This window comes from Mastigoproctus giganteus, chromosome 1, assembly GCF_048544385.1.
Source record: "Mastigoproctus giganteus isolate SK-2022 chromosome 1, ASM4854438v1, whole genome shotgun sequence".
In the NCBI taxonomy this organism is placed as follows: domain Eukaryota; kingdom Metazoa; phylum Arthropoda; class Arachnida; order Uropygi; family Thelyphonidae; genus Mastigoproctus; species Mastigoproctus giganteus.
Genome location: NC_143575.1, coordinates 146,629,426 through 146,841,299, shown reverse-complemented (window position 1 = coordinate 146,841,299; position 211,874 = coordinate 146,629,426). Strand labels below are relative to the sequence as shown.

Here is a 211,874-nt window from a genome sequence, read left to right as displayed (position 1 = left end):
CATGATGGTTAATTAATTAATTTTTTTTTTTTTTACAATCTGGAAAAGTGAAACTGCTATATTATTTACATATTTTAAAGAAATTATTTAATCTTCAGAACATATGTTTTGAAGAATAAATAAATAATACTGTATATGTACAAAATTTTTATAAAAAATACGATATTAATAAAAAGCTAGGTCTCACAGTCCTTACAAAGTAAAAAAGCTAGGTCTTGCAGTCCCTTACTACTCTAAAATTTGATGTCAATAAATTAAAAAATATAGTTATAGTCATTTTAAAATAAAATGGCATTTATTTAGGACTGCCTATTAAATTTCATTATTTTCAAATATGATTCAGAATTCACAAAAATATGAACCTACTACATATCTCAGAATTTTCTTTAATGTGATTAAGTCCTTAAAATAATGAGCTAAACATTATACATACTGGTATATTAGGAGTCTATCTCACTTTCAGAAATAACATCATATTCACTAATGTCAATATCACTTTCATGTGAAGACTGTCTGAAAAGAGATGAATGCCTGTTATCATTATTTTTTTGAAACAGTAACTCGGAACTGGGATCACATAGAGGAACTGCTATTTCAGGTAAATGTTCATTAGATTTATTTTGAGATGCTGAACAAATTTCGATGCCGCTCTCATCACAAGTAGTTAGACTAGAATCAGGATACTTGGCATGCTGCCCTGTACAAGGAGTGACTTCTTTGAAGTGGGTAAGAACAAAATGCATGCCTTTTTCTTTTTCAGATTCTTTTGAGAAAGTTCTGCTATTTGTCAATCCTGTAAAATATAAAAAGGACAATCATATAGTATGGACCCTTCTAAAAATTAATAGATGTAAAAACATTTGACAATTTGCTCCAAACAGAACAAAACTTTCATGTAAAATTCAGATATAATCGAACAACATATCACAATATTGCAAACTACCCTTTATAATATGTATACAGGGTGTCTCAAAAATATAAGGCATAACTTCAGGAATGAGTTCCTCATATGTAGACAAAAATATTTTATATCAACATAGTTCAGGAAATGCTTGGTTTCTGAGTTTTGAAGGTCTGTCTATGACACAACTGTTCACATCACCTTATAGTAATTGTTCAAAATGTCCACCTTCTGCCTGAATACAGGCCTCACATCGACATCTCATGGATTCAAAGACTGTGCCAAATTCCTGGCATTTCATATTGTCTCACAACCTGCCAACAATTAGGTTGGGGAGAGTTTCCACATCAGCTACCAGAGTTGAATACACCAATGATTTTAAATGGCCCCACAAGAAGTGGGGCCATTTAAAATCAAAATCTAGTGGGTTTAAATCAGTGGGCGTGGAGGCCAGGCAGTTGGTTCACCTCTACCTATCCACCGACCAGGAAAACTTCGATTCAGGTAATTGCGGGCTAGGTGGCTGAAATGTGCAGGAGCACCATTGTGCATGAAGTGTGCTTGTTGATGAATGATCAGTGGCGTGGCGTCCAAGAAATCAGGCATTTTGCTTTCCAGAAAGTTTTTGTATGCCTGTGAGTTTGTTTGGAAGTACATGAGGCCCAAATAACTTATCACCAAAAACACCCACCCAGATGTTGAGGCTGAACTGCTGTTGGTGATGTGATGGAAGAATTGCATGTGGGTTTTCCTCAGCCCATACATGCTGATTGTGAAAGTTTTGGATTCTGTATCGTGTGAACTGTGCTTCATCTGTGAATATCACTAAGGCAGAAAAGTGAGGAATTGTACCACACTGCTGCAAGAACCACTAGCAGAACATTACTCGCGCAGGGTAATCTGCTGGTGACAAGGCCTGTACCCATTGCAGATGGTAAGGCTACAGTTGGTGTTCTCGCAACACTCTCCGAATAGTCAAACTTTGAACAGCCAGTTGCATTGATATTCTGCGTGTGCTGATTCCAGGAGTGGCATGCACAACATCCAAAATCTGCTCCTCTACTTCAGGAGTCATAGATCTTGGTCTTCCTCTGTCAGCAGCACGAGGTGTAAAGGTCCCACGTTCACAAAGGCAGCGATGGATAACTTCAAACATTTTCCTGTCTGGACATCTTCGTTCTGGGAACCTTTCGTGGTACAAACGATGAGCCTCCAGAGCAATGCCATCTGCCAAACCGTACATAAAGTGCATATCTGCTTGCCTGATTTCAGTTCATGGTCGGAATGGAAAACCACCAGATTCTGTCAGTACCTTGTGATGAAGGAAATCACCTGTGGGAGATAAGACATTCCGGTTAATAACTCGGGAACCAAGCATTTCCAGAACAATGTTGATATAAAATAATTTTATTGTCTACATATGAGGAACTCATTCCTGAAGTTATGCTGTGTATTTTTGAGACACTCTATATATTTAACAATACTAAAATAAGTGCCACATTAGGACAGCATTTCCAAAGTGTGGTATATGGCCAGGTAAAAGTCCTTAGAAAATTTTGTGTTAATAATATATTCTTTTGCTCCTGACAAAGTTGCTATGTGATGTTAGGAAACATCTTCCTTCATATTAGTTCTCTTACACCCAGGTTAAGAGAACTAATATGAAGGTAACATTGCATCCCCCAACAGTGGCAGTGGGAAAATATTTGATTCTGGTAAAATTCACTGGTTGGGGATTAGTAGTTGATTCATTCTGTACCTTCCAAACAGTGTATTCAGTCTAGCAATCAACCACCAGTGGGTGGTTGATTGCTAGAACAAACTTCCATCTGGCATGGAAGTTGACAGGTGAAATAAATTCAAGACAGAACAAGACAAACATTTGGAGAGATTGGATTGGTGAAATGAGATTTTTTTTTTTTTTTTTTTTGGCTAATGCTGTATAAGCTTGCTTTCTTGCATCATATGCAACTACTAATGCTAATCCTAATATCCCTGATATACCAATATTACAAAAACCACATAATATCTCAGAAGAATGAAGAAAAATAGTTATATACCATAAGAATTAAAAACTTTATCTGGGGACAGCAGCGAAGTAGCACCGCTTTCATTTATTCTCTTAGGTAGCACCACGATAACTGTCAAAATGAAATTTTCTGTAAAATGTTTCGCAAGGTTTAGTTACAAGAGATGCTGTCACAGCTTATGACAAGTGAATTACACAATGATAGTTTGATGTGAAGTCACTGAAAATGGTTCGACAACGTGAAAATGCAAACAAAACTGAACTGATTCTACAATCCAGAAAGAAAGGAAGGAAAGGATGTAAAGTGTGGAGACGAAGGGCTAGAGTGTAATTCTTCGAAGAAATAGCTGAATGGACACAGTCCACGTGGCTTGAACACTGTGGTGCTTTCTTTGAAATGCTTCGATGTAACTCACCTGTCTCAAACACACGTTGTTGAATATTTCTTTAGAATTTTTAAAGCAGAAAATGAAATGTTAACTCTAGTTATTTACCTAGATTCTAGTTACGACGCAGGTTATTATTCTATAGTTTGTATGGGGACAAAAATAAAAATTATATTTATTGTTCCTTCATTCAACTTCACTCTTAAAAATTATACAGAGAGTATCTTTATGATTTTGCCAAAAGAATTTACATAAGTTCGAAGTTATGTAACTCAGGCTTACATAAGTCGGGGGACTATGTATTTGTATTCTAGGAAGGTGCTGACAAAAGTATTTTATGTTACCAAAAAAGGTCAGAACATTATTATTCTGATAGGTAGTGTGCATCATGGCAGCAAAACTGTGCTTCAAAAGGAGGGATTGGGGTAAGAGAAAAAAAATCCACTGATCATCACATTTTACAGTTCTATGAAGGGGGAGGGCAAGTTGGATGAGGGTACTATGTACGGTATCAGTCAGAATGACACTGGTGCATGGTGTTTTTTTCTTCCCTAATGAATTTAGAAGGCATTTTGCAAGTGACTTGTGTGTAGTAATAAGTGAAGTAGGCTGTTCATAAGAAAAATAATCACAATGAAACACAGGTGCGAACATAGACACACAAAGTGACATACTGCAATTGTTTTTGTATTTTAACCATGCAGAATTTTAATAATATCATTTACTATTTCATGTTTATAATATTCATCACATACACAGCCAAAATTAATAGAAATTTTTTTTTTCTTTGGAATGTTAATTTCAATTTTTTTTTTTTTTTTTTTTTTTTGTAAATACCAGTTTAAATTGTTGTGTTGAAGTAATGCCAAAGTTCTGTGCAATTAATGTCTAGAAAAAATTTGACAGAGATTAAAATGTTTCATGTTTCTATTTTATGTTAGTAACAATTTTTGAAAATCTAAGTATAGTAAACTTTTTAGTTAATTAAAAGTTAACAAGTACTTTTAGAGGGAAAACACATTTGCAAAATTTTCACAATCAAATTTTTGAAATAAAAAAATGAACTGAAATTAATAACATTTAGCTTACAGCAAAGGCTGTGACAAGAAAGGTACATCGCATGCACAGCACATAAGTGCCAAATTTTGAAAGGTGCCATATTGTCGTGGTACAGATAGTGATGATTTATCTGGTCTTGGTATGCTTATGTTAAATAGTGGCTGCATGGTAGTTTATATATATTGTGGAAATGCAAGGTTGCAGTAAAGATGCTATGACAATTAACGTAGTGCTTTTCAATTGTAAAAAATTCAGAACTGAAAACAATTTTTTTTTTTTTTTTTTTTTTTGTAATTTTTGAATGGCCAATGTTGCTTGGGAGTGGGTTCTTGATGTATCAGGGATTGATTTATTGATGTAATACCAATAACTGCACCAATAAATCAATCTTAACTATTAGCAGTTTTGCTAAAAACTACAGTTGAATATGACATTATGTGGTCAGAATAAATGAATTTAGGATAAATGTGCTTTTGTAAATTTAAAAATAAGTGAAATGTTTTAGATGCGAGTAGAGAGACAAGTCATTAATATTAACAGAGCAGCTGTTTGTCTTATTTATATTTTAATATACTTATTGAAATTAAATGGTTATTGTTTTCTTTTTTTTGAAATTGCCTCCTAAAGCTTTATTACAAGCTAAGCATTCTGTAATTTTTAAATTAGAAAAGCTATTTCATTAATCATTTAATTATTATTATTACTACTACTTAAGTTTATTAATAAGAGATTTCTTAATAAATGTTAACTGGACCAATTAAAATAAAGCTATCAGGGTCACAAAACTGATAATTAAAGAAAAGGAAAAAAAAGAAAAGTAGTTATTTCAACATCATTTAATGAGACACTCAATGAACTTGTCAAAGTCTGAATCAAAAACAGAACGAGGTGCAAGGATAAAACTGATCAGTCTGGAAGAATCTTCTGAACAGAAGCATAAAATTGAAAACACAGTAAAAGAGGGATGCATCAATGAAAGTAAATCTTTATTGGTTTCCAATGATCGAGATACTTGTCCAGAACAAATTAGTCCTAGTCATGAACAAAAAATTAACTTCCCTAGATGAATCCAACAGAAAAAAAAAAAAAAAAAAAGTTTTAAGAGACTGCCAACCTTTATCACAACATTTAAGTAGACACCGAAGAAATGGATAGATTTAAGAACTCCATGAAAAATGGAAAGCAACTGACAATTTAAATCACAAAAATCAAATGTACGTGAGAAAAAGAGATGGTATATTGTATGAAAAAGAATCATTCGTATAACTTGGTATTTATTAAATAAAATTTACATTTTACAGGAACTAACAATAAATTACATAAAAATAGTAATGGACATTTTTTTTAAATTAATAGAAATGACTGCAAAATTCGATTCAGTTACTGCAGAACATATACAATGTATTTAAACTTGTGGAAAAAAATCTAAAATTAAATAAACATTATTACTGCCAAAGAAATAAAAGAACAAATGTTAAAATAGGCTCCATATTTATACAATAATTTTGAATTGTGCTTCAGATTCTTGTAGTTCGCTAAACACCAAACCATAAATGTAGAATCAACCTTTGTTAACATGAATTATTCCAAAACGTTGGTAGTGATGATTTATCTTCACCATTACATATTCACTATAAGCAAAACACACTACTAGCAGCCATACAAGTTAGTGTTGTAATTCATTTTGTCTATTTAAATAATAAAAACTCCACGAACACTTTCGATTTTTGTCCAATTACATCTGCTGAAGGAAAGAATTTAATTGTAATTTTTTTTTTGGGAGAGGGACAATATTAAAGTACACAGCAATCACATCAAGGAATATAAATAAATAAATAAATAAATAAATAAATAAATCTTTATTGTGAAGTAGATTTACAGCACAATATCCCATCACGGCGACGAGCACCAGGGGTTCACATATAGAATGTGTAAACAATTGTTTGCCCTTCATTGAAAATGAAGCATTTCCCATGCTCATAACCCTAATTTAGAATAAATACAGTAAAATGTTTCATATGCAACCATGAATTTTTTTGCAGATTTTTTTTTTGGGTTCAAGAGCTATAACTTTTTTTTATTCTTCACAACATTGAAAATCTTACGAAAACAGGTACCTAGATTTATCTTAAAACTGTTGTCAATAGGAGAGTTGTGTTGATACTATTAAATCTTTCAACCTATCCTTAGAAGTTCGCATGAGTTCCCATGACCATAATCATTATCCTCCAACACAGACTAGTAAAGGCCAGAGTTCAAACCTTGTCAGCATTGCAAGCAATTTTTATCAGCTTTTTTCCATGTGGCTAGGCCAATCAGTCTCAATAAAAGGTTGCATGGATTTTTTTCTGCCAGAAACTTCAGTTTTTCATCCCGCAAATAGGCAACTCAACCACAGAATAAACATAATATATTGTTGCATCATAGCCGCAGATGTTTTAGTGCTTAACAGACCCCTATAAGGAAATATTTAGGATTCTTTATATGATATAGTGTCAGAAACAAAATTAATTACATTCAGATTTATTTGATCAATTATAATATTTTAGCAAAAATGTTAATGCTGTAAGCAGAATTTTATCAAAATCTGACTTGAATATTCAAAACAACTTAGATGAATTAAAAAACAGTTACATGCATATTTAACAAATTTTTGTTCAGATGAGAGATTCAATTCTATCTTAATGGATAGAAAAGAGATTGTGGAAACTGCAGAAGTAGAAGACAGCATTAGCATATGATGCAAGAAAGCAAGCTTATACAGCATCAGAAAAAAAAACAAAAAAAAAAAAAAAACTTCTTCCCATTTCACCCATCCATTCGCTCCAAATGTTTATCTAGTTCTGCCTTGAATTTATTTAAGCTGTCAACTTCTACAACGACAGATGGAAGTCTATTCCAGAAATCAACCACCTGCTGGCTAAAAGCAAATTTCCACACATCTATTCTACAAATGTCTTTCCTCAATTTGAATTTGTCCCCTCAGGTGATTAATCTGGGCAAGAAGAATCCCATCAGCACTGAGCTTGCTCAAACCATTCAAGGCCTTGTACACCTCAATCACATCACCTCGCAGGTGCCTAGTCTCCATACACTGTAATTTGCAAAACTTAAGCCTTTCTTTGTAAGACAACCCTTTGTTCCATTCACTAATCTTGTTGCCCTTCTCTGTACTCGTTCCAGCAGTTCTACATCCTTCCTAAAATGAAGTCTCCAGACCGGTATACAGTTCTCAAGGTGTGGCCTGACCATTTCCTTAACAAGGGGATAACCACACCTCCTTATCCCTGCTAGAAATATTCTTGTATATCATTGACAAGACACCATGAGCTACTCTTGCAGACTGTGCACAGTTCAAAAAACATATCTGACTGCACAATTACCCCCAGGTCCTTTTCATTCTCAACCACCCTGAGTGTAGTAGCACACAATTGATATGTTACTCTGGAGTTACTGCTACCCATATGCAGTACTTTACATTTGTCAACGTTGTTCAGTTGTCACCTCTCAGCCCATCTGCTCAACTTTTCTAGATCCTGTTGCAGCAGCGTACTGTCATTAACAACCCTGCCAACCCATGTATCATTTGCAAACTTAGACATTAAGCCTTATATATATCTTCATCAATATCATTAATAAATACCGAAAACAAAAATGGAATCAATATTGAACCCTGGGGGACTCCACTAATAACATTAGTCCGTGAAGAGCAGTGACCATTGATTACCGCTCTGTCCTCTCCCACTCAACCATCCCTCTATCCATAGCAGCAATTTGCCCTTTATGCCATACAGCTCCAATTTGTACAGTAGTCTTCCATGTATCAAAAGCTTTCCTAACATCGAAATATATGACATCAAAATTATTTTTTGCATCCAGTTCCTTTGTGACCACATTATAGTATCGAATCAAATTGGTCAGACAAAACATCCTCTTAACAAACCCATGCTGTATCCAAACTATAACTGAAGTTTGGTCTAGATCAGGGGTGGGCAACTTTTTTCGTCAGCGGGCTGAATGAAACTTTCGTATCCTGATGCGGGCCGAATGAAATTTTCGCATCATGATGCGGGCTGGAATAGATTGAACGATTTAATAAAAAAAATCAGAACCTAAAAAAAAAAAAAAAAAAAGTTATATTACTTGAATTACCAAATTATTAATGTATTTTTAAAAAAAATATCTGAATGTCCAATTATCATTGAAAATGCGGCATTCGGCATCAATTTTTCTTTTTTTTTTAATTGGCTCATTTTATGGGCTATAAATTGTATTAAAAATTGTAATAATTAGAAAAGGCATAAAACATCTCGCACCAATATTATTTTTTTCAATAAGAAGTCAAACCCAAAGGAACTTCGTTCGATCAATGCTACAATAATAATTAGGAAATAACTCTTTGACGCTGCGTAGAATCACTTGGTTACTGTTGTACTGGCCGCGATTCCCGATTGAACCGAATTAAGCCGAATGTTTACGGCGAGTGTAGTCAGGTATGGATTTTCTATATTTATGCATTTACCGAGGGGGCCGGATTCAACATCGTCGCGGGCTGGCTGTTGCCCACCCCTGGTCTAGATGATCCTGCAATGCTTCTTTAACCAGTGCCTCCATTAATTTCCCTGGAACAGAAGTTAAACTAATAGGTCTGTAATTACTTGTGACAGCCTTTGATCCTCCTTTGCGAACTGGGGTCACATTTGCACATCTCCAGTCCATGGATACCTCCCCTGAGTCCAAGGAAGCTCTCATAATTATGGCTAAGGGTTTGCTTACTTCCTTTGCTGTTTAGCTTCAATAATTTCTCTTCCACTTTCCTCTCAGTTATCACAAAATCAATTAGTTCCTTGTTAGCATTTGATAAACATCTGGCATCTCCCTTCACTAAAGAATTCGTGTAAACATAGATACAAAATACTTGTTCAGTTTGTCAGCAACCCAAGTAGGATCATCAACAGTCAAACTGATATCAAATGGACCAATATGATGCATTTCCTTCCTTCTAATGTTTACATACGTAAAGAAGACTTAGCTGCTTTTTTTTGCATTCTTTGCCAAAAATGTCTCAATCTGCTGCAGCTTGCCTACCATCCTTGTGACTTTATTGTAGACTAGTTTATATCTGTTATAGGTTTCTGTATCCCTGATAATTTATATGCATTCCATGTATTTTTCTTCTCTGCCATAAGTCTCATTAGTTCATCTGACATCCATTTAGGCTTAAACAGTGACCAGTATTTCTTAGTTAGATGAAAAGCCTGGTGAATTATTTCCCTGATTGCTCCCCATTCAGAATTTGCTGTTGGTAACAATATCAGTTCGTCCCACTGTATAGAATTTCAGAATTGTCTGAGAACACTGTAGTCACCTTTACAAAAGCAAATGTCCTTCCCTTTACCTTTTACTCTAGTTACATCTTAAATAAATCCCATATCAGTACACTGGAATCACTACAACCTAGTAAGTCTTATCTGCAGATTCTTAATGCAAGAAGAATCACTGTTGGTAACCAGATCAAGAGTACTACTTTCTCTTGTTGCCTCTCTAAAATACTGCTGTAGGAAACAGTCATTCAACAAATCCATAAAAGTGTTGCTTGCTTTTTTGTGTGCCATAAATTACACTCAATATTTGGAAAGTTTATCATTATAAGACTCTGATTTACTGGCCCACTCTTATTTCTCTGTATTATACTCATCACAGTTATTAGGTTCATTATACTCATCATGAGTTCATTATACTCTTCATAGTTATTAGGTGTATAACACTCCTCTCATTTTCTCTTTCCCAATGCTTATGTTTACACCAAACTGACTGAACATTGGACTGGCCACCCATGTTGACTGGATGCACTGCATTAGATTTAATGTACTTCTTTACTGAGAGCATAGCTCCTCTCCTCCTGTCCTTTCTATGTACATTGTACTCCCCATATTCAAATTTTGCATCCCTTATATCTGAGTGACACCATGTCTCTGATATCCCCACAATGTCTGCATTTGATTACTTAACCAACACTTCAAATTCATCAAATTTATTTACTATGCTCCTAGCATTGGTGCGATTGCAAGTATACATGCACCTGTTCTTATTCTTAGTTACCCCAATGCATCTCATGTATTTGCTTGTTCGACATGGACCCCCAGTAGTTTCCCCACATATGTCATTGCATAAAAGCTGGGAAATGTGATTCACTTTACATTCATTTTCCAATTAGCTCAACTAATTGGAAAATGAGTTACCAAATATGATATCAGGCATGTCCCCAATACACGAAATTCTGCTGAATGCAAAGTTAAAAGCTAGCTATCTTCTATACTGTTTGGGTGGTGTTCAGCAACCATCGTTATTAACTGCTGAGCAGGAATGTTCAAATGGCTGATTGAAAACAAAGGAAAGCCTCAACAGTAAACCAGACATGTTCAGTTCAGTGATATACAAAATTCATAGGTGGGCTGCATAAATTTAACACTGTATATCGTAATAATGAATAAGAGTATATGAAGAAGTAACTGAGTGACATATACAAGCAAGAGACAATAAACTGATTGGTTTATCATCTGTTACTTGCATGTTAATTAAATCAGTCACTTAAACCCATAATGTCGTAGGTTGAAGGGAGTGACTGAGGTAATTATTCAGATCGGTCAGCACTCAACGGAAAGCAGTTTGCTACTAGAGTCCCAGTAGTTCACAAACAGTCTTTCATGGTTTCTTTCTTTCTTTTTTTTTTTTACCTTCACAAAGATTTATCAAATTTTGAGTGAATTAAGACATGGGCTGTTAGTTTTTCGTTAAGAAGATTAAAGGCTTAATTTTGTGCTTTACGATATCCAGCAAGTTAGGAATGAACTGAGGAGAGAAATACCATTCCTAAAAAACTTCTTACTTGTTTGATGCTTTTTGAGAGGTGCTGAATCAAGGCCTGATGGCCTGAATATTTTTTTAAAGTGGTTTTATATTATTTTTAGTTATCGAATTTCTGAGTTAAAAAAATAAGAAAGGAATAAGTTGAAACATAAATAAATGATACCTTCATCTGCTACTTCAACAAGATATTCATCTGTAGCATCTTTTGTTTTATTCATCAGGTTATATGTTTCCTCACCGGCTACATGTGACCTCATGACTTCTGAGCATTTTAGCTTGAGTATTTCTAGAAGAAGAAAATTACAACTACTGAGAACACTTTGTGAATTAATTACAGAATATGAGAATTGAAGAAAAAGTAGTGGTAACACCAAGTAATAACAGGAAATTGTAATTTATACTTAGATTCCTTTATTTTCATGTAAAGAGTGGTTTTTAGTAATATCTGCAATAGCCTAGTTATATGCAAGATCTTTTTTTTTTTTCAAATTTAATGAATCTCATAGAGAGATTCTTTAATTTCGGGGAACGTGTTAAAGTTTCAAGAACACTCCATTATTGTCTGTGAGGTTGCTTCTTGTCATGCTGTGCCAAAAAGTATCACAATATCAATATAGAGTACTACTAGTAATACTGCTAATTCTTTAAGCACCATCTATAACATGAAATGTATCTCAAATTGAGACATTTTCAAAGACCAACAGAAGTAGACATTCCACTTGTTTTGCATGTCAATGCGTGATGACAGGGAAAAATGCCTGTAAAGCAACTTCTGAATCAATGGAATTGGGAAATAAAGCATCCATCATGACTACTCTTTCACAAGTCCCTGAGATTCTGACCTGATCCTCAAAATGAGAGAATCTTACATGGGCAGTGTTTTGGAAATGGATAGGATATTTGCACATACCATGTAGTGGTCTCTTGTGGATATCAATGAAATTGTTCTTCTTAATGAATTTCCCAGTTATGATGGCTATGGAAAAAAGGTTAACCAGATGGGTTGTAATATAATCAAGGAATATATAATTTCACGCGTATATTTTGGAGTACAAGTCTACTTCTATTTTTTGCCTTGTATAAGTTGACCCCCTTTTTAATAATGCTCTTTTGTGCTAAGAACTAGAGGGTACTTTTTAATTCATCATGTCTCTCTTTTTTAAAAGTTTGAACTGTTACACTTTATTACAATGAACAGTAAATTGTAAAGAAAACAGAGCCCATATCAGTACTTCATCACATAATATAAATAATATATAATAGGCCATAAAATCAAAACCTACAGGACATGAGTGACAATGTGACATTTTTCTTATTGATGCTATATGCATACAAGGACAGCTTTAACCACATAATTGAGCTATTCCTTGTTGCCTGTTCCGAACTGTACTGCAGATTGACTTCTCTGTAAGAATAGCCTCAAATATGTAAGCAAGTTTTCTATCAGAAATTGATAGTCTTGAAGGGTTTACTATTCAAGAACTTGAAAAGTAACCTAAAAACATAGAACAAACTGCATGAACTGTTTTTTTTTTTTTCAGATGAACGAATCCCTTTGGTTTGAAAAAGAGAGCAATAATGTATATTTATGTAAACATATGCAATAAACTGTAAACATATTGCTATTAATTCATGTCTTTCTAATACTAAGAATGTGAACTTAACTCAAGCTTAGGATTTTATACTTTATGCATAAGCTGAAATCAAAATTTTACATTTTTAGTGCTTCAAAGAGTCAACTTATATGATGAAATATAATCATGTGCCAAAACATTATAACCACCTACCAAATAGCATGTTGGGGTGCCTTTCACCATGATAATCGCTTATGTGGCATGCTCAGGTATCCTGGACCAGCTGGACAGAAAGATATCCCAGAGTTAACAATGGAGCGAGGAACTGGCACGGATTTGGCAAATGCTGCGTTCCACCACATCCCACAAATGTTCAATGGGATCGATATCGGGGGAATTTAATGGTCAGGGGAGCACATGAAATGCTTGGAAGTGATCCATAAACTATTCTTGCACAATGCTGCCTTTGTGCCATGGGGTACTGTCTTGTTAAAAAGAGTCTAGTACTCTGGATATATGGTCACAATGTAGGGCAAGGATGAGTTTAATGGGGATAAGGGGTTCTTAATTAAGCAGGGATTGTGACCCATCTATTGACCAGGATGGCACTTTGCCAATTGCTGTTCACCTCTACTGTCAACCAGTGGTGGTCTAATACTTCAACTTTATTTATCAATATTTGTAAATACTTCTCAGTACAGCTCATTCTGGAATGACAGGATAAGGTAAAATCTTCCACATAAAAGTATGAGTCAACAGTGTTTGGAATGCTGTTTGTGATACTATTTATTTGTATTGCAAATAAAGCAGCACACAGACAAAGCCTTACAAGTGGGACTCTTTCCAAGTTCAATGGCAGACATCGAACTTGGAAAAAGACCCGTGTCGAAGAAAGTTTTCCATAAAATACAGTAAATGGCATCTCATACCAATAGAATGGAGATCCCTTAGGATTCCATAGCACCATGTGGTATGGTATCAAAAGTTTTCTCTATATCGAGACATACCATAATAAGATATCGATTTCTGATAAATGCATTTCTTATGTTTGATTCAGCCTTTACCATAAGATCTAAGGATGACCTGTTCTTCCGAAAGCCAAAATGATTATTACTGATTAGGTATCAGGACTCTAATACCATGTTAATTGATGGTGCACCATATTTTTCGACGTTTTACTCAAGCAGCTGGTTAGCGAAACCGGTCTATAGTTGTGAGGAATCAAGCAATCTTTACCTAGTTTAGGGAAAGCCATTCCATAAGAATGTTGCCAGGAACTGGGGAATGTACATTCTGTAAAAATTTGATTGAAAAATATTAGCAGTGAGAATAAAAATTTTGGATCTAGATGTTTAAGCAGGATAGAGTAAATTCCATCAGGGCAAGCTGCACTGTTTCTAGAGGTATTTATGGATTCTATCAGTTCACATAGTTTGAGTGGTTGGTTAAGGACAGGTAGTTTAAACCTTAGTTTGGATTTCTCAGCTTTGGCTTTAATTGTTTGAAATGATGACTGAGATGTAACTGAAGCAGACAATTCAGAGAACACTGTTCCTAAGGCATTTGCAATCTCTGTAGAAGCAGAGATCTCCTCTTCATTCCAGTTAAGAATGTAAAGTGAAGGTAATGTAAGTTTGGTTAGATGTTAACCAGCTGTATTTGACTGTGTATGGTAGATATGCATTTCAGAACATTATAGCAGGTTAGTATTTAGATTAAGTTTTTTTTTTTTTTTTTTTTTTTTGATGTGAAATATCCTTGAGTACACCTACAAAAATTTCAACCGAGTAAATCTTATCGGTCACAAAAAAACACGTCACGGAAGTGACATCTGCCAGAGATACTTTGCACGCTCTCACCACCAGTCTGTTCCAAGCACTGACTAGTGTAGTTAGAGCCTGTGATACATTTTTCATGACTGGTATGATATCTTGAGTTCTAGTGAACCGATTTAAAAAAATTCAAATTGCATGCGTTTGAATTTTGTAAAACTGCATTAGAAAAACACAATTAAAAAAAAAAACCCAAGTGTGTACCTTGTACGCATGAATGATGTTTAATTTTATGTGATACATCCTTCACTTGAAAGAGGTTAGTAAAATTCAAGCCAATATCCTTATTACCCATTTGATTTTAGCCATTTGTTGAATAGTATGATTGCAATAATACAAGTATTTGTCACATGAATAGTATGTTTGTAACAATACAAATATTTGTCAACCATTTCTTTTTTCGTCTCGCATTTTCATCACATTCCATTGTTAGGTGCCACTGTAGAAGTTTTCATATCAATAATTTTGGAAAAGGTGTTCAATGATGCCAAAGTCAAGTGCAGAGCATTGTTGAGAGTATAGAGCAAGAATGAAAACAACAAGACCTAAGAAAATAAACACGAAGGTATCAATGAGTGTGCAAGAACAAAAAAGACTATCGAGATTGCTTAAAAGCCAAACAGAAAATCAAGCATTGCATTTAGCAGTGCTTTCAGCCAACAATGCTGCCGCTTCATCTAACAATGATGTACTCAAAGTGAGTATTAATTATGTACAACGGAAATTTCTCCAATTGAGGAGCAGATGAGTTAAACGATTAAGCTCCTTTTCCTTACGGCGATGACTACTATTTACATAAGAATGTGCATCGAGAGTTCGAAAGGAGATTTATGAAAAATGATTTCTGTTCTGTAGGCTACATTTTCGATTGTCTATGGTTTGAAAACGGCAAAGAAACCAGCTGTTAAAGATACACCATTGATATGCACTGCATTTCCTGATGTTGACATCGACAGGATCCTTGTGTGTGATAGCTGTAGAGAATTATTTAAGAACACTATTCCAGTGCTAAGTCCAACGGACTTGTCTACCCAGAAATTCTATTTACCAAAGTTGGATTTAGTGACAAGAGAGGCTCATTTCTCCTTGTTTACAGTTCAGGCAGGCAAAGCGCCTGAGACATGCATACAGACAATGCAGCATTCTGGGCCAAGTAAAGCAAGTGGTTAAAGCATGGCTTCAATATTTGGTTGACACACCATTATATCGATAGTACCAAATCACAATAGATAAGTCATTCTTTGATGACAGTCACATAGAAATTAATTTGACTAAAGATAACATAAGTGAAACAATTCTGATTGAGGAAAGGCTCATCACCCCAGGAGGAACTAATGTACAGCAGAGCTTACTGCTTAACGAGCACGCAGGCAGAGGAACTGTCCCATCCGAGCATTTATCTTGGAAAATTCAAAACGTTCAGAGAGAATTTACACGTGACTCCGTTCATGATGGCAACAAGCAAGCTCTGACCAACATGGTGTTACTCCATATCATCTCCTTTACGTAAAAATGAAGATAACAAGAGACTGACAGTGGCTTTCAAATATATAGGTAAAGATACTAAAGTGACCCATGAGCAAGTTAAATCCAAACATTATACATTAATAGCTGCATCAAAAACAATTTGGCCTTCTTAAGGACAATTCCAAACTTGAGCTACTAGGGAGTCTGGGTGCGAGGTTAGCCTGTGCGGCCGTAGCTCCTTGAAGCTCTTGAAACAGAGAAGTTTTTCCTGATTTATTTTCTGATTTATTAGTTTAAATTGTCATATTAACTTATTTTCTAGAGTAGCTTTATATTCCTAGTTACGATACTTAGTTTAAAGTTTAACTTAGACAGAGATTTTGTAGATATTATTTAGTATCGGTAACGGTATCAAATCCATGTGTCACAAATTGAACGAGAGGTGTTTTTTTTTAACCAAATTTAGTCGATTTATTAACCAATTGTTATATCAAATTATCTTCTATAAGTAGATTACAGACCTAGTCAGGATCCTTAGTTTATTCTAAATTGAGATAGTGAGATTTGGAAGCTAATCAATACTTACGAGTCCGTAGAAGTACCATTCGAGAATTCCCGCCATTTTTACACGATAGCATAAGCTTAGTGTAGTATAGTGCATAATATAATATTGTCAATTAATCAGTAAATCTATTAATCTTGATAAACTTTATTGTCAATTAAATTGTATTTTTAACTCTATATATATATATATAACGACTTAATCGTAACAAATAATTAATACATAACTATAGTGGTACACGTGATACGGAAGTTGTATAAAGGGAACTCATAGAAAACACTAGATACCGAAAAAAAAAAAAAATATATATATATATATATATATATATATATATATATATATATATATAACATAACTGTTTTGGGATATAACTTAAGGATTTAATTTTTGTTTTGAAATTTTATTGATTTAAATCGGAATCATGACTCTGACCAGACCAGCAAAGTAAAAGGCTCAAGCTAATGGGAGTGCTGTGGTTCAGGGGAGAACTGAGGGGGGGCAGTTTCTCTGAATCAGTCTTTTAAAATGCACTGTTTGCTTGATGTTTGCGGAGCAGTCGGGTACGGGAATTGATATTGCCAAGGGGGATGTCTTTGTGTGTGCACGATGTAAGGAGTGCAAGGAAATCAGGCGACAACTCAGCGTTGTTATGGGCCTTTATGAGAGCTTGAAGGACAGGGTGGATGCCCTCGAAGGAAATAAATTGAGGGGCCCATCAAGCTCTCAGCTGCCCACATCAATGCCAGAGCTTGCACTTGGTCATCAGGCAACACAGAGGCAGCCCCCTAGGCAGAATGCGCTGGTCCCACAGGAACTAGTAGTTGTTGGTGACTATTGTCAGGGAAACGGGGAACATGCTTTGTAAAAAGGATCGGTGGAATAGGACCAGGGTATGTCTGCCAGGGGCAAAGGTTGATGACGTTGTAGAGCGGATATCATCTTTTAAGGGCAAAAGGTGATATAGTTGTACACGTTGGCACTAATGATATTAAGAGTAGGAGACCGGCGGAATTAATTAGCAAGTACAGGTCAATGTTGAAAAAAAGCCGTGAATTAGGGTTGAATTTGAAAGTGTCTGCAATTCTGCCCAGACACGATAGGAGGGAGTATATGATGAGAGCCTTGTCGATCAATTCAGCCCTGGAGGGATTGTGCAAGGCTCAAGGGGTAGAATTTTTTTCAGCCTGGACTGTACTTGTTAACAGGAGAGTGCTTCTACAGGGATGGGATACACTTAAATAGAAAGGGTGCAAGAATTTTTGCTGATGCTGTCGAGCCAGTGTTAGGTGGGTCGGAAAACTGCTAGTTGGGGGGGGATACAAGGACTAATAGATTAACAGTAGCCACTGGCAGAGGTGGAAGTGATTCTTGCACTGCTTCTATTGAAATGAGCAGAAGCCTGAAAAACAAGATGCAGGATATTTCAGAGACTGCTGGGAGTAATTGCGGTACAAGTAAACACATGGGTTGTGTTAGGGTAGCTAAGAATAGAAACAGGTGCATGTATACCTGCATGTACACCAATGCTAGGAGTTTGGTAAATAAATTTGATGAATTTGAGGTATTGCTCAAAACATCAAAGGCAGATATTGTTGGGATATCAGAGACGTGGTGTCACACAGATATAAGTAATGCGGAACTGGAATTTGGGGAATACAATGTGTATAGAAAGGATAGACAGGACAGGAGGGGAGGAGGGGTTATGCTATTAATTAACAAACACATAAGGTCCAAGGAAGTGAAGCCAGTCGACATCGATGGGCAGGGCAGTGTCGAGTCAGTTTGGTGTGACATAAGCATAGGGAAATCAAAATTGAGAGTAGGAGTGTGCTATAGGCCTAATGACTCTGATGAGTATAATAAGATATTGTACATGGAAATAGAGTGGGCCAGTAAATCAGAGAGTCTTATAATGGGGGATTTTAATTTCCCAGATATTGACTGGAATTTGTGGGTTGGTCACTCGCACACTAGCAAGGCTTTTGTGGATTTATTGGATGATTGTTTTCTACATCAGCATGTTCGTGAGGCAACAAGAGGGAGCAATACTCTTGATCTGATTATCAGTAGTGATTCTTCATGCATTAAGAATCTGCAGATAAATGAACCACTAGGTGGCAGTGATCACAGTGTGTTGAAGTGGGATTTACTCAAGGAGGTAACTACCATCAGAGGTAAAGGGAAGGGTTTTTGTTTTTGTAAAGGCGACTATGATGGTCTGAGACAGTATTTAAATTCTATACAGTGGGACCAACTGATGATGTTACCAACAGCGAACTCAAAATGGGAAGCATTCAAGGAACTAATCTTGGAGGCTACCAGGCTTTACATACCAACTAAGAAATATTGTTCAAGGTTTGGGCCTAAATGGTTGTCAGATGAACTAATGAGGCATGTGGCAGAGAAGAAAAATGCATGGGATACATACAAATTAATGGGTGACATGGAAGCCTATGATAGATATAAGTTGGTCTGTAACCAAGTCACAAAGGAGATTAGGCAGGCAAAGGCAGACTACGAAAAATCCTTGGCAAAGGATGCAAAGAAAAACAGAAAAGAGTTCTTTACATATTTAAACTCGAGAAGGAAAGGGATGAATCAGATTGGTCCACTGGATATTGATGGTTCAACAGTTGAGGATCCTGCTCAGATGGCTAACAATCTAAACGAGTATTTTGCATCTACATTCATGCATGAGGAGTTATTCAGGAAGGAGAATGATGTAGGTAAAGTAAACATTGGCAGTGAGCTGGATGATTTTGTAATAACTGAGAGGAAAGTGGAGGAGAGATTTGAGGATAAACATAAAAAAGGCACCTGGGGTGGATGGGATCTATCCAGTTATATTAAAGGAGGCAGCAAAGGAAGTAAGCAAACCCCTAGCCATAATTATGAGAGCTTCTTTGGACTCAGGGGAGGTACCCATAGACTGGAGATGTGCAAATGTAACCCCAATTCACAAAGGAGGATCAAAGGCTGACACAAGTAATTATAGACCTGTTAGTTTAACTTCTGTTCCAGGTAAGTTAATGGAGGCACTGGTTAAAGAAGCACTGCAGGATCATCTAGACAAGAATTCAGTTATAGCTCAGATGCAGCATGGTTTTGTTAAGGGCAGGTCTTGCCTGACCAATTTGATTGGATACTATGATGTAGTCACAAAAGAACTGGATGCAGGGAATAATTTTGATATTATATATTTGGATCTTAGAAAGGCTTTTGATACTGTTGCACATGGAAGACTGCTACACAAATTGGAGCAGTGTGGCATTGGAGGCAAATTGCTGCTATGGATAAGGGGATGGTTGAGTGGCAGAAGACAGAGAGTGGTAATCAATGGACACTGCTCAACGTGGACTAATGTTATTAGTGGAGTTCCTCAGGGTTCAGTGTTGGGTCCGTTGTTGTTTTCGGTGTTTATGAATGATATTGATGATGGGATATCAAGTTTAATGTCCAAGTTTGCAGATGATACAAAGGTTGGCAGGGTTGTTAAGGACACTACTGACGCTATGCTGCTGCAACAGGATCTGGAAAGGTTGAACAGATGGGCTGAGAGGTGGCAAATGAAGTTTAACATTGACAAATGTAAATGTACTACATATGGGAAACAGTAACCCCAGAGCAACGTATCAACTCTGCGGTACTACACTGACAGTGGTGGAGAATGAAAAGGACCTGGGGGTAATTGTGCAGCAGATATGAAGTTCTCTGAGCAGTGCAGACGAGCTGCAAGAGTAGCTCATGGTGTCTTGTCAATGATATACAGGAATTTTTCTAGCAGGGATAAGGAGGTGATTATTGCTTTGTATAAGGCAATGGTTAGGCCACATCTTGAGTACTGTATACAGGTCTGGAGGCCTCATTTCAAGAAGGATGTAGAGCTGCTGGAACGGGTACAGAGAAGGGCAACAAGATTAGTGAATGGAACAAAGGGTTGCTCTTACGAAGAAAGGCTTAAGTTTTGCAAATTACAGAGTCTGGAGACTAGGCACCGGCGAGGTGATCTGATAGAGGTGTATAAGGCTGTGAATGGTTTGAGCATGCTCAATGCCAATGGGATTCTTCATCTTGCTCAGAATAATCACCTCAGAGGGCATAAATTCAAATTGAGGAAGGACGGATGTCGGATAGATGTGCGGAAATTTGCCTTTGGCCAGCGGGTGGTTGGTTGGTGGAACCGACTTCCATCACTTGTTGTTGAAGTTGATAGCCTAAACAAATTTAAGGCTCAACTGGACAGGTATTTCGAACGAACGGAGGGGTGAAATGCGAGTGGGTTTTTTTTTTTTTTTTTTTTTTTTGCCTGATGCTGAATAAGCTTGCTTTCTTGCATCATATGCCTCTACTAATGCTAATGCTAATGGGCTCAACATTAGCATGATCTATTCGATATAATGGGTACAATATTAGTGAGGGTGTGAGCGACATGCACTTCACGCAGAAGGCAATGCTAGTGAATGAAGGTGCTGAAACTTGTGTGATATACTTCAAGAAGATTGTGGATGTAATTAAGAACGTACTGCAGATGAAATGTTATAGCCTGTTTGGTCAGTTTTACATGGTCAACTTTTTCAAGTGTATAGAATTTCAATATCGCAGTAGTCCACATGTGTACATTTTGCTGTGGCTAAATAACACTCCCAAAGACCCTTTGGGCAAGAACAAAGACAACGGCATTGCAATAATCGACAAGTTAGTGTCTGTACCTGCTAGCAAGTTTTCGGGGAGCATCAAAACTACAAATTCACAAATATACACTTACGTGTTATTACAAGAAAATAATGCTGGATAAACAACAAATGTGTCAATTTGAAGTACCATTCATGCTTGTCGCTCGACCACTATATGCCTAAGACAGACAGATGCAAAGTAATATAAATTTTCTATTTATACTCTGGGACCAAACAGTCAGAGGAGTTCACAAGATAGACAGAATACAAGAAACAGCACCATATTTAGCAGTCATGGGCTTGAACCCCAGTCACTCGAGGCACATGTACTTATGCACCCGCACACCTGACCACTCAGCTACGTCGGCTGCTCACTTCAAGATGTGGCAAAATCTAGAGGATAACAAGTATGCTGACATTGATGCCTTCTTCAGGGTAAACTCTTATAACTATTATTGCATGTGTTAGAGCTTGCATAAATCGGCTGAAGGTATTTCTCAAACGTCAACCAAGTGAGAAGGTAGAATCCATTCATCTGTAACATTTTGAAATCAAACATTGACATCCAATTCATTACAGAGTAATACTCTTCTGCTGTGTATGTTGAGAACACATGAACAAGATTTTTTTTTTTTTTTTTTTTTTATGTGAACCCCAAACACGAGAGGTATTAGAACCTATAGTACTTAGTACCGTGCTTGGGTTAGGGTTGAAGGAGAAGTATGGGGGGAGGGGGATGCCAGAAACTTTGCTCTAGAGACTAAACATGGGTTTCACCACTTCAAGCCTCCAATAAGCAAAGTGGTGGTATTTCACCGGTTGATGAAAGCCATCTACCACCTATGAACTGAGAGATCAAGCAATTTACAACGAAGATCATTATAATCATGAATGAGCATCCACAGTTCGACATTGTCGAAATCACGAGTCAAAAAGTTGCCCAGTGCTTGCCACGTCAGCCCATATCAGAGAGCTCTGCAGTGGTAGGTTACATTCCCACTGTCTGGCCATCAAGCGACAGAAAGTGAGGAAGTCCAACACAAAGATGAATGAAGAGAACCTTGGAGGATTCGTGTGACATATGGATTGAGAATTGGTTTGACAAATATGAGAAGAGACCACACCAGTTGGATCATGTTACTCTGTCATGCTTTGTTGCAAATTACACATGCAGCGCTAATGGGATCTGCAAGAAACACTATCCATGCATAATACACTATTGAAACTATGACATGGCTCAGGATCTCAACGAGCAAAAGGATGAGATGATAATGCTGCACATTTCATTTCACAATGAGGAAACAGATAATCAGAGATGGCATATGTCATGATCTACGACAACAATGAAGAGCTCATACTAGAACAGCATCAACTGCATGAATTGGACGTGGACATTTGCAAAACAATGGAAATTTGTAAAGCGATGTGTCAAGACAATGATGGCTACCCTGACAAAGAATGCAGTAATGACCTGCACAGCCTTGTTACGCGACTGCAAGAAGACCCCTTTTAAGACTTATAATCACGCAGACAGCAAGATGAATGAGGATCTTGCCACACTCGACCAACTCAGCATAATTGCAAAGAAATGAGAAAACTTAATGACTAACAAGGATGGCCAACAACAAGCAAAAGATTCTACTCATGCATGTAATTTGGAGGCTGTTATCTCCCAATCATGAACTGATCAGATATTCTTAACCATCCTAGCTGGTTGTGGTAAAACGTTTGTGATTCACCTCTTGATGGAAATATACAACCACTTCAACTAGTAAGGCTGCCACTGCAATAGACAGAACCACTGTGCACGCTGGGCTCAAGATATCCACTTCGAGAAATCTGCCTGTCGGTGGAAGTCACACAATACAGATTGCTGTTTAAGTATGTCAGAGCATTAATAATCAAAGAAATCAGCATGATTGGTGCTGAGCTGTTATCGCAAATGGACGAGAAGCTAAAACAGATAACTGGAAATGTTGAAACGAGCTTAGGAAGGATATGTTCCTAATCAGGGACTTACATCAGCTGCCTCCGGTTCATGCGACCCGGTCAATAAACAATAAAGCAGCATATCACTGATCCCACTCTCACATACTCTGTGTGGCCTCACATGCTACGAGCTCAATCAAGTTATGTGCCAGTCGAACACTGCGTTCGCATCTGTGTTAACCAAAATCGGTAATGGAACTAAATTAGATTAGAATGAGCAAGATCTTATCTAGTCTTGTTTCTTCACTCAGAAGGAAGCTGTTTGCCTCTGCCCAAATGGTATACAACTGTACTTGCAAAATAATTCTGTAAATGAGTACAACTGCACGATCTTCAATGCTGCAGAAGAGAAAGTGGAATCAGTTGTGCAAGACATCTTCGTGGGTTGCCGAATGCAGAGAAGCACACATGCACCAGAAACTCTAAAATGTCAGTTATCGACACTGGTGTATTACCCTACAAGCTCCCAGTCATAGGCAAACTGTATATTGTCACTACCAAAATGGACATTATTGATGGACTTGCTAATGGCAGTGTGGGTAAATTATCAAAGATTGAATACAACAAAGAGAAATAGATACAATGATTGTGGCTTGAATTTACCACCTCACCTCAGACAGGAAAGTTAGCTCACAAGGCAGCGAGATATGTGCAAGCAAAGAACATCAATCCTGCAGCTGTGTCACTTGGATCAAGACGAACTGCAAGTATATTGTTACACAACTGTGCCAAATCACTTTCTGGCTTGTGCAATGATAATATACAAGTCGCAAGGTGGCATTGTTTGATACAGTGGTTTACGAATACGAAAAAGGGCACGAACAGCAGCTGGTTTATGTTGCTCTGTCATGTGTAACTGTCATCAATGCACTCTACATAGTCTTGCTGACCAGCAACAAGAGATTCTACCATGGCCTGAGAAACACTACATCGATCTACAAAATGAGTTTGCCAGGCTCGCGACTAATCAGTTACAAACAAGACAGGACAGTTTACTCGAATTCATCCATAATAGGAACTCTCAGTTCGTTCTCTCACTCAACTGCCAAAGCCTATGGGCACACCATGTCACCAACACAGCAATGACAAATCTTGCTGCTATCTGAGACCTGGTTAGAAAATAATGAGTGTCAACATCCCGGAACTTCGACTGCGTGGCTCATTCAAGCATGTTATCAAATAGACAGCTGGAGTCACAATATATCACAGCAAGATGGACAATCGACAAACGATTGATTTGACAGTCAGTGTTCGGCCCATTGGCGATCAGTTGTCTATATTTCTCCTAACAATAACATACAAGATATAACTGACTTTTTGTTTTGCTGCCATACTCAATTCAAGGTGCAGCACTGTTAAAGAAACATTTACATAAAATACCCATGATCATAAGCGGCAATTTCAACGTTGACTTCGGATTGAAAGAAACAATCATTAATTACTTTCCTGCAAGAAACATTCGATCTAACTCTAAACACTAATCTCAACTACAAGATCAGGTACCTCAATCAACGCTGTTTTCCAGAGACATTTAGATATGTTGCAATTGTAAGTATACGTCTCTTACTTTAGTTATCACAAATCTGTTGTATCTTGTCTTCCAGCTGAAATTATGAAATTTGTGAATGATCAATAAAATATTTACAATACAAAAGCTCTTTTATTTCGTAATCAATATATACAAATCAAAATACCTAAAAGAAATGTGAAGGATGTTTCACATAAAACCATCTATTGGCATGCTTGGCACACGTCACATTTTTTTAAAATTTAACATACTAAACTGTAGTTAACATATAGTTTGAATCCCTATAGTCACGTAGGTAGGTTAGTTTATTTTTGTTAAGTATTTATAAAGATACAGCTTAATATTCAGGTCTATGTTATTGATATTTTGGCAGAAACTTCGCAACTTCCATTCAGTAGCTTAAATTTAACGTCTCTAATGGTTAGAGTTTTGTAAATATTTCATTTCTGTACTCTTTTGGTATTTTAAATTCTGTAATATGTTGTAAATTTAAATTTTGTAATCGTTCTCAAGTTCAAAATTACCTAAATAATATTACCTGTTGCTACAAGATACACTTACAATACAAAGATCTAAGGTTTTTTTTTTTTTTTTTTTGATTTGGTAGTTGTTGGCGCATCGGCTTCTGTCGCCATATTGCACCTCCCAAGGTTTTTGCAGTACTTTGATCCAAGCCCGAGGCGGGAATCGAACCCGCGACCTTTGGGTTGCCGGGCAGGTACTTTACCCACTCGGCTAGCCCGGTCGGCTAAAGATCTAAGGATATTGTGACCCAGACTAGGAAGAATGAATGTGCCCATGTTGTCTTCTGCATAAAGTATTTAGTATGGATTCATCACAACAATTATCCTTTACAATATCTATAGCTGTGGTATCAGATGATTTCCTTCTAACACAATCTGGATTTTCTGTTTGGTTTGGCATTACTGGAGCTGACTAGGTAGAAGGTGGTATTGAAATTGGAGTACTGTTCATCCTATCTACAGTTTTTTTGTTTTGTTGATTGTGATGCAGACGACAGCAGTAATCGAGCCTATTCAGAAATTGACATTTTTGGGGGAACTGATATATCCTTTTGAGTTGAAAATGTATAGTATCTCTGGGATGCTTCCGCATATGTACGTTTTGCATATTTTGTAGTAGATGTTTTCTTGATCCTGGGTATGAGACTGTTCTCTATTTTGTATTTCTAGTTTTTTTTCCTCCAGCTTCCATTGATCTCAGGATATCACAGAGTACACAATGCAGAGATGGGGGGAACCCCTGGTGCCATCAGACAACTAACACACTTTGCTTTCAGGATTTAGAAAAGGCTGGATGGTTGCCTTTGCAGTTGACATTGTGATGATTCAGCATTGCAATCAGTATGAATATGTTCCTCTGATCTGCAGTGCGAGCACAGTAAATCTCCTTGGCAGATAATTTTGGAATGCCCAAATTTCTGACACTTGTAGCATGGTATGTTTAGGTATCTGGCTTTTACTGATGAAGGAAGGTTCAATGTAGAGAAAGTAAGAATGATGCTATGAGAAGGAACAAATTATCCATCTTTCTTAACATTATTAGCTTTGCTTGCGTAACTTTCTGGTTCTGTAGTTCTTGAACAATCTCCTTCTCTGAGAAGTTTAAAAGGTCCCATTGGGAATATGAGACCTTTGGAAGTGTTAAGGATGGCATAAGGAGATACCTTGGTAGGAACCCCACAAAACGGCATAAATTTCAGGAGAGATTCTACGTCTGCAGCTGATAGTTTTGACTAACTGATCTCAGATTTGTGTCTTTAGCATTTTAGGTGATCTGGCTACACTTTCTAAAACATTTTTGAATATAGAAATGTGGCAGTGTACCTAGTGACCAATTCGCTATTGAATGCAGTATAAGGAAAGTTGGAAATTCCATTTGAGGTACATCTGTTTTCATCCTCTTTCCGGTTGGATTGTCAGAATTGGGTTGTTGCAGATACATAGGTACAGGATTTGCAATCTTCAGTGGAGGAAAATTTTCATTTTCCACGATTGCTCCTTTTAAGCGCTGGAAGGATAACTTTTCTTACCAGGTTTCCCTACCATGGGGAGGCTAAAGCAGTGCCACAAGGTGACCAAGCAGCTGTTAGTTGTTTTAGTGATAAAAGAAAAAGAAACAGGATGTTGTCTTTCCTTTCTGAACCTTTGCCTATTCCCTATAGTGCGAAAGAGCTGCTCTAATAGAAAATGAGGAAAACGGCATTCAGAACAAAAAAAGAATCTGTACGTGACAAAAGTTCTTTAGAAAGTGGCTTGGCCACAAAACGCTTCGCACCTGGGGCCAAGTTCCTGACTGACTGGCTGTAGTGATGTCAAACTCTGCCCGACGTTGGAAGGCATTCTAATAAGCCCAATCAATCTCTTAAGCAGGATATCAGGAAAGGCAGGATATCACAGGAAAGTGATCACTTCCGTATGGTTTCTTCTCAACCTCTCAAGGTTGTTTGTTGTTTGGTTTTTTAAGGAGCATTAGCAACTAAGACCATATTGCTCTGGGTCATACGGTGGTCATTCCCTGACCTTTCCGCATCCTCCGTATTTGGTGGTGACGGGCTCGAACCCCGGTTTAATCAAGGAGCGTGTGCTACGCACTGCTGCTCCTTCCCACCTGGCTATGGAGCCGCCCAACCTCTCAAGTAAGTGAAGGGAAGAGAGAAGGAAAGGAGACAGAAAGATCAATGGCAGAAAACGTATGGCAGACATTTTGAAGGTGTTAGTTCCCACATTTAGAAGGAAGAGGTTATTATCAGTGAGCATACAAACTGTCTGAAAAGTTTTAGGACTACATTAAAAAAAAAAAAAAAATCGAAATCACTCATAACTCGATATACTTCTTTGCGTGGTTGTACAGCTTCTGGATGGCTCTGTGTAACTCTGTTTAACTCCCTTGTCAGACTGGTTTTGATCTTTGAAATGCTGTCAAAATGGTACCGTTTCAGGTGCAATCACTTTGGGGAACAGAAAATAATCAGCAGGTGCCAAATTTGGCTAATAGGAGGATGGTACAGCACTGTAACACCACCTTTCCATGCAAGAAACTGCTTGATCATGGTCACATTATGGGAAGGTGTATTGTTGTGAACAAGAACCATTAACCTCTTTTGGCCATGTATGGCCTCACATGCCAAACTGTTTTCAATCTGTCCATCACTCTTCTGTAAAATAAAATTCAAAGTTGACCATCTGTCCTTCTGGTACAAATTTTTTGTACAAAACGCCTTGCCAATCAGAAAACAATCACCAACATCATTTCGGTTCAAGACTTTTTGGCACCAGCAAATTTTCTCTGACCCATGCAGCTAATCGTCTCTGTTTCAGGTTCATATGCAAAGAACCAGGATTCATCACCAGTTATGATTTTCCCTCTTTTGAAAAAACTTGAGATCATTGTCTGCCATCTCAAATCTCGGCATGCAGCAACTTGTTCCTCCTTCTGTTGCACCATCAGTGCATGTGGTATGAAGTGAGAGAACACTTTCCTTTTTTTCAAATCTTCAACAACAATTGAACACATGGTATCCTTGCTGATGTGAAGCTGGTCTGCTATCTTTGGAGGGACAACAGATGATCTTCAATTAACAGCTGCTGACTTTTTCAATGATCAATCTGTATGAGACTAGAATGGGTGACCATTCTAGTCTCATGATGTACAATATTAACATTGTGCATCATGCTGAACAACTTCCCACCCTTCACAGAAATGCTCATACCAATGAAAACATTGGATCGTGATAGTGTTCATATCCATAATTTGCACTTACCATTGCAACTGTTTCAGTTGCACTTTTTCCAGCTATAAAACAAAGTTTACAGCTTTATAGCTACTCTTTGCTCAGTCCTTGAATCCATGATGAATTTTACTGCACCAACAACTAGCTCTGTGCCACTTGCATAGAACTAGTTCAAATCTGATAGTAAATAGTTTCAACAGTGGCCAATGTATGGCAGTAGTTCAGATAGCCAGTAGTAGATTTTGGAAAAATTTAGTTCTAAAATTTTTCAGACACACCTTGTATGCTCATACACTTTTATTAATTTCAGCACTACTCCACAGGGTCTTTCCATTGAAATCCTCAGCAATAAATTAATGAAACCTATCTGAAAGGTGAACTGCTATTGCCTTGATGCTGAACATTTGAGGAACATTTCTTGGCTGTAAGCAGTAAAGGCTGAAATGGAGACCAGCTGCCCAGAAGGTTACAAATGATAGTAAAGTTGTACGTGGTAGGGGCTATCATTTGGATTTAGAGTTTTCTGTACACGTTTTTCAGAATTCGTAATTAGCGGACAATGGGCATGAATGACTAAGTGATATAGTCATTTCAATTTGAGGCCCAAAGGAACATTTCTTGGTAACCTTTTAAGCATATGTTGCCTTATTGCTATTTGCTGGCTTCACTGCTTTTCTTGCCTCACGATATGAAATGTTCAGCTCTCCTTAAGTCCTTGTATTTATTTTTCTTCCTTTTAGAATTAGTAGAGGCATACAAAGAAAGAAAGCAAGTTTATATAGCCTCAGCAAAAAAAAAAAAAAAAAAAAAAACTTTCTATTCGCTCCAAAATTTTGTCCAGTTTCTTCCTTGAATTTATTAGCATTAGCAAAGACATATGATGCAAGAAAGTAAGCTTATGCAACATCAGCCAAAACAAAAAAACAAAGAACTTCCCATTTCACCTCACCTCTTCATTCACTCCAAAAGTTTGTCCAGTTCTTATGTGAATTTATTTAAGCTATCAACTTTCACAATGACAAATGAAAATTTGGTCCAGCAACCAAACCACCTGCTGGCTAAAGGCAAATTTCAGCACATCTATTCTCCAACTGTCTTTTCTCAATTTGAATTTATGCCCTCTCAAATGCGTAATCTGAGCAAGAGGAAGAATCCTATCAGCATTGAGCTTGCTTAAACCACTTAAAGCCTTATACACCTCCAACAGGTCACATCATAGGTGCCTAGTCTCCATACATGATAATTTGCACAACTTATTTTATTATTTTATTTTTTTGTAAAAGCGCCCGTTTGTCCCCCTCACCAATCTCATTCCAGCAGCTTTACATCTTTCCTAAAATGAGGCCTCCAGACCTGTATGCAGTACTCAAGGTATGGCCTGACCATTGGCTTATACTAAGGGATAATCGTTTCCTTATAGCTGCTAGCAAAATTCCTGTATATCATTGACAAGACCTCATGAGCTGCTCTGGCAGCCTGTCTACACTGCTCAAAGAACTTCATATCTGACTGCACAATTACCCCCAGGTCTTTTTCATTCTCTACTACCCTGAGTGTAGTACCGCATAGTTGGTACATTACTAAGAGGTTACTGCTACCCATATGCAGTACTTTGCATTTGTCAACGTTAAACTTCAGTTGCCACCTCTAAGCCCGTCTGCTCAACTTTTCTAGATGCTGTTGCAGTAGTGTACTGTCATTAGCGTCAGTAACAACCCTGCCAACCTTCGTATTGTCTCCAAATTTGGACATTAAGCCTAATATACCTTCATCAATATTATTAATAATATAAAAAAAAACAATGGGCTCAACAGCCTGGGGGACTCCACTGATAACATCAGTCCACGAAGAGCAGTGTCCATTGATTACCACTCTGTCTTCCATGTGCAACAGTATTAAAAGCTTTCCTGAAATCCAAGTGTATGATATCAAAATTATTTTTTGCATCTAGTTCCTCTGTGACCACATCGTAACGTCCAATTAAATTGCTCCTATAAGACTTCCCCTTAACAAACCCATGCCGAGTCTGAACTATAACTGCATTCTTGTCTAAGTGATCTTGCAATGCTTTTTAACCAGTGACAACATTATTTTCCCTGGAACAGAAGTTAAACTAACAGGTCTGTAATTACTCGTGTCAATCTTTTGTGAATTGGGGATATTTTTGCACATTTTCAATCCACGGGGATGTCAATCCAAGGATGCTCTCATAATTATGGTTAAGGGTTTGCTTACTTCCTTTCCTTTAATATAACTGGATAGATTCCATACATCTCCGGTGCCTTCCTTATGTTTAGCTCCAACAATTTCTCCTCCACTTTGCTCTCAGTTATTACAAAATCATTTAACTCCCTGTTAGAGTTTGATAAATTTCTGGCCTCTACTTTCCTATATAATTCCTAGTGAGTGAATATAGATTCAAAACACTCATTTAGTTTGTCAGCTATCTGAGAAGGATCATCAACAGTCGAACTATAGATATTAAGTGTGGAACAAACTGATTCATCTCCTTCCTTCCAGAGTTTATGTAAGTAAAGAAGTCTTTGCTGTTTAGTTGTTTTGTGAAGAAGTCTTGGCTGTTCCTTCAACCTCTGCATGATAATGAGTATACAAGGTGCTCTCCTTGGCCGTTAAGGTGGGTTTTGCAACTTCACATAAAGTAATTTTATAGTCCTTTGCATTGCTGTGTGCATGCAAGGGCACAATGGCAGCCATTTGCTAATGTCTATATTTCTGTCCCTTGAAACACCTTAATGGGTTTGTACATACTGTGCAGTTCAGATAGCCAGCTTTGATCAAATTAGGAGATGTTGGCGTACTGAAAGTAAAGATGAGGTTTATATACAAGACTCGATTCCCATCCCTACATACGAATATTTGCTTTGCAGCTGTCAGTCCTTGCAAACAGATCTTCTCTTCAGACACTTCAAGATCCCATTCAGAGATAATGCCTTGCGATGTCTTGTGGGATGTTATTGTAATTAGCATTCCTTTAATGGAGGTGGTTCAGATGAGATGTTCAGAGTTCTTTTCACATTTTGTCTACAAAATGTAATTCCCCACAACAGCTGCTTTACTTATATAGGGGCTTGCCAACCCTTCTGAATAAAGAATGGCAACATTTTCCCCATAGTCATCACACACCAGTTGGATGAACTCTCAGGTATCTAGGCATTGGACCTGACAGGGGGTTTCCAACTCCAGACTTCTTTGCTGAAGTGTTGTACCTACCCGAAAATCAATGTCAGTATTTTCGGGTAGGGATCATGTTTCAATCCCAAAAGAAAAGTTTAGATTATCAGGATTCATATTAGTTTTTATTTTGTTTCAGTGTTCAGGTTCCCAAACCACCAAAGAACTCAAATGGGATGACCACTACATGGCTAGCAACAAATGCACTCGGGAGAGGAACACTGGAGCTACCTAGACACCATACCTGTGCCACTGACAGTCTGAATAAGGATTAAGGATGCCTTGGAACAAGAGGGTAGGGGCATGGCTGATTGATCCTAGGCAAGCTATCCCAGGATTATGTCTTGTTGAAGAAGAGGCCAAAGTGGTCTGTTAAAGGAGATTTGAATACAAGCCAATGTGCAAGATCCTTATTTTGAACAGCCTTAGCACATTTATTGGAAAACCAAGGTTTTGATAAAGGATGAGATTTTAAGGTGGAGTGTGGAATAAAAAGATTTCATTTCTACAAGAATAATTTCATTGATGCGATCTGAGCAAACACTGACATCAGAAGATTGAAACTAAAGGAAAAGAAATCTCACAGATCATCATTGCATTCCTGTGAAGCCAAACAACAAGAGGATGAGAATGGCCATGAAAGAACATCTTCACTGGAGAAGAGACTATACAAGTTGTGATCTGAGGTGCCTAGAGGACCATTCACCTTGACAGTGTTCTTTGTGAGAAAAAGATCAAGTGTGTTGGCTGTGTGGTCAGGACTGTCAGGTATTCTAGGAGGTAAATGAACAATCTGTGCAAGGTCATTAGTAATTCTAAAAGCCTCAGCATCTCAACCAGCTGGGTCCATGTGACTAGAAAACAAAAACCACTTGGAGTTGTAAGCATTAAAATCACCAAGTAAAATTACTTCACTGGTAGGAAAGTCAGACTAGAGAAAATCTAGTTACAAAGAGAGGAAGTCAAAGAGTTAAGTGATTAGTAGAGTTGGGAGAATGATAGATGAATTTAACAGAATGAGGTAGAGAGTAAGCCACAGAAGATCAAAAAGAAGGGATTCCAAATTACAGTCTCTGACAGGGAATATCAGAGTGGACATATGCACACCCTTGAAGCAAAAGGAATCATACAGTGAATAACTTGGACAACTGATATGACCAGTGGTTGAATGAACCAATCAGTGGGATTCTATCAGAAAAGTACATGGGGCTTGCCAGACTAAGTGGAAATGGGCTTCATTAAGACTGGAACTGAGACCACGCATATTTGTGAAATGAACGAGGCAGTGTTTGGGAAGTTTAGATCCTTTCACAGAAAAGATTTTTTCTATTAGCTTGACAATTCATGATTGTTTTCAGTAGAAAACAAAAAAGTGGGGAGGGCATACTGCATGAAGTAATGAAATTTTTGAATATGGCATTCACAAGGCAAGAATATTAGTAAAATAATAAGAGTATTATTTTACTAATATTATTATCAACATAGAACATATTGAGTATTACAGCTCTGATTCATACTATACAAGGCAAGAATATACCTAGCTTCCAGACATAACGTGGCCTTGATAATGTCCCTACATACGCACTATTTGAATTTACTCCAGTCACTATCTGGCAAGTAGCGACAGCGAGATTATACACCAGCTGATCCGGAAGCCTCCTAGAGAGTTACTAATAGGTTCAGCCCAGTGGGCTATCTAGGGGCAAGCCTGCAAACACAGTTTTAGAGCTGTGCCCTCAAAATGTAAGGAAGATTGAATCTTTAGTCCCTGGAACTTTACTCTGGAGACTAAACATGGGTTCTGCCACTTCAAGCTTCCGATAAGCAAAGTAGAGGTACTGCACTGGTTGACCAGTCATCTACCACCTAGTACTGCCTGGTAACACAGAGGGTTGGCATTCTTCCATGTGCGGGTGCCACAACTCGACCCAGCTTATGTTGCTGTGCACCTGGTGGTCACATCCAGTATTTTAGGTGCTGTATTTCAGGACTTGCACATGGGTTACTAACAGTCCCACCATTGCAAAGGTGCAAGCAGAGGATTTGGCTGTCATAGACTGACCAGATTTCACTGAAATTAGGTCCACTTGACTTGAGTGTCACCTGAATATCAATTCCACCAGCATTTTAGACTGCCAGGTAGCAATCCCAGCTTGATATACCTGAGAGAATATCTATGACAGTCTAAAGGACCAAATCTTGATGCTAATCTGGAGGACAAGGGACATCGCTTAAAGGTCCCTTCACCAAGTATAATAGGTGCCCATATCGAGGGGACGGCTGCAGCAGTAACATCACTAGAAAAATTCTGTAATGACTGTTTCCTGCTATTTTACATAATAGATGTTTGTTTTCTTTAACTGTTTATTCTTTAATTAAACAGCTTTAGCTCAGTGTCTCAAACCAATTTAGGACATTATGAGCAAAACACACCTGGTTACCAGAGCCCCTCAGATGTTATTCAATTTCAGACATGTTTTTGGGGATTTTGTGTCATACCAAAATATATCTTCCTAACAGTGCAGCTTTGTCTAATTCATCTTTCACACTCCAAAGTTTTTAATTTAGTCATTTTTTTTTAAAATGTCAAAATATTGAATATTCAGTATAAAGAAAGCATTTTTTTAAAATTAAGTAAATATTTAAATGATCAAGGACTAACCATCACCAGTAATTTGTGTGGAAGACAATTCATATATATTGACTTCATCTATTATATCCTGTGATGATTCAACTTCACTTTCTCTCAGGTTCTTTGGGGATTCCAGTTCTTGTACTAAGTTAGGTAAAAGAAAATAATGCATTACTCTGTGCATTACAATAAAAATACTGTGTTAAAAATTTATTAGATAATAACTAATTAAAAAAACTTGCACATTTTAGATGAGTGTGAGTTCATTCATTTTTTAATTCTGTATTTTCATCGATGGTGTGAAGAATACTGCACACATAAACAGGAAGGGAATTTACCAATTTTCAATGGTACGTAATTTAAAAATTTATGAATAAAATAAAATGGAATTGGCAATTACTGACATTTGGTTCCATTCAAATATAATACAGATTTTAAAATTAACAGATCTAAAATATTATTAATTTACTTAGTCATCAGTGGCAGCACCTGCAATCATAAAAAACAGGGTAATGCTCTGAGTGATGCCAAAAAAAATTTTTTGGATTCTGAATTTTTTAATTTTTATTTATTTATTTTTAACTCTGAAGTATGACAATGCATGACCATTTGCTAATGGAATGCAATACTTATTAAATACAATTTTTTACTTTTTTTAATGAAAAATTAAAAAAAAAAAAATGCTTTTACACTTATTTTCAACAGAAAAAAAAAAAAATGAAACATAAAACAGAGTAAAACATTATAAACATAAATATATATAAAATGCATAATAAATGTATTTTAATGAAATTATTAGAATGTAGTATTTCAAGAATAATTGTAATAATAATTATGCATAATAATAATAATAATGCATTCTAATGAAATTATTAGTCGCTTCCAAGTTAAACAGTTAAAGTGCATAAAGATGTAGCATTATGTATGAGCAAGTATTTCTACTTGCTCACAAAAGGTTCCTCTAATCATTAACTAGAATTAATCTTAGACAAGTAAGGAAACTATTTTGCATAAATTCTGATGTAAATATGCATAACTTACTGAAATATAATTTGTAATCTTTCAGAATAATCTGAATATAGGAAAAGAACCACGAGCCTTACAAAAGAGAGAATTGACATTGTAAAGTGGCTTGCAAAAGTTTCACACGGATTCAAGAAGTTTTTGAACATAAACCAGTCACAATAAAGACCACAAAGAAATTGTAAAGAAATTTGATGAAGTGGGAACAATGCACAATCTACCAGTACTTGGAAAACCTTATATCTTAAAGACATTTGCCAATTTGGAATTTATAGGAGAAAATATTAAAGTCGTCTAAAAATTTTCAAAGTAAGCAATGTTGGGAACTTAAAATACCTAAAAAAAAATTATATAGAATCATAAAAGAAACGTAATTACAAGATTTTTCCCATGTTGCTACAAAGTCTGAATGAGGATGACCCAGATAGAACTTTGGAATCTGCCAAACAGTTTTTGGCCATGAATGTTACAAACCCAGATATCACTGATAATGTTTTGTGGCCTAAAGCCATACTTAAACTAAATGGAGCTGTTAATTATCATAACTGCATTTATTACCTTCTTAACAACCCATTCTTTCACAAGGATTTAAACACTCCTGGCTTGACAGTCTGGACTGGAATTTGGGAGGAGGCATCTACGCTTATTTATTATTTTTTTTCTCTCTTTGAGGCAACCATGACAGAAGGCTACCTAGTTGCTAAAAGACATCATTCCATTAATGCAGGATGGTGTCTGCAAAGGCCATGAAACGCACCCAGATAAGACATGCTCCAGTCAAATGGTGGACACCAGCACTGACATTCTCTGTAAGGAAACCATTAAAGTAAGAAAACTGTATCAGAGGTGTAAGTGTAGGGGAGGCAATGAAACGCAAGCCCTTGAAAATAAATACAAGTGGGCAAGATGGAAATACACATGAATGATTGTTAGAGAAAAGTATAAAGCATAGAAGAGCCTGGTACAAACATGTGAAAACAACATGTCCCTGGGAATTGATATATAAACTGTAGTAACAAATTACAAGATGTTTGGAAAGACACATTGGTGAAATTAATTTTGAAATCATCATTGATGCCCCAGAATTGGTGGATTCTTACTGTCAGATAGTACTGCTGAGTGGATTGGAGGAAGTCTATGAACTAGAGATATATCTGCGACAATAGAGTCCTGTCAAATGCACAATACAGTTTCACTCAAGGCAAGGGAATGGATGACATGCTTAGGCAGCTAGTGACTATATTACAGCAATCACAGGCTAAATACTGTCTAGGTATCTTTACTGATTTTGTGGGATTATCTGATGCAATTATCTGGTAAAGTGTCTTAATGGTGTTATCCAAGGCTAAACGTTCCCTTTTGATTTATTCAGTAATCAAGGATTACTTCAGCAACAGGAAAGTAACTGTTAAGTCTGCTTCTGGGTTAGTTACTAAAACAAAAAACATTATTACTCAAGGGCTATTTATCAGTGACAAGGAATCCAAGGGCATTGCTGGGGGGGGGCAGTCTTCAATCAGTTAAAACTTAAAATATCTTGGAGTAATGATTGACAGACAGCTGTGCTTCATAATATCATGATATACATCACATATACTGCAGACAAAATTCAAAGTTTGTGGGCATGATTGCTTGAATTACAATGAAAGAAGGGGGCATTGAGGGTAAAGCATTGGCCTTATTTTAGGATTGCATTTTCCTGCCAATTGTGGGATATGCATCACATATCTGGTTGAGCTCCACTTTTCAGAAATTCAATGTGCAAAAGATCTTTTCAGTTCAGCAATCTATCTGAAGATAGATATGGCCTGTCGAACTGTGTCTACTAATGCACTAGAAGTTTTGACAGGTCTACCACTGGATTTACACTGTGTTTTTATCAATGAGTTATCATCTAAGGAAAGAAATGCCATATAACTGTTTGTCACATGAAATAGATTGTGATCTGAGTTACGAAGAGTAGAGGAAGTGTCTATGGACAGAATTGGTAAAACGATGGCAAGAACGCTGAAGAAAATGTGCAAATGGAGCAGTGGGCAAAAAATTATTTTCTAAAGGTAAATGTTAATGGGAAACAATGGGCAACTTGGTTTAATCCTAATCTCCATACAACTTGCCTTTTAACTGGACATGATTCCTTTTTTGCAAAGTTAAGGGAATTTGGAATTACTGAGTGTACTCTATGATGTAGGTAAAGTAAACATTGGCAGTGAGCTGGATGATTTTGTAATAACTGAGAGGAAAGTGGAGGAGAGATTGTTGAGGATAAACATGGAAAAAAGGCACCTGGGGTGGATGGGATCTATCCAGTTATATTAAAGGAGGCAGCAAAGGAAGTAAGCAAACCCCTAGCCATAATTATGAGAGCTTCTTTGGACTCAGGGGAGGTACCCATAGACTGGAGATGTGCAAATGTAACCCCAATTCACAAAGGAGGATCAAAGGCTGACACAAGTAATTATAGACCTGTTAGTTTACCTTCTGTTCCAGGTAAGTTAATGGAGGCACTGGTTAAAGAAGCACTGCAGGATCATCTAGACAAGAATTCAGTTATAGCTCAGATGCAGCATGGTTTTGTTAAGGGCAGGTCTTGCCTGACCAATTTGATTGGATACTATGATGTAGTCACAAAAGAACTGGATGCAGGGAATAACTTTGATATTATATATTTGGATCTTAGAAAGGCTTTTATACTGTTGCACATGGAAGACTGCTACACAAATTGGAGCAGTGTGGCATTGGAGGCAAATTGCTGCTATGGATAAGGGGATGGTTGAGTGGCAGAAGACAGAGTGGTAATCAATGGACACTGCTCAACGTGGACTAATGTTATTAGTGGAGTTCCTCAGGGTTCAGTGTTGGGTCCATTGTTGTTTTCGGTGTTTATGAATGATACTGATGATGGGATATCAAGTTTAATGTCCAAGTTTGCAGATGATACAAAGGTTGGCAGGGTTGTTAAGGACACTAATGACGCTATGCTGCTGCAACAGGATCTGGAAAGGTTGAACAGATGGGCTGAGAGTGGCAAATGAAGTTTAACATTGACAAACGTAAAGTACTACATATGGGAACCAGTAACCCCAGAGCAACGTATCAACTCTGTGATACTACACTGACAGTGGTGGAGGATGAAAAGGACCTGGGGGTAATTGTGCAGGCAGATATGAAGTTCTCTGAGCAGTGCAGACGAGCTGCAAGAGTAGCTCATGGTGTCTTGTCAATGATATACAGGAATTTTTCTAGCAGGGATAAGGAGGTGATTATTCCCTTGTATAAGGCAATGGTTAGGCCACATCTTGAGTACTGTATACAGGTCTGGAGGCCTCATTTCAAGAAGGATGTAGAGCTGCTGGAACGGGTACAGAAAAGGGCAACAAGATTAGTGAATGGAACAAAGGGTTGCTCTTACGAAGAAAGGCTTAAGTTTTGCAAATTACAGAGTCTGGAGACTAGGCACCGGCGAGGTGATCTGATAGAGGTGTATAAGGCTTTGAATGGTTTGAGCATGCTCAATGCCAATGGGATTCTTCATCTTGCTCAGAATAATCACCTCAGAGTGCATAAATTCAAATTGAGGAAGGACGGATGTCGGATAGATGTGCGGAAATTTGCCTTTGGCCAGCGGGTGGTTGGTTGGTGGAACCGACTTCCATCACTTGTTGTTGTTGAAGTTGATAGCCTAAACAAATTTAAAGCTCAACTGAACAGGTATTTCGAACGAACGGAGGGGTGAAATGGGAGTGGGTTTTTTTTTTTTTTTTTTTGGCTGATGCTGAATAAGCTTGCTTTCTTGCATCATATGCCTCTACTAATGCTAATGCTAACTTATAGACTACCGGAAGATTGGAACCATCTTTTCTATGAAAATGTCGAGTATTGTGACTAGAGTGGAGAATTAATCAAAGTTCCTAATCTCCACTCCTTTACTCCTAGATGTAACAACTGTAGTTAGTACAGAAGATTTTTTAAGCACTTTAAAATTTTGTGGTCCCACTATTCAGAAGGAGAATCTTGTTGCAATTGGAGGAGCATGAGCCAGATATTGAATAACAGTTAAAGAGGGCATGACATGCTACATTTATATGAAATATTATTATGGTAGACAGGGTGAATGCAAAATGACTGGTACCATTCTGATTACAGGTGGGAGTCTACCCTGTGAACACTATGGCTTCTAAACATCCTTATGATACATCCTCCAGATGGCTCTCCCATTAAGATGCGATTCAGAGCAGTTGTTGATGAGACCACTGACATTTTTCAGGCAGACTTGTATCAGAGAAATTAGGGTTCCAGTGGAGGGTTAGACCACCATGACCAGTCTGTTGGATTGTACTGTGATGTTATACTGTGGATTGTACTGTGGTTGTGATTCCAGGGACTGTACATGGAGACTGATTGAGGTATTCTCCTTTATTGTTAACTGCTGTACTGATGGAACTGTTCAGGTTTGAAGAAAAGTTGATTTGTTTATTGTGACCACAATTCCTGATTTAGACTTCTACTCATTTTGAATCTTCACAGTGGACTTACAAGTGTCAACTGGATCTTTGGATATTATAATCATAACCTTATGTTGGGACTTTAGAGTGTCTGATACCTTCATGATATTGCCTTGCGATATGCATATTACATTGAGAACAAACTGACACTTTACAAGATGTGTTCAAAGCCGCTAAGTGGATTTTCTTATTTATTGATTTGAAATTGTTTTTCTAAAACTTTTGATTTAAATTTAGTAGTATAGCACTATTTTGTGATTTTCTGATTAATCTGGTGTATTTATTCTTTACTCTGCCTTGTAATTGCATAAATGTATCGGTAAGGGTATCAAATCCACGTGTTACTAGTTGCAGCTCCGCTGAACGAGAAGTTTTTAAGCCATATTTAGCCGCTTTATTAACCAATTGTTACATCAAATTATTTTCCATAAGTAGCTTATAGACCTAGTCAGGATCGTTAGTTTATTCTGAATTGAGACAGCGAGATTTGGAAGTTAATTAATACTTAAGTGTCCGTAGATTTACTGTTTGTAACTTGCCGCCATTGTTATACGATACAACGTATATCAATAAATAAATTTCCCGAACTAGATAGCATTAGTATAGTATAGTATATAATATAATATTGTCAATTAATCAGTAAAATCTATTAATTTTGTTAAACTTCATTGTCAATTAAATTGTACTTTTAACTAAATATAACGACTTAGATTACAAACGAAACATAATTAATTAATACATAACTTGATACAGAAGTTATAAAAGGAACTCGTTAGATAATACTTGATACTGAAAAATATATATAGCGTTATAACTGTGTTGGAATACAAGGTGAGGGTTATAATTTTGTACTGAAATTGAAATTTTATTCAAATTAAATCAAAATCATGACTCAGACCAGAGCAGCAAAGCAAAAGGCTAAAGCTGATGGGAGTGCTGTGGCTAAGAGGAGAACTGAGGGGGGGGGGCAGTTGCCCTCTGAATCACAGCCTTTTAAAATGCAATGCTTGCATGATGTCTGTGGAGCAATCAGGTACAGGACATGATATTGCCATGGGGATGTCTGAGTGTGCACGTTGCTGTTGTTGTTTGGTTTTTAGGAGCATTAGCAACTAAGGCCATATTGCTCCGGGAATATGCGGTGGTCATTCCCTTGACCTTTCCGCATCCTCCATATTTGGTGGTGACGGGCTCAAACCCAGTCTAATCAAGAAGCGTGTGCTACGCACTGCTGCTCCTTCCCACCTGGCTACGGAGGCACCTGTGTGCGTGAGCGATGCAAGGAGTGTAACAAAATCAGGCGCAACTCAGCGTTGTTATGGGCCTATATGAGAGCTTGAAGGACAGAGTGGATGCCCTTGAAGGATTAAAATTGAGGGGCCCATCAAGCTCTCAGCTGCCCACATCAACGGCAGAGTTTACACTTGGTCATCACGCAACACAGCGGCAACCCCCAAGGCAGAATGCACTGGTCCCACAGGAACTAGTAGTTGTTGGTGCCTCTATTGTCAGGGAAACGGGGAACATGCTTTGTAAAAAGGATAGGTGGAATAGGACCAGGGTATGTCTGCCAGGGGCAAAGGTTGATGACGTTGTAGAGCGGATATCATCTTTTAAGGGCACAAAAGGTGATATAGTTGTACACGTTAGCACTAATGATATTAAGAGTAGGAGACCAGCAGAATTACTTAACAAGTACAGGTCACTGTTGAAAAAAAGCCATGAATTAGGTTGAATTTGAAAGTGTCTGCAATTCTGACCAGACACGATAGGAGGGAGTATATGATGAGAGCCTTGTCGATCAATTCGGCCCTGGAAAGATTGTGCAAGGCTCAAGGGATAGAATTTTTTTCAGCCTGGTCTGTACTTGTTAACAGGAGAGACAGCTTCTACAGGGGTGGGATACACTTAAATAGAAAGGGTGCAAGAATATTTGCTGATGCTATCGAGGCAGTGTTAGGTGGGTTGGAAAACTGCTATCTTGGGGGGGATACAAGGACTAATAGATTAACAGTAGCCACTGGCAGCGGTGAAAGTGATTCTTGCACTGCTTCTATTGGAATGAGCGAAGCCTGAAAAACAAGATGCAGGATATTTCAGAGACTGCTGGGAGTCACTGCAGTACAAGTAAATACATGGGTTGTGTTAGGGTAGCAAAGAATAGAAACAGTTGCAGGTATACTGGCGTGTACACCAATGGTAGGAGTCTGGTAAATAAATTTGATGAATTTGAGGTATTGCTCAAAGCACAAAGGCAGATATTATTGGGATATCAGAGACATGGTGTCACACAGATATAAGGAATGCAGAACTGGAATTTGGGGAGTACGTCTACAGAAAGAATAGACAGGACAGGAAGGGAGGAGGGGTTATGCTATTAGTTAAGAAACACAAAATCCAAGGAAGTGAAGCCAGCTGACATCACTGGACAGTGCAGTGTCGAGTCAGTTTGGTGTGACATAGCATTGGGAGATCAAAATTGAGAGTAGGAGTGTGTTATAAGCCTATTGAATCTGATGAGTATAATAAGAAACTGTACAGGGAAATAGAGTGGGCCAGTAAATCAGACAGTCTTATAATGGGGGATTTTAATTTCCCAGATATTGACAGGAATTTGTGCGTTGGTCCCTCACACACTAGTAAGGCTTTTGGATTTATTGGATGATTGTTTTCTACATCAGCATGTTCAGGAGGCAACTAGAGGGAGTAATACTCTTGATTTGATTATCAGTAGTGATTCTTCATGCATTAAGAATCTGCAGATAAAGGAACCACTAGGTGGCAGTGATCACAGTGTGCTGAAGCGGGATTTACTCAAAGAGATAACTACCATCAGGAGTAAAGGGAAGTGTTATTGCTTTCGTAAAGGCGACTACGATGGTCTGAGACAGTATTTAAATTCTATACAGTGGGACCAACTGATGATGTAACCAACAGCAAATTCAAAATGGGAAGCATTCAAAGAACTTATTTTGGAAGCTACTAGGCTTTACATACCAACTAAGAAATATTGTTCAAGGTTTAGGCCTAAACGGATGTCAGATAAACAAATGAGACATATGGCAGACAAGAAAAATGCATGGGATACATATAAATTAACACGTGACACAGAAGCCTATGATAGATACAAGTTGATCTGTAACGAATTTACTAAGGAGGTTAGGCAGGCAAAGGCAGATTACGAGAAATCTTTGGCAAGGGATGCAAAGAAAAACAGCAAAGCGTTCTTTACTTATGTAAACTCTAGAAGGAAGGGGATGAATCAGATTTATCCATTTGATATCGATGGTTCTACTGTTAATGATCCTGCTCAGGTAGCTAACAAACAAAATGAATATTTTGCATCGACATTCACACATGAGGAGTTATTCAGAGAGTGGAATGCCAGAGGTGTATTCAACTCTGGCAGTAAGCTAGATAATCTTGTAATAACTGAGAGTAAAGGGAAGAAGAAATTGTTGAAGATAAACAAAAGAAAGGCACATGGGGTGGATGGGATCTATCCAGTCATATTGAAGGAGGCAGCAAAGGAAGTTAGCAAACCCTTAGCCATAATTATGAGAGCTTTCTTGGACTCAGGGGAGGTCCCATGGACTGGAGGTGTGCAAATGTATCACCAATTCACAAATGGGGGGATTCAAAAGGTGACACAAGTAACTACAGACCTGTTAGTTTAACTTGTGTTCCAGGAAAATTAATGGAGGCACTTGTTAAAGAAGCACTGCAGGATCATCTAGACAAGACTTCAGTTATAGCTTGGATACAGCATAGTTTTGTTAAGGGGAAGTCTTGCCTGACCAATTTGACTGGATACTATGATGCAGTCACAAAAGAAATGGATGCAGGGAATAACTTTGATATTATATACTTGGATCTTAGAAAGGCTTTTGATACTGTTGCACATGGAAGACTGCTACACAAATTGGAGCAGTGTGGCATTGGAGGAAAATTGATGCTATGGATAAAGGGGTGGTTGAGGGGGAGAAGACAGAGTGGTAATCAATGGACACTGCTCATCGTGGACTAATGTTATTAGTGGAGTCCCTCAGAATTCAGTGTTGGGTCCATTATTGTTTTCTGTATTTATAAATAATATTGATGATGGTATATCAAGCTTAATGTCCAAGTTTGCAGACGATACAAAGGTTGGCAGGGTTGTTAAGGACACTACTGACGTTATGCTGCTGCAACAGGATCTGGAAAGGTTGAGCAGTTGGGCTGAGTGGTGGCAAATGAAGTTTAATATTGACAAATGTAAAGTACTACATATGGGAAACAGCAACCCCAGACCAACGTATCAACTCTGTGGTACTACACTGACAGTAGTAGAGAATGAAAAGGACCTGGGAGTAATTGTGCAGGCAGGCTGCAAGGGTAGTTCATGGTGTCTTGTCAATGATATACAGGAATTTTTTTTAGCAGGGATAAGGAGGTGATTATTCCCTTGTATAAGGCAATGGTCAGGCCACACCTTGAGTACTGTATACAGGTCTGGAGGCCTCATTTCAAGAAGGATGTAGAGCTGCTGGAATGAGTACAGAGAAGGGCAACAAGATTAGTGAATGGAACAAAGGGTTGTTCTTAAGAAGAAAGGCTTAAGTTTTGCAAATTACAGTGTCTGGAGACTAGGCACTGACAAGGTGATTTGCTAGAAGTGTATGAAGCCTTGAATGGTTTGCATGCTCAATGCTGATGGGATTCTTCCTCTTGTTCAGAATAATCACCTGAGAGGGCATAAATTCAAACTGAGGAAAGACAGATGTAGGATAGATGTGCGGTAGTTTGCCTTTAGCCAGCGGGTGGTTGGTTGGTGGAACGGACTTCCATCCCTTGTTGTGGAAGTTGATAGCCTAAATAAATTTAAGGCTCAGCTGGACAGGTATTTCGAACGAACGGAGGAGTGAAGTGGAATTTTTTTTTTAAGTGATGCTGCATAAGCTTGCTTTCTTGCATCATATGCCTCTACTAATGCTAATGAATCTAAGATAATTATACAACATTCTTCGGTGCTGTATCTCAGTATTATAAACAGGTTGTGGAGTTTCTGGGAAAGTGGACTGGGACTGCACAGTAAAAAAAAAAAAAAAAACCTGTGAATCCTTGGACAAAAATTCTCAGATTTATGGATTAGAAGGTGGGTTCTTCTACTGAATGGCCAATGGTCTCCATGAATTTAACAACACCCAGTGTTCACTTTTTGTGGGGATTCATAAAGGATAAAGCAGTAATAAGCATAGATCTCTATGCTTATTACTAAATACTTAATAGCAGTTAATAGTTAGAGAATTTCAGCAGCCAACAGTTAGGGAATTTTAGAATATTTCAGATTATTTAGATTAAGATGTCCTGCACAATAAAGAGCATAATCATCATAATAGCAGGACTTTTCCATTACCTAGCAATGGTCTTTGTCATCAGAGTATCTCTCCTCACTGATCTGCAGAGTACTCTAAATTCTTGGTGTGTTTATGGGGAAATGTTTAGGAAAACAGTTCCTCACAAACACTTTAAGATTTGTTGATTTTCCAGTGCAGAGCCAAAAAAAAAAAAAAAAAAAAAGGGGGTGCGTATGCGTATTTTACATCTATATTCACACACATGAGAAATTCTTTAGGGAAGTGAAGGAAAGGAGCTTATTAAACTCTAACAGGCAGCTTAATTATTTTGTAATAACTGAGCAAAGTGGAGCAGAAATTGCTGAAGTTAAACATAAGAAAGATACCTGGGGTGGATGGATCTTCTATTCAGTTACATTAAAGGAGACAGCAAAGGAAGTAAGCAAACCCTTAACCATAATTATGAGGGCATCCTTGGACCCAGGGGAAATCCCCACAGACCATATATGCAAATGTATCCCCAAATCACAAGTAATTACAGACCTGTTGGTTTATAACGTCTGTTCTGGGGAAAATAATGGAGCCATTGGTTAAAGAAGCACTGCAGAATTATCTAGACAAGACTGCAGTAATATTTCAGATACAGCATGGGTTTGTTAAGGGAAAGTCTTGTCTGACAAATTTGATTGGATTCTATGATGTGGTTACAAAGGAACTGGATGCAAAAAATAATTTTGATATCGTATACTTGTATTTTTGGAAATCTTTTGATACTGTTGTACATGGAAAACTACTGTACAAATTGGAGCAGTGTGGTATTAAGGGCAAGTTGTTACAATGGATAAAACGGTGGTTGAGTGGGAGACAATAGTGGTAATCAATGGATGCTGCTGTTTGTGGACTAATGTTATTAGTAGAGTCCCCTGGGGTTTGGTGTTGGGCCCACTGTTGTTTTGTACATTTCTCAATGATACTGATGAAGGTATATCAGGCTTAATGTCGAATTTTGCAGATGATACAAAGGTTGGCATGATTGATAATGACAGTAATGGCAGTGTGGAACTGCAACAGGATCTAGAAAAGTTTGGCAAATGGGCTGAGAAGTGGCAACTGAAGTTTAACAGTGACAACTGCAAAGTACTGCATATGGGTAGAATTAACCACCAGAAAAATGTATCAACTGTGTGGTATTAAACTTAGGGAGATAGAAAACGAATAAGATCTGGTAGTAATTGTGCAGTCAGATATGAAGTTTTTTAAGCAATGCACACAGGCTATCAGAGAAGGTAATGGGGTATTGTCAATGAATACCCCATTACCCCATTACAGGAATTTTGCTAGTAGGGAAAAGGAGGTGATTATCCCTTTGTATAAAGCAATGGTCAGGCCATACCTTGAGTATAGCATACAGGTCTAGAGGCTTCATTTTAGGAAGGATGTAGAGTTGCTTGAGCAAGTACAGAGAAGGGCAACAAGATAAGAGAGGGAACGAAGGGGTCCTCTTACCAAGAAAGGTTTAAGTTCTGGAAATTGCAGTGGCTGGAAACTAAGCACTTCCGAGGTGATCTGATTAAGGTGTATAAGGCCTTCAATGAGTCGAGCACATTCAATTCTGATGGGATTCTTCTGCTTTCTCAGATTACGAACCTGAGGGGGCATAAATTCAAATTGAGGAAAGACCGCTGTAGAATAGATAAGCAGAAATTTGCCTTTACCCAGTGGGTAGTTGATTGCCGGAACAAACTTCCATTCTTCGTTGTGGAAGTTAATAGCTTAAATAAATTCAAAGAGGAACTTTTAGAGGGAATGGACATGTGAAATTGTTTTTTTTTTTTTTTTTTTGGCTGGTGCTCATATGCTTGTTTTCTTGCATCAAATGCCTTTAACTACTACTATCTTCTGTGATGTATGTGGCTGCACCATTGATAAGTTTCTGACTGACTAGTGATGTCAAACTTTGCCAGACATTGGAAGACATTCCAATCAGCCTGATCAATCTTCCAATAGTCTAAAAGGAAGACACTGTCTCCAACTATGTAAGCAGGTTTTTTTTTTTTTTTTTTTTTAAAAAAAACCCCCAAACACGAGAGGTATTAGAACTTATAGTATTTAGTACCGTGCTTGGGTTGGAGGTTGAGAAGACGAAAGAAGATATTTGTTAACATTGGACTTGAACTTCAGTAGACTAATTTTCAGGAAATACGTATGAAGGAAGGTTGTTCCAGAAAACGGCAGTTAAATGAATAAACGAGGAAGAAGAAAAGTTGGTTCTGTGAGTTTGAAGTTGGACAGTAAATGGATATTTGCTGGTGGCGGCACATGTTCGGACTGTTTTGAAAGAGACAGCGGGAATTATAGAAGCCAATTCAGAAGAACAGTGCCCATGGAAGTATCTGTAAAAGAGGCATGCAGAAGAAACAGTACGTCTATGAGACAGCGAGTGGAGAAACTTTGTTAGAGATGAATCATTAATTAACTTAACTGCCATCTTCTGAATGGAATCAAGAAGCCTGAGAGCGGTTTTGGGGGGCCCCACACCAGATGTGGGAACAATATTCCATGGCAGGGCAGATTTCCGATTTATACAGAGTGAGCAGCTGTATGGAAGAAAAGTAACGCCGAGAGCAAAAAGAAAACCAAGTTTTTTTAGATGCAGAGAAAGCAATATTTGTAATGTGCTTGTGCCAAGAGAGATTAGAAGTCAGGGTAATCCCCAAAAGAGATATATCATTTTGCCTAAAAACTGGAGTGTCACTAAAGATAAGCACATGAGCAGAAGAATCCTTTTTGCAAGATAAGACAAGACTGAGTTTTAGAAGGGTTGAAATCAACTAAGGTGTCTTTGCCCCACCGGAGAATTACCTGAAGATCAACATTTAAGGAATTGGTAGCAGATTTAAGTTGAAGCTGATTCAGCAGGGCAAGGTTTCTCAAAATGGAAAGTAGAATGCAATGTGCTATCATCAGCAAAACTATGGATAGGATTTCCAGTCAATGGAAGAAGGTCATTAATATACAAGAGGAAAAGAGTGGGGGGGGGAAAGAACTGAACCTTGGGGACACCGGCATTAATGGAGGAGTTAGAAGACAGAGCCATCTACCATCACCCTCTGTGAGTGATCAGAGAGAAAACTGGATAACCAATTACTAAATTGGTTAGTAATTGGTTATCCAGTTATAGTAATAACCAATTACTAAAAAACTGGATAACCAGTTGGCAAACCATAAGATGAAGGCTGGTTTAGAAGACTTATGCCAAACTTGATCGAAAGCCTTCGAGATATCAGGAGCAACTACTAGTGTCTCACCGAACCTTTCCATTGAATTAGTCCATAAATGGGTTACACAAGCCAGAATATCACCAGTGGATCGACACTGACGGAATCCATACTGGCAATCATTGATCAGACGGAAGGATTCCAGGTAGTTTAAGAGTCCTTGGTTAATTGACTTCTCCATTACTTTAGAAAGAGTAGAAGTAATTGCAATGGGACGATAATTGGATGGGAGGGATTTGTCACCCTTTTTAGGAACTGGCTGGATATGAGCAAATTTCCAACCAGAAGGAAAAACACCTTTGAAATAAGAAAGTGAAAAAAGGCAGCAAAGAAGAGGAGTAAGTTCAGGAGCACAGGTTTTGAGAAAAAGTGGAGAAATACCATCGGAACATGGAACATTCTTAGCATCAAGATTCATCAAAATCCTTCTGACATCCTTTTGACGGAAGACCACAGGAGGCATTGAATGGAGCGTGTTGGGAATGGTGGGAGGTGTTTTTCCAAGATCATTAATACACGAGTTGGAAGAAAAATGGGATGCTAGCAGGCCAGCTTTATTCTTGGCTGAAGTGACAATAGAACCATCTGGTTTGGACAGAGGTGGGAACAGAGATGGGCAAAAGTTGCAGCCAATAGCTTTGGCAAGAGACCAGAATGCTCGGCTACCATTAGGGCAAGAAGCAAGTTTTCTACTCTTAGCCTGTTCAAACTCTAGTTTGGACTGATTAATAACTGCTTTACAATTGTTGCTAGCTTTGGTGTAGGCAGAAAATGAAACTGAAGAATTAGCAAGAACATTCTTCTGTTGAACAGCTTTAGCACATTTATTGGAAAACCAAGGTTTAGATAAAGGACGATATTTTAAAGTGGAGTGTGGGATAAAGGATTCCATTCCTGCAAGAATAATTTCACTGACACGATCTGAGCAAACGTTGACATCAGAAGTTTTGAAACAGTAATCCGACCAAGGAAAAGAAATCTCTCGGGTCATCCCATTTTGCATTCTTGTAATGCCAAACAACACGAGGTTGGGATTAGCCACGAGATAAAGGCTCACTGGAGAAGAGACAATCACCAAGTTGTGATCTGAGGTGCCAACAGGACCAGTCACTTCGACCGTGTACTTAGAAGGGTTGTTTGTGAGAAAAAGATCAAGCGTGTTGGCTTTATGATTAGAACTATCTGGTATTCTTGTAGGTAAATGAACAATCTGTGCAAGGTCACTAGTAATTGCAAAAGCCTCAGCATCTCGACCAGCTGGGTCGGTGTGACTAGAAAACGGAAGCCAGTTGGAGTTGTGAACATTGAAATCACCAAGGAAAATTACCTCACTGTTAGGAAAGTTGGACTGGAGAAAATCAAGTTGCAAAGAGAGGAAGTCAAAGATCTCCAAGTGATTAGTGGAGTTGGGAGAACGGTAGAGACAGATGAATTTGACACAATGAGGTAGAGAGATTAAGCCAGAGAAGATCAAAGAGAGGAGATTCCAAATTGCCAAGTCTCTTACAGGGAATATCAGAATGGACATATGCACAAGTACCATCTTTGAGGCAAAAGGAATCATACAGCAAATAATTTGGGCATCTCAGATGAGGAATAGTTGAATCAACCGATAACTGAGATTCGGTCAAAAAAAAAAAAAAGAAAAAAGCACATGGGGTTTGGCAGACTGCAAGTGGAAATGAACATCGTTGACATTTCAAGGATACAGTTCTAAAACTGTGTTCGCAGGCCGGCCGCTAGTTACTACACAAACCTATTGGTAACTCTTTAGGAGGCTTCCAGATCAGCTAGTGCAGGGGTGGTCAAACTATGGCATATGCGCCAAAAGTGGCGCTTTGGAAGATTACAAGTGGCACATTTCATCATAAAATTTCTCAAGTACGCAAAGCCCATATTGCCGATTCTTTGGTTCTATTTCCTTTCATTTCAGGTCCTTCCGCATATGGCTTAAGACCCTCACCACCTTCTTTCCACTTACATGCACATAAACGTGTCAATTCCCTCAATTTAGCAAAAGAAATAAATTAAATAGTCTCCAAAAAAAAATGCATTACTGAATTTTGACGCTAAGTGATCTATGGCTATGAAAATATATCGAGCACCTAGTCGTCCATTCTTTTGTACAGCCGTTGCCTCCGGCACCCGACTCTATGCACAAGTGGGAAAATAAATGCAATACGTGCTTTTTCAGGGGACTGAGAATATACAAATAGATCCTTTGTCGGAAGTCTTTCAAGTTAAAAAGAAACAATGAAATGATAAATTTGAAGTATTTTAATCGAGAAATTTTCAATCGCATTTCCAAATCTTATTTTGCCAACTCAAGAAATAGTGGGGGGAAGCTCCCCCCCGGTCATGCCTGCTCATCAGTTCTTCGAAATTTTTTGACAGTTTACAATTGATATTCTCTGTGATACGACGTACATACTTGTGATCTGTTTGTTCTTTTTCAACATTTAGACTTCTAGAGTTTTCTACTTTTCCGTTTTTTTTTTTTTTTTTTATTCCTTCTGTCCACCACAGTGCAAAAGAAAATGAGCAAAAGAAAAGCAGAAAGTGATATTAAATGTGAATTTAATGAACAGTGGGAAAATGAGTTATTTATAGTAAGTTCATCAGGAAAACCATTTTGCAAAAGTACTCTTTCACATAATAAAAGACATGATCTTAATAGACACTATAAATCACAGCATCAGACTAAACATAGAAGGAAAAATGAAGCTCGTTCTTGGGTCTGAGCTACGAAAAGAATATGTGACTAAGAAAAAGGAAGAAATCAGAAGACAAAATATATTTGCTAAAGTAAGTTGTGAAGACTTGGCGATGATAGAAGAGTCCTATGAAATTGCATTAGTATTGGCGAAAAAAAAGAAACCTTTTTCTGACAGAGAAGATATTGTTAAGCCTTGTCTCCAAATATTTGCACACCATCTTGGTAATAAAGGTATTGAAAGGAAAGCAGACGAAATTGCTATATCAAGGCAGACAGTTACGAGACGTATCGAGGAACTCTCTCAGGATGTATCTCAGCAACTGGAAGATCTTGTCCATTACTGTACTTTCTTTTCTCTAGGTTTGGATGAATCAACGGACATATGTCGTGTAGCCCAGTTAAGCATTTTTATAAGAGGAATTGATGATAATTTTAATGTCTTTGAAGAACTTGCCAGTCTGGAGTCATTGCATGGTAAAACAAGAGGATCAGACATATTTGAAAAAGTAAAATCATGCCTAGAAAATCTAAAATTAGATTACAGTAAACTCATCAGTGTGTGTACTGACAGAGCGCCATCAATGATAGGTAAAGCCAATGGCGCTACAACTTGGCTTGAAAATTTTTTAAATCGTCCTGTACTAAAATATCACTGCATTATACACCAAGAGGCACTGTGTGGAAAAACTTTAAATATGCAGCATGTTATGTTACCGGTTGTGAAATTTGTGAATAAAATTAGAGAAAGAGCATTAAACATATGAGAATTCAGAGAATATTGTGAGTTGTTAGATTTGGAATATGGTGAACTTGTCCTTCATTGTGAGATGCGCTGGCTTTCTGGAGGACAGGTTCTGAGTAGATTTTGGAAACTGAAAAATGCTATTTATAATTTTTTAGAACAGGAAAATAAACTACCTGATGAAAGAACCTTATTATTAGATAACAACTGGATATTTGATTTGGCATTTTTAGTTGATGTTACTAGTATCTCAATGATCTAAATTCGAAACTACAAGGCATGAATAAATTATTTCCTAGCTTAGTAAATAGCATCAAATCGTTTAAAATGAAATTAAAACTATTCATCTCTCAGAAAATCAGGATTAAAGTCAATTTCCACACTTGAAAGAGCAGAATGAATGTGCTGTGGATGATAGCAATTGGACCAAATACCTTGAAAAAATCAAGTTATTGCAAGTGTCATTTGAAAGTCGTTTTCATGATTTGGCTAAAGAAGAAAACTACATGCTCACATTTATAAAACCATTTTTACTTGGTGAACAAAACATAATTGAGATGCCTAGAAATATACAAATGGAACTTATTGATTTAAAAAGAAATTCATTATTAAAAATGAAATTTGATGAGCTTTTTTCAGATCAAAATGCTTCTGATATGATTAATTTCTGGTGTTCCTTACCTGTGAACATTTCCCAGAATTAAGAAAATTTGCAAAAAATTATATATGTTGTTTCGAAACGACATACAGATGTGAACAAGCATTTTCATCCATGAAATTGATCAAAAGCAAAACGAGGTCGCGAATGACCGATTCAAATTTGAAGAATTCTCTGCTGCTCTCAGTAACAAATTTAACACCAAACATTGAAAGACTGGCGAAATCCAAACAGGCTCAAAAGTTTCATTAACAGTAAGTAATGTTTATGTGCTGTAATAGAAATTGCTTTACATACAATAATTAAATCATTTAAAAATGTTAATTATGTCCATAAACATACTTTTATTAAAAAGGTTATTAAGGATATGCCTGGACTCCTAGTGAGCAGAGAGAACAGAAGACTAGAAGTTCCAATCTGATCTCACTCTCGGTGCTCCATCTCACTCAGAGCTTTCGCTCTCTCATCACATCCAACAACTGTGGTACAGAGCTATCTTCACCAAACGAGACTCTCCGGCGGCTGTAGCACCAACGGGTTCCACAACAGCGGCCGCCCTCTCGTCCAAGAGATCATCTCTCACTATTGTAGATTGGTGCTCCAATAAACATTGTCTTTTGAACTGGCGTACATTATTTAATTTAGTTGCGTGTTTGAGTTATTCTTTTTCCTCACCTAAGCGAAGCAGATCCTATCCCTATCCCTATTTTCCAACCCCAACGATGAACGTAAGAAGGTAGAAAAGGAGTTTTTTTTTTTTTTTTTTTGTGTTAGTTGTTGGCGCATCAGCTTCTATGGCCATATTGCACCTCCCAAAGTTTTTGCATTTTTACTACGATCCAAGCCCGAGGCGGGAATCGAACCCGCGACCTTTGGGTTGGGAAAAGGAGCTTGAGTTGTATGGAGCATCTGAACTCTTATGCGAAAAAATTGGCGCATGGTATGCAAAAGGTTGGCCACCACTGAGCTAGTGTATAATCTTGCTACCTCTACTCTGCCAGATAGTGACTGGAGGGAGTCCGAGTAGTGTTTAGTGGAGGGCATTGTCGAGGCCACGTTATGTCAAGGATCTCGGTATATTCTTACCACGTGTATGCCATATCCAAAAATTTCATTACTTCATATAGCATGTCCCCCCCTCCACTTTTTCTAACTATTCAATACACCATGAATTGTCAAAATAATAGAATAAGCTTATCTTCAAAAAGATCTAAACCTCCCAAACACTTCCTAGTTCATTTCACAAATATACGTGGTCTCAATTCTAATCTCAACAACACCCATTTCCACTAGCAGTCTGCCAAACCCCATGTACTTTTTCTGACAGAATCTCAATTATCAGTTGATTCAACTACTGCTCATCGCAGTTGCCCAAATTATTCACTATGATTCCTTTTGCCCCAAAGGTGGTACTTGTGCATATGTCCATTCAGATATTTCCTGTCAGAGAATTGGAATTTGGAATCTCCTCTTTTTGATCTTCTCTGTCTTAAAATCTCTCTACCTCATCGTGTCAAATTCATCTGTTGTCTCTACCGTTCTCCCAACTCCACTAATCACTTGGAGCTCTTTGACTTCCTCTCTTTGCAACTCAACTTTCTGCAGTCCAACTTTCCTGACAGTGTGGTAATTTTCTTTGGTGATTTATGTTCACAACTCCAGCTGGCTTCAGTTTTCTAGTCACACCAACCCTACTGGTAGAGATGCTGAGGCTTTTGCAATTACTAATGACCTTGCACAGATTGTCCAAGTACCTACAAGAATACCAGACAATCCTAACCATACAGCCAACACGCTTGATCTTTTTCTCATAAACAACTCTTCTAAGTACACGGTCGAAGTGACTGGTCCTGTTGGCACCTCAGATCACAACTTGATGATTGTCTCCTCCAATGGAGCCTTTATCTGATGGCTATTCCAAACCTCTTATTGTTTGGTATTACAAGAATGCAAAATGGGATGACCCATGAGATTTCTTTTCTTCTTTTCCTTGGTCGGATTACTGTTTCAAAACTTATAATGTCAACGTTTGCTCAGATCGGATCAGTGAAATTATTCTTGTAGGAATGGAATCCTTTATTCCACACTCCACTTTAAAATCTCTTCCTTTATCTAAACCTTGGTTTTCCAATAAATATGGTAAGGCTGTTCAACAGAAGAATGTTGCATATCGTAATTGGCTTGTTTCCAATTCTTCAGTTTCACTTTCTGCTACACCAAAGCTCGCAACAATTGTAAAGCAGTTATTAATCAGTTCAAACTAGATTTTTAACAGACTAAGAGTAGAAAAGTTGCTTCTTGCCCTAATGGTAGCCGAGCATTCTGGTCTTTTGCCAAGGCTATTGGCCGCAACTGTTGCCCATCTCTGCTCCCACCTCTGTCCAAACCAGATGGTTCTATTGTCACTTGAGCCAAGAATAAAGCTGGCCTGCTAGCATCCCATTTTTCTTCCAACTCTTGTATTAATGATCTTGGTAAAACACCTCCCACCATTCCCAACACGCTCCATTCAATGCCTCCTGTGGTCTTCCGTCAAAAGGACGTCAGAAGGATTTTGACGAATCTTGATGCTAAGAACGCTCCATGTCCCGGTAGTATTTCTCCACTTGTTCTCAAAACCTGTGCTCCTGAACTTACTCCTGTTCTTTGCCGCCTTTTTTCACTTTCTTATTAGAAAAGGTGTTTTTCCTTCTGGATGTAAATTTGCTCATATCCAGCCAGTTCCTAAAAAGGGTGACAAATCCCTCCCATCCAATTACTTCTACTCTTTCTAAAGTAATGGAGAAATCAGTTAACTGCCAACTCTTAAACTACCTAGAAACCTTCCATCTGATCAACGATTGCCAGTATGGATTCCATCAGTGTCGATCCACTGGTGATGTTCTGGCTTATGTTACTCAATTTATGGACAAATTCAATGGAAAAGTTTGGTGAAATACAAGCAGTTGCTCTTGACATCTCAAAGGCTTTCCATCGTGTTTGGCATAAAGGTCTTCTAAACAAGCTTCCACTTTATGGTTTGCCAACTGTTTTTTTTTGTAATTGATTATCCAGTTTTCGCACTGATCGCTTGCTGAGGGTGATGGTAGATGGTCCTCTGTCCCCCAAGGTTCAGTTCTTTCCCTCTTGTATATTAATGACCTTTCATTGACTGGAAATCTTATCCATAGTTTTGCCGATGATAGCACATTGCATTCCACTTTCCAGTTTGAGAAACCTTGCCCTGCTCAATCAGCTTCAACTTCACAAATATCCGCTACCAATTCCTTAAATGTCGATCTCCAGTTAATTCTCCAGTGGGTCAAAGACAACTTAGTTGATTTCAATCATTCTAAAACTCAGTCTTGTCTTATATCTAGCAAAAAGGATTCTTCTGCTCCTATGCTTATTTTTGGTGACACTCCAATTTCTAGGCAAAATGATGTATCTTTTGGGGATTACCCTGACTTCTAATCTCTCTTGGCACGAGCACATTACAAATATTGCTTCCTATGCATCAAAAAACTTTGTTTTCTCTTTCGCTCACACTGTTACTTTTCTTCCAAACAGCTGTTCACTCTGTACAAATTGCAAATCTGCCCTACCATGGAATATTGTTCTCACATCTGGGGTAGTGCCCCCAAAACCTCTCTCAGGCTTCTAGATTCCATTCAGAAGATGGCAGTTAGGTTAATTAATGACTCCTCTCTAACAGAGTCTCTCCTCTTGCTGTCTCAGACAGACAGTTTCTGCTGCATGCCTTTTCTATAGATACTTCCATGGGCACTGTTCTTCTGAATTCGCCTCTATAATTCCCACTCTCCCTTTCAAAACAGTCACCACACCACCAGCCAACATCCATTTACTGTCCAACTTCAAACTCACAGAACCAACTTTTCATCTTCCTCATTTATTCATTCAACTGCCATTTTCTGGAACAACCTACCTTCATACGTATTTCCTGAAAATTCCAGTCTACAGAAGTTCAAGTCTAATGTCAACAAATATCTTCTTTCATCTTCTCAACCTCCAACCCAAGCACAAAGTACTATAGGTTCTAATACCTCTCGTGTTTGGTATTAGAACATAAAAACAAAATAATAATAATTGATATTGTTCCAACTGCAGCTTGGAGTAACTGTTCTGAGTGTTTATTAAACTTGGTTTTAACAAGGATATCCAAGGAACACCTCCAGTATACAGATTTAGGGGAGCTGCTAACCATTCTAAACCCTTCTGAATAAAGAAAGATGACAATTTCCTTATAGTATAAGTTTCTCTCTGGTGGGATTAATTATCAAGTACCTAGGAGTTGTAATGAAGAACTGGTGAATAACCTGTTCATTTTCTGTAGTCCAGTGAGTGAGTGAGTTCTGTATAATGGAGTATATTTACCATCGCTATCATTGATGATAAGGTGACAATCCGACTAATGTTAAGAGAATCAGATGGATCAGTGATTTAGCTAGAAGAGCAACGTTGGCTTCTTTAATGTAAAGCCCCAAGGATTGATGATTTTTATTCTTAATTGTTGTTTTGGAGATTGTGAAATGACACCCAAGTCTGACATTCGGCCAACTATATATCCAGTATTTCTGGAATGTTATTTGCAGTAAATCAGAGCAAATTACTGAACTACAGGACAAGGTAGGATAGACATAGCAGATGACATTCAGGATGATTTTCTTATTATACGCTGAGGTAGTTTCTAGCTTAATTATCAACATGGTTCTGAATTATTCTAGCTATGTAGAAATAGTGCTGTTTAAAAATAATGCCCACGTTCAAGTATGAGGTAATTTTCAGTATGACTTCATCATGAATGAATATCTATTTTCATAGGGTGCTTTTGTTGAGAAAAATGTGAGATGAACCAATTTCATGAAATTGACAGATTTAAGTTCTTGAGATATTTAACTAAATTTGCAACAAAGCCTGCTTGCATCTTGGGAAGCTGTCCAAATGTCATCCTCAGATTTGGTAGTTAGGACAATTTTAAAATCGTCTGCATAAGAAATATCTCTGCAGTCTGTAAAAATGGTTCAAGTGCTGCTTGAACCATTTTTCATTTGTATTGATATAAAATTGTTACATTAATATCTTTATGGTTTCAAGGCATGATAGGCTGATATTATGTCAAAGTATAGGATATCACACTGTGCCTTTACTTTGAAGGCTTTCTGATTCTAATTATTGTCTTCCAGATTATAGCAGGAAGGGAAAAAAAAAAAAAAAAAACAAGTTGCTCACTTATCTTTTTCATAGCATTAGGCAGCTCCGTTAACATGGAGTAGGAAGCGAAATGAGGGATCCTGAAGTGCCATTTTTTTTTTGGCTGCTACAGACATGATCTTCGTTTTGTGGTAGTTGGTAACAAGATCAGTGTGATTGATCTTGTTACCAACTACTGCATTTTGCAAATAGGACAGAAAGGCTTCTTCCATAATGGTTTGAATTGTACAGGCAATTGCTATTAGTCAATACTTGATATATTAGTATCGGCATATCATGCAAGAAAGCAAGTTTATACAGCAATGCAAAAAAAAAAAAAAAAAACACCTCTTCTCATTTTGCCCACCCATTTGCTCCAAAAGTTTGTCCAGTTCTTCACTGAATTTATTTAAACTATCAATTTTCACAACAACAGTTGATAGCTTGTTCCAGCAATCAACCACCAGCTGGCTAAAGACAAATTTACACACATCTATCCTACAATGCAGCACTCAAGGTGTGGCCTGACCACTGCCTTATACAAAAGGAATAATCACCTCCTTATCCTTTGCTAGTAAGATTCCTGTTTATCATTGACAAGATCCCACAAGCTGCTCTGGCAGTCTGTCTGCACTGCTCAGAAAACTTCAATATCTGAACTGCACAGTTAAACCCCAGGTCTTTTTCATTCTCCACTACCTTGAGTGTAGTATTGTACAGTTGGTATGTTAATCTGGGATTACTGCTGCCTACATGTAGTACTTTGTATTTCTCAATGTTAAATGTCTTCAGGTGCCACTTCTCAGCCCATCTGCCCAACTTTTCTAGATCCCGTTGCAGTAGTGTACTATCATTAACATCCCTGCCAACCTTCATACCATTTGCAAACTTGGACATTAAGCCTGATATATCTTCATCAATATCACTGATAAATATAGAAAACAATAATGGGCCCAACACCGAACCCCACTAATAACATTAGTCCCCAAAGAGTAGTGCCCATTGATTACCATTCCATCTTCTCCCACTCAACCATCACTTCATCCATATACAGCCACTCCCTGATTAACCTAAGGGTTGCGTTCTGGGGAACGCTAAGTAAGTCGAATTTTACTTAAGACGGAATTTCCCTAAATAAGCATTTAGGGAAATTCTGCACTCGCAACTATGCACACTGAATTTTCTAGAAGCAAAAAAGAAATGTTCAATGAACATGTAAATAGAATTATTAAATTTTTTTTATCTCACGTAGTAAAATTTAGTAAAATTTTGTGCACTTTGTAATTTTTACAAAGTGCACAAAATTACAAAAATTTCAAAATTATAAAATTACAAAAAGAGAGAGGAGACAGGCATAACACAGCAAGTTTTACCTTTCGAGCATTGTTGTCAGAATTAACTCTCCAGCTGATAAGAACGCCACTGCAGAAGTTGAGGCTGTGGAGATTTAGAAGCGGTTTTTTCCAACGCATCACAAAATTTCTCTGCAGCTGCAGAATCTGCACTGGCGACTTCTCCGCATACTTTAACATTGTGGAAACCAGCACGATGCTTGTACCTATTAAACCACCCGTTGCTTGCCATGAACTTGGCTTGGGGTTCGCCATACTTATCCTTAATATCTTCATAAATACTTCTTGCTTTTGGTTGAATGGCCATTGGACTCAGGGGTACTTGCTTCTGAATCTGATTTTTCATCCATATTATTAAATGGCTTTTCCATCTTTGATACAGCACCTGAATGCTGTTTTGTGATCACTGTTGATCTGAAATGTTTGTTTGTTATTTGGTTTTTAGGAGCATTAGCAACTAAGGACATATTGCTCCAGGGAATATGCGGTGGTCATTCTGACCTTTCTGCATCCTCCATATTTGGTAGTCACAGGCTCGAACCCCAGTCTAATCAAGAAGCTTGTACTACGTACTGATGCTCCTGCCCACCTGGCTACGGAGGCACCGTTGATCTTAAATGCATTGATCCTTTAACATGTTCTTTTATACGTGCACTGTCCCTTAAAATAGTATTCACTGTTGAAGCAGCTAGACCTAATTCCATGCAATAGATGACAAACTTTGTCCTGCTTCTTACTTCTTAATCATTTTCATCTTCATTTCTAAATCAATTTTCTTTGGTTTCTTAGCACTGCCACCACTTGCACTTTCTGTTTGTCCCTTTCCCTTCATCATTGTAATACGTAAATAGGAATGAAGAGAAGATTCTGAAAATTTATATGTTTTTTATGATTGAAGATTTCGGTGAAGGGGAAATCATTTCACCAAAATACCGTAATTGTTGAAGTTAAACATAAGAAAGGCACCTGGGGTGGATGGGATCTATCCAGTTATTTTAAAGGAGGCGGCAAAGCAACTAAGCAAACCCTTAGCCATAATTATGAGAGCATCCTTGGACTCAGGGGAGGTTCCCACGGACTGGAGATGTGCAAATGTGTCCTCAATTCACAAAGGTGGATCGAAGGGTGACACGAGTAATTACAGACCAGTTAGTTTAACTTCTGTTCCGGGTAAAATAATGGAGTCGCTGGTTAAAGATGCATTGCAGGATCATCTAGACAAGACTGCAGCAATAATTCAAACACAGCATGGGAAAGTTAAGGGAAAGTCTTGTCTGACAAATTTGATTGGTTATTATGATGTGGTCACAAAGGAACTGGATGCAAAAAATAATTTTGATATCATATACTTGGATTTCAGGAAAGCTTTTGACACTGTTGCACATGGAAGACTATTGTACAAATTGGAGCAGAATGGTATTAAGGGTAAGTTGCTACAATGGATAAAAGGATGGTTAAGTGCGAGAAGACAGAGGGTGGTAATCAATGGGTGCTGCTCTTCGTGGACTAATGTTATTAGTGGAGTCCCACAGGGTTCGGTGTTGGGTCCACTGTTGTTTTGTGTATTTATCAATGATATTGATGAAGGTATATCAGGCTTAATGTTGAAGTTTGCAGATGACATAAAGGTTGGCAGGGTTGTTAATGACAGTAATGGCAGTGTGCTACTGCAACAGGATCTAGATAATTTGGGCAGATGGGCTAAGAAGTGGCAACTGAAGTTCAACCTTGACAAATGCAAAGTAATGCATATGGGTAGAAGTAACCCCAGAGAAACGTACCAACTGTGTGGTACTACACTTAAGGTGGTAGAAAATGAAAAAGACCTGGGAGTAATTGTGCAGTCATATATGAAGTTTTCTGAGCAGTGCAGACAGGCTGCTAGGGCGGGTCATGGGGTTTTGTCAATGATATATAGGAATTTTGCTAGCAGGGAAAAGGAGGTGATTGTCCCTCTGTATAAGGCAATGGTCAGGCCACGCCTTGAGTACTGCGTACAGGTCTGGAGGCCTCATTTTAGGAAGGATGTAGATTTGCTTGAGCATGTACAGAGAAGAGCAACACGATTGGTGAGGGGAATGAAGGGATTCTCTTACCAAGAGAGGCTTAAGTTCTGCAAATTGCAGTGGCTGGAGACTAGGCACCTGCGCGGTGATCTGATTGAGGTCTATAAGGCCTTGAATGGGTTGAGCACGCTGAATTCTGATGGGATCCTTTCACTTGTTCAGATTACCAACCTACGGGGACATAAGTTCAAATTAAGAAAGGACAGATGTAGAATTGATGTGCGGAAATTTGCCTTTAGCCAGCGGGTGGTTAATTGCTGGAACAAACTTCCGTCTGTCGTTGTGAAAGTTGATAGGTTAAATAAATTTAAGGAGGAACTGGACAGGCATTTGGAGGGAATGGTGTGATTTTTTTTTTTTTTTTTTGGCTGATGCTGCATAAGCTTCTACACTTGCTTTCTTGCATCATGTGCCACTACTACTACTAATGTAAAAACCCACAGAATTCCAGTTATCGAGATTATTGCAAATGCAATAAGATAGAGTTTACTACCCATTTATAATTAGATGCACTAACAGAGAAACTCAATAAACCAGAAAGAGCAAATTGTTTTTGTTTTATTGTATCGACCTCCAGAAATGTGTTTTAGAAAAATATCACCAAGGCATTCAAAACTGATTCTTATAACATATAATAACGATGAAAATGTAGTGCAATTTCCATTATGAAAATGACCTTTTAGAGAGATAAATAGCTTAGTTATATAGCAAAAATTAATTTCCGAAGTCTTGGAACAAATTACCGAAAAAAAAAAAAAAAAAAAAAAGTGTTATTGGGTTCACATGATATTTTCACGATACCCCCAATTATTCTTACGGATACAAATGCACCGGCCTGCAAAAACTTACGTAAAGTCAAGTATTACTTAAGTTGGGGAGTTCCTGTACAACAGCCTTTCATGAAATCCGAGTATATGATATCAACATTATTTTTGTATCCAGTTCCTTTGTGACCACATAATATCCAATTAAGTTGGTCAGACAAGACTACCCCTTAACAAACCCACAATGTGTCTGAACTATAATGCAGTCTTGTCTAGATGTTCCTGCAATGCTTCTTTAACCCTAGGTGTCCTTCTTATGTTTAACTTCAACAATTTCTCCTCCACTTTGCTCTCAATTATTACAAAATCATTTAGCTCCCTCTTAGAGTTTGATAAGCTTCTGGCCTCCACTTCCCTACAGAATTCCTCATATGCTATACTGTTGGGATAAGTCTCATTCTGTAGGAGCTCCATTCCCACGGGGGAGTATATGGACACATTATGCAACTTTTGGGTATATACTAACAAGTATATAAACACTTGCTGCTTTTATCATGAAAGTTTGTCTTCCACCAGAATCCACAATATTATTTAATTTGAGAGTTTATTGGTCATCTGTATGGAGTCTGTTTGCCAGTTTCTCCATTAGCTAGTATCCTTCTGCTTTATTGTGATTAGGCAAGCTGGTCAGTCAGTGACGTTGACTTTGTTACTTGAATATATATATATTTTTAATCTATTTCAGAACTTCTTCAGTATTGACAGATTTTTGTACCTGTCTTTTTTTTTTTTAAGGCTGCAAAACAACAAAAGCCCCATAGGGTTTATTTATTTTTTAAGTTGGAACAATGCTCAAAATTAATAACACACTGGTTTTCCTTTTACCCATTTCTTATGGCATTTTTGTTTTGTTTTCAAAAACTTCTTTATACCAGCAATAAACGAAGTCTTATGTACTTGATATGGATCACTGTATCCAAATGGTTAGAGTGATTCATTTGAATGCAGCATGTAAGGAAATATCATTTAGTCATTTTATAAGTAGGTAAACTGTGTCCTTTATGACAATAAAGGAAATAAATAAATATATGAAATAAATTTATTTATTGGTTTATTGTTATTACTATTATTTATTTTTTTTATTCAGCTTACTACAGTTATACACTTCCGGTTACTCTGTTTAGGGGAGCTACAAGTATTTTGAGCAATCTGATTTTAAGATGTTTTTTGGTGATTGGCTGCTTTGGATTGGAAGGCCACTGAAGAGCTCAATTCCCTTTGGAATGAGGGGTACTAAACTCTGTAATTCCTATTTCTGCTAGAAATTTCTTGCAGTTTTCCCAAATGTGCATTGAACTTTGGCAGATGGAAAATGAAGTCACCTGTGATAATAACATTACATTTAGCTATATGCGTTGTGGTAATCTAGTCAAATAACTTCAGGAGAATTTCACCGTTTGAATTCAAAGGGTTACAAAAGGATGGTAATCTCAGAAATGGCAGAGTTTAAAATCTGTGGAGAAATGGGATAACTTATTGTGCTGGAGAAGGGCATTTAATTTATTGTTGATATATTCTTCAAGGAAGTGGCTAATGAAAATATAATCTGACCACTGATGATCATTTGTCATATCTTTAAAGATAAAACTCCTACCAGTTCATCCTGATATAGGGTTTAAACAGGCTGATTTGCCATTTTTAAATTAAATCAGTAATTAAATCTAAAAAGATCATTCCCAATCTTGCCACCATCTTTAATGGGGTCTCTAATCTTTAAATATCAAAGAAAACAATGAAATCAGAAGGGTAATCTGTGAGGCAAAGTGATGAAGTTGAGACCCTTTCTTAAAACGTCATCTGCTGCTGAGGCAAATCATTCTGCTGCCTGATTAAAAGTGAACACCACTAACTTATTCACAACTACATTTTAGACTGCTATCATACTGAAAGCAGTAATTCCTATGATAATGCTGATGCAGTGATTAAGAAAATGCAATTGACAACTTGGATGTAGGACCAATTTAAAATTACATTAATCAAAGTTTTCAGAAAATTTATACTGTTCCTTTTTCAGTATTTTTTTTTACATATATAGTCTCTTGTACAGTTTTAGTTTGGTGGTACATCCAAGTTAAGAGGTTCAAGCCAAAATTTCCAGACTGGCAGCATGGGGTGCTAACCACAAGTAGTATAGCAGTGTGCCATTAGATGCCACTGGATTAATTCAGTGTGAGTTAGTGTGGAGAATTTTATGTCAATAGGATGTTGGCTCTTGAACAATTGGTGTTTAAGTGTGTCTACAATTTTTGTAGCCAAGTAAGGTGGTGGATATTAAGCAACAGCAAATTTGTATCAAATTTTATCATAAACTTGGGAACTTTAGAGACTTACAAAATGCTTAAACAAGCATTTGGCAATGATACTATAAAGACAATCTTTTCAATGGTAATTACATTTCCAAGGCAGCTAAACTTTGGTTAAGGATTTTGGGCACTCAGGTCATCCACCACCAAGTCAGACTGATAAATTTTAAAAATACGCATCAAATCATCCAAGAGGACTTGACGTTTTGAACATACAATACAATTAATGATATCTGTGATGGTCTAGGCCTGTCATACGATACACAATGTATTTTAACTGAAAATTTAAATGTGGCAAATTGCTGCAAAATTTGTGCCCCATTTGCTGAGTTACAAACAGGAACATAACCAGCTTTCTGTGTGCAGGGACTTGCAAACATGGGCCAGAAAGAACAGAAACTTAGGAGTAATAGGGGATGAAAGCTAGTTTATGATTATGACCTAGAAACAAAGCAGCAGTCCTCCCAGCAGGAAAATCCATCACCACATACAAAAGGTGGAAGGAACTCCTGGTGGCTACCAGGCCAAACTGTAAATCACCAGATCTACATCAGGGTTCTAAGGCATTTGAGGGATGATGTCAAATGAAAACACCCAGATATACGGTGCATTCAAGATTGGCTTCTGCATTACAACAATAAACCACACCACACAGCTTTTTCAGTAGTTTTCAGCTAAGAACGAGATGTCAATGATCCCACACCCTCCCTATTCTCCCAACCTGGCCTGCTGTGACTTCTTCCTGTTCCCCGAAATGAAAATCTAGTTAAAAGGATGACGAATCAAAGACATCATGGAGATTCAAGCTGAACCACAAAGTGTTGGAACAGGAGAAACAGGAGTTCCAGAGTGCATCAAACATGGAAAAATTGCTGGGATTGATGTATAAACTCTGGAGAGGCCTACTTGAAGGACAATACAACACACAACTAATAAGTCTAAATTAATGTTACTGCTCCAGTCTAGAACTTTTGCTTCTCACCTTGTAACAAACATATTCACCATGATTCCCAACACTGGGCCTTTCTACTAAATACAGTGAGATTAAGCACAGACACATAAATACAGGAAAATATTTTACTTTGAAATGGTCAGCATATAAAATTTAACCATGACAATATTAATTATCTTTTAACTACAATGATTGAAAAACTTACTTAAATGAAATAAAAAGCTAGAGAACACATCATTTGGATGGTAACCATACTGATGTAGTTTTCTATTTATGAAATAAGCAAATGCAGGTCCACCAAGCACACCCAAAACTGCAAAAAAGGAAAAGAATATAAACAAAGTAGAGTTAAAACAGAGTCAATTCCTTATGTACAAAATTTTCATTTACTCCTGCAGTAGTGGCAGGTGACCCTCAAAATTAACATTTCTGCATTACCTGTTGATCAATGATTAAAAATATGAAAAATTTTCTACCTCCCTAAATATAATTATACTTTTACTGCAACAGTTTCTAAAGGGTTTTTTTTTTTTGTACAATTGTGTGCAAGAACCTGTCAGGTTACCCACTACTATTTTCACAACTATTTGGTTTTTTGCTTAAAGGGTAGTGTGACACCAGACACTGTTTGTTTAAAGTTTCAGGTTACTTTTTTTTTTGTTCTCCTGAAAATTTTAAAATCAATAAACATTACATTCTTTTTGAAAGATATTATTTACAGAGAGTAAAGCTAATTATAAATCTGGATCATTCTCTCCAGATACTGCTACATCGCAGGAAGCAAGACGTGTAATTTCAAATTTTCATGCTGTGAGGTGTGTAAAATTTAAAAAAAAAAAACAGAAAACTGAAGTAATTAATAGTATCAAATATATATAATATGATTTTTAATATTTATGTACATAAGCATAAACATGCATGTTTGAAATTTTGGGAACTTATGCACAAAAACTGGAAAATGGAAGAGAATAAAAGACCGGTGTTTCTATTTTATGTCTAATATATTTTAGCTATTTAAAAAAAAAAAAATAGGTTTTTTTTGTTTCTTTTTTAAAAATAAAAGGGGTAAAACACAGCAATTTAAAATAATTTTTTATGGAAACTTAAACGTACATACAATAAGTACTTCAATCCATTAAGATAAGATAAAATATTGGCACTGTTTAAACAGAATTCAGAAAGCATAAATAACTTTCTAGAAATTAAGAAGAAAGTTGCCCACCACTAATTTTACTCAATTTGGGCACTACCACTGCTGGTTAATGACCCAAATTTAAATTAGTTGCTTTGAATTGGTCACCCATGATTATGAGAGCTTATGTAAACAACACACAACAGAAAAGGGGGGGGGGGGTTGCAACGATGTAGAACATTTTGATCCAATCCTCCCCACCTCTTACAAGTGCCCAATCTTAAAAATTTAATACTACCTGTAATCAGTCTTCTTTTGCATTTAACCATTAGTAAATGAGCTAGATTGATATTTAGTAGAGCTAAGAAGGATACCAAATATACCTAACAAATTCAAAATTTGATTATGTTTAAGAGTCAGGATACAAACATTGTGCCTCAAATAACTAGTAAATGTAAATTTTATGGTTTCTTACTATTTGTCAGATATCTGTAAGAAGGATAAAACATGTGAATTTTGGTTACTTCACGCAGGGAAAAAATGACACATCCAAGATAAGGAGCTCTGACTTATTCACAAATTAAATATTACCTTTGACCTTCAACAATTAAATTAGACATATACTGTGTGAAAAATCAGGTTGCCTCCCAGATAACTTGGAGACCTACTAACCTATCAATTTTACCTTGATAATAGATATCCAGAACATCAAAAAGACTAATATTATTTATTGGGTTTAATTTTGATAGGAATTAAGGAATATTTTGTCCAATTCTTACTTTGGGGACTTGAGGAATTTAAAATTGTATAAATAACATGTAGTGGAGTGCAAGGCTTTTTTTTTCTTTTTCTTAGAGCACACCATTTGTGTGTCACGTGAAAACTAATATTTTTACTGAGATACAATATATTTTGGGAAGGACACTACATGGTTGTTTTCCAGTAAAGTTATTATTGTATTAAAACCACTCATACCGTATGAAAATTAATAATATAATTTATTAGGCTTCGCCTATATTACTATACATTAAGGTGACATTTCCGATATCTTGCAATACTCAGACAGACCTAGCTGTTGGGGGAACAGAAAAATAAAGGTTACAAATTTGAATATTTTTAAGTATTACAATTACCAATAATACAATTACAATTTACGGTTCTAAAAGTATTAAATTGCTGCTACAATAAAAAAACAGGAAATTCAAGATAATTACAAAGATTAAATTCTTACCTGCTAACAGACTCCTCTTGCTAATGCTCTCGGAAACCAGATATGCATACAGGCAAGAGGCACTGCCAGCAGTTAATTTAATTTGTAGTATCCTTTCCTAAATATACTGGATCTAGGTACAGACTAACCACAATCTGTCTTATTCACAACTTATTCCCACTACTTGTTCTTCATAAAAATGATCAGAACTTCAGCGAGCAATAGGAAACAGTGAATTCAAATAGAAGAGAATGAATGAAAAACCAGGAAAAGAAAATAGACCAGATATCTACCTCCAGTCCACCTGAACCAGAAGCATGGTCTGATGACAGGTACCAGCAAGATCCCGAACTAGCCTGCACACCAACCTTGATGTCAAGAGTATGGGGGCAAAGGTCACCCCGGGCTTCTAAGAAGCCCAGATCCAGGATAAAAACTTGGCACTATCCTATTGGATAATGGAGTTAATCCCTCTCCTATAAATTAGCTGCTGGCAGTGCCTCTTGCCTGTATGCACATCTGGTTTCTGGGAGCATCGGCAAGAGGAGTCTGTCAGCAGGTAGGAATTTAATCTCTTTGTAATTATCTTAGATTTCCTGTTTTCTATGCAATGGCAATTCAAAACTTAAAATTTAGTACTTTAAAACCATAATGTGCGAATTGTAATTGTATTGTTGATAATTGTAATACTCTAAAATATTCAAATTTGTAACTCTATTTTTCTGTTCCCAACAGCTTGGTCTGACGATGGGTATCGGCAGTGCTTTTTTTTGTAAAAAAATATGTGCCGGTACTCGTTCTTTGCTATCAAGAAAAATTCCATGCCGGCATGGGTGACACGGCTGGCACGCAGTGGGTGTTAGTCATGACAGCTGCTTCCGTCTGTTAAGGATCACGTGACACTGGGCAGAGTCAGCACCCGTCAATCACGGCCATATCGCTAGCAGTTGGTACGCTATATCCGATACTGAATCTCGACCATTAATTTTATTAACAGACATTTTATTAAGCATAAATTTATTATACAAGTATATTAAAAATAAGTCAAAGGTGAGTCTTATTTAATAAATAAAAAATAATAAGTAAAATGTAAAAATACAGTAAGTACCAAGTAAAAAAATAAGTAAAAATAATTTCATAATGAAGTTTTGGTCAAGATTCAGAAATGGGTACCCCTTCCAGGCTGCTAGCGATACGGCCATGATTGACAGGTGCTGACTTCACCCATTGTCACGTGATCTCCTTAATAGATGGAAGCAACTGGCATGGCTGACACCTACTGCGTGCCAGGCGTGTCACCCGTGCTGGCACGCTGTAAAAAAGGTGCCGGTACGTCATACCGTTGCATACCATCACAGAAAAAAGCCCTGGGTATCAGTAAGATACTCGAAACATCACCTTAATGTATGGTAATGTAAGAGAACAGCCTGATGAACTATAATATTAATTTTCATGTGGTATGAGTGGTTTCAATACATTAACAACTTTACTGAGATAGTTATTTCTTGTTTAAAAACATTACTGCTTGACTGTTATTATATTATTGCTAACTTTATTATTATTAAAGTATTAATAATGAAGTTAATGGAATAAATAAGATTAATGGCAGCCATGAGTAGAGGCAAAATCCAAGAATTTATGTACTTGCACAGGAAAGCTTTTCAACACAATTTAATGAGATCATTAGGAGAGCCTGTTACCACAGGGGCATCATCAATACCAAGTACAAGTCTGTTTTCTTTTTAAAGAAATCCATGGTATTAAGGGTATTAAGAGCAGAATGGTATTAAGGGTAAGTTGCTACAGTGGATAAAGTGCATAGTTGAGTGGGAGAAGACAGAGGGTGGTAATCAATGGGTGCTGCTCTTCGTGGACTAATGTTATTAGTGGAGTCCCACAGGGTTCGGTGTTGGGTCCACTGTTGTTTTGTATATTTATCCATGATATTGATGAAGGTATATCTGGCTTAGTATCGAAGTTTGCAGATGATACAAAGGTAGGCAGGGTTTTTAATGACAGTAATGGCAGTGTGTTACTGCAACAGGATCTAGAAAATTTGGGTAGATGGGCTGAGAAGTGGCAACTGAAGTTTAACATTGCAAAGTATTGCATATGGGTAGAAGTAACCCTGGAGAAACATACCAACTGTGTGGTACTACACTTAAGGAGGTAGAAAATGAAAGACCTGGGAATAATTGTTTTTTTTTTTTTTTTTTCTGATTTGGTAGTTGTTGGCGCATCGGCTTCTGTGGCCATATTGCACCTCCCAAGGTTTTTGCAGTACTTTGATCCAAGCCCGAGGCGGGAATCGAACCCGCGACCTTTGGGTTGCCGGGCAGGTACTTTACCCACTCGGCTAGCCCGGTCGGCTGGGAATAATTGTGTTGTAGATTTGAAGTTTTCTGAGCAATGGAGACAGGCTGCCAGGGCAGGTCATTGGGTTTTGTCAATGATATGCAGGAATTTTGCTGGCTAGCAGGGAAAAGGAGGTGATTGTCCCTCTGTATAAGGAAATGGTCAGGGCATGCCTTGAGTACTGCGTGCAGGTCTGGAGGCCTCATTTTAAGAAGGATGTAGATTTGCTTGAGTGTGTACAGAGAAGGGCAACAAGATTGGTGAAGGGAATGAAGGGATCCTCTTACCAGGATCCCTTCAGCAGCAGCCGGAGACTAGGCCTGCAAGTTGATCTGATTGAGGTGTTATAAGGCTTTGAATAGGTTGAGAACGCTGAATTCTGATGGGATTCTTCTACTTGTTCAGATTATGAACCAAAGGAGGCATAAATTGAAATTGAGGAAGAACAGATGTAGAATAAATGTGCAGAAATTTGCCTTTAGCCAGGGGGTGTTTAATTGCTGGAACAAACTTCCATCTGTTGTTTTAGAAGTTGATAGGTTAAATAAATTAAAGGAGGAAGTGGACAAATATTTAGAGGGGTTGTTTTATAATTTTTTTTTTTGGCTAATGCTGCATAAGCTCATACACTTGCTTTCTTGCATCATATGCCACTACTACTACTACAAATTTTATGACTATTATGGAACCTGATACCAAAGGCCTAGTCGCTGACTTCAACTTAATTGAAAACCGTGTTATTAGTAGAGGCATATGATGCAAGAAAGCAAGCTTATGTGCATCAGCCAAAAAAAAAAAAAAAGCTCCTATTTCACCCCTCCGTTCGATCCAAATACCTGTCCAGCTCGGCCTTAAATTTATTTTGGCTATCAATTTCCACAACAAAGGATGGAAGTCTCTTCCGCCAACTAACTACCTGCTGGCTAAAGGCAAACTTCCACACATCTATCCTACATCTGTCTTTATCCAATTTGAATTTAAGCCCTCTCAGGTGATTATTCTGAGCAAGAGGAAGAATCCCATCAGGATTGAGCATGCTCAAACCATTCAAGGCTTTATATGCCTCAATCAGATCACCTCACGGGTGTGTAGTCTCCAGACCCTATAATTTGCAAAACTTAAGCCTTTCTTCATAAGAGCAATCCTTTGTTCCATTCACTAATCTTGTTGCCCTTCTCTGTACTCATTCCAACAGCTCTACATCCTCCTTAAAATGAGGCTTCCAGAGCTGTATACATTACTCACGGTGTGGCCTCACAATTGCCTTTTGCTATACAAGGGGATAATCACGTCCTTATCACTGCTAGAAAAATTCCTGTATATCATTGACAAGACACCATGAGCTACTCTTGCAGACCATCTGCACTGCTCAGAAAACTTCATATCTGCCTGCACAATTACCCCAGGTCCTTTTCGTTCTCTACCACTGTCAGTGTAGTACCACAGTGTTGATACGTTACTCTGGGGTTACTGCTTACCATATGTAGTACTTTACATTTGTCAAAGTTAAACTTCATTTGCCACCTCTCAACCCATCTGCTAACCATCCCTTTAACCATACCAGCAATTTGCCTCCAATGCCAAACTGCTCCAATTTGTTCAGCAGTGTATTGCACAGTTCCATGTGCAACAGTATCAAAAGCTTTTCTAAGATTCAAACATATGATATCAAAGTTATTCCCTGCATCCAAGTTCCTTTGTGACCACATCATAGTATCCAATCAAATTGGTCAGGCAAGACCAATTTGACCCTTAACAAAACCATGCTGTGTCGGAGCTATAACTGAAGTATTGTCTAGATGATCTTCCAGTGCTTCTTTAACCAGTGCCTCCATTAATTTTCCTGGAACAGAAGTTAAACTCACAGGTCTATAATTACTCGTGTCAGCCTTTGACCCTCCATTGTGAATTGGGGTTACATTTGCACATCTGCAGTCCATGGTTACCTCCCCTGAGTCCAAAGAAGCTCTCATAATTATGGCTAAGGGTTTGCTTACTTCGTTTGCTGCTTCCTTTAATATAATTGAATAGATCCCATCCACCCCTGGGTGCCTTTTTTATGTTTATCTTTAACAATTTCTCTTCCACTTTCCTCTCAGTTATTACAAAGTCACCTAGCTCACTGCCGGAGTTTAATTCACCTCTGGCATTCCTCTCCCTGAATAATTCCTTATGTGTGAATGTAAATGCAAAATACCCACTTAGTTTGTAGCCACCTGAGTAGACTCATCAACAGTCGAACCATCAATACTCGTTGACAAATCCGATTCATCCCATTCATTCTAGAGTTTACATAGGTAAAGAACTCTTTGCTGTTTTTCTTTACATCCCTTGCCAAAAATTTCTCATAATCTGCCTTTGCCTGTCTAATCTCCTTTGTGACTTGGTTACAGACCAGCTTATATCTATCAGAGGCTTCCATGTCACCCATTAATTTATATGTATCCCATGCAGTTTTCTTCTCTGCCATATGTTTCATTAGTTCATCTGACATCCATTTAGGCCTAAACCTTGAACAATATTTCTTAGTTGATATGTAGATAGCTTCCAAGATAAATTCTTTAAATGCTTCCCATTTTGAATTTGCTGTTGGTAACATCAACAGTTGGTCCCACCGTACAGAATTTAAATAGTGTCTCAGACCACCGTAGTCGCCTTTACAAAAGCAAAAACCCTTCCCTTTACCCCTGATGGTAGTTACACCTTTGAGTAAATCCCACTTCAGCACACTGTGATCACTGCCACTTAGTGGTTTCTTTATCTGTAGATTCTTAATGCATGAAGAATCACTACTGATAATCAAATCAAGAGTATTACTCCCTCTAGTTGCCTTCCGATAGAGAAAATAACATGCTGATATAGAAAACAATCATCCAATAAATCCACAAAAGCCCTGCTATTGTGTGAGTGACCAACCCACAAATTCCAGTCAATATCTGGGAAATTAAAATCCCCTATTATAAGACTCTGATTTACTGGCCCACTCTATTTCCCTGTACAGTTTCTTATTATACTCATCAGAGTCATTAGGCCTCTAGCACACTCCTACTCTCAATTTTGATCTCCCAATGCTTATGTCACACCAAACTAACTCAACACTGCACGTCGAGTGATATCAACTGGCTTCACTTCCTTGGATTTTGTGTTTAACTAATAGCATAACTCCTTCTCCCTTCCTATCCTGTCTATCTTTCCTGTACACATTGTATTCCCCAAATTCCAGTTCTGCTTTCCTTATATCTATATCTGTGTGACACCACGTCTCTGATATCCCAACAATATCTGCCTTTGATGTTTTGAACAATACCTCAAATTCATCTACCAAACTCCTAGCACTGGTGTATACACAAGTATACATGCACCTGTTCGTATTCTTAGCTACCCTAACCCATGTGTTTACTTGTACTGCAATGACTCCCAGCAGTCTCTGAAATACCCTGCATCTTGTTTTCCAGGCCGCTGCTCATTGCAATAAAAGCAGTACAAGAATCTCTTTCACCTCTGCCAGTGGCTACTGCTAATCTGTTAGTCCTTGTACCTCCCCCCCCAAGCTAGCAGTTTTCCGACCCACCTAACACTGCCTCGATAGCATCAGCAAATATTCTTGCACCCTTTCTATTTAAGTGTATCCCATCCCAAAGAAGCAGGTCTCTCCTGTTAACAAGTACAGACCAGGCTGAAAAAAATTCTACCGCTTGAGCCTTGCACAATCTTTCCAGGGCAGAATTGATCGACAAGGCTCTCTCATCATATACTCCCTCCTATTGTGTCTGGGCAGAATTGCAGATAATTTCACTTTATAGTGAAACCCGTGCTGTTTGAAGCTGTGCTAAGCGAGGTATTGCTGTATTATCTTTTCAAAATACATAGAAAACTTGCATATATATATATATATATATATATATATATATATATACACATACATATATATATACACATACACACACAAATATGTTTAAAAATTTAGATCATATATTTCTATAACAACATACAAAAAAGTTATTGTTAATCAGCTTTACACAAAAAAAAAAAAACATGAAGTAATCACACATTACAGAAAACAATGATAAAATCTTACATTTTTATTTTGCAATGTAGACTAGCACATTATTTAACAAAAATATGCAGAAATTTGCATTTTTTTTTTAAATTCTAAATTTTATATAGTTTTAATATTTTCTGGGGAAAAAAAAGACAAAAAACTGAGTTTCTGAAAAAGACGGGAAAACTCTTAGTGACCAATAATATATCTCAATGGTGAGACACAAAAGGGATCAAGTTCAGTAAAAAAAAGATGGATTCCTTGTCATCAATCTAGAGAATTAACAGCTATACAAATAACATGCACAGAAAAATAAATTAATTGACCAGTGAAGAATAAAAAACAAAGTACTAAAATTCAGTAAGAGTAGAATGTAGTTTTTTTTTTTTTTTTTTTTTTTTTTTTTTTTTACACACACTGCACTATAATTAACATGTAGATATGCAGATACCTGCATATCTAAAAACCTTTATTTACAAGAAAACTAATAACCCGTGCTTCACTACTTAATATATCTAAGAGTAATGACATCAGTAAACGTGCATGTGAGGTACGTTGGATTGAAAAGCTGATAACATTTAAAAGAAATAAGCCAACTACTTTTTTCGAGCCAGAGGAGAGGAACATAAATACTTTCAGCACAAGTGAGGATAACATGTCTAAACTTCCTTTGCCTGTTTAGGATTTTGCTTTAAGAGGAATGTTTACGATTTTGCTTGAGTATAATAAGAAACTATACAGGGAAATAGTGGGCCTGTAAATCAGAGTCTTATAATGGGGGATTTTAATTTCCCAGATATTGACTGGAATTTGGGGGCTGGTCACTCTCACACTAGCAAGGCTTTTGTGGATTTATTGGACGATTGTTTTTTTACATCAGCATGTTCGGGAGGCAACTAGAGGGAGTAATGAGTAATACTCTTGATTTGATTATCAGTAGTGATTCTTCATGCATTAAGAATCTGCAGATAAATGAACCACTAGGTGGCAGTGATCACAATGTGCTGAAGTGGGATTTACTCAAAGAGGTAACTACCATTAGGGGTAAAGGGAGGGAAGGGTTATTGCTTTCGTAAAGGCGACTACAATGGACTGAGACAGTATTTAAATTCTATACAGTGGGACCAATGATGATGTTACCAACAGCAAATTCAAAATGAGAAGCATTCAAAGAAATTATCTTGGAAGCTACTAGGCTTTACATACCAACTAAGAAATATTGTTCAAGGTTTAGGCCTAAATGGATGTCAGATAAACTAATGAGACATTTGGCAAAGAAGAAAAATGCATGGGATACAAACAAATTAACATGTGACACAGAAGCCTATGATAGATACAAGTTGATCTGTAACCAAGTTACAAAGGAGGTCACGCAAGCAAAGGCAGATTACGAGACTTTTGGCAAGGGATGCAAAGAAAAACAGCAAAGAGTTCTTTACTTATGTAAACTCTAGAAGGAAGGGGATGAATCAGATTGGTCCACTTGATATCGATGGATCAACTGTTGATGATCCTGCTCAGGTAGCTAACAAACTAAATGAATATTTTGCATCGACATTCACACATGAGTTTTTCAGCGAGGGGAATACCAGGTGTATTTAACTCTGGCAGTAAGCTAGAGAATCTTGTAATAACTGAGAGTAAAGTGGAGGAGAAATTGTTGAAGATAAACAAAAGAAAGGCACCTGGGGTGGATGGGATCTATCCAGTTATATTAAAGGAGGCAGCAAAGGAAGTAAGCAAACCCTTAGCCATAATTATGAGAGCTTCCTTTGACTCAGGGGAGGTACCCACAGACTGGAGACGTGCAAATGTGACCCCAATTCACAAAGGAGGATCAAAGGCTGACACAAGTAATTATAGACCTGCGAGTTTAACTTCTGTTCCAGGAAAATTAATGGAGGCACTGGTTAAAGAAGCACTGCAGGATCATCTAGACAAGACTTCAGTTATAGCTCGAACACAGCATGGTTTTGTTAAGGGGAAGTCTTGCCTGACCAATTTTATTGGATACTATGATGCAGTCACAAAAGAACTGGATGCAGGGAATAACTTTGATATTATATACTTGGATCTTAGAAAGGCTTTTGATACTGTTGCACATGGAAGACTGCTGCACAAATTGGAGCAGTGTGGGATTGGAGGCAAATTGCTGCTATGGATAAAGGGGTGGTTCAGGGGGTTTAGACAGAGAGTGGTAATCAATGGACTGCTCATCATGGACTAATGTTATTAGTCCACTGTTGTGTCCATTATTTTCTGTATTTATAATATTGATTATGGTATATCAAGCTTAATGTCCAAGTTTGCAGATGATACAAAGGTTGGCAGGGTAGTTAAGGACACTACTGACGCTATGCTGCTGTAACAGAATCTGGAAAGGTTGAGCAGATGGGCTGAGAGGTGGCAAATTAAGTTTAACATTGACAAATGTTAAGTACTACATATGGGAAACAGCAACCCAAGAGCAACGTATCAACTCTGTGTTACTACACTGACAGTGGTAGAGAATGAAAAGGAACTGGGGGTAATTTTTCAGCCAGATATGAAGTTCTCTGAGCAGTGCAGATGGGCTGTAAGAGTAGCTCATGGTGTCTTGTCAATGATATACAGGAATTTTTCTAGCAGGGATAAGGAGGTGATTATTCCCTTGTATAAGGCAATGGTTAGGCCACACCTTGAGTACTGTATACAGGTCTGGAGGCCTCATTTCAAGAAGGATGTAGAGCTGCTGGAACGAGTACAGAGAAGGGCAACAAGATTAGTGAATGGAACAAAGGGTTGCTCTTACAAAGAAAGGCTTAAGTTTTGTAAATTACAGTGTCTAGAGACTAGGCACCAGCGAGGTGATCTGATAGAGGTGTATAAAGTCTTGAATGGTTTGAGCATGCTCAATGCTGATGGGATTCTTCCTCTTGCTCAGAATAATCACCTGAGAGGGCATAAATTCAAATTGAGGAAAGGCAGATGTAGGATAGATGTGCGGAAATTTGTCTTTAGCCAGCGGGTAATTGTTTGGTGGAACAGGCTTCCATCCCTTGTTGTGGAGGTTGGTAGACTAAATAAATTTAAGGCTCAGCTGGACAGGTATTTCGAACGAACGGAGGGGTGAAGTAGAATTTTTTTTTTTTCTTTCTTTCTTTTTGGCTGATGCTGCATAAGTAGTAGTGGCATGTGATGCAAGAAAGCAAATGTATGAGCTTATGCAGCATCAGCCAAAAAAAAAAAAAAAAAAAAAAACACAACACACCATTCCCTCCAAATGCCTGTCAAGTTCCTCCTTAAATTTATTCAACCTATCAACTTCCACAACGACAGATGGAAGTTTGTTCCAGCAATTAACCACCCGCTGGCTAAAGGAAAATTTCCGCACATCCAATCTACATCTGTCTTTTCTTAATTTGAATTTATGCTCCCTTAGGTTCGTAATCTGAACAAGTGGAAGGATCCCATCAGAATTCAACGTGCTGAACCCATTCAAGGCCTTATACACCTCAATCAGATCACTGCGCAGATGCCTAGTCTCCAGCCAATGCAATTTGCAGAACTTAAGCCTCTCTTGATAAGAAGATCCCTTCATTCCCCTCATTAATCTTGTTGCTCTTCTCTGTACACACTCAAGTAAATCTACATCCTTCCTAAAATGAGGCCTCCAGACCTGTACGCAGTACTCAAGGCATGGCCTGAAATTGCCTTATACAGAGGGATAATCACCTCCTTTTCCCTGCTAGCAAAATTGCTATATATAATTGACAAAACTGCATGACCTGCCCTGGCAGCCTGTCTGCATTGTTCAGAAAACTTCATATCTGACTGCACAATTACTCCCAGGTCTTTTTCATTTTCTACCACCTTAAGTGTAGTACCACACAGTTGGTACGTTTCTCTGGGGTTACTTCTACCCATATGTAGTACTTTGCATTTGTCAAGGTTAAACTTCAGTTGCCACTTCTTAGCCCATCTGCCCAAATTATCTAGATCCTGTTGCAGTAGCACACTGCCATTACTGTCATTAACAACCCTGCCAACCTTTGTATCATCTGCAAACTTCGACACTAAGCCTGATATACCTTCATCAATATCATTGATAAATATACAAAACAACAGTGGACCCAACACCGAACCCTGTGGGACTCCACTAATAACATTAGTCCAAGAAGAGCAGCACCCATTGATTACTACCCTCTGTCTTCTCCCACTCAACCATCCTTTTATCCATTGTAGCAACTTACCCTTAATACCATTCTGCTCCAATTTGTACAATAGTCTTCCATGCACAGTGTCAAAAGCTTTCCTGAAATCCAAATATATGATATCGAAATTATTTTTTGCATCCAGTTCCTTTGTAACCACATCATAATATCCTATCAAATTTGTCAGACAAGACTTTCCCTTAACAAACCCATGCTGTGTCTGAATTATTGCTGCAGTCTTGTCTAGATGATCCTGCAATGCATCTTTAACCAGCGACTCCATTATTTTACCCGGAACAGAATTTAAACTAACTGGTCTGTAATTACTAGTGTCACCCTTCGATCCCCCTTTGTGAATTGGAGATACATTTGCACATCTCCAGTCCGTGGGAACCTCCCCTGAGTCTAAGGATGCTCTCATAATTATGGCTAACGGTTTGCTTAGTTGCTTTGCCTCCTCCTTTAATATAACTGGATAGATCCCATCCACACCAGGTGCTTTTCTTACGTTTAACTTCGACAATTTCTCTTCCACTTTGCTCTCAGTTATTACAAAATCATTAAGTATCCTGCTACAATTTGATAACCTTCTGCCATTTTCAAACCTTAATAATTCCTCACGTGTGAATGTAGATGCAAAATACTCATTCAGTTTGTTTGCTATCTGAGCAGGATCATCAACAGTCGAACCATCGATGTCAAGTGGACCAATCAGATTCATCCCCTTCCTTTTAGAGTTTATATAAGTAAAGAAATCCTTGCTGTTTTTCTTAGCATCTTTTGCCAAGGATTTCTCGTAATCTGCCTTCGCCTGTCTAACCTCCTTTGTAACTTGGTTACAGATCAACTTGTAGCTATCATAGGCTTCTGTGTCACGTGTTAATTTGTATGCATCCCATTCATTTTTCTTCTCTGTTACGAGTCTCATTAGTTCATTTGACAACCATTTAGGCCTAAAACTTGAACAATATTTCTTAATAGGTATGAAACTTTTAGTAGCATCCACGATTAATTCCTTGAATGCTTCCCACTTAGAATTTACTGTTGGTAACATCATCAGTTGATTCCACTGTACAGAATTTAAAAACTGTCGGAGACCACTGTACTCTCCTTTACGGAAGCAAAAACCCTTTCCTTTACCCCTGATGGTAATTAAATCTTTAAGTAAATCCCACGTCAGTACACTGATCACTGCCACCTAGTGGTTCTTTTATCTGAAAATTCCTAATACATGAATGATCACTGCTGATAACCAGATCAAGAGTATTACTTTCTCTGGTTGCCTCTTGAACATGCTGCTGCAGAAAACAATCATCCAATAAATCCACAAATGTCTGACTAGTGTGCGAGTGCCCAACCCACAAGTTCCAGTCAATATCTGGGAAGTTGAAATCCCCCATTATAAGACATTCCGATTTACTAGCCCACTCTATTTCTCTGTACAATTGTTCACTGTACTCATTCGAGTCATTAGGCCTATAACACACTCCTACTCTTATTTTTGCTTTCGCAGTGCTTATGTCACACCAAACTGACTCAACAGTGCACTGTTCATCTATATCAACTGGATGCTCTTCTTTTGATTTTTTGTTTTTCTTAATTAACAGCATAACACCTCCTCCCTTCCTATCCTGTCTATCCTTTCTGTACAAATTGTACTCCCCAAATTCCAGTTCGGCATTCCTTATATCAGTGTGACATCATGTCTCTGATATCCCAACAATATCCGCCTTTGATGTCTTGACCAACACTTCAAATTCATCAAATTTATTTACTATACTTCTAGCATTGGTATACATGCAAGCATACATGCTCCTACTCCTATTCTTTGTTACCCTTACACATCCCATATACCCACCCGTTCCACGATGACCGCCACCCGTCCCTGAAACCCTCAACACCCCAAGCTCCAGGTCGCTACTTATTCTAATAGAAATTGTGCAAGAATAAGCTTGCTTTCTTGCATCATATGTCTCTACTAATGCTAATATTTTGATCTTACTTAAGTATAGAAAATAAAGTGTTAGGTGTTGAAAGGGCTAATGAAACAGCTATTTTTATATCTGAAATGTTGTTAGAAAAGCTTGAGGCTTTTCACCTTAACCCAAAATATATTTCTGCATCTAGTGCTGATAATGCAAATGTAAATTTTGGAAAATATCACTCTGTTTTTCAGTTGTTAAGGGCAAGTAATGGCGATATTGTTAAAGCTAATTGTGCTAACCATATATTGCATAATGCCATGAATTATGCTTGTGACAGTTTTGAAGTAGATATAGAAAACATTGTACTGAAACTTAATTTTTTTTCTGTATCATCTAAAAGAAGGAAAAACTTAAATCATTTTTTGACTTTGTGGAGCTGGACTGGTCTGAATTAGTATGCCATGTACCAACGAGATTATTGTCCTTAACACCAGCTGTCAAAAGATTACTTCAAAACTGGCCTGCTATTAAGAGCTATTTCCAACGTATTGATGATTGCCCCAAATTTTTCTCCTAATTATTTCAGAGTGAGGATAAAGATTCAGAAATAAAATTGCAAGTGGTTTAACTTTTTTGTCAATGTTGAAGAATTGCTAGATGTTACTACTAAAATTCTTGAGAAAAGTGCTCGAGTATTATGGATTCATACAAACGACAATGACCAGAAATAAAATAAATCAAAGAATCTAGGATCAATACTTCAGAAATTCCACAAAGCAATTTTTTAAAAGTTACCCCAATGCAAACAGAAAAAGATTGTTGATGAATGTTGTGATTTTTATTCAAATCTATTGCAATACCTAGAAAAAAACTGACTTCAGTGAGAAAAATAAGTGTTCTAAGTTAATAAACTTTTCTCTGGAAACAGAAGAAATTAAGTATCAAGATTTTGAACTGGCAATTAATATTTTTCAACTCCAAGAATGTATAAATCTGGACGAGTTGTATGAAGAGTTGTGAAAATAGGTTGAAGTTGCTGGAAAGTGTTAAGTGTATAGGAAGTGATGTACACAAGTGGCTTGATTTTTTTTCCCAAATTTTCTAAAGAAAATGTATCCAATATCAGTAGAATAGTAGGATATTTGTTAAGTATTCCTTGGCTCAAATGCCGTAGTAGAAAGGGTGTTTCATTAATGAAATTTAAGTGGACAAATTCTCGGTGACTTCTGTTTCAGAAGTCACCGGGAATTCATTGCAATCTGCAGAGTTGCAATGAATTTCTCTTTTACACGTAAAGGAGTTCTTTCAGTATGTAAAACAGGGTAAACAATTGTTAAAAAGGGCAAAATGTCAAAATAAGTACAATTAAAATATCAGACAATTTGAATTTTCTTGTATTTTTTAAAACACTGCCTCGAGTATAAATTGTTTGCAAGAGTATTCATCAAATAAGACCAAATCCTACAACATAAATGGATTTTTCATCATGATAATTAATCTTACCACACAGCATGTTAAATCAGGCAATTTTTCAACCCAGAAAAATATTACAGTAGAAATACCCATACACATTCCTAGAATTAAACAACTCCTTGAAAGGATTTCTTTCATTTTGAATCTCTGGAAGGAATTCATAACAATATAACAGCAGTGGGCTTTTAGAAAACATTTCTGCGCACTGCTTTTGATCATGGAAAACAAACTGTGTTACAAATCAAGTGAAATGACACTTTAAGAAGACAGACCACACACATTAGATAGATTAATTTACTGTCGGACTTTGTAAAATCCAAATATAATAACTGGGAAAAATTATTTCTACTACTAACAAAAAATCCAGCAAAAAAATAATAACAATATTAATTACTTAAGGCATCAATAGACTTACACATAAAATATAATACAATAATGTCAGATATCAGGCAGCCGATAACAGCAAGTGCACACAATGCTGTACACAGAAGCTTGCAGAACTAAAAAGAAAAAGCAACGTTTAGCAAAAACTAAGCAGTTAAGAAAAATATGTGAAAATTAAAATCACAATAAAAAATGTACATGCTCTTTTTCCCCCATTTCCTTGCTTTAACCCAGCCATGATGGTATGGGATAAGTACCCTCTCAAGCATAAATTTATTTATTTATATATGCACATTTCTCACACACAGACCATAAATAAAGGTGAGAATATGCTAAGAGTTACAGAAAACACAAAACAGTAATAATCAATACAAAACTAGAATTAAAATATATACAAAAAGGATAATATTAAAATTAAAATTGTAAATGCAAGCACTTATCAGGTTCTGCACCACCAGTAACTCTTCTATTTGTGCGAAGAGTAGTGTGGGAACTGAACCTTGAATTCTGTTCAAAGTTACTTACCTTTCCACTCCAAGTTGTTTTTGAAAGATTTCTTATTGCTTTCACATAAATAACACACCTGTATAATATATGAAGTTCTGGATCCATTTTAAGATTTGGAAAGTGTTAGTTAATGTGTCTTGTTTATCGTTACGCACTAAATAACAGTGTATTTGCCAATGAACGTAGGCTCCATTAAATTCCCAAATCTTATACTAAATAACAATTACCAAAGTGGATCTGAAACTTAATCCTATGTAATATACTATTTTCGCTCTTGTCTTGCTGTACTGCTGGCATTATTTTATTCTCAACTCTCATTCTAATTTATTTAGATGGTTATTACACACACACACACACACACACACACACACACACACTTAAAATTTTTTTTTAAGTATTTGTACTTATAAGCAGAAATGTGTGCACGCGCGCACGCGCACACACACACACACACATTTGAAATTTCATCTGATTAATGGTCTTTTCAACTAGAAAATGGACAACCAAATTATTTATTAGATTCATGTCTATATTTTGTCTAAAAATTTTTTTTTTTATGTAAGTGTAAAAAACAATTTTTAAATATTCAAAAATAAAGTCAGATACAAAGTATTTCAATCCATTTAGAAAAGATAATATATTTGAGGGTTTTTTTTTTTTTGTAAAACCAGTGAAAGAAAAGTGGCATCTGTCAGTTGCAGGGCTGGGGAGTAGGAGTAAGGGGTTTTTTCAGGAGTAGGATAACAAAATATTTGTTACTCCTTATTCCTGTTATTATATTGTACATTCAAACACCAAAAAACAATATTATATTGCACTGTCTAATTTAAATTTTAATCTTTTGTTTTAAGTAATATGAATTTGTAAGCCTGTTAAAGTTAATTTTGAGATAAACTACATAATTTAATTAGTCTAAAATGGAACAAAAAGAAAGCTGAAGTATTTGAATACTTTGAATTATCTCAAGAAAAAAATGTCTTCATATGTCAATTGATGAATGGAAATAAGCCATGCAATTCAGAAATCAGTGCAGGGAAAGGAAAAGGAGGCTATGCACCCACCAGGTCATCCAATTTAAAACACCATTTAGAGCACTTGCATCCAAAACAATTCAAGCTTATGGAAGAAAAGGAAAGCAACAAAAAGTCATCAAGTTCTAGCACAGGTTGTAAAGTAGAAGGAAAAAAATATTCTAACAAAGTACTTTGAGACCTAAAAAATTACTATAGCAATGACCGCTGCAAAATCAAAGGGTGTATTATTGAACTTGTTGTAAAGAATGGACTACCACTTAGTGTATTCTCTTCTCCAGGTTTTACTGGATTGAGTGGTGAAATGGCAGCCAAACAGAGTATCTTTGGAACGACATAATATTAGGAAAATAATATTAGAGGAAGCTAACAATCAAAAAAATTTGTTGAAGGAGATGCTAAAGGGAAAGTATATTCATCTGAAGATGGATACACGCACCCGTCAACGGGTAAATTATTTTGGAATAAGTGTCCAGTTTGTGAAAATAAAGAAACGATAATACATACTTTAGCACTTAAAGATACCAAAGCGCAACATACAAGCGAACAGGTTTGCAAATTGATTGAAAATGTGCTCAAAGATTTTGGAATTAAGAAGGAAAATATCTTGGCAATAGTTACAGACAATGCATCGAACATGATAAAAACTGTTGAGAAGCTTAATGAGGAAAAGACAGATTTTGAATCAGGAGAAAGCTGTGTGTACAGTGACTTAGATGAAGATGAGTACATAGACAAGACCTTGGATGCTATTGCAAACAATTTCATTGCTTTCACTTTCCCCAACGTCAACATACAACATATGAGGTGTGGTGTGCATACTTTACAGCTCGCAATCTGTGATGGTCTGAAAAGAGCTCATGCAGCTAATCTCATAAGTTGCGCCAGGTTTCTGTAGCTGCTCGATCTCCCAAGATTGATGCTATTCTGAAGAGGTGCTGGGGAAAAGGAGCTCTAATTGATCAAGCTACTAGATGGGGCAGTGATTATTTAATGATCAAACGTCTTTTGGAATTAAAGCCTCTATTTATTGATACGGCAAATCCTGAAATAACTTTATCTGATCATGAATGGGAAGAAGTTGAGCAGCTTGAAAGATTACTTCGCCACCCATATAATGCGACTTTAAAGTTCCAAGAGTCTTACTTAACACCTGGATCATTCTACACAGAATGGAAAAGTCTAATAGTCTAATCTTCAAGTTTTCCCAAATTGGTGGTCTCATTGCTGATGGAATCAAACAGTCTATGGAGCGCAGAGAAACTAATTTAATAGAAAATGATATCTTATTAGCAGCAATTTGTTGATCCAAATTACAGAATTTTGCTATCAGAGGATCAGGTAGCCAGAGGAAAAGCTGCACTACTTGATTTAAGTGAAAAAATAACAGGATTAAAGCAAGAAGATTATGTGGCCTCCCCTTGGCTTGACAAATCACCTTCTTCTAGTTCAAAATTTGATGAATGTGATTTTGAAAAACAGCTTGATCACCAAGAAAAAATAAAAGACGCATTCAAACTAGTAATACAAATACCAACAAATGAGAAGCTGCAGCACTGGAAGCAACCAGTTCTGCTTTCATTTCTATCAAGCTTTAACTTTAGTGGAGAAAGTAGGTCATACATCAAAGTTACAGGTGATAGATGCAATAAAAACATACCCACTAATAGTTCAAGATGCAGCCTTTTGCATTACTGCTCTACCACATACCCAAGTCAGTGTTGAAAGGCTGTTTTCAGCACTCAAAATAATAAAATACAATTTACGTGCTTCGATGAAAGAAGATTTGATTGAGTCCATACTGTTTTTGAGAACTAACTCAATCTAAAAGACAATGTATAGTTTAGTTTTTACTAGTTTTTTGCTCTTTTTGTATTAAATAAAATTAAAAATTAGCGTATTAGTATTGAAAAAATAATGTTTGTATCAAATATATATTTTGTAATTTCAAATTTGTATTAAATAAAAAAAAATATAGCTACAGCCATTTGAATTCTGAATAGTGATTACCATATAATCATAATGTAATCAGAATTCCAAAAAGTAGCCTGATGAGTCATGCGGCAATGATGAAATATTTTTTATAGAGGAGTATAATAGGAGTAGGAGTAACATTAAGAAAAAAATATCTTACTCCGGAGTAGTACAAGGAGTAACCCCAAAATCACCACTACTCCCCAGCCCAGGTCAGGTGCCACTTTCACTGTTTTTACACATTGTTTTTGCAACAATTTGCAAAAACAGTGATGAATGCAATATTTTGGTAGCCTATATAATACTGAATAAAACTGAGTTTTTTCAGTATTATATAGGTTAACAAAATATATTTTGCATTAAATGTATGGAAACATTTAGAGACCACTTCTATTAAATACAATAAACTCAATCTCTAAAATTTTAAACTGCCATTACATTTCCTCCCAATAAAAGATCAATATGACACATTAAATACTTATTTTTATGAAGTAGAGAGGAGCCATATATAAGACTGATAAGGATAACAGCAGCAAAAATTATCCTTATATATTAAATGAAGATCATAATACAGGTATTAATTTATTCTAAAGTAGGAAACTTAATTCCATGTTTATGTACAAACTATAGTTTACAGGTAATAAAATATTGGGGGGGGGGGGGGTTTCCCTACACTAGACACACACCTGTATAATACAGTGGTACCTCGACATACGAGTTTAATTCGTTCCGTAACCTTGCTCGTATCTCAAAGCAATTTTCCCCACTGAAATTAATTGAAATGCCATTAATCCGTTCCAGATCTCAAAAAACCACCTCAGTTGTTTTTGTTAAGTGTTTTTGAATAAGAAAAATGTACTGTATTTACAAGAAGAAACATTTATTTATAAATAACAAATACATATTCTATAGAAACATAATAAAAGAAAAGGTGAAGTGCTTACGGAAGCGTATCATTTTCGTCATTGGTCTTCACTTTTTTTGTCACGCTTTGCTCATTTTCACCTGCAGATCGTTTAAAAAAAAAAACTGTCCAAGGAGGTTTGTTTCTTCCTCCCTTTCAGGATATTGCGGAAATGTGTTAGGCAAGTTTCGTTGAACAACTCCGATGCACAACCAGTTGCAACTTTTTTGGGGTGATTTTTATCCACGAACTCTACAACTTTCTCCCACATTCCCAAGATCTCCTTTATATTTCTTGTAGAGATAACCTTCTCCATCTCTGGCTCCTCTTCAAAACTAATTTTTTGTTGAACCACCATATGCTGCTGCGAATGTAGATCGTGTAACTCCTCGGTTGTCAACTCCTGAGTCTGTTCCTCGACAAGTTCGTTCACATCTCTCTCATCCACCTCCAGACCCATGGATTTTCCCAGAGAAACAATCTCCTCTACCACTGACACTTCGGGTTCCAATCCTTAAAAGCCCTTTCAGCTACAGCCTCAGGCCACAGCTTCTTCCATGCAGATATTAAGGTCCTCGTAACACCCAGCCAGGCCTGATCAATAATTCTTAGGCATATCACGATGTTAAAGTGGCCCTTCCAGAACTCTCAAAGGGTAAGGTTTGTGTTCTCTGTCACTTCAAAGCAGCGCCGAAAAATGTGCTTGGTGTACAACTTCTTAAAATTAGAAATCACCTGCTGATCCATGGGCTGCAGGATAGGAGTGGTGTTGGGTGGTAGGTAGAGAACCTTTATAAACTTTAACTCTTCGAGTAAATCATCTTCGAGATTTGTTGGGTGAGCAGGGGCATTGTCGAGGACGAGAAGGACTTGCATGGGTAGGTTGTTTCCTGTAGATATTTTTTTAACAGGAGGGCCAAACACCAGGTTTATCCACTCCACATAAACTTGTAGTTTTTATTTTAAAATCTTATGTGACTTAAAGGCTCGGGGATTTTCCGAATGGTATACTAGCAGAGGCTTGATTTTGCAGTCGCCACTCGCATTGGCGCAAAGTGCTAGAGTTAATCTATCCTTCATGGGTTTGTGACCTGGCATCGTCTTCTCCTCTGCTGTTATGTAAGTCCTATTCAGCATCCTTTTCCAGAAAAGCCCTGTCTCGTCACAGTTGAAGACTTGCTGAGGGATGTATCCTTTGGCTTCTATCAGTTCGGAAAACGTTTTGATGTAAACCTCAGCTGCCTTCACATCTGAACTTGCTGCCTCACCATGCCTGACGACGGAGTGAATGCCGGTCCTTTTCCTAAAGTTGTCAAACCAGCCCCGACTAGCTTTAAACGAGTCTTCCGATTCCTCATTTGTGGAAGTGTGTGGGATCTGCTTCAGCAAATCACCGTAAATCGCTCGTGCCTTCTCACATGATACTTTGTGTTAAGAATCCTCCTTGAAGCTGCTTCTCTGTCACCCACACCATCAGTAGTTTCTCCATTTTCTCATGGAGAGAGGTCCGGAGCTTAGAAATTATTGTAACACCCTTGGCTCTGGCGTTATACCCTTTATCAACTTCTGTTTAAGCACAGTACATATCATTGATGTGCTACGCCCGTACATCCTCGCCAAGTCAATTACTTGCACACCTTGCTCATGTTTTTCTATGATTTCACGCTTTAATTCAATAGACATCTTCTTCAGACCCATGGTTATAAAAATAAATTTGATAATGTTTTGTAAATGTACAAAAAGCAAAAAACACGAACCCAACTTATCAAAAATGCTACGAAAACGAGGGAAACAAGCACACAGACTGAGGTCTAGTCTGAGGTGGGAGAAACTGTTAGACGTTGCACACGACCCCAATATGCGGGGCGCATGTTGGGGTCGTGTGCAGCGGTGTAGTGTGCGATTCCTCGTATCTCAAATCTTGCTCTATCTCAAAGCAAAATATCGCTCGCTCGGTGGCTCGTATCTCAAAACACTCGTATATTGGGGCACTCGTATATCGAGGTACCACCGTATATGAAGTTCTGGATCCATTTAAAGATTTGGAAAGTGTTAGTTAATGTGTCTTGTTTATCGTTACGCACTAAATAACAGTGTGCATTTGCCAATGAACATAGGCTCCATTAAATTTCCAAATCTTATACTAAATAACAATTACCAAAGTGGATCTGAAACTTAATCCTATGTAATATAGTAAATTGAGCATGACAAGCTTTCCCAGTATTTGACACAAACTATAACATAAAAAAGTGTTCCAGAATGACCACAGTTTACAATTAGTAATTTTGATAATGAATACAATTATTACAGTATTTCACAGTCACATGATCAATTCAAATATGTGCTAGTGTTTACTTACTTCAGCAGTCAGAAATTTTGCTATATACACAAACTGTCAAGATTTTGTTTCCTTCAAGCAAACAATGAATTACATGAACAAAAGTAAACTTGGTTATCAATAGGGTTGCCAGACATCCTTTGTTTCAAAGGACAATTCTTTATTTTAACCAAACTGTCCTTGTCCTTTATTGAAATGAGAAAGGATGCAATTTGCCCTTTATTCTCATTTTTCCATGCCTCGTAATGGCAGTGGAGGATTTCCGCACAGGCATAGGAGGCTTACGCTTCTGATCCCACATGCACAAGACCCCCTAAACCAAAAAAAAATTAGTTTAATTTCAAAGCTTTAACAGGGGATATGTTAAAAACCCCATCAAATGCAAAATCAATCACTGAGAAATGAATCATAAAGAGATAATCTTAACCTACACTAGCCTCTCTGGCTCATATATGTAGTTTCATGAACTTAACTTCATACTTCTCGATGAAATTATAATTTTTTTTGACAAAGCATAAAAACTTGCACCTTTGTGGCCATGATCTAATTTTCACGAAAATCATGCAACTGGTAGATAATTAATAAAAATCATAGGTATCGGAAGAATCACTTTTTTATAGTATGGAATTCAATGGCTTTGTTTGTTTTTCCTATAACTTTACAAAGAAACATTTATCTGTTTCATTTATACAGTTATAGGCACCTACATATTTCATGTTATATACAAACATATTTTATTTTTTAGCCATCAAAAATGGAATCCCCCAAAAAAAAGAGGCTTTGTTCTAATAACAAAAATTAGGAGAAAGAATACAAATGGCTAACTTCAACAAATGATCCTCGTGAGGTGTCTCCTATGCAGATATGTATTTAAAGTTGGTTATATGGGCATCTTAGCAGTTTCTCAGCTTTAATGGTTGTTTTACAGAGGCAGAAACTCTGGGGAGTACAATCTATTCATAGAAACTTCAGCAACTGTACATCCATCATGTTCTATAATTGAACAAGGATAGGATGTATATTTTCCCTCATTTTTCATATTTAATCTCAAATAACCTTGGAACTGGTGGCCTGAGTAATGGAAGATGTGAAATGGATTAAAGATTCCTTCTCACTCTGAGCATAAGATGCTTTAATGAGGTGTGTGCACATTTGAAAACTTTAGATTATCTATGTTAGGGCGTTAATGAAATATCTCCCATGTCTGCTTGTTTTATGCATGTGCATTATTCATTCCACCATGGTTTTGGAAATACTGGAACTGAGTGGATATCTTTGGGAATGCAACTGCTACTTGGACAGTACTTTGTGATGTACTTAACTGCATCACTGAATGGCTCCTGGCTGACTGTAGTGGATGTGTTAGACATTTCCAGATATTTAAAGGCATTTCAGCCAGCCTGATCAACCTTTCATTCGTGAAATAGCTGCTGGATGACATCACACAGGGTGGATATCACAGGGAAGCAACTGCTTCCACACAGATTTTCCTTGACTTTCCATGTGCACACAGGAAGGAGAGAAATCAAGTAGACAAAGCTGAATAGCAGTAAATGAACAGGCTGACATGAGGAACAAATACTGACCCCCACATTTATATATCAAATATCTTCACTTTTCTCTACATGAAATTTGAGAACAGTAGTACAGCAAGCTTAGTAAAATCTGACACTTTACAATCTTTAAAATCTGGCACATTTTACAAAACAATCAACATTTTCAACATTGGTTTCAACCAATGTTTCATGAGACACTACCTGTGAACTAGAACTGTGCCTCAAACATTTCCAGGAACACACACACAAATAATGACAGTTAGAAAAATTATAAAAATAAATATAAAAAAAAAATTTAATGAAATTATTTTTAATTGGATTTAATTGAATTTCTAAATTATTCGGAGACTTTTGGCTACAATTTTAGTCTTGTTACTATTTCTTTCCCCTCCCCGTTGATTTAACTCATGTTAATTTAACTATTATGTTTAAATTTTTGCTTAACAGTTTTGCCATACTACTGGCATGTGTTTTGATTTTAATTTTAAACTTAATATCGGTTATGCATTGGGCATCATGTGGAGAATTGTGCATTTTATTGCCTCTAATGATAGCTTTATATTTATTTTCTTTATTTTTATAATTTTTCTAAGTATGTCATTATTCAAATATATGTACTGTATTTTCCGGCTTATAAGACATGGTTTTTTTTGCGAAGAAGTACCCGGAAAATCACCCCGCGTCTTATATGGTCAATGTCAGATTAGGCCTAACGACTACCGCAATGCATTTTCGATGATGCAGTGCTGGTAAACTGAGTTCTGAAAACTTCCCTTCGAAATTCATACCAATTTTACTTAAGATTTATCAGTTGAAATATATTTTTAACAATTATCAGTGGTTACAATCTATGGCAACAATACAAAGGGTACTAGGAAAGTTTTGCAATACAGCTTTGTTTATTTAATTTTTTCAAAGTAATTTCCTCTACATTCAATACACCTCTCCCTCCTACGAAACCAATCTTTAAACCAGTTCTGCCATGTTTCACTAGGGAGTAAAGCACACTCGTCCCAAGCCCGTAGAAGGTCCTCATCACTGGAAAACCGCCTCCCTTTTAGCTTCATTTTCACATGCGGGAACAGTGCAAAGTCGCAGGGAGCAAGGTCTGGACTGTAGGGAGGGTGATCGAGAAGTTTCAGTCCTGTCGTGGTCAAATATTCGGTGCAGGCTTTGGCGCGGTGAACTGGAGCATTTTCGTGATGGAGGTACCAGGTGTCCATTCTTGACTTTGGCCGCAGGTTCTTCATAGATCCAATGACTTTAGGCAGGCATTGTTCAGTATACCACTTAGCTGTGACTGTCTTCTGCGTGTCCAAAACGACACGTTCCACAATTCCACTCGATTTGAAAAATACAGCTATCATTTTCTTCTTTACAGATCGGGATTTTCTGACAATTACGGGTGTGTCATCATCATCAAAGACCCAAACTTTGTTTTGAGCCTTGGTCGGCAGATCATAATAGTACAGCCAAGTCTTGTCACCTGTCACGATGTTGTTCACATACCGAGATTGTCCCTTATCAAACTTTTTTAACATCTCCTGGACCAAGTCACACGTCGTGTCATCTGCTCTTCAGTCAGTTGATGCGGCACCCAGAGAGAACAAAGTTTCTTCACGTGCAAATGATCTTGCAGAATCGAATGAATTGCTGGTGCATTTAGGCCCAAAGTATCCTCTATCTGTTGGTAGGTCACTCGCCTGTTTTCGTCAAGCATTTTCCTCACAGCAGTAACGTTTTCCTCCATAACTGACGTTCGTGGCCTTCCCGGCCTCTCAGAATCCTCCAGAGTGAAATTTCCCCTTTGGAATTCTCTATACCACCTGAATACCGTTGTACGATGTGGACAATCATCATCTAGTGCAAGAGTCAGTTCTTCTAAGCACTGGTCTATGGTTAAATCACGCACGAAATTATACTGCAAAACTGTCCTTATCTCATTTCGTGACCACGATGCCATCGCAAGCACTTTACACTCTCACTACTAATGAATAACTGAGCCCATCGACTTGGCGCGGCGGCTACTATGCACGTATGAACATGTCTCAACATGCAGCAACAAGCAGCTTCCTGTGATTCATTGTTGCGTCATATTGCAAAACTTTCCTAGTACCCTTTGTACATACCAGTAATCTTTTTTTTTTGGAAAAGATGTTGAAATCTGCATGATATGAATCTCACAATCAGATGTTAGTAAAAACTTGTTTCATTTTCCCGTGTTTGCTTCCTCTATAATATGATCTCGCGCTTTTATGGTATGGCAGGCTAATTAGACTGGATCGGGATTTTTCAATTCCAACCGTCTTTTACAAAGAGAAAGTGACGCCCGTATTTGTCTTAGGGTGAGTAAGAATTTCTGTTACGTTACTTCTGTCAGCTTTTTTCAGAAACAAACATTTCATTATTGGTTGAACATTTACCCAAGCGTATACCATTATTTTGAGAAAAATATATTACTGTATTTAAATTTCATTATTATTATTTTCTTTATCAATAATTTTTATATAAATTTTTATTTACATCAGTCGGTAAAAGATTGCTTCTTAGTTTCACTGTAAACAGCATTGAAGGATAATAGAAGGGTTATTATTTTTTTCCAAAATATGAGGCCAAAACTAGGGTGCGTCTTGTATGCCCGTGTGTCTTATAAGCCGGAAAATACGGTATATCAGGTGGTGTGGTAGTGGTGGGTTTGATGTGTTAATGCTGCACCTATACCGCCATCTATATCTTTTTACTTTTCTGCCTATATAAGCTGGTTAAGCTTACATTGTATCAGTGGTGTGGCTCTGCTCTGGAGTGCTAGTCTGTTCTAGTTTATTTTTTGCTGCATAAGGACCACAGCTATTCAAATCCTCTGCAATGGTGGTTTGATCGGAGAATGGAGGGGTGGTTTGGTCCTTCGATTTGCAATGATTTGTCTAGCGATTGAAATGCAGCAATTCAATGACCACTATTGGCCCTGTGGTCCTCTGTCGATATGGGGCATAATAGCCGGTCTTTTTTTTTTTTGTTTTATTTTCTTAGTTTTAGTCTCTATCGGTGATATTTTGCGTAGGGGTGCCGCTAAATTTTATATAAACTGGCTGTAATTTTAAATGGAATTATTTTTAATTCAATTTTTAAATTATTCAGAGATTTTCGGTTACAATTTTAGTCTTGTTACTTTTGCTTTCCCCTCCCCGTTGATTTAACTATTATGTTTAAATTTTTGCTCAACAGTTTTACCATACTACTGGCATGTTTTGATTTTAATCTTAATATCGGTTATATATATATATATATATATATATATATATATAAATCTTCAGCCATTGTGGATCCATTGCAGGATGAAGGCTTCCTCAACATGTTTCCAGCAACTGCAGTCTTGTGCTTTCTACTGTCATTGTACACTAGCAAATGTCACAATTTCATTGATTCACCTCATCTTTTCTTGTTTCATCTTTTCATTGATTCACCTCATTGGTCTTTTTCTTGGGCATTCCAAGTCAAGCAGTATCAATTCCAAAATTTGCTTTGTTCATGTATCATCAGTTCTTGATATGTGACCTGCCCATTTCCATTTTATGTGCTTTGTTCTTTTAATGATGTTACAGACCTTGGGTTTTTTCTGTCTCTTTTGGTTATGTTCAAAATTGGGTGCGCCATACCTTCTGCATGAACCTGTCCTTGTAAAGCTTTGGTATTTGGTGTCCATATTTCACAACTATATGTTAGGAGGATAGATGCATTTGGGTGCATTATCAGTTGATCTCACTTAAGGGAATTTAAAAATTGAATAAAACCACTATACTCACCTATAAAAGCAAAATCGCTTTATTCTTGACAGTATTCACATCTTTAAGTAGGTCCCAAGTGAATATATTATGACCACTGCTGCCTAGTGGTTCCTTTACCTGGATCTTATTAATGCATGAATAATCACTGCTGATAATCAGATCAAGAGTATTACTTCCTATCTGCCTCTCTAACATGCTGCTGCTGTAGAAAACAATCATCCAATAAATTCACAAGTTTTGCTAGTGTGTGGTGAACAATCCAGAAATTCCATTTAATATTCATAAAGTTAAAATCTCCCAATATAAAACAATCTGATTTATTGACTCAATATTCATCAGTCATTTGCCCTACAACACACTCAATCTAATTTTCATTTTCCCAGTACTTATGTGACATCAAACTGACTTAAAATAGCCAGCCAAATATGTGAAATTGTTTCTAAGTGCTTCTCAACTAAGAACATACCGCCACCATTCTGTACACATTGTACATATTCAGCATCCCTAACGTGTGAGTGACACTGTCTCATAACTTTCAATGTTGGCATTTGGTGACCTCACCAGTACTGTTTATTTGGTTTTTAGGAGAATTAGCAACTAAGGCCATATTTCTCTGGGGATATGCGGTGGTCATTCCCTGACCTTCCCGCATCCTCTGTATTTGGTGAGCACGGGCTTGAACCCCGGTCTAATCAAGAAGCTTGTGCTACGCACTGCTGCTCCTGCCCACGGAGGCGCCTCACCAATACTTCAAACTCAACAAATGCATTATACTCCTAATATACATGCACATGTTTCTGCTCTTAGTAACCCAAATGCAAACCATGCATTTGCTTATTCCATGAAGGAAGTCCCCTAGCAGGTCTTGTAATTATCAAGATTTTGTTTTCCAAGCTGCTGCACGGCCCAGTAGAAACAGTGCAATAATTCTTATGTTACATTAGTCCATTCTAAAGGATAACCATTAATATTACATTTAATAACTGAGAGGAAAGTGGAGGAGAAATTGTTGAGAATAAACAAAAAAAGGCACCCGGGTGGATGGGATCTATCCAGTTATGTTAAAGGAGGTAGCAAAGGAAGTAAGCAAACCCTTAGCCATAATTACGAGAGCTTCCTTGGACTCAGGGGAGGTACCCACAGACTGGAGATGTGCAAATGTGACCCCAATTCACAAAGGAGGATCAAAGGCTGACACAAGTAATTTTAGACCTGGGTTTAACTTCTGTTCCAGGAAAATTAATGGAGACACTGCTTAAAGAAGCACTGCAGAATCATCTAGACAAGACTTCAGTTATAGCTCGAACACAGCATGGTTTTGTTAAGGGGAAGTCTTGCCTGACCAATTTGATTGGATACTATGATGCAGTCACAAAAGAACTGGATGCAGGAAATAACTTTGATATTATATATTTGGATCTTAGAAAGGCTTTTGATACTGTTGCCCATGGAAGACTGCTGCACAAATTGGAGCAGTGTGGCATTGGAGGCAAATTGCTGCTATGGATAAAGGGATGGTTGAGGGGAAGTGGACAGAGTGGTAATCAATGGACACTGCTCATCGTGGAGTAATGTTATTAGTGGAGTTCCTCAGGGTTCAGTGTTGGGGTCCACTGTTTTCTGTATTTATAAATTATATTGATGATGGTATATCAAGCTTAATGTCCAAGTTTACAGATGATACAGAGGTTGGCAGGGTTGTTAAGGAGACTACTGATGTTATGCTGCTGCTGCAACAGGATCTGGAAAGGTTGAGCAGATGGGCTGAGAGGTGGCAAATGAAGTTTAACATTGACAAATGTAAAGTACTACATAAGGGAAACAGTAACCCCAGAGCAACGTATCAACTCTGTGGTACTATACTGATGGTGGTAGAGAACGAAAAGGACCTGGGGGTAATTGTGCAGCCAGATATGAAGTTCCCTGAGCGGTGCAGACAGGCTGCAAGAGTAGCTCATGGTGTCTTGTCAATGATATACAGGAATTTTTCTAGCAGGGATAAGGAGGTGGTTGTTGTTATTATTTAGTTTTTAGGAGCATTAGCAACTAAGGCCATATTGCTCCAGGAATATGCGGTGGTCATTTCCTGACCTTTCCGCATCCTCCGTATTTGGTGGTCACGGGCTCGAACCCAGATAAGGAGGTGATTATTCCCTTGTATAAGGCAATGGTCAGGCCACACCTTGAGTACTGTATACAGGTCTGGAGGCCTCATTTCAAGAAGGATGTAGAGCTACTGGAACGAGTACAGAGAAGGGCAACAAGATTAGTGAATGGAACAAGGGGTTGCTCTTATGAAGAAAGGCTTAAGTTTTGCAAATTACAGTGTCTAGAGACTAGGCACCGGCAAGGTGATCTGATTGAGGTGTATAAAGCCTTGAATGCTTTGGGAATGCTCAATGCTGATGGGATTCTTCCTCTTGCTCAGAATAATCACCTGAGAGGGCATAAATTCAAATTGAGGAAAGACAGATGTAGGATAGATGCGTGGAAATTTGCCTTTAGCCAACGGGTAGTTGGTTGGTGGAACAGACTTCCATTCCTTGTTATGGAAGTTGATAGCCTAAATAAATTTAAGGCTCAGCCGGACAGGTATTTTGAACGAACGGAGGAGTGAAATGGGAGTTTTTTTTTTTTGGCTGATGCTGCATAAGCTTGCTTTCTTGCATCATATGCCTCTTCTAATTTGGTAATGCTAACCCTTTGCTTCCTACGCTGCAGCCACTCTGGTCCATCTAAGGATTTCTTCTGTGATTCCAATGTTCCAGGTTATACAGTAAGCTATCATGCAGGACCAAGTCAAATGCTTTGTCAAAATCCAAGTAAACAATATTGAAATTATTTCCTACATCTAGCACAGAAGTGACTATCAAAGTAACTAACAAAGATGATTAGATTATTTTCCCTTTATTAAACCCAGCTATATTTCCTTCAGAATTCCATTTCTATCTAAATGATCTTATACTGCACTCATCATTCCTTTCATGATTTTCTCCTACCAGTGACCTATAAAAACACTATACAGACTGTTTGGTAAGTAGTTTCCCACTTCACTCTTAGAATTGCATTTACATATTGGCAATACACTGGCACTTCTCCAATCTAAAGGAATTCTCATGAGTCCGGAGATGTCCTTATAATTAACCTTAATGGTTCCATGCACTTCTGCTGCCGCCCTCAATATTACTGTGTATACAAGAGCAGTCAATAAGTATTTACCCTCACCTAAATATATTTGAATTAGGGGTGTGTGTGAGAGAGAGAGAGAGAGAGAGAGAGAGAGAGAGAGCGCGCACGCACACACGCAATCTCATAGTTTTAATGTATATTTATTTGGTTTTCTAGATCATTCGTTCTGAACTAGTCATGAATACAGCAAGAGATGGTATATGCTGGAGGAGGAGGTTGAGGTCAAATCTTTTATAAAATTTCTCCATTTGCAAGGCAAAGAAGCAAAACAAATCCATAAGGAGATGAAGCTCTATATGAGGTTTGCCAATCATGTGAGACTGAAAAATTGAGATAGTGCTTTGTCCAGGTGTGGGCAAAGCACTGTGCACAATAACCCAAGAGAAGGAAGACCCATTTTAGCCATAGACCTTGCCATTGTGACTAAAGCAGAATAGCTATTCCTTGAAGACATGTGTCACTACAAATTTTATAATAAGTGAAATAAACATCAGCCATGGGTCTGTTTCTACCATAATGCTAGTTCCTGGATGTCTAAGTTGTCAAAGATTGCTGACACCACGTTCTGCACAACTGAAGTTTTGCAGGGAGAATGTTAATGCCTTTTTTTTTTTTTTTTTGGCCTAATTGTGATCATGGATGTGATGATGTATGCTTCAAATCTGTTATCTTCAGACTTTTTCCTCTGTGCTGAGATGAAGAAATCATTACGGAAATGAAGATTTAGGACTGAGGAGGATGTAAAAAAAAAAAAAAAAAAAAGCTTTTCCACAGATGGGAAAATTGTTTATTATAGACTATACAAAGTGAAGGCTGAGATTACCAGCCAATTTTCAAATCCCTAAGTAAAATATTTCTAGGTGAGGATAAATATTATTGACCCCCCCCCATATGCTATCAACCCAATGGAATTGACTTTAGGCATGAAAGTTCTTCTAATAATCTGCAATTTTAATATCGCTAATTTCATTCTTCCTGGCTTCACTCACTATGAAGGATCTTTTGTCTGTAAATATCAATGCAAAGTACCTGTTCAATTCATCTGCAAAATCAGCTGGATTAATTAGAACAATCTAGTCTTATTATTTTCATTTTATTTATTTATTTACAATCCTTTATTTCATTATTTATAATTTTTAGTTTTATTGTGAATTTCTACTATAATCCTGGTGCCTAAGTTTTGTAAATTCTTCTTTCTGAAAACAGAATTGTCCAAAAATACATTCAGGGAACATTCAGAGCACTGAACATATGAAAAAAAAAAAACATATAGAAGAATTATAAATGGTATGTGCCCATACATAAAAACATTAACATCTCTAGCAATCAATCTACAATTAAAACAGAAAAGGCAAACTGTTAGAAGACACCAATAAATATCATTCATATGCAATTAAGCTCATTTTTAACAATAAAAAATACTAACTGCTAGTGAAGAAACATAAGAAAATTTAATTTTTGAAAATAACACTATCAGTTGTAAACATAGTAAGCAGAAATTAAATAATATCAACTTTCACTAAAGTAAAAGCATTAATGCAAACATTTCCTAACTTTTCTAAAATTTATAAAAATTAATTTAACTGAATTACAAACACATTTGTGGTCTCTTTGTCGAAGTTCCCAAATCAGTGTGCTGTTCCCATAAACACTCTGCCACACTTGGCATACATATTGGTGTAGAGTAGGATGTCTACGAAGCCTAAAAGAATAAAAAAATGGGTGGCTTTTAAGGTTACATTCAGAAGATATCTAATATCTAATTTAATAAATACTCAAGTACCATAAGAATTAATATTAGATTAGCCAAGAGCTAAAAAATAAAAAAAATTAAAAAAATTCAAACACAGTGTGTTATGTCATTAAAAAAACCTTGCATCCTCACCAATGATAACAGAAAGCTGCAAGTTCTTACATATCAAGGCCATCATCAACATGCTGCTGCTAGCCCACTTCATTTATTTATTCGTATATATACAGACCTCTCACACAGACCCTAAATAACTGAGGATGCCGAGCATTACAGATTCAATACAAAAAACAGTAATAATCAAAACAAAACTTAGTTTAGAAATGGAAGATTTACCTCTATGATGTCTTGTAGAACGCTTCAGTGCCGATACTCTCCATGTTTGAATAATTATACAAATAGATTAAATGTATTCCGCTCCCTCGTAGACAAGATCAGTGATCCAATGCACCCCAGAATCAAAGAACCGTAGACCCAAATCCCAACCCCAAAATACATTGAATCACCGCCCCAATCTTTGAGAGAAAGAATATAATATGTCCGTATTTTAAAAACAATTTAAATGCTCCGAGACCAAATAAATACATAGAACACATACTCTTAATACTTTAAAAACTAATATTAAAACAAAAAAAATTAAGAATTCTATAAAACATTAAGAGACTGAAGAATTTTGTACTTCCCTGAAGCGGACGGGGCTTTTCAACCAGGGTCATGATCACAGGAAAGTGAAACTGTGGGTACTGCAGGAGAATTTTATAGCACGGAGATTATTTGCAATCCTGGCACATACGTGTGAAGTACCATGAATCTAATATGGGGTAGGGGTGATGTACATTGACTGAATTTTGATCTAATTTAATTTCAAGTGTCTCCGAAATTAAGAGTTTGGTGTAATTATGTTGGATGCTGAGAATTTTTGCTTCATTGAATAGAAAGGTGTGGCCTTCACTGATCGCATGGAATGCGAGTTCCAAAGCCGAGGAGCAGGATGAGAGGACAGACGTTGAATGTTGTCTCATTTTCGTGTACGAGTGAATCCCTGGTATGAGGAGTTGCAATCCTTGCAAGACACATTGTAGTATCATCAACCTCGCCCTGAGATCTCATTCTATCAAGCAGCAATATCTGCATCAAGTCAAACACATCTGTAATAAATTAAGAAAATCCCTTTCCCCGAACAATTGGTCAACCTTAAAAACCACTATAAATTTTCGTCATGAAGCACTTGCTTTGGAAATTAAAGACCGCCACAGAAATAAACTTAACAGGCTATCCTGGATATCTCACATTCCACACTAATTACCCCAAACCACCACAGCTTCCTAGCAGAGTGTCACTAATCTTTCTAAAAGCTCCTTAACCTGTGACCAAATTTTACTTCTGTCCAAAGACAAACTGCATCGTAAGGTGCACGTCGTAAGGTGTTACAGCATCTCTTGTAACTTAACCCTGTGAAGTTCTTTACAGATTATTTCATTTTGACAGTTATCATGGTGCTGCCTAAGAGAATAAGTGAAAGTGGTACTACTTCACTGCTGTCCCCAGATAAAGTTTTTAATTGTTATGGTATATAACTATTTTTCTTCATTCTTCTGAGGATATTGTGATTTTGACATATCAGGGATATAGTAGCAACATTTTATTAGTGATTCCCGAGTTATGTAAAACTTGACTTAAGAAGTCCTGGAACATATCTCCTACGTATGTCGGGGACAGACTGTTGTTTTTTTGTTTTTGTTTGCTACTGCAGCAAACCTTCCTGCTTCCTTGCACTGTACAGAAAATACTAATACTAAAATGCAAGCAATAGACAAGGAAGAAGCTAGACAATTATTTTATTTATAATAAAGTTGGCACAAATACGCATCACATTGAGGAGAGGAAAAATGGATAAACAAATTTCTTGAAAATATATGCCAGAAGGAGAGATTATTCTGATTAAGTTTTATGTTAAAACAGAAAGCAAGATTAGTACAGTCGATTCCAGTTATTTGGGACACATCAGGACTAGTACATTTTGGCCTGATTAAGCAGCTGCCCCAATTATGCAAAGTTTCACATATATAGTTAAGTACAGCTTTATGACTGATTTTCTGTACGATCAAATCACGTTATGATGGACTCACCATAGTAAAGTACCATTCACTATATAATATGTAATAAGCACCAGTTATTGTGATCACGTTTGTGAATTAAAGTTCTATTAAACAGCGATTCTAATTAGCAAAAATAGGAGGAATATCCACAGGCTATAAAAGTAAAGATATACTGTATTAAGTACAAATTTACACTTGATTATGTTACCAATTTAAAAAATTAAATGATACGTGAAAATCCAAAAAATATTTTCCACAGGTTAGCAAAATAAAAATAAATTTACGCTTATGTGCATAGCTTAATTAATACGTACCGTAATATGCACATACTAATTAGTTGATATTTCTGTTCACTGACATTTGTGGATAGGGGTTAAAATTTAAAACAGTAAAAAAGATAAGCAATCAATAACAAAGAACACTGCACACACACGATATGCACAAGTGAGAATGGAGTAACAAGTTACAAAGCTTAAAAAATAGGAATGAAGAGCAGATTCTGAAAATTAATTTTTTATATGATTGAACCACTAACAGAAAAGCCCAATAAACAGGGGACTGCTAATTGTTTTTGTTTTATGGTTGTGACCTCCAGAAATCCGACCGAACCACATGGTATGGTCGGAGACAATCATAGGGTAATCTCAAGTGCTGCGGTCTCCTGCCCCAATTAAACGGCATGTTGTCCCAATTAAGCGACGTAAACCCTGGATATTTTCTCGATTGAGTTCTGTTCTTTAAGATTTGTCCCAAATAAATGGCTGCCCTGATTCACTGGTAGCCCAAATAACCAGAATCCACTGTATTAGCCAATATGGTGCAAGAAGCCATATCACACGTGCAAGAGAGCGAGACATTTCAAGTACAGTTTCACTATTGCCATATGCAGTGGGATTACAAACTACCTACCTCTATAAGCAAATGTTCAATGAATCATTGAAAGGAAGGACACTGTGGGCTTCCCTTGCCACCTTTAAATGCCTATAAGGTATTTTGGGATTATTATTTCCCAAGTGTAAAACTTTTCATTTTGCAGCATTAAATTCCAGCTGCCCAATTTGTTCAAACAAAGTCAACTTTCTGACCATTCCTGAAGCATATCCAAGTCACACTGCATGAGCACTGGTCATTAACCACTCTCCTAAATTTTATATCATCTGAAAATTTTTTATACCACACTCCATAACCCTTTGTCAACTTCATTTAAGAAAGTCTGAAACAACAGCAATTCCAATACAGATTCTTGAGAGCAAACTTGCTAACACTAACCCAATCTGGAGGACGCCCATTAATAATAACCATTTGCCTAAAATCCTGAGGCTAGTCTTAAGTGGCAGCTTAGTCATCATGATAGATCATTTTCTACTTCCTTGGAGAGGTCTGGGTTCAATTATTGTTGATGAGTGGAGGAATTTCCAGTCTTTGTCAGTCAAGGCTATTATAGCTGATCTCAAACAGAGATAGTAGAGGCTTTTCCCAGCAAGTTATTCCAAGTTTCCAGCCCAAAAACATGCTTCTACAAACATGCATGTCAACAAATAAAGATAAAATACACAAAACTTAGAAATGAGTGACAAGCTCCGATATGCTGTTAGAATAATAATTTAATGTTCTGTAGCCACAGTCCTCCTCCATGGCAGATTAGTTTGCACAATATGTTGCCATCTGCCACTTCTTTGGACAAAACTGGATTCATTTCTTCTTGACAAGTGCAAGAATAACCTAGTCTTCAATCAGCAAATTCCCCAAAGTTATTCCTGGTTTTTCAATCTGCACAATGTCTCGTAAATACATACCCTTCTAGAGACAAATGTACAACAAAAACATCTCACTTGCTCATATCGTATATTAAATTCTGAATCACAGGTCCTACAGCCACAAAGGTTCAGGGGAAAAAAAGAAACAGACCCAGGATCATGCAGACCAACTGACCTACTAGGGAAAAGCCTAGGAATGACAATAGTGAAAAATGGCAAGGACTTCATTTCCCTATTACTAGAGTTTCTAATAAGGAATGCCCTGTACATTGTAATAACTTTCATACAGTCAACACCAAACATGACATTGACCATACAAGGGTTATTATACAATGTAGAGCATCATCTGTTCAAGTAAATATGCCTTGAGTATATTTATAGACTTTCAAACATGCATCTGGCTGGCTTTGGTGAGTAAAGTACCTTAACTGCAACTCAGAGCTCGCGACTGTAGGCACCAGCTATATACGATCAAGGATTATTTTAATGACAGAGTTGCCATGGTCAAACAACATATTATTACAGAACAGAAAAGAAAATAAGGATGCAATGCCCATAATGCTCTGCTAGCCACTCCTATGAAGTTTAGCACTAGTTTACCTTCTTAACAACCAATTTAACAGTCAGAGGGAAATTTGAAATTCTTCTGTGTGCATGAAAATTTGAAAAATCAGCAAAAAATAATTCAAAATTGTTAATTTTTTTGATGCCCCTTATATTTTTTATTTTTGAACATGATTGTGAAAAATCAATGTTCTATATTAAAAATGTTTTAAATTATTTTTGAAAATTTAAGCTCCATTTAGATCTGTCAAGTGAGTGAATGCAAATTTAAATCAGTGCCCTTCAACTTACACTTTCATTAGATGAGAGTGTAAGTAACAGGGGCATTCGCTGATGAAACTTGAAGGATATGTGTAAACAATTTAATTCAAAACACTGCATCAATGTCAACAAAGCCAGAGAGAGTTACTGATTTAGAGAAAAGTGAACTTACTATTAGTAACTCTTCGTGACATATGTCAATCAACAAGTGCATATAATTAGATTTAACTTAATCATAATTTCTCTTAATTGTGCAATAATTATTCCAGATATATTTCTGGAATTTTCTGTGGACAATTCAACGAAAACATTTTCACAACATGTATTAGGAGTTAAGGTGTGTGGACAGAGTAGATTAAACAAATTGCTGAAATATTGGAGTCAAATCAACCCTGAGCAACTAACACAGGGCTAACAACAAAAGGCAACCAATGCTGATGCCTTATGTTACTTCCCAGTAGGCATGGGAATAAAATAAAAAAAATTAATACCAGATAAATTAAGTGCTTGAGGTAAAAACACACAAACTATATGCACTACAAAAAAAAAAATTACACTAATGAAAGGCAACCTGAGAATCAACAGACTGCTTATCATATTTCAAAACAAGTCAGTCCCATGTCACAGAAATTAAATATATAAGGGTAATAATAAACTACAAATTAAGTCAACAAATGTAAAATCTGTCACAAACAGTCAAAAATTCATATCTATAATAACACAAGTAACAGACTGGAAACTAAAGAAAGCTGACATAAGATATGTATACCACAGCTACAAAAATCAAGTTTAGAAACAATCTAATGTTTCTAATAGCCATATTAGAAGACATGCTTCTTGCCATGATACTGGAATGCAGAACAATATCCATATCTACCTCTTTGACATATTAAGGGCCTCAGCTGTTATCCAAGAAGATCCAGACTGCCACAAATTGTAAAGACTGAATTGGATCTAGCCAATGACATTAAAAAAGAAAAATAAATTATATGGACAATGCTAACTGAGCACTGGCAACAAGACAGGATGCACATAGCAAGAGCAGCATTGCTAAAAAGTTCATTCCATATGTGACATTTGTTAATCCTAAAGTTAAAAAATTATTCATGCCAGGAATCTTTCTTTCCTGGCATAAATCATTTTTCATGCAACAAACAATTCCTCCTACACAGCCTTCCTTCTTAACAGCTTTCACTTTGCTCTTACAACCTCTACAAACCAAACTAACCAAATTGGGACTTGATAATATGCAGTTTGCACTTGTGATGGCACTGACCCCCAGGTAAACATACTGTACAATTTGTACACAACATGATGAATATGAAAACAATCTAATCTCTGCTACTACATACAACTACCTGTATGGCTAAAAAGGTGATCAACTCCATACAAAAAAGGGAGGGGGGGAACTGTATACACTAACTTTCAAGAATATGCAGAGTGTATTTAACAACCTACATATTACAACACTATTTACCAACCCCTGCTGGCAACTTCCTTTAACGTATCGGTTCTCATGTTTATATAATCTTTTCTAATTCCTCCATTTGTCCTGATATACATATTAAATATGTACTAACCACCACAGATTATTATTATTATTAATAGCCATATAGTGCAAGGAAGACTGAGGCTTAATGCTGCACCAGTCAAAAATTCCCAAGTTACTCTGTGAGGGGGGGGAGAGAGAGAGAGAGTGTCAGAAGTAGAAAAGAATCGCCAAGAAAGAGAAGAATGATGATATCCAGCTCAGGACCCTGGGTGTGCCAAGCCCATACTCACCAGATGTGAACCCCTGGGAGTAATATAAACAATCATCCTGTGTACCATTGTTTTTATTTAAATAAATTTAATAAATAAAATAATAAATATTCTGGCACAACTATTACCATTCTCTCTGTTGTTGCATGATGGCACATAAAAAACACCAAATGTAGTGGGTAAATGATGGGATTAACACTAGGAAAGTCTATTTCCTCCAAACTTTTCTCCAAATTATGTTTCCATTCTCTCACTATCCCCACAATCTTCATAAGTGATATGCCTCCTGTCCCCCTTTATACACCTGTCCTCTCCTCCCACACACTATCCCCCCCTTCCTTTCCAACTTTCTTAATGTTGTCCATTAAGAAAGGGGGTGGGGAAGAGAGAGAAAATCACCAAGAAAGAGAAGAATGATGATATCCAGCTCAGGACCCTGGGTGTACTAAGCCCATACTCACCAGATGTGAGCCCCTATTTCTGACACCTCATAAATCTCAAGGGAAATCTCCCACTTCTTTCCTTTCCCATTGTAGCCCCACTACATGACATATCTCCACACATTTCCATTTCTCCCAAGTTGGGCTGACCTTTTTTCCATATCAGTGGATGGATGGAAGGCAGCGCAGGCAGACTTTGTCCTATTGATGATTTATTGAAAGTTATTCTGTAGAGATACGAACATCATAATCCCACTATAAAGGAATTGTAAGACCACATTTGGAATACTGTGTTCAGGAATGGAGACCTCATCTGAAAAAAGACCAAGCTTCTTGAAAGCACTGAAAGACAGGCAACTCAAATGGTGAGATCAGCAGAAGGACAATCGTATGAAGAAAGACCTCCAGTTATGCGGGCTACCAGGCACCTCGGAAGTGACTGGACTGAGGTTTATAAGGCTGTAGAGGGATTAGTAAAACAAATGAAGGAATTTTCACTGTTCTAAACAATTCCAAAAAGGGGTTACAAGTTCAAATTACAGGGCTTGAGGTTTAGATCATAGGAAGTTTCTTTTAGCCAGCAAGTTGTGGATAGCTGGAACAAGTTGTCCTTGAGGCCCACAGTTTGAATTAATGTAGTTGAGGCCCACAGTTTGAATTAATTCAAAGGTCTACTGGATACTTACCTGTGTGAGGAGGGAAGCATATAATTTGGTGTTTTCTTATCTACTTTGTTGGGGGTTTTTTTTTTTTTTTTTTGTCAGTGCAGCAAAAGCCTGTATGGCAATACCTTGCACTATATGGCAAATACTATTACTATATTGCGATTCAAATGACTAATACCAGTATCAAGTGTGAAAAATTGAAAAACAAACAACTGGAATAAAAAGAAGCATTTTTGCTATTGTTGTCTGAAGGTGAACAAATAGTTGGCATGTGTTAACTAACTAAACCAAGCAAGCTCTGAGACTCGTAGCAGAGGAGAAAAAGGAATGGGATGCATATAAATCATGAGGTGACAGAAATATATGGCAGATATAAGCTGGCACAAAATCAAGTCACAAAGGAGTTAGGCAGGCAAAGGCAGATTACGAGAAATGTTTGGTAAAGGATGCTAAGAAAAACAGCAAAGAGTTCTTTACATAGCAAACTCTAGAAGGAGGATGAATTAGACTGGTCCTCTTGACAACAATGGTTCAACTGTTGAAGACCATGCTCAGGTAGCTGAGCAAACTGAATGATATTTTGCATCTACATTCACACATAAGGAGTTATGCAGGGAGGGGAATGCCAGAAGTTTATCAAACTCTGGCAGGGAGCTAAAGATTTTGTAATAACTGAGAGCAAAGTGGAGGAGAAATTGTTGAAGTTAAACATAAGAAAGGCACCTGGGGTGGTTGGGATCTATCCAGTTGTATTAAAGGAGGCAGGCAAAGGAAGTAAGCAAATCCCCTAGCCATAATTATGAGAGATTTCTTGGGCTCAGGGGAGGTCTCCATGGACTGGAGATGTGGAAATGTGACCCCAATTCATAAAGAGGGATTAAAGGGTGACAAGTAATGAGACCTATAATTTAACTTCTGTTCCAGGGAAATTAATAGAGGCACTGGTTAAAGAAGTACTACAGGAACAACTAGACAAGACTGCAGTTATAGTTCAGATACAGCATGACTTTAAGGGAAAGTCTTGTGAGACAAATTTTATTGGATACCACAATGAAGTCACAAAGGAACTGGATGCAAAAAATAATTTTGATATCTTATACTTGGATTTCAAGAAAGCTTTTGATACTGTTGCTGTTGTTAGGTTTGTTGGTGCATCAGCAACTGTGGCTATAATGCACTGATTTCTGACTAGTATATCTTTGCTGTTGATGCTGATTCTGATAAAAATTTAAACAAGGTGATATTTATCAATTGATTTTAGGAAAACAAAAACGTCATCCATATCTTGACGATCTTCCAGAATATTACGTAGTGTTAATTGATTGCAATTTTTGAAAAGTAAGGAGAAGGCAGTTTTTCGTTCTCTTAGATATAGCGGGCATTCGATAACGATATGCTTTACAGTGAGTGGACATGAACAGTTACTGCATTGTGGGGCATCTTCCTTTCTTAATAGATAACTGTGAGTGAGGTATGTGTGACCTATGCGCAGTCGTGCTAGTACAGTTTCTTCTTTTCTATTTCCTCTCAGACTGGAGCGCCACTGTTTGGGTTCTTTCTTTATTTCAAAAAGTTTATTATTTATTTCTTTTTCCCATATATGTTTCCACTGTTCTTTAGAGGTCTGCTGTATAATGGATTTATAGTCAACATAAGGTGTCCTGAAATTGTAAGAAATAGGATTTGAAGCATTTTTGGCAGCTAAATCTGCCTGTTCATTTCCTGGGATTCCAGAGTGACCAGGAATCCAACAAAAAATTATGCGGTGACCACGGGCATGAATTGCCATTAACTGAGCCCAGATTTGTTGTACCAGAGGATGACTGTTGGGGCGTTTACTTTGCATACAATTCACGGCACTTAATGAATCGGTATATATTATGGATTGAGTATATGAGGCTTCTTTTATTTTCTCCAGGGCTAGTAAAATACCATACAACTCAGCAGTATAATTACTACATTCTAAGGGAAGCTGTTTCGCGATGATAGCATCCGGCAGGACTACAGCTGTACCAACCTTACTGGCAGTCTTGGATCCATCTGTATATATCTGCATATAATTCCTAAACTGAATTGAGTGGGCCAGATGTAATTGTCTGATGTTAATATCTGGAAGATTATTCTTCCCCCATTTCTGGAAATATCTGTCAACGTATATTGTGGGTATTTGCCATGGCTGGATTTGCATGCTAGTATCCTGCATTATGTTATTCATGCTGATTCCCCAGATAGTGTTTATAGCTTGAAGCCTAATGCCAGATGGTTTGTTGAGACGTGATTTAGTACGATAGAGATTTTCCCATTTTGGTCTGAAGAGATATTGCCATATCGGGTGATGTGGAAAGCTGCTGATTTTTGCGGCATAATTTAGGAGAAGAATTTGTCGCCGAAGGTCTAGCGGCGGTTCATTGACTTCCGTATATAGACTTAAAATGGGAGATGTACGAAAGGCACCCAGTGCTATTCGAAGTGCACTATGATGAATGGGATCAAGCCATTTCAGGACACTTGGCCTGGCTGAGGCGTATGCAGGGGATGCATAGTCTAAGCGGGATCTAATTAATGAGCGGTATAAATGTAGCAACATGTACCGATCTGCACCCCATGACAGAGATTACTCTGAGAATATTTAGTTTCTTAAGACAGCTGGTACGAATATATTTTATATGTTCAAGGAAGTTTAATTTTTTATCAAGTATTATACCAAGAAAACGAGTGCTTGGTTGAAATGTAATACAATGGGAGTCTAACTGGAGGTTTGGATCAGGATGCAATGTACGTTTACGACAGAAGTGTACTGCAGTTGTTTTCGGTTTAGAAATTCTGTAGCCATTGTTTTTGGCCCAAGAGACTATTCTATTAATGGTGACTTGTAGTTGTCTCTCAATAAGTCGCATGTTTTGAGAATGACATGAGATGGCAAGGTCATCGGCATACAGGTATGCATCAACTGTGTTAGGTATACTATTAGTTATAGAATCGATCCTGATGGCAAAAAGTGTTGCACTCAGCCCTGGGGCACTCCCTCTTCTTGAACATATGTGCCAGAAAGTGACGAGTGGTAGAGGACTTGGAAGGATCTGTTAGATAGGAAGTTCTGAATGAATTTCGGGAGATGACCCCGAAGACCAGATTTATGTAAGTCCCGAAGAATCCCATAACGCCAAGTTGTATCAAATGCTTTCTCGATGTCAATGCATATCATAACAAAGTGCTCATTTCTTAGAAAGGCGTTCCGAATATTTGCTTCTGCTTTGATAATGAGATCGAGCGTCGATCTACTTCTCCGAAAACCATACTGGCTTGGACTCAGAATGTTTTGAGTCTCCAAATACCATGTTAGTCGGGTGTTAAGTATTTTTTCCATTGTTTTTCCCAAGCAACTTGTTAAGGAGATAGGTCGATAGTTTGTTGGGTCTGTGTGGTCTTTTCCTGGTTTCGGGAAGGCTAGCACATAAGAATGGCTCCAGCTGGTGGGGTAATATTCCTCTAAGAAAATTCTATTATAGAGTAGTAAGAGAGCACTTAATGATCTTTCACTTAAATGGGAAATCATTGAGTAATAAATTCCATCAGGACCTGGAGCACTGTTTTTCACTTTTGTGAGCGCATTAAGCAATTCAGTCATGGTCAACGGCAGATTGTATGAATGTTGGAGAGTGGTATTAAAATTCTGTTTATACTTTTCTGTATCGCGTTTTAGCATCTGAAAGCCTGGTTCATAGGCGGAGACAGCTGAGAGTGATTCAAAAGACGAGCCAAATGCATTAGCAAGTTCTTCGGGTTCAGAAATTTCCTTTCCTTTCAGAAATAGAATTGGGGAAGTAACAAGTGGGTATTTGCCATCGATACGTTTGATTTTTTTCCAGACTGTAGCAGTATTGTGAATCTGTTTATTGTGGCAGCATAGCGTGCCCATGCTTCTTTTTTACTTATCCGTCTTATATAACGAGCCTTAGCCCTTGCTCTTTTAAACTGTAGGAGGTTGGCTGTGGTTGGATGTTTTCTAAACTGATTCCAGGATTTATTTCTTTCTCTTTTAGCAATGCTACATGCTTCGTTCCACCACATTTTTGGATGGAGTCTGATTTTAAATGATGATTTCGGGATAGTGGATTCAGCTGCTGTCATTATTCGTTCTGTGATATAGCTTACTGCAGAATCGATCTTGTCAGTAGCAATGATAGTGGAATCTAAATGAGCTATTTCTTGATATTTAGCCCAGTTGGCCTTGTCAAATTTCCAGATTGTTCTAATTCTGTTGATCGGAGGAGAACTTGTACAGAAATTACAGATGATCGGAAAGTGATCACTACCAAGAGGGTTGTCAGTAACTGTCCAGTCTATGAGAGGAAATATTGTTGGAGAACATACTGTTAGGTCAATGGCAGAGCTTGAGCCAGATGGTACATGAACGTATGTGTGATCACCTGTGTTTAAAATAGTTAGATTGTGTTTATCCAAGAATTTCTCAATTATTTTCCCTCTGCAGTCAAGTTGTTGAGAACCCCATAGAGGGTTATGTCCATTCCAGTCACCCAGAATACAGAAAGGAGCGGGTATTTGTCCTACTAGGTCATCTAAATCAGCCAGGGTGAAAGCGTGGTTTGGTGACAGATACAATGAGACTAATGTTATCGTTATGCCAATGGTGATACGGGCTGCAACTGCCTCCAACGGTGTTTGCAAGGGAACAGGTCTGGAGGGAATTGAAGAGTTTACTAACAGCGCTACTCCTCCGTGTGATGCATTAGAGCAGTTTCTATCTTTTCTATACATGGTGAAGCGTTTAACTGTTATAGATACTGCATTCGTCAGGTTTGTTTCTTGTAAGCATGCTGCGACGGGCTTATATTCACTTAGCAGATCGTAGAGGTCATCTAAATTAGCACGAAATCCGCGACAATTCCATTGAATCACTGTCTGCATTGTTTGGTTTTAAAAGGAGGGTTTGGTTTCTTACGGCGGATTTTTTTGTTTGTGCTTGTCTACTTTTGCTTTTTCTTTTTTTGGGAAGACTGGCCTACCGGTGTCAATGTCATCCTCTGGATGAATCTCAAGAATTGAGTCATCTTCATCTATCTTTTCATCAATATCCATGGTATCGGATATAAATTTAGTAGTGTTGCTTCTTTCAGGGGTCTTGGCTCGTTCATTTGGTTTCTCATTAGGCTTCTTATCCGGAGGTATTGTTACAGGAGTATTTGCTTCTCAAGTAGCATATTTAGGAATAGGTTTTTCCTTTGATGACGAGAGGAGCGATTTAGCCCAACCAGATATTGAGATATTTGGAGGGACTGAGCAGTCTGTCTGAGTTTCTACTGAGCGTAGCCGTTGGGTAACTGAAGCATATGTAGGTGACTTAGCAGGTACTGCAAAATGTTTTTTAGCTTCTTGATAGGATACTTTCTGCTCAATCTTATATTTTTGAATATTCTTTTCTCTTTTCCATTGAGGGCATTCCTTAGAGAAGGCAGAGTGGTTACCATGGCAGTTAGGACAAATTTGCACTTCAGTGTTACAGTTTGTGTGTGTATGCTCTTTTGATCCGCAATTAGCACAAGTGGCTATACTTCTGCAGACAGCTTGGGAATGACCAAATTTTTGGCACTTAAAGCACCGGACTGGATTTGGAATGTATGGTCTTACTTGGCATCTAAGATAACCAGCTTTAATATAAGTAGGTAGATTTGGTGTTTCGAATGTTAGAATCACCGTCCGTGTGGGAGTAGGTTCTCCATCTCTTTTAATAACAATTCTTTTGGCTTGTACCACGTTTTGATCTCTTAGTTCATGCACAAGTTCATCCTCTGATACGTTTAATAGATCCCACTCTGATATTACCCCTTTAGAGGAGTTTAAGGTGGCATGTGGGGTAACCTTTGTGGGGATTCCACCGAAAGTAGATATTTTCAATAGCCTCTCAGCATGTCTATGTTCGGTCATTTCGATCAATAAATCTCCGGATCTTAATCGCCGAACCATTTTTGGAGGGCCAGCCACATTTTCGAGACATTTCTGTATCAAAAATGGGGACAGCTTACTCAATGGTTGGTCTGTGGAGGAGTGTAGTATTAGAAAGAGTGGTGTGGTCTTATCCATTCCTTCTTTTTTTTGTCTCTTAGCATGGGATACATTTGTGTCGTCATGATCTGGGTTATGTTTGTCCAGTTCTGAATCATAAGATCCACACGAGGACTGTTTATTTTTGTCCATCGTTGCTCCTTTTAGCCCTGGGAGAGTGGATTTCTTCTCCCAGACTTCCAGCCCCGCCACGTGGAGGCAGGAGCGGTGCCACCTAGTGGCCAAGCGGTTGGAGAGGTTAGTTTGTTAGTGCGAAAATTAATAAATATACTAGGAAAAGAAAGGCGATTTTCCTTTCTGGGTTCTTACTTAGGATCTGTTAAGTACAGAACCACTTATAAAGAAATAAGGATGAGGAAAGCACTGGAAAGAAAATATAACGAAATCGCTTAGAAAGAGCACTATATATCACTTAGGAAAAATCGCTTGGACACTATCGCTTGGCACTCGGGGCCTGATACTGTTGCACATGGAAAACTGCTGTACAAGTTGGAGCAGTATGGCATTAAAGGCAAGCTGCTGCTATGGATAAAGGGAGGATTGAGTGTGAGAAGACTGAGTGGTAATCAATGGACATTGCTCTTCGTAGACTAATGTTATTTGTAGTGTCCCCAGGGTCTGTGTTGGGCCGACGGTTGTTTTCTGTATTTATCAATGATATTGATGAAGTTATATCAGGCTTAATGACCAAATTTGCAAATGATACGAAGGTCGGCAGGGTAGTTAACGATGCTAATGACAGTCTGCTACTGCAACAAGATCTAGAAAAGTTGAGTAGATGGGCTGAGAGGTGGCGACTGAAGTTTAACACTGACAAATGTAAAGTACTGCATTATGGGTAGAAGTAACCCCAGAGTAACGTATCAACTGCATGGTACTACACTCAGGGTGGTAGATACTGAAAAAAGACCTGGGGGTAGTTGTGCAGTCAGATATGAAATTTCTCAGCAGTGCAGACAGTCTGCTATTGCAGACAAAAATAGCTCATGGTGTCTTGTCAATGATATACAGAAATTTTTCTAGCAGGGATAAGGAGGTGATTATCTCCTTGCATAAGGCAATGCTTAGGCCACACCTTCAGTACTGTATACAGGTCTGGAGGCCTCATTCTAGGAAGGATGTACAGCTGCTTGAACGAGTACAGAGAAGGGCAATGAGATTGGTGAATGGAACAAAGGGTTGCTCTTACAAAGAAAGACATGTTTTGCAAATTGCAGTGTCTGGAGACTAGGCACATGTGAAGTGGCCTGATTGAGGTGTATAAGACATTGAATGGTTTGAGCAAGCTCAATGCTGATAGGATCCTTCCTCTTGCCCAGATTAGTTGCCTGAGGGGACATAAATTCAAACTGAGGAAAGACAGTTGTAGAATATATGTGCGGTAATTTGCCTTTAGCCAGAGGGTGGTTGATTGCTGGAACAAACTTCCATCTGTCATTGTAGAAGTTGACAGCGAAATAAAATCAAGGCAAAACTAGACAAACATTAGGAGTTAATGGATGAGTGAAATGAGAGAAGGGTTTTTTTTTTTTTTTTTTGGCTGATGCTATATAAGCTTGCTTTCTTGCATCATATGCCTCTGCTAATGCTAACTATAAAATTTAATTTTTGCTATAAAATTGATGTTTTGCTGCTTCTCTTGCCACTACTACAAAACATTACTAAAATTTCAATGCAGTATTGTCTCATGCGTGAATGCCATACTTACCAAACCAAAGATCTTTGGTTTAGCATGTATGGCATTACCAAACAATACGAAACCAAAGATCTACCAAACCATACTTACCATACCAAATTTTTTTTAAGTGGAAAGCTACATTTTATTACACTGTAATGATTACCACCCCTTTATTTATAAAAAAAAAGGGTTTTATTTAATCAGTGATTAAATTCAATTCAGTAATTCAATAACATGTGTGTGTGTGTGTGTGTGTGTGTGTGTGTGTGTGTGTGTGCGCACACACAGTCTGAATGCACTGAATCCTGTAAAAGAATCTCAACTTTAGATGAAGAATTGGATATTTTAACTAGGAGATTTAAAAATATAAAATACCCAATAATTCTAGTTTCAGCCATAAAAGGATAAGTAAAGCTATTCTATCATCAAAAATAAATCACAAAAAAAAAAAAAAAAAAAAACAGCCACTATTAAAGAATCTTTATGTTCTTATATTTATATTGATGTTCCTTACAAAAAAGAAATGTGTCGCTGTGAAGTCTATATCTACTAACCATCTGGGGGGGCTTCTGAATTGTCAGCCCCCACACCTTAACTTTGACCATGTATTTGTCCTTACTGATATTAGTAAAGGAACAATGCCATGCCCAAAGTTGAACATTAAATTTTGGAAAACCTTAAATATGCATTACATCCTGATTCTATAAACTGAAGACCTATATCTAATTATTGAGTATGTAATTATTATTACATAATGGGTGATTAATGTGATGATGGTTCAAAGTGTACTACAGAACACTGGGAAGAGACACTATCATGAAATATGTACAACAAGCTTTCCAAAAGCTGTAAGAAGATGCTGACTTATCGCATGCTCATTTCCAGCTGACACAGAAGTATGCATTCATCAATTTCATGGAGCTGATTTTGGAAAACAAGTAAATTAAAGTGTGTAATATGGAAGTGAAAGTGTTGAAAGTGTTCAGGCAATTAATCACGCACACTTACTATTCAAGATAAGTGTGCATGTGGTGGATCCTAAAAAAATCTGACAATTGACCAGAAGACAATGTTTTGTTTCCATTGAACATCTGAACTAGAGAGAAATGCGTTTCTGCAATGAAACAGCAATTGTCATAAGATATGAATACACTATTCACTCTGGAATCAGAGGTTCAGTGGAATGGTGCCATGAAGGTTTCCACCACGCAAAAAATTTAATGCACTTCCTTCGCTTGCAAATTCTAATCAATTTTGGCCCACCTTTACAGTAGCTTGCTTCTCAATAACGTGTGTTCACAAGAAAAGGCCTGGAAAACCATCAAAGGGAATCAATCTGCTGCCTAACAACACTTATCAAAACACATACACCTTGGACCCAGAAATCACAAGCACCCTCCTTAAGATCAACATTTAACCCCTGGTGATTATCACTTGTTCAGGCTACTGAACGAGTACCTGGTAGAGCTGAAATTCAGAACATGTGACAAACTCAAACACAGTATCCTGAATTGGCTGCATAGTCAGCTTACTTCTTTCTATGCTGCTGACATCAGTGCCTTGCCAAAACATTGACAATAATATGTTTGACCTTAACAGAATTCTTACATAAGGAACTTTCAAAAGCAAAGTTCATCACATCTAGACACAAAATAAGCAAGTTGCAAGCTATACAAGTCTTCAACGAACAAGGTGATATTTTAAAAAGTTTGGCTAACCATTATTTTATTTTAAAATAATAAAACATGATAATGTTAAATCAAAAACATTTACAGGAACGTAACTCTTTTTTTTAGTAATATCTTAAATATGCTGGTTTATGTTGTTTTCTGTATTTATAAATGATATTGATGGTATATCATGCTTAATGTCCAAATTTGCAGACGATACGAAAGTTGGCAGGGTTGTTAAGGACACTAATGACAATACGCTGCTGCAACAGGATCTAGAAACGTTGAGCAGATGGGCTGAGAGGTGGCAAATGAAGTTTAACATTGACAAATGTAAAGTACTACATATGGGAAGCAGTAACCCCAGAGTAACGTACAACTCTGTGGTACTACACTGACAAGGTATAAGGTATGTTCGTGTCAGACTGCACCTGGGATTTCTCCCATCTCCGCGTGTGTTTCGCTGTATCGAGGACAGTACACTATCAAGCCAGAGACTTGAAAGTGTGTGGGTCGTGTCTGTGCAGTGTGATATGTTGTGCCCATTGTTTATCCGGCTTATTGGCCGCCAGGCCCCTAGTGGGGCCCGACGTTGCCCATACCCTGCCACGTGGAGGCTAGCCGGGTGTATCCAGTATCACAACAATTTGCTCTGGCAGGTCCTGCCACCTAGTTTCCTGGGATTTCAGTGGCTAGGGCCTATTTAAAAAAAAAATAATAAAAAAAAAATAATAAAAATAAAAAAAAAAAAAATAAATAAAAATAAATAAAATAAAACAAAATAAAAGTTTATGCATTTGACATTAATGCTTAATGGGATTGCTGTTAGGAAATCGCTGGTTAGGGTTGAACACTAAAGAGATGTGTTAAAGGCCAAATAGGTCGGGCAAAATTTTGATGGTATTAAATTTAGACATGTAACGCTAGATAAAAGCTGATAGTGTTAGATATCTTAGAGATTTGCATAAACCGGTAGAATTTAGACGTTGGTTATAATTTGGCGGCATTGTTAAGGGGTGTACTCGGTCGATTTAGTGAGAGAGAGGGGGGGGAGATTGAAGACTGGGGAGGAAACAGATAGAAGAATAGGGACGGATAGAGTAGGCATCCCCAAAGAGGTCAGTGGAGACGAGCCCCACCAGGCGAAATATGGGGGGTAGGCAGGGAGGAGAGGAGACAAAGGTCCATCTCCTCCATTCCCTGCCTGGGGATGGGGTTTTAAAGGGAACCAGGTTAGAGTACCCAGTTCGGATCGCCAATGGCGTGTTGGCAGCAAAGCCGCAGAATGTCTTCGTCGGTGTCTTGTCCAAGGAGTGTCGAATCCGGTATGAAGGTCCAGCTGCCCATCCCGCTCTGGGGGTGGGATATATTAGCTGGCAGTGGGGAACCTACCAGGTGAAGGGGGGGGAGACGCACACATTTACTTCATTCGGAATGTGCATTCTCACTCTACTTGCATTCTTTTTTTTTTTTTTATTTATTTATTTATTTATTATTTTTTTATACTTTTTTCTTATTTTATAATTTTTTTTTTTTTTTTTTCTTTTTCACTCGACTCATTCATCTTTTTCTCACACACCAGGAGGGGATGAAATGATGGGTAGCGTAAATTTAAATACTAATTAAAACCAGGGTTAGTGTGTACTTAACTTAGCATTTGTGTTCTTTTCTCTCACGCTTGCACTTTTATTCATTCTTCTAGTTCTCATCTCATTTATTCGACTCTTTCTTTCTGCACTGCACTCTCTGGGCACCGCAACTTACTGTTATTCTTCAGTTGTGGTGCAGGCCTAGCTGCAAGGTTTTTTTTTTTGCAGGCCAGGGGAGAATGCAGTGATAGTGTTTATGTGGTTTGTAAATGTTTGTTGGTACAGTATATATAAAGTAATGTAAGTTATTTTTAACTTTGTATTCTTTCGGCCAATTACATTTGCTCGTCTGCTCACTCCCATTCACTTTCTCTGCATGCATTCCCATCCCCCTCCCCTACATTGGTTTGGGGCCCCAGGTTCCTACACATGGCATGGTAGTCATGGGGAGTTTTGTTATGTCAGGTTTCTGTCAGGGTGCAGAATACTGCTATCCTAACAGTTTTTAAGTCATCATCTGGGCGTGGTGGGAAACTTGGGCAATTTTACTATTGATTATTGTTTAATTGCTGGGGGGCTGAAATTGCTCTGCGCATTTCGAAAACTTTCTGTGTGAAAGATGTAAAAGCTTTATAATTTTGCTCTTCTATGATGAAGAGATGTTTTCTCCCCTGGGAAGGGGACCAATCTGTGCTATTAGCTCTGTTCTGGGGATGTCATATATTATACATTCATAGAGAATGTGTGCCCAGTCTTCACTTTCGCCACAGGTGCAGTTTGGGTCATCGGTCAGGCCTAAGGAGGTTAGTTTCGCCTTTAGGGAGCCGTGCCCTGTCAATATAAATGTTGTAAAAAGTCCAGGGGCATACCACTTAGGTGGCTTTGGGCTAACCATTGACATCAGTGGCAGAAACCGTTTGGTGACCAGACCTCTGGTTTCCTGCTCCCACTTTGTTTGCCATAGCTCGTGGAGCTTTGTGGCTATTCTTTTTCTTTCATCATTGAAGGTATTGGTTGTATCAAGGGCTATCCCCAGAAATTCTGTGGATATGCCCTTTTTAAATCTATAATATAAGCCTCTTTTGACTACTTCCAGGTAAAGTGGGAGAGTTCCGGCCAGCAACTGTAGTGCAGGTGTGCTTACTGTGCGACATGCTCTGGTAATAGTGAGTAGTATTGTCCTTTGTATCGATTCTAATTTATTCCTATTTCTTACTATGGCCGAGCGGATGAACCACGCACCGGCTCCATAGGTGATAACAGGCAGGAACATTGCACGGTATATGATTGCCAAGGTCTTTCTTTTGAGTCCCCAGTCTGCTCGACTGATCCTGGCAATCATACCTGCATAATTTCGCACTTTCTTCGCCAAGTAGATCAAATGGGGGTAAAAAGTTAATTTTGAATCAAAGACCACTCCAAGATATTTTAGTTCTGTTACCATTTTTATAGTGATTGTGTTAATTTTGATTTGTGGACGTCTTCTCATGTCCAAATTACCTTTTAGAAGTATTTGTTTGGTTTTTTCAGGCGATATTTTGAGCATATGCATTTGTGCCCACTCCTGCAGCTGCAAGAGAGCGGCATTTGATCTTTGCTCTACAACCACTCGTGAGTTGCCTTTTACAAGGAAAATCATATCATCTGCAAAGGCCAGGCTTTCCACGGGGCCCAGATCCAAGGCCAGAAATTCATCCAGAACAATGTTCCAAAAGAAAGGGCCAAGGATTGATCCCTGCGGGCAGCCTTTATTCACAGGGCGTGTCAATTCCTGGAACCTTGTGCGTACTGAGACACTTCTGTCTGTAAGGTAGCTGTTTATTACCTTATAGAGGTTTTGTGGGGCATTTGCCTGGCGAAGTCTCCTAAGGACACTAGGCCACCACAGTGAGTCAAATGCCCCAGCAAAGTCAATGGAGATTGCCAGCATATATTTCTCCTCTGTGTTTTTAACTGTTGTCAGTAGGTGGTGCATGGCATCCTCCGTAGAATTGCCCTGCTTAAAACCATACTGATTGTTGGAATGCAAGCCTGCTTCTGTGTAATATTGAGCTAATCTGCTGTATATTAATCTTTCGTATATTTTCCCTAGTACAGGGAGTAGGGCTATTGGTCTATATGATTTGGGATCAGTAGGGAGTTTTTCAGAGTTTTTCAGGATTAACCTTAACACAGCTTGTTTCCATATTTTTGGGAATATACCTTCTGTCATACAGTTATTATGTAGTGCTATTAATTTATCTGGTGCTATTTCTGCTAATTTTTTGATAATCTCAACCTCTAAGAGGTCAAAACCTGGGCATTTATTGTTTTTGGTTTTAGATAGTGCTATTTCTAAGTCTTGTATAGTGAACAGAGGTTCAATATTGGCATTGTCATATTCAGTGTTTTCTTTTATAATGTCGAGCTGGGTGGGGGAATGATTTCCAGTTTCAGTCTGAATGATACTGTCTAGGATGTTATTTACAGAATCCACCCAACACAGGGTTGGGGTTCCATCTGGTTTGACAGTAGTTTCTAAGACATCTCCTCTTGGCAGCTTGTTGGTCACTATTCTGTAGACAACTCCCCAAGGGTTATTGTTTCCAGTAGTTCCCACCAAGTGCTTCCAGCATTCCTTTTTCTTATCTCTTATGAGGGCTGTATACTGATTCCTGTGAGTTTTATAAGAATCTCTCAGTGCATCCACCTCATTTTGTGACCAAGATGTTCTGGCTCTTTGAAAATGTCTCCGTGCCTGGTGTACCCTACTTCTGAGTATAGTCAGTTCGGGGCACCACCAGGGAACTGTCTGCTTCCTCGGTTTTTTCCGTGGGATAGACAGGGTTGCTGTTTTTGTTAAAATGTTTGTCATAGTCAGTGCTTGCTCGTCCGGGCTACAGTTGCCTGATCTAGACCACTCATTTTCCTGTTTTTGCAGCTCAGCTGCTGCATGTTCTGCAAAAATCTGCCAGTTTGCCTTTTTAAGGTTATACCTTTTGATATCCAACAGAGAGTGTTGGGTTGTTTGTAATTGCCTGTTTAGTTTGAAGGAAATGGCTCTGTGATCTGATGTGGTCCAGGCTGGCTGGACACACCAGTCTGTGATTTTATAAGCTATTGAATTGGTGGCAAGAGTGATATCAATGTCACTCTCCCACATGGTACTGCTAAAAGTTGGGAGGTTATTTGGTTGGTTTAGCACTTGAAAGGGTGAGGTGGCTATATAGTCTGAAAGTATCTGGCCGTTGTGTGTGCCTGCTCTGTCTTCTGTACGGCTATGCCATAAGGCTGACCGGCAGTTGACATCAGCACACACTATGATATTTGCAGTAGGTAGCAAGTTTGTGACTACTTGTAGGTATTCAATAGTTGGATTTATATCTTCACCTGGTCTGGAATATAGTGAAATAATGTAAAACTGTCCTACAGCACTGGTAATATGGGCACACACTCCCACTGGGGAGCAGAGGTGTACATATAGGTACTACACTGGGGTACATATAGGTACTACACTGACAGTGGTAGAGAATGAAAAGGACCTGGGGATAATTGTGCAGGCAGATATGAAGTTTTCTGAGCAGTGCAGATGGTCTGCAAGAGTAGCTCATGGTGTTTTGCCAATGATATACAGGAATTTTTCTAGCAGAGAAAAGTGATTATCCCCTTGTATAAGGCAATTGTCAGGACACACCTTGAGTACTATATACAGGTCTGGAAGCCTCATTTTAAGAAGGATGTAGAGCTGTTGGAATGAGTACAGAGAAGGGTACATAGCTGTTGGAATGAGTACATATAGATTAGTGAATGGAATAAAGGGTTGCTCTTAGGAAGAAAGGCTGTGCAGAAGTTTGCCTTCAGCCAGCAGGTAGTTGATTGGTGGAACAGACTTCCATCTTTTGTTGTAGAAGTTTATAGCCTAAATAAATTTAAGGCTGAGCTGGACAGGTATTTGGAACGAACGGAGGGGTGAAATTTGGCTGATGTTGCATAAGCTTGCTTTCTTGCATTGTATGCCTCTACTAATGCTAATTTTTTTTTTTTTTTAGTTTACAGTTCACCTATAATTTCACAAAAGAAAGCCATACAGTAATCAAATATCTTTAAAAGGCCTGACTCTAGATGAGAAATTACACAATAAATGACTGTTGCTTTTCTGTGCCATAAAGAACTGAGTGACTGAGTCCAAAAAATATCAGATTGTCCAGACATGTGGAAAAGATGAACATGTCTAGACAACCCTCAACTGTGTCAACCACAGAAAATACCATAGCTAGTCACCAGCTTATCAGGTTACAACTGGGTTGCAAAATATGCAAACACACTAAACATATCTTATAAATGAATTTAGCATGAAAATAATTTTCAAGAAAATCTGTAACAAGCTCACCACGAGCTGTGAATATTATTTTAACCATGGGCTCGCACTTTTGATGACGTTTTGATATGAAACATCTTTTGGTGGGGGGGGGGGGGGGGTACCTACCGAGTAAATCTGATCAGTCACTGAAGTGGCATCATCCGAGGCATCTGCCAGATGTGCTTCCCACGCTCAGACCACTAGTCTGTGTGGAGCACTCACTAGTAGTAAGATTAGAGCGGGTGATGCATTTTTTGTGACCAGTACGATATCTCGAGTTCTAATTTGGAATTTTTAAATAGTATGACGTCACAATCATACTTCCTTCAGTTACTACTGCAGTAAGTATGATTGCAAGTATTTGTCATATGAGTGCAACGATACAAAGATTTGTCAACAATTTCTTATTTCGTCTCACATTTTTGCATATGCAGCTGTTCAGCTAACATTCCATTGTTAGGTGCCTCGACATTTAGATACGTTGCAGTAGGAAGTATGTCTCTTACTTTAGTTAAAAGTTTACCAAGTTTGCACAAGCCCTTTTCACAAGACGGAGCACCTTATTGCCAACACAAAATAGGAACAACCCAAACATCTTATATCCTTACCTAACTGGCCAACCAATCTTAACCTGGATAGGAACAACTGGCGTACAGGCCACCTGATTCCTCAGTGGCAATTTACATGCAGCTCTATTGCTGTGTCTTATTTATCCTCCTTCCCTGGTTCCCCTTTCACCTGATGGCTCTTATTGCTCGACTGATAACCTGGAGGATGCCTTTGCCTACATCCTCCATATTTCTAGCTATACCCTCCTTTCTTGCATGCACTCTGTACTTCTCCGACTGTATCTTTTTTTTGTCTCCGTCCAGGAAGCTCTGGCGACCCTGGTGGAGACAAGCCAGAGAATAATGGGCAGCCTGGCTACCTCCTAGTGGTGTGTGTGTGGGAAGGGGGGGCAACGTGGAGTCCCACCTGACGTGAAATCGTGTCCTGACATTTGGCCCTGCGGCCAAATGCCAGGACAACACAATGCAAAGGACACACAACAGAACCTAATGCAATATGTCATATACAACCCACAACACTTTTCTGGCATTTACAGTAATACTGTATTCCTTCACAGCGACAATATGGCACAGATGTGGGAAACCACAGGTGCCACCTGACCCTAACACTATGCACACTATGTATATTGTCTTCCAGAAATTATAGAAATTTGTGAATGATCAACAAAATATTTACAATACAAAATCTGCTTTATTTCGTAAAGGAGATAAAGCAAAATATCGAAAAGAAACGCGAACCATGTTTCACATAAAACCATCTATGTACTCGGCAGACGCGCAACTTTTTTATTTTATTTTATATAACTAAGGAAATATAATGGATACATTTTTTTTCATGATAAAATTTTAATATTGCGAATAAAAAATAACATGAAAATATTTCCCATATCACAAATAATGAATTATCACAAAACATTCTAGAATATAAAAACAAATATTACATATAAAAACAAACTGTTCTAGAAAAAAAATCACAGATTACATGAAATTGTGATTTTTTTCACGGTGTACACAAAAATCACAGATTGCATGAAAAAGTTATTACACAAATATTCAAGAAAAATTTATTCTAAAAATTGCCGTATGCAATTCACTTCTTTATTAATATTTGTTTTCGATCTTCTTTGCTCAATAGCTGAGCTATTGTTACGGAGGAATGATTTGACATAACGATCCAGATCAAATTGAAGCAATGGTTTTCCATTTAGATGTATGGTCACCATAATCTGCAACGTGTTTAACTGTCACACAATATTATTCAGTATGCTGAAAGTTTGCTTAGCTTCAGCACTGCTAATCACAGTGGTTTCAAAGATGTTTCTAGCTTTCTTAATTGAAAAGGGAATTTCACTCGATTTTAAAGATAAATTGTCTTTGACAAAATCTCTAAAATCATTAATTTTTTATTTCATATTTTATCAGAAAACAAATTTCTTATTCAGTTTTCACCATCTTGCTACCGAGACAAAAGTTCTTTAATATTCCATGATTTCCGGTAGCATGTGTTTAAAATTTCTTTCAGTGGTATCATTATTTTCTTTATTTAATTTAAAATCACTGTTGCATTAATAACTTAGCCTTTAAGAATAAAACAATGCATTTAATAACTTGTCACAAAGTAATTCTACTGATCTTACTTTTGATTCTTTCCACTTCAACATGCTCTCAATTTTAGCTTCACATTTTCCTTCAAAATTTTTCAAATTAGCAATAACATTGATAGTTCGAATAATTAATTTATCTGCTTTTATCATAGTGAATCTGTAAAGCTTCTGAAAGCTTAGAGAGCTCCTGCAGGATGTTGATCATTAGTGCTAAATGGTTAAGAAATTCCAGATTTAAAAGTAGATTTAATAATCCAGACAATCTTTATAGTTTCCACATCAAGTTCTTTAGAAATCATCTTTAATTCGCGGTGGTTTTTTTTTTTTTTTGGAGATTGGTGATAACCCAATCTCCAAATCTGTGAGCGATATAATGCATACATTTTTTTTTTTTTTTTTTTTTTTTAATTATTATTGCCCCTATGCCATTATATTTTAGAACATTTTCTACACAGTAAAAGCTTCAACGAAATTTCAGAATCTGCTAACATTTCATCTTCATAAAGTTTATATAATATCTTAGTTGCCTTAATCCCCCTCCCCCCTCCACGTGGCTACCGTCACTAGTTCTTCGAATATTGTGCAAAATGTCGGAATCACACGAATATTCAGCTACTGTAACCATGTTACTAGTATCCATGTAACCATGTTACTGGAAGGCATGGATCACTCACTTCTCCAAAAAACATACACCTGTTTGTTGGAGTAAAGGGGACCAGAGGCTATTATCCATGTCAGGAATCTTCTTAATCCTCTGACTGGCTATGGAAAGCATATTGGCTTGCGCGACTTCTCGATATGGGACTGCATAGGCTTTACGGACATCACTAACATTGTGAAACGGTACCTTTCACCCTTAATTCGCACTTTCTAATTACCTAAATGTCAGAGGGGAGAACAACGAATACAAAGTTGTCTCTTCTAACCATTCGTTACATGGAAATTTTCTTCGTTCAACGGAAACTTCTGTATTTTAAATGTAATTACCAAGAGGAATTTTAAAAATTAAATCAAAAATGAAGCAATTTTAAAATACATAACTGATCGATTGCCCATTAAAATACTGGGAATGGGGCCCCGCTCGTCCCACCGTAGTTTTGGCACTGGATACTCAATAATTGCATCCAGGATTTCATTTGTATAATAAATGATCGTCCCAACAATGGGCTCGCAAACTTTTAAGGAAAATAACAATGGGCTCTCGCGAGCCCACCACTGGTAACAAGTGATTTAAAACTGCATACCAGAAGGCAAGAATGAATTGTGCAGACAACAACAAAATGTTCCCAGGATTCTGACAAGTTAATTAGCCAACTGATGACCACAGATGGAACTTGGATTACTTACTATGATAGAGGTACTAAAAAGGACCATGGAGTGCCATCACCTTGTCTCAAAAAATAAAAGATGCTTTCAGCTACCAATGTAGTGTAATCAGTTTTGGGGAAAATCAATGGATGATACTCAGTGATTACCTTCAAAAGTTAAACATTCTTCCTAGAAATATGAAATTTCACAAAAAATTACTAAAGGCCAAACATTGTTGGGAACTCTCTAGAGAGATCTTAATAAATTACAACATTCTTAGGTACAAAGTTCAGGTAACCATGGACATCAACAATAACCATGGACCATCAATGGTCCATGGTTATTGTTGAGATTATATTTTATTATCTAATTGTAAATCTACAATTGGATTATAAAATATCAAACCCAAACTTTGAGATATTTCCCCAGGGACTCACATCTGGTTTTTTTTTGGCTGGTGCAGCATAAGCTTCAGGCTTCCTTGCACCATATGACTAATAATATTACTAGCTATTTCTGCCACCAAAGAAAAAAAAAAAAATCTTGAAAAGGTGACATGCTGAGAAAAATAATGTTATTCATGCAGTCGAGGAGTAATTAGAGAATCAAGACTGATTTCTAGGTAAGGACTTGAGAAAAAGACAATGGAATGTTGCATCAAGTATGTGTAGCTGTTAGACTTTAAAAGTGACTATGCTGAATAAGAGTTGCTTCATTTTTTTCTATGTCAGGCCACAAAATTTTCATATACCCCCTTATATAATTTAATATAAAATTATTCTGCCCCTACATGAAACTTTCAAGATTATATTTTCAATAGTTCAAGAAAGATCTTACCACATTAAATTTCCTTCCAGAGTTGGTTCTAACAAATCTAAAAATAAATCAATCAAAAAGTCAGTAAATCAATCAAAAATAAACAAATAAATAAACAAAGAAAATAATCTTATTAATAAACATGTTAGTGTTTGTTAACCTTTCCTTACCTGGGACTTGACAAACACTGTGATCACAGCAATTAGTATTTTAGTCTAATGGCCATTACGCTGAATTGCCAACAGTTTTGTTTTTGAATCACTGCAGAATGTATCTTTCAAGTACTAGCACAACTTTAGACAAAGCTACAATACATGGGTTTCTTAGTACACAATTAAACCACTGAGAGCATTCTTATAGCTTTCTAGCGACGACCAACAAACTGAGTTAAAATAAATTTATAGAAATAAATACAGGCAGGCCTCGCTTAACGCGAGTTCGATTAACACGGTTTTCAGTTACCGCGATTGGAAAAAATGATACCACTTTTTACTTTACGCGATTCAAATTTCCAGTTAACGCGATCTTTTATTTCTGATAGTTGAAAAAGATTCGAATCGCGCACTAAATGTCTGACTGCCAATAAACAAGCGTTTGTCCACTTCCTGCCTCAGTGTGTTCCATCAACTAAGTAGACGTGCTACTTGTTTGTCTCCACCTAATAAAGTCACGTGCAGACGTATTTAAAAATTCTAATTTTCTACCCCTGTTAATTATGGATAAAAGAAAGAGTGAAAAACAACATGATTGTAATAAAAAAAAAAAAACGAAAAGTTATTACTTTAGCTGATAAACTTGAAGTTATTAAAAAACATGAACGTGGTGCAAACCATGCGAAAATCGTAAGAGATCTAGGATACAGTGAGTCTACCGTACGAACTATCTTGAGCCGTAAGAACGAATATAAAGAGAAAGGTAAAGTTTCATCATCTTCTTTTGTCTTACAAAATACCAGAAACAGAACTCTAATAATGATTGAAATGGAAAGTCTTTTATCAATTTGGATAGAAGATTGCAATCAAAAAAGAATTCCATTATCTAAGGACAATATTCAGAGCAAAGCTATTAACCTTTTTACTAAGCTCAAAGAAACAAAATATCAAGGGGAGACTGAAATGTTTGTTGCTAGTTCAGGGTGGTTTGGACGTTTCAAAAATCGAGCACGACTGCATAATGTTAAAGTAACAGGGGAAGCTGCTAGTGCTGATGAAGATGCTGCAGCCAAATTTCCTGCAGAATTGCAAAAAAATCATTCAGGATGCTGAATACGATGATCGGAAAATATTTAATGTAGACGAAACGGGCGTATTTTGGAAACGGATGCCAACTAAAACTTATTTGGCTGCAAATGAAGCATCACAACCTGGGTATAAAGTCTCAAAAGATCGACTAACACTTTTATTAGGAGGTAACGCTGAAGGTGATTTTAAATTGAAACCCATGCTTGTGTACCGTGCACAAAATCCTAGGGCTTTAAAAGGATACAGCCATCGCACTCTTCCAGTCATTTTTTGTTCAAATAAAAAAGAATGGATGACCAAAGCCCTATTTGAAGACTGGTTTACGTCTTATTTCTGTCCAACAGTTGAAGCCTATTGCAAGAAAAATAATCTTACTTTTAAAGCTCTGTTGTTTTTAGATAATGCACCTGGACATCCTTCTGCACTTGGCGACTTAAATGAAAATGTGAAAGTTGTTTTTTTACCGGCGAATACGACTTTGTTATTGCAACCCATGGACCAGGGGACGATTGCAACTTTCAAGGCTTACCATCTCCGCAGAACCTTTGCACAGGCACTTGAAGCTATAACAGGAGATAATGCAATTTCTGTACCAGAATTTTGGAAAAAATATAACATACGATTGGCCATTGAAAACATTCATGCAGCATGGGAAGAAGTGACAGCCAGTAATATGAGAGCAGTTTGGAAGCATCTTTTACCCCGCGCAAACGATTTTACTTGCTTCAAAGATGCAGTTCAAAAAGTTATTGAAGACATAACTAATATTGGTAATGAACGTGGTTTCAAAGGCTTGGATGCGGCTAACGTTCGAGAATCACTGAATTCGTATTTAGAACAGCTAAGTGACAATGATCTCCTTCAAATAGAGCAACAGCGTGCGCATGAAGAAGCTGAAGAAAAAGAGTGTGAGCCAGATGAAAAATGTTACCTCAAAGGAGATAACGGTAAAAGAACTAGGCAAAATCTTTCGTATCGCAGAGAACCTTAAACAAAAAGGTAATGGATGTTGATCCTAACATCGAAAGAAGCAAGTTATTTTGCCAGGGCCTAGAGAAGCTTGTTGTCGGCTATCGGAAATTGTATGAAGAAAAAACGAAAGCCAAAACTGTTCAAACGACTGTGTTCAAATATTTCTGTAGCAAATAGTTTCTCCATTATATATTTTGAACAATAAACATTTAATTCTATAATTTTTATTATCTTTTACATGGCATGCAGTTAAAAAGTTATTTAAAAGGTATTATTTAAAAGTTATTTAAAATTCTTTATGGACATTCCAGAAGGTCAAGTACCAATTATAATTTTTCCTATTGGTTATGATATTCGATTAACGCGTTTCCGTTTTGCGCGATGTGCTCGCGGGACGGATTAATCGCGTTAATCGAGGCCCGCCTGTAAATAATATATACATAAAATACTAAAACAGGGATAAAATAAAATAAGAGTTAAAATACAATAAGATGAAAGCATTAAAATACACAGTAGCTTTTGAGACGAAGTGCCTCTTCATGAGCTCAGTCGGTGAATGGTGTAATCCAGTATATATTGTTTGTTCACTAGATAATTGTGTAATATGCAACCTGAAGCTCAAGGCCTGTTTCCAATTCCGTTTAATGTATGGCCCATATGTGTATGGTGTTAATGTCAGTTTGCAGAAATTGTTTATGTCTGAAGGCCATGATAGACAACATCTGCATTTTGCTTGTTTGTTATTTGGCTTTTAGGAGCATTAGCAACTAAGGCCATATTGCTCCAGGATATGCGGTGGTCATTCCCTGACCTTTCCGCATCCTCCGTATTTGGTGGTGACAGGCTCAAACCCCGGTCTAATCAAGAAATGTGTGCTACGCACTGCTGTCCCTTCCCACCTGGCTACGGAGGCACCACTCTGCACTTTGCACATTGTTGTAAAGCTCATTGTATTATTCCCAGAGGTTTCAGATTCAAGGAACTGTTCTCTTGCGACCACATGCAGTGTGCCTGTTTTGGCTTTGGTTTGAAAACTTTGGGAATCTTGATCGGTAGTGTTCATCAAGAATTTGAAAGGATCATCAGAATAAATCCAGGCTCATGCAGAAATTAAGAGGTTTGGTCTCTCCTCCTATATTTTCTACAGTGGTTTGTGTTTCCAAGACATGTGTGACTGAAGTGTATCGTGCATACAAGTAGAATAAATTTAACATTTTATTATGTGAAGCATATACTGCTAGGAACACACACACGAGATAACTCTCAGTTTGTTTTGAATTTTAGTAGCAAACAATTATCTAAGGAGCAAAGTGATCTCTTAGCCCTCAGCAAGAAGTTTGCAGTACTTCCTTGTAAACCTCCCATCACACATTTGGCTATGGGTGTTGAAGTATCTCTCGACACGCTACCTGAAGAGACTGCTAATGTAATTCACTTTAAAACAGCTTCTATTTTACAACACATCCAGCCTATCACTAACAACCTCAGACGATGTTAATGGGGAAACTCTTTCTTCTTTGTGCAAAGACGACACTATTGCAGATAAGGGATGGCGCACTATTGTCCTGGACAAGTTGAGTATATTCGTAAAGCCCTCACTCAATTGCACAACTGGAAGGTTTATAGAACTCTGCAAGACTCCCCTGTGAAAGTGTTGGAAAAGTTGGAATCTAAAGTTAATAAACTTGTGCATCCTTGGTTTTTAGCTAACAAGATTAGTAAGAATGTTGGCTGGAAGCTTCATGCAACAGGTTGTAGACTCCAGCAGTTTTATGGGCTTCCAAAGATCCATAAACCTGATATTCCTTTGTGGCCCATTGTTCCTTGTTGTAATACACCTACGTTTGAACTTTATAAATATGTTGCCAAGTCATTATCACCCTTTTGTTGTTAAAACTGTTTACACTATTTCTAATAGTACACATATTTTGTGTATTATTAAAGATTTTACTATTTCTAAGGGCAAGGTTATGGTCTCCATTGGCATGTCACTTCCCTTCCTGTACAACAGGCTACTGCCTGTGTAAGACACCTTTTGAGCAGGGATGCCACATTGGGAAGCAGAACCTCTCTCTCTACAGATGATATTTGTACTGCTCTCAATGTGTTTAACAGAGGGTGTGATCATGTTCAATGACTGTTTTGCCAAATACAGGGCACAGCTATGGGTGCCCCTGTTAGTCCTATATTGGACAATATCTCCATGGAAGAACTTGAGTCAGATTTTCTTGAACTTACCTGTTGGTGTCGTTATGTTGATGATATCTTTGCCACTGTCCCTCTGGGATCAGAAACTCTACTGCTGCAATATCTCAATTCCCTGTCATCTGTAATTCAGTTTGATTGAACTAGAGATTGATAAGGAGTCTTGTCTGACAAATTTGATTGGATATTATGATGTGGTTACAAAGGAACTGGATGCAAAAAATAGTTTTGACATCATATACTTGGATTTCAGGAAAGCCTTGTGACACTGTTGCGCTGGAAGACAACTGCACAAATTGGAGCAGAATGGTATTAAGGACAAGTTGCTACAATGGATAAAAGGGTGGTTGAATGGGAGACAGAGTGGTAATCAATGGATGCTGCTGTTCGTGGACTAATGTTATTAGCAGAATCCCCCGGGGGATTCTGTGTTGGGCCCACTGTTGTTTTGTATATTTATCAATGATATTGATGAAGGTATATCAGGCTTAGTGTTGAAGTTTGCAGATGATACAAAGGTTGGCAGGGTTGTTAATGACAGTTTTCTAGACCCTGTGCTACTGCAACAGGGTCTAGAAAATTTGGGCAGATGGGCTGAGAAGTGGCAACTGAAGTTTAACACTGACAAATGCAAAGTACTGCATATGGGTAATAATAACCCCAGAGGAACACCTTAAGTGTATAGTACTACACTTAGGGTGGTAGAAAATGAAAAAGACCTGGGAGTAATTGTGCAGTCAGATATGAAGTTTTGTGAGCAATGCAGACAGGCTACAAGAGCAGATCTCGGGGTTTTTGTCAAGGATATACAGGAATTTTGCTAGTAGGGAAAAGGAGGTGATTATCCCTTTGTATAAAGCAATGGTCAGGCCACGCCTTGAGTAGTGCATACAGGTCTGGAAGCCTCATTTTAGGAAGGATGTAGATTTGCTTGAGAGTATACAGAGAAGAGCAACAAGATCGGTGAGGGGAATGAAGGGATCCTCTTACCAAGGGAGGATTAAGTTCTGCAAATTGCAGTGACTGGAAACTATGCACCTGTGAGGTGATCTGATTGAGGTGCATAAGGCATTGAATGGGTGAAGCAAGCTGAATTCTTCCACTTGCTCAGATTACAAACCTAAGGGGTCATAAATTCAAATTGAGGAAATAGATGTGTAGAATAGATGAGTAGAATAGAATAGTTGTAAAATAGATGTGCGGAAATTTGCCTTTAGCCAGTGGGTGGTTAATTGCTGGAACAAACTTCCATTTGTCGTTGTGGAAGTTGATAGATTCAGGGAAGAACTGGACAAACTTTTAGAGGAAATGGTTGTGTGAATTTATTTATTTATTTTTAGGCTAATGCTACATAAGCTCATAACACTTGCTTTCTTGCATCATATGCCTCTATTACTATACTACTCTTACTTTTTTGGATGTTTTAGTCCAACTTGTGGGTTCACGTTTTGTAACTTCTGTTTTTAGGAAGCCAACGTGTGCAAGTCAATTTACCAATTATGGGTCTGCACGCCCCTGGTCATTTGCGTAGCACTGCTCACACTTTATTCTCCCGCACTCTGACGCACTAGTTTGACTGGTGACAGGCAATTGGAGATTTCCAAAATTAAGGCAGAGCTTTCAAATTGCAGTTTTCCACCTCAGGTTCTAGATAGATGTAAGCTCCAAGCTCACAAATTTGTTGAGCAACATAACTCTCCTCACATCAATGAATTTATTTCTGCCACCTACATCCCCTCTTATCCGGGCGTATCGGAAAGCCTTGTTAGGATTTTGTCTCCATTACATATGATGTTTGCAACTTCCGGGAAGGAAATTAGTCTATTATTTCTAAGGTGAAAACACCTTTCCCTACAAAGTGGTTCTGTATACCACATTACGTGCCCAGATGGTGGGGGGGGGGGGGTTGTAGGTGAGTCCAGCAGAAGATAGAAAGATCAGGTTTCTGAACATGAGGTGGCTCTTCGAACTGCTAATTTTGAAGAAGCATTACTGGGTTAAGCAGCACAATCTTGATCCCTGGCAGGATATTTAAATCTTTGACTATTCAAGTGATTACTGCTAGCACTCATGGCTTGAGGTACTGTACAGAACTACCAGTAATAGTACCATGAATCATACTAGGGGAGTGCACTTGCACCCCATTATGGAATGTACTGTTTTGCAGTGCGATCATCAAATGTTCGTAATTGTGTTCCATCGACACCAGACTTGTGATATATGATCGTGCTCAGCTGACTTTTGCTGTTGTAACCAACAATATATACTGGATAAAACCATTCACCAACCAAGCTGATGAAGAGGCACTTTGTCTTGAAAGCTACTGTCTATTTTAATGCTTATATTTTATCTCTGCTTTAGTATTTTATGTATATATTATTTATTTATTTCAATAAATTTATTTCAACTCAGTTTGTCGGTCGTCGCTAGAATATTGTGTAATAAATACTTCATTTCTATACATGATAAAAAGTTAATCATGTATAAAAATTTAAACCTTTTAATTGTCAGAGTTTAATTATAAACCAACCAAACAATATCATAGCATGTACTTGGCTGGTCTCAAATGCTTTATAAAGTTGGAATTGTAAAAATTTATGACTGTTCCAGAAGCCTTTCATTTTTTGTATGACATTTCCCCCTCAGCTGGCAACTAGAACTTGGACAAATTTGTAGAGCCCTGTTGATAACTATGAATCCCACAAAATGTTTCTGTATATGCCTCACAAACCAAAAGTTTATACTTTTTGATAATATCAGCTAGAAATACCTACATTTTAATGCTGAAATTATATAAAAAATTTGAGAATTCCAATAATAAACATAAATAACCAAAAACTTCTATATTAAGTAAACCGTATATATTTGTACAAGTGTAATGTGCTGCAAAGGAGGGAATTATAAGTTTAAAATATGTCAGTAATTTAAAATACAATGATATGGTTGCAAATAATATTAAGAAGTAATAAATTCTAACACCTGTGTCAAAACAAAGGAAATGAAGTGTGGATCCCCAGCTGAGAAAACAATGACACAATGAATTTTACAAAATGAGAAAATTTGAATTTTATCAAACTTGGGAGGAGTTTTCATTCAATTTCAGAGTCCAATAAACACCAGTTTTTGTGATGTCATCAAAAGCCCCCCCCCCCCTTCCCTGATAAGTGCCACTATGACTACTGCCATATTTAACAAGTGTTACCTTCTTCCCCATCTGTGAATCAATCGCTTCATTTATTTTTAAAAAAAATTAAAAAAAAACGCCGTTTTTGAATATATTAAGTTTTAATACATTGGATTCCGGTTATTTGGACCACCGGTTAATCGGGACAGCCGTTTATTTGGGATAAACCTTAAAGAACAGAACCCAATCGAGAAAATAGCCAGGGTTCACTTCGCTTAATTGGGACAACATTCCATTTAATCAATGCAGGAGATGGCAGCACTTGAGATTACCCTATGATTGTCTCCAACCATACCACGTGGTTCAGTTGGATTTCTAAAGGTCACAACCATAACACAATTAGCAGTCCGCTGTTTATTGGACTTTTCTGTTAGTGCAATCTATTATAAACATATACTAAAATCAATCTTGTTGAATTTGTGATAATACTGACAGATGGGATTGTGGGTTATTATGGTGAAATGTGTTTACACTTCCATGAAATCTTCAATCATAAAAAAAAAAAAAATTTTTCAGAATCTTCTCTTCACTCCTATTTTTTAAGCTTCGTAACTTGTTACTCCATTCTCACTTGTGCAATTTGTGTGTGTGTGTGCCATGTTCTTGTTATTGTTTGCTTATCGTTTTTATTGTTTTAAATTTTAGCCCCCCCCCCAAATGTCAGTGAGCATAAATATCAATTACTGTAGTTAGTATGTACATATTACAGTACATATTAATTGAGCTATGTACGTAAGCATAAATTTATTTTTATTTTGCTAACCTGTGGAAAATATTCTTTGGATTTTCACGTATCATTTAATTTTTTTAATTGGTAATGTAATAAAGTGTAAATTTGTACTTAATACAGTATATCTTTACTTTTATAGCCTGTGGATAATATTCCTCCTATTTTTGCAAATTAGAATCACTGTTTAATAGAATTGAAATTCAATTTACAAACGTGATCACAATGACTGGCACTTACTACATATCATATAGTGAACAGTACTTTGTTACGGCGAGTCCATCGTAACATGATTTGATTGTACAGAGAATCAATCATAAAGCGGGGTCCACTGTCTTTTTAACTATTTACGTGAAACTTCACATAATTGGGGTAGCCACTTAATCGGGCCAAAATGCACTAGTCCCAAAGTGTCCCAAATAACCAGAATCTAAAGTATTTAACTTTCATACCACCTGAAAAGGTCATTAAGACTCCAGCCAACACCAAATGAATGACAAGGCCTAGCAAGTAATTTATTATGTCATCATGTAAAGGCAAAAACTTGAAATGACTTTTTATAATGAAAAAAAAAATAAATAAATAAATAAATAAAAATAAATAATACTAATAAATTGAAGTTACTTATGTTTAAGTACTTTTCCATTTAAGGATATATTTCAATTTTTATGCCCTTATAATTTAGTAACTCTATTTTTCTTATAAATAAGTTGCAATTTTTTGACAAGCACTATTTTATAACCGGCCTCCGTAGCCAAGTGGTCAGGAGCGGGAGTGCAGTAGCACACGCTCTTTGAGTAGACCGGGGTTCAAGCCCCTGACTGCTGAATACTGTTGATCTGCCAACCCACACTGGACCAGCGTGGCAGATTATGGTCCATTTCCCTCAGCATGAATTGTTGAGGAAGCTTCCATCCTGCAGTGGGTTGATAATGGCTGCACTTTACTTTTTTTTACTATAACCTTACAAATCAGTTTTTTTTTTTGCTAATTTTTCTCAACATGATGAAAATATCTGAAGAATATTTTCAATAATCTGAAAATATGTTAATATATTTGAAGAATACAGTGTTATTAAGGTATAAAAAAAAAACATTTTAATTACTAATGACATAGAAAAACGAAAACATGAGTGGCCATGGGTGTTAAACTTGTGTCCCCCCCCCCCAAAAATGCAACTAAAGCTTCTCACAGGCTATGATAATACAGTAATTGAAAGTGGAAGAGAAAAATATTTTTGCAATCAAATTTAAATTTATTAAGATTATTACTATATTTATACCACTCATATACCACGTGAAATTAATAATATACTTTATTAACCCTAAAGGTGCAGTTTCAGGGCACCTTGTCAAATGGTCTGATGATGGGTATCGGCAAGATGCCCGAAACATCACATTAAAGTAGTGGTTTATGCGGTTGTTTAGTAAACTATATTATTAATTTCACATGGTATACAAGTAGTATTAAATATAGTAATAATCTTAATAAATTTAAAATTATTCACCTGCAAAAATATTTTTCCCTTCCACTTTCAATTTTAGTCTGCATTCCAAGAATTTTATCAAAGTGTCCTGCAATGAACATTAGTAAACCACTCACTCCCCCTCTTTGCTCCATAATTATTTACCTCTCGATAAGTTTTCACCTGAAAATTACTAGACGCCTGCTGAATTGCAGGTGGGGTTGATTGGCAATTTAGTAGTCAATTTTAGTTTACCCAAGAGTTAAAGGGATTAACGTTCCACAATTCAGTGGAGGCCGTAAACCTACCCAATCGCATACCAAGAAGTCGCACTGGTCAACTGTTTTCTAATATGTTCATACCGAGGAATTGCACCGGTCACCTGATTGTGTTCATAGCCAGTGAGAAGCTTTAGCTGCATGTTGCTGCTAGTTCCAGATAAGCGGTCACCTGTTCTTCGTGTGAACACCCTAAGTAGAAGGGAGAAAGTAGCCACGACCTTATCAACCAGTATTGAGTGAATGTCCAAGCAGAACTGAGGGTGCAGCAGAATAATTTGGCAGTTTTTGATTTTAATGTGATTAACTTAAAAAAATGTTTAAGAACATTAAATATTGAGTGACACAGAACACTGAGAGCTGAACTTTTTCGATAAGATTTTAACTTAACATAGGTTTTTTTTAATTTTGTTTTAGAACATTCATTTTTATTTTGTTTTATATTAACAAATACAGCAGATACCCGATATACAGTGATAAACTCATGGCTTCCGTTTGTATTTATATTCACCTTCTTTAATGTACAAAGCAATTCAAGGAGGACTAATACCAACTTTTCCTAATGTGGACATAATTTAAAATATTTTTGTCAATTCCTTTTTTGAACACATCAGCAGAATGATTGTTCTCTGTACTTAAGAGTTAAGAATTACACTGGTGTTCAAAGAAAGTGCATCATCCAGGAATTTCACATTTCTAACCCTTTTTCATGATGGTATGTTACATTATTGACTAGAATCACAAATAGAAATATAAACAAAAGATATTTATTAATAGTTAAGGCAAAGCTAAGTAATATTTGACAGGTGCTCTCAAAATATTCCAAAATGAGCATTTGCAACCTTCATGCAACAGTTTTGGAAAACATGACAATTATGGCTGAAATGTTATCAGAAGCCCTCAATTTTCTTCCGTTTATCATTTTAAATGGAAAACAAAATGAAAAGTTCACCAGGTGCAAACCAATATTTAGTTGAACCGCCTCTGGCCCTGATGACAACAGCACCCTGTCGAGGCATTGACAAGATCAATTTCTGAAGATAATCAAACTGATAGTTTGTGATTCTAAACAAGAATTATGGCTTACTGAAGTTCACGAAAGGTCTTTGGTTTCTTTCTGGCAACTGCAGATTTGCCTTCCAACAAAGCCAGGTATCCATTGGCATTTACGGAACCTCTTATAAACTGCAGGTGACCTACTCAGCGATACGAAATGCACCCCATATCATTTGGCTGGTAGGGAATTTCACTGTAGACACCATATAGTCTGGATGGTATTCTTCACCATGTCTATGGCGAATTGTTTGTTTCCCATCAGAGGCATGCAGGTTGAATTTCTTTCTCATCCGAGAAAATAACGGACTTCCACTGCTGGGGAGTCCATTTGGCATGCTCCTTCCAGCAAATTAATTGGGCCTTTTCCATTTTTTGTGTGTAAGGAGAGGCTTCTTTGTAGGATGATGGGCTACAATTCCATTTTATGTTCTTCTCATTCTCTTTTCTTATAGAATGTACGTTCTTCCCATTCTCTTTTCAGCTCAGACGAAGAAGCTTTACCATTTTTAATTCATAAGTGCTTCAAAACACAGTCCTGTTTTGGTGTAGAGACTCATTTGCAGAGTGCGGTTCATTTTTTCCTATTAGCAGAACCGGTATTCTTGAGTTTGGAAAGAAATCTACTCACTAACTGTTTACGAGACACTCTATAAGCAATATGACGAGAAGAATATCCTTCCTCACGTAAAGCAACAATAGTACTTTTTATTCGTGTCATCAACTGCACGTAACTCGCCATCATGACACAAGGAATGACCAACTCTTGCAGAGTGTGCTTACATAGCTGAAAGTAACAGCTGATGCAATATTACGTCATCACCTACGAGGGACAATTTTATCTGGTGCAATCTGTAAGAAATACTGTCATATACTTACGTTATTCGGATGACAATTACAATTTTAAGGGGTGATGCACTTTCTTTGAACACCAGTGTATATTAGAAATTCACTTGGACAAGAAAAATTAAGTAATCTGGCAATAATTCGTATTGAGAATGATATTATAAACAGGATTGATTAGAATGAACTGATATACAATTTCTTGCCCCAAAAAAGCACAAAAAGTTCATACAAAAGTAGTATAAAAATACTTCATAGTTTAAGTGAATGTATTATTTCTGAATTATTCTTCTGGATTAGATATTTTTCTTATGTCACAATAAAATGAAATTGAAAATGTTCTTTATATGGGGCCCCATGAGGGTATAACGTGCCCCTGAACTGAGGTGTATAAGGCCTTGAACGGGTTGAGCAAGCTCAATGCTAATGGGATTCTTCCTCTTTCTCAGATTAAGAACCTGAGAGGGTATATAGATTCAAATTTAGGAAAGACAGTTGTAGAATAGATGCGTGGATATTTGCCTTTGGCTAGTGGGTAGTTGACTGCTGGAACAGACTTCCGTCTCTTGTGGAAGTTAATAGCTTAAATAAATTTAAAGCTGAGCTGGACAGGCATTTGGAGTGAATGAATGGGTGAAATGATTTTTTTTTTTTTTTTTTGGCTGATACTGCATAAGCTCGCTTTTTTTGCATCATAGGCCTCAACTAATGCTAATTTATCTGGGTTTCATTTGTTAATTTTCTAGTTTAAGAACCTTGAAATATAATCAAAATCCTTAATTTTAGCTTCCTTTTTACGCCCCTGTATTACTTTTCAGTCATAGCATTTAAAATAGATATTGATTCTTCGCAAATATTGTTGGATTGAAATTCATTATTTAACAACAAATATTCTACTGGCTTTATTTTAACTTTAACCATTATTATGGTTAAAGTTAACATTTAACCAATGCTAGTAATAGATTATACCCCATGTGTACATGCTAAAATTAAATTTTTCATTTAGTGTCAAATGAATTAAGAGTCTGCACCTTCGAATACAGTTAAGTAATTTCTTGTTACTTATTTAACTCATTATTTATCACAAGTAAAAATTTACATTATCTCTAACACTATGAATAAATTATATTTTGGTATGACCATATATTCCAATAAGTAAACATTCTAAAATAAGGGAAGCACTTAAATTAACTACTTCCCTCTATAGGGGAAGCATTTAAATAACTATGAGCAACAAAAAATTACTTGAAGCAGCACCTATCACTGAATGTTTAAAGGGGGGGGGGGAACACACCATCTATGAATAGCTGTTATCCATTTTTCTTGAATTTTGTGTATCAAACCATATCTGCCACTTTTCTTACCATTCTTTATGTCTGTTCAAGTCATGCTAAAGGAGCACTGCTTGGCACTAATCATTAACAACTCTCCAAATCTTTACATCAACTGTAAATTTTGACTTTGGACACTTTGTCCCTTCATCAATGTAATTAATAAAAATCAGAAACAAGTAGTCCAAATAATTATGTTACAGCAATCTGAAGAATACCCATTAATCACACCCCTCTGCCTTCTGTCCTGTAGCCACCCTGCAATCCACCTTAGAATCTTAATATTAGTAGTGGCAAATGATGCAAAAAAAAAAAAAGCTTATATATCATCAGAAGATAGTATGAACCAGAGCTGTAATGCTCAATACATTCTACGTTGATATCAATATTTGTAAAATAATAAGAGGAGTTTATCTCAATATAGTACGTAGAATGCTTCCATATGATACTCTCCAGAAATTAAAACGAAAAAAAACTTACAGAGTAACAACAAATAGTTTAAAAAAAAATTAAAAATCAATTTAACACAATTAAAAATCAGAGAATTAATTAAAAGAATTTAATGCAATTTTTTGTTAAATTCTTTTAATTTTAATTGCATTAAATTGATTTTTTATATACACATCTACCTGCCTATGCCTTCCTGCAATCCATGTATCACATAGTCTACCCACATATTGTATCCTTCACATAATATACAAGTAGCTTATATGATACATGGAAAAAAAAAAATAATAAATAAATAAATAAAAAATAATTACACCACCATTCTAGCCAAGTATACATTTCATGAAAATCCACTGAGAGTCCACTTGTTTCTGATACATGTGGCCAGAGGGAGAAAGAAATAATTAAATTTCAGAATGACTTGACAAACCCTTATAAAAGAGCCTAATGCAAAATTTCATGAAAATCCATCCACTAGGAGAGAAGTTATTACATGTGGGTAACACACCAGCAATTATTTTTTGTAGGCCAAAAAATAATTGCTGGATTTCAACTGGTCTGATTTTAATGAAATTTAGGATGGCTCGACAGATAATTATAAAAAAAAGTCAAATATAAAATTTTAGGAAAATTCATCCACTAAAGAGTTAAGCTGTTATATGTAGATTTACATACAACATATGTAGATGTTGGAAGTGATCACAGAATGGTAAGATGCACACTTGATATAGATGTAGGAAAGGAAAGGAAAAAACTGACTCAAATAAATAATACAAAGGTCTTTGAGATAACAGAAGACGAGAAAGAGCAGTATGTACTGGAACTTAAGAACAAGTTTGAGCTTCTGCAGACCACTCAGGACCAAGATATCGACGAGGAATATTACAACTTTCTCAAATTGATAAGGCCCAAGAAACCTATAGGGAAAAAGAAATCCAAAGAAGAAAAAATTAGTCAAGAAACACTTGTTATGATGAACCAAAAGGCAACAAATGAAGAGCAAGATAAACACTGACAAGGAGAAAATTGAGTATACTGAGTTATGCAAAGCCATTAAGAAAGAGGCTCAGAGAGGACATAAGATTTAACACAAGAAAAGTAGAACAAGCATTAAGGGAAAACAAAGGACTTAAATCAGCAGCCATGAGCAGTAATACAGAAAGACAAATAATACTGAAACTGAAGAATAGCAATGGCGTACTTATAAATAACAGAGAAGGCATAATTCAAATAGCAGAATACTATAGAGAATTATACAAGGAGTGAGGGAATGATGCCAGCAGTGGGGAAGATGGATCGCAAATTAGCAACACCTACAATATACCCAATATTCTTTCTGATGAGGTAGAACAGGTGTTGAAGAAAATGAAGAATCAGAAAGCCCCAGGAGAAGATGAAGTTACAGTAGAGTTGTTAAAATTGGGAGGAAGAGACATAACACAAAAACCGGCAAGGCAGTGGAATAATGCAATCAGTTTTGCTGCATAAGAAAGGAGATAAATCAGAAATTATAGACCAATTAGCTTGTTATCCCACATCTACAAGTTGTTCGCAAGGATCATTACTAACAGATTAGAAAGAATACTTGATGAGAATCAACCGAAAGAGCAAGCTGGCTTTAGGACAGGATTCTCAACTATGGATCACCTTCACGTAATATCACAGCTAATGGAGAAAGCAAATTAATATAAAACACCATTATGCCTGGCCTTTGTGGATTATGAAAAGGCATTTGACTCCATACAGCATAAGGCAATGTTTCGGGCACTGGAAAGACAAGGAAAGAAATAACCCATATATTATGATTTTGAAGAAAATATATGAGAATGCTACCTCCTTTATTAGACTAGACAAAGACAGTAGTAAATTTAAAATTGAGAAAGGAGTTCAAAAAGAGACAATATCTCCGAAGCTGTTTACTGCTGCCCTTGAGGAAGCTTTCAGAAGATTAGACTTGTCACAGAAAGGAGTCAACGTGAATGGAGAGTACTTAAACCATTTACGATTTGCAGATGGCATTGTGATCATAAGTCACGATCTCAAAGAATCAGAGGAAAATCTTAATCAGTTATGCAGAGTTAGTAAGAATTTTGGACTAAACTAAAGATGAATATGGCTAAAACAAAAGTAATGATGAACAAGTATGTCATAGAATGGGATATAAGGACTGAAGGAGCAGTAATTGAAAAAGGTGGAGTCATATACTTATCTGGGACAAGTTATTAGCTGTAATAATGATAAATGGCTGAAGCCAAGAGAAGAATAAATTTTGGATGGATAGCATTCAGGACATATAGTCACATACTGAAGAGCAATATCTCTGTTTGTCTGAAACAAAATAATGAACCAATGTATACTCCCCACCATGACTTATGCAAGTGAAACTTTGGCACTAACAAAAGAATGGAAGAGAAGCTGAGAACTACACAGCAAAGAACGGAACAAATTATATTGGGAATCAGACTGTTAGATAAGAAGAGAAATATATGGATTAGACAGCAAACTCAAGTAAAAGACATTATCAAAACTAAAGAACTAAATGGTCTTGGGCAGGACACATAGCTCGAAGACATGATGAGAGATGGACCAAGAAAATAACAGAATGGTACCAAAGAGGAGCTAGAAGAAAATCTGGAAGACAACGGCGGAGATGGATAGATGAAATTCATGTTTGTTTGTTTGTTATTTGGTTTTTAGGAGCATTAGCAACTAAGGCCATATTGCTCCGGGATATGCAGTGGTCATTCCCTGACCTTTCTGCATACTCCGTATTTGGTGGTGACGGGCTCAAACCCCGGTCTAATCAAGCGTGTGCTACGCACTGCTGCTCCTTCCCACCTGGCTACGGAGGATGAAATTCATGAGTTTGTGGGTAGTAAATGGATGGCCAGTGCTCAAAACATAAGGAACTGGAAAGTTGCTGGAGAGGCCTTCATCCTGCAATGGATTGAAAATGGCTGATGATGATGGATGAAATGGATGGCCATTGCACAAAACAGAAGGAACTGGAAAGGCCTTCATCCTGCAGTGGACTGAAAATGGCTGATGATGTAGATTTATGGAGAGCCTACTGACTTATATTCCAACAAGTCAGAGCACATTCACTTAGCATTTATTACCTTGAAACAATTACAAAACACTGATATGGTACCAGTACGACATTAGAGTTCCTCTCAACAGTAGAAAAAAAATCAAAATAATGATCCCATCTCCAAATTTAACCCCGGGGGCTCACATCTCGTGAGTATGGGCTTGGCACACCCAGTGTCCTGAGCTGGATATCATCATTCTTCTCTTTCTCGAAAAAAGTTCTCTCTCTCTCGAACTTTTTTTTTTTTCCTGGTGCACCAGAAGCCTCAGGCTTCCTTGCATCATATGGATATTAATAATAAAATAATAATTCCATGGAAAAATAGTTCAGTGATTACATGGGGGGGGGGCCTTGATAGATTTTCTTATATGCCATGGTGGGTAACAGAGTTAATTAAGTAAGAGTGACAGAAAAAAAGATGAGCTGAAAATTAATAACAAGTATTTGTATATAGTTTTCATCAGCCATTTTCAATCCACTGCAGGATGAAGGCATCTCCAGCAACTTTCCAGATCCTTCTGTTATGTGCAATGGCAATCCATTTACTACCCACAAACTTAAATTTCATCTGCCCATCTATCATTTATCCAGGTTTTCTTTTAGCTCCTTTTGGGTACCATTCTGTTATTTTATTAGACCATCTGTCATCATGTCTTCGAGCTATGTGTCCTGCCGAAATCCATTTCAGTTATTTAATTTTGATAAGAATGTCCTTTACTTGTGTTTGCTGCCTAATCCATGTGGATTAGGCAGCAAATCCATATATGGATTAAGCCTATTAGCATAGGTATATGATGCAAGAAAGCAAGCTTATGCAGCAGCAGCCAAAAAAAAAAAAAAACCACTCCCATTTCACCCCTCCATTCATTCCAAATACCTGCCCAGCTCAGACTTAAATTTAGGCTATCAACTTCCACAACAAAAGATGGAAGGCTGTTCCACCAATCAACTACCCGCTAGCTAAAGACAAACTTCCGCACATCTATCCTACAACTGGCTTTCCTCAAATTTGAATTTATGCCCTCTGAGGTGATTATTCTGAGCAAGAGGAAGAATTCCATCAGCATTGAGCATGCTCAAACCATTCAAGGCTTTATACACCTCAATCAGATCACTTCACAGGTGCCAGTCTCCAGACACTAATCTGCAAAACTTAAGCCTTTCTTCATAAGAGCAACCCTTCTTCCATTCACTAATCTTGTTGCCCTTCTCTTTACACATTCCAACAGCTCTATATCCTTCTTAAAATGAGGCCTCCAGACCTGTATACAGTACTCAAGGTGTGGCCTGACCATTGTCTTATACAAGGGAATAATCACATCCCTATCCCTGCTAGAAAAATTCCTGTATATCATTTACAAGACACCATGAGCTACTTTTGCAGACCATCCGCACTGCCCAGAAAACTTCACATCTGCCTGCACAATTACCCCCAGGTCCTTTTCATTCTCTACCACTGTTAATGTAGTACCATAGAGTTGATACGTTACTCTGGGGTTACTGCTTCCCATATGTAGTACTTTACATTTATCAATGTTAAACTTCAGTTCCCACCTCACAGCCCATCTGCTCAACTTTTCTAGATCCTGGAAAGCATACTGTCAATGTCTTTAACAACCACGCCAACCTTTGCATAGGCTGCAAACTTCAACATTAAGCCTGATATACCATCATCAATATCATTTATAAATACAGAAAACAATAATGGACTCAATACTGAACCCTGAGGGACTCCACTAATAACATTAGTCCACAATGAGCAGTATCCACTGATTACCACTCTATCTTCTCCCACTCAACCATCCTTTTATCCATAGCAGCAATTTGCCTCCAATGTCACACTGCTCCAATTTGTGCAGCAGTCTTCCATGTGGAACAGTATGAAAAGCTTTTCTAAGATCCAAATATATGATATCAAAGTTATTCCCTGCATCCAATTCCGTTGTGGCCACATCATAGTATCCAATCAAATTGAACAGAAAAAGACTTGCCCTTATCTGACCAATTTGATTGGATACTATCAAGTCACATAGTCGCAAGCCTATATAGTCACATTTTTAATGTATGCTAGTATACACTGTACTGCCACTTTATTAGGTACACCTACCTACTAGCGTGGTGAGCTTCCTTTAGCCTTCAAAACAGCCTAAACTCATCTAGACATGGATTGAACAAGACGCTGAAAACAGTGTGCAGGAATGGAGACATACATGTGTCGCGCAGTTCCTTGAGATTCAATGGAAATGTAGGCCTGCAGCAAACAGCCCTTTCCAGCTCATCCCAAAGATGTTCAATAGGATTTAGATCTGTGGACTGAGCAGGCCACTGCAGCAAAGAAAAGTCATTGTCATGTTCCTGGAGCCATTCCACAGTGATTCGGGGTTTGTGCAACAGCGCATTATTCTGCTGGAAGAAACCATCTGACTGAGGATAAACTGTCAACATGAATGGATGCACTTGGTCAGCAACGATGTTTAGGTACATTGTGGCATTCAGGTGTGAATCTATGGGTATCATGGACCCAACGTGTACCAAGAAAAAATTCCCCACACCATAACACTGCCCCCACCCCCTTGCACAGTAGTCGTTAGACACGACGGGTTCATGGATTTATGTTGTTTTTGCCAAATTCTGAGCCTTCCATCAACATGATGCACCAGGAACTTCGACTCGTCAGACCAAGCAACTGTTTTCCAATCCTCAATAGTCCAGTGCTGGAGTTGCTGTGCCCACAGGAGGCATGCTCTTATTCTTCATTGATAACAAAGGTACGCGATGTGGCCGTCGGCTGTTGTAGCCCATTCGCGACAAAGTGCGACTAGTGGTCCGTTGCAATATGTTGTGGCCCATCTATTTGCTTGCACAATTCTAGCCATCCTCCTCTGACCTCTCTCATCAACAAGTGATTTTCTTCCACAGGAGTGCCACTGAGAGGATGGTTTCTGTTCGTTGCACCATTCTTAATATACCCTTAAAAAAAAAAAAAAAAATTGTGGTGTGTGAAAAGTTCAGGAGAACTGCCATTTCGAAGATGCTTTGTCCAGCACGTCTTGCACTTACTACCATGCCACGTTCAAAGTTCGTTAGATCACTCCTTTTTCCCATTCTTGCTACGGTTTGTACGTTAACTGATACTAGAAAGGTTGTTCTCTGCATTTATATTTACAACTGTGGTCGTGTGACTTGCAACTTTGTGGGAAAAACCATTTGTGTGCACAGCAGGGGTGTACCTAATAAAGTGGCAGCACAGCATATGTCTTTTGCATAATATTAAACAGCAACTGCCAAGTCAAAATACCACAAAAACGTCAAGAAAAGAAATATTTCGCAAATTAATTCGATAAAGAAAACTTATAAATTGAATTTAAGGGTTGTTTTTTTTTTTTTTTTTAAACTAAAGCATGCATTTTCTTACCTCTGACTGATATGTACATGGCTGCAAAGATGGCCAAGGAAAGCACAAAAGAATACATTGAAGAGGACGTAAAACTAGCAATCCTATTGGATTAAAATAAATATTAATTTTTTTCTCTCCTATCTACATAATCTCTCAAGTACAATATACTCTAAAAACAATTTTTAAGAAAATTGATTTTAACACACAGGAAATTAATAACATATGACACAAATTTAGCTATGGAGTATTTTTATCAATCTAGGTTTACTATCTGTTCTAATATAGAAAAGCTTGATAATTAAGGTTTTGGGCTGAGTCGATTTAAAAGAAAACTATATGTCAGATTGAAAAAAAAGCCTTTATATATTTTTCATTTCAAAGTCTGAACAGCTACACAATTGAGAGATCACTTTAGAACTGTTGGTAACATTTAAATGGAACTGAACTAACTGCCACCAATTCCTTTGTCCCATTTCATTTAGTGTCTTCTATACCATAAAACTGCATCCTTTCAGAATGTATTTGATTTCAGAGAAAAAGTATTCCTGTGAAGATAAATTAGGGAAATGAGCAGGGGGGGGTGTAACCTTGATGATAAACAGAGAATGTGGCCTATCATTCAACAGGAACCAGCACCCTTTTTTTTTTGAGAAAAAGGCTGGTCACTGTTGAATAATAAATTAGTGTTGATCTCCCACTCACCCAAAACTTGTTTTCTTTGTTAATATGAAATGGTATTTCCAGCATTCAAAAAGTTCTTTTGTGATTAGCATTAGTAGAATCACATGATGCAAGAAAGCAAGCTTATAATAGCATCAGCCAAAAAAAAAAAAAAAAACCCATTTTCAGTTCATCCACCAACTCGCTCCAAATGTTTGTCTAGTTCTGTATTGAATCTATTTAAGCTATCAAATTCTGCAACAACAGATGGAAGTTTGTTCCAGCAATCAACCACCCGCTGGCTAAAGGCAAACTTCCACACATCTATCCTACAACTGTCTTTCCTCAATTTGAATTTATGCCCTCGCAGACGAATTCTGAGCAAATCCCATCAGCATCGAGCATGCTCAAGCCTTTATACACCTCAATCAGATCACCTCACAGGTGCCTAGTTTCCAGACACTAATTTGCAAAACTTAAACCTTTCTTCATAAGAGCAACTCTTTGTTCCATTCACTAATCTTGTTGCCCTTCTCTGTACTCGTTTCAGCAGTTCTACATCTATATTATTCTTTAAATGAGGCCTACAGACTGGTATACAATACTCATGGTGTGATCTGACCATTGCCTTATACAAGAGAATAATTACCTCCTTATCCCTGCTAAAAAAAAAAAAAATTCCTATATATCTTTGACCAGACACCATGAGCTACTTTTGCAAAGCGTCTGCACTGCTCAGAAAACTTCATATCTGCCCGCACAATTACCCCCCTGGTCCTTTTCATTCTCTACCACTTTCAGTGTAGTACCACACAGTTGATACATTACTCTGGTGTTACTGCTTTCCATATGCAGTACTTTACATTTATCAATTTTAAACATCAGTTGCCACCTCTCAGCCCATCTACTCAACTTTTTTAGATCCTGTTTCAGCAGCGTACTCTCATTAGTGTCATTAACCATTAGTCCCTTTCTTTCGTTAATACGGATGTAGTGCCATAAAAAGTCAAAAAGGAAATTTTATTTTTGATAAAAAGGAAATAAGATTTTTTTGAAGATGAGGGAATTAGGGGGGGGTTAAACTGCAACTCATCTACGACACTCTCAGTACAAAACACCAACCAGCATAGGATCCAAAAGGAAGTTTTCTGCTGCTAATTAAATATGCACCAAAATTAGATCCAGTTTAAACGATAACACTATCGAGTTTCTTAAGAGCTCACTTTATTTAGACAGGTAATGTGGATGCTTTTTTTTTCCCCCCCCCAGTATGTTTAATAATTTTTACTTGAATATTTATTATTGTAATAAAAGTTTGATTTAAAACATGAATTCAAGTAATTACTTGTTTTTCCTTACTTTATTGCACCCAATTGTCATCAAAAATTTATTGCGAAATGTTTTTTTTTAGAATGCCGGTATTAATACCGGTATCCTGGTTTCATAAATTAAAAATACTGAAATACCGGTATTAAGATTTTGACCGGTATTGTGAGCCCTAATTCCCTCCTATTGTGTCAGGGCAGAATTGCAGACACTTTCAAATTAGCCCTAACTCGCGACTTTTTTCCAGCATTGACCTATGCTCGTTAAGTAAATCTGCAGGTCTCTTACTCTTAAGGTCATTAGTGCCAACATGTACAACAATATCACCTCTTGTGCCCTTAAAAGATATCTGCCCTATAACATCATCAACGTTTGCCCTGGCAGACATACCCTGGTCCTGTTCCAACTACCCTTTTTGCATAATACATTCCCAGTCTCCTTGACAATAACTAGTTCCTGTGGGACCTTTGCATCCTGCCTTGGAGATTGCCCCTATATTGCCTGATGCACAGGAGTGAGCTTGATGGGCACCTCATTAAATTTTTTCGAAGGCATTTACCCTATACCTCAAACTCTGATAGATGCCCATCAGAACGCTGAGTTGGCACCTAATTTCTTCACAGTCTCTGCACCTAGCACACACGAAAACATCCTCCTTGGCTAGATCATGTCCTGTTCTAGACAGGCCTGCAAACATTTCACATTTTCCACATCCTCCTTGGCTAGATCATGTCCTGTTCTAGACAGGCCTGCAAACATCTCACATTTTGCACATTGTTTTAGACTGATGTGTTCGAGAATTGCCTCCTTTGGTTTTTCTGCGAGCCACAGCACTATGGCTATTCTGTGAACACTGCTTTGCTGCTCTAGTCTGGGTCATGATTCCGTTAAGTATAATTTAATTAATAATGAACTTTAAGATTAAAAAATTTTACTGATTAATTGATAATACTATACTAATCTAACAGACTAGTACAGTATTAGCGAGTCACAGCACTCTGGCTATTCTGTGAATGCTGCTTTGCTGCTCTAGTCCGGGTCATGATTCCGTTAAGTATAATTTAATTAATAATGAACTTTAAGATTAAAAAATTTTACTGATTAATTGATAATACTATACTAATCTAACAGACTAGTACAGTATTAGCGAGTCACAGCACTCTGGCTATTCTGTGAATGCTGCTTTGCTGCTCTAGTCTGGGTCATGATTCCGTTAAGTATAATTTAATTAACAATGAATTTTAATACGATTAATAAATTATTGATTAATTCATAATAATATACTAATTAACAGATTTCTAATACAGTGCTACGTTTCTCACTATCTAATTTTACATTAAACCTTACGCTTTTCCGTATTGTATAACAATGGCGGCAAGTTAAGAGGATAAAATGCTCTTAACTTGCTCCAACGTAAGCAGGGGTCGAGGTGTGGCACCCACACCACATGGAGGAACGCTGCCCCTCTATGTTACCAGGCAGTACTAGGTGGTAGATGACTCATCAACTGGTGAAATACCACCACTTTGCTTATTGGAGGCTTGAAGTGGTGGAACCCATGTTTAGTCTCTAGAGCTAAGTTTCGGTCAACCCTTCCCTATCTCTTCCATCATGCAGTATGATTGACAACTTTTGAGGTTATGATGAACGTAGTGGCGAGATCCAATATTCCTTACATTTCGAGGGTACAGCTCTAAAACGGCGTTCGCAGGCTTTTTTTTTTTTTTTTTGGTAGCTGTTGGCACATAGGCCTCTGTGTCCATAATGCACCTCCCAAAGTTTTTGCAGTACTTTGTTCCAAGCCCGAGGCGGGAATCGAACCCGCAACCTTTGGGTTGCCAGGCAGGCACTTTACCCACCCGGCTAGCCTGGTCGGCTGTGTTCGCAGGCCGGCCACTAGTTAGTACACCGGACTGAACCTATTGGTAACTCTCTAGGAAGCTTCCGGATCAGCTAGTGTATAATCTTGCTACCTCTACTCTGCCAGATAGTGACTGGAGGGAGTCCGAGTAGTGTGTATGCGGGGAGCATTGTCGAGGCCACATTATGTCAAGGATCTGGGTATATTCTTGCCACATGTACGCCATATCCAAAAATTTCATTACTTCATACAGCATGTCCCACCTACTTTTTCTCACTATTGAATACACCATGAATTGTCAAACTAACAGAGCAAGCTTATCTGTGAAAAGATCTAAACCTCCCAAGGACTTCCTAATTCATTTCACAAATATACATGGTCTCAACTCTAATATCAACAATGTCCATTTCCACTTGCAGTCTGCCAAACCCCATGTACTTTTTCTGGCAGAATCTCAGTTATCGGTTGATTCATCTACTGCTCATCTCAGATGCCCAAATTATTCGCTGTATGATTCCTTTCACCTGAAAGGTGGTACTTGTGCATATGTCCGTTCTGATATTTCCTGTCAGAGACTTAGCAATTTGGAATCTCCTCTCTTTGATCTTCTCTGGCTCAAAATCTCTCTACCTCATTGTGTCAAATTCATCTGTTGTCTCTACCGTTCTTACAACTCCACTAATCACCTGGAGCTCTTTGACTTCCTCTCTTTGCAACTTGACTTTCTCCAATCCAACTTTCCTAACAGTGAAGTAATTTTCCTTGGTGATTTTAATGTTTACAACTCCAGCTGGCTTCCGTTATCTAGTCACACCGACCCAGCAGGTCGAGATGCTGAGGCTTTTGCAATTACTAATGACCTAGCACAGATTGTTCATTTACCTACAAGAATACCAGACAATCCTAATCATACAGCCAATACGCTTGATCTTTTTCTCACAAACAATGCTTCTAAGTACATGGTCGAAGTGAGAGGTCCTTTAGGCACTTCAGATCACAACTTGGTGATTGTCTCTTCTCCAATGGAACCTTTATCTCATGGCTATTCCCAACCACGTGTTGTTTGGCATTACAAGAATGCAAAATGGGATGACCTGAGAGACTTCTTTTCTTCTTTTCCCTCGTCGGAGTACTGCTTCAAAACTTCTGACGTCAACGTTTGCTCAGATCGTGTCAGTGAAATTATTCTTGCAGGAATGGAATCCCTTATCCCACACTCCACTTTAAAATCTCGTCCTTTATCTAAACCTTGGTTTTCCAATAAATGTGCTAAGGCTGTCCAAGAGAAGAATGTTGCATATCGTAATTGGCTTGTTTCTAATTCTTCAGTTTCATTTTCTGCCTACACCAAAGCTCGCAACAGTTGTAAAGCAGTTATTAATCAGCCTAAACTAGAGTTTCAACAGGCTAAGAGTAGAAAACTTGCTTCTTGCATTAATGGTAGCCGAGCATTCTGGACTCTTGCCAAAGCTATTGGCCGCAACTTTTGCCCATCTTTGCTCCCACCTCTGTCCAAACCAGATGGTTCTGTTGCCACTTCAGCCAAGGATAAAGCTGACCTGCTAGCATCCCATTTTTCTTCCAGCTCATGTATTAATGATCTTGGTAAAACACCTCCCACCATTCCCAACACGCTCCATTCAATGCTTCCTGTGGTCTTCCGACAAAAGGATATCAGAAGGATTTTGATGAATCTTGATGCTAAGAAAGCTCCAGGTCCTGATGGTATTTCTCCACTTGTTCTCAAAACCTGTGCTCCTGAACTTACTCCTATTCTTTGCCGCCTTTTTTCACTTTCTTATTCCAAAGGTGTTTTTCCTTCTGCTTGGAAATTTGCTCATATCCAGCCAGTTCCTAAAAAGGGTGACAAATCCCTCCCATCCCATTGGAGTAACTGCAATCGTCCCATTGCAATTACTTCTACTCTTTCTAAAGTAATGGAGAAATCAATTAACTGCCAACTCTTAAACTACCTAGAAACCTTCCGTCTGATTAACGATCACCAGTATGGATTCAGTCAGTGTCAATCCACTGGAGATATTCTGGCTTATGTTACCCATTTATGGACTAATTCAATGGAAAGGTTCGGTGAAACACAAGTCGTTGCTCTTGTCATCTCAAAGGCTTTTGATCATGTTTGGCATAAAGGTTTTCTAAACAAGCTTCCATCTTATGGTTTGCAAACTGTTTTTAAAAAATTGGTTATCCAGTTTTCTCTCTGATCGCTCACTGAGGGTGATGGTAGATGGCTCTCTGTCTTCTAACTTCTCCAATAATGCTGGTGTCCCCCAAGGTTCAGTTCTTTCCCCCACTCTTTTCCTCTTGTATATCAATGACCTTCTTCCATTGACTGGAAATCCTATCCATAGTTTTGCCGATGATAGCACATTGCATTCCACTTTCCATTTTGAGAAACCTTGTCCTGCTCAATCAGCTTCAACTTCTCGAAAATCTGCTACCAATTCCTTAAATGCCGATCTTCAGGTAATTCTCCAGTGGGGCAAAGACAACTTAGTTGATTTCAACCCTGCTAAAACTCAGTCTTGTCTTATATCTCGCAAAAAGGATTCTTCTACTCCTATGCTTATCTTTAGTGACACTCCGATTTCTAGGCAAAATGATATCTCTTTTGGGGATTACCCTGACTTCTAATCTCTCTTGGCACGAGCACATTACAAATATTGCTTCCTCTGCATCTAAAAAAACTTGGTTTTCTCTTTCGCTCTCGGCGTTACTTTTCTTCCAAACAGCTGCTCACTCTGTATAAATCGCAAATTAGCCTTGCCATGGAATATTGTTCCCACATCTGGGGTGGTGCCCCCAAAACCTCTCTCAGGCTTCTTGATTCCATTCAGAAGAGGGCAGTTAGGTTTATTAATGATTCATCTGTAACAGAGTCTCTCCACTCGCTTTCTCAGACGCACTGTTTCTGCTGCATGCCTCTTCTACAGATACTTCCATGGGCACTGTTCTTCTGAATTGGCTTCTATAATTCCCGCTCTCTCTCTCTTTCAAAACAGTCCGAACCTGTGCCGCGACCAGCCAACATCCATTTACTGTCCAACTTCAAACCCACAGAACCAACTTTTCATCTTCCTCATTTATTCATTCAACTGCCGTTTTCTGGAACAACCTTCCTTCATACGTATTTCCTGAAAGTTACAATCTAGAGAAGTTCAAGTGCAATGTCAACAAATATCTTCTTTCGTCTTCTTAACCTCAAACCCAAGCATGGTACTAAGTATTATAGGTTCTAATACCTCTCGTGTTTGGGGTTCATATAAAAAAAAAATAAATAAAATCTATGGACACGAAGTATTAACTTTCAAAATCACTATCTAAATTCAAAAATAAACCACAGAGCTTGACTAGAACTATAAAGCTACTTATAGAAAATAATTTAGTATAACAATAAGTCAATAAAACAACTATTTTATTATTTATTTAATACCAAAGACTTATTTAATACAAAAAAAAAGAAAAAAAAAAAAAAAAACTATTTCCATTGCACCACTGATTTCCGGCAAACATAATGCAAATCCAGTTACTCTTTTCAAGTGCTTGCATGGTATGTCCCTTGTGTCAAAATGTTTAAATATTTTGACCACCTCACATCTGTTGGCATTGTTTCGTAATTCCATTCTTTTATTTTTGAATCATCAGTATATTTTTTTTAAATATGATATCTCATCAAGAAGTTGACTTTCTTCTTCATCCGCATCAGTTAACTTCATTTTATCGTTCGTTGAAATGTATTCAAAACATTGCCGATTAACACAATTTTTAAGATTGATCCATCTAAAACAATCAATATTTTGAAAATGTGCTAAGTGGAGTTCTAAATATTGGATACAGTTCAGATAAAAACTGTTCATATTGGAAATGAAGTTTTTTTGGAGCAACCAATTTCTTCTAAATTTGTTAACTGATTGCATATTGTTTATCTAAGACAAAAGTGGAAAATTGTTTATCTAAGACAAAAGATATTGCATCCTTGCAATATCAAAAAAATAAAATAAAAAATGCAAAATTGTGATTCATAATATAAGTATGGAGGCTATGTGTTCAATCCAGGACAGTTGGCAATGCAGGGCAAAGGACCTAAATCCAGGACTGTCCTGCATCATTAGGGACATCTGGTCACTTTACCTCATGCACTCCTGACAGTCCTGTCTATCCTGCTCAGAGAACTTCATATCTGAAATTCTCTGAGCAAACTTACATAAAGGCCTTTGTTTTCCATTATCTCAGTGCAGTACCACAGTTGCTGCATTAATCTGGGATTACTGTTACGTAGTACCTTGCATTTGTTGTCAATGTTAAACTTCGACTGCCATTTTTCAAGATCATAATGCAGTAACTTACCTTGATTACTGTCATTAACAAACCCTGCAAACCTTCGTATTACTGACAAACTTAGACATTAAGCCTGCTATATCTTCATCAATAAATATTGAAAATGACAGGCGAGTGCCAAACCCTGGGGTCTTCACTAATAACACTGGTCCACTAAGGACAGTGACCATTAATAACCATTCTCTATATTCTCCCACTAAACTCTGCCTTTATCGGTAGCATTAACTTGCTCTTAATTCCATACTGCTCCAATTTATATGGCAATCATTTAGGTGCAACAGTATCGAAAGCTTTCCTGAAATCCAAGTGTAGTGGGTACTGCATATTATGGTCACATTCGGTTTATGAAAATTTATAACATAAAATGGAATGGATTTTTTAATTTTTTTTGATGGTATATAAAAAGTTGTTCATTTTACCAATCTTTATTTGTTATCCAGTACACGTAGTACACTACATTCGTAAATACAATATAAACACAATCAACCAATTTCAGTGCAGAAATTAAAAAATAAATTAATAAAAAAAAATATATTATTAACAATTTTTTTTTAAATATATATATATAAATAACAAAACATGTTATAAACATACAGATCTATTTAAAAAGTTTCTTTGTTTGTTGCTTTAAATCCTTAACAGTTCAATTTTCAATACATTCTTGTAACCTGACAATAATTTGTAGTCCTTCACTTTTACCTCCCTTAAGTGCTAATGCACTCTGTACGACTTCAAAAGATTTCCTAATCTCACTGGTCACTGGTATAACTTTCTGGACCTCAGTATTTTCATTATCTGAATTTTCCTCAGTGTCAGGTTTATCACCTGGTATAATTCCATCAACCATATCCTTTACTGGCAGATTACCTTTTGTTGGAAGATTTATCAATTTCTGCCCACTCGTCGTAATTTTGTGTAATATTAAATGAATTACTGGTATACTCTGTTGGCACTGCACTACTTTCTTCAATATTCATCACAACACCTGGAAATTCAATCACAAGCACATGGCAGTTCTAGAATTGCCATTATATGCACTGTATCTAATAAATTAATTATTTTTGCAATGTTCTTTTGCTTGGGCATGACCACTTCAATTTCTGCAATAATTTTTTGCTGCATTGCATTCTGGTACAATATTTTGAAAACCTTTGATTCTTTGATCAGAGGCTGCATTACAGTATTCACTGGTAGAAATAAGTTTTATGTTGTTCAACTGCACATTTGGATGAGCTGTATAGTTATATAATGTAAGTGCAATTTTTTTTTAGTGACTTGGAATAATTCTCTAAACCAGTGTTTCCCCAAAAACGTTTTTGTTCACGGACCCCTTTTGGCTTCGAAAAATAACCACAGGTCCGCACATCCTTGCTCATATAAAAATAGGGTGTCCAGATGATAGGTATCCAAAATTAAAAATTTATCTTAGAACTCATTCATTATGTTTGCAATCTACTTTTTTCAGACTGACACAAAAAAATAACTGAATAATAAGCTGTCACTAAATAGTGACAAAATCACTACTTCACACAGAAGAATAAGCTGTCACTAAATCATACTGCACATACTAGTGTCATACTGCTACTAGTGTGAAGAATGGTGTTGTTTCTTCATCTCACAAAGTCCTTTCAAGTTGGGAGTGATTGTAGACAACTGAGTTTTATGCAGTTACCTTAGAAAGCTATATAGTTATCTAAGGTAAGTGCAATTTTTTTAGTGACTTGGAATAATTCTCTATACCGGTGTTTCCCCAAACTTTTTTTGCTCACAGACCCCTTTTGGCTTCGAAAAATAACCACAGGTCCTCACATCCTTGCTTAGATAAATATAAGTTGTTTGGATGATAGGTATCCAAAATTAAAAATTTATATATCTCAGAACTCATTCATCATCATTCATTATTCTCAGTACTCATTCATGTGCAAATGTATCCCCAATTCACAAAGGGGGATCGAAGGGTGACACGAGTAATTACAGACCAGTTAGTTTAACTTCTGTTCCGGGTAAAATAATGGAGTCGCTGGTTAAAGATGCATTGCAGGATCATCTAGACAAGACTGCAGCAATAATTCAGACACAGCATGGGTTTGTTAAGGGAAAGTCTTGTCTGACAAATTTGATAGGATATTATAATGTGGTTACAAAGGAACTGGATGCAAAAAATAATTTCGATATCATATATTTGGATTTCAGGAAAGCTTTTGACACTGTTGCGCATGGAAGACTATTGTACAAATTGGAGCAGAATGGTATTAAGGGTAAGTTGCTACAATGGATAAAAGGATGGTTAAGTGCGAGAAGACAGAGTGGTAATCAATGGGTGCTGCTCTTCTTGGACTAATGTTATTAGTGGAGTCCCACAGGGTTCGGTGTTGGGTCCACTGTTGTTTTGTATATTTATCAATGATATTGATGAAGGTATATCAGGCTTAGTGTCGAAGTTTGCAGATGATACAAAGGTTGGCAGGGTTGTTAATGACAGTAATGGCAGTGTGCTACTGCAACAGGATCTAGATAATTTGGGCAGATGGGCTAAGAAGTGGCAACTGAAGTTTAACCTTGACAAATGCAAAGTAGTGCATATGGGTTGAAGTAACCCCAGAGAAACGTACCAACTGTGTGGTACTACACTCAAGGTGGTAGAAAATGAAAAAGACCTGGGAATAATTGTGCAGGCAGATATGAAGTTTTCTGAGCAATGCAGACAGGCTGCCAGGGCAGGTCATGGGGTTTTGTCAATGATATATAGGAATTTTGCTAGCAGGGAAAAGGAGGTGATTATCCCTCTGTATAAGGCAATGGTCAGGCCACGCCTTGAGTACTGCGTACAGGTCTGGAGGCCTCATTTTAGGAAGGATGAGGATTTACTTGAGCGTGTACAGAGAAGGGCATTAGCATTAGTAGAGACATTTGATGCAAGAAAGCAAGCTTATGCAGCATCAGCCAAAAAAAAAAAAAAACCCACTTCCACTTCACCCCTCTGTTCGTTCCAAATACCTGTCCAGCTGAGCCTTAAACTTATTTAGGCTATCAACCTCCACCACAAGGGATGGAAGTCTGTTCCACCAACCAACCACCCGCTGGCTAAAGGCAAATTTCCGCACGTCTATCCTACATCTGTCTTTCCTCAATTTGAATTTATGCCCTCTCAGGTGATTTTTCTGAGCTAGAGGAAAAATCCCATCAGCATTGAGCATGCTTAAACCATTCAAGGCTTTATACACCTCTATCAGATCACCTCGCTGGTGCCTAGTCTCCAGACAGTGTAATTTGCAAAACTTAATCCTTTCTTCGTAAGAGCACCCCTTTGTTCCATTCACTAATCTTGTTGCTCTTCTCTGTACTTGTTCCAGCAGCTCTACATCCTTCTTGAAATGAGGCCTCCAGACCTGTATACAGTACTCTAGGTGTGGCCTGACCATTGCCTTATACAATGGAATAATCACCTCCTTATCCCTGCTGGAAAAATTCCTGTATATCACTGACAATACTCCATGAGCTACTCTTGCAGCCCGTCTGCACTGTTCAGAGAACTTCATATCTGCCTGCACAACCACCCCCAAGTCCCTTTCATTCTCTACCACTGTCAGTGTAGTACCACAGAGTAGATACGTTGCTCTGGGGTTGCTGTTTCCCATGTGTAGTACTTTACATTTGTCAATGTTAAACTTCATTTGCCACCTCTCAGCCCATCTGCTCAACCTTTCCAGATCCTGTTGCAGCAGCATAGTGTCAGTAGTGTCCTTGACAACCCTGCCAACCTTTGTATCATCTGCAAACTTGGACATTAAGCTTGATATACCATCATCAATGTCATTTATAAATACAGAAAACAATAATGGACCCAACAATGAGCCCTGAGGGACTCCACTAATAACATTAGTCCACAATGAGCAGTGTCCATTGATTACCACTCTGTCTTCTCCCCCTCAACCACCCCTTTATCCATAGCAGCAATTTGCCTCCAATGTCACACTGCTCCAATTTGTGCAGCAGTCTTCCATGTGCAACAGTATCAAAAGCCTTTCTAAGATCCAAGTATATAATATCAAAGTTATTCCCTGCATCCAGTTCTTTTGTGACTGCATCATAATATCCAATCAAGTTGGTCAGGCAAGACTTCCCCTTAACAAAACCATGCTGTGTCTGAGCTATAACTGAAGTCTTGTCTAAATGATCCTGCAGTGCTTCTTTAACCAGTGCCTCCATTAATTTTCCTGGAACAGAAGTTAAGCTCACAGGTCTATAATTACTTGTGTCAGCCTTTGATCCTCCTTTGTATATTGGGGTCACATTTGCACATTTCCAGTCTATGGGTACCTCCCCTGAGTCCAAGGAAGCTCTCATAATTATGGCTAAGGGTTTGCTTACTTCCTCTGCTGCCTCCTTTAATATAACTGGATAGATCCCATCCACCCCGGGTGCCTTTCTTGTGTTTATCTTCAACAGTTTCTCCTCCACTTTACTCCCAGTTATTTCAAGATTCTGTAGCTTACTGCTAGAGTTGAATACACCTCTGGCATTCCCCTTGCTGAATAACTCCTCATGTGTGAATGTCGATGCAAAATATTCATTTAGTTTGTTAGCTACCTCAGCAGGATCATCAACAGTTGACCCATCAATATCAAGTGGACCAATCTGATTCATCCCCTTCCTTCTAGAGTCTACATAAGTAAAGAACTCTTTGCTGTTTTTCTTTGCATCCCTTGCAAAGGATTTCTCGTAACCTGCCTTTGCCTGCCTAACCTCCTTTGTAACTTGGTTGCATATCAACTTGTATCTATCATAGGCTTCTGTGTCATGTGTTAATTTGTAAGTAACCCATGCATTTTTCTTCTCTGCCATATGCCTCATTAGTTCATCTGACATCCATTTTGGCCTAAACCTTGAACAATATTTCTTAGTTGGTATGTAAAGCCTAGTAGCTTCCAAGATAAGTTCTTTGAATGCTTCCCATTTTGAATTTGCTGTTGGTAACATCATCAGTTGGTCTCACTGTATAGAATTTAAATACTGTCTCAGTCCATCGTAGTCGCCTTTACGGAAGCAATAACCCTTCCCTTTACCCCTAATGGTAGTTACCTCTTTGAGTAAATCCCACTTCAGCACACTGATCACTGCCACCTAGTGGTTCGTTTATCTGCAGATTCTTAATGCATGAAGAATCACTGCTGATAATCAAATCAAGAGTATTACTCCCTCTAGTTAACAAGATTGGTGAGGGGAATGAAGGGATCCTCTTATCAAGAGAGGCTTAAGTTCTGCAAATTGCAGTGGCTGGAGGCTAGGCATCTGCGCGGTGATCTGATTGAGGTGTATAAGGCCTTGAATGGGTTCAGCACGCTGAATTCTGATGGGATCCTTCCACTTGTTCAGATTACGAACCTAAGGGGCATAAATTCAAATTAAGAAAGGACAGATGTAGAATTGATGTGCAGAAATTTGCCTTTAGCCAGCGGGTGGTTAATTGCTGGAACAAACTTCCATCCGTCGTTGTGGAAGTTAATAGGTTGAATAAATTTAAGGAGGAACTGGACAGGCATTTGGAGGGAATGGTGCGATTTTTTTTTTTTTTTGGCTGATGCTGCATAAGCTCATACATTTGCTTTCTTGCATCACATGCCACTACTACATCTCAGAACTCATTCAAACACCAATATTTACAGGCTGGATGTTGGGAGCAACATCTAGTCTGTAACAATATTTAGATTTTGTAACCACTTACCTTAAAATCCAGCTTCACACAGATATTTTGTGGGAAACGGAAGAAGTTGGAGCACTGCATATTTAGACACTTGTGGATATTCTTGAAGAAGACTGCACCAGAATCCAACCAGAGGAAGCTCACTTAATTTCTCATTCAAGCTAGTATCAGAAGTAATATCTATCAAACACTCACAATTTTGCACAGACATGCCATCCGGTTGTTGCAAACCTTTTAAAATGTTGGATGATGCTACTATGAATAGTTTCTTCCAGGCTAGGTTCGGTTTCTATCAAAAAGTCATTCAGAGTTGAAAAGCATTCATACTGTCTTTTTTCTACACACCTCTTTCAAAATTCAAGTTTATGTTGAAAAGATGCAATTCTGTCCCTTGTTGTAAATATCGACACACTCTTTCCTTGATACGAAAGATTTAGTTCATCAATTCTTGTAAAAATGTATACTAAGTATGCCAATTTCTGCAGCCAAGATGTATTTACCAAATAGTGAGAAAGATAAAATGGATGAGCAGTAAAAAAAAAAAATAAAAGGATAAATTTCCAAGCAAAGTTCAAAAACTAACAAGAACTCCCCCCCCCCCCCCCAGAAAGCAAACTTATTTCTGTATGAAGCAGCAGCAGCATTGTGTCTTCACTGCACATTTCTTTGCAAAGTAACTTAAATGCCATGCTATTAAACGGCCTAGATTTAATGTAATTCACTATCTTTACAACACCAACAGTTTTTAGGTCTCTTTCCATCATTTTGGTGACAAGCACTTGTCAACGGAGTACACAGCAACTACTTGAACAAGACCGTGCCAACTCTTTGATATGCACCACCACCCCTGCTGTTCTTACTGTCACTGCTCTGGCCCCATAGTACATACACACTTTTCCCAAATGATTTCATGTTCTATCATGTAACTATAACATTAAACATTTCTTCTCCAGTTGTGCAACTTTCAAGCGATTTACAGAGCAGTAAATCTTCCTTGATTTTGTTCTGGAACAAGTAAAATACAAATAATACTGACAGCCCTGGCATGTCTGTTGATTTGACAAGTCGCAATGAAAAAGCGAAGCTGGATTTAAGTCGTGACACCAATTGTAGACAAATCTTGAATGCAACTTTTAACAGTCTTATTAGTTAACTGAACTGTTTCAAGTTTCTTTTTAGACTGCTCACCAAGGACAAAAGCTGCCATTTCCACCACACATAGCTTAATTAGGGTTTCTGCAATTGTATAGGCTTCTCCTGCAAGTGCAATACAGTAACGTGTCCTGTAGGAGGCCTTGGTAATGTTTTCATTATCAGTTTTTGAACTTTTCACCATAACGCTCTGACAGATTGTCAATGCCTCAATCTTATTCTTGAAAAAGCTAAGATCTTTTTTCCTCATATTCAGGGTGATTAGTATCACTATGTCTAGGAAGTTTGGCAGGTAACATAGAACAGTTTGATAACACGTTGTTGCTTGTTTGTTTGTTTGTTATTTGGATTTTAGGAGCATTAACAACTAAGGCCATATTGCTCCGGGATATGTGGTGGTCATTCCCTGGCCTTTCCACATCCTCCGCATTTGGTGGTGATGGGCTCGAAACCCGGTCTAATCAAGAAGCTTGTACTACGCACTGCTGCTCCTTCCCACCTGGCTACGGAGGCGCCGACACTTTGTTGCACAAGACACATAAGGCATCAGGGGCAATTTCAACACCTGTATACGTAAACCCCAGAGACAAATAGGAATCATTGTACAGTAAACCCCCGCTATTCGCGGTCGCTGATTTAATATAAAATGAAACCTAAAAAATGTGAATTTTAAAGCGCCGTGAACATTTTCCGCCATAAATAAAAACATGGGCGTGGCTAAAATTATCTTTTCCGGTCAAAACAGTGCTCAGTGGGTGGGGGAGAGGGGTGACAAAATTGCGAGCGTGGATGTTTCTCGCTAATCATTGTTCAGTATGTGTTATGCACTTGTCATGGAAGGTTTCGTCGTTTGTTTAATTTATATGCTTATAAATTAAATAAATTTATCAATTTATAAATTGATATGCTTACAAAAGTGATAAATCTACCGTTTTGCAGTGTAAAACAGACTTTTTCAAGTGTTTTACGGAAGAAAGTGACTTTATTGTGGACAAGTTCTTTTTAACCAGTACAAAAATATGGCTACGAATAACAAGGGAAATGTGAAAATATCAAAGAAGTTGATGACATTGGCGAATAAAAATTGAGTTATTAGACAAAATTTCTAATGGTGAAAATGTCTCCTCAGTGGCAAAACATTATAAAATCAATGAGTCAACGGTACGATCAATCAAAAAATTGGAAGAAAAAAAATCTGCCGTAGTGTCCGTGAAAACGCGCTAATTGCTTCAAAAATTTGCTCTGTAATTCGTGATGTTAAATTAGAAAAAATGGAAAAGGCTTTAAATCTGTGGATAGAAGACCGAACTCAGAATAAAATTCCGTTAAGTTCACTCATCATTCGTGAAAAGGCAAAACTCCTTTATCAACACTTTAGCGAAACTGGTGATAGCACTGGCGGGATAAGTTTTTTAGCTATAGCAAAGGCGCTGGATTGAAAGATTTGTTTGAAATTTCTAATAAATATTACATTTAATATTAAATTGTTTCTTATTTTCATTTCGATGCCTTATGCTTGCATTTCATTATGTACTGTCTATGTACCTAATCATATTATGAAGGTATATAATACATACATAGACAAAATTTTAGACTAGTTTTTCTTATATATTTCACACTTTGGAATGGAACCTCTTTATTACTATGGGAGCAATAACTCAGGATTCGCGCCATTTCTCATTTACTGTACTTCTGTTTTTTACTACTTTCTGCATTCTAGAATTGCCAATACTGGAAGGCAACATAAAACATTGAGATTCACTTACAACTTTACTTACTGTAGTTGCACTTAACTGTTTACTTAAACTACCTCTTTTTAGCCATTGATCCATGATAAATTTTTAAAAAATGAACAGTGTTACTGCACATTATTTCACTGACATACTGAAGCTAATAAAAATAACTACTTCAATTCCCTCGTAATTATGTTAATGCTATATGAACTACAACTAAACTGAAGTGGTGATCCATGGTGGTATAAGTCACAGCTAGAAGATAACTAAATCTGTAGAAGGTGCAACAATGCTAAGTTTAAGCTGAACAGATTTTTCTTTCTGCATCCACATGCAACATACTTTGTAATCAGATAGCTACAAATATATATCAGTAGCCTACATAACAATGCATCGCACGATTTGACTGATTAAACTGATTGTGACTGGCTTCACAGGTACAGGGGGGGGGGTTTCTTAACTAGATATTCTAACAGTCATGCGAAATAAACATATTGCCAATTAAAGAAGTTTCAGGATCATTTTTTTGCATAATAAAGTAGTCATTAATTAAATGACTACTTCGAATAACATAACTACTAATTACATAAATCCCTTGGCATTCGCAAAACACAGTTTGGGAATCACTGCTCTATACCATTCCTTCAGAAAGTCAATAAAAATCTGAGACTTCATCCATGCATTTGTGTTGTCCTTACATTCAACTGGTTGGATTTTTGTCCCTCCGAAGACACACAGATGCTTACTTTTCCAATTAAGAAAAAGGCTTTTTTCCTTTTTTTTATATCGTGCCCAGAGGAGTATTCAGGTGGGCATATGCCCCCAACCATGCATATAACTGTTCCTAGGTCTACCTAAAAAAAAAAAAAAACCTACACAAAAAACTAGTCATCATGCCCCCTTACAATGATACCTGGATACAATAGTGACTGCGCCTGTCATATTGCACGCAACAAGTACTCTTTCAGTCAGAAAGACAGTTACTCTTCCAGCTTTTTTTTTTTCCAACTGTTGAATGTTCATTTCTGAATAATAAAGTCAAGCATTGCTCTAAAATAAACATCTGCATCATCAGTGCTGAAAATATAGTTATTTCTTCAGGGACTGGGTTGCATCCCCTGAAGAAATATTTATCAGGATTCATATTAGTTTTTATTATGGTTCAGTGCCCACGTTCCCCACCCACCACAGAGCCCAAAGGGATACCCACTAACAGGCAAGCAATAAATGAGCTCGAGAGTGGGATGCCAGGGCTACTCAGACACCATACCCGCACCACTACCAGCCTGAATCCTGTCCCTCAGATCATGAGTAGGGGCACAGCATTAGCACAGTTGACCCTTGCAGGCAAGCCCACTAGCCGATTGATTCTAGCAGGGTCATCCAGGACCACCCATCTTGTCGAAGCAGGAGCCGAAGTGGTTGGGTGTTGAAGCTGGGTCGCTCAACCACTAGGATCCCCTTTCTGAATTTCCATGGGTCGCAACATCTGGCAAACACGCCTGATTCCATTGTTAGCCTAGAACCTAGGCTGTGGGTGCTGGATCCCAGTGGTGCTAGTCTAAAGGACCAGCAGCATCACTGGGAGTTCCCATCACCACGTACAGGTACCCATGTCAAGAGGGGAGTCCTCCAAGATTCAGTGCTGGGCCAACTATTATTTTCTATATTTATTAATGATATTGATGAAGGTGTGTCCAGCTTAATGTCTAAGTTTGCAGATGATACAAAGGTTGGCAGGGTGGTTAATAACAGTAATCAGAGTAAACTACAGGCATACCTCGAATAACGAATAGGATGCGTTCCACGAAATTACTTCGTTAAGCGAAACTTCGTTTTCAGAGGTAAAAATACTATGGCCAGAATAGGGATACGTTCCTACGTAAAGAAAATGAAAAGCTTTTTTTTTCGAACAAAGAAAAGTTTTATTAAATAAACAGTCAACTTACATACAAAGTGAAATCTCATTTTAAAATATGAGTCTAAAGTTGATTGTTTATGCTTTTTTCCTCTTTCATTTAGCGATTGCCTATACGGAGTTATTGCATTTAACACTGATTGCTTAACAATAACACTTCTTCCTAAATCAGGATCATTTTCACTAAAAAAATTTGAAACGTTTTCAATGTCATTTAAGCACCTTTTTAAATCTTTGGTTGTTAACACTTTTTCGGCAGGAACTTCTTTAACTTCGTCTTCATCATCTTTGTCTTCGTTGCTAACAAGGTTTTCTAAATCTTCCATTGAAAAACCATCATCTTCTGCATTCAATAAATTTCTAACATCCTCTTCATCAACATTTTCGAAACCTAGTGATTGAGCCATCTGGATAACTTCATTTCTAATTTCTTGGATGTTATTTTCTTCTTCTAGTACAACTTCTGGCCATATTTTGCGCCAAACTCCATTTAAGCATTTCTTAGTGACTTCTTTCCAAGAACTATCAACGTTTTCAATTGCATTTTTAATGGTGTAGTTTTTCCAAAAAGTTTTAACTGTCATTTCCTCTTTATCCTCTAGTTCAGTTAAACTGCTTAATGTTCGACGCAGATAATAAGCTTTAAATGATGCTATTACTCCCTGATCCAATGGTTGAATCAGGGAAGTTGCGTTTGCTGGAAGAAACACAACTTTGACAGGAATGCATGTGTCCAACGTGTTAAGATCAGTAGGATGTCCCGGAGCATTGTCTAACAACAAAAGAGCTTTTTCTTCAAAGTTGTTTTTTTGACAATACCGTTTTACTTCAGGACAAAAGTGGTTAACAAACCAATCAGTAAATAACTCCTTGGTAACCCACGCTTTTCTATTTGCTTTCCATATTACAGGTAAATTCATTTTTATGTTACCTTTTAACGCCCTCGGATTTTCTGAATGGTAAACTAATAACAATTTTAATTTATAATCGCCAGAGGCATTTGATCCAAAGAGTAACGTTAAACGGTCTTTGGCTGCTTTGAACCCAGCAGCTGATTTTTATTCAATAGAAATGAAACTTTTTGTTGGTAGCCGTTTCCAGAACAAACCGCTTTCGTCAACATTGAACACCAAATTTGGAAAATTTTGACGTTCAATTATTTCCTTTAGTTTTTCTGGAAACTTATTTGCAGCTTCTCCTGTTAATTTTACACTATGAATCCTGGCCCGTTTTTTAAATTTCTCGAACCAACCACGAGAAGCCCCAAAGGTTTCCGTAATTTCTTCAGTTTGTTTAGATTTCAGGTGATTAAACTTGAATATTTTTTTTTTTATGTTAAATGGGGATTGAAATTTCCGACTTCGTTAGCAGAGGTAACGTTAACCGAGGTATGCCTGTACTTGTAACGAGATCCAATTAAATTAGGCTGATGGGATGAGAAATGGCAGTTTAACACTGATAAATGCAAGGTACTGCATAGGGTTAGCAATAATCCCAGAATATTGTACAAACTATGATACTACACACATGGCAGTGAAAAATTAAAAAGAACTGGGGATAATCACGCAATCAGATATGAAGTTCTCTGAACAATTCAGAAGGGCTTCCAGGTCAGCTCATGAGTTTTGTCCTGATATGCAGGTACTTTACCAGCACAAAGAAGGAAGTGATTATCCTGTTGTATATTGCAATGACCAGGCTGCATTTTGAGTACTGCATACAGGTCTGGAGGCCTCATTTTATTAAGCATCTAGGTCTACTGGAACAGGTACAGAGAAGGGCAATGAGATTGACGAAGGGAATGAAAGGGTGGTCTTACCAAGACAAGCTGAAATGCTACAAACTGCAGAACCTTAAGACTAATTACCTGCAAGGTGATCTGATTAAAGTTTAAAATTTAAGGCTTTTAATGAATATAGCAAACTCAATGCTGATGGCCTTCCTTCTACTCACACAGACTACAAATGAGGGGAGCCTTAAGAGGCCTTGTTAGGGCCCAGAAGAAGAGGAAATTTAAGTTACTCATGAGAGCAAAATAAAAATTTCCGTCATGGAAACCTATGAAGGGATGCCCATTTCCAGTTCTTGAGTAGGTACAGCATACATGAATGGGATACCTAGTTTGCTCAGAGAATCGTACCCGTATTTCCAATAGGCTTTGACCCAGTCCCACGATGACCAAAGCGAAGGAGACCTATTGGAACACAATTGATCCGAGCAGTAACAACCACCCACCAATTGATTCCAGTTGAGCTGGTCCAGGATCTCCCACATTGTCAAAGCAGGTGCCCAAGCGGTGTATTAGGGTGGGCCCTCACCCACCAGGATCCCCCTTTCCAAGTTACCATGGATTGTGGCTGCACATCCCGGAACCAAGGTATGGGTATTGGATCACAGTAATGCTAAACTGAACGCCAGTAGCATCACTGGGCGCTCCCCTCACCATGTGCAGGTGTCCACATCAAGGAGTTATTTGCAGGGCCTCTAAAAATATGCACATTAGAGTTTTCAAAATAACTAAATCCACTACTGACTTTAAATAACAAAATAACTAAATCCAGTCAAGAAGAAAAAAAAAAAGTAGAGCTACTCCCAAGTATTATCATTGTCAGTTAAATGTGAAAAGCAAAAATTCAATTTAAATTTATGTACATACCTGGTAATATTTGTGATCTGACAAAGTGCAGAAATACATGGATTGATCTTGGTGAGCATAAATTGGAAATAAGGTTCCACATCAATAAAGTAAGACAGTTTAGTTTTACTGGCCTTTTTTTTTTTTTTTTTTTTTTTTTAATGATGCCCACCAACACTAAGAATCCCAACTTGCACACATACAAGATTGTAAATGGCAGAAAATACTTCACTGTTTTGTTGTCTGATAGGGTACCATGAATGAACTTTAACTAAAATTATGCCAGCATTTCTGCAAAAGAAGAATGGCCTTTGCAGCTTGCCTTGAAGCAAGCCACAAGGGTATTCTTCTTCAAGAAGAGGTTATTCAGCAACATCCACCCACTGATGAGGAAAGGATTTCTTACCCATTAAAAAGGCAACATCTCTTTTAAGAAAGTACAGTGAAACTTCTCTAAAGCAGACACCAAAGCAGTCAGAAGTAAGTGTTCACAATAGGAAGGTATCCAACTTTACAGGTCAGCATTAGCCAGTTTCAATAATTCAGAAAAATGAAATTCACTGTAATTGATTGCTTACTCAGTGTTCTTATCAATTAATATTAATTGGTTAACTTTTAATAATTTTTGGTAAACAACTTTTAATAAAAAATTAATATAAATGTCTTTGTTTACAGCATTTTATTTTGGCAATTTCATTTTCATTATGGATAATTAAATCAATCAGTAAAACAGGTAAGTTTGGACTTTTCCAAAACAAAGGTCAATATACTCCAACATGAAATAGGAGCTGCATGGAGTTTTCACCCATCTTTCCACAAAGCTGAAAAAAATATTCCCTAGTTTGATTAGTGAAAATACCAATGACATGAAGGCAGACAGTAGTTAACGACCATTGTTGAGTTTGAGGTGGCTTTGAGGGTACACACTAAAGCTGAAGAATTTTGAGATCTTGGAAATGAATAAGTTCTTTAGAAAATTGTGTGGCTTTTTTTTTTTTTTACTTAACGCATTGCATTTAATTAATAGTCCTAGTCATGTTTGTTAGCTAATTTTTCAATTTAGCTAGAGATTTTGAGAGGGACGGTATTTGTAGAGCTTTTATACTGGTGATTTGGTATGAACATCGCACACATTAATAGTGTAGTCCATGTAGTGGAATTGCAGAGTTTTTGTTCCAGTAAATAAGCAGCTCATACGTTCTAATCACGTATATTAAATTTAAAACTCTACGAACATAATGATACAGTAGGTAAACTTGAGAGTGCAATACACATTATTGTATTTAGGTATCCATTAGTTTAGTACAGGAAACCCCCGTATAACACAGTACTTCTACAACATGGTTTCGCTCTAACACGATTGATAAAGTGCAGCAATTCTCGCACAACACTGTACTTATATAACACTGTTTCGCTCTAACACAGAGAATTGCGGGGTGCCTCTGTAGCCAGGTGGGAAGGAGCAGCAGCAGTGCATAGCACACACTTCTTGATTAGACTGGGGTTCGAGCCCGTCACCACCAAATATGGAGGATGCGGAAAGGTCAAGGGAATGACCACCGCATATTCCCGGAGCAATATGGCCTTAGTTGCTAATGCTCCTAAAAACCAAATAACAAACAAACAGAGAATTGCAGAAAACCTTGCATAACAGAGTAGTTTTGAGCAGGGAAAAACTATTAGTTTGGATTTAATTTTTCAACATTTCCATTCTTTTTTTTGTGAATCCCCGCTTTTGGTTCGCTAATCATTATGCAAAAAAAAATGAAAAAATTATTGGGAAATCTTCATTTTAGTTCTGTGCTATTGAACATGTGCTTGTTGAACTTGTGGATAAAATCTAGATTTCAAAGTTTTATTACTACTGGATAATGTTTTGGTCCATCCAAACGTTGAAGTAATGTTCCTACCACCTAGCAAAACTTGCTTAATTAGATCAAGGCATCAAACTCATTACATCAAAAAATCGTTACAATGGATTTTGGAAAAAATTGATTTTGAATTGAATTGATGGAGGCATGGAAACATTTTTCAATTGTGGACTGTATTGGAATCATAGCTTTATCACTCAAAGAAGTAAAATCATCAACATTAAATGCATGTTGGAAAAATATATGGGCAGAGAGTCAGTTCATTCAGGAAATATGGTCAAACTGGCCGAAAAAGGAATCGGTGCAATAATAGAACTTGCTAAGTGGATAGGATGAGAATGTTTTGATGATATGACTACTGAAGCCCTCGTGGGTAGCACAGTTGGTAGAATCGCGTTATCCCCACACTGGGTGGAAAAGACCTAAGTTCAAATCCCGTCAATGGGTCTTTTTCACAACGTGGCAGAGTTATTCCATCTCATGCAAGAGTAGCATGGTTTTTTTTTTCTCCCAGAAACTGGTTTTTCATCCAGAAAAATAGAAAATTAACCTCAGAACACATGCAATTTGCACACAGATCAACACAGCCTTAGTTATCAGTGATCCTAAAAAAAAAAAAAAAAAAAAAAAAAAAAAAAAAAACCAAATCAATTCACAGGATGAAAATTCTGAACTTCCAAATTTTACACTAAAAAAGCATAAAGTTAGCCAAGCAATCAGAATCTTACTTTTTTGAATTCAGATTCTTCGACTGAAAGGAGCTCAAAGTTCAAAAGGGAGCTTCAAAAACGATTAGTTCCATCAATGAAATTACAAATCTATCAAGCAAAAGCAAACAAACCCAGATGAACGATTTTTTAAAGAGAGCAGAAGATACACTAAATATAGAATGGTGTACTTTTGTTAACTCTTGGAACATAACCCCCCCTTTTGTACTGGTTCTTAGCCCCATATAACATGGTTTCGCACTAAACGAGATTTTATAGGAACCTAACCCATGTTATATGAGGGCTACCTGTATTCTCAAAATTAAATTGAATTTAACAGAAATCATGTCTCTGACTAGAGCAATAAAGCAAAGGGCTCAAGGTAGTGGGAGTGCTATAAACTGCAGGAAACTGAAGGGGGGACAGTTCACCTACAAATTATGCTGCTTGTGGACCTACGTGGAACAGGACATGACACAGTCGAAGTGGGGAAATTTGGTGCAAAGAGTATGAGGAAATTATGCACTAACTCTTCATTCTGATGGGCATTTATAAAATGCTTGAAGAATTGGGTGAATGTCCTAGAAAGAATCAGAATGGATGGTAGCCTATCAAGCTCTCTGCTGCCAAACTCAACACCAGAGCTTACACTTACATCAGGTAGCACAACGACAATCCCCATGGCCAAATGCACTGGTCCCACAGAAGGTAGTTATTTCGGCGACTATTATCAGGAAAGTGGAAAATACTATGCAAAATGGACAGGTAGAACAGGACAAGTGTATATGTCTGCCAGGGGACAAAAATATTAGCATTAGCAGAGGCATTTGATGCAAGAAAGCAAGCTTATGCAGCATCAGCCAAAAAAAAAAATAAAATAAATAAATAAAAAAATAACCACTTCCACTTCACCCCTCTGTTCGTTTGAAATACCTGTCCAGCTGAGCCTTAAACTTATTTAGGCTATCAACTTCCACGACAAGGGATGGAAGTCTATTCCACCAACCAACCACCCGCTAGCTAAAGGCAAATTTCCTCACGTCTATCACGTCTAGCCCTTACTAATACTAAAAGATTGAGATCTGCTCTCTGCAGCATCATATGCTGCAGAGAGCAGATCTCAATCTTTTAGTATTAGTAAGGGCATATGATGCAAGAATGCAAGCTTATACAGCATCAGCCAAAAAAAAAAAAAAAACCACCCTTCCTATTTCACCTATCCATTCACTCAAAAACATTTGAGTAGTTCTGCCTTGAACTTATTTAAGTTGTTGACCTCCACTACAACAGATGCAAGTTTGTTCCAACTATCAACAACCTGCTGGCTAAAGGCAAAAAGGACACAAAAGTGTTATTGTTGTACACAATAGCACTAATGATAACAAGTAGATCTGAGGACTTAACAAGTACAGGACAATGGTGGGAAAAGCCATGAGTCAGAATTAAATTTGTAATTAAATTTCTGCCCATAGGAGAGAGTACATGTTCAGATCCTTGTCAATCAATTCGGCCCTGAGAGACTGTGCAAGGCTCATGGGGTAGAGTTCTGAAATTTGTATCTCCATAGTTCTGCCCATACACAATAAGAGAGAGTACACGTTCAGATCCTAGTCAATCAATTCAGTCCTGAGAGACTGTGCAAGGCTCATGGGATAGAGTTCTGAACAGTGCTTTTTGACAGGGATGAGATACACTTAAATAGAAGGGGTGCAGGACATTTACTGATGCTATCAAAGAAGTATTATGTGGGTTGAAAAAATGCTAGTGGGGGGGGACACAGTGTAATAGATAAAAATTGGAGCCACAGGTAGAGGTGAAAGTGATTTCAAGCACTTGTGTGGGTCATCACGGAACAATTAAATAAATGGCCTAGGTTAGGAAAACTAAAAATAAAACCTATGCATGTACACTAGTGCCAACAGAATAGTAAATAAATTTGATGAATTTGAAGTACTGATTAAGTCATCAAATGCCGCATCTAACAACCTGATCATCGGAAACAGCCATTTCCAGCACCCTCAAAAACATCAACTTACATGGCGAAATCCATCTGGCAAGGACTCAGCAATCCTGGACTACATTTTGATCAACGCCCGATTTCACTCATGGAAGTCTATGCCATGAGGGGACCTGATTGTGGATCTGATCACTACCTCATACGGGCTAAGGTGCAGCTCAAACTACGACATGCAAAAAGGTCATCTCAGTCAGCCAAGATGGAATGGAGGCAGCTAATGAATGCTGCCAACAACAGGCATATCAGATCGCCCTATCCAACCGCTTTGAGACACCGGCCGCGTCCGAGGATATAAATGAAGAAAAGCAGATCTCTGATGCTATCCTGGAATGTGCCAAGCCCCTATTGCCCACCTGCCTGACACCAAACGCAACCATGGATATCAGACGAGTGCCTCGACCTCATGGACAAACAGAAACAGGCAAAATTGGTCGACTTCGAACGGTACCAGCAGTTAAACCGAGAAGTCAGACAGAGGATGAAAGCAGAGAGAGAAGCAAACTGGAACCAAGTGGCAGACGATCTTGAAGGAGGCGGCATCCAAGCACGAGTACCGCACCCTCAGATGTCCTTTTTTTTTTTTTTTATGAAAACCCCAAACACAAAAGGTATCAAAACCTATAGTACTTAGTACCGTGCATGGGTTTGAAGGAGAAGTATGGGGGGGAGGGGGGTGCCGGAAACTTTGCTGTAGAGACTAAACATGGGTTTCACCACTTCAAGCCTCCAATAAGCAAAGTGGTGGTATTTCACCAGTTGATGAAAGTCATCTACCACCTGAGTGGAAAGACCAAATTGACTAGTGACAACATCAAGAATGATGATGGGACCTTCGTGCTATCACTGTCCGAACACCTGCAACGGTGGAGTGAATTCTTTAAAGCATTGTATAATCACCCACCTCAGGGACCACCAGCAGCCACACCACCGATTGATCCCCCTGAGGTCTCCATGGTCGATGTCGAGCCTACAGTAGAAGAAGTGAAAGCAGCCATACAATCCCTAAAGAATGGCAGGGTACCAGGAGTGGACCAAGTCACCACAGAAGCGATCAAAGCCAGGGGAGATCGCACTGCTTCGCCGACTACACTCACTCCTCAAAACCATCTGGTGCACTGAACAAATTCAGCTAACATGGAGGAAAGCCATTATCGTGCCAATCCACAAGGTGATAACTGGGATTGCAAGAACTACTGTGGCATCAGTCTCCTTTCCATCATCGGAAAGGTCCTTATGAAGATCATTCAGTCACTGCTGCAAAAACATCGCGAGCAAACCGGTCGAGAAGAACAGGCGGGATTTAGACCCGGGCGAGGATGCTGTGATCAAATATTTGCCATCCGTCAGCTGATGGAGGAGAGGATCTGGTGTGGACAGCGAACCGTCATTGTTTTTATTGACTTTAAGTCTGTTTTCGACTGTGTCCACCGGCCCGCCTTATGGAAATTGCTAGAGGTCGAACATGTACCTCGAAAAGTCATCACACTCCTCCAAACTGCATACAACGGTTTAACCAGCCAGGTGCACATCCAGAACGATTTATCTGAGGAATTTACCATCCAAACTGGAGTCCGCCGAGGGTACGTGGCCTCCCCGTTGCTTTTCAACATCGTGGTCGACGCCATTATGAGGCGAGCATTCAGCAACAGATGGGGCATACAATATGGCAAGGATCACTATGTGACTGACTTGATGTTTGCCAACGATAGTGCTATCTTTGCCGGAAATGACGCTGAAGCCATGGACATCCTCTACGACATTGCCCGGCCATACGGATTGAAGATCAATGCTGATAAGACAAAGGCCCTGACAATAGATGGGTCGCAAGCCACCATCTATCTTGAAGGCGTCCAGATCGAGCAAGTGCAGGACTTTAAATACCTTGGGTCGCTGGTCCAGGAGAAGAAAGTTGTATCCACCGTGGAGATCCACAGCAGAACTGGACAGGCAGCCACTCATTCGCCTCTCTCAAATGGTGTCTGTGGAAGAGGACCAACATTTCCTTAAAAACTAAAATCCGACTCTTCCGGACTTTGATCGTGCCCATTCTCCTTTACAGATCGGAAACAGATTTGTCTCAAGCCAGATTTAAACAAACTTGAGGCATTCCAAATGCGATGCCTGCGACAGATCCTGGGCATCTCGCTTCGCGACCACATCACTAATGATACCATCCGCGCCAGATCCAACAGCAACCAACCATCGCCGACCAAATCCAGAAGCAAAGGCTTAGATGGTTTGGCCACGTATGTAGAATGGGCGCGAATAGAATACCATCCACACTCCTTTGGAGACAACGACCCACCTAATGGAGCATTCAACGGACCGCGCCTAAGGAAACGTGGGCCAAGCAAGTGGAAAATGACCTGAAGAGCCGACATCCCGACCTTAATCAGGCCAGGACTGATGCCATGGATCGTAAAGCATGGAAGAACATCACAGAGCAAGTCCGAAACCCTGCGGCACCTACAGCAGCGTACTGGTTGCGTGGCCAGCCGCCTCCTCCAACCGCCAGCTAAGGACCAAAGAAGAAGTCATCAAATGCAGACATTGAACACGTGGTGTGACTCAGACATAAGGGATGCAGAACTTGTGTGTGTGTGTGTGTGTGTGTGTGTGTGTGTGTGTGTGTGTGTGTGTGTGTGTGTGTGTGTGTGTGTGTGTGTGTGTGTGTGTGTCATTGGTGCATTAGCTGCTATGGCTATAGTGCACCTATTTGTAGGAATATCAGAAAATAATTAAGAATGAAGCCAGTTCAATTTCATTTCAGTTCAGTTCTGAAACCCATTCATAAAAGTTTATATTAAGGGAGGCAGCAAAGGAGGTAGGCAAACCCTTAGCCATAATTATGAGAGCATCTTTGGATTCAAAGTAGGTACCTATGGACTAGGGATGTCTAAATTAATCCCCATTTCATAAAGGGGGGGGATCAAAAGGTGATATGAGTAATTGAAGACCTGTTAGCTTAACTTTTATTCCAGGAAAAATAATGGAGTCACTGTTTAAAGAAGTAATGAAGGACGACCTAGACAAATCCAATTATGCCGCAGTCAAATCATGGATTTGTTAAGTGGATGATCTCATCTTACCAATGTGAATAGATACAATATAGTAACAAAGGAACTGGATGCAAAGAATAATTCTGATATCATATAACTTGGACTTCAGGAATGATTTTGATGCTGTTGCACATAAAAGACTGCTGTAAAAATTGGAGCATTGTGGTTAAATGCAAGTTACTGTTATGGATAAAGGGGACGGCCGAGTGGGAGAAGTGAGTGGATATTAATACTGCTCTTCATGGACTAATTCTATTAGTGGAGACTTGCATGGTTTAGTGCTGGGCCCATTGTTGTTTTCTATATTTATGAATATTACTGATGAAGGTATATCAGACTTAAATGTCTAAGTTTGCAGGGTGGTTAATGACAGTAATCAAGGTAAGACTGCAACAAGATCTAGAAAAATAGGCAGATGGGCTGAGAAATGGCAGTTGAAGTTTAACATTGAAAAATGCAAGGTACTGCACGTGGGCAGCAGCCATTCTAGATTAATGTACCTGTGTGGAACTACACTCAGTATAGTGGAAAATGAAAAAGACCTTGGAGTAACTATGCAATCTGCAAACAGCTTGCTAGGACAATTCATGAAGTTTTGTCAATGGTACACAGGAATTTTGCTAGCAGTGAAAAGGAGGTGATTATCCCACTGTACAAGGCAATGGTTAGGCCACATCTTGAATACTGCCTACCAGTCTGGGGGCCTCATTTCAGGAAGGATGTGGGTCTATTAGAATGGATGTAGAGTAGGGCAATGAAATTGGTGAAGGAATAAAAGGGTCATCTTACCAAGAAAGACTTTGGTTCTCCATATGGCAGTGTCTGAAGACTAGGCATCCTGTAAGGTGATATGATTGATATGTTTAAAGCTGTGAGCAAGCTTAATGCCAATGGCATTCTTCCTCTTGCTCAGACTACACACAAGGGGGGGGGGGCATAAATTTAAACAGAGGATGATGCTTTATAAGCGTACTTCTTGCATAATTTACCACTACTAATACTAACTAATTGGATGGGCTGAAAATGGCAAGTGAGGTTTAACAATGATAAATTGTATACAATGGTAGAAGTAATCTCAGAAGCTGACATCTCTCCTGCTGGTTCTGTCCAATTACATGATGCTGAAAATACAAAAATTTTGTTTCACAACTTGGCTGAAGCGGACAATAACACACTATAGCAACTTGTGTGAATCGACTACCACAACAATGCAGTAATACCACAAAACAAATTCAAAGTAATCTAATCTTCTCTCTGAAACAAATTCACTTAAAAAATGAAATAGCTACATATTTAAAGTAACTTAACATTCCTCATAAAAACAGTTACAATGATGGTACACTAAATTCCACTTTTTTTTTGCATTAAACAAATGAAAAGCAATGAAATTAGATGTTTCAGTGCTTAAATATAATAAATTAGCATATCATATGATACATTATCATATCACATGATTAGAAATTAAAACGTAAATCTTTATTTTAAAAAAAAAAAAAAGAAATATGCAAACGTACCTGTCATAACTTATGATATACAATGTCTGGAAAACAAAAAAAGTACAACACTGAGTGATATCACTTTTCCTGCCACCATCAGAACAAACCACAAATTACTAGCCAACTTCCTTTTTCAGACTTCAAAATGCAGGGGAACAAACCCATATATACTTCCCTAAATTCTTGAAAATAATACTTGCTTTTCTCACCTGACATTACCATTTGTAATTTGATGTAACTGTAATAACTTTCTCACATTAAATCTTGACTGTTATAAGCTAGGCCTACACTTCTTTTGCAATCACACAAAGTACCTATAATGAACAATAAAGACAATGAACACTTGGTAAAGCAATGAACACTTGGCTAGCTAAGAACACTTTAAATAAAAAATGAATAACACATTCTCCATATATTAAAAATGGAGAATTTTTTTTTTTATTTTACTCCCAGGTAAATGACTGTGTACTCGAGTAGAACACCTTTTGCTATTGATTCCCAGCAATAAAAGTAAACACGCAGAGCCACCTAACATCAGCTCATTAACGACACAGCATTAATTCAGTAGGTTCATAAATGGAAAAAAAATAAATAAATAAAGAAATAAACTTGGCCAAAAACTAAATTTATCATAAAACAAGAAGACACCTGATTACTGGAAAACATCCAACTAAATCAGGATAGTTAGCAAGTATGCAGGTACTTTAATTAAGCTGGCAGTTGTGGTGGCCAAAATGTAGCAAAAACAGTGGCAGATCACCAAATTTTCTGAAGTTGTTTTGTATTTTTGAATTCTGTTAAACAGTGCCAATATTTCATCTTTTCTTAATGGATTGCAGTACTTATTGTATGTACTTTAAGTTTTAATAAAAAATTAAAACATGCTGCATTTTACACCTTTTATTTTCAAAAAAATAAAAATAAACAATTCTGCTCAAACTGGCAAAAAAAAAAAAAAAAAAAAAACAGAAACAGCTTCTTATTCTCTTCTATTTTCTAGTTTAGAAGACAGTTAAGTGCATGAAATTTCAAACATGCACATATTTTGCTGATTATGTATATAAATATCATTAAAAAACATTATACATATTTGATACTATTAGTTACTTCCATTTTCGGATTAAAAAGAAGAAATCTTTCAAAAGCAACTGGGATAAGAATGTAGATCTTTATTGAACTAGTGGGAGAAGAAAAACAAGAAACCTGAAACTTTAAACAAACAGCATTGGCACTTGTCCAGTTTCACACTAACCTTAAAGCAAATAGTTGCAAATACAATAGTGGGTATCTATCTCCTGACAGGTTCTCAAATGCAAATTCTGTAAGGAAAACATAAAAAAAAATAATTAGTTTTACAGACTACTACAGTAAAAGTTTGAAAGGTAGAAAAATTTTAAAATTTAATCACCAAGTTAACACGAGAACATTATTTTTGAAGATCACCTGTCAAGTGCCGCACCACTACTACTTGAGTTAATACAACAAAGTTGTTAAACAGTACAAACATTGAACTGCTGTTTATTCTTATAGTGCATCCTAACAAATGTACTGACTGCAATTAGAAGCACTAGAGCAGGGTAGATCATCTGTCCTAGGCCTGGATATTGTTCAGGGCTCAGACCTTCAGAGTTCTTATTTAAATGCCACATTTAAAATCAAAGCAACGGCCCACACACCTTCACTGTATATTTTATACAGGAACTGTTGTTCGGTTAGATATATTTTTCTCTGAGTTATGCATATTTCCCTCGTCACGTGTCAGCACTTAAGCTCAGTGCCACCTACAATCACTATCCTTCCTCAACAAGTGTAAAAAAAAAAAGGTTAGGGTCGTCACATCTCTTCTAAACAGAGGAAGAGAGAGACTAATATAGTTGGGGAAGAATGTTACGCAGTTGTTTTCCATTAAGATTATTACTATATTTAGTACCACTCATATACCATGTGAAATTAATAATATAGTTTATTAGGCTATTTGTCTAAACTACTACTGTATGCACATCAGGTTTCTGGAAGAATCGGCAAAAGGAGTCTGTCAGCAGCATGGTTTGGGTATTGGTAAGATGCCTGAAACATCAACTTAATGTATAGTAGTTTAGGCAAATAGCTTAATGAATTATATTATTAATTTTGCATGGTATGTGAGTGGTATTAAATATAGTAATAATCTTAAAGGCAGAGAATATCATGGATTTTTTCACACCCTGGCCTAGTTAGTCAGTTTAGGGCAAAGGTTCTTGACCAAAAACTAGTTTTTCATCGAGCAAACCAAATGAAAATGGTTCTTAAAATTATGTGTTTCTTTATCCCCATTGATGAAAAATCATACTGATAATTACAGTGAGTTTTTTTTATTTTTTCCCCTTTTTTTTATGAAAACCCCAAACACAAGGTGTTAGAACTTATAGTACTTAGTACTATCAGGGCCGCCGCAAGTGGGTAAGTGAGGTAAGCGTCACTTACGGGCAGCAGTGCAAGAGGGCACCAAAAGCAAAAAAAAAAAAAAAAAAAAAAATTTGACATGTACAAATAAGACCTCTGTTTAATTAACAAACTTCTTTATAGCGAAATTTTCTATTTAGCGATACGTGCAATATCACATATTCTTTCATTTCACTCAAAGCGTTTCATAATTTCATTTTTTCCTCAATCGACAGAGGCAGCCTGGTCTTACTGGGGAAATCCCGGTGGGCTGGAGGCCAGTGTGATTTTGGCCATAAACACTTGTATGAGGCCGCTATAAGTTTTCCCCAATAAGAATTTTTGACAGTATCAGTATTGCTTTTCTTTTTCTCTCTGAATCTGTAGTATCTTCACCAGCAAGCTTCATTTTCACACTTTTCTCAAGTATTTTACTCATTTTTAGGGAATAAAACAATTTCAGTATAAAAAGGACAAAAATGAGGAGGCACGTTGAGACACAAACAAAGCTGCTCCGTGTGTAGCAACTGAATAAACAAAGCAATAAAGACAAACACTATTATCCCCTCATGCTAGCTCACATTTTTCTAAAACACATTTTTGGAGATCACTACCATAAAACAATAAAAACAATTTCCAGTTGCATTCCTGCTGGTGGAATCTGATATAAACGGCTAGAAAACTCAATCTAATTGCATTAATACTGATAGCTGCAATTTTGAGTTCATGTTATTATGGTGAAATCTTCAATCACATGAACAACAAATACATTTTCAGAAACTTCTCTTCTTTCAATTCGGGTGATTACCGAGTTCAACTGCCATTTCTTGTAAACACAAAGGCGAATCGTGCACAAGCGAATTCAGTTCGTGTTATATACGACATCGTTCCCCTATTTATAAATAGTGTATGATCGAATTCGTATAGTGTAAATGCGTGTTATAAAGGGCTGACCATACTATACAGGAACTCTACGAATTACATAAGGGTTGCATTCTGCAAAACGCTATGTAAGTCGGAATTTTCCTCGTGCTTATACATGACTCTCAACTGTGCTCACAGAATTGATTGAATCAAAAAATAAATGTTCTACGAACATGTGAATAGAACTATTTATTGTATTTATTCAATTTTTTATCTCGTACGCAGGAAAAGTTACAAAAGCATGCAATTTAAAAATTATAAAATTACAAAAAAAGAGGAGATAGGCATAACATCAGTAAATTTTCCCCTCTTGAGCATCGTTGTCAGAGTCTACGTCTTCAGCTGATAAGTACACAGCTGTGGAGGTTTAGAAGAGGTCGGCCGCACAACTTTACGAAGGAACATATTAATGGGTAACTGGACGTTGGCTTTTCTTTTCATCGTAGATTTCTTTGTAGCAAGCATATCATTCACCACTGTTAACTTTTAAGAGTCATTCGCTGTCAGGATCCATCTTCTCAAACCTCACCATTGCCGATGCAATTTCACGAAATACCATTGCCATCTCTCTGGTGATGAAGCAATTTGGCTCCTCATTTGATTCATCTTGGGCTTAGTCAGCATTTTATTCTTTCACTATCGCTGCCTGCCAGTCAATAAGTTCTTCATTAGATAATTCCTTCTCTTCCTCTATTAACTCCTCCACATCTTTGGCATCAACCTCCAACTGAAGTAGCTCTGTAACCTTTACAATCTTATCTGTAACTTCTTCACATGATTCGTCTTTTTCATATCCTTCGAAGCCTTTTATGTGCAGTGGGCATATTTTCTTCCGTGCGCCACTTAAACAACTTTTAGTAATTTCTGCCCAGGGCTTATTAATGTTTCAGATGGAGTGGTAAATATTGTAAGATTTCCAAAAGTCTCTTAACGAAAAATATTTCTCACCGTCTACTGCAGACAATGCAATGCCTGAGCAAATGTGCATAAATAGTATGCTTTTAAATTCGAAATAACACCCTGATCCATAGGTTGGAAATAGCTGTAGCATTTGTAGTTTCAGTTGGTCCCTTTTCCTTCACCATTTTAATAAGTAAATAGGAATGAAGAGAAGATTCTGAAAATTTGTTTTTTATATGATTGAAGATTTCAGTGAAGGGGAACACATTTCGCCATAATACAGTAACGTAAAAACCCACAGAATTCCAGTTATCGGAATTATTGCAAATGCAATAAGATAGAGTTTATAATTGGATGCACTCACAGAAAAGTCCAATAAAATGGAAAGGGCAAATTGTTTTTTGATCGTAACCTCTAGAAACGTGCTTTAGAAAAATATCAAAATTGATTCTTATAATGGAACATATGATAACGATGAAAGGGTAGTGCAATTTCCATTATAAAAATGACCTTTTAGAGAGATAAATAGCTTAGTTATATAGTGAAATTTTCAACTGCCAAGGACTTGGAACGAATTACAAAAAAATTAAATAATAATAAAAAAAGTGTTATTGGGTTCACATTACAATATTTTCACGATACCTCAATTTATTCCTACGGGATGCAAAATACGTTTCCACGATTTTAAGTTTGAACCAGCTGGAAAAAAAATTACGTAAAATTGAATTTCTGTAAGTCGAGTATTACTTAAGTTGTGGAGTTCCTGTACTGTATTTTAATTTTTTCTAAGGGTAAGTATTTTTTTTGTTACCATGTGCAACTTATTTGTTAGCATATGCTTCGATTCTTTATACGGTTTCAGTTTTTTTTAGCATTGCTTATAAATATCACGAAACTTACCTCCTAATCCGTATGGTTAAAATATAATGAAGAAATTAAAATGTGAAATTAAAAAATATAAAAAAATTCCGAGGGGGAAAAGTATGACTATCCAAGCAGTCTTTTCTGCTTGGATATTCATACATAAAAATTAATAATTATGAAACTAAGAATGAGAAGAACCAAAGAGTCCTAATGTTGGACTTTTGCAGTTCCGTCATCAGTTGGTTCATTTAATCGAGAAAGAAATTCTGAGTGTTATAAAGGTTAACTCTAGCTCCCATGGTGCATGGTTAGCACGTGCCCTGGAAATTTTACATGTTATTCTGTGAGGTTCAGTCGGAAATCATTAGGTCTAAAGCTTCATGTATTAATAATAGTTTATAACTGGAATTCAGTTTTGTTAATATTATTGCAGAATCTGTTTGAGTATTATAATTATGTGAATGCAAATGTTGACTGAGTTCTGTGGGTGAATAATTAGCATGGAGGCTGGTTTGGTGATATAAACTGTTATTTGCAGTTTTAGTGGATCCAAATTTGGTGGTAATACTACCAATTTCCTATGCATAAGGGTACCTACAGATGCTCCGGCTTGCCTGCACATGCCAAGTTTGTGCAGTCAACCAGAGCGTGTGTATGTAGCACAGGCCACCTGAATGGCCATCTGGCCTGGTGAGTGTAAATTTGAGCAACGACAGATATTGCCCTACACAGACCTGTAGGTTTGTGCATGTAGATGTGGGTTTTCCCACATATGGCACACACAAAGAACCTTGTGAAGGTGCATTCAATGCCGTAAACAAATTCCCTACTTGATAAAATTGTTCTATAATTATTAGCTTCATAAATTCTGATTGTAATTGGGCCTCTGATGTCAGTAATTTCCAGATTCTCGGTTATGAGAACGAGCAAACAGCATGTTAGACAAAAAACTGAACACAGTGAACGAAGCAAATAATTCATATTTAATGCACCTTAAATTCTTCTTCACTACCCTTACTTAAGCTGTATGAAGAAATTCTTTGCTACCCTTAAAGATAATACTACATTACTCCATTTGAATTGTTACAATATATTTTAAAAATAATTTTACAGATACTTTTCCAAATGTAGCAGTTGCACTAAGAATTTTTCTAACTTTACCAGTTGCCACAATATGAAATAAAATCAAACAATGCCTTAACACTGCTTATGTGGGTAAACTGTGGTGTATTTACACAAATATTATATAGTTAATTTCAACCCATAACATTATGCCTTGTGCATTTAGTCTTCTAAATATTATTATTACCTACACCATTTAACATCTCTCATATTGTGGAATTAACTTCACAACAGTGATAGCATGTTTATTCAATGTAGTGCAATACCTGGTATCTCGTTGTGAAGGTAGCCACAATACGAGAAAATCAAACAATGCTTTAACACTACTTATGTAGTTAAACTATGGTGTATTTACACCAATATTATATAGTACAGGCGGGCCTCGATTAACGCGATTAATTCGTCCCGCGAGCACATCGCGCAAAACGGAAACGCGTTAATCGATTATCATAACCAATAGGAAAAATTATAATTGGTCCTTGACCTTCTGGAATGTCCATAAAGAATTTTAAAAATACCTTTTAAATAACTTTTTAACTGTATATAATGTAAAAGATGAAAATAATTATGGAATTAAATGTTTATTGCATAAAACGGCGGTTTTTAAACTGTGCGCCGCAGAATATTTTAAATTTTCGAGGGAAACACAGCGATACTCGACATCTGTCGGACACCGCGCGAACTACTAGCTCGAGGTAGTTCACAGTTTCAGCATTTCTTATTAAGTTGTTTGGACCTAACTACTAAACGAAACTGTTAGATATTTCTTTTGGTCTGGGTGCGCCTTTAAAAAATTACTGAGACATTAAAGGCGCCGTGAACCGAGAAACTTTGGGAACCCTGACATAAAATACACAATGAAGAAATTACTGTTGCGGAAATATTTGAACAGTGTTGACTTTCTCTTTTCATCAATCAATTTCCGATAGCACACAACAATCTTCTCTGGGCCCTGGCGAAATAAATATCGCGGAGAACAAACCTTTTGTTTGAGGTTCTATGCGATAAGAAAGATTTCATCTAATTCTCTTACCGTTATCTCCTTCGCGGTAACATTTTCATCTGGCTCATTTAAAAATTTGAATTTTTATGCAAGTTTGCATTGACTTTATTAGCAGGAGACAAACACGTCTTCTTCCGATGGTTGATGGAACACACCGAGGCGAGCAGCAGGCAAACGTTTGTTTATTGACCGTACGGCTCGCGGTAAGCTTAACGCGCGATTCAAATCTTTTTCAACTATCGCATAAAAAAAACAGAGAGAAAAAAGATCGCGTTAACTGGAAATTTGCATAGTGTAAAGTGAAATCATATTTCAAATAGCGTTAACTGATTATCGCGTTAATCGAACTCGCGTTATGCGAGGCTTAGCTGTACATACTGCATGATGGGGGGGGGGGGTTGTTGGAGCTTTGCTCTGGTGACTAAACATGGATTTCACCACTTGAGTCCTCCAATAAGCAAAGTGGTGTTGCACCAGTTGATGAGAATTGTCTAACACCTAGTATAGCGTGGTAACACAGAGGAGAGACATTCCTGTGTAGTGTGGACACCACACAATCCCTATTTACATTGGTTCAAACCTGGGTGGTCACCTTCAGTATATTAGGTGCAGTATTTCAGGACTTGCACACAGAGGTTTATACCCAGGGTTAGCAATAGCAGTTCCACTATTGTGAAGTTGCAAGCAGAAGATTTGCTTATCATAGAATGATCAGCCTACACCAGAATGTGGTACACTTGACTCAAGTTCCACCTGAATATCAGATCCAATCAGGGAGGGTTTTAGACTCCCAGGTTGCAAGCCCTAGCTTGTCATACCTGAGAGAATGTCTGTGACAAGTCTCAAGGAATGTATGTACATTAACCAGATATATGGTAACTAAGAATTAGGTGTGTATAAAGAAAAAAAATAAATAATGCAATCCATTTGGGAAAAAAAACATAATAATAATATCAAGCCTGTATACTTCAAGCAGAATTCAAAAAAACTAAACTTTTTTCCAGAAATAAAAACTGGACACCTACCAGGTGACCAATTTTTTTATTTCAGGTAGTGTATCCACAAGATGCGGACTTTGACCCAGTACGCCTCTGACTACCACCTTTGCCGAGAAGATGGGTGCAAACCAGTGTAGGGTTAAATAATGCCAGAATCAGTGGATAAATTTGAACAGAGTAGAGTAACAGACTGGACTGCTAGAAATTTTCCCTTAGCCAATAACCTGTTAATTATCAGAATAAATTGAATCCAGGGGTAGTTGAAACAAACAGCTAATTCAAACATCAGCTGGATTAGTACCTATGGGTGTCTGGAGTGGGAGAGACAACAGTTCTTTACAGGTGGAAGGGCAAAGGCCTAGCTCCTTTGCACTACATGGAAAACAATACTAAATCAGAAAGTTAGAGTGCAGCAAAGGAAACAATATCCTTCACCTCATTTTTATCAATCTGCTGGCAAAAGGCAAATTTCAAGACATCTATTCTACAACTGTTTTTCCTCAATTTGCAACTGTGACCCTCAGGTTGTTAATCTGAGCAAGAGGAAGAATCCCATCAGCATTCAGCTTGCTCAATCTATTCAAGGCCTTATACACCTCAATCAGATCACCTCGCAGGTGCCTACTCTCCAGGCACTCCAATTTGCAGAACTTAAGCCTTCCTTGGTAAGAGAGAGAGGGGGGAACAAAGGGGACCCCCTTGTTCCCCCTCACCAATCTTGTTGCCCTTCTTTGTACTCTTTCTAGCAACTCCAATCCTTACTAAAATGTGGCCTCCAGACCTGTACACAGTACTCTAGGTGTAGCCTGACCACTGCCATGTATACGGAATAATCACCTCCCTGTCCCTGCTAGCAAAATTTCTATGTATCATTGACAAGACACCATGACCTGCCCTGGCAGCCTGTCTGAACTGCTCAGGGAACTTCATATTTGACTGCACAATTACCAGGTCTTTTTCACTTTCCAGATACCACACAGTTGGTAGGTTTTTTTCGATTATTGCTACCCATATGCAGTACTTTGCATTTGTCAATGTACAACTTCAGTTGCCACTTAGCCCATTTGCCCAACTTATCTAGATCCAGTGGGAGTAACATACTGTCTTTACTGTCATTAACAACCCTGCCAACCTATGTACCATCTGCAAACTTGGACATTAAACCTGATATACCTTCATTAATATCATTGATAAATATACAAAACAACAATGAGCCCAACACCAAACCCTGGAGAACTCCACTAATAACATTTGTCCACGAAGAGCAGTGTCAACTGATCACCACTCTCTGTTGTCTCCCACTCAACCATCACTTTATCCATTGTAGCAACTTACCCTTAATGTCATACCTCTCCAATTTGTACAGCAGTCTTCCATGTGCAACAGTATCAAAAGCTTTCCTGAAATCCAAGTATATGATATCAATTATTTTTGGCATTCAGTTCCTTTATGACCACATCATCAAATTGGTCAGACAAGACCTCCCTTTAACAAACTCATGCTGTGTCTTAAATATTACTGCAGTCTTGTCTAGATGATCCTGCAATGCTTCTTTAACCAGTGATTCCATTGTTTTCCCCAGAACACAAGTTAAACTAACAGGTCTATAGTTACTTGTGTCACCTTTTGAACCCCCTTTGTGAATTGGTGATACATTTGCACATCTCCAGTCCATGAGAACCACCGCTGAGTCCAAGGAAGCTCTCATAATTATAGCTAAGGGTTTGCTTACTTCCTTTGCTGCCTCCTTTAAGATAACTGGATAGATCCCATCCACCCCAGGTGCCTTCCTTATGTTAAACTTCAACAATTCTCCTCCACTTTGCTCAGTTATTACAAAATCACTTAGCTCGGTGTTAGAGTTTGATAAACGTCTGGCATTCCACTCATTGAATAACTCCTCATGTGTGAATGTAGATGCAAAATACTCCTTCAGTTTATCAGCTACCCGAGCATGATCATCAATAGTCAACCCATCTATGTTAAATGGTCCAATCTGATTCATTGCTTTCCTTGTAGAGTTTACATAAGTAAAGAACTCGCTACTGTTTTTTTTTTTTTTTTTTTTTTTTTGCATCCTTTGCCAAAGATTTCTTGTAATCTGCCTTCGCCTGCCTAACTTCCTTTGTGACTTGATTACAGACTAGTTTAGATCTGCCATAGGTGGTCTGTGTCACCTGATACTTTGTATGCATCCCATACATTTTTCTTCTATGCCACGAGCCTCATTAATTCATCTGACATTCATTTAGGCCTAAACCTTGAACAGTATTTCTTAGTTGGAATGAAAAGCCTAGTAGCCTCCAAAATTAAGTCCCTGAAGGCCTCCCATTTAAAATTCAACTTTGGTAACATCATCAGTTGATCCCACTGTACACAATTTAAAAAAACTGAGATCCCTCTAGTCACCTTTGTGAAAGCAAAAGCCCTTCCCTTTAGCTTTGATTATAGTTACATCTTTAACTAATTCCCACATCAGTACATTGTGATCACTGTCACCCAATGGTTTCTTTATCTGCAAATTCTTAATGCACAAATAATTGCAGTTGATAATCAGATCAAGAGTATTACTCCCTCTGGTTGCCTCTCAAACATGTTGCTGCAGAAAACAGGTCATCCAATAAATCCATAATAGTCTTGCTAGTGTTAGAGTGACCAACCAAAAGTTTCAGTCGATATCTGGAAATTTAAAATCCCCCATTAAGAGACACTGTTTTACTGGCCCACTATTTCTCTGTACAGGTGTTCTTTGTACTCAGACTTATAACACACACCTACTCCTTTCCCATTTTTCCTTTCCCAGTGCTTATGTCACACCAAACAGACAACACTGCATTGTCCACCAACATCAATTGGATGCACTTCCTTAGATTTTGTGTTTCTTAACTAACAGCATAACCCCTCCTCCCTTTCTGTACACATTGTACTCACCAAATTCCAATCCTGCACTGCTTATATCTGTGTGACACCACATCTCTGATATCCCAACAGTATCTGCCTTTGATGGTTTCGACTAGCACTTCAAGCTCATCAAATTTATTAACTATACTCCTAGCATTGGTGTACATGTAAGTATACATGCACCTACTCTTAGTTACCCTAACACAGCCCATGTATTTACTTGTTCCACTATGACTCCCAGCAGTCCTGGAAATCTCCATTACCTTGCATTCCAGGCTGCTGCTCATTCTAATAGAAGCAGTGCAAGAATCACTTTTACCTCTGCCTGCAGCCACTGTTAACCTTTTAGTCTGTAGGTCCCACCAAGTTAGCAGTTTTCTAACCCACCTAACACTGCCTCATAGCATCAGCAAATATTCTTGTGCCCTTTCTATTTAATATCTTCGAAGGTATTTACCCTACACCTCAAGCTCTCAGACGCCCATCAGAATGCTGAGTTGGCGCTTAATTTCTTGACATTCTAGACACTTAGCACACACACAACAGCATCCTCCTTGGCTAGATCATGTCCTGTTTTATAAAGGTCAACAAACATTTCACACAGTTTTTGAGACTGATGTGTTGGAGAATTGCCCCCTTCGTTTCTCCCCAAGTCACAGCACTCTCACTAGTCCGTGATCTTTGCTTTGCAGCTCTAGTCTGGGTCATGATTTCCGTTTAAATATAATTTAATTAACAAGGAAATTTAATAAAATTAATAATATTTTTGATTAATTGATAATACTATACTAAGCTAAGAGATTCCTAATACAGTGCTTCGTATTATGCTATCTAGTCTTACTTTACACCTTACCCTATCAGTTCGAGATATATATACACGTTACGCTATTTCTTATTCCTTGAATTTATTTAGAACTTTTTCATTAGAGAAACCTTTAGCAGGTACTGCTCATAATGTAGTAATGGGGAACACATTAAAAAAGAAAGCTGATTTTAACAGTAAATGGAGTTAATTTTCCCAAGGAAAATGAAGAATTTAAGTGCACAAAATATGATACTGTTATACATTTTATTACTAATGATATTAAGAATAGGCATTTTGAAGCTTTACCAGCTAATTTTTCAAAGTCACCCTTAACTCATTTTGAAAATAAGTTAAGTAGCATCCCTAAATAAATTCTTCCTTGAATTTATTTAAGCTATCAAACTTCCACAATGACAGATGGAAGTTTGTTCCAGCAATTAACCACCCACTGAATAAAGACAAATTTCTGCATATCTATTCTACAACTGTTCTTCCTTAATTTGAATTTATTTTATTTATTTTTTTTTTTATGAGAACCCCAAACACGAGAGGTATTATAACCTATAGTACTTAGTACCGTGCTTGGGTTGGAGGTTGAGAACACGAAAGAAGATATTTGTTGATATTGGACTTGAACTTCTGTAGATTGTAATTTTCAGGAAATACGTATGAAGGAAGGTTGTTCCAGAAAACGGCAGTTGAATGAATAAATGAGGAAGATGAAAAGTTGGTTCTGTGGGTTTGAAGTTGGACAGTAAATGGATGTTGGCTGGTCGCGGCACAGGTTCGGACTGTTTTGAAAGAGAGGGAGAGAGCGGGAATTATAGAAGCCAATTCAGAAGAACAGTGCCCATGGAAATATCTGTAGAAGAGGCATGCAGCAGAAACAGTGCATCTATGAGAAAGCGAGTGGAGAGACTCTGTTAGAGATGAATCATTAATTAACCTAACTGCCCTCTTCTGAATGGAATCAAGAAGCCTGAGAGAGGTTTTGGGGGCACCACCCCAGATGTGGGAACAATATTCCATGGCAGGGCGGATTTGCGATTTATACAGAGTGAGCAGCTGTTTGGGAGAAAAGTAACGCCGAGAGCGAAAGAGAAAACCAAGTTTTTTAGATGCAGAGGAAGCAATATTTGTAATGTGCTTGTGCCAAGAGAGAGATTAGAAGTCAGGGTAATCCCCAAAAGAGATATATCATTTTGCCTAGAAATCGGAGTGTCCCTAAAGATAAGCATAGGAGCAGAAGAATCCTTTTTGCGAGATATAAGACAAGATTGAGTTTTAGAAGGGTTGAAATCAACTAAGTTGTCTTTGCCCCACTGGAGAATTACCTGAAGATCGGCATTTAAGGAATTGGCAGCAGATTTTCGAGAACTTGAAGCTGATTGAGCTGGACAAGGTTTCTCAAAATGGAAAGTTGAATGCAATGTGCTATCATCGGCAAAACTATGGATAGGATTTCCAGTCAATGGAAGAAGGTCATTGATATACAAGACGAAAAGAGTGGGGGAAAGAACTGAACCTTAGGGGACACCGGCATTAGTGGAGAAGTTAGAAGACAGAGAGCCATCTACCATCACCCTCGGTGAGCGATCAGAGAGAAAACTGGATAACCAATTACTAAAAACAGTTGGCAAACCATAAGATGGAAGCTTGTTTAGAAGACCTTTATGCCAAACACGATCAAAAGCCTTTGAGATGTCAAGAGCAACTACTTGTGTTTCACCGAACCTTTCCATTGAATTAGTCCATAAATGGGTAACATAAGCCAGAATAGCACCAGTGGATCGACACTGACGGAATCCATACTGGCGATCGTTGATCAGACGGAAGGTTTCTAAGTAGTTTAAGAGTTGGCGGTTAATTGATTTCTCCATTACTTTAGAAAGAGTAGAAGTAATTGCAATGGGACGATAATTGGATGGGAGGGATTTGTCACCCTTTTTAGGAACTGGCTGGATATGAGCAAATTTCCAAGCAGAAGGAAAAACACCTTTGGAATAAGAAAGTGAAAAAAGGCAGCAAAGAATAGGAGTAAGTTCAGGACCACAGGTTTTGAGAACAAGTGGAGAAATACCATCAGGACCTGGAGCTTTCTTAGCATCAAGATTCATCAAAATCCTTCTGACGGAAGACCACAGGAGGCATTGAATGGAGCGTGTTAGGAATGGTGGGAGGTGTTTTAGAAGATCATTAATACATGAGCTCAAAGAAAAATGGGATGCTAGCAGGTCAGCTTTATCCTTGGCTGAAGTGACAAAAGAACCATCTGGTTTGGACAGAAGTGGGAGCAGAGATGGGCAAAAGTTGCGGCCAATAGCTTTGGCAAGAGACCAGAATGCTCGGCTACCATTAGGGCAAGAAGCAAGTTTTCTACTCTTAGCCTGTTCAAACTCTAGTTTGGACTGATTAATAACTACTTTACAATTGTTGCGAGCTTTGGTGTAGGCAGAAAATGAAACTGAAGAATTAGAAACAAGCCAATTACGATATGCAACGTTCTTCTCTTGGACAGCCTTAGCACATTTATTGGAAAACCAAGGTTTAGTTAAAGGACGAGATTTTAAAGTGGAGTGTGGGATAAAGGATTCCATTCCTGAAAGAATAATTTCACTGACACGATCTGAGCAAAACGTTGACATCAGAAGTTTTGAAACAGTAATCAGACCAAGGAAAAGAAGTCTCGCAGGTCATCCCATTTTGCATTCTTGTAATGCCAAACAATACGAGGTTGGGAATAGCTATGAGATAAAGGTTCCATTGGAGAAGAGACAATCACGAAGTTGTGATCTGAAGTGCCTAAAGGACCTCTCACTTCGACCGTGTACTTAGAAGGGTTGTTTGTGAGAAAAAGATCAAGCGTATTGGCTGTATGATTAGGATTGTCTGGTATTCTTGTAGGTAAATGAACAATCTGTGCTAGGTCATTAGTAATTGCAAAAGCCTCAGCATCTCGACCTGCTGGGTCGGTGTGACTAGAAAAGGGAAGCCAGCTGGAGTTGTGAACATTAAAATCACCAAGGAAAATTACCTCACTGTTAGGAAAGTTGGACTGGAGAAAGTCAAGTTGCAAAGAGAGGAAGTCAAAGAGCTCCAAGGGATTAGTGGAGTTGGGAGAACGGTAGAGATAACAGATGAATTTTACACAATGAGGTAGAGAGATTTTAAGCCAGAGAAGATCAAAGAGAGGAGATTCCAAATTGCCAAGTCTCTGACAGGGAATATCAGAAAGGACATATGCACAAGTACCACCTTTGAGGTGAAAGGAATCATACAGCAAATAATTTGGACATCTGAGATGAGCAGTAGTTGAATCAACTGATAACTGAGATTCAGTCAGAAAAAGTACACGGGGTTTGGAAGACTGCAAGTGGAAATGGACATCGTTGAGATTAGAATTGAGACCACGTATATTTGTGAAATGAATTAGGAAGTCCTTGGGAGGTTTAGATCTTTTCGCAGATAAGCTAGCTCTATTATTTTGACAATTCATGGTGTATTGAATAGTAAGAAAAAGTGGGTGGGACATGCTGTATGAAGTAATGAAATTTTTGGATATGGCGTACATGTGGTAAGAATATACCCAGATCCTTGACATAATGTGGCCTCGACAATGCTCCCCGCATACACAGTACTCGGACTCCCTCCAGTCACTATCTGGCAGAGTAGAGGTAGCAAGATTATACACTAGCTGATCCGGAAGCTTCCTAGTGAGTTACCAATAGGTTCGGTCCGGTGTACTAACTAGCGGCCGGCCTGCGAACACCGTTTTAGAGCTGTACCCTCGAAATGTAAGGAATATTGGATCTCGCCACGACATTCATCATAACCTCAAAAATCACCAATCATACTGCATGATGGAAGAGATAGGGAAGGGTTGGCCGGAACTTAGCTCTCGAGACTAAACATGGGTTCCACCACTTCAAGCCTCCAATAAGCAAAGTGGTTCTATTTCACCGGTTGATGAGAGTCATCTACCACCTAGTACTGCCTGGTAACATAGAGGGGCGGCGTTCCTCCATGTGGTGTGGGTGCCACACCTCGACCCCTGCTTACGTTGGTTCACACCTGGGTGGTCAACCACCATGTTCTTGTGCATGAAGGTTATACCCAGGATTACTAACAGTCCCACCATCGTGAAGGTGCAAGCAGAGGATTTGGCTGTCATAGACCGTCCGGACTTCGCCGAAATTGGGTCCACTATGACTTGAGTGTCACCCGAATATCAGTTCCATCAGCGTTTTAGACTCCCAGGTAGCAAGAACAGCTTGTCTGGCATATCTGAGAGAATGTCTATGACAACCTCAAGGACCAATGTCTTATGTCCCCTGAGGTGCAGAAATTAAGCCTTTCTTCATAAGAGTACCATTTCATTCCCCTCACCAATCTTGTTGCCCTTCTCTGTACATGCTCAAGCTACATCCTTCCTAAAATGAGGCCTCCAGATCTGTACAGTATTCAAGGCATGGTCACATAGCCTCATACAAAAGGGATAATCACCTCCTTTTCCCTACTAACAGAATTCCTATATATCATTGACAATACCCCATGACCTGCTCTGACAGCCTATCTGCATTGCTCTGAAAATTTCAGATCTGACTGCACAATTACTCCCAGATCTTTTTCGTTTTCTACCACCCTAAGTGTAATACCACACAGTTGGTATGTTTCTCTGGGGGTTATTTCTACCCATAAATATACAGAACTTTACATTTGTCAATATTAAACTTCAGTTGCCACTTCTCAGCCCATCTGCCTAAATTTTCTAGATTCTTTTGCACTAGCACACTGCCATTACAGTCATTAACAACCCTGCCAACCTCGATAGTAAGCCTGATTGTAGGGAAGACACTGCACCATGTATGATAATGCTCAAACAATGCATTAAGCATAGATATTGATATCTTTGCAGAATTGTGACGAGATAGGAATGAAGGGTTACTTATGTTTGAATGATTTGATCAATAAGAGAAGTTTCTCCTGTGCTTGAAAAAAAATAATGCTCACATTGTGTGATATGAATATAAATGATCTTTTCCAGTAGTACAACAGGAGCTTAAGTCTAAGGGTGAAAGCTATTTTTATCTAGAAAATAACTACTTTACTGTTGAGTGCATAATTAACTGCTATTTACTAAACGATTACCATCGCACAACTGATAACAGAAGAATTTCATAATTATGAGACACTGCTATCACAAAACAATATATCCAATTTATGGTCTTCTCTAGTTTTGCAGGTAAGGTGTTTAAAAGATGTAAAAGACTTTTGGGTAGAAATCACTAGAGTTTATTAATTTAGTGTGATTTTGGTTTTCACCTTGTTCTGGAATGAGTACGAGTTTTCTTTTTCTAACTGATCTTTTAAAGCTCTGTTCCTTGTTGAACAACTGGAATTAGTTTTTTTTTACCTAGGATTAAAGATAGACATAATGAACTGATAGTTTTGTTAATGGTTTTGATTTGGTTTGAAGACAAAGCATGAGTGAGCATATTTGGGTTGACTTGATATAGGTCAACCGATAGAGCTGATTAGGAATGGGAAATATTGAAATGATTGTCTTAATTTCACAGATACAATTTGTGGTTACTTGAAGTTCTTGAAAGACTGACTGTATAATAACACAGCTGTCAGGTTGCCTATAGGAAGTTACCGTGTAAGCGAAGAGGTAATTTTATGGTAATTTGCGAATGAAGTTAGTACAGTTATGATGCTTTTGTGTCAAGGAATTTAAGGGTAAATAATGTGGTGGGTCTGTGTTAAGTTGACGGTAGGTGTTGGATATAGACTAAGGTTACATAATGGGTCTACATCCAAATTCAAAAGTATAATTTTGTATATAGTTATTCTCTAATTGAAGCTAAGATGTAAACGAGTTTTAATTTTAATTAATTAGCTTTTAGCCATACAAAAGAATTTTTGGCTAATCTCCATAATTTAGATGAACTATTTAACTTTGATGTTTAGTATTATGTGTATGTTGCTGTTGTGTCAAGGAGTTCAATGGTAAGGGAGTTGTGTTGTTGGTATTGTACAGATCTGTATTAAGTTGGCAGTAGATGTTGGATATAGACCAAGGTTATATTTTGGTTCTACATTCAAATGCAAAAGTGTAATTTAGTATTAGCATTAGTAGAGGCATATGATGCCAGAAAGCAAGCTTATGCAGCATCAGCAAAAAAAAAAAAAAAACACACACCACTCCCATTTCACCCCTCCGTTCGTTCGAAATACCTGTCCAGTTGAGCCTTAAATTTATTCAGGCTATCAACTTCCACAACAAAGGATGGAAGTCTGTTCCACCAACCAACTATCCACTGGCTAAAGGCAAATTTCCACACATCTACCCTACATCTGTCTTTCCTCAATTTGAATTTATGCCCTCTCAGGTGATTATTCTGAGCAAGAGGAAGAATCCCATCGGCATTGAGCATACTCAAACCATTCAAGGCTTTATACACCTCTATCAGATCACCTCGCCAGCACCTAGTCTCCAGACACTAATTTGCAAAACTTAAGCCTTTCTTCGTAAGAGCAACCCTTTGTTCCATTCACTAATCTTGTTGCCCTTCTCTATACTCATTCCAACAGCTTTACATCCTTCTTAAAATGAGGCCTACAGACCTGTATACAGTACTCAAGGTGTGGTCTGACCACTGCCCTATACAAGTGGATAATCACTTTGCTTATTGGAGGCTTGAAGTGGTGAAACCCATGTTTAGTCTCTAGAGCAAAGTTTCCGGCATCCCCCTCCCCCCCATACTTCTCCTTCAACCCATGCACGGTACTATAGGTTTTGATACCTTTCGTGTTTGGGGTTTTCATAAAAAAAAAAAAAACCACCACCTCCTTATCCCTGCTAGAAAAATTGCTGTACATCATTTACAAGACACCATGACCTACTCTTGCAGACAGTCTGCACTATTCAGAAAACTTCATATCTGTCTGCACAATTACCCCCCAGGTCCTTTTCATTCTCTACCACTTTCAGTGTGGTATCACACAGTTGATACGTTACTCTGGGGTTACTGTTTCCCATATGTAGTACTTTACATTTGTCAATGTTAAACTCCATTTGCCACCTCTCAGCCCATCTGCTCAACTTTTCTAGATCCTGTTGCAGCAGTGTACTGTCATTAACAACCCTGCCAACCTTCATATCATCTGCAAACTTGAACATGAAGCCTGATATACCATCATCAATATCATTTATAAATACAGAAAACAACAATGGACCCAATACTGAAACATGAGGGACTCCACTAATAACATTAGTCCATGAAGAGCATTGTCATAGATTACCATTCTGTCTTCTCCCACTCAACCATCCCTTTATCCATAGCAGCAATCTGCCTCCAATGCCACACTGCTCCAATTTGTGCAGCAGTCTTCCATGTGCAACAGTATCAAAGGCTTTTATAAGATCCAAATATATGATATCAAAGTTATTCTTTGCATCCAGTTCCTTTGTGACTACATCACAGTATCCAATCAAATTAGTGAGACAAGACTTCCACTTAACAAACCATGCTGTGTCCGAGCTATAACTGAAGTCTTGTCTAGATGATCCTGCAATGCTTATTTAACCAGTGCTTCCATTAATTTCCCTGGAACATAAGTTAAACTAACAGGTCTGTAATTACCTATGTGTCCCTTTGATCCTCCTTTGTGGACACATTTGTACATCTCCAGTCCAAGGGTACATCCCCAGAATCCATGGAAGCACTCATAATTATGGCTAAGGGTTTGCTTACTTCCTTTGCCACCTCCTTTAATATAATTGGATAGATTCTATCCACCCCAGGTGTCTTTTCTTGTGTTTATCTTCAACAATTTCTCCTCCACTTTACTCTTATTACAAGATTATCTAGCTTACTGCCAGAGTTGAATACACCTCTGGCATTCCCCTCCCTGAATAACTCCTTATGTGTGAATGTCGATGCAAAATATTCATTTAGTTTGTTAGCTACATGAGCAGGATCATCAACAGTTGAACCATCGATATCAAGTGGACCAAACTGATTCATCCCCTTCCTTCTAAAATTTACATAAGTAAAGAACTCTTTGCTGTTTTTATTTGCATCCTTTGCCAAAGATTTCTCGTAATCTGCCTTCGCCTGCCTAACCTCCTTTGCAACTTGGTTACAGATCAGCTTATATCTATCATAGGCTTCTGTGTCACATGTTAATTTATATGTATCCCATGCATTTTTCTTCTCTGTCACATGTTTAATTAGTTCATCTGACATCCATTTAGGCCTAAATCTTGAACAATATTTCTTAGTTGGTATGAAAAGCCTAGTAGCTTCCAAGCTTAATTCTTTGAATGCTTCCTATTTTGAATTTGCTGTTGGTAACATCGTCGGTTGGTTCCACCATATAGAATTTAAATACTGTCTCAGACCACCATAATCATCTTTACGAAATCAAAAACCCTTCCCTTACCCTTGATGGTAGTTACCTCTGAGTAAATCCCACTTCAGCACACTGATCACTGCCACCTAGTGGTTCCTTTATCTGCAGATTCATGAAGAATGATTACTGATAATCAGATCAAGAGTATCACTCCCTCTAGTTGCCTCCCGAACATGCTGCTGTAGAAAACAATCATCCAATAAATCCACAAGAGCCTTGCTAGTGTGCAAGTGACCGACCCACAAATTCCAGTCAATATCCAGGAAATTAAAATCTCCCCATTATAAGACACACTAATCTACTGGCCCACTATTTCTCTGCACAATTGCTCATTATACTCATCAGATCCATTAGGCCTATAACCGACACCTTTCCTTTCCCAGTGCTTATGTCACACCAAACAGAGTCAATATTGCATTGTCCACCAACATCAATTGGATGCACTTCCTTAGATTTTATGTTTCTTAACTAACAGCATAACCCCTCCTCCCTTCCTGTCTGTACACATTGTACTCCCCAAATTTCAGTTCTGCATTCCTTATATCTGTGACACCACATCTCTGATATCCCAACAATATCTGCCTTTGATATCTTGACTAGCACTTCAAGCTCATCGAATTTATTAACTATACTCCTAGCATTATTGTACATGCAAGTATACATGCACCTGTTTCTACTCTTAGTTATCCTAACACAGTCCATGTATTTACTTGTTCCACTATGACTCCCAGCAGTCCTGGAAATTCCCATTGCCTTGATTTCCAGGTTGCTGCTCAATTGCATTTCAATAGAAGTAGTGCAAGAATCACTTTTACCTCTGCCAGCAGCTACTGTTAACCCCCCCAAACTAGCAGTTTTTCGACCCACCTAACTCTGCCTCGATAGCATCAGCAAATACAATCTCTCCAGGACCGAATTGATCGACAAGGCTCTCATCATATACTCCCTCCTATCGTGTCTTATTAAGTAAACAAAGACACTTTTCTGTTATGCTGCAATTCAAATGGCAGTACAAAACTATGCCCACTTGTGATTGGTAAGTTTTCCAAGCCAACATGTTTTAAAGCAGTTAACCAACTTCCCTGTGATTATGAGGCCAATAGATGTGCTTAGCTTACGATCAGAATTTTTCAGTCTTGGTTATCAGAATTGGACAGAAGAATGGCTTCAGAAAAAAAAGGAACATTTTCATGATTCTAGACTGTTGTACAGCACATTCTGCCAAGACACTTAAGTTGACAAATATACAGCTGTTGATTTTACCCCCCCAATACCACCAGTTTAACGCCTGATAAAGTACTTGATCCGCATCGTAGAAGGAGGGAACAATTTGCAGCCAAATTGGAATGTCTTGGATGCTATCCGTAACCTTGTTATTGCTTGGGAAAGTATTATTCAGTTGATTATAACATCAAGTGTTATAATCAACTTCAGTAAGAGTGGCTTTGGAGAGAACATCATCAAAAAACACGGTCCAGCAGACTAATGTGATAGCAACAGTGAGGAATGGAGGAATTTGAAGGAGCATATGAATTTTGTTTGGCAAATTTGAAGAGTTTGTGAAGGTAGATTATGAAGTTGCTACCATTGCAACACCAGAACAGCTGCTCGGTACCAAACAAAATGATGCTGTTTTTGTTGCCAGCGACAGCAAAAGTGAAGATTTGCGTGCACACTGCCATCTAAAAAAGATGCCCAAAATGCAATGAACATAATAGAGATATATCTTGGCCTGCAGTAACGTTGATAAAGAAACAACTATTACATTTGATAACATCTGTGCTGTAGTTAAAAATGCATATAGGACAAAAACTGTGCAAACAACATTGGATTCTTTCTTTAAATTAACTTAATTTATTAAAAACTTAATGGTTTTATGTCTCCTTTTATAATTATTGTAATTATTTTTACTGTGATACTAAAATATTGTATATATCAAAATATATACTGTACAATATTTTCATTTCCTTTAATATTGCTTTTCTCTTAGTTTATCATACAAATAAAGTAATCTTTAAAAAATGTTATTCCTATTACTGTATTGCTAGACAAAGCTTTTGTTTTTATTTTATTTATTTATTATTCTTAGATATATAGTATGTACCAAGAAAAAAAAAAAAAAAAAAAATTATATATAATAATAATAAATAATGGTAAAATTTTGACACTTTTAGGGGATCTCGTTACTACAAACCTCTATTACAAAACGTGAAAATTTAGGTCCCTTGAACTTTGTATTAACGAGATTCCACTGTAATAGAAAACAAGGTAAAGTTAGGGGAGAACTATATTAGATAAATAAATAAATAAATTTAAAAATTAATTTAAATATTAAATACAAAAATTTTCAGTCATTCAAAAATGACTAAATTTTCTCAACATAAGCTATAGATATTTTATATTTTTGTATTAAAATCTTGGCTATTTCTTCTATTTCTGGACTTGGCCTGAAATTTATGGCTACAAGTAAAAATGTTTAATCGACCCCCAATTGACCCTGTAGATTCTATTATCAACCCATGCGAGTCAATACTGACCACTTTGGGGACCCCTAGTTTAGAACATAGTGTTAATTGTAACATGTCTCCCCCAACTCCTCCCAATTGTTAAGAACAGTGAGAATTCCACCTTCATTCATTTTACTAATCTCTCTCAGAGTCTTATAAATCTCAATCAGGCCACTTATGTGGTGCCTGGTTGCCAAGCTCTGTAACCCGCATAAATCGGAGTCTTTCCTCATACTGTTGCATTCTGCCAATCTCACCATTCAAGTTGCCCGGTCTTTGGACTCTTTCAAGAAGCTGAATGTCTTTTTTCAGATGAGTCTCCATATATGAACAAGATATTCCAAATGTTTTCTTGCAATTGCCTTATACATAGGATTATGACCTCCCTACCTCTACATCATAGCATTTGATAAAATGCTATGATGTAGAGGTAGGGAGGTCATAATATTGATAGGACACCATGGGCTTCCCTGATTACCTGTTTAGCCTGTTCAGAAAACTTCATATCTACCCATATAAACTCACAGATCCCTTTCCTCATCCACTGTTTTTAATTCAACCCCATCAAGTATACAGGGTGTCTCAAAAATATTGGTACAAATGTTTAGGGGAGGTAGGTAACATCTAAAGGAATGTGAATCGCATAGGAACCCATAACCAGAAACGTCACCGTAAGTCGGTAGACGGCGCTGTTCATCAGTTCGCGAGAAGGAAAATTTCTGGTTTACTCATTCAAGCAGTAGTCGCCGCACGAAGAGCATGCACCGATATACGAACTGTGAGCTAGCAGACATGCACCTAGTGTATGGATTAGCAGAGGGCAATGGACGAGCCGCTCAACGAATTTATAGAGAACTCATCCCAGACAGGCATGTACTGGACCACCATTTGTTTGCGTGTGTGCATCAAAATTTGTGCAATAATGGGTCATTTAGAGGTAACAGGAGTAGTGTGGGCAGACCACGTTCAACGCGAACTCCCACCATGGAAGAGTGTGTTGAATGCCGTCCAGAATAATCCTACTACCAGCACACGTGCCGTTGCCTCTGCCTTAGGAGTGTCTCATTGCAGTGTACAGCGTGTCTGGCACGATGATTCCTTACACCCCTTTCATCTCCAAAGGGTTCAGTTACTGCTCCCCCAAGATCATCCTGCACATGTGGCTTTTGCGCAGTAGTTTCTCCAAGAAAGTGTTCAAGGCTTGAATTTTCTAGAGTAGGTTTTGTTCATAGATGAGGCTTATTTCACTCGGGAAGGCTTATTCAATCAGCACAATGCTCATGTGTGGGCTCACGACAACACACACAGTGTGCACCCCCATGCGGCACAACATCGCTTTGCAATAAATGTGTGGGCAGGTATGGTCGGTGACTGCTTAGTCAACCCATACCTGTTACCATCCTGCATGAACTCTGCTAAATATCGGATCTTTAATGAACAAGTTCTACCAGGGTTACTTGACCAGTAAATGTGAGACAACATTTGGTTTCAACATGACAGGGTGCTTGCATATTATGGAAGGTGTGCTCGTGACCATTTGAACAGGCATTTTGGGCGTCGATGGATTGGCCGTGGTGGACCCGTTGCCTGGCCCCCACGCTCACCTGATTTATCAAGCCTTGATTTCTTTCTGTGGGGAGGGGGGCCCTTCAAATCTATCGTGTATGAATCGCCTGTGGAGACGGAAATGGATCTCATAGCAAGACTTGTCTGCACGGCTGCTACTGTCAAAGAAACTCCAGGTGTGTTCGACCGTGTCCGCCAATCCATGCTGCATTGGTGTCACGCATGCAACGTGTCTCATGGTGGCACCTTCGAGCATCTGTTGTAACATCATGAAATGCATCCATCTCTTGCTCCATTGTTAATATTATGTCAAATAAATGTTTACCACTAATTACTGTCTTGTCATTTCAGCTTCTTGTACCTCTGCTACTACTTTCTCGTGACGTTTCCTGTTACGAGTTCGTTTGCGATTCACATTCCTTTAGATGTTACCTACCTCCCCTAAACGTTTGTACCAATAGTTTTGAGACACCTGTACAATATTTGTGGGTTGTTTTTCCCAAGTGTAAGTAAGACCTTGCATTTAGCAGCATTAAAACATGGCTACCACTTCTATGACCATCTTTGAAGACCGTTCAAGTCATCAAAAAGAAGCGCTGCTTGGCACTGATCATTAACAACTCTGCCAATCTTTACATCATGCCTTCTATCCCTTCATTGAAGTCACTGACGTAGCTGTGGTCAGGAGTGCAAGTGCAGTAGCACGCGCTCTTTGAGCGGACCAGGGTTCAAGCCCGTGACGACTAAATATACGATTAACGTTTGTATTGATGATTTATTGTAAACCAAATCAAATGCTTTGCTAATATCAAATGACAAATAAACTATGTCAAAATTATTCCCTCAATCCAGCTCATGAGTAACTCTGTCAAAATAGCCTACTAAGTTAGTTAAGTATGATTTACCCTTAATCAAGACATGTTGTGTGTCCTTCAGAATGCCACATCTATCTAAATATCCCTGGATCACACTCAATCATTGATTGAGATTTTTATAATAAGATTTTTCCTACCACTGAAGTCAGACTAACTGGTCTGTAGTTACCAACTTCACTCACAACCACTATTATGTATCAGCAATACATTGGCACTTCTCCAAACTAAAGGAATCTCCCTTGAATCTAAAGATGCCCTTATAATTAACTTCAATGGTTCAATACACTCCCTCGTGCTCCCCCTCAAAACTACAGGGTATATGACATCAACTCGGAAAGCTTACTTGCTTTTATGCTCAAAAGTTTTCCTAATAAACAATCATCTGTATATGACATCATTAATTTCATATGGCTCAGCCTCTTCTCGACATAAAGGGTCTTTCATCAGTAAATACAAATGCAAAGTACCTGTTCAATTCATTCGCAACATCAGCTGGATTGTCTAAGACTTTCCCAACCCAGTGCACAAGGGTCCAATCTGATTCGCTTTTTTCTTCCTTGTATTCACATACATGAAAAATTCCTTGTCTCCATTCTTTGCTCTGTTGGCAAATGCTTTCTCATACACTGCCTTGGCCTCCCTAACCTTATTTGTGGTACATTATATATTTTATTTATTATGCCCCCCAAGGCAATGAGCCCATATACACTAAAAACAATTACAAAATTTCCATAAAGCCTTAAATAATATTTACAATATTAATTTCAATTAATCATCTCTATTTAAAAAATTTGTTTGAGCAATTTCAACATATATACAGTGCCACCGATTTCTGTTCTGAACCTCATACAGGTACACCGTGCTTTGCTTCGTCCAGTAACAGAATAGTCTAGGGCACAGCTCTGTGTATGTGTGTGTGAGAACATAATATGGACAGTGAAGCATGACATGAATGCCAGTCTCCATCTACCTGCAAAAACAAAAAAGGACCAAGCTGAATTGATTTAGCCTAGACTTAGGCCATGCCCAACAGGCATACAAATTGAATTGCAACCCCAATTCACAAAGGAGGATCAAAGGCTGACACAAGTAATTATAGACCTGTTAGTTTAACTTCGGTTCCAGGAAAATTAATGGAGGCACTGGTTAAAGAAGCACTGCAGGATCATCTAGACAAGAATTCAGTTACAGCTCAGACACAGCATGGTTTTGTTAAGGGCAGGTCTTGTCTTACCAATTTGATTGGATACTATGATGTAGTCACAAAAGAACTGGATGCAGGGAATAACTTTGATATTATATATTTGGATCTTAGAAAGGCTTTTGATACTGTTGCGCATGGAAGACTGCTGCACAAATTGGAGCAGTATGGCATTGGAGGCAAATTGCTGCTATGGATAAAGGGATGGTTGAGTGGCAGAAGACAGAGAGTGGTAATCAATGGACACCTCAACGTGGACTAATGTTATTAGTGGAGTTCCTCAGGGTTCAGTGTTGGGTCCATTGTTGTTTTCTGTATTTATAAATGATATTGATGATGGTATATCAAGCTTAATGTCCAAGTTTGCCGACGATACAAAGGTTGGCAGGGTTGTTAAGGACACTACTGATGATATGCTGCTGCAACAGGATCTGGAAAGGTGGAGCAGATGGGCTGAGAGGTGGCTGTTGTTTGTTATTTGGTTTTCAGGAGCATTAGCAACTAAGGCCATATTGCTCCGGGAATATGCGGTGGTCATTCCCTGACCTTTCCGCATCCTCCGTATTTGGTGGTGACAGGCTCGAACCCCGGTCTAATCAAGAAGCATGTGCTATGCACTGCTGCTCCTTCCCACCTGGCTACAGAGGCGCCTGAAAGGTGGCAAATGAAGTTAACATTGACAAATGTAAAGTACTACATATGGGAAACAGTAACACCAGATCAACGTATCAACTCTGTGGTACTACGCTGACAGTGGTAGAGAATGAAAAGGACCTGGGGGTAATTGTGCAGGCAGATATGAAGTTCTCTGAGCAGTGCAGACGAGCTGCAAGAGTAGCTCATGGTGTCTTGTCAATGATATACAGGAATTTTTCTAGCAGGGATAGGGATGTGATTATTCCCTTGTATAAGGCATTGGTCAGGCCACACCTTAAGTACTGTATACAGGTCTGGAGGCCTCATTTCAAGAAGGATGTAGAGCTGCTGGAACGAGTACAGAGAAGGGCAACAAGATTAGTGAATGGAACAAAGGGTTGCTCTTACGAAGAAAGGCTTAAGTTTTGCAAATTACAGAGTCTGGACACTAGGCATCGGCGAGGTGATCTGATAGAGGTGTATAAGGCTTTGAATGGCTTGAGCATACTCAATGCCGATGGGATTCTTCCTCTTGCTCAGAATAATCACCTGAGAGGGCATAAATTCAAATTGAGGAAGGACGGATGTCGGATAGATGTGCGGAAATTTGCCTTTAGCCAGCGGGCAGTTGGTTTGTGGAATAGACTTCCATCACTTGTTGTTGAAGTAGTAGCCTAAACAAATTTAAGGCTCAGCTGGACAGGTATTTCGAATGAACGGAGGGGTGAAATGGGAGTAGTGGTTGTGTTTTTGTTTTTTGGCTGATGCTGAATAAGCTTGCTTTCTTGCATCATATGCCTCTACTAATGCTAATGCAATCAGGGTCTAATCCTGTAAATCACAGCAGAGATGGATGGCAGGAATAAAAACGTTTCTGCACCTTTCTCAGAGCCGTTCCAACGATTCTGCCATATAGTTACAAGCTCATCACAAACTCTTCTCCGACCTATGGCCTCACTAGAAAAGTGAGGCCATAGGTCTCCTCCCCTCCCACCTTTCGGGCAGGACCGCACCTAACATCTCTACACGGATACCCTGCCTCAGGCAATACATAAGTCCAGCACAAATGACCAACAGATCAGTAGGCAATTTATCAGACCAAACTGAATAGCATCTGTAGATACAGTGCAAGTATGGGTAATACCCAGAGGAGCAAATCTCTGGGCCAAAAGAAGATTTCTTCACTATTGAGTTTTCAGCCTTCATAAACCAAGCTCCGGCAGCATAAGTGATTATGGAGACAAAAACACTTGCATATAATAAATTTAAACGTTAGCCCTTAATTCCCCATTTCACCATAGTAACCCTCTGAAGCTTGGTATACAATAATTTAATCCTCTGTTCCAAATATTCAACATGCATTTAAAAAAAAGATTCTCCAGGTACAAACCAAATACCTCACACACCTTGCATACCTCAGGGAGACGTATCCACAGCTTAAAAGAGATGGCCTAATCAAACTCGGCTTACCCTTTAAAAGCATGACCACACGTTCCCCCCCCCTTGGGAAAAAAAAATAAAATAAAATAAAAAAAACTGTAGAAATTTCAAATCTGTAGCTTGTATAAATTTGACCAGTTTAGGAATTCCTGAAGTATTATCATCTAGCATTATCATCATTTGTTTTTTGAGAACGGCCTGCAACAATTAAAACTACGTCATCGGCACAGCAGATGACACAAGTGTCACCCATATCATGCTCCAAAAATTCATCCAAAACTATTTTCCACATAAGGCCCGAAGATCAAGCCCTGAGAACACTCACGCTCCACGACACAGAACTCTTCTTTCCAATGGGACCAGACCATTACCCTGTGGTCAGAAAAGTAGTCTTTAGAGATGTTAAAGAAATCTTTGGAACAGAGGGCAGTTCTAGCCTTGCATAGGATATTACCACAGGGCATCAAATGCACCCCTAAAGTCCATGAATAAACTGAGCACATATCGCCACAACAACTCCTGAACTGTTGTAATTAATTTTCTGATTGCATTCTCAGTAGAAGATGACAAGCCCAAGGATTCATATCTTGTCTTAGGATGTTCAGTCTCTCGTACACTTTGCCCAAAATTGGCAAAACAGAAATTGAGCAATATGACATTGGAGAGACCACTGAATGAACCAGACTCTTAAAGATTACTTTGAAAAACAGCAATTTTCTAAATCTTAGGAAAAATGCCAGTCATAAGATATGACTTATGTATCCAACAAGATCAGTGGAAACTTCAAGTAAAAGTGCTTAATAACACAAGTCTCTAGGAAATCAATCCCCAGAGCCTTCCCATCTTTAACTAAATCATGGCTACATTAAGTTTCACAAGAAAGGCACTTCCCTTTCTTCAAAGAAATGTTCGTTGTTCTCTTTTAAAATTTTATTTTGTACACTATTATTTACAGTGTTATAGTCTTTTAAAAATAATTCTGACATGACCTCAGACAGATTTGGCCCATTTAATAGTGTCCTACTGGCTCTCATTTAGAACACTAGGTGATTTCATCAAGGTGAATCCTATCAGTAATAATTTTATAAATGGAACCCCAAGGATCTAAGTTCCTGGCATGCTCCATGAAAGACTGCCATGCTTGATGCTTAAACATCTTTATTTTTCTAGAACATTCCTTTCTTAACTCAATGTAATTCCTTTCCAACTCAGCCACATCAGGATTGGCTATCCTTCTAGAGCACTGAAAGCTCTTCCTTGAAGATCAAACCCTTTCCTAAGATGGGATCCCAACATGGAACAGACCTGACAGGTTTCCTCTTCTTCCTCATTGAGACTCTACTAGCCTCTTGAAGTACTTCTGTTATTATGTTGGCTTTCTGTGAAGCAGAAGTAAATTCCCAACCACCAATTTGATTAATATGATTCCCCACCAAATTATCAAAAATTTCCCAATTAACAGTCTTAATAGCAAACCCGCCAGTATCCAACCAGATCCTAAGAGTGCCAGCCACACAACAATTATATGAGATGCCTCTATGGTCACTAATCACAATAGCATTTTGGACCCTAAATTTGTAATCTGTGGTACCATTACACATCAACTTGTACCTTGTAGGCTTCAGTACTTTTCATTGCTCTATAACTGTCCCATGCTATCTTTTTCTGCTCTATCTGACCAGCCAGCTCTGCAGTCATCCATTTCAGCATCCTCCTCCTGCAGTATTTTCTTAAAGGTATGTATGCATTCAAGGCTTCTGTGTTCCAATTTTTGCTTTAAAAGTATTCCAATAATTCAAATGTATTTACCATCCCTCGACAATCCACCCAGTTCACAGATGCGATATAGAACCTTACACTGTCAAATTCCCCTCTTTTGAAGTTAAACACATGCCTTTACCTTTATTTACAGCAACGTCTTTCTTCATCTTGCAGCTGACGATTGCATGATCACTTCCTGACAATGGTCCTGTACCTTAAGCACTGTGATATCATCTGAATCGTTAGTAATCATGACATCAAGAATATTCTCACCTCTAGTACTTTCTCTAATATGCTGGTACAAATAATAATCACCCAGCTTATTTAAAAAAAGCTTTTCCATTCATGAGTTTCCCTCCCATTTATTCCAGGGCAGATTAAAGTCACCCATAATAAGACATTCACATTTGCTTGCACATCCCATCTGCATGTAAAGATTTTTGTCATATTCTTTACAATCTTCTGGTCTGTAGATTACTCCCACTCTCATTGTTCCTTTGCTTCCAACTAACTTGCACTGCACTGATTCTATGCTGGCAGGCATAACTTCAGACTCAGCAAAAACTCTTTTTGTGCTAAGGCTGCTTTTGATAAACCCCTCCTATCTTTCTTAAATACATTATACATACCACAGTGGAAATCATTGTCACCAATTTCAGGGTGGAACCACATTTCTATTAGCCCTATTATATATCAACATTATTTTTAATAACCAGGAGTTCAAATTTAGCCATTTTATTGATGACAACCGTGACTTGACTGTAGACACAGTTGAGACTAAGTAATCTTGTATAGTTTACTATCCTGACACACCCCTTGAAGTCATTTAGGTTTGTATCACAAGCTATACCTTCCCTCTCCTTTGAAACATTGCTACCCTCAGAACATCCTATCAACATCAGTTGTAGTGGCAACAAACAAGAATCCATGAGGCATGTACAAGCATTACTTTGACCAATATCATTAGATAAATGCGGATATAAATTACCCTTCTCCCCATAACTGGCAGTTTCCCTGAACCCTTAAGGTATCCTCAATGATACTGATGAAAATCCTGGCATCACCTTTGTTCAAATGAATACCATCTGTACAAAACCAATTCCTACTACCTACAAATGCAGGCCATGCTGATAAAGATTTCCCCCTAGGGCCTTGCAGATTCCCTCAAGCCTCGAGTTAATCCACAAGGCTTTCAAGCATATAATCCCTCCTATCTCCTATATGCATTCCATTGATGGAGTCCAAATTGCATGAAATATCATTATAAACAGACAAAAACCAACCACAACAATGTAACCAATAATGTGAAACAAAAATAAATACAACAGACTGATTAATGTGCTCCATCTCATCAGAAAGCCACAAAGCTAATAAATCCAAGAAGTCACTGCATTTTGAACATTAAAGAAATAAATGCATCAATGACCTGACAGACATAATGTAACCTGATATCACAATAGCCTTCATTCTTGTTTTTAAACTCATACTCCAGATGATATCACCCCCATCCCGATTAGAAGCTTTTGTGTGCACAACCCGTACACCAGCACATGGAAGCCCTGAATACAGGGCATCCACTTAATTCCGGGGAAACCTTTGATTTTATGCAAAAAAAAACTAAGCTCATTCAGAACCAGCACATCGAAATTCATATAGAAACACCAAGAAATGCATATAAACTGAACCCCTTGAAAGTTTGCTGCACAGTACAATTTACTGGTACTTAAAAAAAAAAAAAAAACCTCTGCATCTTTTAGAGATGTACTGTACCCACCTTAATTCCAAAGTAACTACAATGAATATTAAAAACAAAGTACTAAAAAAAAAAAAAAAAAAAAAAAATTCACTGAGAAAAATCAATTTTAAAACAGATCTGGAAGTTATCCTTGTCTGTTTAGTATTGACCGACTAAAAATTCAGAATAGGCTGTGCCCTCCCTACCTCCAGAAAAACTGTTTGGGGACCTGACAGATCCCTTTATGAATCAAACCAGACTATCTTGTACCCTCCCACATTGCTTTAGAGCAATGAACTTCCTGTTCTTCTGTAGAAAATGTACCCCTTCAAAAACAATCTAGTCAACTTAGATGAATGCTACGAAAGCTATATTACTTTACTTACATCTTTTGCCAACCCACAAACATTTAAAAAAAAAAAAAAAAAAAAAACCATGGGGGGGGCAGCATTATGATACTAAAAATAGATAAACAATACTGAAAGTCTCTTTATAATTATCCTGTTCTTCTGTATAAAATATATCCCATCAAAAAAAAAAAAAAATTCCTGGTCATCTTAAATGAATGCTCGAAAGCTTTATTACTTTACTTACATCTTTTGCCAACCCACAAATATTAACGACATTAAAGAAAAAAAGGGGGGGGGGCTGCATTATGATACTAAAAGTAGATTAACAATACTGAAAGTCTATAAGTATCGCAACGACTCACATTCTTCAGTTTGTAAACACAATGTTGGTTCTCTGCCAATGGCGATACACAAACGAGAGTTGGTTCACTCTCCCCAAAATAATCCACTACTTTTATCAAGTTAAAAAAAAAAAAAAAAAATATATATATATATATATATATATATATATATATATATATATATATATATATATATATATATATATATATATATATATATATATATATATATTACTTCGCTCGCCCTTTTACTTCGTGATGCGTTGTATTTATAACCAAAACGTAATTTTACATTCCTACACATGGCCGTAAGGCCAACACCACTCATTCCTCAAAGTGTCCTGTAAAATCATTCAGTTGTAATGTCATACCAATTGTATATACAATATTTATTTTATTGTTATACATAAACGAAAATGTCCATTCATGCTGGGGTAACCGGGGGAAGAAAAGCTGTGAAAGTAAATAAACAGCCGAAGAATATGGGTCTTATAGGGAATATATCTTAGATATACCTTCTCCTATCCCAAGATAGAAGGTATATCTCCTATCTTGGGATAGGAGAATCGGAAAAGTGAATGTGAAACATTTCTCAACAATGTTTTTTTTTTTCTTCATGGGAATTATTGTGCTGGGAAAATGGAGAAAAAAAAAAATACTGAATAGTCTACAAAAAAATTATTACGATTACTCCCATTACAATTATTCTTTTAATGCATAGCCGTATAAGGCCCTCTTATCATGCTGCATTGAAACAAGAATCTGCGAGTTTCTATGAGGTTACACTTCGAACGGAACATAATTTAAATTGTGAACATACCGAATTAAGCAGTTTCACTTACACTAAATTATAGACCAATGATTATACTTATATTTTTATCTCAAAATGAACTATCAATGAATAATTCAAAAGAGTTGTAAAGATTATACAAGTCTTTGTGATAGTTCTACTTACCATTAGGTTCATAATAATGAATTTCATCCTTCTGAATCATTCCAGATCAATTAAAAGAAAGATGATCTAAGTACCAATACAAGTATAATAGCACACATATACAAGGAATATTATAAAAATAATAATAATAAATAAATAAAAACACTCAAAATGACATACTCGTTACTTACCCACACATGACAGTCAAATTAACCAAAGCAAAAATGCTATATAATGGGTACTCCCACAACAGCAAACTTCGTAATGTTAATACACCCACACAGTCTTCTGAAAATGTCACACTTGATATTAAATTTTCCAAAGTTAATATCCAATCTTTCGCTGTCTCTTCTTCCATGTTGCAAATATTCACACCGTCAAGAAAAACACTTTCTCTGCGTACCAATTCGATTACAAATACTTAAACCATGCGCTTCGTAAGTGCGCATCTTACATTTTAAAGGAGAGAAAACTCGTGGTTACATTTCATCGTTGCAGCAATCCTTGGTTCAGTAGTGACGTCGAAAACTGTTGTGCCACGTGATCTCACTTGCGCCATGTCAATTTACAAATTACAACACTGAAATAACTGAAGCGATGCCGAAATGCAAACACCCCTACCCAGTTTAGTTTCATACACGGGCGCGTTATACCCTGATGGGACACAAGGCAAAATGGAATTTGGGGGCCCCTTGTAAACAAAAAACTAATAAAGAACATTTTCAATTTCATTTTATTGTGACAACAAAACAAATTATATGCGATAAGAAAATTATATAATCCAGAAAAATAATTCTGAAATAACACATACACTTAAACTAATAAGTATTTTCATACTACTTTATATGGACTTTTTGGGCTGAGAAATTGTATATCAGTTCATTATAATCAATCCTGTTTGTGATATCAATCTCAATCTCAATACAGATTGTTGCCAAATTACTTAATTTTTCCTCTCCAAGTGAATTACTAATATAATTGTTAACTCTTTTAAGCACAGAACGGTCGTTCTACTGATGCCTTTGAATCAGGAATTGACAAAAATATTTTTTAAAATATGTTCACATTAGGAAAATTTGATATTAGTCCTCCTTGAAT

General features: G+C 37.7%; 1 protein-coding gene across 6 annotated transcripts; it reads right to left on the bottom strand.

The window, feature by feature from the left end:
- Window positions 1-341: 341 nt before the first annotated feature.
- LOC150091181 (uncharacterized) lies at window positions 342-211,239 on the bottom strand. 6 transcript variants are annotated; one of them, XM_090382602.1, is made up of 10 exons: window positions 210,968-211,074; window positions 178,327-178,393; window positions 146,598-146,680; window positions 126,367-126,403; window positions 98,988-99,093; window positions 82,139-82,223; window positions 65,599-65,706; window positions 34,479-34,592; window positions 11,409-11,531; window positions 342-793 (listed from the first exon to the last, which is right to left on the bottom strand). In XM_090382602.1, exons 3-10 carry the CDS (start codon window positions 146,653-146,655, stop codon window positions 441-443), a joined length of 984 nt encoding a protein of 327 aa, XP_090238728.1. In that variant the 5' UTR covers window positions 146,656-146,680; window positions 178,327-178,393; window positions 210,968-211,074; the 3' UTR covers window positions 342-440. The 6 variants fall into 6 exon arrangements, with proteins under 6 accessions (XP_090238728.1, XP_090238736.1, XP_090238702.1 ...); XM_090382610.1 differs by lacking the exon at window positions 178,327-178,393 and adding an exon at window positions 177,284-177,388 and having other exon boundaries at window positions 210,968-211,065; XM_090382576.1 differs by lacking the exon at window positions 178,327-178,393 and having other exon boundaries at window positions 210,968-211,239.
- Between the last annotated feature and the right edge of the window lie 635 nt (window positions 211,240-211,874).

What these genes read in the sequence shown, in the direction of transcription:
- LOC150091181 (XM_090382576.1), bottom strand. Translation starts at nt 211,134, where the DNA reads ATGGAAGAAGAGACAGCGAAAGATTGGATATTAACTTTGGAAAATTTA. An exon ending in TATTGTATTATATTTTATGT is followed by an intron (nt 65,707 to 82,138) that starts GTAAGTCTATTG and finishes CCTTTTTTGCAG; the next exon opens with TTTTGGGTGTGCTTGGTGGA. An exon ending in TGTTGAAGTAGCAGATGAAG is followed by an intron (nt 794 to 11,408) that starts GTATCATTTATT and finishes TATATTTTACAG; the next exon opens with GATTGACAAATAGCAGAACT.